The sequence below is a fragment of the Clinocottus analis genome, unplaced genomic scaffold (genome assembly GCF_023055335.1).
Source record: "Clinocottus analis isolate CAN_PGR_092001 unplaced genomic scaffold, fCliAna1.0.p SCAF_21, whole genome shotgun sequence".
NCBI lineage: Eukaryota > Metazoa > Chordata > Actinopteri > Perciformes > Cottidae > Clinocottus > Clinocottus analis.
The window spans coordinates 7025463-7262120 of NW_027175943.1; the positions used below are offsets into that span (position 1 = coordinate 7025463).

The following is a 236658-nucleotide window of genomic DNA, read 5'->3' on the forward strand; positions in this document are numbered from 1 at the left end:
CACTCGTAAATATTACTTTTTTGGCACAGAGACACATCAACAGGTGGGCCTCACCCCTGTTATGCCTGTTGCATTTTTAAGTCCCACAAGGTCACAAAATATGAAAAAGTGTGTGTAATGTGTGTATAATTTATATCCTGCGGTGCTGGTGCCGCAGATACACACAGTTGCGGTGGTGTGTATAACTTCTCGCAAGTTTGAATATTTCACACAAGTGTGTGAGTGTGTGAGTCAGTCAGTCAGTCAGTCAGTCAGACAGACAGTCAGACAGACAGACAGACAGTCAGTCAGACAGACAGACAGACAGACAGACAGACAGACAGACAGACAGACAGACAGACAGACAGACAGACAGACAGACAGACAGAGAGAGAGGTGGGGGGGCAGCTTAGTGCAGTGACTGTAGGGTTTTATAGCAACTATATAATTTGGTAACAAGGGGGCTAAGATTTTATTACGCGCGAGGTAATAAAGAATAATACCAACGCTGCACAGGGAGGACATAATTATGTTGATGAGAGGGGTGTTTAGACAGGGAATAAACAAGGATGCTTCATTCTCTGGATGATATTACTGTGTTCATTATTATGTCATTCATTAAGAGGTCAATAAAAAGATAAAGCAGGGCCAGACATTTTCTGCAATTCATTAAAAATATATGAATTTAACATTTGAATTAATATATATATATATATATATATATATATATATATATATATATATATATATATATATATATATATATTATTTTCCTTTTTTGTCATGATTGTTGTCAAACACTCTCTATGCTCTTATAAACTTCATGATGAAAGTGTTTTGTCCCACACGATCACTGAAGGGTTTCTGTAAGTTCTTAAGCTGTCTGTCAAAACTCTCAATTAGTTACACACACTCACTGGTGAAACCTCAACTACCCAAAAGTAATTGCTTCGAATAATGAAGTGCTGCTCGAAGGAGCCAGCGCGATGGAGGACACCTGCTGTTCCCAGGTCAGTAAACCCTGTATTAGTCTCGCCATACTAATGGAAAAGAAGGTGCACATTTGCAACAAGACTAGCTTGTAATGTGTTTCTTGCATACCTCAAGGAACAAGTGATAATGGCAACACAACCTGAACCTGACAAGGAGAAATGAGCAAAGGGCCACAAACTGAAGAGATGGATGAGCATAAAGTAAAGAAAATACTGAGAAAGCTATGATGAAAGCAGCTATTCAGTGAAGCAAATAGTTAATTTAATAGTTTCCATGTCTGACTAGCTCAACCTCGCTGCATTATTTGCAGTCCTTGGGATGTCTCTGTGGAATGATGGGCAAATAATTTATTATTCTAAAGAGGAAGACAGAAAACTAAAATAACTTGCAAGCTCACACAACTCCAAGAGTACCTACTGCTGCTCCGACTCTACCACCCTCATTGCCATCTCACCACTCAAATCTTTATAGCGCACTAATGTTTGCTGTGATCTGCAGAAGTAAAAATATTCCTTACATAACAAACTGGTGGAAGGAGTAACAAGCTTCTTTGCAATCCTTGACGATTTTATTGCCTGCTCAGGGGAACTGAAGTACAGATAAGTTCACTGACTGACTTATTTATGTGCATCATAGTTCAAGCTAGCACGATTATTCGGTTAGACCCTTGCGCGCTTGCATTTATATAATAAAAAATTGAAAAAATACAGATTCTCAGATGAATACGCAGGCGAAGTTAGTCAATATCCCAGGCCTCCGACTGAGGGCATGCCATATCAGACATCACAGAGATCTCTTGAGAGTCTTTACTCACAAGCTAGCTAGCCAGCGAGCCGGCGTTCTCGCGCCCTCACTTATTACAATTCCCCCCTTTCGGTTGATGAGTTGAGAAGTAAACACACAGGTGCTTGTTAGCCATGTTTATCTGGACAGCTGATGGACACTGGGCAGGGATAAACATTCAGCAGCTATAGGGTCACAGTTGTTATGTCTACCTCTGAGCAGGTTTGGGTTGTCCCAGGGAAAAGAAAACCAAGAGAGTTGAGGAAAACAAATAACAGCCTTCCTCGACAGACGCTGTTGCCTCTTTCTGACTGCCGGCCACGGGTACAATTGTGTGTTTTTTTTACTTCAGCCAGAACAGCCCACACAGACCGTGCAGAGGTAGAACACTTTTTAAACTTATGTAGTCTGTTTTGACATCGCCACTGTATGGACTGCATGGGAACATGAGGAAAACAACCCCTGGAAATTTGGACCCACAATGCCATTAGATTCAAGCAGAACAATTGTTCATCTACTTCTCAGCCAATTCTATAAAACGTCAAAGATACATTTATTTGGAAGATCAGATTAACAAAAATAAAAGCCTAATATTAAGATTTCAAGTTTGTTCCAAAATGAAAAAAGGACTTCACCGCTATTTGATTGAAAGTAGAATAACCCCTGGCAGTTTGAAGTCAAGTTGCAGCTAACATCCATGTCACAGATGTGATCATTTACTGGATCATTTTATCCTATCAGACAATTCTGTTTAATTGTCATTATTAGCATATTGAGTCGTGGACAAAAATAACCTTCAACTAATTTCTAATCTGCTCATCCAAGTGTACATGTGTGCCACATTTGACGAAATTCACCCAAAGCGTTCCTGAGATATTGCGATCACAAGAGAATCGTCGACCAGAAGAGAAACTAAGTCAAAGTGCTGAAGAAACCGATACTTAAAAACAAACGTCTCTCTCTCTTTTGTCTCCTGCACACATGCTTGTCTGTGGGAGAAACCGGTAACCACAACTTGAGGTGCAGCCTCGCTTTGGCCTGACTTGAGATGATCTCAGGCTGTGAAAGACTGCTCAATTGATGTTTTTGTTCTGGTGCTCTGCTGCCTAATTTGATACGCAACATCAGCTTTTCGACGGTATCATTACTATAAATAAGTTGCATTCGGCTCAGGGCTTTACATGTTTCCATCTTTGCTGAGAAATCCAAAATGCTTACACAATCTTGCTCCACACATTATCCATTCCTCACAACTCACTGGTTTACTTCAATTTGCATTAATTTAACAAACAGCAATATCCGAGGTTATTAAGGGTAGAAGGGCTTAGTAGATAATCAAAATAATTATTACCAATATAAGTAATCTACTCAAATGTCAGTGACCACGTCAACTTCCTTGTACGGTAGAGCCGTACCAAATACCATTTTTAGGGCTTCGAAGCTTCGACGAGGACTATTTGCTGATATTAGAAGCTTTGACGCATCGCTGTTGGCCAACCGTATTAATCTCGCTCACAAATAATGCATGCATATGTGTTTTTACAGATAGAGAAAGAGAGAGGAGACAACCTCCTTATCTTCACGAGCGCCAGTCGCCTCACAGATATACAGAGCTGCTAGTAAAAGTTTTTTTCTCTTGTGGCAGATTATGTCAGAGCAAAAAACCCTCCGCTACTCCATTAAAGCTGTCTGACTTCCCTCAAACTTGTGGTCATCCTCTACCTAAATTGTTCTTTACGTTGCAATCATTGTCTAATCAGCAATGACGATATAAAACTATGGATTTTTTTTTTTTAATGATATTAATCTATTTTACACAGATGGCCTTGATTCCTAACTTGACTTCAGCAGGATGCAGCGCTGTATGTTTTAGCATACATTTTTACATTCATTAAGCACATTCCAGTTCATGTATTAGTTTAGTTATAAGCAAAAAAAGCATGCTCATTAACCTTATGATTTCATTTATTTCGTGAAAGATGAATGTTTTCCGATTCATGAATTAAGGACAGATTTTTAACCATAGGCTAATTCACTCTGGTCTGTGTTGAACACATTTTTATTAAAAAAAAAGAGTATTTGTGCCAACTACTACGATATTGTTCCAAACTTTTAACACTTCCCAAAATACATTACCCAAATGAACACATGCTGTTTTACAGTCTTCTCTTTCAAAGGGAAAAGAATGTCCGACATTTGCAACAAAGATAAAAGCAGCTCTAATGAGAATTTCTTTTTTTATCTCTATCCCTCATGGAAATATAAACGATGCCTCACCGTGGAATTGCATGCCTGTCTTATCTGTAAATACCTATATTTCAGGTTTAAAAGCTTAAACAAACAAATAAGTTAACAAGAACAGTCCCAACATATAAAACAAGGTTACATTTTCATTGAAATCCAAATGGCAAGAAATGTTTATCAGGTTTCTGAGAGTTAAGAACATTTTACAGAACAAGCTCTCATTTTAACAGGAAGAAAAACTGCATGTGTTTGCTAGTCCAAGTTCTTATTAACCAGACAGCCAGTCACCAAAATGCTAATATTAAATCACAGCATACTGTATATTGATGGTGTGCTGCGTAAATATATTTTCTCTTTTTTTTAAAAAAAGTTTTATTTAATATAAATAGACAAAGATAATAGGATGCAGATTAATACGAGTCAATTTACTTCTGTACGCTCATCTCTGGAACTTAAGTCTGATCTTGAAGCTCATCCTGTGTTTCAGAGCTTCCTCTATTAAATATGCGGTCTTGCTTATTCTCAATCTCAGGCCAGCAAGACTGCCCTCTCTTTCCATTCAGAGGCCTCGCTTGACCGAAGCACAGCTTCTTATCTGGAAGAGTCACACTGATTTTGGCATCATCTATACTGATGGGTGACCGTAGAACTCTTACACTGTCAAGAAGTTTAAGACTCTATCTGTTGGTGAGCAGCTGCAGGGTTGCCAATTGTATTTTCGAATATGCAGGGATAAAAAAAAAAAAGGAAATATGCGGAAAATATCTGCCAATATCCTCCTCGGTTCGTCACCAAAATGAAAATAGTTGAACCACCTTAAAAGCTCGCCCACTTCAAGACAAACTTCAGGGCTAAACCCGTGGCTACACGTGGCAAGCGTGCCACACGAGTTGTAGCATTTATTCCCAGAGCAATAGCGCAAAGTGTAAAGACTGCGACATTTCATGTATAATTTTACTGATAACCTCTTTTGCTCTCTCTATCTCTCACTTGTTCTCTCTCTCTCTGCAGCAACTTCGATATCTGTCGATATCCCATTCATCAACCTTCTGAAATCCCTCCATCTGCTCCACACTCAACTCAACACAGTACCTGCTCATTGCTTTATTGTTATGATCATCAATAAATATCATTAAGTCATTGATCATTATATACCAAAGCATGTAGTATAGAAAATACTAAACAGATTAAAGGACACACACACACACACACACACACACACACACACACACACACACACACACACACACACACACACACACACACACACACACACACACACACACACACACACACACACACACACACACACACACTTTTCTTGTCTGGTGCTCTTGACGTTGCAATATTGTGATTGAGATCCAAAGGTATCGCTCTTAATCGATGCAGTGTTAAGCTTTAACTTCAAGGTTTTCAATCAGACCAATACAGAATATCAATTCCCGATACATGAGGCCTCAAGAAAGACATGATTCAACACTTCTTTGCTAGACTACGGGCTTCACAAGGCTAGCATTCATTGCATGGTTGTATTGGATTGCAATATTTTGAGCAGAATGTGCCAGTTGTGTTAACACCCCAAATGTCCAGTGAACTTGCCAACATTTTGAAAGTGCTTGCATTTCTTTATAAGAGAAAAGAAAAACAACAAACTGATTGTGTATTGATTACTGCCAACTGGAACAATTAGGCATACTTGGAAGTCCTTGTGTGGATATAGGAGTGGAGATAACAGAAGCCTTTAAATGTGTTCTCACGAACCTATACATTTGAGGTGAAGGATGAGGTCAGTGGACGTTTAGCAATCTTGACCTTTATTAAAGGTATTAATGGCGTTAGGCGTGAGAGGAAACTGTCAAAGGTTTTCCACGTCAGCAAACAGAGGCTTTCTTGGGCTGGGTAAATCATTGTTTGCCCTGATTGGCCACATATCTGAGTTCTTGAAAAAGAGGCTCGGGGCATGCTTATGTCTCAAGGAGGTCCACTAGTGTTTGATTCAATTCAACCTCACCAGGATAAAAAAAATAAGTATTTGTCATATTGGCAGCTGTCACTGTCACTGAGAGAAACAACTAATACTGCACACATCAAGGGTGCACACTGAGGTATCCAAGTAAGTAATCTAATGTCAGTCTGCTATTGGTGAGGGAAACATCGAGGGTAGCAACTATATTTCTCATTCCCCCTGTTTAAGGATGGCCCATCTGTAAACTGGGGGAATGACAAATATGGTTGCTACCCTCGATGAAGATGAGACAAAGTGTAGAGGGTCTGATTATTGACAAAAACACATTTAGGTTTTCTCATGAGTCAGCATAAAAGTACTCACTCGTGGATAATTAATGAATTAAGAATGTTCTGATGATATTGAATGTATTCTAAGGGAAACATATTTTAAGGGGCTTTTTTCAATCCTGTACACAACTTTGAAATTGATATTATTTATCATACTATAAAGCCTTCAAAGTGAATTAGTGTTTTAATTTTGTGAGTAGTGCGCTATGCCCACTGTTTATGGTTCCATGTCAAAGAAAATAGCAGAGTGCTAATGGCAGGCCATGTTTCAGAGTAAGCACTCCACCAACTCAGACACAAATAGACGTGTATTAATGTCAATTAGTCAATTCAGCTGTTAACCTGCTTCTTATTGCCTTTCATCAGTGAGGTACATAAGATGGTGCTCTTCATTGATCAAATCATTTAACCTTGCATGTTTTATTTTAATGCCATTGAAGAAAAGAAAATTACCTAAAAAAATGCACGAACAGTCGACCGTAAAGGTGAAAGAAGTAGCTATCATGTTTATAACAATATTTCAATCAGCCACCAACTCGACCAAAACGAGGAACATTCTCAACTTCTCAAATGTATTTAATGAAATGATGGTGCAGTTTGTACCTGAGATAGTAATGAAAATGTATGCAACACAAAACAAGTTTAATAATAAACCAAAATGACCGGCTGGTGGCGATGCTAGAGAGGGAACTATTCCTTTTTACACTCAATTAGCTGTATTTTAATTAAAAAACAAAAAGTGCATCTTCAGGACACAATGTGTTACAACATACAACACAATTTAGCTTCTTCAGCCATTTTCAAACGGACTCAACAGCTTTCATGCACAAACAAAAAAGTCCAACAACTAAGAAGTAGTTCCAAAAAGACTCAAAGGACCTAACTTTAACTGAGAATACACACTCACTGAATCTATGACAAACACTTTATTCTGGAAAATGTCACTGTCTTGAGGAGCAGCTTTTGCACAAATTCAAAATGAATTACTGGGAGTGAGTCACTGCCCCACGTTTGAGTATCTTCTTCATAAATGAGGTCAAGGCGGTTCAGTGTGGCATCAGCAGTGAGAAGCGAATAGAAAATGGAGGGTTGGTTGGATGGATGGATATTGTTGGAGAGCGCATTTAAATACCAGTCAAATATATTTCTCAATACAGATCCGATGGATTATACACTGCATCTGTCATATTCACAAGACAGCAGTGTAATAATCTATGGCATTTAAATATACTTTTCTTGTGCATAAGAAACTTAAATGTGTTCCACAGACAACTTGAGAAGCATTATGCTATGATTAACCATTTTTAAGTTAGAGCAAAGAAGTGAGTATATCCAGAGATTAAAGACAACAGCTCAAGTTGTTGTGATGATTTTGATTTTCATGCAGGCATCTTGAGGTATTTTATTTAGCATTAATAACGGTACATATGAAAGACAATCAAAGGGAGGTATTCAGTAATCAGCATGACCTTTTTTCTTTCTTTTTACATTGTTTCTCTGCAGTGTTGAGCTTTTACTTCAAGGTTTTCAGTTTACATTCTTTGCTCCGACATGAACCCCTTTGTGTCAGACAACAAAACACAACAAAGTTGTTAAAAATGAAATGCCTGTTCAGAGCCAAGCGATGAAAGACATGATTTCGTTGTCAAGCCTTTGTGGCTGTTCAGATGACGTCATTATTTTTGGGAGGTTTACGAGACATTAATTGATTCCCAAATCTTTGAGAGATAATAATCCCCACAGTTTACATGCTCAGTACAAACAAACAAACCCACCATTTGATTGTCAGTCTAGTGACCCAAAGGTTTCTTGAAATCAAGCCAAAGACGTTTACAATAACAGGTCGAGCATGTGAGCAAATTAGGAACGAAATTACCACAAAAACTTTCTGTTTTGATGCCATAGCATGTGTCTTGGGCACCGTTACTTTTGGCAGAATGTCATCATGTTTCGACATGTTTCTTTTAGCAGTGCTGCTGTTATGGTTGGTAAAAAAAAGAAGCCTGATCTAGGACGAACATGTTATTTTGTCTGTGAATAGACATGGAATGTTTCCATACAGGAGTCCTATGTTTGAATGCCCAAAAACTGCCATCCTACACTGAAACATGAAGGAAGATTTGTTCAGGTTCCAAGAAAAGGACTCACAATATTGTTCAATAGAGCTGGAATTCAAATAAGCTGTTAACTCATCACAAAATGCAACCATCCAAGATCTTCCCCAACATATTCTTTACATAATATGGCAGGGGTAACACAAACACAGGTGTTCCAAATTGATCTCAGTGTGATGTTACAGCCTTGAGCTCTGACTGGGAATACAGGAAATTGACTTGTATCTTTTCATGCTGTATTTGAGAACAAGAGGTTGCTTTGATTCACCTCACTGCATGAGAGAAAAGAGTCAATAAAAGGTGGATAAACTGGCTGTAGGACATTTGCACGAGCAGCATCTGTCTCTTAATAAAGACCAGCACTGCAACACAGTTTGGAGCAGCATCTGCATGGGCAACGCTTTCCCTGTATCACAGTACTTCCCTAGCAATGTATTTAGTGACTTCAAAAGGTAAAGATAAGTCATTTGCTGACATGTAAATATATAATAATCTGCAATGCACCTCCACACCTCCGTACTGCATCAGTAATCAATGAAGTAACAATCAAGAAGAGGGTTTTCCAACAATTTCACTTGGGGAAAAAAGCATTTAAGTTTGCAGGATCACTCTATTCATGAAGGTGACCATATAGCCAAATGCTGAGCTATAAAATATCTTTTACAAGTAGGTAAACTACCATTAAATATTGCAAAAGGTCATCACTATTACTATCTTCCATTAGGCACTCTTACAAGGTTTCTAGAAGGTTTGACCTTAGATTCACACCTTTGAGTGCAGACGGCTCAGTGAGACCCAAATTGCCCTATGTTCAAACTCTGATTGGCATTTCAAAAAATAGTCCATCGATTTGCTCAGGGTATTCCACCCTCCATGACACTCCCTAGGCTGTTATCCCAGCAGAAAGTTGACTTGCGGCTCGGTGTAAGAGCAGGCAGCAGGCTGAAACCAACTCGTTACAACCGATGGATGAGCTGAAAAACAGCAGTAGTGGACAGATGCTGACCAAGACAAAGGTGTTTATACGCAAGTCCAAAAGGCCTTTCAAAAGAAGAAAAAAGAAATCAGGAAGTGCCAGAATGCTAAACTTACATGATGTCAAGAAATGCAGGGTGCTGAAACTTTTGAGACACCAATGATGCCCGCCTGCACATCTTCAGGAATCTCTGATAATATATCTGCTCTGGCAGTAAGGCCTTGGTATACACAAGGGATTTAAACAATGAGTAATGATGCCGTCCCATCTCCCACAGGATATGGACAACACATCTATGAATCCTGGAATCTGTCTTTTCTACCCTCAGTTTCAAGCTTAGCAATATGGTAACTCTTGTCTGCTGGCTGACTTACAAAAAAGTGTTGCAACGTGGTATTTCATTGTCATCATGCAACCATGCGCATGCTACACAATACACATTAGGGCTCTATACGACAATGCAGTCCTGCACAGCACACTGCGTCACTTTTGTGTCAGATGCCCTGTTTCTTTATTCTTGTGGCTCACTTTGAAAGCTCCACAATGGACAAGGAAAAACTAATTGGTGAGGTTGCAATGAGTTATCTTTGATACCGTCTTATTTCACTACAAAGACTAAAATAAGGAGGCAGCCGACTGGAGGGAGATCTCCAGGGACCTGACCTACTTGTTGATTATATTGTTTGTCATTTCCAGTAAATATCACATTATAAATTGTGTTTTCTGTCAAACTTTAGATGACAGTAAATACTACATATTACTAACACGTTGCTTGTCATTACAGTAGTTGAATTGTACCTGGTTCAGCTGGACCATTTCATCCCCATGAAAGTGTTTTTAGAAAACATTTTTTAAGTCACCCGAAAGTCTCACATAACAAATCTGTTTTTTAATCATATCAAGGCCAGGCCTAATACAAATAAGTATTTTTTTTTGCAGCAGTATGATTGCAAAGAGCGAAGACACCTGAATGTGACAGAGTTATAGGCACCCTGTTAAACGGCAACTCGGGGTGCTGTTAGGCATGTCAAGGGAAGTTTACCATTAATCGGTTGAGCATGTTGGTTTATAGGTTCATTTTTCTGGGGGCCCATGTTAACCAAATGGGCTGTTCTGCAGTGCTGCACCCAGTGTGTAGGTCCAGCTGGGTCACACTCAGGACAAATCAAAGTGCAGGAGAGGTAGCAGACCATCGAGTATTGAAAATGTTTCAATTTGATCGATCGTCGCACTCTGATCAAAGGCATAAAATAAAAGGAAAGCTGGTTACACAAGAAAAATGTCAACACCTCTAAATGGATGGCACTCGTAGGGCTCCAAAGCTCAAGGAGTTGAAAGACAAATTAACCGCAACTGGCATCCAAGTGCAAAGAGTATTTAATTTAATTGAAACACCAGTTTGGGAGCCATGATGGATTTTAACTGTAAAACAAAAACAAAATAATAAAATGTTTTGTATATGTCGAATGTACCCTTTTATAATTGACTAAAGTGATTGACAATTGACATTGCTGTTGCCTCTACATCTGTTTAATGTATGAGCCTCTACATGTGTCCCTGTGTGCCCTGTGGTTGCTTAAATCAAGGGCAGAACAAAGACGGGCATTGACCTGCCGTTTGAGTTTCCAGAATGCTGTGTTCAAATCCAGACCAAAATGAACCCTTCAACCACATCTCTTCACAGCAAAGCCGCTGGCCTGACAAAAATATTTAGCCCTGCCACTCTCTCGATATTGGATATGTCACCCTCCATTGCTTGTACCATGGACCAATGTCAAACTCATTTTGCCTGAGGTGATTTTTTTGTACAATGAACAGCACAATAGCTTTCTAGGAGATGATGCCATCCATGAGAAGAATCTTAAAATAAGGTAAATACATGGTTGGCTCAAAGGGTACACTCTCTGAAACTGTGTTGACATATATGTTAAGTGGCATGTTACCTGCATACAATGAAAATATATAAATTGTTTTACATACAACCAGATAGCTCTCTCTGTATTGTTGAAGTAAAGTAAATTACCTATAAAAACATAGTAGACCCACATAAGTATGTTCACTTATTGTTTCGGCTTAGACCTCTCTGTAGATCCGTGTGCATCAGGCTGGATTGACATCTTCCTCACTGTTGAATCAGGTCTACTTATACCATTAATTGATATATATATATACACACACACACAGTTTGGTGACCTGAGATAATTTCCTTCCAGCACAGCTTGACTTACATTTCACCTGAGCAGAGATATAATCAGCTAACTAGCTGAAAACACCTTTGTGGGTTTGCTTTGTGCACACCCACAAAGGTGTTTTCAATGTAACACTGTAACACGCACTGACATCTTTTCATCGTTGTACCAATGAGTAGGCCCTTAGCTAATTAGTAAAAGTATTTCCCAGTTACCCATTTTATGTTTGTGCTTCTAGTATCCTTTAATCTCTACCAGGACAAATACAAATCAAGACCCCTGAAGCCAAGCTGGTATATACAACAGACATGCAGTAGAAGGAGGAAATCGTACCACCAGTGACAACCAATTTACCCAAACAGCCACTGCAGTAGAATGTCTGCAATATGATGTGTCACCAGGGGAAGGGAACTCTACATGAAATGTCAGGGCAAACATTGCCTGTGACGGGCTGACCATTGAGGTAATCCATTACTGGGCTCTGATAATGGCAGCTTCACGATCTCCCTGCGAGTGTCCCTCAACACCTGTAGGTGTTGGGTGTGGTATGATGACTGAATGATGTGAGTGATGACTTTGAAGATGAGTGACTGTTAGCGGAGCCACGCCTGAGCTGCAGGCAGCGCACTGAGACTTAATGCTCTACCTTCAAGTATGTCTCGCAGGACCAAAAGCCAAGATCAAGCCATCTGGTTTAGTTATTGTGCCAACAGGTGTGGCATTGTTATACCGGTATATGCTGAGGGATGTGCAAATGTAGTGTAATTTAATTGTGTTACGTTAAGCCAATGTATTTTAATACAACTAAATAGACCGAGACAGTGGATTTAAATTAGATCATATAGCACCAGACCCATGTTGCTTCTCTCATCATAATTTGTTCATAAAGAGCCTCTCTGTCATTTCAACAGATAAAACAAATCAAGAACGAATTAGGAATGAAGATTTAAAACCATCAGTTACAGCGCAGCAATACCTGTGATCTTCAGACTTGGCCAGGCAAGCTTTTATTCTATAAATATATACCATACATATTATCCAGTTCCAACTGCGTTTTAGTTAAAAGTGAAATGGGATATTTATTAAAATTTGTATAACCAAATTCATGAGAGAGTGATACGTGAAGTCAACTACTATACAATATGTAATCACACACACACAACATTCTGTTGTGTGACAAATACCAGATCGAAGAAGAAGAAGAAGAAGAAGAAGAAGAAGAAGAAGAAGAAGAAGAAGCCAACAAACAAATACAATCACCAACATTATGTCCTTTGGAGTGACAAACCAGAGGAAGGAATGTGTTGCAAGTTAATGGGATTTTTCTTTTTTATTATATTTATTTGAGTTGTGTGTAAAAGCTACATTACTAAAATAAACATGGAACAAACCACTAAGCTATGAAGGGATAAAAACAGTATATACACATGTGCCACAATCAACTCAAATAAACTGAATAATTGCAGATCATTACTTGTATCTGACAGTAGCTGTATGGATGGTTGGTTACTCTGCCCCTCTGGGGGAATAAATACAATAATAATAGTATATATTACACCCAATAATATCTGATCCTACTTTTTGTTTACATGTAACATGCAATATGCATTTCTTCTCTGAGGAGCTAATTGCTCATGTTAGAAGGGCCCTATACATCTACACACAACAAGGACAAGGAAAGTCAATATCGTTTTACATATTTGTGATCTAGCACAATTGACAATTTATCCCCAAGTGTCTACAACATATTATTAAGCTAGAGTTTTTCTACCTAGTTGGAGCTTATTAGCAAGCTATTGTATATTCACATATGCCACACCATTATAAAAGGAAGTATCAATGCATGGAGAGAATACACACGTACTGAAACAAATGAATATACATTACATTTGTCTTCGCCACAGGTTTGCGGCTGGACAAAACCATCACATGGATACAATCATAGCTTCTTCAGAGCTGCCCACAGGCAGCGAGATTGGTTGCCACCCATCAATCCATTTGCTCCTCGTGTATAAACCAGTACATTTCCTTCTGCAGCGCATGTTGAGCTGTCAAGATGCTCCTGGAAGAGGGCTCTACATGGCTACAATATGGGAGGACACACACACACACACACACACACACACACACACACACACACACACACACACACAGGTGCTCCTCCCTTTCCTTTTAACAATTTCCGTTTCAACAGTTCTTTCAGGCTGTGGCTAATATCTTTGAATTTGTTTGCACATTTATGTAAGCATGCTGAAAGTCCCTTGACTGACAACCTATGTTCACAACAAAGTGGACCAAGGGAGAGGAGAGACAGTCACAGAAAGAGGCAAACGTGTTCAAGTTAAAATGCAAAGTTGCTCACCATTGTGGTTCCTGTCATCAGTATTCTGGGTCATTCCGAGATGCTCATTTAATTATTTTATTCTGACTCTCACAAGGTCTTGGGCTTTTCATATCACTGTGTGATGGAATGTACCCATTGTTCCCCCCCTTGAGATTAAACTCCATGAAATGTCAATTTGAAATAAACTGTGAAAAAAGCGATTCAAAATCCAACCCAATCACTTGGGAGGAAAGGCGGTATAGCGGTGGGCGAGACCGAGGGGAGGGAAGAAGAAAAAACTTGGGAGAGAGAGAACAGTACGAGCAAAGTGTTTGGAGGGGGGTTCAAAGATGTCTTGAGCAAGGAAAGACATAGTGCTGTAATTACATACCATGGCAAACTAGAAATGTTTGCATTAGTTGTTTTGTTTTTGTTGTGTTTTGCCTGTGTTATTTAATTGCACTGATCAGGAGGAAGACTTCTAATTTCCTTGTATTATATACGATTACAATAAAGCTTTCTATCCTGTTCTATAAAAGGGTAAAACAGATTTGGGGCTGAGCCGGCAACCAAATAATTTAATTGATCGAGGATAACAGCCATCTTGGAAGAAAAGTATTTCATTCCTGCACATTTTCTGCTACGGGAGATTGGACAAACCAGCAACCAATACATTGTAAAAGTGCCACAGGAAGCTTGGGTGAGGAAGGTTAATGAACCCACCTTTTCCATCATCCCAGTGGGCATTTTTACGGGAGAAAAATTAATTACTTGTGACAAATACATCGGTGCTTGGACTGCCATTTCTGCCAGGCGACCTGTGAACAAAAACATTTTTCCAATGCGGTTATATTAGCCATGGACTTGCCTAATCAGTGCCCGAAGCAGAAACTTGTGTCAACACACACAAAAGCGAATAACCAAAACTCCATCCCAAGACTCACTGACAAAACATGACAGCCCATGAAAAATGCAAAGTTCACAAGCTGCGACACTGATGGCATGCTGGTTCCAGAGAAAAAGCGCTGTACACGCTCTGCCATTCTGCCTGTAATCTCTGGGGGAACAGCCATGTGAAATGACAGACATTCGTCCTCCTGAGCTCACGGCTCAACCGTCTCCTGTCCCTGGCATCCTTACACAGGGAACACTGCTTTAGGATTCCTTTCTTTACGCAGTGCAGCAAGATGCTCGGAAATCATTTGTTCCCGTCTTATTTCCATGAAAATAAAATGACATGTTTTAATATCCCCCGTTAGCAGCACATTGACCCCATTAATCACAAAACGCTGTTTCCTTTCCGTAGTGGTCAGTTTGAGGAACTGTCCGTTGGCTTAATGTGTTGCAGTGCCAGTGCTTGGACCATTATTGTTAGGCTATTAAAGCATATGGAGTTTTAATAATTAAGATTATGCTGGCGTATGATTGCATTCATAGAAACCATGGAGACATGATATTACATATAAATGAAGCACTGGCTGTATGACCAAGTACATATGGAAGATAATGTTTAAAGATACACCCAATTAAATATGTATAAACTATGTGAGGAGTGCTGCCTACAAAAGGCAGTAAACTGACTCACTTTGATGATCAGCCCGCTGACTATCAATACTTGGTGCTTCAGCATATCCACATGACTCTGCTCACCTCAAATCCTTTGAGCTGGCCAGAGAGAAGTGTCCCCGAAGGAGCTCATTAATCCTCACATGTGACTCATAATTGCATGATCCTGAGAGAGAGAAACAGAAAGACAGGGATATGTATGAGCCGAGAAAGAGAAGTACAAAAAGGTGAAGAATTTAATGTGGATGTCAGATCAAAATAAAGCAGAGGAGGTAATTCAAGAAAGGCATTAGACACTACTGTCATTGAAAGCGCTGAAGTATAACCACAGCAAGACAATTAAATAGCTATAAATTTCCTCTAATGGTCGCATTTGGTGGAGGAATGATAAATTAGAATCCAATGAAGTTGTACTTATTATAGCTGGATGCTTGCCTTTTAATGTCTGTGCAGTGTCACAGTGAACTCACAGACAAATTACCCATAACACCACAGCAATGAATGAATTATGTATGATGTTATACTGGATGACGAACACCTTAAGTCCAAACTTCCCCAAGAAAAAGGAGGTAAACATGACAAATGTAACTCAAAGTTGTCTTTGGTTAAGGAAAAACAACACACCCACTCGTAACATTAATACCCAAGACAATCAGATATGAGCATAACTTATTTGTCTATTGTTTTAAGATTGCTTAGTTATAGCTATTGAACTGTCTGACTACACAATAATCAGTAAAATGGAAACTGACACCAGTGAAAACATTACATGTTCTAAACAGGGCAAATTAAAGCAGGTTTCTCTGTGCAATTTATTTTTTAGCATCATTGCAGCTTCCACACTTGAGCATAAAGCCCAAAGATATTGTTGGAATCACCATGCAATTTGGAGTGGCACAATCTACTACAATAATCATACATTTAGCAGTAGTGTTTATTGCTGTATCGAAAATAATTGCAATCTTTGATCTACTCGAAATTTTAAGGTAATGATACTATAAGACAAAAAGTCTTACCAAACTATAAAAAGCATCCATCTTTCAGTACATATGTCCAAAAAAAAGCCAACTACATTGGCATACAATCTCATTGCCAGCACATACAAACAATTAAAACAAAGTAGTTTTTATGTATAATTTGATTAAGTCACTCACTGTCTAGGTGGCCAGTTGGGAACCACACTTAATAGACAGTATTTTGTGCAGGAAAACTCCATAAGCTTTGGCATATATTGCCTTTAAAGCTATCTTAGTGGGACATGCATAATTATGGAAACACAGACACAGATGCTCTGGGTGATATGATGGCATCAGAAGGCTCACTTAATTTAATGCAGGCACATCATTTGTCCTATGGGAGCTTTATCCTAATACAGAAGCTTATTGCAGATTTAGTTAGATACTAATTTCAGTCATCAGTCACTTATAGGACTCTGCCAGAATTGCTACTGCAGGAAATGGATAGGACATTTACCAAGGTTCTGATTGTAAATTCAATTTGTTGTTAAAATGATGGAGAACATGATCTGACTGACAGGCACAACAAGACTGCATGTTTAGTTATTCTACATATACACTTGCCTTTTCCTGTTTTAAATTAGGTTTATGAAGCAAAAAGTAATTTGCACACTCATAGTTGAGCATGCAATGTGTGTATATATATATATATATATATATATATATATATATATATATATATATATATATATAAATAAATAAATAAATAAAGGTAAATGGCAACAATATTCTTATTAGTTGTAATTGTATCCCTTCAAACGGTGGATACTTCATTAAGGGACAAACCTATATATTGGATAGAAAGAAAAAGAAGCTGTATTTTCCTAGAAGATATGATAATACCTACAGAGGCTGAAGTCAACGTTCGATCTGGTGGGTCATTTGTTGCCTTAAATTGCTCCCAAGACAAGACCATTTGGTTCACTCAAGTATGATCTACTTGAAATGGTGCATTGTCGAAGGCTTGGCAGACTTGTCTTGGTTAGCCGTCCAGGGGAAGAGAATACCACAACTGTCCATGATATCAGATATAAATGAATAGATGCACTCCTGAATAGAAATCGGTCTTGATACGCTACGGGGTCATTACTTTAAGTTAGATGGAAGAAAAGGGATTTTGACAAACTCATATCTCAAGAGACAATGTAAGGTCATGGCAGTAACATGGGAAGCACCGTGTGGTGTTGGATTATAGATTATGTGCTGGAGGAGCACCGTTTGTAATTCAGAGTGATTTACAACACAACTATGTGTTGATGTCAACCAGCAGGTTGTCAGAGAAAAGTCACGCTTCCAACTGGACCAAATGTTTTACAAACAGGACGTTCGACAGGGAAAAACACAACAATAGAAAATGGAAAACTGTATGTCTGACACATTTGTGGTCTTCTTGTGTGATTGACAACATATTTACAGCACAGACTACAGTATGACATCAAACAACAAAGACATCTCTCAACACAGGATCCCAAAAGTTCACTTGCCAATAACAAATACTGATGATGCATTAAAAGGGAAGATGAAATGGAAAAAGATATACAATGAAACAGACATCGTAAGCCTTCAGCAAAAGGGGAAGGAATTTTTATCTGTGAAAATACAAACATGATGTGAAAAGTGTCACTGCCAGTGTGCATGCTGGGTTTTGAAGATTATTGATAAGCTTTCCAATCACGAAAATAGGGATGATGTGAGCGTGAATCAGGGAGGCAACCAGAAAGGCTTTGCTTGTTGAACGTAATGGCCTGGACTAAAACACAGGAATAGGCTGGGAATAAAATGTAGTTCACTGACTATCACAATTACGCTTTTAGCTCAATTTTTCATTAAAAACTCCAATTCTGTATTGGGCTCACTATTACACTGCAAATTAAGGTGTGTTACTCCTAGTTCAGCTGGAATGCAGCTTCTTCAAAAGCCATTCAAATCCAGAATGACGTCATTCAGAAATCTGGTTTTAAACTGTCAATAACTTTGCTAAGGAAACACTTTTTTCCCCGTGAAATATAGCTGTAATGTAATTCACTAACTCGCAAGATGTACCGCAATCTGCAAAGCCGCCAGAGCGAAATGTACACGCTAGCAGAGGAGCAGCAGCGGCTTTAGTGCTTTGACAGTTACCTACAAAGGATGTATTCAGGCACAGTAAGGAGTGTGGGTCATCTGCGTTCTGACAGTGTTTAGAGCTTAACACACAATCACTGTAATGCGTGTAAAACAGAAGCTTCGGGGCACAGCCATGCTCATTGATAGCACAAGCCTTTCATGTTTGATCAAAACATGCATCATTGGATTTACCTCGAGACACTGTCCTGATAAAGCTGTAGACACACGGTAGGTCCTTTCCTCTCCAGCGGTAGAACACAGAACGTGAAGGCCTGGAGCACTGCACTCTGGGACATTTCAGTAGACTCAGCTGTATTAATATCAACCATGACTGCAAACATCGTGCTCGTATGGCTTCCTAGGGAACAGAACATGTAAATTTGTAGATAGCTCTGCTTTTTCCGCCTCCCATGTATAATGTTCCTCGGTCTCTGCATTGCAGTGCATTTCCACCATTATTCAAACCAGTATTCAAGTGAGTATGCTCTGGCTTATCTTTGTCATGTATATACATTATTTTCACTATAAACAGTACAGAACTGCAGTTCCCGACACTTAATTACTTTACTAACGGCTGGCAAGTTACAAATGTATTTTATTAGCTTCCCTTCCATATACAGTATTTCATTAAGAATAACTGCCATTAAATCTGACAATTGCAGAAGCAGACCCTCAGCACGAAAAGTCAACTATATCACATCGTGGCCTTTTTCTCCCCCGCCATCTGTGCGACAGTTCAATTTCCTGTGCAAAGCTTTAATTTGGAGCATCCTCTCTCGAATGTATCTGGAGTTTAGATCTTGCAAGTTCACCCAAGCATACAGAAGAAAGGGCCACCGCGCAGATATTCATCTGCAAGGTGATTTCTTCTTTTACCCTTTGTGACGCTGCAAACCCACGGCAGAACAAGGCTTATTTGCAGGGGATCTCTGTTATCAGCATTCTCTTCAAACAGCCAGGGGGCGTTTACTTTTGTCAGCTGCTGGTCAGAGCTGAAAGAGTGATTACACAAATATCACATAACTGAAGGCCAGGAACCTGATGCAAAAACACAGTTAGTCCCATTGGAGCATTTCTTCTCACAGAAGGTGATGGCAGAGGTAGGCACTGACCATTAAAGAGAAATCGGTTTTGCAATGCTTATCAAATTAAATACTTCAACAGTATTAAGAGCCAAATATATTAAGGTAAAATATTGCATGAAAGCAATGGATCTAACAAAACTCTAGAGTATCGAACTAAGATGTCTAAAAAAATACATTGCCGTGCATCACACACATGCTCGCACACACACATAAAGCCAACTAGTGTTTTATTGATTGAGCAATGTGCTTAAATTAATTGCCTACAGTCAATCTATCAAGATAAACCATTTTCTTGCTTCATTAAAGGAAACAACAACTTCTCCCTCAGTCATTAAATGTGAGTTATTGACTCACAGTCTCATGACATTTTGATACAAAAGAAATGTCCCACAGATTGTAGATAAACTGATTGTGTTTGTTGCCCTTTGTCTTGTAAAAAAATGTCTTTATTGGACGGACTCCCATTTGGTTCAGCGGCTGAACGATTGTAAATGCATGAATTTTCAAAGAGGATGGACGAAAAAATAATATAGTGGATATCCTTTAGACCTGTAAGTAGAAGGTGAGCTACTTTCTTTCTGTGAAAAGTTCATGCAGTTTTTGTTGCACTGTGAATTCTCATTTAATTCAGATTTACAGTTCCCAAAATATATGTTTGTATGTTAACCTATAATACTGTATCCACTCCATAACTGGCAACTAGTGACATTTTGTTTTCATTAAACTAATTTGTAGACCTGACACTTGAGTGTGTTGGATCACAGTGAACACCATGTCCACTCTGCATCAAAGTTACATTACTATTACAGAGTATTGCCGTTTAATGTTGTTTCATTGGGAAAAAATGTTTTCTTAAAAAGCACCACTGCATTACTAATAAACTTTAACACAACTTTGAGACCAATAAAACCACTGCGATGGATCATTAAACTCAAGCAAGTTTCAAAACCTAAATTGATCTCTGTGGGTTACAGAATGAATGGAAATCAATGGCTGCCTTGAAGGTAAGAGAAACACAAATAATGGAAACAACAATGATATGCATGGTAAATGGGCCGCAATAATATTTAAAAGACAGGTCACTTGTAGTTTAGTTGGTTAATACATACCAGGACGCAGCATCATGGGGACTGTCTGTGCAGGTCCAGCTAAACAAGCAAAATAGAGGTAAGGCAAAGAATAAACATACATTTGCTTATTGTCTTCAAAGAAAAACCCATTGAGCATTGCTTAGGCCACACATACAAACCTTGAAAGTTGTGTTTCTAAATTGTTCAAGATCTGAATAAATTCTTCAATGGATGCTGAACATGATACTCCACAGCCGTCTCCCATCGCATAGCTGAGCACAGCGGTAGAGAGAAAGAATGTTAAATAAAAAAGATAATCGTTATCTGTCCGATTACGCATGCAGCCACTGTGTGCGCGTGTGAAACCGTGCACACAGCATGCGTGATACCATTACAAACTCATACAAATGCTACTTTTTCACCCAACGGACTAAAACATGGAACTCATATGATGAGAACTGCAAACCGACATGACGAACTGTACTTTGCCTGTTTGTAATTTCTGACTTCACATTATACTTTTTCATTTGTGTAGACTCAATAAAATTCAAAACAAACAAACCTGCCTAGAATTTACAACATTGTATTCTCCATGGGGGTTTCAGAGAGAAATTGATTGAAATTAAGCCAATTAAGGAAGTACAAGGAAAGCCAGGCAATTAGTTATTTGAATGCGTTGTTCAAAGCCTGGAATCAAACAAACTAATCATTACACAAATCCTCAGTCCTCTAAAGTGGAGCATTGCAGATTCAGACCAAAATGTCTACTTGTGTGATAGCGGCAAAGACCGAGCAATTGTACTGTGTAATAGAATGTAATTCATAAGTTGAATATAATCATGCCCTGAATATGAGAATGTGATTCCACTCATAAAAACATAATATCCGGCTATGGATTCAATGTCAACTGGTTTGACAGCAGGTTATTTAAAGTTTGTGTCAGAACATTTGATGAGGCTTGAGCCTGTGATTTCCACAGAGCATCTCTGCTTCTCCAACAGATCCAGACTCTGATGCTCAGCGACCCAATTAGAAAACATGGCACTTTACAACTCCATCATTTATATCTAACTGTGTGCCAGCATCCATGATATAACCCGTGTTGGTATTAGCATCCAGCCATATCCGGCCCCTGTGATGAAAGCAGATGTGTACACATTAGTGAGCGCATCCCTTTAGGATATCTCATTAAATTGCTCAATCACAGCAGTGTCCAATCAACAGTATCCACAGAGAATCCAGAGGAATATTTTTTTAGTATCTCAGCCTATGCTAAGTGTAGAACTTATTTTTGGCTTCACGCTCTAAATCTTTGCCTGTTGAAACAATAGAAAGCCATATCTCTGGTTTCAATAGCATATTTTTTTGAAGGAACACTGATTATAACCACGCAAGGTCAGGCGATTAATGGATTAGTGAGCTCATTAGAGCCACACGCAGTGATCTTGTGAACTAACATCAAGAAACTGTACACTTTCATCTTTCACTTTCAAACCAAACAGTAGCCACAAAGAACAACATCAGCAGTTTGGATGTGTGATGAAAAAAGAAGAGACATAGCCTGTATGTTCGAAGGTTTTAAGATGCTGGTGGTGCATCTGTGACCAGCGCCGCTACCCTGCCATGACACTATCGCCAGAGTCAATCTACAATATGCTGATTCTATCATAATAAAGAAAATTGGCTCAATCCCCGAGGAGAGGGGCCCTAATAGAAAATAATTCTGCCCTTGAAACACTCTGGGCCTGGCTTTGATTAGATGATGCTATCTTTGTTTAGACTTGAGCATCTGGGGCAGGACCATGTGTTCATATATTTAATTAAAATACCATTGCCTGCACTGACAAAGGGTACTTATCTCATCAAAGTGTTCACCCTGGATTTTTTCTCTTAATTCAAAAGATTATCTTTGTTGATTGGCCATAGAGGTGGGATGGATGGGAGCAGTGGTATGGCATCCATTGGCTTGTCAGAGTACTGGCTCATCTGCTGTCCACCTTGACTGCAAGCCAGACATCATCACTGCCAGCCACCTGGCACAGAGACAACTATTTTACCTTTAACGCCGCAATTTTATCATTCATCTAGAGGTTTGTGAGAGCATAATTACAATGTCCTTATGGTTGTCACAACCTTGCAACAACATTTGTCCTGCTGACCCACAAAACACGACCTTTGTCTGCTTCTACAACCAGCCTGAGTTACTGCTGATACACCGGCACAAATGGCCCGTTGTTTTTCATATTGTTATTTCTTAGAGGGTTGCAACTGTTTATTTTGTGATCGATCTGTCTATTATTTTCTCTTTTATTTTCAAACTTATTTGATTGATCAGTTAGTCTATAATATATATAGCCAAAGATGTATTGAAAAGTCATACTTTATTTGATCAGCAGAAAGGCAGAACATCCTCATGTTTGAGAATTATCATGTCCATAATAGTTGTCACAAGTGTTGACTCGATTCTCTGACTTTTTCAGACATTTGTACCATAACTTAAAAAGTAGCGATATGCTGTATCATTTTCCATACCACCGGGAAGTATTGAAATGACAATGAGGGATCAAAATTGTATATTGATCAAATGTTGTCGGACAGAAGAGAGCAGAAAGCTCAGCTGGTACACAGAGATGCATGTGTATCAATGCTGCAAACAATGAGTATTGGCATTGTTTCAAAATAGTCACTATTATTTTGTCTTAATTATATTTTTGACAATTACAAGACTTCTACTATCAGCAGACCAATCGATTAAATAACTGATGTTACGACTATAAGATTGACTGTGTCGTCAAACAGACATGCTCTGGCTGTTACCTGATTTAAAATAAAACATAAAGACACATGTTTTAGATGTTCAAAAGAACGGTTATGTGATTTCAGGTACTACTTGAATAAATATTTATTGAAGCAAGGACATCACAAGAAAACCTTTTTTAAATACCAACAATGTTTTCACATGAAGACGTTTGTGAGAAATGTTATTTAAATTAGAAAGACTGCCTTTTAACAACAACGTGCCATTTAAATAAAATATGTAATTTTTTCATGACAGTCATTGTAAAATGCACAGTGGGCTTCATGGTCTGTGAAAATCATATCACAGAAAACCAAAAATACCCGCGCATGCAAATAAGTATAACCCAATGTCAACATATTATTGGAAATTAGCTATGACCCAATCCAGTTTGTCAAGGTCAACATGCTGCAACATCTTAACTCCAGGCCGACTGTAAACAAGCCTCCCACTGAGATGACTTCAGAGCTTTTAGGCCTCTGAGACCAAACCAAGAATTAAGTAACATGTGAACTTCATCATGCTGCAGTAGTCTGTCTGGTTATGTATACAGTAGCACACTCCATCCTGTGACCTGCAGTAACACACACAAATTCCCTGGGTAGCCATTACTGCTTTCCGGGGTAGTATGCGCCTTCTCCTGTGGCCTGTGCACTGAAAATTATCCTCTAAATTAACTCACAGAGGATCCTTGTGAATGTCACGTAACCTGTTTGCCCGTGGCATGGGGGGCCCGTCTGCTTCTCCCAGGGGAGTAAGTGTTGTGATGCTGTCAGACTTTAAGGGGTACGAGGGGTTCGCTGCTTTTCCCCTCCGTCATAAAACAAGGCTGTGATAGGACATGATGCAGTGTATTTATGTGGGAGCAAGTGTGACAAGGGGACTGGGAGTGTGTTTAAGATACAGAGCAATGCATGAGGGGAATTGTAAAAGAATGCGTCAGAATGACATTTAGGTGATTTATGTAAACAAACCACTAGACAGGAGACAAAATAACATCTTCATGAAACTAGCTTTTCAGTGACTAACCTGTAAACTCTGAGGAAACCCAGTCAGCAGTATTTGGCAATTCTGTGGTTCTCTAAGATGAATAATTAAAGGTAAGTAAATAAATGCACCTGAAATCTCTTGTTTGAAATAAACTGTACACTCTTTGGAAATACATTGTGTGGTCTTTTAGGATCTCATCAATCATCGTAAAAAGCTGACGAGGAAAATATGTTTCCAGGTCTTTCAAACCAGAACAGGTGAGTTTGAAAGACCTGAAGACATATTTTTCTCATCAGCTTGCAGGACCTTTAAGATGATAACCCTGTCATTTATTGATATGCTTGATAATAATGTAAGTTTCTCCAAGTTCTGTGACCTTCATTCTTATTGCAGTCGAGAGCACGCTTTAATATCTCAAGTACAACCACAGCCCAAAGTCTTCAACATGTTGGGCCCTGAAGTGGCAAACATTGACCAAATCCTCCCCTCTATCTTAAATCAATGTTATCTTGGCTAAAAAAGCCAGAGAGGTATTTTCTTTTATGTGCTAAGGCTGTCAAGTTGTCCCAATACACAAAGCTGGAGATGACATTGATTCACCTTTTATTTTGGAATTCTGCCAGGCAGTCGGCCATTGATTTTTCACTAGGGGCGAGATATATAAAATGTGCCATGTTTTGTATCACATCTGAGATCCTCATATACTGTTGTTTACATGGCACGCACCTTTCTCCGGCTACTCATTCACTCATGTGTGTGCATACATGCAGACTCACGTCCTCGAACACAATATGTGAGCACATGTATGCACAGCTGCTCGCAAACGCGTGTCGACACGGATGGCAGACGACAGTTTTCCAATACGTCGTCTTTAACAGAAACAAATGGACACCTGTCCTCATCAGCACGTCCACAGTGCATAGCCTCCTGTGATAAACAGGCCTTTGCTGTGCAATTAGATGTAAGTCACATCAATGATGGTAAAATGAAGGTTCCAAACATGTTCATCAAAAAAAACTGGGAAAAACATTGGTGCCATTGGAAACATATCAGATTATATTGATTTTTCAAAGAAAAGTACAGCGGATTACGTTACCGTTCAGTCACATGAAAGATAAAATCACATACATCAGTCATTATTTTAGAGATGATGATTGATTGGAGATTGGGTAAGAGCTGGAGGTAGGATGGAGGGAAATCGCCCTTAACTGTCAGCAACAAGGACATCTGCAATCACAGTCAGGGATTGTGGAATGAAACAGCTTGTCAGAGAGCTTCCTCTGGGCCTTGACAAGTGTAGTTATTTCCATCATACGCATGGGCTCAAATGCATTTTACTTTCAACTGTGAAATAAGAACACAGAAAATATTTAAAAACGGGCGTGAGCTCCTATAATATTCACTGATTATCCCGCAGAACATCTTGAGACCAAATAATAGCACAAACTTTATATTGATAATGTCTTTGGTATCTCCTTGGAAGTGCTCGACTTCCAGACATTGAGCAGATGTCATCACTTACTTTGTGGTTAAGGAGCTGAGAAGAAAACCTTAAGTTATGAAGTCTGCCTTGCCAGCACAACGTAATATACACTTGTGCTACTCAGAGTAAACAGTGTGAATTAAAGATAGCACTGAAATTTAAAATATCTTTGTCCTTTTTATGTATTAGTAAACATCTGTACGCCATTATACGTCTGCAAAGCCAATGGGAAGTGACCTGCAGTGCTGCTTATTCACTGTGGCGTTTTGTGCCGCGCAAGCATTTTCCCTGCCAGCGACGGGGGCAGCTTATGAGCTTGCGTACCAACTTATTAATAAAGTGGATAAAGAGCCAGAGTGGCATCTTCAGCACATTTCATGAACTCGTCCCAGTTTGTAAATGCCATTCAAAATGATGCAGCAGGGACAAACAGAGCTGTCCACAGAAGCCATATCTCAAAGTGAAGATCCATGCTTAAAGGGACAGTTCATCCCAAAATAAAAAATACAGATTTGTCCTCATACATGTGGTGCAGTTTATCAGTCTTTATCTTAGTTATGGAGAGATCGGCATCTCTAGAGTAGTCTGCCTTTTCATAAATAAAATGGTACTATATTTTCACTTGGGTTAAGTATACCCCATCCCCTCAAAAAATGTCTGTCCAGAAATCATGAGGGTTGCATGGTTTCTGGAAACAGACACTGCTGTTGAGCTTTTCAAATGTATTGTGTTCTAACACGTTGAGCACCACTATCCCAGGAGCATTTAGTCCAATTTCACTGGAGAGAAGACACACATGTCTGTTGCCAAGGTCTGACACCAAAACAGATCGAGAAATAGCACCACAGGTAAATAAAAAACGTATGTGTTTTTGATTTTGGGATGATCTCGTCCCTTTAAGCATACGGGCCAATGGAAGATCCAGGCTGTAATAAGAGGAGCCAAACATCCCAGCTCATTTTTCACAATGATTCAGCCATCAATCACAGAACCAGCTATGTGAACATTGTCTGAATTCTTCCTTTTCATCCTGCAATACGTTACAACAGGATATGGTGAAAACACAATAGGCAAACATCAGAGAAAAGTACAGAAAGCGTGTGACCACTGATTAACAATAAATCTATTTGTCAATTGGAAAAGAATAGAATACTAACATGATGAATTAAAGGTGCTGTGATACATTAAATGTAATATTTAGTTTATTGTGCATATCAGGTGGGTTTGTCACTAAGTGTGTGTATTCTCTCACAATGTAAATGTAGTATTTTATCTATCTAAAACTAACTTTGTCAGTGTGTCATCTGGCGCTGTGCTCGTTGCAACGGCAACAATACAATACCATGACTTCATATTTACTTTAGCATACTTACCTCTCTCTTCCTGTCCTCTTCCAGGTTCAATGGTCTGGGTGACTTTCATGTCTCCTGCTTAGTTTATCTAAACTCATGTAAAACACACAGTATCTGTAAAGAATTCATTGGTTACACCGGCAATGATATTGAAATATTTATTACAGCTTATGAAATCACTGCTTCTATTGTAAAGCAGACCAGAGCATACAGAGCACATCCACTGTTTCTGGGCCAAAATTTATTTGGCACTAAAATGGACAGAGGGCTAATGAGGGATATTAACTGATAATTAAAAAAAATAAATTGATCGTTCCGTCATTTGGAGGTCCTTCGCTGGCATCGATATAAAAGAGTTCCAAGACCCAGACAAAACTTTTGTCATAGCTAAGTGATGAATCTTAGTCAGTAATTTATTTGTTGGCAAACAAGTTTCACTGTTACAACAAATATTAGTTATGAGGTCATTCAACTTGGAAACCGTTACAAAAAGGAATAAATAAGAAGCCATAATCATAGCCAATAATAAAAACTTATCTGTACCACTAAACTTAGTTCCATCCTCCATTTGATTACTGTTTAGTAAACAGATAAATAAATATATTTTCTCCTTGAGGAAGAAAAACAAAAAACACTTCCAGTTTTTCCCACTCCAACAGCTCTTTCTTTAATAAGTAAAACAACCATCTTTCTCTTTTGTACAAGTGCCTCGTGCTCATCAATGTTCAATTTGTTCCAGCTCTCTCTCGAAGCACAAGTAGAGATGCAGAATGCACTGTGAACCTTTCTGAGGGACATCTCATGATTAACTTGGACTTGTTCTGTCTCCTTGCCGATCTGTGAATCTGAGCTCTGCTATCTACACAGTAAAAAAAAGGGAAAACAAATCTAACTGAAACAGAAAGTAGACCTGGAAACAGAGATGAATATGTAGCACAAAAATGCCAGCACGATACGCATTTTGTTGTGATATTTTTTGTGTTATTTTGCTTGTATTTAGATGGTCAATTCTTGTGATGAAAGAGGAAAACTAAAAAAAAAAAACAGACTGGTACCAGAAAACCAGAAAGGCCAGCACAACAGAACAAAATTGCTCCTAACCACTACATTTACAGAGACAAAGGGTTTGCTCGGAACAAAAAAGAAAAAGCATACTACTGTGTGCAATGCTAGTTATCTGTACAATTACATAGAAATATCTCATAATTATCTTATTAGTTTTTTTCTCCCTCTTTTAACAACTGTTATTACAGTAAAATGAAAGAAAAAGAACAGCTATGCTTGAAAGCATACGATCAATAATTCCTTCATGTTGTTCAAAATGTGTGTTTTGTCTTTTTTTTGTCTTTTTTTCATCGAAGGGACACTTCAGCAAACAAAATGTGCTGCAACTCACCAAAGAGGAAGAAAATCTTTCAAAAAAGCAATATAGATACAGAAGTATAATAAAATAGTCCTTTTTTTTAAATTTCCCATTTATTCTGGTGAAGTCTATAGTTTAGACTTGTATAGTTTGGGGCTATGCAGTTCATTCTGACTGTCAGACTATATCTCTGAGACCTACAAATCCTGTGTGAGTAATTGTCTCTTTTCACACCGAGACAAAACACGCCAAACCACACAGGGTTGGAGGGGGGAACACAACATCAACAGATTCCCGCAATGGTTAACCAAATATAGTCACACATCAGGCCCCATACATAGCAATAATATCCTGTTCGTGGTCAGTAAAAGCGAGTAGAGTCTTTTGCTCTGCTTCAGTCTTCGGGGCACAGAATAAAAAGAAAGGCTACCACTGCCAACGACTGAAGGAACAAGGGGACACGGTGAAGAGGACTACGGTAAGAGGAGGGACACTGGAGGCTTGGGGGAGTGTTGGGCCTATAGGCTGGTAACCAGGTGCGAGGGCTCCGGCTGGGCTTCTTCTGGAGATAGATCCTCTTTGTTTGGGGGCACGATGAAGCCATCGCTGCTTCCCCGCCCTAAGTGGTAATAGGAGTGCAGCTGATGGAGGTGGTTACGTGAGCCCAAGTTGGGCATGCTCTTGTAGTAAACGTCGTCCGAACTGGCCTCTGGGCTCTTGGCGTCCCCGCTGTCCTTGGAACCGTCGGCAGGTTCTGCAGACACATGTGGCAGGCCGGGCAGCATGGGCATGCTGGTATAGAGAGAGTCTCTCTGGTGGTTGTGGCTGGGGGATGAGCCCTCGTCGTCGGTGTGCTCGTTATTAAGTAAGGGAAAGAAACTTTCACTGTTCTCCTGGGGGATCCTCCTTCGAGACGAGGAAGTGGTGGCGGACGAGAAGGGGTGGTGGGGCAGAGGAAGGGGTGGCGGCGCTGACTGGTGGAGGTGATTGTTAAGGGTGTCCACCGCCTGCAGTGATGGGAGAGGTCTTTGAGGCAACAGGGGGACATTGGACTCCTCGCGGATTAACTCCAGGCCCAGGCCTTCGTCGTGGTGTGGACCAAAGGTGGAGTGGTCGTCCAGGCTCAGCGCCACACTCATGCCCATCCCCATTCCCAAGCCCATCCCGTAGCCACTGTCTTTGCCACCGTTGCTGACATTATTGACCAACTTATTCATAAGGTTCCGGTTCTGCTCAGTTGAGCGCTCGTGGGAATTGTTGAGGTAGGAGGGGATATAATTGGAGGTGAGCTCTTTCAGGATCTTCTTTTCCAGGGTGGTCTCCTTGTGGTTATAACCCCGATCAATGATCTGGACGCAGTCACTCATGTACTCGGCGCTGGCGATGCTGTAGCTGTTGCCATGGTTACCATTCAGTGGTAGAGTATCCATGACACTTGTATCCCGGGCATTGTTCAGGATTCCCTCTGGAATGACAAACATGGATTGGGTTGGGGGGTAGAGTGGGCAAATGGGAAGGGTGAAATCTGATGGGATTTAATTGCAACAGCTAAATGTCTGATGCTTTTACAAACACAAATTACACCCATCAAATTCCGTAACCCTTTTATTCTGAAATATGTCCTGAACCCCAAGAACTCTCAAAACTGAATGTCACTCACACTTCTATAAAGTGCACTTTGTGGAAATTAAGACCCGGTATTATTTGCATTAGCAAAGGCATAAAGCACAATACAAAAATTAATATCCTGTAAATATGATCATAGACACTTACCTTGTTACAAAAACATTTTCTAAAACCCAATTTCACTTTTCATTATTCTAGAGCGGTGCTGAGAACACTGATATATGTGGGACACAGAACAACACAAAGCTCAAGCACAGCACAAACACACAAAGCTCATGCACAAAATAAATTTAAGCAAACAAAAACAAAACACATCGCATGCATTTAACACTTAAAGTGAACACAAACCACAGCAACAGCTGTAACTTTGGACCCCAGCCATATTGTCCCATTTGAGCATCGCAAACGTAACATTGTAATACTGTAATATAAATATTTCGTAATGTCTGCTTTGCCGTTGTGAACATAACTGGTCCTCTCTCTCTCGACATGAATTATTAAAACATATCAACCAAAACTGAAAGGAATGAGACTTTCTGTTCTCTCTATTTTATCAGTTTGACCAAGTATATGCCATCAGCTTCAAAGCATGATTTTTGACAATAATTCAAACTACATCATACAACGCTATCCAACCTGTCAAGCCTACAAGTTTGACCTTTTGAAAACTTGACAAGACTCATTTATGAGACCTTTAAAACATATGTTGGCTTGATCAAAGTGAATAATAAAATATAATGAAATCAATGCACGAACAAAGGCACGGGTGTTCAATATTCACTGATAAGAATACAAATAATTGTAAATTGGAAGGCCCTGTAGAGGTGCATATAAATGGTGATTTTGAATTCCACCAGAGTGTGATACCAAACGGTCCCATGGATATTCGCCTGTAAGAAGCAGCAAACGCCTGAAGTCTTTTTTTACATCAAGAAGTGCAAAGTATAATAAGCAGTGAAGTCCAGGATGTGATTTAAACTGATTTTTACAGGTCTATTTGAAATGGTGAGGGCCTTTGTCATAAAAGAATGCTATTACTTCCAAAGGGAATGACATTTTGTTTTCATTACCCCTTTGTCAGCATCGAGTGAAAAGAAAGTAAAGCCAAAGTCAATTACATTTGATAAGCAATGTTTAGTTTGACTCCCATACTTGTCTCTCTGTAGGGCTCTTTTTGGGACAGCATGAGGGGAAGGAAAGAAGAAAAGAAAACACAATAAGCATAACAGTGACAGGTAGAAGAGAAATGTGCACATACAGTATGCTGATGACGCATCAACAAAATGCTGCTGCAATGCAATCGTTTTATATTATCGTGCAAATATTGTGTACCCACAAAGAAGAACCACAAGATATCAAAGAAGAAAATATATTGAAGTAAAGACATTTTGCAATGACTTTTTGGGGGGAAACAGGGCAACGGCAGTATAGTGTCAAATACACCAGAAAAAAACGTTTGATGCATTTTTATCCTTCTAGAAATGTCTTTAACACCTATGGCAATGTAGGTGAATTATAGTGCTATATATAGTCATAGGCTTTGATGTAGTACTTGTATTGTATACATAAATTACCCCCTGAATTACCCCCTCAATTTAAAAAAATTCTCCTTGGGGATTAATAAAGTACTTTTCATTTCATTCATTCGGATCAAAGCTCTGTGAGTTTTTATCTCAGTTTTACAGACTCACAAAGTTACAGCGTTCTCATATTGACTGCCGAAAGTTGAAAGAAAATAACAGCTCTGCACACAGAAAAAACATATATTTTAATAGAGTGATCCCAGATTCAAATAATTATATGTTTAGTTTCGAGTACTCAAATCTAACAATTGGATTAATGTTACATTTAAGTACCAATATATTGACCCACACCGTCCCTAAAAAGCTAAATAACGGGTAGATCAAATTTACGTTGACTTAATAACCTTCATTTGGAATATATAAATGAGCAATTTTTACAATTAAAAATGGCCCAAAAATTCCAAAATGGAAAGGCAATTTATTCTTTGGAGTCAAAAAACAGAACCAGTTATGGCTTAAAATGGAAGGAATTATATTCATGAATACACTAAAAGAATGAAATTGATGGTAATCCTCATTTTTGCTTTTTAGACTATCCTATGAAATATAAAGTAATTCCATTTTAAATTTAAATATCAGATCTAATTATAAATTCATCACAAACAACAATGTTTGACGATCAAAAAGGAAATGCTCAAAGAAGAGAGACAAAGGACATGGCACACAAGCTGACAACATTGGAGCACATTTAAAAATAAACGCCTGGGGATGTATCTAGCTACCAATAGGCACATAATTTTCGTCATTTTCACAATGTCTATTTTGGCCAAATGTCTGTGTGTGTACTCTGTAACTGATCGACATGGCCTGACCAGAAGACTCGATACACCCCCAATGAAAAACCCCACAGCAGAACAAACCTGTAGGAGTTTTGCGACAAAGCTATAGTTTGTTCAATGCTAAGACACAACACCTAGAGCAGTGTTTTTTTTTCTAATCAAAGCCCTGTAAAAACACTCAAGGGTGAACACTGGTATTTCAGCTCAGTGCAAGTCTGTTACTTCAAACTCTCCAATCATAAAGTTGCTTTCTGTTTCTGGGCATGAACAAAGATGTGAAACCTCACAGTTTCTCCAGGACCAGACAGGAAAAAAACACTGCCCTAGTCACAATGTTAAAGAATGAAAAGAAGCTAGCACACCTTGTGTGTTGTACATGCCCAGAGGGTTGTTATAGACTGCCGATTCCCCAAGCAATGTATTATAGGGATTGTTAGTGCCATGAGGACGTAGGAGTGCATTAGGTATAAGATGGTTAGCCATAGCCCCTGGAGCAGCCAGAAAGAGACAGAGTGAGACAGAAAAAAACAGAAGAGAAGAAGAGCGTTGAGACAGAAAGAGGTAGGTGGGTAGATAAGTTGAGATTTGGACAGAGAGAAAGAGAGAGAACATACATATCAGTTGGGCAGATGCAGCTGAGCAATGACAGCCATTAACACCCAAATGATCACATGATCATTAACGTAAGGGGTTTTGCTACATGATCGTGGCAGAGCTGAACTGACATGGCTAAAGGGCTCGATGGAAAGTGTATAATTTGTATTGTTAAAGTTCTAATATGCAACAGTTTCCTAAAAACAATGCATCGACCGATACAAAAATAAACCCTCTCAATCATCCCTTCTAACCCACTTGAAGTGTGTGGCAGTGTCTGCAGCTGCAGGGTCCCTGCCCTCTGAGTTTTCTCTTTTCTTCAAATTTCGCTGATCTCAGGATGTTTCTGGGTGTCAGTAAACAACGTTTGGAGCCCACATGCGGATGTAACGCCTAGCCAATAAGCAGGGTGTGCAGCCTGTTCTCATTCCTAAATCAAACACCGCCTGATACAAAGCAATGGAAAGCGGGTTGTTATATCGCTGTGTGGTTTTATGTGCTTCTGTGTGTATGCGTATCACCTCCCAGTCTCTCTGCTGTGCGATATATTGGACTGTGTCAGAGGCCGAGTGGAGACACAGATGGACAGAGAGAGCAGACAGGCCGCAGCAAGATGAAACATGCCTCTGGCTGCATTCAATCAAAATGCTGCACCTACCCATAGCTTTGGGAGGAGGTAAGGGTGGGTTTATTTGTGCTCTCGAACGCAACCGTTCCAGAGCACAAATCAGAATGATGTTTTATTCTTCTGATTCAGAGCTTTGTTCTCACTAATGCCGTTCCCTCTCTTGATTCCCTCTCGAGCCCAGTCGACCACCAGTCACCAGTCGACCACTAAGTCACTCTCGCTCGTTCTCTAGCTGAGCCAGAGAGGAGGGGCACATTTTTAATGCTGTGTTTATAAAAAAGCAAGCGAGAACGTGCCTACATATTATACGTGTAATGCCAGCCATTAGTGTTAAGCCTGTTTCTGTGCTCCACATTCAGGCAGCATACTGGCGTTAACAGACATAAATTATAAAGAAGCATCGACATGGCCAACACAACACATACACCTTTCATTTCTACACTCAAACAAGGCACAATACAATAATCACTCAGGACACTGTTTGGTCTTTGAGGCTGAGGGAATGAAAAAAAAAAAATAGAGTGCTCTCAATTATTTTAATTGACTGTTTTCAAAACACCTTCCCTGAACAGAGATTGCAATGGTTAGCTTTAACTAAGAAACAGATTAAAGTGGATGTGATGCATTCATGAGCATGACTGAGAAAAGTAGTAACTACAACAATATTAAGCAGGAGGCAGAGTTCAAGTCTCTGAGGAAGTGCCTTCTACTTGCATTAATGCTAATGGCCAGCAGGGGGCAAAAATAATGTTTATAGAAGTCTATGACACAATGACTTCTCACTTGGTTTATTACCTCATTAAACACTGTACACATGGGTTTATGCTCTCAAACGCTGGCTTCAAGTCTGTTTCAGCGCCGCACGATGTTCATTTAGTAGATGATGACATTTTATTCAACTAAAAATGTCTTATTCAGCATTCAGTTGTACTTAGCCCCACTCTCGGATGTATGGACATGACCGCAATCAATTCTGCTGATCTCGATATTGACCATTGGTTTGTTTACATTAGATTGGAATATCAAAAATGAGAATTATATTGTTTATTTATATATAGTCCAACAAAATGACTCAACGTGACAGGCCTAGTGACATGTCCTCTCTTTAATCAAGATAGTTATTCCTTTAACCTGGCTTCCTTCACACAAACAGAGCTTCGGCTCATTTTCTATTTGTGAGACACTTGTCATCGGATACTTGTTGCTAGGATCTTGTACAATTACACATCAGTGTCACAACCACATAACATTACACCAAAGACACATTCTCAGTCTGAGACCTGTGTTTAGCTGCATATTTGAGAGCTGCAATCTTAAACATGAATATTGGGCGGATTCCCTGATGTATTGGTTTGTCTTTGCTGTTAATAGAAAACATATATTTTCAAATGTCTGAATACATTATGCTGGATATCAGATATGCCGGAAATATTCACATTCATTTCCTGTTCACAAGACCTGTCAACATGAAATTATGCTATTAATTCTAAAGCAGCAAATGCAAGACTCATGAGGACAATACATGCGTGTGCTTCCAGTACACTATGCCACATTAAGTAAATGTCTTTTATGTGAGGTATAAGTACACAGCAATTACATCCTCTGGCAGTGTGTAGTGTTCTTTTATAATGCTCCAAATCTGTCAAACAAATTAAGAAATATTTGTATATTACCTTGCGACACTTCCCATCTTTTAAAAATATCTTTATTGACATTTTAAAATAACAATAGTGCCGATGTAGAGTCTCATTTCAGCATTAATCAATATTTAGTTTTGAGTTTGGTATTTATTAGCCACATTATAATTTAGAAAAACAGAATGTTTTTTTTATCTTTTCAAAAAGTAATTTGTTGTTGCTGTTTGCCCTAATTGCAGTCTATGTCATGAATACTAGCCCCTTTTGAATTCTCCCAGTGACAGATCCCACACTTATTGTGTCTATGTTGGATAAATTGGACAATTTCCAAAGCTTCACTGATTGCACTGATTGTGTAGTGCAATAATTCCGGATAAATTGAACATGCAATGCTATCAAGATGATTGCATGCCTTTGCTCTCGTGAGGAATGCAGCAAGAGTGTCAGCTGCAATCTTGCTCTCAGGTGCCAAATGGGGGGGGGGGGGAGGGGGGATGTGGGAAATCAAAAGGACAAATGAGCAAGAAATAGTCACTCCTCAACTCATAATACCGTAATAACAACAAAGGAGCATTCATGGATAAGTGGAATTCTATTTGTATCTGTTCCTTATGATACTTGTGATGGCTGGACACCCTCTTCACTCTTGTGAGTGTTGTCTATCAAATCCAACCTGGTAAGAAGCCAATGGTATAAAATTGCATTCATAATTACTAACTCCGCCTTTCGCCTTTATGGAAGATCTCTGTAAGCTTTTCTTCAACTTTGCTACAGCCCCACCTCCTGCCCCAATTTAGCCTCCACAATGGATCAAGACTGTGTCTGTTGATGGTGCTAAGCTGAGTGTCTAATTATTGAGATCTTGACACTTCTTCCCTGTGTCGAACATTAATCCATCATTGTAACTATGCATTAGTGTCGACGCAAGCAGGCGCCCAGAGCGAATTTAGAGAGCAAGCAGTGTGGAACTGGAGCCCTCCATCAAGAGATGCGATGAGTGGGGAGAGTGTTAGGGATGGATGCCAGCCAGGGCGGTATTTGCTACTCGATGTCAGATATAGGCTGTGATCTATTTTCTCCGAAGTTAACTCTATTCACTGCATCGCTGTCAGCTATGGTAAAATACTTTTTTATTAACGTGTCTCTGAGAGGAAATTCCACTGAATTGATTTTTTGTTTGTATTTCAGCACTTTTCTTCAGAGTCAGCCCAGTTTCCATGTCAAGGTATGTGCAGTCAGAATTGCACTGCTTTACACAGCCATATTAAATGCCCCAAAACTAGAACTTTTATAAACAATTTGATTACATTACATTCACTTAGATGTGTTTTTCATTGTTTGAACTACATTAAATCGTTTTTGTAAACACCTTTAATTTACTAGAAGGTAGAAATTATTTGTTGATACTTTGAAGCAGTACGACATGAAAATCAGGATTTTATCCTTTCCTTTCTTTGCCTTGTATTCATTTCCACAATCGCTTGCATACAGGCCAAGCTATTTGAGTCATTACATTTAACTTGCTTTTATATTTGGTGATAATTAACATTTCCTCTACTTTTTCACTCAAGGTTTGTAGTTGAAAGCTTTGCTTTAAAAAAAATTTAAAAAAAAGATTTTCATAGTTTTGTGTCTTATTAAATGGAAAGTGACTGCAACTACAAAATAGGAAATCTTTTGTGAAAAACCGTGTCTTGCATTAGTAATAATCCAAGGTGAAGGCCGGTGTATTAAGAGAGATTCAAGTAAATATTTGCTGCAGGACCAAGTACCTCTGTTAAGTGATGCAGAGCTGTTGATGTCGCCGGTCATGAAAGAAGACTCTGACTGTTTTCTGACTGTGTCATTCCACATTCGACGGATGCGACTCTGCAGGGACAAACAACAAGTCAAAACATGTTAGAATTCACTCTGAACATTGTCAAAAATATAGCTAAAAAGTGACAGTCTGCTCCTGAAGGACAACTTAATTGAAAGAAAAATCAACCACATAAGCAGCATTGTAAATCTGAAAAGTGCTATTACACTTACCTACTGTTACGCACAAAGGGTAAGGTATGAAGCAAAAACTGTAAGCTTTTTAATCAAGTTTTTAAACCATAAAATATGTCAGCCGTGGGTGTAAGAAAACTCCAATTAAAGATGAGCACGAGCACTGAGATAGGTGAAGTCAATAATAAAGTCATCAGTCAAGCTCTCAGAATCAGTGTCTCAGGTTTCAAATGCTCAATCCAAAAGAGTTCATCCTGGTTAATTATGTTGGAGTCCCCATGGGCTGTTGCACCAGCTAAGAATCTGGGTATCCAAGCTATCCGAGCTAAACACTCTCGATCCTATGCCAGACGGGCTTGGCAGAGGACTTAAGAGATTTTACGATTGAAAAATGGATTGATGATGGTGAAAAGAAAATATTTAAAAAAATGTTTATAATGAAATTGCTTCTCAGTAAAAATAAATAATGCTATTTTTTGTGGTTGTCAACATTTAATTTATGTGAACAACATGGAAAATATATCATAGCACCAGGGCCCAAGAGTAAAGTCACTCAACGAGGCAATGCTTTCAACGGCTCAAACCGGATTGAGCTTAACTAAGTCATCGTCACTGCCACCATTATTATCTAAACATGGAGCAAATGTCACAGCACCATCACCCACCTCCTGAAATTCTCTATATTTGACATTCAGACCATGAGCATCTTTTTAGATATGAAAGTTGAACCATCGTCTCAAAGGACGTGAAAGAAATGCCCACGCAGATGTGTTATGATCAAAACGGCACTTCCGTGTCACCCCCAGGTGACACACAGCTCTTATAATCTAACAGGAACATATACTGACACAGACGATTTCATTAACATATTGTACGTCATCTTGTCCCCAGCAATGAAGACACAGATGGGTTGGAAATGACACCGCTGCTACTTCTTGTTTTTGGGACGGATAAAAACTTGAACCATTCGTAGCCAGCGGGTTCGAATGTACTTTGCTGATTACACATTCATTTAGATGCCTCAGAGTAAGCAATAAACAAGCACGTCTTTCTGAGTGTTTCCATTCCTGTCTTGCTCATATAAAGCGACTGAGCATAAGGGTTAAAGCCATCTTGTCAAAGCACTGTGTATAATTAAACGCTTTGATCTGTGTGCAGAACCAGCTTGTATCGTGGGTTGCTACTGCATGCTTGACTCTAAGGACTATTTATATAACGGAACACTGGAAGGCAATCACAATCTTTAGAATATTGAAATTATGTTCAATTACAGTGTATCATGGCAATTCATCCTATACATCAGGTCAATGTGGGCGGAATCCGTTAACAATTGACTCTACAAGGGGACACAATTAACATATTTTGGCAGAGAGTGTCCAATCTGCATCTGTGGGCATGGACCACCAGCCAATATACTTTAGTAAGCATTGCTGTACTAATGTGCAGCCTGCTTTAGTGGAAATTAATTGCATACGTACTATGTACTTATTTTTTTAGCTTAACAGACTCTACTATTGCCTGCAATCACTTCCGAACAAGGACATATGCTGACATCTAGCACGCATACTTAGCAATCTCTAAAATGCTTTCTCAAAGGTTTTAATAACTTGAGCTGCGGTCGGGCGACGTGCAACACATTCAAGTTTTCTTGAAATTCTGTAAGGAGGTGCACATCTCAAAGATTATTATGTAGGAATAAGTCGTCCTCACTGTGCCAATATGAATTCATATGTCCTGCGAAAGAAGATACCTTTAAATGCAGCGAATCAAGAATTAAAACAAGGAAAACAAAAAGGGGAGTATAATTTCGCCACCTGAGACCCAGTAGAGTAACGTCCTGGAGCACGAGAGGCGGTGCCTTTCCCAGAGCCGATGGAGCTGTCCACACTTTTGCCACTGCAGCAGTGAGTACGCAGGCATTTCCCATACTCCTTACGCACCTGTATGAAATACAAGCAGTTACAGTTAATGCAAACTAATCACCCGACCAAATCCAAGGGTAACAATATCATAGTTGGCGCATTTTGGAGATGCTTTTCTGGCATAATTGCTGAAGCAGGAAATTAACCTACCGATCAACTGATTTCACACGGCACATCTTAAAAATAGCCCCATACCTTTTTCTGCAGCACGCAGTGGAAGATGAAGATGAACATTCCTTGCAGGGAGTTGAAGATGGTGAACAGGTAGGCCATGACCACCGTGCTCTCGTTGACATACATCAGGCCAAAAGCCCAGGTCAGGCCCAGCAGGCATAGCAAGGCAATGGCCCCAATTACCCATGATCTGGAATAGAAACAAACAGCCATCTTGAGAACCATTTGGCAAAGTTGTTATGCTAAAAGTGATTTCAAACTGGTCTTAACTTGGGGGAAGTATAAACCGTACCAAACACAATACGTTGTGACAGATGTTTAAAGCCACCGCATAAACTACTACTAAAGTAGATATTAAATCTGTTCAAGCTATCATTTATTCTATAGTAAAAGGTGTTTCTATGAGAGGGAGAAAAGGCACAAAAATGAAGGGGAAGAAGTTTATGAGAAATGAGAATGACTTTAATCCTCATAAATAAAAAATAAAAAATAGAACCATATAACTGCTAATTCATATATACGATATCTCTACAAATAAGAGGATAACGACCACGGTATTTTCATTTGAAGACTATTTAAATGAGTAAATTAGATGTTGCATATTATATTTCCTGAGGGTTGGGAGAAGTGTCTCGTAAACTCTTAAACTAAAAGATTGAACTGAGATTAATAATAACAGAGTCTATTAAGAATGAATGGTTAACATTAATATCCGATTCTTGTCCATGTCCAACAGATTGCATGCTTCCAGTCTTCTTATGGAGTGAGTCTTTTAACAGCCACTGATGTCTTTTAACAGCCACTTGATGGAGGCAGATATGTTTTCTCTGCAGCCTCTAATTTGAGTGACACGCATTGTCAAAGCACAACAACGCACACAAATCAGATAATCTTGATCATCTAAAACAATAGCAAACCTTCCCGACGTTGTGTCAGTGGTTGGATAAATCTTGATATTCTGACACCTAGGTTAATGCCATCAAAATTTGCTAAGGCGGAGGCGTTGTCAGCCTACAGCTGCTGTGAGCAAGCAGGTGGGACATCATAATTATAATCCTGGTCATACCACTTATGGTTCAATTTCACAGCAGTGTGACCGTGAAGACTCTTAGTGTGAAAACTTTTGCATATGGTCTTGCTTACGACTAATTTATTGCATGCAATGTCTCATTCAAAACTTATTCCATTACCTACATACTATACATCATTAAGAATGGTGACTGCTAGGCATTCAATGAGTCCAGAAATATGAATTCATCTACATGGAACTTATTCCGCTGTTAATTAGGCTACATAAAAATGGATATAATTGCGATAATATAAACTGTTTAAATCATGTATATATTAATTTCACAGATGTATCGACTGCTTCCAGCTTATTATGTCAACCCTTTTTTTTTTACATTGGATGCAGATAGGGAATAAAAGCACTGACAAGTGACAAATGTGAGGTCTGTATCTACATTACAGTGCTAATATATCTAAAGACTGCACTGTGAAGATGCAGGTGCCATTTAAAACTAATCTTGCTTGTCACATCTGTAGGCTTCGTATATCTAAGACAAGAGTGCTGTGTGCACACTAATGTGGCCTTCAACGTGACTGAGCACTCCACATTAAATCCTGTTAATGACTCAGAGGCATCTCGACGGATTTGGGTGTGAATTTGATCATGTGAATGAGTAAATGAAAGATGGAATTATGGGGAAATGGTGCTTCCAATTTTGTCTTACTTGATCTCAGGTTCATAGTCCTGATAGCTGAGCGATATGACGAGAACAAAAATAACAAAAGAAAATGAGCAGAAATCAATAAATTCACATAACAAAACATGGACTGGCGAAATCAACATGTGTGGCCAAAAATATAATGTACAAATGTAGACATTAAGAAGGAAACAATACACCAAGAAGGAAGATTACTTATTGTGACAGGGGAGATTCACGCTCATTCAAGCTCAAACTCACAGCATTTACATCTAAACATCAACACCAGACATTTAATACATTTTACAAGGGGAATTTGTTTGTGATTTACAGGTGATAACCCTCATTATCCTAGTGCACTGAAGTATCTAGCTCCCCTCATAAATGCTGGCAGACTTTCACATTTAAGCAGTTATAAATGAGCCAGGTGTGCGGCAAAATAAATGATTTATGAATTCACCAGGGCAACCATTAAACATAATTTTCCCAGGGCCGTCTTAATGACCTGGTGGGAGAGGTACTTCATCAAGACGAATGCCCACGGAATGGACACAGAAACACAAGCAGTGGGCACAAAGAGAACCAAATATTGTCCTCTAACGAGTGACAGTTTTGTCCGACAAATGGTTAATGATGGAGACATGAGAGGTTATAAGAAATGCATTCGTGTGAACAGGATATGAAGCGGCTAAGACTCCTATTGCACATGGCTTATCTTCGTCTGGAGTTAGATACAAATATAGGGATGCGCTGGAGAGCTGCATGGAAGGAGCCTGAAGGCAAAACTTCAGAGACTGCATAACAGTCACTGAATAGCATAACAGCTCACTTATAAACGAAGAGGGTGTGTTTCAGTCGAGCTTCATCCTGTCATGACTGCTGCATGCCTGAAAGCTGCTAATACAACAGTAACAAATCCTCTTGGTTCATATTTTTGGCATCATTATGCTCAAAAGTGAGTAGTACTTGGTAAGGTAAATGTTATGTAATTGTATTTATGAATAACTAGAATTAAAAGTGTATTTTTATCACATTTTTGATTGCTAAATATAAAATCTAAGCAATAGAAGTACTATCACTAAGCGCTTTTCACATTTTTCACTTTTCTATTTTTTTGAATGGCTGTGCAATATATAGACATAGTATGCATAGCAGAGCACTTCTACGCTTTCGAAGCAAAAAAAAAAAAAAGAGGAGACAAGAATTCAAAAAATTTGTAATTTTGAGCAGAGAACCCCTTCAGACTGTGGCATCAAATTACCACCAATTTCCTTCAAAATGACTTCATTTGCCGAGGTGCCATTCATTGCAATGTCTCAGATCATTTATGCATGAGATTGCAATTGGTCAATTCAACCTGTTTCAAATCGGTATGAAGTCTTTTTATAGGCCATTTCTGGGAGGAAAAGAGGAAGTGCTGTGATCAACTCGACAGGGTGTTAATTATTCAACCAAAGGTATGCTTAAAATGCTAATCACCTCAAAGTGTTTAAGACATCAATAGCACAAAAGTTTTTGATGTCGGCACAGCCGTTTTGTATCTTTGAATTCATCCTCGTTAGCATATTTCAATTGAAGTTTCTTATCTGCACGGGGAGGAAGCTATGCAAGTCAAAAGTCCCACCTTTCTCTAAAAAAAAGTACAGTCCATCATATTCTAAATATACCACATTCAGAAACAAATTTGGCATGTCAAATAAGAGAGCGAAAGTCATATTGTAATCCATGAATCACAGGTCAGTGGCAGTCGCTGTCTCCATTATGGGTTAGAGGAGGGAAAAAACACATCAAACACAATATCAATTCTATTCTACATCCTCTACTGAGAAATGTTGCATCTTACCAGTGCCATTCTACAATAACACATCCATCATAATAACGGTAGCTAAAGTGAAGAGGAAAAAAAAATGGAAGATGAAAAACAGAATGATGTTACAGATAAACACAGCCTCAGATAAAAAAGGCAGGATGTGTGTGCTAATCAAAAGAAGAAAGGAGGGGAGGGAGAAAGAAATACACAGTGAAGAAGAGATGAAACATTCATATAAAAAACAAGGCAGCGTGATGAAATCTGAACAGAAAATGTGACATCAAACCATAAAGAGGACGCAAACGGCTGAAATATAACACAAAAGAAGACACATCTCATTAAGCAGAGATAGATTGACTTAATTAACCCGTAGTATCATCATCATCAAACCGCTTCACCTTGGTGACTCGAAGAAAAGCTCATTGGGAAATGCACGGCAATAACTGACTGCTACACCACGTTGGACACTAAATGTTATTTCAGCCCATGTTAAAAGCTGAAATACTTAATTTTCCATCACACTTACCTATTGCTACTTGTTTATGATGAAACAGAGCATGCCATGATGCGTTTGGCAAAGCAGTATTTTTAGTAAAGCTGTCGTCTGAATGTATTTGTCATGTGTTGAGAAATGGGCCCTGACTTAAACATTGTGTCGGATGAATGAGGGCTGACAAAAGCAGCGCTACTTCATACTATTTTCCAATGGTCATGTGAAACATTGCAGACCGCTTCGAAGTGAGCAAGTCTCGGGGGTCAAGAGGTCAGTTGATTTGTACATTATGTGAGGCCGGTGTAATAAATCATACGACGCTGAGAACTCCAGCGGTCAATATTTTACTGCAGAACAAACTACACAATGTATCTTGCGGGCCGAAGAACGTCAACATACAGAAGAACTGCCTTGGCAAATATGATCTAGAAGACTATTACAGTATTTTGGATCAGTGCTTTGCTGAATGTACCTGCTGTTCTGGTCCAGTCGGGGACTGGAGCTTCATCAAAGTTCTCTGCGAAGCAATCTTTTTCCACACCATGCCTCAGTATATAAGCTTGCGAGCCGATCAAGAAGCTGCAGGTGGTCTGCCTGCGTTTCCACCAGCGTTTGAATCACAGGAAGTGTTTAGTTCATCGAGGATGTTTGAGCTTGGGACTAAATTAGTTTGTGCATATGTGTAAACAAGCACATGTTTCTGAGACTCAGTTGGGTTTCTGATAACAGAACTGCTGCTGATCAGAATCATCAATACACGGTGAGCAGAGTACTCACAATGGTATTTAATTTAATAGGAATGGCATGGGAAAAGCCACGTGTTTCAAAAGCACAGAGCACAGCCAGATATATATTTAGATCATTGGAAGTCAAGTCGTGATGGCTGGGTCAACGATCAAGGCATCTGCTTCAAAATTTTCTGGTCATTACCTAATTGGTGTTCTTTCATTACAACAAAGTGCACACAAGTGATGCAACTTGTCTTTGTCATACGCATGAATCAAATAGGACCAAAACACATAACCTGTTATTTCACAGAATCGTATGACAAAAGAGGTGACCCTGAATGGCGTTCACCATCAGGCACAAGGGATGATGTCAAGTTTGAACAGACCTATCATTAACATTGCAGGAAAGTATTTGCAGCTGATTATAGCTTTGACAAAGCATGGGAGAAAGAGCAGAACAGGAAATGGCGAGACCTTTATCATATAGATGAGCAATAAAACAAGGATTGGGTTTCACCAGCTAAACATTAATTCTAAAATAAAAGTTTTTGGGTAAATTTCTTAGTTATCAATAACTTGTTTCCAACAAGTGATTCACTACATTTGGTTGCATCATTTCCACGCCTCAGTTCTTTAAGTCTTTAGTAATGTGTAGGTTGGTTGCTATTAAACATTTGAAGCAATAATTAGTTTAGGAGTTAGTCACCGTAGCATTGACCTTATGAAGACATGATGCAGTCAGCAACTTCAAAATAGAGCATTGTCTGTGTTTCTCAGAAGCGACACATCAAGTGAACACTGAACATGGCTAAATGTCGCCTCTCCGCTTCATGTCATCGTGAGGTAACTGTAATGTCAGTGCGGGTCTCACTTTGGCCCTACTCAGAAGCAGCACTTAAAAACCACAGTTCCACTCGGGAACATCCTGCAGTGAATTTCTCATTGAGAAACAAAGTATAGTCTGACTTTGTGCCACTTAAGCATGCTATATCATGCTTGCAAAAGATTGTTTTTATGTGTGTATCACTGTGCTGAGAGGAGCAGGGCAGACAGGGCCACAGTACTGCTGAGACACAAACTGTGATGTGATGCCACAAAGAAACAGCCACAGTGCCGGCTATAAAGTAGACTAATGTGTCCAGAGTGGCTTAAAAAAAGTGAGGGAGACAGCAAAAACAGAGCAGAGACCCTTATCCATCATAGCAAACGGGCGGCAAAACAACTTTACACCATCTGCAGAACGAGTGTGCACTGACACCAGGTAGCTGGAGCTTACACCAAAGACAATGACTGAAAATGCTGTGTCATTCGACAGGACCTTAAAACAACTTTTAAAACTGTGTTTTTTCACAGCAGCCAGATGAAACTTTTAAAAGTTTAACTCTGCCGTGTTGTTTCATCAATATAGGTGCAACTGTTCTGGAAAAATTATTTGGACTTGAAAAAATGTCCCAAATGTGTAAAGGTTGAAGGTTACTTTGTAAATATGATGGATTTACAAACCTTAATTTTAAATAGACATGTTTTGCATTTCTCATTTTACAAGGGTATATACATTGTAACTACATATTGCATCCTCAAAAAGAAACTTACATAAGCAAAATTTCAAATGAATTTCACACGTACAATAAATATATGTAAAAGTATTACAACTTTGACTTGCAAACCTGTTAATAGCAAAGAAAGTTTGAATCTCAGTTTTATGATTGTTACTGTCTCTCAAGTGTTCATATCATCTGGAAGCAGTCATGCAGAGGCAGATAAACACACACACACACACACACACACACACACACACACACACACACACAATGAATATTCATTGGCAGCATGTTGACATAAAGATAACACCAGGTCAGGTCTGTCAGATTGTCTCCTGGCCTTTTCCTGAGCGGAGACCAGTGTTCTTCAGATGATAGTGGGAATGCAAAAGAATACCTGTTTGATTTTAACACTGCTTGACACAACCTTTCAGCCTAATAGGAGGAGCTTACCTTGCAGGATCAGTCTCCCAGACCGTTGGGTTGGGTGTTCACAACCTTAAGTGCTTTTAATGAGGTTTTCAAAACAGCAAAAAAAAGGGGGTGGGCAAGAAAGTGTGAATTGCTCAGGAACATGGGCTTGAATACAGAGTAACATCCCAGTGTTTCTCATTGACCAGTGCTTTATTAAACTGAAGGAAACAGGAGGAAAAGTTGGCTCAAATTGAGTCATCCGAGATACAATTCAGCGGTCTGACTGCATTTGGTGGAAGCGAGTCACATTGAAACATTCTTTCCATCTGTAACAAATGTCATAAGGAGCGCTATTTCTGTACGACTTTAATGGATATCTGGGTGATGTGAGTGCTCTTACTTAATGTTGTCCAGGCAACCAGAGTCTGGTTTCAAGATGGCCGTGTGATGGAACATCTTGTAGAGAGCGATGCCCAGGAAGATGACATTGAGCTGAGAGAGAGAGAGAGAGAGAGAGAGAGATATTTCATGTTTTCTGTTTCAGTTTCATTCATTTTAAATCAGAGCACTTTGTAGCACAGAGCTGGGATGCTGTAGCAGGTTTCCCACTTTGCCAAACAGAGCACAAAATCCCATGAAACCTCCATGGTGGTATAACCGACTAAACAGAGAACGGTGAGACAAGACAGCTGCATGCTTGTATGAGGGAGCCTTTCCGTCTGACTTATTCAAACTTGTCTCACACTTGGCGAGCACAGGGAATAACTGCCACTGCTGCAGTTTGTTTTCTTTTCCAATGTTGTCGAGAAATAAAAAAGCGTAACACTATATATATATATATATATATATATATATATATGACGTCTATTTACATGTATATAAGTCAATGTAAACATACTAATCTGCAGTTATAATGCATTGTAATATGAAAGAAAATTAGAAAAAATCTTTGTGTACCAAATTTACTTTTCAAATAACTTTACAATCAATACATACTTTGTGTAATCTCAATGAGTTTGACTTTTGCACTTCATTTGGCAAACAAACTAATCATTCAGAAAAAAATAAAAATAACTGAACTTTTTTTTTTACTTTGCTGATGTTCACAGTTGAAATCAAGTTTATATGAGGCAAGTATTGAAAAATGCCATTTTTAACTGCCTGAAATGCATCTTTTCCCATACCCTGAACACAATCCCAGGGGACTATTGGAGCTGAGATCCAGCCTTTTTTCCAACATACATTTTTTGTTTATAAATGTAAGAGAGAAAGGAGTGAGTCATGCATGAGTCTAACAGAGAAGCATTGTGAATGATTTCACCAAACTGGAGCATGAAAGTGCATTATACATGTTGGGATTTAGCATCCAGCTGAGGAGTAAGAGTTTTGTTAAGAGTTGTTGAATTTCATATGCTGGGGACAATACAATTCACATTGTAGTTGTTGAGGATATTTACTAGATAATTTACTATATCCAATATTAATTATGACGGCTGACTGCTGTCTTGGATAATAGGGAGCACATTTCTTGTGGAACAGCAATATTTACAGCTTTGCATTAGCTTAAACAGTTAGAAGAACATCATTCTGACATCAGATTTAAAGCAGATGGATCAATAAAAGAGATATTTCATTAGAAAAGTGGGGCTGTCCTAGAAAGTAAGTATGTGTGCGTGTGTGTGTGTGTGTGTGTGTGTGTGTGTGTGTGTGTGTGTGTGTGTGTCCTCCTTGCATACAGCTTGTGTATCTGCACCCAAAGCTGTCAGTGTGCCTGTGAGGAGGAGATGGAAAAAGGTAGTGGAGTACGAGTTGGTACAGGAACAAAATCAATCATAATCGCAGTGCGGATTACTCTAACACTGCATACTGAGCAGAGTTCACTCTCTTTCTCTCCCTGCCCCCCTATCCCCCAATAATTGTCTTAGCCGGTGACTGCAGCGGGGTGACAAACTGCAATGTATTTTCTACACCCCTCATTCGTTTTTCTGGACGGCTCCGTGCCCGGCGGTGGCATATATGCTCAACAGGGCAGAGAAAAGAGGGAGGATAGGAGCCAGAAAGAGGAATCTCGGTGGACCATTTAGGCGATGACCCGCAGGCTAAGCAGGGTTAATGAGGAGAAGGGGTGGGGGGGGTAACGCTTACCATAATTATCAAGGTTGCTGGTCCTATGAAACTCCAAATGAAGTAGGTGTCCAGACGAAGCCAGCAACTGCAATGAAAGAGACAAAGTGAGAGGAAAAGGGGTTGGGGGGTACAGAGAGAGATTTGAGGTTATAGCTTCATTCTCCTGCTCGGAGGATATACATCAAGTAGGATGCTGGAGTGACATAGAGGAATAGGTCCTTTAAAACGTAGATTGCCGCAAGGGGCTTGGAGAATTATGGCCATCAGTAAGAATTTGGAGCGAAGAGGGCTTTCAGTGGCAATGACAGCAATAATGATGGGCTTTCATAACCAAACAGGTGTACTATCAAAGATAAAGAAAAAAAAACGAAGAGAGATTCAGCTAAAACTGTAAAGGCTGTACCCTAAAGGCAGGTTGGTGACCAGACTCAAGTACGATTCTGTAACAATTTGTTGGGTTAAGATAGGAAAACAACATTACAAATGATAATTTATGGAGGATTCAATTGATTCTCAATTAAATCCTATCTGTACCACTCCAAAGGAATTGGATTGACCTTGACCCTGATTGACACGGTCCCACACAGTCCTTAAGCACTCAGCAAAGTGTCTTACATGTTCATGGTAACTGTGATGACTCTCTAGGACTGCTGTAATTATATAAATAATTTAATAACACACTCTTTTGACCTCAACTCATATCATAATACAACAGATAGTCAATACTTCTGTGCAGAGTAAATTGAATACAGACCAAAAGGGCCGCTGGAAGGTGGCAGTGCCCCTTTGAAATGGAAAAAAAAATAAAAATTTGATTCATGACCTGTTTTAATTATTAATCTTTTAATCTCCGCTCCTGCAGCAGATAGCCTCCATATTTGGCCACTGGAAAATTACAGTTCATACAGGCGTGTTGTCATTCAGGCTGACAAAGTGGAAGTAAAAGAATATTAGCTGCAATTCAATAGCATTTTAATGCAAATTGAGATTATGGGTAACACGCCACTGGACTTTAGACAGTGACTGGTGTACAAAAGTGCAGAAGACAGAAACACAACAAACAAAAACATATTTTCTCCTTGAATGAATTTAGATTTCTGAAAAGTTAGTTGCTCCTTTTCCATAAAAACATTCTGAAAGCAAAAGACAATGATCCATGATATCATGGATGCTATTGTGGTCCCATTCTCTTGGAGGAAAGGCAGGTTTTGAAGCGAAATATCATAAAAACCTCATCTGCAATAGACACGTTCGTATACGTTTCACTTTTTGTCACTGAAGAACTCGCAGACAAATGAAAAAGAAGACTGTACAAAGTGGCAGGACACAAATTGACTGGTCTTTTGTTGTTCCTGGAACTTGATATGTCTCCCCCTCACTGATATCAATGGATGAGAGGAGGAAACACAGAAAAACACATATGGATGCATAAAGAAGTGAATAAGCGCAAACAAAAAGACACAACATGCACAGAACTCTGGCAGCTCATCAAAGCACATGCTCCCAACGTCGCGGTTTCAAATTATGCTGACAGTTTCTATTGTCATTTTATGCCTTCTTCTTCTTCAGATCATAGAAAGATTTAAAGACGTGGTGGGCGATGGGAGCTGCGGGCTGTTATTTTTTCTGCAATCATCTACTTCCCCTTCTTCACTTGTGTCTTGCTTTTGGAGCACATCTAGTCTCATCTACCATCCTAGTATGCTTCTTCGTGCACTATTCTATTAGCAACCAACAATAAAAAACATAAATGTGCGCCAGTCAAAACACAAGCCATGCTTGTGCCAACGATGTTCTGGCGCTCTGCAACGATCTGAGAAAAGCTGTCCTTTGAGCCATGGCAGTTTAATCTGCAAAGAAGTCTTGCAGAAGCAACAGAGATAGTCATTTCATTGGTGTGACAGTGAGCTGATGACCAAGAGAGTGAGTGAAGCGATGTGAGATAATTGAGCCAAGATGTTCACGAGCAGCCTTTTGGTTTGGTCTTAAGTCCCGAAGCACATTGTGCCTTAAACTATGATTAAAATCCAGATGAAATGAAAAATGTCTTTTTCAACCCTCGTCGGTGAAATCATGCAGATATTAAAGATCTGCATGATTTCAATGCAATGCATATGGAAATAATTAAGAGATCAATTTTTTTAATATAATAATATATCTTGTGTTCCACAAATGCCTGTCAATAGCTGATACACCAGGAGACATTCTTTAGCAATGAGCCAGCAAAAGCCAGGAAGGAAGACCAAGAAAAATGGTAAAAACTCTAAAGGAGCCACTAAATGTTCAAGGCCAGAGTGATGTAACGGACGGAGACGGGCAAAGGCATCCTTAAGCTACGAGCTTGGGTACTCGACTGTAAGAAGCCAACTTGTACTTTTAGAGAAATAATAGTTTAGATTGTTTTGTTTTGGAAATAATCAATGCAAAAAAATAAGAGGAACTTAATTCCCAAATAAATGTTCATTCATTTTAATTTCTATAACACAGTTTAAATCTACAGAAAAATATATTTCAAATGTTGTTTTGTGTTGATAAGCATACATAGTTAAAGTCATAACGAGCTAACACAGCCAATAGTTTGATGTGTGCCGACTACGACATGTCTCTAAATAATTACAAAATACAATAAGAAAAGATATTAATCGCAATACACAAAGTAAACAGTTGGCCTTGCAAATCTTTTCTAAGAATAAAAAAATATTCAACATGTTTGTTAGGCCTTAAGGATTCAATAGTTATGGTGAGAGACACTGCATGTAAACACAAGTGTACTTATTTTAACAAAACCTCCAGAGGACACATTTGACAACAGCCACCATTATTCTTCTTGCTTAATGAAACACACTGGACAGTTACACCAACTCGAATGCTGGAACAAAAAAAACATCTCTTGAATATACAGGTGGTTTGATGTATTACTTTCATTAAACTAGGGAAATTACATTGGCATCACACCCTGGTTTTGCTGACCACTAGATGCCTTCACTGGACTCGAGCTAAGTTCTTTGCTCAAAGGCACATCTCGAATAATCACTCAGAGTAATTGAATGGAGGTCCGACTACTTTCTTTGGTTCAGAGGTTCCTATTTTAACTCAGCCTTTGAACAGGTGGCTCCACAAGCTTGCCGACCTTCAGGCTGCTGCCTTTTTAATGCGCTCAGTTATTATGAGACACTGGGGCTCAGCTTTATCCCTCTACTAAACCTACGTCACTTTTGACAGCAACTTGTTGGATATTTCTGCTCAAAGTGAGACCACCAAGATAATGCTGTTATGGTCTCCAAATCAATTTGCAGCAGTATTGCATGCCCTCCCCACCTTTTGCTATTCACCACGTATAACGTCTTGTCCTTTCCCTCATCCTTCAATGGCTGAGTATAATTGTTCCACCGGTGGCAGGCTTTAATTATTCACATGATGCCAAGGCTCAGGAGGTGGCAGCTATCACCTCATCCATCACCAAGAACTATGGCTCCACCAATCTACAAATGCACTGTCTATCAGTTGCATTATGTGTAACAGTGTGTATGTGTGTGTGTGTGTGTGTGTGTGTGTGCAAACTGTGCATGCATGTGCGCCATTTTTGATACACATCTTTGAAGCAACCTGCTGATGCTGGTCTTCATTATTTTCAAATGGGTTTGAGATTAACAGAGAGGAATGGAGGCCAATCCTCTGCTTGGCATTACACTGCTTTATAGACCACTTTGTATTTCAGAGGAAAGAGCTTATGTAGCTTGTGTAGGAAATAAAAAGGCAGTCTCTGTCACTACCCATCTTTTTGTTAATCTCCTGTCTTTTTCTCTCTCATTCACTCTCCATCTCCCTGTTCATACTCACTCTGCCCCTCCTTTCCTCTTAATCTCTCCATGCCTGTGCTGTAATTTGTGCATCCTAAAATGCTGAAGACATTAACCAGAACAGCCCGCCATTCATCCAGCAATGCCAGTGCCTGAAGTGAGCATTTTTCACTGTCAAAACCATGTCAATTCAGCAGTGGGGAAATATACGCAGCTTGAATAACCGTTCGGCTTCATTAAAAGTTGATGAGCAATGGCTACTGGAGCGTCATCTGCAAGATTGTTAAAGCTCCTAAAACCAACACAAACAGTTGTCATGTTGTCTGCAGGGTTTTCTACAACTGTAGAGTACACACAGAATGGCTGTTTATTTTGCCCACTAAACCCCATCAGATCAGGGTGGCGACACAATCCCCAGATTGTAGACTGTTTTCCAAAACTGTGGATTATATATTGTCTCGTCAGGAAATTAAATATCAATGTTACAATAAAATGTGTTTGTTATTCATTTCAATTGAACAAATTTGACAAACAGTTTAGTTCAGTTACACTGGGAGACAGAATAGGTCGAGGCGACTGTACCTCAGTGGGTGGAGCTGGTTGGTTCGGGCAGGCAAAGTGGTCCAGCCCTCCTGTCCACACGCTGCTCAAGCATCCTCTGATTCATTTGCCATTGTGCTCACAGTCCCTTCACTTTGGTGTTCAAGCTATCTGATGTAACATTTTCCCCAGATCAATCAAGCTTTAACTGGAACTTATGTCTCATATTTCTAGATTTGCAGACAAACTTAAACATTTTGTACTTGAAATGATAGTATTAATGGCCAGTAGGTGTAAATCTTATACCAGACACATATTAGCCAGAAAGAACTGCATAGAACTAATTGGGTGATAAAAATCTGAGAACTTTTGGGCAACATGTCTTATGGATATTCACTGATGCTCAGTGAATGCTAGACATAAACTGATTTAATTTGAAGTAACACCAATTCTGTTCATGTCCCAACCTCCAGTCATTCCAGACTTCCGTATTTGATTTGACTGGTCCATATTGACATGATAGCGTCACGCAGTTGCTGCAAGTTTGTCAGCTGCACATCGTGATGTAAATCTCCTGTTCCACATCTAAATCCACTCTGCACATACGCTTCTGACCTCTGACATCAAAACGGCATTTTTGTCCACAGAACTGCTGCTCACTGGATATTTTCTCCTTTTCGGACCGTTCTCTGTTAACCCCAGAGATGGTTGCACGTGAAAATCCCAGTAGATCAGCAGTTTTTGATACTCAGACCAGTCCGTCACCAACAACCATGCTACGTTCAAAGTCACTTGAATCCCCTTTTTTTGCTTTTCTGATGCTCGGTTTGAACTTCAACAAGTCGTCTTCACCATGTCTAGATGCCTAAATGCATTGAGACGCTGTATGATTGGCTGATTAGCTATTTGTGTTAACAAGCATTTTAACAGGTGTGCCTAATAAAGTGTCGGTTGAGGGTATATTAGAGGTCTTAGAGAGGGTAAAGGTGTGGGATGAATGATCGACAATAGTAGCTCTTTTATAGTGGTAGCTATATCATCTCTACATTACATATTTATTTTATGCACATTTTTTGTATGTCTTATATTGCTCTTCTTTTGCCCTTGTTTCCTAACATGAGTCTTGCTTTTTAACGTTTTCATTCATTGATTGGTATAGAATTTGCAAAATAATTTAACTCGTAGCTTATTTTTTGCTGCTATTACATTATTATTGTAAGAAAACAGTTGGCTTTTATGTACTGTACACCATTGTAACCTGCTTTCAGTGATGACCTTCAAAATGAATAAAAAAGGTACCTTCATATGATGTTTTGTGTCTAACAGCTAATTTACAAATGTGAAACCGAATCCAGCTCCTCATGTACTCACACTCGGTCGGTGCCATAACTGCGGTAGTCCACTGCGGCAGAAACGGCCACAATTAGCGCAGGGACTCCATAGCCGACCAGGTAGAAGTAGCGCCGTCGCGAGTGCTCGCTCTCAAACACCTCCACCAGCATGATGTAGAGCTGCACACCCTCCAGGAACATCCACGTAAACGCTGCCAGAAAGAAGAAGTGGAGCAGGGCGGCGAAGACGGCACAAGCAATCTGGTAAAGGTTTATAGTGGCAGACACGAATGAGAGATACAGATGGAGGAGAAAAAGAGGGGAGATGTAAGCATTCACAGTTGAAAACATTTTAATCAAATCAGTTTTAATGTGTTGCTCGAGGCCATAATATGACTTGCAAAATATGTCCTCCAAGTGACTATAACTGAGCAGCATTTTCTGACCTCTGCAGATTTGTGTCTTCCCAACAATTAGCATTGCTAAGCTTTGTTTGGCTGAAGTGATTGGATGTTTGCCTGTAGTGACTGGCAGGAGACCGCTGCAGCTACTGAGCCCATGTGGTCTTGTTTGCTGTAGCTGGCATGGATGAAAGAGAGATATGAAGAAGCGAAGTCAACAGTCCAAGAGCCATTTGGAGCTTAATGCATTGACACCACGGCCAGGTGTGAGCGCATAATGCAGTTACACACTGCCTGAGCTGGTAGAGATATGTATATGCAAGAATATAATACAGCAAACTGTCAATTGTGTGTATGCACATGCTCACACTCTCTTACAATAATAAGATACAGCACTTACATGGATTGATCTAATTATTGGCACAGTTGAACATAACTAGCGTATTTTGTCACTGAAACGGATCCAATTAAATAACTAAAAGGTTGAGTGGACATTAATTGCAGTCCAGGAGAGTGATCTTAGAGCCAGGCTGTGAATCTCACCCATAAAATGTTATGGAAGGGAAAGTTGTAGGGCCAAAGCATTATCTTTAACTTCCCAGGGAAGTAGCTTTGCAGCTAAACTATGGCCTGTGAGTTTTGGTTTTGATAGTTATGCTGATATTGGCATAACACAATTGAGATGTGATTTGATAGTATGAGGCTAAAAAGTAAGGACATATTATTTCTTTCTCAATGAATTTAGTATTTCTATAATAATGCCATAATTCACCTGCATCTATAACACGCTAGTGAACTGTAGGTAATCTTGGGGTAAAATCCTATAAACAATGATTTAAAAAAAAAATCATAAATACAATTGTGAAAAAGACTTTTAGCGATAATATACATTCCAGTGTCTGACCCAATTATAAATTCACAGAAAGAGAAATAATTTCATACTGTGCACAGGCATTCATTCCAGCAAAGCTAACTGTGTACTCTGCCTCATTAGCAAGCAAAAATGGGATGATTGCGAGAAGCTGGAGGTGGAATAAAGCCCTCCGCCATTCTGTATACATGTAATGACTCCACATTTGTCTACAGTCTGAGTGTTGAGCACACACACTTGAAGATGACTGTGCAGTGACAGCATGCCTCCACCTGCCACCACAGCTGAGCTCATACAGGAAAGTAATGCCATCCAAGCTACAGTTATTATACTAGAAGATGGTTTAGTGTATTGAAGAGTTTAATCCGAATTAATCTGAAGTGTTAACAAATTGGAAAACTGCACAAGGAAGGTGGTTGGAGAGTGAACGGATGAATGTCAGTGAGTATGTGCAATAAAGAATGATCACGATATAAGGGTGTGAGTTGGCAGGTGTGTGTCTGAGTATGTCAGCGTAATTGCAAGTATATGTTTGCTTCTGAGCATTCAGGGGACCAAGAAGGAGTGTTTGTTGAATAAAGAGCATCCAATTCTTTCCTTTCAGTATTTCTTCTCAGTGAGCCTGGAAGAATCAAAAGAGTTCAGGGCCACTGGCACTCTCTGGGAAGTACCATTCACAGCGCAGCGGGACACCAAAGGTTACGTTTTCTCAAAAAAATGCTTGGCTCTTAAATCTAGAGAAGAAAAGATGGTGCACACTCCTCAGTGAAGGTTAATACAAAGCTTTTAGAGAACCCTTCTAGCAGCCTCGAGGGACCATGTATTTGAAGAAAAAGAAATGATTTTCAACAAATTTTGTGATTCAAGATTTTTTTTTCTGTGCAAGGAGCAAAGAGAGGGGCATGTCTATTTGTTTTTTCATCTAGACACTTCAATGCACCTCTTACTGACCAGATGTACCAAATACTGCTCCGGATTTTGGTACCACAATTGCTTCTCAACAGAGTAAGTTGAAGTCACCAAAAAATAATTGAAAACATGTTTGGAATCTCCAAAAGACCTTTTGGTTTTCTTCAAGCAGTGTCTTTTTTGTTGAGCCACTTGCATGACTGTATAGCTTAAAGTTCATGGAGAGATACTCCAATCTCCGCTGTGTAGCTTTTCCAGCTCCTTCAGGGCTCTTTGGTCTCTTTGCTCCCTCTGCGTAATGACCTCCTTGCCTGATCCTCGAGTATTGGTCCTTTCTTGGTATATATAAAATTCCATTTTGTATTAATGGTTTTAATGGTGCTCCGTTAGATCATGTGACTGGCCATGTTAAGCTTCTCTGCACACAGGTGGACTTTGTTTCACTAAATATGTGACTGCTGAAGATAATTGGGAGCACCAGATTAGATATTTAAGGGCTGTATAGACAATAGGGTGAACATGTATGCACATTATCAGTTTTTCATAAAGGTTTTGTTGTAATGCAACAACAACAAAAAAAAGAAATCGGGGGGAATAATTTTGCAAGGCACTGAACAGAATGGTATTATATTCCAGTTCTGACAATGCATACCTCTAAACCAGGGGTGGGCAATTATTTTTCCCATGGGGCCACATGAGGAACAGAAAATATTGTGGCGGGCCGGGCCACTACCTGAACTCATTTATGTACTCTCCGCGACAGAGTTTGACAGGACTTCCAAGCATGCAGTTCTGTGGTACAATTTTATAAATGTGAAACCTTGACTGAAGTTCCTATCCCTTAAAGAGTTTGAAACCTAAATGTTACTGCCTGCTGAAAGTTATGGCAATGCGCCGCCGGTTTGACGGTATGTCCGCTAGGCCCGCCCATTTTTTTAAAATTAGAATAAGTATAATACTCGGCGGGCCAGATTAAAATGCCCAACGGGCTGAAGTTTGCCCACCCCTGCCCTAAACGCTGCACACTGGACCTTTAAAGGTTGTCCCTGTTTTGCAGTACTTTGTGCAGAATGTTAAATACAACAGTGCAAAATAAATCGATACGCAAGTATCCATCAGCGGTAGTCTTACCGGCTGGTCACCCCGATTGATCCCCACCAGGAACAGGGACTCGGCAATGAACAAGCTGATGCAGAGGTTCTTATGGATGGTGTTACGATCACTCTGGAGGCCACGGAAGAAGCAGAAGGTGAAGAGGCTGATGAGCAGACAGACCAGGGACAGGAGGATGCCAACCCAAGTAATGACATCAAGAAGCATGTCATGAACGGGATCTGTGTTCTGTAGGCGAGGGGAGGAGAGAAAGTGGTCAACAACGTCCAGTCCACTCTTCTTCTTATTGCACTCATAACCATATTTGACAAAACTGCAAGGAAACTATACTATGAGGTACGTAATTTACAATGATTCATTTGGAAAGCAAAAACAAAAACACAAAATGAAAACATGACCATACAATTTATTTGTCATTTGTTTTAGGGTTTGAAGTGCATGCAACCATCCGATAAACCTTGACAGAGCAAGCCACAGGTGGCAGATATAAATCATAAATTAGTCAGTGTGAATCAAATCTAAAATCCCTCCCACCCTCAATGTTTCATTTTGGTCAGGCAACAAAGTGGAACAAAGTGAGCAGTCCAAAGGGCAGCAGGTGTCTCAGACCAACACAACATGAATACAATCACACCACAACATGGTCAAGCTTTCATTGTCTTTTAGATTCCTTTCTCTTTTCAAATAGTAATTTGCTGCGACAGCCGGTTTTGGGCACTAAAACGCCTTTTGCTGACAATAAATTTGTGCTTTTAAGGGAGAGATAAGGATCAACAGTGTTTCCACTGCAGCCATGAAAGAAAATTTACATCAGTCTATAAAAGCAAAGTGCACATAGGGATACTTGGACAGAAGTGGGGAAAGGAAACACACTCTAAAACAGCAGAATCTGCAGAATGACTGACTTCTGCAGCCTTAAACACATGAAAGCAAAGACATTACAAACAACATTCTGCCCAGGGTAAAACTTAGGAGTGTTAGGATTGGAGCTTTATTAGCTATGTGGAATAAATGGCATCTTGTCACTTATTACAGGCTCTGCGCCCTACTTCACGGGAATCCCCCAAAACAGTGATTTCCCAAAATGGGGTTCCTCAATGGGTACCAACATTGTTAAGTAGCTCAACTAATGTGATGGAATAGTGAATAAAATTAGATTTATAAATTTAAACAGAAAATTAAATAACTAATGTATACACATTTAAAACAAATAGATAAACAGTCAAATAGTTAAAAGTATGAATACATTGTTGAAATCTGCTGCTCCAAGTGGTAGTAGTACAACATTCAAATGTGTAAATAATAGTGTAGTATCCACTTCATATCATTAATTAGTTCAATTATATCCAGTTAAAACATTTTCAAGAGAACACATTTGGACCATGAAGTGCATGAAGGGGTTCTAGATTCATCTGATAAAGCTGTTGGGGGGACATCTGAAGATTAAACTGTGCAGAAGCACACGTCAAGGAAACAGATGCCAGGTTCCCTGTACAATTTACATGTGATATTCAGGGCTGCACTGTCATCTGACAATGTTGTATCATGCTACCTGTAGGGAAGAAAAGACTTGCCAAGATAGAGCGCCAAATAATGACACAGGCTTAAATAAGTGTCTGCTATATGTAAAACATGGGGATGGGCATCAGAGAGATAATTACTGTATGCAAGCACTTTGGTCAGCTTTTAAAGCTTGCTAATTTCCCTAAGGGATCATCCTCTTTTTCATCCTGCTGGGCTTTGATTCAAAGGAGGGAGGAAACGAGAGAAAGTGGTTGGGGTGGTGGAGGGGGTAATTTTGAAGAAATCTGCCAACCTCCAGACATCCAGACTATCATTCCTGCTGGGACTCAAGTGCCATCTCAGTACAACTTTTGAGTGTTGAATTGATGACTACGTCTGAATGCTAATGAAGATCAAACGGGAATTATTTAAACACAGAAGAATGTTGCATATATTTAATGGGAGACAGCTGATTAGCATTGACAGACAGTTGGGGAAAAAAACAGCACAGGTGAAAGCAAAGATAAACTCCTTTTAACTGTGCCTGTCAGGGACTGGCACCGTATATTAACTACCAGACTTCAGAGTGCAGTTTGGCTCTTTGATATCAAAGATGTGTACGCAGCTTTGGCCTCCAGCAAATAATGTATGACTCTGAGCTATAGCGTTGGACAAACCCAAGAAAATATTTGCTTACGTTGAAAAATACCGCAGCAAAAGCATACTATATGTCTAATATGTCTCTCAAACAAGCGCCTCTTTAAATCATATTTCGACCAGTCAGCAGTATTTTCCGCGGGGGCAGGGAGACACAGACATGGGTGTTTTGTCTCTTCTTTTGTCTTCCTCACACCAGTCAAGTTAGAGTGAGGAAACTTGGGGGATGACGTATTGCACAAAAGCCTTGTTTAGTGGCGGCTCAGCTAATGCTAGCAGAGAGGGGAACAGATGCTGATCATTAAGGGGCTCTGGTACAATAACAGCCACAGTGCTCCTTGAGTCTGGGGAGTGCGCTCTTTTGATTTTCCTGCCTGATGAGCCGTTGTGTATACGTTGGAGGGCTGGGGGGGCTTGCAAGATGTTACATAGAGCAGACGGCTGGTTGTGTGTGTATGTCGGATTTTAGCGCCCTTACTTTAGAGGGATTTGTACAGTATAGTATGTACAAAAGTTTCAGCACGTTATATCATAAAAAGTCATACTATAGTATGGCAAAAAAAGCAACAGATGTTTTGTGTTTGCATACTGTTTGTAGGTGCGTGGTGCATGTGACACATAAATCTGTTTTCAGTCTGCTGCATTACAAAGGCAATGATGCGGTGGGTGGTACTAGCTGCGGCACATTGTGACGGGGCCCTAAGGTCTCCCGGGCTAGCGAGCTGTGCACTGGCTGCAGGCTCTATCCATCACAATCTCACATTCAATTGGAGAGGGGCCAGGTCAGAGAGAAAGAGAAGCCAACAGAGCAAGAGAGAAAAAGAGACAAAGCTATAGAAACAGAGAGAAGGAGAGAGAGAGAGAAAGAGAGAGAGAGAGAGAGAGAGAGAGAGAGAGAGAGAGAGCGGTGTGGAGTGTGGAGTGTATCTACACCTGGGTGATGGATTTACTGAGGAATGATTTCTTTGTTCTGGGAGGTGGATGATGGCTGAGACGACGCCGGCTACAATGTCTCTGCTGAAAAGTTTCCTCTTACTGGCGGGTCTGCACAGGCAAGATGGCAATTGGCAAATTATGTGATCTGCGGAGCCTCTGCACCTAACCTCACACCGACAGGCCTCAATGATGGGAATCAGTCTAGGGGTCTCCGAAGTGGGCAGACGTAATTTGCTCTGAAATCCACTCGCCGTGTCGCAAGGGCGGTTGAGTCATACAGCATTCATGTTACTTAGCAGGGCGAGGCACATTTATTCGATTTGTCTTCCAATCTTTCTCTTCTACATTTTTCTCTTATTTCTTAAACACACATATTTTTCATTCCAGACGGTTGCCTGAGGAGATTGGCTTTGCCTCTGATCTGCTCACATGCAGCACAAAATAAGGTTTCCAGGCACACAAGCAGTCTGACAAGGAGGAGCAAAAGGTGGCAACAAGCCTTTTGCTTCGCACACTGGTCAATCCGACAGGCCATCTGAACTTCCCTTCACATCTTACACATCTATTTACCATAAACATTCCATGTCCAAAGCCAGAAACTCCTGAACCAACTCTTGGGAAATGCGTAAGAGGGTGAAGCGGTGAAGAGAACGGAGCTTCAATCCTTTATACCCCAAAGAACCGCTCTCAGCATGGGGCCATGAAGCCAATCCAATTAAAAAGCATAAATCTCGCTACATGCCTCCAGAGCTGGGCTTTGACTCATGAAATACGGTCAGGCTGGGCAGACAGTTGCGCTAAGGGGTAGTGGCCCACTGCAGGGAGTCATGTGACAAGTTCACCTCCGGTATGACCAAGGATTTATGATCTGCACAGGGATGAGAAACAGTTGCAAGAGGACATATGAATCAGGGGTCCTGGCAAATTCGTCACATTTAAAAAGGGCTGGGGGAGAGATTCTGGTTTGCTTGGTGGGAGTTGACATTCAACACATGCAGCTCATGTCACACTGTGTTCTAAGCTACAATAACCATGATGAAATGCCCAAGCAGGACTTTCTGTTGCTGTGACAGTGACGTAGCCTCTATGTTCTCTCTGTATGTGCCTTAAACATATAAACAGATGTCGTTTGAAGCATCTCCCTAGCTGTTTGTACAGTATTGTGCGTATACAACATTGTGGAAAACATAACTAACTAACTAACAGATGTCGTTTGAAGCATCTCCCTAGCTGTTTGTACAGTACTGTGCGTATACAACATTGTGGAAAACATAACTAACCTTGACTGTCCTTTCTTATCATAGCTATTGTCTGATGGTGCCAAGGTAGACAGTTCTATGAAGACAGTGATTAATGTTACCCAAATATCACCCTCTCCATCATCCAGTGGGATGTGCCATTGATTTATACAAACTAGTCTGTTGGGGATAGTGCCACTTACCAGTAGCTCAATGCCTCCCTGGGGCCAATCTTAGCACCCGTATCTACTACGTAAATGATAGCCTGTAGGAGGAACCACAGCAGGTCTATATTTCTTGAGCTGGGGCTTATACTCTTGCCCATATTTAAAACATGTGCTTTAATCTCAATGCCCCTTAGCAATATTCACAAATAGCGGCCTTAAATTCAAAGGAAAGGGTTCAGTAAAGAGCTTAAGGAGCTGGAGTGGCCATGAACCATTAGAAAACCTACGTTAGAAGCCGACCCGGATGGAATAGTAGCCATTCATGGTTTGCCATTGTGACATTGATAGAGCTTCTGCATCTGCTATGGCAAGACCAAAGGTCCCATAAAGGTTCAAGTTAAATGTTTTTATTTACAACGTAATACATAGCAAGCATCTTCAATCGGAGTAAATGCGTTCGGCTCAGAAACGGGACTTGAGGTTAGAACCATCAGCGTTCTTAGCAAAGTCACATTCAAGTCCACCCACTCTCACATCACTTGCTCCAAAAACCCTGTTTGCTATCATTCTGTAACTATACAAGAGACATATAATCTCTTACACGCAGCTGCCGTCTGTGAGTACAGTTTTAATTTGTTTATTTGGCCAATGGCGCTTCTCGGATTTCCGGATCAGTCTAAGGCATCAGCTCTCCGGCTAGATAGCTAAAAATGTGCTAACAAAGGGCGACACAGGGAGCAGTGACAGCCCTCGATGCCCTTGTGATCACCTAATTGGCAGTTACCTGATTCCCTGTATCTGACAGGTATGGCAGATCTGACAGTGGGTGTGCTTCTGAAAAGTAGAAGGCTTGGTTTAGATATTTGACTTTAATGAGTTCTTGTGAGCTCGCCACTTGAAAAAGATTTAACATTTGGTAATTTGAAAAAAGAACGTTGCATTACAACTCAGGCTCTAAACATCATTGGGTACGCAGATATTCAAAGATCTACAACATGTGAATTGAAAATTATTCCGAAGAACTAATTGACTTGAAACATAATTAATCCCGATGAGACACAGTCTGGAGTTTCTCTACTGCTGAGTTTGTCTAGTAATCTCACACACAGTACAGTCGAGTTCAAGGGATTCTTATGAATATGAATTGGTGGGGAATGTTTTCACCTTCCCCGCACTCACAATCACAGACACAGTGAGCATGATTACGAGGCAGTTAGTGTTAACTTGTATGTGTGTGTGCGCATTAGTTTTATAACAAAAGTTTAGACCTCAGAAATCTTAAAGTCTATGGTTGGTAACTGATCTAAAGATTATGAATCATGTCATGTCTGATCATAGAATCATGTATAATGATTTTAGACAATTACATATCATTTGGTAAAAATCAACATCTACTTTTACAGACAGGGTTGCTATATTTTTCATCTTGACATGAGCTAAATATAAAAAACACATTTGTATTCTGCTCATCAGAACTGTTAAAGTTCAACCGTCCAAAACCATGCTGCAACGTCAAATCCCCGTCAAGGACAAAATGACACCAGTCATAATGTCACGCGCACAAGTAGGGGCATTTTGCCACTTCTAATTTGAATGAAGTATGTGGCACTTCAAATGCAATAAGAACTTGGCGCTAAAAATGCAACACTAGAAAACGCAATACAGAAGACATTTTATTAAGTTGAACATAAAGATCCCCCAATATAACACTGTGTCATTATTCCCAGCCACCGTGCACACGATCCATCGACCAAAACAAGAAGATGAAAGATGATGGTGATACTGTCGTGAGCATCTGTCCTCTAAAGAAAATTGTAATTGCAGCTTGCCTATCTTTCTTTTCTTTCAGTGAAGGCGCTGAGAAATAAACAAGGTTAGAATATAATCTGTTGCTCTGAGGGTAATGAGTAATAACAATGCAGAGATCAGCAGTGGTATGTTCGGTTGCCATGGATACAAAAACAGTCTCTTCAATTTATGAAATTTCTTTCCCTGCCTCTCTCGCGCGCACAGACACACATTCCCACTTTCCCTGTATTCAGTGTGTTCTCGGATGTAACACTGTGACAGTTTGGCAAATGAAAAGCCTCCATATCTCCCATTCAGTGGCACCTTCCAACAAGCGGCCTTTTATAACATCCAAGTGGAAAAGATAAAGCATAAGGGAGGGAAGGAAAAAAAAGAGAGTCACTGTCACTCAGAGCTGGGGTGTAACTACTGTCCACTTTCCTCTGGTGAATGCAGTACAACAAGCAAGCCAGGCTTTCCAAAATGTTAGGGATTGGCTTGACTGAAAGCGCTCCTTTTACTGCTTCCTTTTTTTTGTGCTTTTTTGCTGCTTTGCTTTCACTGCGTGAAGGATCCCATTCTTCGCAGCTCCCTCTCTATTCCAGACTCGGCTTCAGTCCTGCAGAGAACTTAGTGGGTCCAAAAGTCACGGTGCTGAGTGACAAATAGTGGCTCTCTCTCACTAAAAGTAAACCATATCACAGGAGGCCTCCCTCCCTGCTGAATTTCCGACGGTGTGTATGATCGTGTTCATGTTTTTTTCTGGCGCTTGGGTTCGAGCATTGTAAATGTGAAAAATCGAAAGATGGAGTTGCATTGGGGAGAAAGGGAAGGGAAGGAAGGAGTAGTGCTTTAGTGGAAGAGGGCCAACTGGGACGGCCCTCAGAGTGCTTTTTCCCCCCACTGATTCAGAGAAGAGCTTCTGGAGAGAGATGCCATAACAGATACCAAGAACTACTCTGCCCTGTCAGCAGCAAGCTCCTCAGACTTCCTCTGACAGAAACGATTAAGCCGTCTGTCAGCATCAGGACTACGGCACAACTTCTCCCCTGACCGGCAATCCTCCTTCCCTTTCCTTATCCAAGTCGTTCCGTTTTCAATGTTTTCTTCCCAGTAATCACTCCAAACAAATCTCACAGCTTTATTTAAACACTTTTTTTTTTACTTCCATTACCACCTCCCAATAAATTGAGCTCAAGCACTTCACATTTACATTCTCACTTACTGAACTCATTTCACTTTGTCTCGGTGTTTACCCGGAAGGCAAAAAAGCATACGGTGAGCAAAAAAAGTGCAAAAAATGATGCACCGAGACTGCACAATTTCCTCTTTTCGGTTTTTACATAAATTATTAAAAAGATATTCATGCATTAATAAAGGGGGGCAGATGGAAAAGGTCCGGACTCAAAATAAATCTTGATATCAGGCTTCAATCCGACCATTGACTCTACACTATTCTGAAAAATTAACAGGTTGTATTTGGTTATTTAGCCTTTGTTTAACTAGATATGTTCCATTGAGTTTTAGGTTATCTCTTAAAAGGGATACATGGCCAAGACAAATAGCAACACAGAGTTGATGTGATTTTGCACACATTTTCACAGACGACCTGGACTTGTTTCACACTCATTCAGGGTCACTATGTGTTGCCAGTCTGTAGATCGTTCCATGCAGTAGTTGCAGGTAATCTAAAAGCTTTCTTTCAAAAATGCAAAAAGTAATACAAATGGAGATTATTATTACATACATTGTACAGTCCAATATTAAAAAAAATGTGAATACATATTTAAAGGAATGTTCATTCACTGCCTTCTGATCATTTGTGGAGATGATAGATATCGCTCGGTCTTCTCACCTCCAGTCAGTCCTGCTGGTAAAGCAAATTGACCATCCCTTTAAGATTTACATTCAGGGAACTTAAAGTCCATTTGTCAGGGGTTAGATATTTGCTACTTAGATACATTAAAGTCTAAAGTGAGACATAGTAAGAAGATTCAGACAAATCGGCTTATTTTACTACATCAAAACTATCCCTTCCACTTGTGACCGCTCAAAGAGGTAGTTAGAAAAAAAGTCAAAGAAAAATACATATTTCTGTTGTACATAAACAGAAATACGTTTTGATGTCATATATGGACTTTCAAAAAGGTTTGAAGGCCAAAACAAATCATTACATTAAAACCAATGTGTAACTATTGTGTGCAGCTCTTCAACAGCTGCTTGCACAAAACACACCACCACTGGAGCCGATCCTATCCGTGATCAATACACACTTTATACTGACAGGTTCACGGTTTTAAATTATATGAATACGGCGTGTATATTGGCACTTTAAATGTTAGTCTACAAAGTGCTGTGAAAGTTCAAAAACACTTGTTCCATTTTACCCTGTGAACTAAAAAGCAAGGGAAATAAAAGATATATTGACAAACAGCCACTGCTTTACAATGTTTTACACTGCCTGAACCTTACTTTTCTTGTCAACTTATCAACTTGGAATGGACTGGCCGGGTAAACCGTAATGGATCAATGCATTTTCATTTCTCTCAAATGCATTTGGTAAATTGCACATTTTGGTGGATACATATGTCCATTGTGAAGTAACATTAGGAGAAGAGGTGGCCTACCTTGACATCCACATGAGCCATGAGGACAGCAAAATTGGTGAGATGGGTACAGGAGCATGTGGTGTGTGTCCTGTTGGTGCCGAGCAAGCGGCAGTCCTGCATGGACCAGTAACCAGTCATGGTTCTCTTGGAGTAACTCCAGAATGAACAGTTGGGGTTGAAGTTCTCCTCAGATTGCTGTTGGAGGGTAAACACACGAGTAGAATCAGACACAGTGGAATTAATAACAAAAGGACATACGCCATTTCTGCTCGCGAGGTGCAATACAGGGGTCTGGAGCTAATCACATAATAGCTTTGTCCATTTTTTCCCTCCTTTGCAGAATAAACATCCTCAAAGCAGGATCATTTCTCCCCACTGCAATCTGTATCCAGTCTTAAGTGAATAGCAGGTGGTTTTACTGTCAGACAGCATCAAGCAGCCCCATGCCTGTTTCTTATTGTGTTTTTTGACCTTTCTCTTTAACTTTCACTGCATGGAAATTGACTACCCCACTGTTTAATGGTAGCAACGCTGTCTATGCCGGGCTACGGTCCTAATGACAAGCACACACACTCGCTTGACACAAGCACACTCTTGCTAACTCGTTTGCCATTTTATAAAAGTCACCCACGACCTGTGAGGTTGTTTAACACACAAGCACAACAAAACATAACTGCTGATAAATAGATAAATCAACGGCCTTTCCCTCTTGAGCCCAATTTCTTTTGTAGCTTCGGAGACAAAAGGAGTTTAACATTGCAATCCTTTCCTTTGTGACTCACAGCTTCCAAGGTTAAACATCGCTGCTGTCTTACTATTAACACCATGAGGAGCTGTAGTTTTTCATAGTTTCACACTTGCTGTAGGGTAATTAGTCTAATAAGGTTCATCCTCTGTGAATGTAAATTTGCCGCTGACTGAGTTTACCCTTCACACATACAAACCCTGCGTAAAATATTCCACAGGAAGGAGATAGGATGACCCTCTGTTCCATTAATGGATTTAATTGGTCCCATTAAGTCGTGAGGCAAGGAAGCAAAACAATAACTAGAGGACACATCATCATCCCAGAAGACTAGTGATCCAAAACATCATGGTTGAGAAGGAGACTTAAGTGTGGGAAGCCCAAAAACAGGAACCCCCACTTGTTATGAGAGGTTAGGTTTATTTTCATGGCAAAGTTGTAGTGAACTGAACATACCTGAGATAACCTTTTATTTCGTCTAGGAGAATAATGTAGAGACTAATTTATGCCAACAATGTTCTCTATGCAGGAGCGACTTTCAGTTAACCTAATCCATAAAAAAATACAATCATTACAATCATCTATTTGTCTTTGATTCTTATAGCCAAATATAAATCAAGATAAGAGATAAAGCAATGTTCTTGCCTGCAGCAATGGCCAGTTATTCAAAGTGTGCTGTTAGCACCACCTCTGATAGGGAGCTCTAAATGTGATACACCAGAACGCTGGATTGGCATTGTATGCAAAACGCCAATAATGCATCCAATCAAATTTAATGAATTGCTCAAGTTTGTAATCATTATTATTATATGATTAATTGTACAGTCATTGGCGTACACAAAATGCACTCTATATGTAAATTATGTATGTCTGTCACTTTTTTGAGATTACAATACAAGCAGCAGTGTTCTTGGTGCACTCCAGTGTTATTAACACAAGAGGCTTTAGTGCAGAAAACACACTTTTCCAAAAGGGCACCGTTTTATTAAAATGACTTGATCCAAGCAAGAAAAGGGTATGAAAACTCCAGTGCCCCAACATTAGACGAACAGTAAAATGACTGAATTTCGGATCCAAATTACAAAATTACACTTAAGGCAGGTGAGTCACAGCAATAACTGTGCTGACATTGGCCCTTGACATTTTCCCACCATTTAATTTTGATATCCATAAGCTCTCCCCCTTTCACTCTCTTTATCCCTCAGCGTGCTGTTTTTTTCTGCCGCTATTTCTTCCTTTCTGGTTCCTCCTACACATGAGACCCGCTGCAATTCTCTTATGGTTGTTCAACATCCTTGATAATCGCTGAGGGCGCTGTTTGTAGACAAAACAGGGATATTTCGAGGGCGGCAGAGTGTGGAGAAGATAATGGAGTCAAGAGGGAGAAGTTGCGACTCCTCACAATGACTAAGCAGCCTCCAGCGAGGCTCAATATGACTGATATTTGTTCAAGAGATCAGGCTGGTATTTGTTCAAACTAATAAACAACAACATGCATCTCCAGCATCACCTTGTGAGCAATTTTTCACACCTCCCATTGAATAAAACGACATATTAACTTAATTTTCTTTGTCTGAGATGGGATTTCTACATTTCGTTGCACTTCAGGGATAGAGAAAATTGTGATGAAAGGGTTCTATTAAAGAGACGCATACAATATGCAAGTGTGTTTTGATGTGAAAGTAAAGTAGAAAGAGACAAAAAGCCCATTAAATTTAGTTACAGTCACATCAAAGGAAAAACAAAGCACATCTCAACTGAAACACACATTCAGAGACAGAAAATTACCTGTAGATGTCTAATGGTAAAAATGACAGGGTCGGAGAGATAGACTTTGTTCGAGTCCTTGTTGATGGCAGCGGTGATCACTGGTGAGTTGACAATGACCGAGTAATTGGTAGCCATGGCTTCGCTGCCCAGCTTCATGCTGGCATTCTCCGTTGAAAGGTAGACCCCGATGTGTTTGTACAGCACGAACGCTATCCGAATCTCACCTGCAAGAAGACGAGTAGAGGCACGTTGTCAATCTTCCACAAGTGACACGGGACTAAAGAATACCAGACATGGCCAAAACTATTTGGACATCCCAACATTAAACCATTGCAGGATAGGATGTCGCTATGTCCTGGTGCAGTGAAAACAATATGCTAATATGTTGATGTTAGCTGACTTATATATTATTGAGCTTTGGAAACTGAAGCAACACTAAATAAATACTGGAAATAACCACTCAGAAGCTTTGCTATCACAAGCAGAAACTGTGTAAAGTAAAACAGACAAAAAAAGACAAATGTCAAGGTTGACGGATAATTCTGCTATAGGAATGCAGCTATATGTGCTCCAAAGTGCGCCGATTCAAATAGAATGGAACAGAAAACATGAAATATTTCTCTCTCTCTTTCTCCCTCTCTCCCCCTTTCACCCTTCCCTCTCCTCCTGCAGCCTCAATATTCAGCGTTGACATGAAATGAAACTCCCTCCTGCTGTGAATGAGATCACTCACTCAGATGAAAAGAAAACAATTTGGGTGCTATAGCACTGGTTAAGGGGGAAAGATCCGCCACCCTGCTCTAACGATGCGCCTGGGCACGGCTGGACATAGCCTTAGCCATCCAGCTGAGAGGCACTGGGCGCAGCTTGAGTTGAAACTGATTTGCATGGGTTGATAATAACATCTAAAAATGGGGCTGTATTTACTCCTGGAAATAGCGTTGTATTTTGTCCAACTGCCTCATTCATAGTTTAGAGGCAGTGTTAGAAATCTCAGAACGATCCTCGGGCTTTAGATGCAGCCCAACAAAGGATTTGGGTGGCAAATTGAAAGTAATTCACATGCATCTGTAATGAAATTCCTACAAAACCGTTGAAGAGCCCAATGCGATATTACATCAGAAAACGTGTTGATTAATTACAGTTGATACACTAATACAACAGTAGTTCTGTTATAGCGGAGTCAAGTTCTGTCTATTACATTTCTGTTGTATTACAAAGCTGAATAACACAAAGACGCTGTGTACAAGGCATGATTACGTTTCAAAACATGGCACCATTCAAAGAAGTTTCAAAGGTCTTGACGACTCACCATTTCTCCCGTGCTGCTTTAGCGTGTTCGCTGAGAGGTGGATAGATGTGCCCTGTCCTCCAGTTTGTGGGAACTTCAGGTCCGGCAAATTCCCATCTGTGCTCATCCTCGCTACCTCCAGCTCTTCACACATACAGAACAAACCCAAGCATCAGCAGTTCATGATCAATAATTTAGATTTTTGTGATACACAATAGACATAAAAACTACTGTAGAGCATACATTGCATAATATTGAAGCTGAGGCCTTCAAGAAGTTTTCCACATTATGGGCAATATGGTTGTGCATCCACTGATTGTTAACAATCTGTTGATACAAAGTCATAAACATTGGAATCTTCCCTTATTTCTATCTTCCGTCTAATATCACATAAACAAGGCATCAGACTTTAACAATGTTCAGGAAAGTCAAAATCTAAAAGACAAACATGCTTTCAAAAGCGGTAATGGCATAACAGAAGTGGAAAACTAACTGAACAATAAAAACGATCATGTTCAAACCGATATTTGCTGTCATTGCCATTAGGTAAAGAATGAACAACTATAACACGCTACAGCCAAAGGTAAACGCATCTCCAAGGACTTCACTGTTCCAAAAGCCATTCTCCTATATAGCTGATTCTATTAATCCAAGCATCTCCAATGAGCACTATATGCAACACATCTATTATTGATTCATGCAGCTTTAAAGGGCTGCATCCCTCTCAACTCTTCATATGAAGCGGATGATTGTGTTTTGCTATAGGCCTCCTAATCAAATGACAATCAAGTGTTCAGGTGACATTGTGTTCTATTAAGTTCGTCTTCGGCCTTTGAAAAAATAAATTAAAAAGCCATCTTCATTTCGAAGAATCTCTTTCTCAAGGGGAGCAGGAAGAGCAACAGATACAAGAAGATAAAGACCAGCTACGGAAGACAAGCTCACTTCTGTAGCAGCTCAACAGCTGTTGTGTCTGAAGCAAGCTCCTAATTTATGGTTCAAAGACTCCGCTGTCATACAGCAGAGGAAAATTAGATGCATATAGGAGCCCAGCTGAAATAAAAAAAAGCTCATTCCAGCAGTTATTATGGTACGATACAATTCAGTTTGATCAAGCAGTCGAGTGTGCTCTAATCTCGAGTACCGGTGACCTGCGCAAAGTCTGAGCATTCCTAAATGTCAAATTAACTCCCGAAGCACTGAGACGAATCCACTGATTCCTTGCGAGGCAGAAGTACGGAAAAGAAGTTGCAGAAATGGCAAATTCCAAAAAATGAGGTGAGCAGTGTGGACTTCTAAAGATTATAGGAGTAAATAACTAAACTGCCATTACTGCAGCGGCAGATCATTTATAAATTCAGATGACGTGTTAGGTTATCTGCAGGGCTATTTCTTGGCCAATGAAATAGTCGATGATTTACTGAAGTCTCGTCATCGGATTGAGGTTTTCCTGATAACCAGCAGAGACTGCAGGACGTTAAATGAGCCGGTCCAGGGTCTTGTATAACCTATTCTTGACTGAAACTATTGCAATGTTTAATTTTTTTTTACAAAAGGTGATGTCGAGAACATTTCCAGTCAAATGTGTTGGGTCTGAATAACATTTACTTTCATATTGGCTACCTTCATCTGCTTGAGAGGGTGATTTCCGACCGCCATCAGTCCAAACGTTTCACGGTCAATGACACAGAATTCGCTTCTGCTATGCCAATGCTAATGGCAGTCATCTCTGGCGCAACACAAAGAAATGGCTGGCAGATTAGTCTGCAGTGGAAAATCTCAAACACATTTCCATCCAAGTGGAGGAAATAGAAACTTCATTAAGCCTGATAACGCATTCAGCTGATGATCCGATGTCAGTGGACTATGACACCTATGTCTTTGCTAAAGGTTAGTGCCCACGGAAAGCTACAACGAGGCCACATTTAATCCTCTCTTTGTAGCCATTCTCATACCAAGGCTTCCCATACTTTCTCTTCAAAATAAATTAAAAAAAAACTTAGTATTAAGATTCTCTTGTGCTTTTGCAAAGGCCAGGGGGTTTTGGTGATACATTCCTATTCAACTTAGCTAAGACAATACCCCAGATAGCTCACCATTCCCTGGATTCCAAGCCTGTCTTTGGAATAAAGAAAGCATTTTTCTTCTCCCTCTCTAACTCTCTTTTCCCTGTGTGGTTGTGTAAAAGAGCTTACGATGGGCTTTAGGGAATTCCTTTGATGCCGTAGTCGTTGTTGGACCCAAAGGCTATACCTTCAAAGCCCGTCTAAATAACACACTAATCGGCAGAAATCTGCTCATAAGATTATCATGTGGAGAGTGAAGCACACGCTTGTGCAGACAAAGCCCTCCATGAGCACATGCACTGTGAAGTGTAAACACAAACACAGACACAATGGGTGAGGAAATATCCTTCTTTGAAAGTGAAAAAAATAGATCTCATTACGAGCTTAAACCCAAAATTGGAACGAGGCGTCCTTACTGTTGAAGATTAATTTTAAAGCAGACACACCAGCTCATTGAGAATGTGTAACCAGGTGCAATGAGCTGCAGTAAACCTGCACATACAAAACCTGTCACTTTACATGCAATTCATTGTGAGAGATCAATAATTAGCTGCTGCAGTGATTACTGATGTTTAAATGGGCCACCCTTGTTGTCATTTAACTACCCTGCAAGGCATGAGGGATTTTGGGGGCCAACTGGCTGAAAAAACAACAACTAGCCGAACAAACGGAGAGATAAGGCCTGGTAAACATGTCACCAGCACATAATTCACCCGACTACCACGATGAGCTATAAAACTTCCCTCCAGTTGAGCCGGCATCATCTTATTCCCCTCTCCAAACGAGCACAGAATCCCCTTAATACCCACATGAATTGTGTGCCAGATACAATAAAATCATTTTTATTAATTCTCCTTACGCTTCCTTCCTTTTTTGTCTGTAGACCTATATTTTTAGGTTGCCATGGCAGCAGGAACTTAGAAAAAAAAAAAAAAATTAAACTTCTTCTGAGAGGAGGACGATATATCATAACATTAATTTTAGTCTCAATTCCCCTTGCCCCATTCAGCGCCCTGTGCAAAAAAAGGTTATTTAATTAGATTGTATTGTGTGCTTTGTAAATGTCTCTCAATGTAGGAAACGACAGATTTAAGAACTTTGAACAACTGATGTATCCTGTTTTGAAAAGCTCCACGAGGGAAAATATTAATGACAGTTGTTCCATCAACTGTTTAACTTGGCATTTATACACTAACTAGGGAGCACTGATCTGACTTTTGGTTCATTCCAACTAATAATTAACATGAGTGAAAGTACAATCATTTGAGATCATTGTTAATTAACAGCTGACTGTCATCAAACCTAAGCAACCCTGCCAAATTGTACTTCCTGCAAGGGAGCAATAATTAATCCAGTGACCTTCACACTTGTTCCACCGCCTCACGAGCACTGCTGTGAATGTGAGAGCACCCTGGATCAATAGCTGTATGGTGAACTTCGTAACCTCTGTACGGATGGCAAGACCAGAATAAAACCCTTCAAACACATAAAGGGAAGGACTGCCGGAAAAACACTATGAAGACCAAACCAAACATTCGGTTTTTTTTAAATTTAGCTTCCAATTTTCAAAATATAACTGACAATGCAGAGCCAATCATCTGTTTCTCAGCAGCTTGAGAAGAAATTAACTTAATTCTGTCCAAGATGGTTTTCTCATGCAAACAGACCAAATTAAAGTGCAATTTGTTTCCTGGCATACCATTTTTATTGCTTCTATAGTTAAAAATAAAGGAATCCATATTTATCCACCAATTTACATAATCAGAATTCGATCCATTACTTCTATTTTTTTTTTCATTACATTATTCTATGCCATGTACAGTAAGTGTGTGAAGAATCAACAGGAGCCGGCTAAAGGGTGGAAGCCTGAAAAACCTTTGATAGGAATTCATGGGGTGCAAAAACCATTCCACACAAAGTATTCTCATATGTCTGAAAACAAATGATCAATTGACAATAAATTACATTTTCATGTGAACATTGCCACCTAAAATGTCTTTGCTTTTACTCACGGATGTTGTCAGTGTTCTCTTGCACAATGTCCGTCTTCAGCAGGTTATCAGCCAGGACAAAGGCGCCTTGCTCAACAGTGTCCAGCAGCATGGTGGCGGCCCGCAGCTGCTCTCCTGTGCTCAGCTCCCTCCATGCTGCCTGGGCATGCGGCTGCAGCAGATTGTTGACCGTCTCCACCATGGCCTGGGGAGTCCAAATCATTGATTTAGTCAACAGAAGCCAAGCTGGCATGGGACTGCTGTTGTTTGACATCATAATTTGGTTAACGGCAAGAGCGAAGGAAGTGAAATGAGAGTTCAGGACTAAAAAAACAAATCACATAATCCTATGGGATTGTGCAAGGAAGAAGCATTGCATGTTTTTTTCCACCATTTTTCATTTCATAATCATCTTTCTACTGACCAATTTTATAACTTTTTCCAAATCATTACAAGTTATGTTTTTGACATGGATTGTAACTGGTCGCAGCAGCACCTGCATCCACAATGACATTGTATTTGTCACTGAATTAATGTTGTTACTATTTCCTTTTAACTAACTAAAAGACACATTATGTAAGTGAATCAGAACCAATGCTTACAAGACTAGAGGCCAGTTCTTACATGACTCGAGGCTAGAGTCTTCAATTGTTGTGATTAATGCTCTTTCATGCAGACAATCCCAAAACACCAAAGCACTCCAAAAAAACAAGCAACACTGAGACATGCCAATAGATGGACAAGGTAGTTGCTGGTAGCAACAATCCATAACTATTCAGCTCACATCTTTCCTGCATATAAAGTACATAGCACTGAACAACTAGTCTGCCCTCTTTAATCTCCTCACAACAATGCAAAAACCATTAAGCAAGGAAGACACTACAAAATTCTCAAGACATGATGATAAAAAATTAGGAGCTATTAAACATTTCAAAATGCCAATGGCAAGATTTACGATTGGAATACTAATTGATCAAGCAAACTATTTCATACCCAGTGCCACTGCACTGAATAGCAAAGTGAGCCTGACTGCAAGTGGAAGAAAAGGTATTTTTCAGCCAATTCAATACAATATGTGGTCAAACAAATAATATATATTTCGGTTTTATGTCTATAATGCAATATAAATATGTGTATGTATTAAATACGTTGTAATCTGATGATACAGCGGCATATAATCATAGTTATAAGCAAAGATAATGCTTAGTAACAATAATTATAACATATTATAAAGCATTGTATAATGACTTCTGACGTCAAATATTGTAAAACTGACATGTTTTTGCAAGGATCATAGTGTGTTAGAAAGTAGTAAGTATAAAAAAAGAATGAAGGAAAAATACACAGAGCTGTAACATACATTTTTACTTTAAGCAAACAATGACCACTTAAGAGTAACTTAATCATAATACAGTGCATTGTAATACACTATAAATGTACTGTGTTGTAAAACAATTATAGGAATTAGAATACACTTCCTTGCAAAAAATAAATCAAAGAGAATAATAAGTAATTAAAAATGCTTTATAATGTGTTATGATTATTGTGAATAATAGTTATTGATTATACAGTGCTACTAACAGCTTGTAAAACACAAGTATGTATTTAATTAAGTATAAATATAAAATACCTAATTATGCATTATGCTATCATGTTATCAAGCACTGTTAATACTTGAGTGATTATAATTACAGAGTTCTAAAAAACTGATGATAGAAGTATGTTTATAATACATAGACATGGGCATCATAGAAAGTGTTGATGAAATTTCCTGCACTGATGATAATTACAACATTTCCGAAGAATCCCATTTGTCCTCCTTCAAAAGCCAGCTCAGTTTTGACTTCCTGAAGTTAGATTAATGTGTGTTTGAAAACAGGGAGTCTCACCACAGAACCTCTCTCTGAACTTCAATTAGATTCCCTTTTTGATCAATGGATTATGAAAAGGAATAAGAGTTATAGTATGACTCAAAATCAGCACAGGGATAAAGCCAAAGGCGATAAGAGAAATCATGTGCTCTACTGTATTAAATTAATTCTTGATCAAAAGACAGGGAAAAAAAAACTGGCTTCACCAACAAGCACCAGTGCAATGGCCCCCCACAATTACCTTATCATGTTAAGATGTACGTTTGTTTCAAATCACTGTGATAGCAAGAGGAGACGGAGGACCGACTGTATTCAACTCACTGGCGCTGGATGATGATTTCAAACAGCACCAGCTGGCTTTTCCTCATTCAAAACATACCCTGCACACATTAAGCCGCCCACACCCAGACACAACCGCACACACACACACTGGGAGAGACTGACGCAAGAGCGAACACACACCTCTGCACCTGCTAGGATACAAAAACACAAGACAAACTCACAGGCGCATGCACGTACACACCCACACACACACACACACACACACACATGTGGAGACAGTCTACCAACTTTGATGTAATTATTCATTATCTGCAGCCAATCTCCAATCACACCTTTTGACATTCTGCCAGAGGCAGAGGTTGATTCACTCTCAATTAAGGAGCTCTTTTTCTTCAGGCACTGACATTTTTTTCCCCCTTTGTTCAACACTGCAAGCTTCTTTTTTTCTGCCCACACTTCTTAAAACACTGAAATAATGGTTTGTTCATCGAAAGAATTGATGGACTTGCAGAGGAAGCAGTCTCGCTTTTTCGGATGCAGAAGAAACAAAAAAAAACCAATGCAGAATAATAGCACACCCCAAAGACGGAGCGATTGGGTCAGAAGCTTGATTATACGATGGATAATTGATAATCAAGAGTGGATAAAGCAACCGAGGGTAGGGTCTACATTATGTATCAAAAATTAATATTGTAAAAGGTCAATTTCCTTAAAGACCTTTCAGCCATGTATAACATCGTGCAATAAAGCTGACATTCACTCATGATGCATCATTTGGACATGCAATAGATTGCCAAATCCCTGTGATGCAAATTATTCATTACTGGTATTAATATGCGTGTAGCATGCCAATTTTCCCTCATTCAAATCAGAGAATGACATGTTGATATACAGACTGGAGAGTACTGTCTCCATGTTGTAAGCCAGTATATGCTCCACGGATAAGACAATTATCTGAACCTGAGCTAGACTACACTTACTATATCATCGAAAAGAAAAAGGGAAACTGTGTGTTGCCTTTTCTGCAGAAGAAAAAAAAACAAGTCCCGGGACAATCCCACTGCACTTCTGTGTTATTACTTTGTGCCCCTGAGAGTTTTGTTAAGCTATCTATGTTGCCAAAGATCACTGGAGCTATCACTTAAGACACTGTCTGGGACATTGGGGTTTTTACAAAAGACGACAAAAGATAAACTCTCATTTGATTACGTGCAGATATGAGAGACTTGATAACTCTCATGTTTGTACGGTAAATAAGGTAAGACCGGCTTGTAAGTTTGTGTGCCAGTTTGTAAATATCTTAACGTTATCTTAAAGCTAATTGGCTGCTGCAGAGAGGAATCCATCAACCTTCCTAACTTTCAGCAAGAAAACAAATCAACACATTTTACAAAATATCTAACTATTCCTTTGAGGACACTTCAAAGCCAAAGAAAACATGTGTTCTGTTTAAAAAATATCTAGTTTTATAGCCACTCCATTGGCAAATTCTTTCACATCGAGGAGGAACATAATCATTTAACTGAACTAAGAACATTTAAACCATTCAAGCTTTCAATGCACGTTTCTATATAGGGATTAAATGTCAGTGTTTTTGAAAATCCTCGTTATGACTCTGATAATTTACATACCAAATACAAGCTGTATGTATACATTTGTCTCTAAACTTATACATATTATGCATGCATGTATAAGGTGTCTAATTGGCCAATCATTCAGGACAAACACACAAACACACACACTTTGTCGACTTGATCTAGCCAGGTAATGTAATTATGTGACATTTTGGAAGATAGGCGACTTCATTGTCTTGCTGAGGGATAGATGAATAGATTGATACCACTCTCATGTCTGCATGGGAAATATGAAGCCACAGCCAGCTGCCGGTTAGCTTGGGATGTGCACCCAAGCATCACATCACTACCATCCACACAGTCTGTGCAGGTGAGACGTGATGGCAGCTTGCTGCTACTTTACTGTTATTAGCACACTGCCACTCCATCTGTCAAATGTAGCAGCTCAGTCTACTGCAGCAAACTCCCAATCATTTTATTTTTTTAGCAACATGATATTCCGATCCTGAAAGAACTCAAAAAAGCAGAAAAAAATGTATTATATATTCTGGTTCCTGGTAGATGACGACATGCTAATCGTTAACTGGACTCACTGCTGGAATGTTCCACTTGGAACAAGCATGGTGACTGGGCGTGAAAAGCTGCAGTGCACAGGCCATTTATACCAATGCAAACGGAAAGAAGGGAGAGGTGGACATTAGCGTGCGCTTGGCAGGAGTCCAAACCAGCCTATGGTGTGCGTGCTTTTATCTGTGTGCTGATTGATGAAATGAACTCTGGGTCTGGGAAATTGATTCTAGCTAAGGCTGATCTCCCTCTCTTCCCTTTCTGGCTTGCTCGTTGCTCGGCTTTCTGTGTACACTCGATTCTCCTCCCTCCTCCCATCCTGTTCACCAGTTGGTTCCTCTCACTGACGTTGAAGGCTGATCTCAAAATGGGGGAAAAAACAACACAAACAATCTTGTTCTCTCTGTCCTCTATCTGACTAGATGTCTCTTGGTGCAGGTGAAGCTGTTGCATCATTTCTGTATTTCTTTCATTTGACCTGCTAGCCAAATCCTTCTCTGTAAATCTTTGCAAGCTTCATGTTTAATATTTCATGGAACCTTCCCCCTCTTGTAAGTGGGTGGTTGTGTCTGTATTTGTGAGTTACTGAGGGATTACCTCTGTGTTTTTCGTCTTCTGTGTTAGGCTTTAATCTTACAATTGTACAAGTCCCAAAGAGCAGCCCTTTATATATTTATCAATGGCAGAGAGAGTCAGACTTTAAGACTTAAAGTGTTAGATTCACAGCACTAACTCCATCAGTACAATAATGAGGCTGCAACCACCAGATCTAAAGAGTGAAGCGAATGCGAAAGTGCCGTACACATGCATTCTTTCTATTGTTTGCGAAAAATATGTCTGATTGTCAATGAGAACATTACCCTACTTCTCACTTGCTTTATTATCTCAATGTTTTGAAGATCAGTTTTAGGTCTCAATCGCTAGTTTCTAGTCATCTTTAACACAACAGGATCTTAATTTAGTAATGTATGGTCCCATTGAGAGTAAAAAAGGCAATCATGCTTTCGGGCGTGTTTACCTTGTGATTGACAGGTTAATATCGCTATCAAAGTGGTCAGAGTTGACCGTGTTTTTCATAGTGTTTTGATTTTATGAAAGTTAGATGTTACATTTTGGTCGCCTGAAAATGTTCCAGACCTAGCGTCACCCTCTCGTGTCACTTTCTGTTGCAAAAAAAACAACCTTAAAAACCGTATTTCACAAACCAATGAGCGACATCACGATGTCTACGTCCACCTTCAGTCTTCTAAAACTCAGCAATCAGCTGCTCTAAGTTTCTTTATTTAAAAAGAAATTAGGGCTGAAAAAAATTAGTTGCGATTAATCGAATGATCTTTGTATGCGCCAAATTCAACAATGAAGTAAAAAAATAGTGTATACCATGCTTGTATTTTAAAGTAATGTTACCAGAACAATATATCAGCACTCTGGAGCAACAGCAACTTGACATACACACATATATAGTTTGTTTATATATATATATATATATATATATATATATATATATATATATATATATATATATATATATATATATATATATATATATATATATATTCTGAACAGGTACTGTTCAGTAGTAAGGGTCCCTGTGAGGGACAAACCACTCCTTTTGTCCATGTTCAGTCTGTTGCCTACCTTAAAGATGTATTTTAGTGACCAGCAATTAATTAACTTTATACAAAAGCAATAAGTGCTTTTCATGTCTTCTGTTCAGTTTTTCTTACTCAGTGAAAAAAGTCCAGTCTGTGTTGGCTTGAACAAGTGCACTGACGTCTGGTTGAATGAGGTGGAGATGTGAAGGACAGATGACAGGTATCAGCGACGGCTTTGCGCATTCGCAACTAATGTTCAACCCGGGTCTGCTGAGCTTGCAGCGCTCGTTGAGGACAGAAACTACAGAACAATACATGTTTTAACGTCGGGGCTTAAGTCGGCAAATAGTCCGGTAATGCTACGGAAGTGCAAGGGTGGACCAAAATTATTCGCCTTCAAAGTAAAAGCCCCCCCCCCCCCGCCCAAAACAAACATTTTTTTAAAAAAAATGCAGTTAACGCATGATCAAATAATTAACGCCGTTAATTGATTGAAAAGTTAACGCGATATTAACGCGTTAACTTGCCCAGCTCTAAAAAAAAATAAAAAAAATAGAACTACAGTTATAAATTCACCAATTATTGGCAGTCGCTATTATTTACATATTCTTTCGTTAAATGTAAAGATGCACAAATATTTCACATGAAAAGTCTTCCATTACCTAAAGGCATGCTATCTCTAGTTTCTGGTTGGCTTCTAATTTTAAACATTGTTTGAAAAGGACTTCAGGACTTCATGACGTGTCATTTTGTTCAATTTGGATTAAATCTCACATTGGTCTGCAACTTGGCGTGTGACCACACTTTTAATTTAAAACATGAAAGTGTTGAGTTTTATTGATGTAACATAACATCGCTAAGAAAAAGAAGCTACGGGATTAACTACTGAATGAGAACAGTTTTTTTTGTTTGAACAGGAGAAGTGCGTCGCAGCATATTGGTGAGTATGACTCATCTGTGAATCAGTGCTGCGAAAAGCACTGATTCACAGCATTTAAATTAATTGAACATGAGAAGTAATGAGTGCAGACAATTCCTCGCCTGGTCAAAATTTTGACCAGGCTGTCCACCTATATTTTTTTGTGTTAGTCATTTAAGTTTTTCAGTCATTATTTTAGATTTGGGGGATTCACAGTTTGTACACATGTTTTTACTGTATGTGTATTAATAGAAAAAAATAACAATATAAAAACCTAATGACTTTCTTATGTTAAATTATACATATGTGGGTTGTAACAAACAGACATGATCCTTCTTCTCTGTCCACTTTAAGCAGAAACACCTCATACAGACTATACAGGCAGAACTGTGCACTGCAGGACAGATGAAGAGGTCTCGGTTATGAGGATGTGGTTATCTTCATCTTTGAACAAATTGACTACCAGGGAAATGTTATCATCTTGTTACATTCTCGAATGAGGAACCTCCCCTCTTTTCGCCTGCTCTAAGGTCATCCTGCTCTGTGACACTCCCCCTGGTCATCGTTGCATGGAAATGTGTCATTTTAATGAGGGGCCAGGACTCAATATCCTCCCTGTATTCTGATAATTCACACTCACTTGGCTCCCACTAAGGCACAAGATATAAATCTGTGATAATATGTTGAAACGGCCATATGCGTGCATAATTTAATTCTAAGTCCCAAATCTTTTGCTTTAAAACCAAATAAATGCAGAGGAAGAAGCCATTCAAAGCTAGTGTGTTTGACTTTAGTTACAACATGGATGGACCTAATCACAGTAATTGGACCATAATGTCATCGCCTATGAACAAGCTGCCATTACTATAACCAAAAGGCACAGGAGGCAGGCTGCTATTTTCATCATGTTTATTCCAAATCAAAGGGCGCAACAGAGAAACATTCCTCCAGGGGAGAAACGGAACATAGGGAGGTGATGACTATACAGAGCGCTTTGTAGCTTTATCAAGGCCAAATCCTTTTGGGTGGATTCGGCTATGGCATTGGCAGTGATGTGTGGTAGATATCAAGGTTTATGAACAATCAAGAAACATTCAGAAACGGTCATGATTCATGGTTGTTTCATCTGCACAGGATTAACAGAGGCAGGGAGATTGCTACAGGTTGAACTTTCTGTGAATATGTAATTGAAACAGCAAATTTAGCTGTTTCTATTGAAAGTCACAGATAATCTGAAGAAGATGAAGACCTCAGTACCAAGTGAATTCAAGAGTTGTCTTGTTTTGTCATCTTGTTTACCACTTAAACAAGATAAAAGCCCTCAATCAAGCCAAGAATCACTCATCTCATTTCAACCTCAAGCCCAGCACTTTATTTTGGACTATGTCCCCCTTCACCACAACCGCACCTGCACTCACACAATCTGCATTTTCCCAAAGTACTGTCGAGGTCTGTTTTCAGCACGTATCTGAGCAGAGGCACAGCAAAGGCAGGTGCGCCTCTCATTTGCCTTGTATTCCTCTGCTAATCCCATTTATGTCAACCACCAGGGCCCTGTTGGAGAAAACATTGCCCAATTTCCCTAATCAATGAAAGTCCCTCAAAGGCTGGCCGCGTGTGCAGTCAATGCCTGTGTTTACCTAAGGCCACAGATGTTGCTCCATTATTCCGGTTCGTCAAGTGAAAGCTCCACACTGTTAGTCAACCCAGCGAGGGAACGGATAAGAGGAGGTGCGCAGCTTGTGTGCAGTTGTGAACGGCACAATATATCCTCAGCATATACTCCACTATGGAAACATGAACCCAAATGTAGCCGTAAAAGCATTAATATGTGTGCAAATCAATGTGGACTTGTATGCAATTTTCTTTGAATTCACATTCGTAGCGTGGCTGTATCTATGGCAATATCGCTCGGTCAGTGCAACACTTTATTCCAGACTGAAACATCTTGAAGATAATTGAATTGCCATGAACCTGGTAGATATTCATTGGCTAGAACCCAATAACTGTGAGGTTGACATTTCCGGGTTTTAGTGAAATGTCTCCCCTCTGGATGAGTGGTAATAATATCTAACGCCAATGTATGTTCAGTTGATTTCGTGTCAATTAGCATATGTTAGCATGCTAACATGGAGAAAGCCTTGAGAATGTGGTTGCCAATGGGAGGTTGACTGCACTCACAATTGGCATTTGTTGGCAATAAAAAGTGTACAGAAATAGGGTACTTCCAGCCTTATCCTTTGAGCATCTCACGCTCACAAACCCATCTGCACATGTGAGCACGCTCAACCATATGAAAGCATTCCAGTTGGATGTCATGTGCACTACCGGTATATTTATATATAGCAAAGGGACTGACATGCCTCAGAGGAATCGAGGCAAATAAATGTTGCTGAACGTGAGTGCCACAGAACATACGTACAACAACATCAACAAAATAACTCAGTAGTTAGATAAATAGCTGAAGGAAGCAATAGACAGCCCACTAAATTATGACACACATGGATTATGCATCAAGGAGAATCATAACATGCCATGACTTTAGCTGACTTAGTTACAAGTTGAGTTGCTGGTATAATGAGGTCACTTCTTTTGGCTCTTAAGCATTTGCTGAGAAATGTAGGAGTGCCTTACATCTCAGTGAGCCCAATTTTTGACTGATGCTATCCTCTTATGTGGGTAATTTCACTAGAAAGAACATTGATGGTTTCAGGGTGAAACCCACAAAGGATACATGGCATTTGAAATAATTAAATGATCAGCCTCATGCTGAGGCCAAGGGGGATGGGTGGGCGAATACATTGACATACTGGATGCAGGCAACTTACAATGATGACAATGTGGGTTTGAGACACTTAAGTTCAATTGGAAATAGCTCAGTGAAATTTGACCTTTTAATTAAACAACATGTAAACGTACATATGTAGTCATTTCCACTTGAAAAGGTCAAACTTCAATGAGAAGGTAACAATTAAAATGACAGTACAGTTTCCACAATGATGGAATGGAAAGTGGTTACGGGGAAAAGTTTGGTCCAAATACCTGAACATAAAACCGGCAAGAGCGCTCTCTTTTCTGCAGCTGCAACCCAAAGGAAATGCAAATAGTTAGCAAAAGGTCATCAATTCAAACAATCCCACTTGAATACATTTCCTGTTTTTGAAAAATTGTGTGCAAAGTAGTATATAAAGTACATAAATTATACACTATCTAAGAAAAACGTGTGTTTTAATTAGCACTGAAATGAGACATACTATACATTTGGGAGCATGCCTCTGACACTATTACATCTGATTTCAAGGTTTTTTGTTTCATTTATATTTTTCACTTAAGAAATTATATGAGAACTCAGGAGAGCTATTTATCTTTTGAACGTCTGCCACGGTTGAAGGGGAGTTAGTGCTGACAACAATTAAGCAAACCTGAAAAATGAGGAAGCGCAGGCTCAAAGAAAGGCTGTCAGCACTCCATGGAGAGTGGATGATTTTAATTGAGTTCTGATACAAGCAAGGTAGCCAACGGTGCTACTATGTGGCTTAACAGTACTATGATAAATCCCATGCAGATTAGCTCCAAAGAGTACCATCTCGCCATAAAGGAGCCTCTTGCTCTACATCACAGCCCACTCTTCTGGAAACGCTCCCGTCCGTACCGTTAGCCAGCAACCCTTTGATCATGAAAACGAAACTGATCTCACCGTTTGCCAACTCAATCCTTTCATTGTCTGCTGGCAGAAAGCATTGTGCTTCGCTATCAAAAAGGAAAATCTTTAATTCGCTTAGCTCTTTGCAGATTGTGTCAAAATGATTGAACTCGGGAGGTAAACATCAGCCACTGCCAGAGACGAGAGGGAGAGTTCTATGAGCTCTCACTAGCAAAGGAAGTTGAACACAGGGGAAAGATATTGACAGACTTCTCTCAATAGATGCAGCAAAATGTAAGGACGGCGTATATATGGAGGACAGAGAATTCTAAATCATAAGCAATCCCATGACCTTTTCTTCATGCCCTTTACTCGCCTTTACAAGAGAAGCTAAAGACTTGAAAAGCAATCGCAACCAGAGCAGTAGCCTGTATCTTGAATGTTGTGTTTTATGAGAAGCCCTTTTTTCAAGAGGTATTATAAACTCTAGTTGCCCCTCAATGTGGATTTGCTCATCACAATCCCTTCTGAGGCCTTTTGGCCATCTTTACTGCCTCCCCTCTCTATTGGCAAAAACTGGCACTAAAATCTCAATGGGGACATCTGTGTCTGCTGCGGCAATGAAATAAAAAATGTCTAAAAAAAACTATCTGCGAACAGGTGTTCATGTTTCTCTACAAGTGAAGCCGCTCCAGCAAATTAACGACTGACATTTTGAATTTCACTAATGTTTGCTTTTCTGTTGGCCGATCAGCAGACAGAAAGTATTATTTTAGATCACTTTGCCTGGTCTAACTGTGCTCTGCTGCCTATTGGGGAGTAAATGGATTAGATTCAGGTTCAGCTATGTAAACCTCTGCACTCCCACTGTTTAGATTCAGTCTAATGAACCTCACCATGTCTCATTAATACAAATCAAGAGGTGCAAGGTTAGTTCTTTTGACGAGCATGACAGATGAATAACATCTTTGAAACTACATCAAAGTTAAATAAATAGCATAATACATGATGCAAGGGATATGTCTGAGCTTTCTATTGAAATTGAAGGACCACAGGAAAACTGAAATCATTTTATCTGACAGCACTAAGTTAAACAGCAGATCATTAAAAGAATACCTACTGTTCAGTTTTGACTGGAGTGAAGTTTTGTGAGAGGTCGGCCTCCAAATTTAAAGAGGTCTCGGAATGAAAATGCTGACTTAGAGATTGCCACTTTAAACGTTCACTCAAAATTCCCATTTTGAATCTGCGTCTTTACAGTGTGAGCCATCAGGGACCGTCTCACTGTTCCTGCAAGCCATATTTATCCAGGCCTGATAGCAGTGGAGAAGATTAGATAAATAACGGGCAGTTTTGACATTTCTTCCTTCATTACCTTGTTCAGGCTTCGTGCTGCACTGTCTTTGCCTCCTGGCGTGAGGTTCCTCAACTGCACGTCGAGGAGATCCACCAGCTGAACCATGGCCTTCACTGTGAATGTGATGTCTCCTGGCTGAAGATTACGCTTAGTTTGCTCCGCCAACTCCCTGGCAATGACTGCAGCCGTCTCTCCAGCTTTGAGCTGTGAAAAAGGACAAACGAATAACATTTATTTCTCTACAGTTGAACCATCAAGCCTTATATCTGTGTTTTTTAGTTTACCGTATCATTGTTACAACCTATACAGTAGAAAACATAGCAAACCATGACAAATTGCACTATACAAATGTGTGACCCCTTAAAATGAATGCCGTTTAGCTTGTACATTTTCCCCAACGGCTGCTATAGTGTACACAATTAATGTGGCAAGACGGTCCTCAGCTGAGTGTACACACTGGGGCCAATATTGCATTCAGAAGCACATTTTAAAATCCACTATTTCCCCAGATCCTTCCGAGAAATTATTTTTTTGTTCAAAAGCATATGTGATTTTTGCATCTCGGGATTTGTTAAAAAACGGAACGATATCAATGATGATTTTGGAGCATTTGCTTTTTGCTGTAAGACTTAAAACAAGGTTTGCTTCAATTTTTCTCTCATTTTGTTTCTCTCACATCTATTTCTGACACACATATGCTCTACCAACATTACAGACTCTTTTCTCTCACGTTCTCCCAGCACAATTCACCTGCATATACAAGAACATTCCTCAAAACAAAAACTCTCTACCAAACACCCACTGTCCATTGACAGTGGACAATAGCGAAGGCACACCAAGTCTGTCAAGGGTTTAATAACTAAAAACGTTTAAACAGTGATTTTTAACAACCAAAAACACAAGAGTAAACGTGTAATAAATTGATTAAAGAGTGTCTTTATCCTTTGAAACTGCAATTTTTCGCATGTTGACCCCCAATCTAAATTTTCTCCGTTGTATTTTTCAAAATATGCAGATAGTCCTGCTATTTCTGGATTTGGGGAAGTTTAAACTCCAGCAACACCATCCAACGCTTGACAAACACATCTATTAGTGCATGCATTATGTACATAGTTTTGCTTACAATAGAAGGCAGAGCCCCAATGCCACTTTTCATATCGGAGAAACTTCCCGATATTTAACTTATGAGCTTTGGCGGCATCTGTTTATTGGCTAATGAGGCTCACCACAAACCCTGAAAGGTTTGCTCACAAACTTTATACTTTGCACAGTTATTTATCCTGGTTTTCAAATTAGTGTGTACATACAGTATCAACCCAGTTCTCTCTTCCTAATAATGCGCAGTAGTGCCCCTTGATGTCAAGCATTTCCCACTTTTAATTTATGTGTCTCTACTTGCCAGACAGTACATAAATGGGTCTTAACAACTTAGATACACAACAACTAATTATTTTCAGTGCAATGCCATGTCTTTTATTTTTCAATTAATATGAAATGCATAATGGGAAATACTTTGATAAGTTTAAAATATACATAGAAGTTACTTGAAAGTCACCTAATCAGACAGACTCACTGTCTATCACCATAACACAAACATTATGCAAAATTTGGTATCAGTTCTGAACACTGAATAACCTAATTTTGAGTAAATGCAGAACACCCTTTTGGTCTGGTATTGTCTTAAAGGTCCAGTACTATCAGCGTTTTCCTAATAGTGGAGGTGTGGTAAGATGAGCCTAAAAATCGCAGTTACACCAACTATAACAGGCCAATACTGATTTACTCTGGCATCATCTGCTGTCAACGCCTGTGAGTTTATTAGTCAAGCCAATTATGCTGCTTAAATTGGCCTTCACAGAGAGGTGTATGCAGGGAATCTTGTATTTGCAAGATGTTTTCCACATTTCCCTCCCTGCTCTCGTCTCTTAATGAGAGGAGCTGGGTATGCGGGGTAGATAGCGGTGTTTCCTCCCTCTCTCTCTCTCTCTCTCTCTCTCTCTCTCTCTCTCTCTCTTTCCCTCCCCTCCTCTCTCACTTTATCTGATGTCATTTCATTCTCTTTTTTGTCTCTACTGTTTCCCTTCTCATTTTGCCTCACGAACCATCTGGTAATGAGCAGTGCCACATTCAAAACAATGGCTCCTGATATAAAATAACGAAGTGCCAGATGGACATTCCAGATCTCTGACATGTTGATCTTCATTAAAGCTGTCCTGTCTTCACATTGCTGTAGAGTGACTTCCTTTTAAAAAAAATCAAATTCTACATTAGAAACATACTTTTCAATGCATGCATCAACAAAGCAAGAGCCCTTATAGCAAGCTCAGGAAGACATTGCTCTAGTTAATTTTTCCAAACAAGAGTATGTAGTGGAGCTTTATTGCGGCACTCAAACGGTGCTGCGTTGTTCAGAAATGCACCTTATCATTTCTCTCCCTTCTACTTTGTTCCCCAGCAGCCATTCTCCATCCAAATCTGCAAACTGCCGTTTGTTTAATGGGCCGAGCTTTGTGCTGTTGAGTAGATCATAAGTGTTATAACATGCACGCCTCAGGGCCCTATGAGTTTAAGGGAGAACATTGCCTGCAATTCATAACCTGGAACCCTGATCCTCCTCCTCCTCTTTTGATTTGATTCTATTGCAGATTTAAACATAGGAAGCTTTATATGAGGCTTTGAATATTAACTTACCCATTAGGGGTGGGAGATACAAATCGTTTGTGCTTGAGAAATATGGAACGCAAATTACTGCTTTAGGACAGAAAGTGGTTTGGATCAGCGGTTACACAAAGCAGTCCACTCAACAATGGAGCTGTGGTACTGGTTTTCACTCCGCCTCCGTCCAACCACCAATGCCAAACACAAGCATTACCCTAGTATTAAGTAAGCCCTCTGTCTAATCCGGAACATTAATTGACTAGTTAGGAAGAGACAAAGAACAAAAAAGATAGCACACAAACTAAAGCTCTTTTAGTGAAAGCAATATATTGTGGATGTTAAGTAGAACAGGCTAAAAGTGCACAGTAAAACAGTAAAAATTAAACAGTAAAAATTAAAAAACTGTCTTGAACAAAGGTACAAATCGTAGTAACGTGTCATCCTCCAAGCCAGTATTTCTATAGTTATATTCCAAAGTAAAATACAAAATGCACTTTCAAAATAAACCAACATTTTATGTTCTGCTTATTATATCAGCCTAATACCTTTTGACTGATGAAGTTGACCCAAGGGGAAGTACAGTTGCTGAAATCTGGTCCCTGGGGGTCCCAATACCCTTCTGGACCCACACATATGTATGAGGACACACCTAGAGAGAGAAGAAAGACATGACTTGGTGAGAACAATGCTATCACATTGATCAGCTCAAGGGACACACCCATGTCAGTAAAAAACAAAACAAAAGAGAGAAGCTACACTGACACATGATTTGTAACATGTGTTTCTATTTACGTGTGTGTGTGTGTGTGTGTGTGTGTGTGTGTGTGTGTGTTTCAAAAGATATCTTGAGGGACAATCAAGATTACAGACATTTTTACTAGTCCGTTTTGGCATTCAGTCTTGTAAGCCAACGCCCCACTCTTCCCACATGTTAAGCACTTTTCTTATTTGCAAAACTTGTCGAAATGCAACTGTGACGTACCAAAGAAACACAATTCTTAAGTGACTAAATTAATGGGTGTAGCAACATGTAATTGGATGGTTTTGTCATATTGTGATTGAAATGAAGTTGCTTCACTTGAGGCCAGCCAAACTTGCCCAGACAGTGTGTGAATTTAATCATTGAAAGTCAGACAGTGTCTGCATGTGAGAGTTCAACTCCTGCATGAGAAAAATGCACCAAATTAGGTGCCAATTAAGTCTGCCATAGCTGAATTTATCACAAAAGGTCAATTAAGTTGGTCTGAGAAAACTGTCTGTGCTGACAGATGTGTGGTTTAGGAGTGTCAGTCTTACAATTTTCCTTCTGGGTTTTAGAACAATAACACCTCCAGATATATATCATCTGTTCAGACCCTCTCCATTCTTACCGCAACATTATCATAATTAAAAAATGAAATACACTTAATCAAGATATATAAAGCACAAATCAACAGTCTGACCTGCTCTTTCATGTACCTTGAATAACTTGCATCTATATTTTCATAGCTGACATCACCGAGGCATATATGCTGACATTTAATTGCCCTTGCTTGTGCTTCGAGAGACGGTGTGTTGGCCGTTATTAGCGGATATACATTTTGATTGACATATAATTTCCTTCCCCAGTCCACCTTGGACAGCCTTATGTTTGATGGTTTTATAAGATAAGGGACTCTGCATTTCCTCCTATATTGAGAGGCAGGAGAAAAAGCATGAAAGAGGGAAGGAGTCAGAGAGGGAGTCAGACGGGTGTAGGGGGAAACAGAATGACAGCGAGCAAAGTGAGGTAGATGGAAGGGGAGCTCGAGGAACTTTCAAAGACTGGCAGAGGAAGCTCACAGAGTTGTGTTCTGCTTGGCAGTGTCGTCTGAAGAGCAACGGCTTTGAAGAATGTGCCGAGAGGAGGTGGGGTGTGTGTTCCTCTTATCTTGCCATATGACGGCTGTTAGTGAGGTCTCGACGGGTGCTGGTGTTGCCCATTAATGAAGCTTGTGTGTGTGTGTGAGAGAGTGTGTATGTGCTGACTGATTGAAACGAACCGATTTTTTGGGGCTTCGAGCCAGATTTGAGTCTATGATGTCACACCCTGATCTGGAGTGACTTTCTCTCTAAAAAATAATCAGAGGGATGTTTCAGAAAATTCCTTAACAAAGGCATATTTTACAATTTAACATATCTCATTTGCATAACCTCTTATTTTTGGTTTAACTAGCTGTATTGCCGGTTCAGAAAGGGCCGATTGCTTCAGACTCGCCTCTTCGCTTCCTTGGTTCCTGAGCAATAGACTTACCATGACAAAAGCGCAAAAGCTCACATGAACATCAAAGAAAAGGGAGCTGTACGCAGCATGCTCAGCAGTCTTGGAAACGTTTTCTCCCACCAGCCAGAGGGGCGGCGTTCTGCCTGTGGCCGGCGGAGCTGATCGCGGCCATTCTCGCCGATGTGATCTCACATGCAGCAGTGCGTTTCAGAGGTGTCCCAGAAGCAGCGACCTGCTCTACCCCTACAACACACTACACAGCGTGTTCGTTCATCTCAAGAGGTCACACTGGACTCGACACTTCCTTGAATCCTAAGCAATACACCCGCCAAAATCGGCAGTGTTTCCTTTTAAAAAGACGCACCACTGAGTTGCTTTATTAATGCCACAATATTGACAGCAGAAACCCACAACAGCAAGGTTTCTAGGTTACCTTTCAGTTAAACTTTCATTCTTCCCTCACAATTCGTATCCTATTTTGAGAATGCAGCAAGATCTTCAACCATATAACATCGAAGCCTTTACTTTAAAAAGTCTATGCGTTCAGTGGCCAGGTCTCATTAAAATATAAACTGCTGCTTGATCAGCACTTACATAGATGTTCGTACTTTCTGAGGTAAAGCTTTTCTATCTGAAGCAGCCAACATTGATTTTATCTTAAAGCAGACTTCACTTCATTCTCTTAGTATTGATACCAAGACAGAGCTGGAACAACAAATAGGGAAACAAATGCTGATAAACAAAGCTCAAGAGGCCTTTCAAAATGCCTAACACAAATGTGTTTAGCCTTTAATTAATTACACTATTGTATCCTGACAGATAGGATATACATATTGGTGCAAGGTGTACTAGTAGTTACTAGTTTCCATACTGATGCAATGATAAACTATCTTTAGCCTTGTATCAGTGAGTCAGGAATAAAGAGTGAGGCGAGAGGACAGGAAGCAAGACGACGAGAGCTGCAGGGGGAGCGTAAACATAAACAAAACATACACCAGCAACCAACATCAAGGGGAAGAGCCTGACAGTAGACTGTTCCCAAAAGAGAGTATTGACATCCTTACAAAGTGAAAAAATAAAGAAACAACATACATACATATTATTTAGCAGAGTTTAAACAGAGGCATGTATTACAGAGGAATGTTTAAGGTTTTCTAAGATTAATCAGGTTGATCAAATGTGACTGTTTTGGAATATTGTGTAATGTCTTGCATCATACGTCATACAATATTGATACAAGTACCCGAAAGTATCCTCCAATTTGAGGGCAACCTCTTCTTAAGCCTCTGCTAACACATTTTGGACCCGCAGACAGAACAGACGACCCTCATTCGATCTTCAAGAAAACCTGGGTCCAAACTACAAGAAGGACTCCCTTCACTGATTTGACATTACAAAAATCCACATTACCTGCAGTTCCTGGTGGACAGGGCATCTTGGCCACCACGCCCTGCTTGGTCTTAGGCCAGGAGATGTCCATCATCATCAGGGGATTGCAGTATTCCACCCTGATGTTGGGAAGCTTGGAGGAAGGAGGCGCCCTGTTGTCTTCTGGGAGCAAACCCTCCACCAGCGTCTGGACAGGGGCCCCCACTGTGGATGTGGTCCGTGGCCACTGGGCCAGTGCCGTCGTTGTGGCGGGCATCTTGGTGGTTGTAGTCCTGGCTGTCGAGCTTGTCATGCTAACAGTTGTTGGCCGAGTGGTGGTCCTCGTCGTCATGGTCGTCGTGTCCATGTACACCATTACAGAGGACGACGTTTCTAGTAAAGGAGACAGAAGCAACAAAGTGAACTGACAGATTTAAGGAAAAATGCAGAGTTGGGGAAAAAAAGAAGATTGAGCGTAAATGTCTCTCTTTTCAGTCACACTTCATTAACGTCTGAGGGAAATTTATTTTGGTGCTGCTGCGAAATAAAGGCAGAGCATACGCAGGGTGGTTCTATTCTTCCCCCCTTTTCCACATGTCAGTTTAAGAGGAGATCAAAGAGGATCAATTGGAAGTTGCAAGTGTGACTTGCTTGTGCATGCATGGTGTCTAATTTTAGACCCCCGCTGGCAAAGCTAATAGACACACACCAAACATATACAGCTGTGCAGAATAAAAGTTGCTGTTGACGAGGGTATATCTCTGCGAGTCAATAGCTGGGTATTGTAGCTACATGCTATTTCTGGGTCAGCCGGGACAAACTGAAATACCCATTTCCTCGATACGAGTCCTCCCTGTGGTTACACTCCAGGAGACGCTTGCTAATGGCACTGTGTTTACCTGAGCTGTTGGGGACAAGGGCTATCATAACACCAGCACATGCACTGACGAGGTTATCCTTCTCTTCCCACTCAAATTCATATACACCTCCTCAACACCCCGTTATCAATCACCCCATCTACTCAGCAATCTTGTCCCCTATTGTCCCATATTCCCTCCCCTGTGTCACTGATTGAAAAATAGGGGTCCCAAATTAATTTAGCAACAAGCTTTTTATGAATGGGTGGACTTAGTTAGGCCACAGAGGGTGAGATAAAACACAGAGGTCATAACATATCTTTGAAAACTGGGAAGTAGGCAGTTTATTCCTATCAAACTGTGAACTGTGGAAAATCATCATTTAGGAGCATTGCTCTGTGTTACTCATTTGCATTATTTTTGCTCAAAGATTCTTCAGTATGCAATACTGGCATTTTCATATGTCATGATCTTATTACTGAGTGTAGTTTGGAATATGGCAGCTTGCTGTAGACCCTTTCAATAAAATCCTACGAGAGAGCACTTCTCACAAAACACACGTGCGTGCGTGCGCGCACATGCACACACACACACACACACACACACACACACACACACACACACGCACACACACACAATATGGGCCTTGGTAAAAATGCAATTTGGGATAGTCGTCTTCTTCCACCCTGTTTAGTGCAGAGATACAATCAAAATGACAGAAGTGACAAATGTCCCAATCTTTGCATGAAAAGGGAGCAAAACAAAATCTAATGAGGGTCGACTTCAGGTCGACAGGTATAATGGACATCACACATCCAGAAAGCTTAGATAACGGACATCACTTCTGAAATCCAGTTCAGCGGGATTCAATTTGCAATCGAGCGATTTCTCTGTATGCTGAATTTGAAAGCAGTGAAATAACACTAAATTAGTCCCACAGTTTGTGACTTGCCGAGACGCCTGTAGGCTGTAATGACAAACACGGCCGCTCTTAGCAGTCAATGCACTCATTCAACGATAGCCAAGGTTGATTAAATAGGTTGCCACCAGAGCACAAGTTCCAGGCTGATTGAGTATTTGTTTTATTTTTCTAACAAAAGAGTTTGCTGTGTTTATACCATCCGCAGGTATCTTGGGCACTCCTGTGGAGGCACTCCATCAGTAAAGCGGAACTATAACACAAATCTCATTGAATTGCAATGTGAACTCAGGGCATGCAGAGCCTTTTTTACTCCCAACTGTCTGATAATGCAGGTTATACAACCTTAAAATATCACTCAAATGGAAAGAAGAAAGAACATCACATGATTACACACAAGTAAATGTTAAGTGGAATACGCAAACAACTTGGAAAATATGTTATCACACGGGTGATAATGGATGCAAATGGTTGAATAAGTCATCAGAAAAGCACAGTTTCATGATCACACACTGAGAGCCACACATCAACCAATGTAAATTGACACTACAAACCATCAACACGGCTTTAAAAATCACATGAATACTCAAAAAAGGTATTTAACATTTTGACCAGCCACAGAGACATCACTATTTACATTCTATAACCACTATTAGACATCACCATCAATCTGTGCCCTGGCAGCCCAGTACATTCTGTGGCTGCAATGATCGTGAAAACAGGACGGGTGATATATCTCCAAGGACACCAGTCTACTTATTGGATAATTCATGAGTGAATTCATGTATCTATGCATCTGTATTTGAGAAGTGATGATAACCTCAAATAGGTTAAACCGACTCTTTTGGTTAAGGGAACGGCATATATTTAAGTTTAATTGAAATCAGCCGGTGGTGCTTCAACTGCATATAGTAAAAGAGCCCATAAGAGGACCTCATGGAAATCTGAATGCTCATATTGAGGTCAGTAAAGGTCACCTTGCACAGATTCAGATAAGGTAGTGGTGAAAAAGGAAGGTGTGCAGACAGGCCTATTAAGATAAGGGGAATATTGTACTGGTCAGGACGGCTGATACAGGAGCGATTCAGGATGGGACACATTTTTGCTGAGGGAGTTTGTTGCTATAGTTGCCCAAAATGCAGACTGATGCAAGTCAGTGAACTGTACAGGGACGTGTGATGCATTAAATGTGCTGAATGTGGAATTCAACGCATTAATATAGCAGCACACAACTATTTGCTATGGAAAAATATAGTGGACTAATGCCGTCCTGAGTTGCTCTCCTGCTTTGTGTGTGTGTGTGTGTGTGTGTGTGTGTGTGTATATGTGTGTATGTGTGTGTGTGTGTGTGTGTTCTCATCCAGGTTTCTTTGCACTTTGTGCACGTAGACCGGCAACTGTGCTTTTTCTGCATGTGGGCCACACTGGCTTGCTAATAACGCCGTCCTGGCCGTCACCCGTCACCCGTCAGCTGTGACGCTGTTGCTCGTGCCGCTAGCGAGACGGCCGTCACCACGTTGAGAGCCGTGTGAAGGCAATCGCTCAGTCATAGAAGTGCTCCTAGTTCGGAATTTACCATCTTTTAACTATGTAGGAAGGAATAACAATTAATAGGATACCAAACTATGTATTATACTTTAAAGCCTTTTAAATCACAAATATCTGGCATCAATTACCACCGGTTTTCCTCTTTGTTCCTGTTCTGCCAACATTACGTGAATGCACTTGAGTTAACAGAATGGAACTATACTTTACATACTTTACTTCTTTAAACAATTGTGATAAAACCTTTGAAATGTTTCAGTAAAATGCTAAAATCATGTCGTCATATAGTCAGAAAACCGAGTCAATAATGTCAGTAAAACAGCAATAACTATCATTCTAGGTTTTCCACTGAGACAACATTTGCAACAGTGTGTTTTATTGCTTATGAACTTATGACAAAGAAAGCACTCTCTTCTTCTAAACACTTGCTTTGTAGTTCAGTAGCAAGACAACAATCCAACTATTGTCCTTCAATATCAAAGACAATTAAATAATTTAATCAACTGATCCTTTTTAAATAATCATAATAATACAAGTTCTATCAGTTCTTTAATGCTGGGTAACATGACAGTAGAGAGAAATATAGCTTGAGGAAATCACCATCACAGCGTGAGGTTAATTCAAAGTCACTCAAAACCATGTCTAGAATGTAATTCCATACTGCCAGATGATCCCATTGAGCCCACTGTTGAATTATTTTTTTAACACGCAGCATGTTAAATACGCCTGCAAAGACACACAGGAGGCAGAGAGCAGGAGGGGAAAAGAAGAAAGTGTCCTTGAGCAAACTTGTGTATCTTTTCCATGAGATGGGCACAAAAAAAGGAAAGCCAGCAGCAGACAGCAGCCACAGTCTGCAAGCACTAACGCCTTGGAGACAACACAAGGACATTTTGTTTTGCTCTGCCAGCTTCCCCATTCTCTCCAAAGGGATGAAGGGAGAAAAAAAGCTCAAGAGCACCAACGAGGTTAGAAAAACTTTGGTATTCTCAGTGGGACTCGTGATTGGCCTCACGGGCAGATTTGAATGTGCGTAGTGCTTTGTGAGCTACAGAACTGGAGAACAAAAAGATGAAGTATGACTATAGATTGATGAATCCTTCTCATGCTCTTGAACAAATTAAATTCCGATGTCTACTTTACAAGTACTTCCTCTTTGCAGTATTCTTACCTAATTATTATTAGGAAATTCACAGTGGTATAAGTTTTGAATTAATAAAATGGTCTAAAACCTCAAAAGGTAATTTAACTTCTGTATATTCCAAATTCAATGCGTTCTAAAAGGCATTACAGAGTTAATTAAAAATGAATGCTGCCAACATCTAGTTATCAGATATTCATGATTCATAAGCTTCGGGGCTTAAGAATGTTCCTACACCTGATCAGGTGACCTTTTCATGCATACAAGACAGGAGCAAACTTCTGTGGGCGCTCCAGCTTCCTCACATTGGACAACCAACTCCACTCATCATTTACGCACCTCTTCTAATGCACAAAATCCCCCAGACTAAACGCACAAATTCTGTTTCCACCACACACCGAGCTTTGTGGTTCATTTCAAAGCATTCATTTCTACCTAATTAGCCTCTCTCTCTGTATCCCAGGGCTTGTGGCTTTCACAATTAGATAAGCACGCTCTACTTTGCTCCTGGAAAAAAACCTGCTACGCAACTATGAAATGAATCCGGTTTATATGACTTGCCATTTCCGCACAGACGGCAGGCTCGTGGGCTCTAAGAAACTTCTGCATAGTCGAGATCAAAAGCGGTGCAAAGGGCTTTCGGGGGTAAAAATGAAACTAGCATTAGACAGTGAAGTGACTCCTCCAACCTTATGCTGAACCCAATTACCTCCTAATTTTAGTATTTGAACCTTTATGCATGGTTACAACTTCAGTAGTCACTTTCACCGGCCCTGGAAAATATTGGACAGTCATACTGTGCCTGTTTAAGCCTTCTAAATGGGATTTCAGGGAGCTGGGACATGTATTTTTAGAGTTCAAGCGTACTATGGTGCGACCATTAGTGGAGCTCTCCGAAATAAATTTAAACCATATACTTGTCACTTAGCTGTTTGATGAGAGTGTGCTGCTTCTACATTAGTTAGTTCTGATGTAAGAACTGCATTCAAAAAGTGGGTTATCTGATAATTTCAGTCAACACATAGTAACACGTTTGAGACTGATGTTTAAAAGGTTTGTCCCAATCTGACCCACATCTTACAGGATGAAAAGTACATTTGAACCAATGTGGTTTGTTAATTCTCAGCCATCAGCTAATTGAGCATTAATTTGTTCTAATGTTTTGTTTTTGATGACTAGACAGAACATCTATTTTAAGCCATCTCACAAAATCAGTACACGTTTCCTCATGGCATAATTCTATAATTCCCATGTCTATCAATTCCTCAACGTTTATGCTGTTTGATCCCACCAAAATGACACGATTTCTCGAATGCCGAAGAGAAAGAAGTCGCCAATGACATGATTAGAGTCTTGTCATTTAATGGAGTCTTTTGTGGCAGGACCACAAATCCATCAGAGTGCAACTGGGATGTCGGTGTAGTACAATCATGGTGGAGGGAGTGTGCAGTGAATTATGCAGCCAGACATCCGGCAATGCTCAGATATCATCTGACATGATGAGAATCATAATGGATGGGAGCTATGCATTGTTTGACAATTAATTTCTCATTCCAAAGCTCTCTTCCTGGGACTTGAGAGGGCATCCATGGAGGTCACACAGCCCTGGGAGAAGCGTATGCCCTGGACTGATATATAGCACACATGGACGTAGTCCCGGCGAGACACTCGCAGTGTTTGAGCTAAATGACAGAGGACAAGTGAGCAAAGCCTGCTTGCATTTGCACTGAAGTGAGGTATTATAGGGTGAAGTCACAAAACAGATGTGCAGTAAACACATGCAAAGGCCCAAAAACACGAGTCCCATTTTATTCCCCTAATGTGCATGCATAGCTCATCTGCATTTGCAAAATTAGATTCAGCCACGTAAGTTATATTTATTTATTTAGTATATTCCAACACCTCAGATCAAAAACATTAGGCAACTATGCATGCATCTACACATATACTATTAATATACTATATAACATGGTTATGGTATATTAAAATACCATAGTCCACAGAAATGCATATTTAGCATCAGCCTTTCAAAGCTAGATGGAGGAATGCTGGATTCTGTTTTTTTTCTTAGAGCCAAAACTTCTCACAGATGACTCACAAGGTCAAACACCATCAAACGTACCAGGGAAAGCAAGAGGAGGAAGAGTAGACTGTGCACATAAGCAGAGGGGGTTTCAGACTCACTAAGAGGAAAAGAACACTCCTTCAAGGTCTCATCCATTTGCCAAAAAGTAAAGTAAATCTTTTCAAAGGACTCTCAACCAACAGTAGTATGGGCCAAATGGATCGGGCAAAGCGGTGTCAGGGAACTCTGACACTGGTTTTAAAAGAGAGTTTAAGATCCTATTGAGGCCTCCAATCAGATTTTTTCTTGGCTGATTGACCACAATAAATCACTTTTGAGCTTCTGTGTCACTAAGGTTGTTAAATGTAATGTGGTACAATTCTAGAGAAACGGGTTTCCGTACACAGACAGACACACACACACACACACACACACACACACACACACACACACACGCAGTAAACCAGAGTAGAGTGGAGAAGATGCCACACACACACACACCAATACCCTAGTTACACATGTTTGTTCTTCTGTTTGATATCCATTGAGTGAAATCACTGCCAACTACCTGCTTAGTTCACACACTGTACAGCTGATCGGCTGTGTGGGGTTAGCTGGGGTGATTCCCATGCATTTTAATCAAACAAATGAAAGACAAGACCTGGAGGAAACACATGTAAAGTAGTAAGGAAAAATGCAGTTGTGTCTTATAATCCCCATTCACCCAAACTTGTTTTACACAAGTCCAACTTTCTTTTTTGCATAGGTATGTTTTCCCCCAATCATGTACATGTCAGGAGAGATGGATAGGTTGCTGACCTTAATTGAGGGATTGCTTGCCACCCCTCTAACCAGACAGGAGATCTGTGTATGGCAGAGTCAGGAGGAGGGACACCAGACAAAATCATGTGATACATAATGGGGGAGTATCTCACAGAATGAACCCAGATGCTGAACCACTTGAAACATGAGCTTGTCAGCTCAAAGGTTTCCTTCAAAATCCATAACAGAAATATTGCTGATGATTTTACAATATAGTAGAATGTATATTTACATGAGGGAATATGGCTTTGAAATGGTACAAGAGGTGCTTATGCACCAACAAAGTGCTCCCTGTTTCAATGCAAAAAAAATATAAAGCTACATTCCTAACAGAGCCCTATTGTGTTGCAGCATTAAATGGTTTGCAAGAAGATCTTGCATTTGTGCACGTGTCTGTGTGTGTGCATGCGAGTACACGACTTAGAAAAATCGTTCCAAACTATAATCCTAAACCTTGCACTTTCCCTTGAAGAGAATTGCCCTCTGCAGGAGGTGCACCAGGCATGTGTGAAATGCAAATAAGCATGTAGCCTACATTTCTAAGCCGCTGCATCAAAAAGGGATTCATGCAGCATGCAGAGACTTTACTGAGCAAAATATGTCTTGATGCTTTGTTATCAAGAAAGAAAAGGTTATATGATGACACAATACAACTGCAGGGTTTCACTTGGAACTATATAGTAACACATCAGAATGGATCACTCAAAAAGCAGCATGACAGGTACTGGGAGGCCAGTGCATCAGCACTAGTGCCAGAGGGACAACAGTTTGTGCCTTTAAAAGCAGACTGAGTCACACTCAAGATTATCTCCACCAGACTCTGCCAGCCAACATTTACTGCTTAGACAGTCTTAATCAATTTAGCATGTGTCAGGCACTTCCAAATAGAGCCAAGATGGGCCTGAGCTTCCAAAACATCAGCTGCTTCGGCATGAAGGTCGGGGCATCACGTCTGCGAGCTCCCTCCAGGCTAGAAGCGCTGGCACCGTGCCTTAGCCAGATGGGAACATGTGGCAAAATTACAGGAACGCCAGACGATGGCTGTATCTATGACACTGACTGCAGAATCACTCAGACGTCGTCTCACTGGAATAATAGCTGACAAGAACATCTCAAAAATACTGAGTGTTTTCTGTAAAAAGTCCTCAACATACTAGCATTGCACTATTTGTATTTGAATGATAGAAATCAGTGAAAATCATAAAATTGAAAAGTAAACTCATTTTGGATTGAAGCTAAAACACAGCGTCTACATTAACACACATGGTAATACGCAGCATGGATTGTACGAGTGCAGCAGTAGCAGCAGGTGTGTGTGAGAATGAGGGTAATTCTCTCATGCGGCTGCCCTCGCCTTTGCAGTCCTGTCGAGTCCTGAGTGCAGCCAGCGCCGTGGCAGACAGCTCAGAGGTTATTCTGGTAAAGGTGAGGCCAGGTCCAGCGGTATTGTCTCCAGGCAAGTTAAAGGAAACAATACTGCAGGGTTTTCTTTTGTTATTGTTAGTTCTTTTCGTATTTTGAAGGAAAGTCCATTGTATAAGCATGTGGCTTCTTCACCTATTTTCATCATCTGTATTCTAAAGAGGTGTTTTGCACGTGTACACAGGTTTGTTTGTAGGAAAATCATATTAAAAAAACATATTAAATAAAAGATTATTACAATTCATTGAAAGCACAATCATCTTTAGTCGTTTTACTAAAGTGAAAATCACTTAGAGGTAAAACAAGCTAAATCTGATGGGACAACATTAAGACTATAAAACATATACAATGGATACAATAGTTTCTCCAAACAGAACATAATAAGCCACAGGCTTTGGTGGAGTCTGGAGGCGATCTTTAAGGGGTTTGAGACAAGTTTTGAAACCGTGACACTGAACAGAGATAAGCGCTTAAGAGAATGGATGGGTGGTTTGCTGAGCACGGACACTCTTTCTGTGAGAAGTTGTACAGATTTACTGGTTTTGGAAAAGTAAAAAGCACTTGAAAGATGACTGCCTGGTCAGTATCAAATATAATACTTCTACTATCTTGACAATGATTTCAAGCAACCTTTCCAATCGCAGGTGTTTGCAAGCCTCTGTCTCGCCAACAATCCACTAACTGTCCATAGTGGAGAGGGATGCTCGAGCAGAACCACACAGTGATGAAAGAGAGCGAACACTCTAAATGGTGGATCTGGAGAACTGGGTCATGGATAGTTGGGGGACAATTACTTTCAGAAGATCGGCAACCTCTAGCGAGGCCATTACGGCCTTTGCAAATGAGTTAGCAAAATTTCCATTCACTAATAGGACGATGCATTTTTTTTTGTCTGCTCGCTATTCAACTATTGTATATGCTGCATCTTTCTTTTATGTTTTTTTAAAAAGATCATGGAGCAATTTCCCAGTTGTCCTTGGATACTCTGCATTGAATGTGATCATGTGAAGTGGATTAATGGTAGGAGAGCTTTCATATCTGCCTGCTAATAGCAGTCTGTGCAGTACAGTTTTTATCACCAATATAGTGAATTTAATTATCAATGGAGTTGTCATGGAAGCACTCTTGGGCATAGATCATCCGTCCTTGAATACGCCATGTTTTGGCAAAAAAAATATTGCTTTCTCTCTGTTGAATAGACTTCAACAAATGCACAGATTATTACAGAAATATGTTAGGGAGTACTCTAATAGTGGTTGAAATATCTGTCTTTTCATGAATATCATAACTGTTTTTTTTTCTTTGCGAGGTAAAGAAACGATTATCTTTTTTTCCACCAACAGATTGGGGGAGTACCAAGTGATGATTTGATGAAAGAGTTCAAGTTCACAAACATTGAGACACAATATGGCAGTGCTTTTTGTACGGTTCCAGATATCATAACCCTGTCAATGGCTACTGCCCTGTAGCAGGTGCTGTGCCCTGGCCCATGTGGTTGGGCAGAAGGTAGCAGGCTCAAGCTGTGGCCTGGCTGTTTCTCTGCGGCTCTGTTGCCAACATACCATGCTCCACTTGTATGGCAGGTCACGCTTGCTCGTAGAGGGGGAAATGAGCTTCTGTTAGAGCGATCACAGAGCGATACCTTTCTGGGAGTGTCAACAGGCACAATGATCACTGACACTGAATGGACTTCCAAAAGGCCATGTTAGCAGCCACTAGGCTCTACTTAGTGTGCTGGCTAAATTTAACAGCTTTGCTTCAGGTCAAACTAGTAAAAGGTGTTTTGTTTTCTTGGGATGTGAATCAAATGGTTTGAAAATCCTCATTTTCAACACCCTTGTGGCTCTTTCCCAGCAACCATTGTTGCTTTAAGTTTATGTGACTGCTATTTTCACTTTCCTCCATCACACACTTTGCTATTTGATCGATGCATATTCTCACTTAATGAAAAGTACTTTATTAATCGCCAAGGAGATTTTTTTTTGTCATAGTAGCAGCATCCCACACTTACAGACATCCAATGAAATAAACTAAGCTAAACACACAAATAAAGTAAATAATAATAAAGTAAATCAAGTAGCATTAAGTGTTTCAACATTATGATTTAGCAGAGTACAGACTTATTTGTGTGTGGTGAAGGGGTCTACACTAAATTAACCAATTTTGAGGCAACTATCCTACAATCTCACAATTAGGCTCCCAGGGTGACAATTGTGTGGAAAATGACAGCTAAAATCACTTAATCACTAAATGGTTTACAGACAATCACTCCTTCATTTCTTATCAGTCTGTATATCTGACATATATTTGTTCTTTGACTCCATCCATACACCTAATGTCACATTGTACTATCTATATTCATGCAGCAGCCCCTTTACTGGGCAGCTTATTCTGCACAATAGCAGCCAGACACACAACTCAACGTCTCACTGGAAAGTCTATTGCTGAGGATTTGCATGTGAATTAGCTTTTGTGTGTATGTGTGCATACACGCAATGGTGTGTGCTCATTGTGTATCACTGTTAAAAAGTGACGAACAATCATTTAATACAAAAAGCACATTACAACATCATCTCACTCTCCTTAACTATAACAAATTATATTACGAGTAGCTGTGGATCATCAAAACCAAACGCTGTAAGCATGGTCACTGAATGAATGAATATATTACGGAGAGTGTTGAAGCAGGACTCGGTGTATAAAAAAAGAGTTGGGGTAGAGTAGCAGCCAGCGAAGGAAAATAAATTAAACTGGCAAGCGGCAGGTAGCGAAAGCTCCAGAGGAGAAAGCAGAGGTAGGGACTTCACACTCAAATAACTTGTGACATTTTTGACTAGAGCTGTTGATGAGATAGCGCAAAGAATTACCATGGTGTGTCAAAACAGGTTCTTTTTTCCTTTTCATGCTTTAAAACAAGCACCAATTTATAAAAAGAACAATGGAGGAGAGAAATTAGACTTTTCAAAAGAGTTTTTGGAAGTCTAATGTGAGCAGTTGTTCCTAGGCAAAGGAAACAGCTAGAGTGAGGAAAAGGTTTTGCTTGTGGCTGAAATACAACATGTGAACTACTTACAGTGTTAAACACCCAATGTTGCATAGACCAACATCAGTTTTCTTTGTAAATGACGAATGTTTTATCCTATTAAGGAAAATTGATGAGGCTCATCATGTAAATGCCAAAAATGTTTTTTTTTAACAAATCACTACGCAACCTTTCAGGTTAACTTCATTCCACTTTGACAATTAAGTAAAAATATAATATAAAGCAGCATAGGCTTTATGTACAATATACACATGTGTGGAGCAAATCAAATAATATTCTGATATTTTTCCTTTCAATTAATGAGGCTAAACATGCAGTTTGTTCTTGGCGTGCAAGTAGATCTAATGGGTCATTATCGGCAAATGTATTCATTCTTGAGGGAACATGCATGTGTCAGGCAAAGGTTAGGACTATAGATTATTTTCATGACTAGCATCTTTATAGTCTTGTTATGTCTTTTGTGTTTTTTTTACTTGGATTTGTCTATTTTTTTTAATCTATTGTACCATTTGATCTTGCCTTCTCTCAACTAGGTTTTTCTCTTAGTTTTTTACTGTCTTCTGTTTTGCCTTTGCCTCCCTGTTTGTAGTTATATTGCATCGCATTCTGCTGTTGCTTTATACAGGACAATAGCCTGTTGGTGATGTCAGCAAAATTCTTATGGTCTAGGTTCGCTCCCTGGGGAAGGAATTTGCATAGTAATTTACGACTTACACCTCGATAGTATTCAATGTGGCCAAGTGGAAAGATGGGAGATGTTGAGGAAGGTTCAGTGGATCACAAAATATATGAAAATGTATTAACTCCATTCCATATAATCATGACAATGTGCACAGTATTTTTTTTATATTATTTTCCGCTGAACCAAATTTAAGAACGGCTGGATGTACCAATGTCATTATCCTGTCACAGAAATAGCTCCGTTCCTGATTGTATGTGTAAAAAAACAAATGCCATTTAGATCGTCTTACACTTTAACGTTTGATGATCTGTTGTCATCGCCATTTACTCTGAAACACCAAATTTCACTGAGCCAAAGACAGGACATTAAAACTAGTAAAATGTATAAATATTATGAAAACTGAATAAAGAAACTTACCGAGTCTGTTGTCCAACGTTCCAAAGTCCAGAGTGTACTTCACCACGTGGTAATTGTTCCAAACGTACAGCAGGTTGTCCCTGGGATTGTAATCCACTGCAGCGATGTACTGATAGGAGTTGGGGAAAGGGATGTCCAGAGAGCCATCTTTGCTTAGCTCTGTGTTGTAGATGTAGTCTATCTTATTTCCTGTTGCCTCATTGTCATCGTCCTCATACACTGACTTTACTACATACAAGATTCCACAAATCATGAAGGCGTTGGAGGCTGAGCGCTTGTCATAAGCTGTGTCCCAGGTCCCCTCAACCCGTAACGTATAAGGATTTAACTGGCTAATGACAATCCGCCCGTTGTTTTGCTCAGTGGCATAAATCACCCAAAGGCCATTTTCGTCAACAGCCAAGTCAATGTCTGACTTCCCTCCCCAGCGGTATGGAGACGTGTCATGGTAGTTGGCGTTAGCAATAATGGCCTCGCCGCTCTTGATGCGAGTCCGCAGGTCAAACTTGACAATGTTGCGTGTGCGCTCCTTGTTGAAGAATAGCGCCCCGTCATAGACCACGAAGCCTGTTCCATCGACACGATGTGGGAGTTTGTAGGTTGTTGTCGGCCTTCCAGCGATAAAGTCTTCTTTGGAGGAATATTCGGTCAATGTGTCAGTGCGGTAGGGTGTCCAGGGCATATAATAAATCTTATCGGAGGCTTGTAGAGGGTCTTTGCACCAGGCTCCTGACTGGTGGTCCGATTCAAAGAGATGCTCGCTCTGGTACACCCTGCGCAGAAGCCCTGGGCACAGGAATACTGAGGAGCCAAAATAGGGGAAAGACAAGTACAGAGTTACATTGGCAGGTATTATTCCTCAATAACTCAAACAACAACTGTATGCAAATATATTAAAGTTGGTTTTAACGCAAGTCACGCTCTTCTTCAGTGTTGGGATGATTCGAATGAAAGCAGAAAACATTAATTACATCCAGTAAATGTTGTGACATGCAAATAAAATGGTATACAATAACTATACAAACTTGACATCTGTTTGTTCCATTTCAAACGTGCAGTTTGTTATATCTATACAAGATACCTCTAATTCAGTTAGTCTCTTGGCCTTAACACAATTAGTTTACAATAATGCTGAAATAACAGACTTGTGGGGAGGGGTGAATAGAGTAAGTGAGAGTTATATCTTCTGACTTAATGTAGAGCAGAAATAATTCAGATGATTATATTAAACCACGGACGGACTGACTTACCCACATGCACTTACACACGTTACCATTTTGGTATGTTTTCCTTTACAAAGGGGCTTCTCAGTCCAAGTCTACTAAATTACATATAATTGTAACCGGAAAAAAAAAGTTTAATCCTTTTTTTTTTATATAAAAAAACACTCTTTTGTTGAAATATTTGGATAAATAGCGATGCTGTAATTGTTGGCCGAGGCGACGCTTTAGGGGATAGAAAACAAGACACAAATACTGTAATTACATCATCTATTTAATGATTGCCTGTCCATTATTTCCCCGACATGACATTTTTAGTCTGCAGCAGGATTTACAATAGCACACAGTAAACTAATTAAATGTGAAATGGTTTGTACACAAATCTGATGAAGCCAGGCCATGGCCATATAGCTGGAGCAGGTCAATAGCGGAAACTGTTTGCAAAAGCTAATTTCAGTTGATTATGGATTATCAGGGACTGAGGCAATTATAATGTTCTGTCTTTCAAAAAAGATGACATCTGAACTGGATTACATTGAAATAAAATCAAGAGTACTTTAAAACATTCTTGAAAATACAACATAGGAACAAACAATGACACAATCATTACTGTATTCACACAAAAAAGATTATTTCTTTAAATAAATAAAATGTATTTTAAAAAGAGAGAAACTAGCTGAAGTCTGGTAGAAAGAAACAAAGGATTTGCACACCACAGTCCTCCCGTTTTTCACAGGGTTTGGGCCTTACAGTACATCACATAAAAACAAAGTGTGTGTCAAGGCTCCTTTCACTGTAATGGGCCAGGAGCCTGACACAGCGCTGACAGGTTCTCGCCGCAGATCCGTCGGGAGGTAAAAGCTGCACGCTTCGAGGAGGAGGAGGAGAAAGAGACAGCGAACACAGAGGCTTCTTTCCCTTGTAATCTCTTAAGATTAAACATGTTGTCTACCTGCAGGTGAAAAATGTGGCGAGATGCATGCTGTTGACACAACGCCTTGGCACACTTCTCAGCGGTTGCTCCACTAAATGCTAAGAGGGCCGTTTGTGGTTGAAAAAGACGAGATGTGCTAGGGTACAGGGTCAGATAAGGTAAGCTTTGTACTGACAGCCCACTGGGCTCTGTAAAATATGCTTCTCGATGTAAGCATGGAGGAGTGAACTCAATATATTAGAGAAGTGATACAAAAGCAATCATGGCTTTCATGGGGAATACTACTGTTACCTCAGCAGCACAGACATCTCTATGAAATGTTTTGAACGTCCCTTCAGCTTCATTGCTCATTCTCTTTGCCACAGATTTCAGTGTTGTGTCATTAATTCATGACTACTATGAAACATAAAATTTACTGCACAGCTATTAAAGTGAAACTCTTGACTCTTGTTTAATGATTCCATTTCCATCTTTGACTTAAATCCAGCTTTGTAGTTAACGTCTGACAAAGGACACATTTCTACCTCATGTAGAATGATAACACTACAAACACAATGCTCCTGAGGCACGAGTGAATATTTAGTATATGTTCTGCAGCATCATGCGGTGCTGGTAAAATAATAATGACTGCTATGATCCGTCGCCAGTATTGACGAGTGAGTCCCTGAAGGTTATACCCATCATCATGTTAGAGCTATAATCAAAAATGCTGACAGCTTATTGGACAAACTATTGATCACCCTGTATAGCCCTCTCCTTTAATATTATGCAGCTGATAAAGCAGACCTGAATAATCTTCTTAAGGGGACTAAAAACACCTCGGGGTTATGGGATTTTACTGGAGAGCAGGTCTGTAAAGACCTCAAGAATTATCATATATGTGGCAATGTCAAAAGTGCCGTCAATCTGTGTTACTGTAATGAACAAAGAATAAAGGTTCAGTGTGACAGTCACTGTTTTGGATGCTGCAGCATGTACAAGACTAAATGAAAGAAAGCATTTAGCTAAATATTTTGAACACTGTTCCCCTGATCAATCTAATTTCCCCATGAATGAAATGGTTAACCTCCCCAATGAACCATATAATGAACACCCACCCACAAAATAACAGACACCAACTTTAGCACCCTGTCACCCACAAAAACAAAAACAAGCAAGCATATTCCCAAATGAAAGTGCAGATGAAAAAGAAAAGTTGTTGGCATTTAGTTACCTTTTTGTTCCACTTCTATTTTTAGGCATGACGGGAAGAGAGAGAGAGAAAGAAAAAAGAAAGAACAGGTTAATGATGTGATTAACAGGAAAAGTCTTTATTTTCTAACAGTCACACAACAGCATCAGAAGAGCTTGGGGTTAGTGGAATAAAGACACAAAACATTCAATCATAAGCTTTTGGGAAAGAGAAACAAATACTGCGCAAGCCTGTTGGAAAAAAGACAGATTAATCAGGTCTTAAAATTGTACGAGATGTTTTTGGGCATTTACTTTTTTTTTGGCTGTGGGATAGGGATGTGTAAAACAGATGACTTTTTGTACAGCCATCAAATCAGTCAACTTTATGGCCACTTACAAGCAAGCTTATGAGTCCAGGGTACAACTGCGAGAGAAAAAAAGCACCCAACATGCAAATAGAATAGCCTACATTTCACACTACACACAGCTGCAGTTTTAAACTGATAACCTGTCACCTAAATCATGGAAATTGTCAGTGGGGAAAATAATTAAAATGTCAACACATATATATATTTTTTTATTTTTTTTATTTGATTTATTTCTTTATTAACATTGATGTTCACACATCCAAGGGTAACCAAACAAAAGCTGGTCACGATAATCCTCTGCTTTAAAAATACAGTAGGCACTTGTATGCATGTATACGTATATATTTTAAAAGTGTGCAATACTTCACTGTACTATACTGTTTTAGCCAATGGATGTTGAGGCTTTGAAAAGAGCAGAAATACATTACTTTTAGCTCAGTTCCCCATAAAAAAAAAGGCATACAACAGATCTTGATTTTTTTGAGGAGAGTCTTTCTTTCCGGTGCCCTGTCGACAGCGGTACACGGCTTTGCTACAGTGCTGGTCGACTCTCTGAAGTGATGTGACAGCCGTCATCTTCTGTAGGTGATACACTGACTATGAATGAGTACCTCATACAACTTTACTTCTAAAGAACAAAGCTTTCCCTTTAAGGGTGCTGTATTGACACTGGTGACTTAATGTATTGTACTTTTTTTTTTTTTTTTTAAATATGCAGAGCGAGTGGTGTAATGGACCATCATCAATCTGTGATCCGTAAGGAAATTAATATGGAAAAATTATAACGTAATGTGTTAGAGAGGGAATTATGACCTATTTACACTACCTCTAAGCAGCTTATAATAAATCATTAAAACTACTAATAACACGATTTGTTTTAATCAAAACAATATTTTATTTTAATTTCTGATTTGTGTTTATAATTACTATAACATAGTAAAAGGATATAATTTAGAATTGTTAATGATGCTCAACACTGACTTCACAGCAGTTTAAATGCTTTTTGGTAGGGTGGCAAAAATAATAAAAAAAGGGATCTGTATCTGCTAACATTGATCATCAATGATTGGCAATTAGTTTCTTAAAGTTGAATTTGCTCACTTCCCTTCTAGTGTATACAATGTTTATATGTATAATGAGAGCTACGTGAAGCCAGAATCAAATTGCATGTATGGACAATAAAGCTAATTCTTCTTTCTTTTGGGCCGGTCCGATCCGTGACTCCATCCGAACCGTTTTATAATCCGTTGCACCATTACTTGGCTCCAATTGCCGCAGGTGTAAATGGATTGCAAAAGCTGCTCAACAAGTATTCTGAAAGCCTCTTGAAAAACTACTGCGGCTATTACATCTTTATTTTCCACACACTATATGCATTGCTTCCTCTTGTGGACAAGCTGTTATATGTCAGGCATGGCATTTGGCTGGTCCTGTCCCTTCCCCTCCAGTAATCCCAGTTCTAATAAGAGAGGATTAACCTCCGTTACCAGGGCTTACAAGAGTCCTCTCCTCCAAATGGAGAGTGCCAGTGAGTGAGGTATGGAGGTCAGTGGATAGGGGTGGGTGGGGTAAAGTTTGAAAGATTGGAAGGTTATGAGAGGAGAACAATATTAATGCAAAGCGGTGAGCCAATGAAAAGCTGCAAGTGAAGTAGAGCCGTTTCAGGCGAGGGAAAGAGCACAAAGAGAGAAAAATAATGGCGGGGGGAGAGGCTTTCAACAAGTCATCTGCGTTGGTCAGATCATAAAATTGTACACTGGTACAGCCCTGCACCTCATCAACAGCAAACACTCCAGCTGTCATAGAAACACGATAAGTCCACACAGAGCCTGTGCAACAATAGCTCTGGGCAACAACTGAATCACTATTAGCGGCAACTCAAATTTGCCAATAACTCGGAACTACACGTGGACCCCATCGATCAAATCAAAGTAAATAGCTAATCGAAGCCTCTTCACCTCCCATGAGCAACGGCCACACAACAGGAGCCACCGTGAGGCTGGAAATTCTGATTGAGCGATAGCTTACAGTGGCGAGGGGAGAGGAGGGTAATGATCTATAGAAAAAGGCATTAAGCGGTGGGGATGTGAGAGGTGGTATACAGCGCAATTGCCGTGGGAGATGGTGTGAGAAGGGAGTAAAGGATTTGGATGAAATGCCCGACAAGGAAATACGCCACTCCCGGGGCTACTGTACAGAATGCGGCCCGGTCGTTTGACCAGAAAATGCTGCTGGATGCAGCAAGGTCACCCCTCGGATCACTCAAACCAATTTGTTCATGCCGCGTTTCACTGCAAATACAGTACGGGCAGAGATATACCTGTGGTACTGGCCCTGTACATCCCCATTTACGCTGTCAGTGATGCAAGCAGAGCAGCAGGAAAAGCTGAGTGAGACGGAGAATTGATTCATTTGAGAAGCTTCTTTACTCTGCCCCGCCACCCCCATTGTGACCTTAATGCGATTTTGGTCACGGCTGTCATTGAGTCACTAAAAAGCACTTAGCTCCCTCTCATCCTCTGAAACCAATCCTTTTTTCTCCAATATCCTTGTATTTCTCTCTGTATCCTCACTGATATCTGAGAATAATTAAACTATTTAAACTATGCACACATAAATAAATCCCCAAAAATGCAGGTACTTTTGGAGGTACCGTCACCTCAATGAAAGGGTTACGTCCTCTTCCATCACACAAAAAAAGCCATCGAGTACCTTATTCATCGGATGAATACATGATGAATGAGTCTTTATCTGCACGGTGGTTCCAAAACACTTTGTCCTGATATTTGAGGACACAGCAATGAACAATTATACACATAACAGTCTTGCATGTCCCAAGGTGTTCCTGATTCTATACTCTGTTTCATAATGGCTGAAGGCAACAGAGCCTTTTACCTGGGGTCTGTACAGGAGAGACCATTTGAAGGCATACGGCAGAACAGTGGAGATACTCCACTCAATGGTGTGATGATTATGTTAACGATGATCACATCATTCGCCAACACTAAAAAAAGTAAATGAGGTAATGAGCTAATTATTTGAAACAAAGAGATGATGAGTATTAAGTAGCCGTGCGTAAAAGCATCAATGTAAAAGCAGAGATGATATTGAGCAATTTTGAAAAAATAAATAGGCTCCACTAATTTTGTGATAGGACCAGGCTGGACCCAGGTTGGAGTTTAAGGAAGGACTGGCTCTGCAAGGTCTTTTACATTTCAGCAACTTCAGTGTGAGTTCAATTACTGCTTAGACCAATAATTAAAAAAAGTAAATTTCACCAGTCTGATGGGGAAAGTGACAAAGGAATAAAAAACTCATCACTCGCCCGTTGCAATGAGAAGGACAGTTAACAAGGGTCTGGCACATTTTCCTAGAGATAAAGAAACGACCAGCTGTAATCACCCTCCTTTGGATGCCAAAGCAAACTGGAAGGTGGACATGTCATCATTGAAAACGAGAGAAGAAAATCCCCTAAATTGCACAGATCAACTGGGCTCGTCATTTGACCAAGTTCTGTTATTGTGCATTAGATGTAGGCAGTCTATAAATGAATAGGTGATTCAATATTTAAATTATTTATTTAAATTGTTATTTTCTCCTTTTTGATTACTATTTTGTGTTTGACAGTTTTGGAAACAGCCAATCAGATAAAGATTCAACCAGACCATAAAGTGAATGGATTACTTGGACAGGTTGGGGACAGTTCTGGCAACAGGTTTGGGCAAAACAATAACTCACTAAACTGTGTGCATGCAGCTTGTAACAGTCTGGCTGCTGTGTGGCTCACCCTGCCAGGCACAGAAAGCGAGGGAAGGCAACATGCCTGAAGCTGCAGCTTACCTAATTGGTCAAGCTGTCGTAACCAAATTTAATAAAAATGAACCTAACCTTGAAAATAAGACTTTTTTATATGGTTCTAAAAAAACTCACATTCCAATCAAAAACTACAACGAAGCAAGTTAGCATGTAATTCAGCTCAAACAGTGTAGATAATGTAGGCGGGCATTGTTGAAGCACCCTGCTGTTCAGCCATACCATATATAAGTCAATTATATTACCACTGTATAATGCAGTCCATACAGTATTTGCTCATCTCATGAATAATTTCAAATAAAATTTGCTCCTGAGAAGTTGCTCTGCATACATATTGTAGTCTACTCTACGCTTAACACACGCTGAGCAGCTAACAATGGGCACCCTGAGCGACTGTGAGCCCGACCCCATCATGTGAACGGCAGCTGTATGGATTTCCATTTGAATAATTAACGCTTCCCAATTTCACACTAATGGTTGAGAGGTATCAGAATGGTATCATTAGCCGCTAATAGAGATTCATGGTGGAATGGCTGCAATATTTTTTGCAATATTTCCCTTCTCTTTTTTCCATTCCCTTGCTCTCAACTAAGGAGATGCAGAGTGCAAACCCCTTAACTCCATCCCATCAGCTTTTTAATTAATGACACAAATTACGAGGCCTTGAATAGCATGTGCCTAAGGAAGTGGGAGGCTACGCAGGCTACCATCTCTCTTTCTCTGGATTCTCTCTTCATCTCCCTCTTTTCTTTCCCCTATCATTTCCCTCGGTTGGTGCTCATGAGTCCCCCACACCATCATTACAGGTTTCATTTCTCAACACCCCTCTTTTTCTTTCAACTACTTGTCTGCTCTCTTTGTGCCCCTTTCTCGTACCTATTCAATCTCCTCCCTAGTGTCTTCTTTCGGTCTCCATCGCTTTCTTTCTCCCTCCTATTGCTGCAATGCTATCTTATAACCTTGACAATGCAGGAGGCCGCACGTGTGTGTGTGTTTGTGTGCTTGTACTTCAGTCTGTGTGCATATATGTGTTTGTCTCTCTTTGAGGGACAGGTGCAAGGACTTGGCACTCATCCAACCTGCTACCCACGCGGGACAGAACAACAGAGGGAAGCGCAGCCGAGGAAAAACTAAATTAAATACAATTTTTGTGGAACATGGCGGCAATTGGAGCAGAAATAATGTAATAGCACCTTGTGAAATATTTCTTTTCAAGGACCTAAAAATTATGAAACAAAACAGAGGGATGGTGGGGGGGATTGTGGGAGTAGAAAATAAAGGGGATGTTTTAGCCTGGTGTGTGGCTGGACATGGTGGTACATCAGTGAACAAAGAATAAAAGAAAAGACAAGGAAATGCAAAAAGAGCTTTGAGTAGTATGGTGATCATTAAAAGGAGAGACCCCCCGAATAGACCAATCTCTAATTAGTGCTATATCCTCGATACTTGGCATGTGGGCCTGTGTGTGTGTGTGTGTGTGTGTGTGTGTGTGTGTGTGTGTGTGTGTGTGTGTGTGTGTGTGTGTGTGTGTGTGTGTTGGCAGATAAAAGCTTTGCTTGTGTTTTATAAATGGAAGTGGTTATGAACATTTTGAGAAGCTTGTACAGTGTGCAAAGAGCATATATTCCAATATGTTGGATTGCACATGCGTGTCTGTCCATGCAAAAGCATGGGCTGATTAAATTGATCGAGAGAGCAGCCGGTGCAAAACCAGAGCCTGATAGATTGCACCAGAGTATTCAGCAATTAGCAGTGGAAAACAGTTGTCGCACGTCCAGATTCACCCCTTTCACACCACCATTTATCCACATTGGTAATCACAGCCTCCCTGTGCAATAATCTCACCTCTCAACTGGGAAAATAATTATGTTTTATATCTGTAGGATGTTTTTGTTAATCCAGCCACAAAAACTGCCATCCTTCAATATATTTCAATGTACCACACTTATTATGAAGATCATGGAGTATATGTGTTATTCATTACTATATATTTCATTTTCAATGTGGTAATAGCATTGTACCTTTTTATATAAACAGAATAATATAAATATAAACATGTTTTAACAATTTCTGTTGTCTAAGTTAACTTTTTGGATAAAAACTAAAATGCAAATGTCCTATAAACTGTAATAGACATATTTACCTCATGGCTCCTCATCGAGGAACAATTGTCTTGTTCTGCCCCACTGTGGAAAACTGTACCGCTAATGTCAGTTTGCAGGCTAGATAGTAAATTAACTAGTCAGGTGTAACTTGCATAATACATTATTTAATATCACTTCTGACAAAATCCTGTCTGTCATTGGCTTTTAGGCTACAGTTGTATACGATCTTTCCACAACCCTGCAGCAAATAAGCATGGTAGCTTAACTGTCAATCGAACCAAAACACTGACACCCGTCAGATGCATGGGGGAAAGGAGCATTTATATGTGTGTGTGTGTCTGTATGTATATGTATATGTGTATATATATATATATATATATATATATATATATATATATATATATATATATATATATATATATATATATACATGTGTGTGTGCGTGTGTGTGTGTGTGTTCTCCTTTCTTGCAAAAATTGAAAAAAAATTTTTAAAATGAATCTGGTTTACAATATTTCTGACTGCAAAAAAAGAGATAAATCATTGTGATTTCAGTTGGACTATAACATGTAAAGACAGGGTGTTTCTGAAAAGCACAGAATGAAACCAATGTGCTGTGACAAGATCAATCTCTGCAAACTCAGGCCACGACACCGACGTGAATTCAGTGTGTGAAATATATGACAGAAAGGCATCGTCGTCAGAGCTTGCTGTGTGGGTTGGGGATTGGTCAGCTGTCACTGAGTGATGTGATGGCATTACAGACCCCCTTCACACATGGGAAGAAGTGGAGCTGGTCACTCAGGTGGGAAGAAGAAAAAAGCTGTCTGAACAAGAAGGCTAATGCTCACTGGCATTTCGTCAGGGAGCGAGGAGGGTGTGGCTGTGTGATGTATCTGCTGTCACGACGTTGCCTCCCACCCCTAGACCTGATGAACGTGGTTTGGAGAGCTCAAGGGCAAAAAGCCACTGAACTTCCATACAATCTGCTTAGTAGATTTACCGATAACATCAAACAGAGTGATCTACTCTTGAAGAAGCTTAAAATTGCTGCAAGATTATCCAAGGCAAAGAGAACTGCCTGGGTGCTTGGAAAACTGCTGATGGGGTTTGAATACTGAGCGACTATCAAAGCTGAGCTACATTTGAACATCAGATTCGATGCAATTCCTATTAATAACCTAAAATCCTGACATGTATGGAGACACTAAAACAATGACTGACCCTGACGAGACACATAACCAATCGCATGGTCCATCCTACAGCCAGGAAGTCCCATCATGGTCACCCAGGTGGTGTTTACCTTGGGTGTGACCACGACATAATGGACTCTGTAATCACACCACAATCTGCCCAAGCTGCATTGTACGTGATAGCCATGTGCAGAGCATCAATTTCATGGTTTCACCTGCCAACACAGAAGGACAGAGATTGGTAGCAGGTGCCGAGTAGAACATGCCAAAACAATCTACTCCATTATTCAGTAAGCCCCCCCTCTGTACTTGTTAGGTGTGTTATTATTAGCTAAATGAATTAAAAAACAATTAGGTAAGTTGGAAATGAAAGCACCCGCCAAATTACATGGCAAGTTTCTATGAAGTGTGAGCTCAGGATTATTCCACTCCGTTCAAATCAGAGAACTGATTGCATGATTATATGTCCTGGCTTAGCTTCCAACGTGTGAGCCATATCTGACAGGGCTGAGCTGGATCCCACTGTGTGAGACAGGATTTTACATTGTCCTTATTAGCTACAAACAGTGGGGGGAACTAGTGGCTTACGTATAGCAACAGACTGCCAGTGGGTTTTCTGCCTTTGTTCTCCCACAGTAGTCTTGTTTGAGTCTTTCACTTTCCCTCCACTTCATTTGCCACGCGTACTGAAGTTTCAATTTTGAAAAGTGAACTGATCAAAAAGCCTTTTTCCCTAGAAAAGGACGTGTCATTATCCAGGACCAAATGTTTTGGGGGCGAGGGGTTTGACCGCTTGCCTGGACCAAATAGATCAGTCATATGCCATGAAACTACACTGAAAGGTACATCTCACTGCTGTACTACAGGGAGACGGCTGATGCTCAGGAGAAGGACAAGAAAGGCAAATTGTCAACAACAGAACAAGTCGTTTAGCGACAAAAGGTCTGAATGTGTTTCTCGGTGTTTGAGGGGCCGCAGCGGGGACGTGAGTGCTTCATTACTGATGATGAAGAACACTGGGTAAGTAGGAGGGAGACAGAGTTGTGTTGACCTCTCATGAGCTCGACCTCTGGGAGGGGCTCTATCGAGAGAAAGACTGAGAAATCGAGTGAGAAAGGTTTAATAAGGCACTAAGAGAATAGAGACATTCATCTCTCCACTGAACCGTGGAAAGTCAAGGTGAGGGGGCGTGGCAGAGGCAGATGTTCACCATTGGTGCAAAGTCATGTTTATGAGTCATCATGAAGGGTCAGCACATCACTTCTGCCTGAGGGTAGCTTTACTAATCTGTAAAGTGCATGGGGGAGCATGCACAAGCTGCACGAGTACAACAGAGACAGAGACCTCTGGCAGATGAAGAATGAGTTTACATGATTTAGGTCAAATTATTTTCAGTTGCATGTATTTAGTGCTTTGTTTTTCATCCAGTATAGTTAAAATAAAAGTATGACGGAATGCCTGGTGCACGGTCTCACAGCAAAGGCAAACATCGGCACTCTTAGCAGTAATTGTTGTAAAAAAAAAAAAAAGAAAGAAAAGAATTACCATTACAAGTGATAGAGCAGATCAAATCGCAAATTAATCAAATCTATATCGTATCTGCGGAATGTGTCCATCGATTTAGCACACTCCTCTGCCATTATTAATGGTGGATCTGATTGTACAATCTTGCTGGCTTATAAAGATACAGAGAAGAGAGCGGTAATTTATCCTAAAATAAAAGAAGCTCCATAAGTAGAATACAGATAAAAGCTGTCAGTGAAGGTGCTAAAGAAGAAAGGAGGGGCAGTTGAGGGAACTGAGGAGGAGATGGGGGGGGGCAGTGCACTTAGAGGACAAAATGTATAGTATTAGGGCAGAGAGGGAGAGCCTGTCAGAGGAATATAGTCAAGACTCCACCACTGATCGAGAGTTAGAGACATGGGCGCCTGCTTTCCTTATGAGACTCTTAAATCTGTCTGTCTCAGGAACTTTGTAAAGAGACTTGTGTTTAAAGGCCATCCACAATTCAGACGTTGTGTCTCAAAATATATTACCTTTGACAATATAAATTCCTAATTATTCCTCAAAATACAAATTCACAAGCTTGAATTTCTATTATTGGAGATTTCCAAGTGATGCAGCCATTGACCCTAGGTTTATGATTTATTGTGTAAAACAGGCAGCACAAATTTGATCCAAACACAAAAACAACTGTCTCTATGTTCGGCACATTGCAGCCAAAAGGACTGCCTCATTTGGGAGGCAGAAAGGTAGCGAGTCCGCTGCGCTGTTACACATGAATTGCATTCACAAGCTGCAATAAAATATGTTTCAAAATCCGTCTCCAGCGACTGTTTGTGATTACAGTTTGCTTTCCTGCTCAATATACAAATAAACGCCTACATGACTTCTGCATTGCCAGCAGATTTTTTTATCCTTCAATGGTCCTGGACACAATCCATAGTTACGCCAGAGAAGGTGCCCGCCGTTTCCCTCCCTGGTGCCCCCTAACAGTGTTACAACGTAGCTGCCAGAAGCAGTTTGGGCAGACATTGCCATGTTTCAACTTGGCTTTTGTTAAGGAAGTTGAGTAAATTAATAAAAAGGTAGAAGGTGAGTAGTTTAGTCAGACAACTGAATGTGAACACAGCGGTTCCCATGGGTGTCATGGCGTTTCTATTTGAGAAGACAGCAGTACACAGGGGCCGAAGGGTTGCACTACCAATTGATGCAAACTTGTTTACATGCAGTGGTGTGTGACAATGCCCAGAATATAATTATTGCAGTTTATGTCCATATCTGGCCAAAATGTCAATAATTAATAATGTTATCCTGTTAGACATTTTTGCAAAATGTGTATTAATTAGCATACAAATCTTTGATGTAATCCTTGACCTGAAACCCCCAAAACAAAAAGGTCCAGTTTGACTTTCGTGCAAAAATCGAAGAGCTTCCCTCAAGAATATCCTGAGATATTGCATTCACAAGAATTGGATGGAGATACGATCACAGCGACTTTGACCTTAGGCCTCCAAAATCAAATCTGTTCATCCTCGAGTCTAGGTGGAAGCTTATGCCAATTTTGATGAAATTCCCTCAAGACATTCCTGAGGTTTTACGTTCACAAGGATGGTAAGCACACACCCTCTGTGTTTGAATATTGACAGGGTCTCAGTTGCACAAAAACTAGACAGTTGATTACATTTGTGTTTCTCTCCATTGCAGCTGTAGTTGGGTCAGTGTTGTGCACGGACACCTCGGAAAGACACTGGGTGGCTGGGAAAGAGAAATGTGCATATTGAAAACAGTTGGTTATAAAAGAGCCATCTGCCAGCTCTGAACCACAGGTAGAAATGTTTTATACTTCAAAACATAAAAGCTCTCATCAGGCGGACTAGCAAGGGACCATGTAAGGACCTCAAATGTTAAAAAGATGGTTTGGATTCAAATGTGCATCCAACTACACCGATATCTGTGACCGAATATTTATATTTCTATATCAGTACTTTATACAGCACGGCAAACAATAAGTCGGGATTCTGGCAGGCATAATTACTGTGGCTTTGGTGTTCCATTTCAAAAGGTCATAACACAATACCGAAGGTCATATGGCAATGTCCATGCCACTTCCTCTGGCCTCACCTGGATTTCCTCTCTCTGGGTTCATCCTGTCACCGAATGCTGATCCCTCCCTTCCCTGTCCAAATGTTTCCACTCAAGTTACATAGAGCTTGACAGGGTTCTTTTACCTGCTGCACTAATGAAATCTCTTTTACTCACTCCTTTCAGAGATTCTTCACTAGTGTGAACATTAACTGGTGTCCACTGAGCTGAACTGAACTAAAAACAACAAGAAGGTTTCATTTACATGAAAGTTGTCCGGCCTTTATTGCTGCTGTACTAACAGAGACATGACATGATGATTCCTCAAAGATATTAAACCACCGGAACTGCGGGAGCTGATGGCGCTGACAAGCACAATCTGAAAAAGAAATGTAGCTCACGCTTCCCTCGACTGACTACATTAGCAGTTTTTTTTCTTTTTAGCATGTTGTTGACATCATCATTCCCACACAGCCGCATGATTCTGGGTAACAATTTTCCATCGGTCTCAAATCATTTGTATCACTTTTAAACTCCATCTGCAGTGAATAACTCGGATCTGCTTATTTTAGAATCAATAAATTACACAACCAATATTCCACAGAGGATGTTACTTGTAAATAAAGTGACCGTGAGCAGGCAAGCTGTTGACTTAATTGATGCCATGCAGGATGAAGAAAATAAAGAAAGTGTTAATCTCCTGTCAGAACAAAAACTCAGTATCTCGTCAACGACTAAACATTCCTCCGTACGGTTATACTGTATAATTTTTCACATGTAAACAACACTGTCCATCATATTCACTGCACCCAAAGACAGTTACTCTTTTTGGATTACAGGGCTCCTCATTTGACTTCACATCCACTACTGCAATATTAATCTGTTTCGCTTAACTGAACACATTCAAGACATCGCTGAACACTTTGGCCATTACTCACATGCATGTTGATGTGGTTGTTGATGAGCCGCTGCTGTTAGGAGGAAGTGAGCATGGCTAAGAGCACAAGGATGTGCTTAATTAAGAGTGTGAGATAATTAAGGAATACCTACTGTATGGTACACATTCATATTGGACCTCCAGATATTTGTAGGTTCCTGGGCAAGGGTCAGGAAATACATCTGGGCCTGCCACAACAGCACACTGGGTCCGGTTATTGCATCTGAAAACAGAGAAAAGAGCAATAGTAGCAACATCTCACTCGCAGACAATACTGCCTTTCTGATTGGTAACATTACACAGTAGCACATTAGTCAGTGTGTGTGGTTAATTGAGGGCAATTCTTTTCTACGGTTTACGGAAATTATTCCTGCAGTCTTTTGGACAAATACATCTAACAAAGTAAGATTTTTAATACTGTATTTGGACACTTTAAATGGGCACATAACTGCTTTTTCAAATCAGGCTTACTACCAAGTTGTTTGCTTGTGCAACAAAACTACCTGGATAAATCACTTGGGTACATCTTTAAGGCAGAGACTGTTAAATGGGGGACTCAATTTAATGCAATGTTAGAATATTTAAGTTTATATACCTCAGTTGAAAGGGTAAAAACAGATTAAACATTAAAAAAGTACTTGTAGGCATTCTGTATTGAAAAAATTGGGATTTAACATAAGATGGGTTAAGATGAAGTATTGCATTTAAGTAGTTTGCAGAGTTTTATGGTGTATTTAAGAGCATCTGTATTTTTCTCGTAAACCAGTCTCATATAAAAGTGCATTTTGTTTCAGTTGTCTTGAAAGGTCGACTGTAATGCTGCCTTAGATATATTATATTTATGGGGACACTAACTGATAGACAAGCTATCTCAGATAACCACCCTGATTGAGGCAAAGAAATTAAAAACATTAAGGAAAGAAAGCCAGGTATATTGGGACAGAGTTGTGTGACATTTAAAGAGGAGAGAGTTCACCCTTTGTAGGTTCAGGAGACAATCTCATGGGTAAATTCATCTTTGTGTTGAGGGTTATAGTTGGAAGTCATGGACCTGAAACCAGGCTTTAAACCATGAACAGGTCACATTGTTATTACTACATGATGGATGGTAGTGGTGGTAGTGGAGAGGGGGGGTAGACACAATCCTGAGTGTGCGATATCAGCCTCGACATGAAATGCAGGTCTTCATTAAAAAACACAATTATGGTGCTGGTGGTGTTCTCATGTGACATTTTGTTTTGGTCAGTCATCAATCAAAGCTCCACTTCATATGCACAGAGGGCCGTTCGCCAAACATGATAGCAACACTTATCTCAGAATATTAACTCTTAAACGTTCTGACAAGTATTAATCTGTAGCTGCTCTGCATCTGTTTGTAAAATGAAAACAACGGTTATGAAGGTCTGTCCAGTCCGTGTTCGAGCCCCCATTGTGTATGTGATCTCCATGGGGGCCAGCTGCTGCGAGCTACAGTATACAGGATCGCCGTCCAACCATACTCAATTACCGACTACCGTTATCTAGCCATATATAAAAGGTTTTTATTCCCCAGCAAGCTGTTTGCTGTGTAAGTCTTGCGAAGGTCAAGACAGGGTCTGACACAATGATTCATACGCCACAATTAAAGGATTCTCTACACCTTAATTAACATTGATTGGCTGTCGACTAATCAATCGAACCAGTGAGGGACAAGCAAAAAGGGGCCCCATCTCATTTCAAGCCATCCCAGTAATAAGATATGGTCTGCAGAGTCTCGTCCACGTAAACTTTATGAGTTCATGAACCCCCATCACCTTCTGCCACTCACTCCAGTCAGCCGTCTGCTGCCGAACCCTCCCTATGAAGAGTTAATTCTAAGGCAGTAAATGGCAGTCAAATAAATAAGGGGTCAAGCTTATAAAGCTGAGAAACAATTATTGAGGCAGCCTTCTCATCTCTACACCCTTTATCCTTACAACCATTTCCAGTTTATTCCACACACACACACACACTTACTTGTTGGCTTTCTTGTAGAAGGAAAACATAAAATATAATATATATGTACTTTTTTTGATTCAACGTTGCTGCCCCAGAAGTTAAGCTATCTGAAATTGTAATCATAATTTGTAATAACTTCATCAGAAGGGATTAGACATAATGTGTATTTAACATGGATTGCAAACTTAATCCAAGCCTTAACATCCATCTTGACCCATATTCAAAATCCCTGTGCTGTGCATTTTTACCTCTGCACACACAACCACAAATATCTTCTGATCTGCTTTCCGTTAGTGTCCTGAAGTACCTGCATCTTGCAGGGGAATAAAATATGGTGGAGAAATAATCACAATTAAATGTATCAAGTGCAAATCGATGGCAGAGTAGGAGGGGGATCGATAGCGGGAGAAGCTGCCCAGACCACGTGCCACAACGACTTCACAATTACCAATTAGAGGGATAATCAGGATCTCATCAGACCCTTGGCTCTGATGGAGCCCTTTGAACTAGCCGGGGGAGAGAGAAATGGATCCACTCTGAGTGATGTATTCAAATATGGGAATGCAGGGTGTACACAGTATAGGAGGAAGAACACAGCAGGTAATTAAAAGCTACAGCAGGCTAAATGCTGCAATTGGCATCATGCTGGAAACTGAAGTTCCACTGGTACAAACAAAAAGGAGGAACATTATAATTTGAAGCGAAGACTGTCAGGATATCAGATTTCCACCAAAAATGCATCATGGCCAAAAGAATTTACAATGACGATATTATTGCAATATCTGCAGAAGATTTAAAATAAAAAATATACAATCACTAAAATTATGTTTTAGTTTACTGTACGTTTGTGTATGTATCATATCAATAAATCAATCATATCAGTATTTTCATGTTTAACAATATTATTAGATTATTTATTGTGTGGTTATATTTATTCATAGTCAGTATATTACCTACAGTTGATGGCAAGTGACCAGTTTGGAGAAACAAACAGTTTCCAATGCAGTACAAGTACATATCAACTAATATTGATTTTTTTTTTGTAGGTGGCTAACATGTTTTGCTGCCACCCCCATTCACAGCAGTATGTTGCTTTGCTCCTGTACTGATACTCCTGTATCTTCAAACTGTGTGTGTGTGTGTGCTATATATATATATATATATATATATATATATATATATATATATATATATATATATATATATATATATATATATATATCTCAGAGCTAAAATTCTAATTTAGGACACAAAACTCACTTTTACAATTTGACCACTAACCGCCCCTTTTTTTTTCTCCCGCACTTTCACTTTTCCTCTCAAAGCTTTTTCCTCTTGTTCCCTCATCTGCTGTTTGTTATAACTGGCAGATTAGAGCTCAGACTGCCAGCTGACAAGGGGAGATGTGGCACAAAGCACAAGAGCCCTATGTAAGCACAAACTGTAATGACTATAATCGCGGGCTGATCCTGCTGCTGCCTCTGATGTAAGTGGGTTGAGTCCCCTCAGTCTATTGACCACTGACAGGAGAAAAAATAAATAAATGAATGGATGAATAATTGAATCAATAAAGAGAACGAGAACAAAAAAGAAAAATAAGAACACAGTCAAAAGTTTATGACAGATGCAGCTGCTGTCAAAGTCAGACAGATTTGTCCATATTTGAGAGTAATAAAAGAAGATTTGGTGAGCACCACTGTTCCCTTTCAGAACTCAAGTGATTTATATCAGGAGGGAAATACCAACCAAGAGGAAGGACAGAAAGGTTTGCCAGCTTTTAAAAGTTCAGGAGGAAAAAAATCGCAACGTTCAATCTGCTTCCAATACGGCAAATTGCTTTGAGTGATTTTCCATAGAATTCACATCAAAGAAGTTTGCCTGGAGTAAGTCACATAAGAACGGAGACGGTTCAGCTTGCTTACTTCATTGAGCGTACGCCTCTCTGTGGAGCTCCCCCACAGTTACTATGTTTGATGAAACAGTCCCTGTCAGGAAGCACAAACTCTCCATTTGCTTTCAGTTAAAAAGAGCAAACAGAGCCAAAGAGCCCCTCCTCCAAGAAATTAACGCGCGCGCGCGCGCACACACACACACACACACACACACACACACACACACACACACACACACACACACACACACACACACACACACACACACACACACACACGTATTAGTTTCCATGGTATGAAGAGAAAAATATGCACAAGGTGCTTAAAGGACTTGCAGAGAATGTGTGTGTGTGTGCGTAAAGACAAAGTGTATGTTGGTATTGTTTGCTCAATGTGTATACTGCAGTGTGTGTGTCAGGCTGTGTACACACTTGTGAGGGTTTGTATTTGTAAGAAAAGGGAGGGCGGGGAGCGGAGAACAAAGTGACGGACGGGTCAATATCCCCATCCCTCTGCTGGGACCCATTACGCTTTAGTGATGGTCTTCGCCACCCACGGTCGACTTCATTCATTATCTTTCCTTGCTGCACGCCACAGCATCCATCTTTTCTCATTCAGTCTGTCTCCTGGCGCTACACGGAACAAAAAAAAACAAAAAAACTTTAAAACCCCCAATGAAAACCTCAAGAAAATGTTACACAGGAGTTGTTATACAAGGAGAAGGGGCGCAATGGCCTTGAGCACTGTGTATTTTAGCTCTGGAGTAAAACCAGGAAGTATTTAAGGTCCACTGTTGAGTGTTGTTTAGTGTAGCTCTTTTTAGACGGAGTAACTATCAGTGCCTGTGGAAGCCTATTGTTCTCAGAGGCTTGCTAAGGAGCATATGTATGTATCAAGCTTTCTGTTGTGAAGCTGCAAGAAAGGAATATATTCTTTATATCTTTTAATTATTTGGAGTTACTTCTACAAGTTTCTCAAAAGGTGAACGCATGTTTGTATCAGACTGTGTTTTGTCCAGTCTTTTCTTGACAGACCATCTATATTACCTGTTTGTACTGGCAGCTCCATACATCACATTGTATACATACTGTTTGGTTGGCTACTGACCAGCTCCATCATAGCAGACATGGGTCAAAAGGTTGAGGTTAACTCAGAAGTACACTATATTGTGAAGTGTTATTTCATTTACACTTAAGACTTTCCTTTCTGGAACGAACATCTCTTCAGTAAAAGAAAATAACCTTTTAAACCCACAGGTTGAATGTGAGGGAGAGTAATAGAGAAGTGGCATACATATTCAGATGCATACTGCCCTCTACATACCCTCTCTGAAAAATGATCCATGATGGCATTACTGAACCCACCCAACACATTACTATTCCAATGATGCAATTTCCTTTTCCAAAACACCAAGATACTTGCTGAACGCAGATTAAAAAGCAGAAGAGGAAGATGGGGAATGAAATGTATACAACATAAACACAATGGCCCAGTGTGGGTGGAGAGTGCTGAAGGGGCTCAAAGTCCTTGAGTATTTAGGTTCACATAGCGCCACACTAACGCGGATGAACATCTGCTCGCAAACACATGCACCTACATGTTCCAGCGGATGATTGATCAATGTAAATAGTCACAGTTTGCTTCTTGGTGGCATTAGCAACCTGCTACGAAACCACAGGAAAAACATCAAGCTGTCACGCTGTCTTTATAAACACTATGGGTGACAAGACATCAGCCATATTGCTCTTTTATAGGATTAACTATGTGGAACTAAGCAGAAATGAATGAAGTGCCAAGTGAGTATTCAGTATATAGGAGATGGAGTGTTTATGTGCATGAGCTATATGAATGACCTTTATCAGGCTCCATTAGGTATGGAATAAGAGTTTCATTAGGGATGGTCAAACAAAGGTCAAGATTGATCATCTCTCACAAACTACTTCCACTGCTTACAGAAACTCAATGCCATTTGTATGGATGTGTATATATATATATATATATATATATATATATATTTATATATATATATATATATATATATATATATATATATATATATATATATATATAGATAGATAGATAGATAGATAGATAGATAGATAGATAGATAGAGAGAGAGAGAGAGAGAGAGAATTCAAGCGCTCTTTTTTTCATCCTGACAAACATAATCCCTTTTAGCTAGTCACACAGCTTAGTTTTATAATATTTTTGACATCACACAGTTTTGCCTCTCCCTAATATTGTATTTGGTATGGAAGCTTTTGTCTCAACGCAACAACCTGTGAAAAATACAGTGGGACCAGTGGAGCGATGATCAACTAGCATCCAGACACAATCTGAGAACATACGGAGACTGTATGGATGTGGGCGATGTATGAATTCATTTATGAGGACCTTTGCTTGGCTATAGTCCAAGATCCCGAAGCAAAACACCAGCTCAGCTTGATAAACACACGCTTTTCCCGTTTTGCCGTGTGTTTGGACGAGAGGGCTCTTTCACGAAGGTGATGACTAAAACTATATTCTGGAACTAAGAAGAGAGACTGGGCTTGTTTATGGCTCACGATGATGGATGAGACAAAAACAACAGTCAAAAGATTGTCCATCTCCGGTTTGTCATATGTGTACTTTTTCTCACTTCCTCAAGTCCCCACCAGGATGTAATCCCACCTCGTGTTTAGTTTTTTCAGTTAATGTACTTTATATTACTACTTAGATTTGTGTATTCAGGTCATTTTTCACTACATTTGAGCTTGTGACTGTACACATAAATATCTATTCAACACCAATGTCAACTATATAGAAACATCCGGTTTGGCAAAGATTAATCTCCAAAGCAGCGGTCACGACAAGTTCAAGTTGTCCTCCAGCAAAATCTAGGGCCTGAATGGAGCACGGCAGTAAAACGCAGACTTGGGTTTCTTTACATGTTGGCGAGTATATGTTGTGTAATTTAAAATATTGTGAATACATATTGCAGATTCTATATGAAGATCTGAAACACAAAACAATAATTAACCGACGAGTAAAACATAAAAAGTCTAGCGTGTTTTCACCCTTTTAAGTTTGAAGAAAACCAAGACTCGGGTGGACTGAATTGTATGCACCCTTCCCACGAAGAGCAATGCAGACGGGACGCTGTTCTCCAAACCATAGGATTTGTCACGAGAGCAAAGACATGTTTACTGACACCACAACGGCTGATCAGCTGAAGTAAACATTTCCTAAACACGTATTTTGGCAGACTTAAATCAAAAGAATGTAAGTGCAAATTGAAGTTACTCAATACAATGGGCTTAGGAATTTAACAGACTACCAACACAGATGTTGACCCATTTCGATCATCATATTTCATATATTTCTATTTGCACTACTTTGTGGCACCAAAGCCTGCAACAGGATCTGAAATACATCTCAGAAATTTGAATATTACACCGAGTAAGTTTGAGTGGTTGAAAGAATGACAAACCTTTGCGCTCTTCAGTACATGTTTACTTCACCTTGAGCCCCAACAGCTTCTCCAAAGTGGAGAGCAAAAACTATTTTTGCAGCGGAGTAAATGTGCAGAGAAGAAAGCAAGATCTTTTGTGTAGAGTATAAGGATTAGTCATTGATTGTGACCGACATGAACTATGCAAAAAAATGTCTTTCAATATGGAACTTTGAAATGATATACATCTTGACAGCTTGTCAGTAGGATAACATCAGCTTTGTGTTTTATTGTGTTTTTTAGAAATAAATGTTAAAAATACAGCTTTAGCCCTGGGACACATCAAACCCAATGCAATTTATTAGAAAGAATTTTGAATAAGACACCTCCTCTTGTTATTTTGAAGGAGATGTAATCCTGCTGCAGACGGATCAAACTTGCTCAGCTTGCTCAGCCTCTTTGAAATTAATCCATCTATTTTTGTGCAACAACAGGTATTAGGTGATGCAATTTCTCTCTCCACCTGAAAGGTCAATTCGTGATTCTGCACATGCTGTAGACATCTATCTGGCTGTGCACACCAAAATTCCATTAAAGGATGAATTTGGCACATGATGGAGAGGGCTGGGGGAGTTAGACGTTTCCAAATTCAACATTGGGAGGGTAAAAAAAAGAATGCCTAATCTAAGTAAATCCAGTGAACTGCTTTTAAAGGGAAAGTGCAGTTGTGTCATACAATAAAAAGTTTGGCCTTGTATGATAATTCATTTAGATGAGTTTGAGAGTTGTATTTTTGCAATATTATTATTTCACACACTGGCAATATACAATCATTCTTTTGAACACAATAGAGTGTTTGTTGAATGAATTGTCTTTGACATCAATGCTCTAGCTTTTCATAAATGCATTCATATGTAAAGCTTATCTCTGCTTTCAAGGCAGCAAGTGGTCTTATGAAGCATAGACAAGATTGTGAGTTCTTGCTCTAAAGGGCAAAGAAACTCAGCAGAATAATCCTACGCCGGTTCCTCAGATGTCAGGAGATACACACATCTCGGAAATACCGCAGCTCAAAAAACAATGCATTTAAAACAGGATATCTATCCCAAGTTCTTCAAATAGTTAAAATCATTTGCTCATAGAAGTAGAAACACACAAACATTGAACTTTGCCTTGTAGCAAGAGTGGAAATTACAAAAAAATGCATTATGTCTTTGTTCTATTCTGAATGCACCACCACTAATGTTTATTGAAATTATACTTTTTCCCATACAGGTGTTTATAATCGTCACTCATTTTAAACTGTGCCCTAAATTAGGTAAATGATAAGCGGTGATGGTAAGCAGAGTTGTGTGTAAATCATATGAGATATATGACTTATATGATGCAGATACGACGGTAGATAATTAAAATGCCAGCACAAGCACTCAATATATCCCCCGACTGTTCTCATTTAAAACAAGGCAACAGGGATTTCTGACAACTCAACGAACAATTTGTGGGCATATTATTATGAGACGTTATGACTAAGGTATTTTGACTTTCTTCAGGACCATAATTAAGATCAGGTTTGAAAGCTGTTGCTCTGAGAAGAATAGGCATTGATTGGTTGAGCACCTTCACTCCTACTCCATGTATAAGCATCCAGACTATGAAGCTGACCTGTGACACAAATATTTGTTACAGAAACCTAAAAAAAAAAAAAAAACATTTTTTCATTACATCTCTTCAATGAAATGCAATCACATACATAAATATCACGGCCGGATTTAAAAAATCTGTCAAACACTGGAAGTGTCCTGGTACGTGTATGTAAATTCTAACGCCCACAGGGTCTCTTCGGGTGCCTGTGAGGAGGCAGAAGGGAGGATTGAAATGTGCAATAACTTCACGAATCGATTTGTTTGGTGGGTGAGGCTTATTCACTGGGGCCTGCCCGTCTAATGATTTACGATTTCCAGGATGAATTTTTCTATTCTTGCTAACAAATGATGCTGCTACCCATCTTCCTGGTGACGCTTGATTTATCTCCCACCGAAGGCCTTTGGGACTTTCAGCCTTGAGGCCCATTTTAAGCTAAGCCTCATTCCAGGAGGGGACGTGTAAAAGTGAGGATTGTGTCATAGTATGTTTTATAACCACGGTCATATGAATGTTAATGTGTTACATATTGAAGAAAACAATAATTTAATGTGCTAGGAGTGGAGTAATATTTCTTACATGTGTACTGAGTGCACACATGTGCATCAGTGACTAAATTTGATGCCGTGTGTATGAGCACTTACATCTCTGCAGGCAAACGTGCACACGCACACCAAATATACTTTTTCGACAGCATAAAGCTTAAAGGAATCCATCCTGAAATATTCCAGTGACAGGCCCCATAGAATTGCTGACCAGGGTTAGCCTTTTGAACCACCCCTGCTGAGAATCTGAGCTCATCTCAAGAGCATCTCTGCAAGCATCAGATTCTTTGGCCAGCTCCCCAGTGGTGCTGCTGCTGTGCTGGCCTTCAGACTGACGGATGGGGAATAGGAAAAGAAAGGCAGAAATGCCACTGCTTTGACTTTTTAAAGGCATCAAGTCCTGTTTGTTACGCACAAAGAGTGGCATCTGCTGCTGGTTCGAGTCAAAGAAGTTCTTTGGGGAGCTTATGTGGCTGCGTGCACTGTGCAGCGGCAACAAAGAGATTCTAATCCTTTCCTTGGACCATTATTCAATCTCTATTTTGAGAAAATGGAGGAAATTCTGAGGTTTGCCTGAACAAAGAATACAAAACTCTTCACATCGACACTCAAATAGAAAAAAAACTATTCTCTGTATTTATAATCTACACACAAATCAATATGCATACAGTAACACTGATCCCCATCTTTTTTTCCTTCTCACTTTCCAAAGCGCGCGCACGCACGCACGCACACGCACACACACAGACCTGCCTTTAAGCACAGATTTTTCATTTCTAGTCGCTGTCACCATGGTAACTTCCAATGTCCGACTTGGGCCAGTATGCGCTTCCAGCACTTTCTTTCTTCAAAGCCCTTTTTCAAAGCCTAAAACCGCATTGCTTAACTAACGGTCCCCCATAGTGCTTAGCTTCTAATTACCTCATATGACAATGGGCCGAATAGGTGCGTCTAATCACAAACCACTATATCTATACAAGCCACAAGGTTTAGCAATAAACAAAACTTCTCTTTACAGCTGCCGTTTCACAATCCTTCAAGTAAAACAAACAGAAAGGAAGAGACCGAGCATGACCTTGCAGGTTTTTAACCAGCCATTTCAAATTGTATGTTTACATGCTCACCTTAACCTTTTTATACATTCAAAATGGCCACCTGTGTTGTCATGAAGAAGGGTATCTTGGCAGCGACAATCAAATATTCCTGTGTTGACCGATCAATAAGCCCCATCCGCCGCACCTCCCCGACCTTCCTCATTCACATCTCAATAATGAAAGACGAGCAGGGGTTATGAGTAACCTCAGCGTTCGATACAAGAGGGGTCAGGCGTCGATAGCTCGGCAAGGGTCCAGGCTTGCATTGGCATGCAGGAAATCACCACGGGTCTTAAGGATTGTCCTGGAGGAAGCATGGTCGGGATTAAAAGCTTGGGCTTGACTGAACTCTCCTGTCTCCTGTGTCAATATGCCCAAGGTACTGTCAGTCACAACGTCAGTCTGAGAGGAAAGTAATTTACTGGCCCATAAAGGCACAAAGGCCCTAATTTAGTACACGATGTATCAATTACTGTGTGTTGATGGTAGGATGGCAGCGGTGGCAAAATACCCAGAGCACAATGACACATTTAACATTTACATACTTATAAAGATAGAAGAAAGAAAACATTATTCATAAATCTGGAGAAAATGAACATGATGAAACATTGTCTGTGGATGTCACGGTTAATGAGAGCCGTTACAAATGACTATTTTCATTATTGATTATTCTCTCATTATGCTTTTGGATTAATCAAGTCTTTAATCAAGCTTTTTAAATTGTCAGATTGACACTGTGCCTCCCCTTAGATAAAACTGAGAGAACTGCAAATTATAGTGTTTATATTTTGGCAAATTGGCACCATTAAAAATATGCTGAACTTGTCAATACGAGTTTCTTTTTTCCAAAGTACCCATAGATGAAGAGACATCTCTGGATTATTTTAGTTCTTAAGAAAACTTTAAAGCATCTTTCTTCCATGATTTCTCCACAGATTTTGCTTGAAAAATTAAACAATCTTTATATACAGTCGTTGTTTAAGCACTAGAGTCAACTTTCTGTTTTAAGAATGGGTGGAAACATGACAAGCTTTTTACTTTCATATCATCTTCTTCTTTAGCTATAATTAAGGTGCCCTACATTATGAACACTGTGCGACTGCTTCAGTTTTATGCACGGCTAGTGTTTGGCAGACCAGGAGTGCCAGCAAGGTGAACAAGGAGGGAATTAGGAGTACAAATACTGATAAAGTTCTGGCCCTTTTGGCGTTCCTTGTATTTCACCCTACGCAGCACCACTGTCCCATTGAATTTGTCAAGTAAAGTCAAGACATTTAGCTATTTAACTTCTCTTACATACCAGGTCTTCTGAAAGACAGCCTGAGGATGAGGGTCACAATCAGGTGGAAAACAAAGTCTAGAGAGTGTCATCCTGTCGGTTTGTTTCAGCTCGCATCGTTTCCCAGATCTGGTATGTATTTGGTGTCAACATCTGTTTGAAGATGAAGATTTATTGCAAAACACTTTGAAATGACAGTTCTTTGGAGCAGACTTTGTTCTATAGAACACAAAATGTGTTATCCTCACCTAATTCCATCATTTCTGGTATCTATGATGACCTGAGTCCTGTCTTACAAAGCAGGATTAGTGGGGAGAAAAGATAACTTTGGACTTAACCCACACTGTTCTCACAATGACTTCTCAAGTTCAAACAGAGTTTATTTGCTGTGGTTTCTAATGCCGCATACCAAAGCTCTAAGCTCCGTTTTTGTCCAGGCTTGTGGATAAATAGGCACCACCATTTCTACGTGGTGCCAACAGAGACCAAAAAACTGCATTTTTATGGAAGTATAAAGGAGATGAAAAAAAACAGATGATGGATTTATCAATTCATTAAAACAATTAATATTTGTAACAGTCCCAATTACACGCTGATTATAAAACAGTCTCCTTCCAAGAAACTGAAAAAGAAAACAAAGGAAAAAAGGAAGAAAAAAAAAAGAGTTCTCATTTACACATTTACTTCACTGGATAGCTGCTAAACTAGTCTACAGTATTCCTTACAGTGACTGCAGTGTTGACGTACATGTATATGATGTAATGACCGGAGTAGAACATCTTTAACATTAAAATTCAGATTAATAATGCGTCCCATTTATCTTTCTCTGCATTAGCAGCACAGTTTTGGTGCAGTTACAATTATTTATGAATACTTTTAAATGCCAAACATTCTTGCTTCATAAGAAAGTAGAAGTACCATTCCTAAATATTTCAAACATAACTTATAACATTTAAATATAACTGCATTGTTTTCTGCCTTTTTTATTACATGCAATATCTCACCTTGTTTGTTACTTAGCTGAGTTATATTATTATATGCTGCTGCAACCTAATTTCCCAACTGGCATCAACACTTCCATCTTATCTTTTTTTTTTTTAATATACTGCTGTCATGCTTTTCGCACAATCCTCTGTGGTGGAAATCTGAAATTAAGATTGAGATCCAAGTTGTCTTTCAAGACTTTATTATCACATTTGCAAATGGGCTCATATCATATAGAGATCAATGGTCTCCACAGAACAAGAGTGCAGTATAAAAAATTGCATCTGGCTTTTATAACTTTGCTCTGAAGGATGTATGCAACTGTTAAAAAAAGGAAATGAGACGTTGTCTGCTTGAAAACAGACAGTTAGGCTGGTAACTACGTGGTTGAAGGCGAGTCTATGATATATATATATATATATATATATATATATATATATATATATATATATATATAGATCAAACCTCCATTTAATGAGTACTTGCATCATGGGCAACTTTTGAAATATTTTGGAGTCCGTTTTTGGCATTAACAAAAATTGAAATATGGATCATAAAAATAGACCCGAGCCCAAACAGTAGTCATTTGACATTGGACGACTTTGTAAGATGTCATGTCAAATCAAGTTGGCTTGGAAAGGCATATTCAAATCTTGTAAATAATCAAATAGCAACTGATGTCCAAGTTGCAACTGAACAGCATCCTAAAAAACAATATCTGGGAGCAGTGAGCCTTAAGTAAATTCCATCAACTTTTCAAGGTGACACAAGAAATCTGATTGGATGAGGACAGTATGAGCAGCCAAAAGGGAACAAGGTGGCAGTGGTGTCTCAGATTAAGCATCTTTCATGTCAGCTGCATCCCTCCATCATGTTCTCCAACTATAAACACCGGTTCACTCCCTCCCTTCCAAACAGTCTCCATAAAGTCCTTCTACCCCTTTGCTCCTATGACACAGCTACCAATTACTGCAACATTTACAAGTTTTTATTTTATATTGTTGAGTCAAAAAATCAAATAAAGAATGGTCTACTTTTAATAATACATAATTATAATAAATAATTCCCTCTATAACAAAGACACATTCAAAACATGTCTGGCTTTTTGTTGCAATTTTGTAGTTTTGCCGAGCCCAATTCTTCTAAAATCCAGAGCAGGGCATCACATCAAGAGCCTCACAGCCTCCACTAGACATTCAGCCCTCACCTCAATGAGCACATGAATTTAGGTCCATGGCAACAGCCACAAAAGACCCTCTCCTGCTTTATACTTAGCACTTTTGAACATGTTCGTAGCAAATGGTGAATGTGAAAGGCTACAAGCTACACTCCTTTATCGTATAGCATTACTTTGTGGCAGCTACAAGCACTTTCCTTAAAATCACAGAACAGTAAGGAACAACAACAGCCCAGTGGCTGAAAAAGCTATTGATGGAATTAAGGCTCATGAATAAGAATGTAGAGCTGGGTAAGTGAGAGCTCTCCCACTGTGCGATATTGACATGCTCCAGGTCAGAAAATAGCCCGGCAAAATTAGCTTTCACGAGCAAGTATGGGGGCCAGCAGGAAAAACCATTGTAGACACAGATATAACTCCAAAAGGGACATGTGTGTCACTAGAAGTGGTAGGGTGGCACAATTATTAATTAAGGGGATAAAAGACAGATATTTACTGCAGTATTATCCACCTGTGCACTTCAAGCCAACATAGGGTAATCTAATTTAAAGACAGGTTTATGGGGAAAATAAAATGTATATTGGTATATTTCAGATACTTAAAAACAATGGAGGCTTGAAATAGTTGAGTTTCAAAGTTATAGATCATCTCATAAAAATCTAATGAAGATCATGGTCAAAAGCCCCAGAACCCCTACTAAATGGACCTTAAGGTTACATTGTGCTGGCAAGTTGCTGGAGAATTTGGAAGATAAAAACAAACTTACAGGCCAGAAAAGGTTGAGAAATGTCTTTTAGCACAGCAACCCTTTAACGGCGTTGATTATTTGATCATGCGTTGATTATTTGTTTATGCGTTAACTGCATTTTTTTGCATTGAGAGGGTCTTATCACTGCCGCACACAGGTGCTGCACTTTAAATCTCTCCCTGATGGCATTGTTCAGAACTCAGTCATCTTATAGCTCTCCCAGTCCGGCATGCGCGAGGTCAATCAAAAATGAAAAAAAAAAAAAAAAAGACTCACGCCATAAATACAATAAAACCACCTTGCTTTTACTTTGAAGGTGATTTATGTACGTGCACGCACGCTTCCGTAGCCTCATCAACAGGCACTGTTGATGACACTCCGACTTGAGCCTGACGTCAAAGCACGTGTTGTTATGTAGTTTCTGTTCTCAGCGAGCAGCGGTGCTGCCACGAGCCGCTCCGCCTCACAAAGTGCTCACAGCCGGTCAGTTTCACAGGAGCCTCACGCTGCAGTCTCAACAGACAGATTGAAAATGAATTGTGCATGTGCAAAGCTCCTGACGATTAATCTGGTACTCTATGGCAGAACACTTTAAGTCATTATCACTTCTGGAGCTTTACTCTTCTCTCAAAGAGGAGAACCTTCCACACATGAGGATGCATGCTCTGTGCACTTGTTCAAGCCAACACGGACTGGACTTTTCTCTCCGAGTAAGAAAAACTGAACTGAAAAACATAAAAATCCAAATGTTTCTTCTGGTACCTGGTATAAAACTATATATATATATATATATATATATATATATATATATATATATATATATATATATATATATATATATATATATATATATATATATATACATACATACATACATACATACATGTATATATGTTATCTTGCTGTTGCTCCGAGAGTGCCTGTCATATTGTTCTGATAACATTACTTTAAAATAAAAGCGTGCAATACACTCGTTTTTATTTCATTATTTAACTTAGTGCATAATATGATTAATCGCAAGAAAAATCATTCATCATAAATCATTAATCAGTTACATTCTTTTCAATTTTACCCGGGCCTAATTTTTATTTTCAAAAGATAAAGAGGAAAATCAATTACTTTCAGCCATTTTAGATTTCAGCATAATTGGCAGAGCTGTAGACTTGTCTTTTGGACTTGTGTCAGACTTCAGACAAACTTGTGGAACTGAATCTTTTGAAAGCTCCCTGAAGACTTTACTTACTCGGGATTGAAAGGCAAAAACAATCAAAACTCAAGTATGAACATTGTCACTGCCTCATTTAGTTTTGTATTTATTGAATTAACAGACAGGCTTTGCAAAGCCACATCACTTAAATCTGTCTTTATTAGTGAAGCAACAGAATGTGGTGTCAGACATGTAAGAACACACTGTTAGCACAATATCGAAAGAACAAATGTTAATGCTGGAGACCTGACTTGACTTGTTCTATTGATTATGGTGAACACAGACATGAGAAGCTCTAGTGCTTCTTCAATAGTCACACATGTTTAAATTTAGGAAGTAACAAATCAGGACATCATTGGCAATAAATGGGCAGATTAGCTTGATGGTGATGATTAAAATAATTCAAACCATGTCACTCCTTTACGACACAGGGGATGCCAAGTTAAATTAATCTATTGTCTTAAATTCTAAACATTGTTGTGAGTTCTGTACAGTCAATAGAAACCCTGAAGATATGAGCCCGCGGGTGAAAATGTCCATATGGATTACTTGATATGTATAAAGTTCAAGTGGCAGACTATGAATATTCAGCTTGGGCTAGATCAAAGTGAATCATGCAAATGTGCTATGAAACATTGATTATAAGAGTGTCATCATTTTTTTTTTTTATCTTCAAGATTGATACATTATGCTTTGGCTTTCCATTGCCTATTAAACATGCGGGTGGGTCCAACACCTGAAGATCAAACAGGGGTGTAGTCATACCATTTTAATTGATTATTTAAAGTTAAAAACATATCTATTAAAACAATATCTAATTAAATAAAGAGGTGGAATTGCTAAATGTTACAGCCCCCTTTCTAATCAGAAATCTAGATATATTTTCCTGCCAAAGAGGAATAAGAGAAACATATGAGAGTGTCGACTATGGGTGAATGAGACCACGCTAATAAAACCGGTCCTTGGTGAGGTGCTAACCGTGCAGCCATCATAGAGGCACAAAGGCAACAAAGTGAAACCTCTCCTTGTCTAGCTCCCTTGATTTCGTCTTGCCAAGTTTGAAAGACATGTGCCGTGAATATAGATCCACTTTCACTGCCCCCTGCCAGACTTGAGACTGTGGCAACTCCTTCATGTCCAGCATCAGAAAAACATATGTGACAAAGCCACAAAGAAAAGGAGAGACATTAAAGTCAAATAAAAGAAACAAGACACTCAATGAGGAGTGCTAAGGAGGGGGGCAAAAGGGATTCATAGTACAAGAGTAATTGAGAGGACAGGGAGTGAGACAAAGAGAGGTAGAAAGTGCCTTATAATGCTGGACTGAGCAACAACTGGTTGCTTTCCCAGCCAAGCACTTTGAGTCATCCATCGTTTCAATGAGACTAGAGTACCTCATCACTGACTGAACTCTCAAGATGAGTCATTTTTAAGCAACGTTCAAAGCCAAGCAAGCCAGATGACAAGCATCACCCTTCCCACAAAAAATAGGCCAATCAAACATTTTAAATCTCCATGACAAATGCTGGCAATCCAGTGTTTTGGCGTAACGCTAGAAAGCTGTATCCTCTTAATGCAGGAGCAAAGATTTTGAATCTTGCTCAACAAGCTATACAAAGTCTGGAAAGGAAATATGGATCAAAATATTAAGACTTCTCAAAAGGCACAACAACTATTGCAATCAAAGAAAAACATGGTTCGAAAAACATCTGTATTTATGTAATTGATAATTCTATCCTGAAAGTGACATGCGTCGACTGTACCGAACCCAAATTGATAATTGAGGATTTAAAAGTCAATGACAAAGTAAGTTCCGATCCATAGGAGACACGTCTGTCCATCAAAGCCCAGAAGGGCTCTCATGGGGAACAGACGGCTTTTGATCAGCTGAATGAGAAGAGGGTCTCAAAGCCAAAGTCATTGGCTAACAGGAACCCAATCATATTCATCCCAAAATACCATGTTGAAAATTAGCCTCATGGTGACCATCCAGGCTACAGCAAGGGTGTAAGTTAGTTTGTACAACAACAAACTTCATTTAGCAATAAAATAACTGGCTCTGTAGTAAAACTTTATTTTGATGTTTGCCATGAATCAACAAAAAAAAAAGGTTGTTTTTTTTGGGAGAGACGATGAATAGGCAGGAAAGTTATCAAATTATGTTAAAGTTGCATGCCCTCTGTATGTTACTGAGAAAAAAAATGGATACACTACTTCAGGAGAAAATCAAGAGACATCTAATCTGTAGGTTCCTTACTTTCTCCTGCCAATTAAAAAAAATAAGCAGAACACTAGAAAATCAAGGAATAAAGACTGTGGAGAGAAGAGAAGGGCATATATCAGATAGAGAAAGGGAAAAGCCTAGTCGGCTCCCTGCACTCTGACTAACCACCTGCTCCTGTCGGAATTAGCCCTTTCTTTACTGTTTGCACTCATCCAAGTGAAACTCACTCCTCTCGCTGACAAATGGACTGAGGCCTCCTACTTTCATTTGTTTAAACATTTAAAAACTCCAAGTATAGTTAGCCACCACTGTGACGGCCATTAATCTAACAGCAAAAGACCCAATGAGGAAAGAAGCCCATAAAGCCCATAGAGTTTTTCCCCAAACTCTCAAACTTCTCGTTTCTTTGGCGAAGTGCTCAACTTGTAGGGACATAAAGTCTATGGGGTATTCTGCTCAGGATTAAAAACTGGACACCGTTACGGTTGATTCAAACCACTGGCTTGGTCTGAGTCAATCTGCTTCTCTTTTATCTGTATCTCCTGAGAGATACCGATCCTCTTGGTATATGGAGATGTCCTTCAAGATTCCCCATTTGCTAACCCTGGGCTTCCTTTCCTGTCTAATAACCACAGAGTCTTGAATGGCCACTTCGGGAGGCCCGGGCTGACTGGATGGGTTACAGATTTGAAATTTACAGCAACTAATTGGCCAAATGCTGCAGGCTCCTATCAAAGAGGATTTGAGTAGGTTTGGACGTAGGATGGGGCCAAAAATGACAGGATAATGAATGTCAGGTGATGTCATCTGTCCAAAAGAATCCAATAAGTGAAAAATAATCTCTTTGGTTACAAAAGTCTGCGAAAAAGGTTACACAAGGCAAAGATGTACAGATGGTGTGGGGGTGTGTGTCGGGAGGAGGGGTTAAATTCAGCAATCCAAACAACTTCCAAATGAGTTTATTACTCATCATGTCCGCTTCATGCTGAAAAGTAAATTGTATTGTCTCTCTCTGTGTTAGAGTTTTTATTAATATATGTTTTTTGCATATTATTGCTGGCATGCGACACCACCCACCATTCTCTATTTGTTCATACTATTTCAACAGGCGTTTGCCCCCTGTTGCGCTCATCGGTCATGTTTTTGTTCTGTAATTGTCAGGTGCTCAACACATAATTGTATCATGGGGAAAAAACAGCCTGCAATGGAGAATAGGCAAGACAAACTAATGACTCTTGCATGAATAGAGGAAGGCTGGTAGGAAAAGCTTGTCAGGACCACATAGAAACTCTGCTGAATGATTGATGCAAACTCTGCACTTAATATAATCCAATATGCTGTATGCACTGTTGAAACAAAGAGCACATAATGATATGTATACTTTGTATTATAGGTCTAGGTTGTGATGCCCAGTAGGAATCGCAGTAGAAGTGGTGTTGGATCCGTGTATATGATTAAGTACTACATTTTAATACAATCTGCCGAATAGAACCTTTAATTTAAAGCAGCACCTGCGTGATATTTGCACTTCCAGCATTAAAGTCATGCATTAATTCATCTGACATCCCATTGTTTGGGGAGTTAAATGTTTATGCAAACCTCGACTTTAAACAAGAAAGGCCACTTCTGACAAAGCTGTTGGGGTCATGCATGAGCAATGATGGTATTACGCTCACATCTGCTCAGCATGATAAGCTCTCTCTTAATGTCAATGGCAGCTGTCTATTTGCTTGCATCAAAGACTATATTAAGTATTTATGGCTACTATGTGAATGTGTTTTAGCTTTCTTTAATGCATTGAAAGCTGCAAAAAAGATGACCATAAAGGCATACTCCGGCAATTTAGCGCTACACTTCCATAAAGCTGCAGACTCACTTGAACCCCCAAAGGCCAACATATCCTGACTTTTATTTGGTCAAGCGCCAAATACACTGCATCCTACATTACCCATGATGCAACTTGAAATGGGTATGGGGAAATTGTATTAAATTCCCCATACTTCTTAAAGTATATGCACAATTATTTAAAACCCCATGTTTCCAGTTTGAAAATGCAGACTTTCTGTTGATTAAAAATGAAAATCAAACTTGGACAAGAGAATAAGACTAACGACATCATCAGGTTATTTTGTTTGACGAGTAAACTGGACACAATGTTTTTTTTGTCTTAATGATGAATAAATTAGACTTAATTAGATTAAATTACATTAATAATTGAGTATATCAAACAGCCTTTTTTGGTGACATTCTATGAAATCATTAAGTTATTGATAAAACACTGATATCTGTCTGTAAACACGATGAAATGCTGAAAACCAAAACAGGACATCAGATATGCGGGAGAGTAGGAAGCAGATGGTCCCATTCTAGTATGTTCCTTGCCACCCTTAGAGCTGAGGGCAACTAAGGACAGGTAGGCATGTGCTTGTGTCTTAAGCTACTGGTATTTAGGATAATTTGATTTTGAATGTACACCATTACCACTGAGCCGGTCTTACTACTTTTGAGTACATTTCGTTTTGCCTCAAAAAAATTTCTTATGATAAAAATTATACATTCTAAGTTAATAGGAATTGTAACTTGCACACAGGCACCTTCCAAAAATAATTTCCCACATAATTAGTTCAATATTAGTTCATAATTAGTTCGGCCAAAATAAAAAGGCCGAAGTATAAACTCTCGACATGGGCCATTATAATGCGGTGGTAGAGTTGCATGTTCTGTTCAACTGAAGATATAAGTGATTTTACCAGAGATGAGATGAGCCAGGCAACAAAATATTGTTTTATTTTATGATTTTTATTATTTTATGGAGGTGACGATACTTAACTGCCCCTTGATTTAAATGCCTTACTATTTTTGGCAACTTCAATACTTCTAAAACCTACGACTATAGCATCCTCTTTCAAATGAGTGGATTTAAATGAAGATATACAAAAACAAAAACACGCAGGGGATTCTTTAGATAATCCTACTCTCTTGCTCGAACAAATATCTCATCAAATCCTTCAACTCTGAAATGAGGTCACAAGCCAAGGATAATGAGAACTGGAACGTATGGGAAAGATCACCGGCAAAGGAGAAAGGATCCTCCCATCTGCTTTCCCCTTCTTATCCCTCAATCATTCTTGTCCCTCTGTCAGCTTGTGTTTTCATCCGACAGGAGAGGAGCCATTTGTCTCATGCATTCCTGCCCGAGTGTGGTGAGGTAAATAATGGCCGGGAAGCATTTATTTTCCACATAAACATCATTAACAGGAAGGTTCTCAAATGTCAACTGTCACAAGGCCAACAAGTTCAAATCACAGGTTGTGCTCATTTAGTTTTATTGTCCTCAAGTGCCTCATCGAGCTGTGATATCCATTAACCTTCATCATTAGTGTCATGTGCATTAACACAAAATGCTTGGAGACAAAAATATGTATTGTTCTTCTATGTCCCTTGAAATGACAGGTGTGATGACACAGCAGTCTAAGGAATCCCAGAGAGACTTAGGAAATAAATTGAAAGCGATACGAAAAGAGGGACAAGCATGTGAATGTGTGTGTTTGGGTGAATGTATTTGGTGGGTTTGTACCTTCCTGACCTTCTTTTCTCCTTCAGGGGTCATGCACAAGCCTGCCACAATGCTATCAGCTGTCCCTTAAGGTGCCTGCTGAGGTCTACTGAGATATAAGGTGATATATAGCTTTGATATAGCCTGTAATTACTGGCCGTGAAGGCCACACTGCCTTGGGGAAAAGAAAAGGGGAACACAAAAAGAGGGAGGAGAGAGAGACACTGGGACTCTGATGAGAAAAGGGTCACTGTTGTTTGATAGCAAGTGTCCGGTCTCTCCAGTGATTTCGTACAGTGGGGAAATGGCAGATCTACACATGCTTTGAGAGAGGTAGATACAAGAGACACCTCAGTTCCTAAACAATAGGCTCCAAAATGTCCCAATAGGGAATAGCAATAGTTGCAAAAACCACAGGCTGCAGCATGTGTGTGACACTATGCAAATACTGGCCTCAAAATGCGCCGATTAAATCCTTGGTAGCAGGTTTTAATCACAGCATCATTAGCCTCCATCTAGCTTGCAACACGGCACCACCTATAGGTGACATGTTTCTCCATTGGCGGTGGATTCTGTGCAGCCATAATGCTCTCAGCACAAAGGGAGGAATGGCTAATGAAAGAGAGCCATTCATTTTATCCAGTCACAGCATGGTGCGGTACAACCTTCATTTTGGGATGCATTACCAGCACTCACAAGCTCAGAGACGTGCTATCACTCAGATACAGGCTGCTATTAGCTCTCACTTAAAAGACTGTAATGGAACCAAACACCTTTCCGAAGTGGCCTGGTATACACCTCTATGAGTGGGCTTAACTGGAAAAGGTAGCACTTGGGTTGATAGCTGAATATCAATGGAGCGCTGTTAGTGGCTGGGGGAGCAGGGGCATAGAGCTTCCTAAATGTATATTGACAGCTCGCAAGAGCCGGTGACATAGTTGGGCATTTGCTGGTGATGGATGCTAGCGTGGCCCACAGACTAAGCCAGCAGCAGCGTGGCTCATCTTCAGACGGGTCGTGAATGCTAAATACCACACTTGCCAGTCACCACGACTTAACTGGCGCCAGCAGGAGAGGCAGGTGGTACACAGGCTCGGCGAAAAAAGGGAGCAGAGATCCACAAAAGGAAAATACTATCAGTGCATTCACAAGCATGCTAATTAGATCCTAAGGTAACACTGACATTACACCTTAACCTGTTTTTTTTTTTATTAAATTAAACATAATCAGATTAGATTAGTTGCCACTCTTTTCACTGTCTCTGCTGTGTCCAAGTTCCATACTTTATACTAAATTTATACAGTTATAACTGGTAGAATCCAATAAAAATACATGCTTTATTATTTTGTTCCAACAGTAAATTATCAAACTACTTAATTTGTTCCAGTGTGGACACACCACAAAACCTGCTTTGAATAAGTATGTATGAAGTATTAAAATGGGACACAGCCTCTCATGTCCTAAGAGTGGGAGAAAACCTATAGATAAATTATCAAAATACAGTTCACATCATCACTGCTCACCACCCTGTTGTGAAAAGGTCGCGACCCTCACCCTCCACTAATCCTGAGCACCACAGTCCCGTTCATATTAAACATGTTCTGTATTTGCAAGAAGCTTTACAGATTGCATCACTCTCGCTAGCTGGACTTTCAACAGTGTCTGTTTTTGGAAAATTATGTTTAAAGGGCAATTGCTTTTATGAGATTGATAACTCCACTGGGTGAAATCATTCAAGGAATCATTATCAAAAATGCATGGTTATGTTATTTTTGGGCAATATAACCATCATTTATAACCTAATCTTTGAAACTCAAATAATGATTACATTGATTATTGTGGATATCAGATACATGTAAACGCTTTAATCCATAGCTTGGGTTATAGTGTGCCTGTAAACATACTGCATGATCAATAGAGGGGGAGAAAGGAAACAGACAAGAACAAGACGGGGAAGAAAATAAAGCTAAAATATTAATGAAAGAGTGTGCTTGCATCACTACTGATAAACTTATTGATAATTATAAAGTTGACAATAATATACTAAAGAAAAATAAGTTAAGAGAAATACAAAATATCGTGTTTATACGATTGCTTGTTTGCTTGTAATTTAAAAAGAAATAGCATCACGGATCACGTTATCCTCACTGAAATCATACGATATCCATCTACCGTCAAATCTTAAAAGACATTTCTGCTCAGATTGCTTCTTTCTCTTTCTTTTAACCCTAATGAGCTTGGCCACAGGTGGCGAGCAACGGCTCTGACAGCTCAACAATACAATAGTCGGGGGTGGCGTTCGTTTGTTGTGCTAACCTCTGAATGCTAATGTGTGGCTGTGTCGCTACAGCTACAACTATCATCGAATCCTCTCACCCCACACCACCCATGCCTTTCATCCACTTAGCAACTTCCTCTCCCAAGACAAAATGCTCTGGCTCTGAATCAGGTTGCAGTTACCTTTTAGCGTTGCTGGAACGCCCCCCAGTAGCAACCAGATGCTAAATAGACTGGCTTTTCACTCGTACTTTATGTTAGTTTTGTGTTCTTGACAGTAGCAGGACTGGTTGATTCATTCCTGCAGGGATTTTTAGTCTGAGTAGGCGGCTGGAGAACAAGGGAGCCACAGGGTGCATCAATTATCTGACAACATGTTTCACACAACCTCTTTTCACCATCAGCTGCTTTTCACACAGCTGATTATCTCAACTATATGGTACTAAACTAAAAAGCCAAGAGCAATTGTTTGATAAAGCCCAAAGGTCCATTAGTATTCTCCCAGGGGTATGTCCAATGTGAAACTAAAGCTTTTGAAATCAAAAGAAGTTAAGACAGACCAGCAATTTAGACAATGTCCATCCCTCCTACGTGCTGATGGACTATACATATGCAGACTCAGATGGACTATACATATGTTCACTCCACACCTGCCTTGAGCGCTACAGTTGCTTGAGTCCAGACTTATCGGTTAAACCCCAAAATGTGTGTACATATTACCTTAATGTTAGCGATCCATTATAATGGGGGAAAAAAACGAAGCACGGTGAGCCTACACTGTGTCTGCCTGACAAATAGGTCTCCAGGTCCCAGTCTGTGCACAGTGGGTCATAACTCTGGAACCAGACTCACATGTGGCATAAAAGCCTATCAAGAACAATTCCAGTTTGACAAATAACTGATAATATATTAATTTTAAATAACCAGTGATTTGTGTAAGAGAAAACGTATGACTGATGTGGATAAGCGACCAAGTGCAGTGAGGTTTACTGGGATTTGTCAGCCAAATAATCCATACAGGAGTATGTTATGAAGCCACACAGCTACCTAAAGGTAGCTTCTAAATTCATAATTATTTTCCAAGCCACTAATGACTTTACTATCTAAACATGGTTATGTATTCTCAGTTATGCTAAACCCTTGTATGGTGTTAATTGTTTTGTTACTCGGAAGGTGTTGTGGGTCTATTGGACCCTCTGTATTTTGGGGATTTGAATTCAACACAATTAAACAATTTTATGTGAAAATACTCATGTTTTCTTCATCCCAATTAGAAGCAATGTAACAGCAAATATGGTTAATAATTTAATTCAGGTATACAATTTCCATATTTTTATTTAGTACGGGTCCAGTGGATGTGTAGGCAGGGTTACGGTGTGCGGTCGATTAAAATTTTCTCTGATATATGTTCTTTGCAGAAAATGAGCTAAGGCCAATAAGTCTGAGTTTGAAAAAATAATGAAATCATATTATTTTTGCTTTGATGAAAAATGAAAAAGGGTAAGAAAATAGAAAAGCATGTACTGCCCAAATCCCATCTAATAACAAACAAACAAGAGACTTCTAACAGACAAAGCAAGACCGAGCCTTCTTCCCTGAAGACTATTGAGGTTGTCTTTACTTCACTATCATCGGCAAAACCCAAATTGATTTCCAAAAGCCGGCCGCTACCTTGAGGAAACGTAACAATAGCAGATGGTAGTCTGAAGAACCAAGCCAGACAAATTTGACTTTATTGGAGTAGATTTAAAAGCTTGCATCTTGCGGGATTATCCACTGAACATTGAATACCTCTTAGAATTAATAATCAGAATACAATGTATGGCCTTAAATTGTTAAACCAGAAGGATCCACCAATAATAAAAAACAACACATTTGCGGCTGTATTTGTAGAAACAAGGATGTGCCATCAACTTCCATGTTGGGCTGCTAACTGGAACACGTAAATGCTTATTTTAAAGCACACAGTGTTGGCTCTGTACAGGTCACTTTCTCCCTGAACAGCATTTAATGTGAGATTCCAAAATTAACACCATTTATTAAATTAAATCTGTCAAAAAGTAATTAATGGACATGGGCTTACCTCATTGACATAATCTTGTATGCATCCGGCAGGTAACACCGCGTGTTCTCCATCTGTGCTGGGTCTGCGTCACAAATCTTGTCATCAGTGCGGCCGTAGTTGGCGCTCTCAATCATGATGACATCCGTGCCCGGGCAGCGCAGCTCGATGGGATAGCTCTCGCACGACAGCTCCCTCCTCACCACCGCCATGGGGATGGGTGCTCGACTGAAGGCTACAGAGGGGAAGAAAAGAAACGTAATGTAAGGAGTTATTCAGATAACTTCCCTCGCTACTTTGATTAAAGGGTTTCCACATTGAAGTGTGAAACAACTGGAGTTAAGTTTGGCTGAAACCTGAATAAAAAAATAAAAAACCTGTAATCAAAAAGGTCCGACACTGAGACATATGAGAAGAGGTTGTCCACCCTGGTCTCGAGAGTGTGGGCGGACAAGATGCTGGATGTTTGGAGTGGGAGGATGAGCAATACCACGGGGGCCCTCGAGAGGCCACGAGTTGAGAAAAGAGAGTGTGAGATTGACACAGATCAAAGAGAAGGAAATAGGCACTATGTTTTCATTTGGTTGTGAGAATTTAAAAAATGAAATAAAAATAAAATTCATTACATAGGCATTCAACAGAGGAATTAGAGATGGACAGAAACCGAGCAGAGCGTGGATCATGTAAACTATTACTATAGCCTTCCAGACCAGAATTTTTAAACCATAGGGGATGCTTCATTCTTTTGTCTTTTAAAGCGATACAATGCGCTTCATTTAAGAACGCACAGGCAAGAGGCAGAGGGTCAAAAGGTGCTTGTTGCCTCAAGCCAAAGCTTAGAGTTTGTCTGGCAAAAATCTGCCGTTTACCGCAAAGCCAAAATGGCCGGGAGTGCCAGTGTGACTGAGCGGCGGCAGTTCGGAGGTTGCTATTTTTCCTCTCCTTGACACAGGCGCACGCACGCACACCCACGCACGTCTGCAGAGGCTCACACTCGCGCACAGGCGAGCATGTGCACAACAGGCTGGAGGAGTTCTGTGTTTACAGCGAGAATAAAAAATGAGCGAGAAGCGTAAACATTGGCCTGAGTGACTGTAGGAGGACTGTGGCAGTTATAGATTTTTGGATAAACATCCCTTCAGACAAGCGTCTGAGCTGCAAAAGCCACCACTAGACGACGAGCAGCACGCACATTCATCATGGAGGACGAACAGACAGGGAGGAAAAAAGTTTCCTCATGTGTGAATAACTAGGCGATATCACCTGAAATCAATATCATGATGAACTGTAACATTTACCTTGGTAAAAAAAAAAAAATTCCTCTTTTTTTTCATACACAAGATTATCTGGGACTCTTGTAAATTCAGTGTGTGACAGAATAATCTAAATTTAAGCTCCAAGCACTTTCTTTTACTCTGACCATTTTTATCCTATTCAAAACTAAAGACTGTACCTCAATTTGAAATAATTGTGTCACATCACATGCATATCAAACCGAGCACATTTATAGCAAACGGAAAATACCTGAGTGATAAACATCTCTGTGTCTCTGTCATGCGGAGAGGTGAAACAACGAAAGATTTTCTCCTTCAGATGACCAACACAGTAAAGCACATTTGCCATGGAAACAACACACATTGGAATAATTGTATTCATTTTGGTGATGAAAGCCATCAATTATCTTCCTCTTAATGGGGAGATGCTTTTCGCCCCATGATACACACTAGTATGGATCGCACCAAACTTCTTTGAAACTGACAACTGAAAAGGACAACATAGGTTAAATTTGGAAGGTGCAATTAAATGGATGACAAAAGAGTAATTGACTGGACCAAATTTGCTTTGTTTATTGATCTTCATTCTTTTGAGTGTGGTTTCTCTTTTTGGAGAGCTGCTCTCCAAAGTGGTAGAAAAATCTAAACGGGAACATCCCAGTTAAATGGTTTCTATTATGCAACCTAAGAAAATTTGAATCTTGACAATTTTGATCTCTATGATTTCTGTTTTTGAATAATTATATGCCGCGTTACCCTGAGAAGGCGAAAGACTCAATACATGCCAACTTCCCTATAAAAAGCATGAAAGAAACACCAGCGTTGTGAGCATGACGCCGTCAACATGGGCACCAGCAATCCCCTAATGTAAGCAAGTAAATGCATGCCAATGGTGTCTCGGATTACCCGCCTAGTCAACAACTGTAGTGTAATTACATTTGTGCCCGGAGGCGGTGATTGATAGGGCTCATATTCCCCGGGTGCCAGAGCCAGCATCCTGCCCCACTCGCACACATTGCTATCTACCTGTGCACATCACTGAAATCCAAATAATCGTATTGAAAGTCCATACTCTTATCTGAGGGCTATGTTCTATTCACTTTCTGTCTGCTCCCTCCTCTCCAACTAACACTGTAGAGGAGCATTCGCATGCAGAACGTATCTCTTTCTTCTCCACTGCAGATTCTCCCTGGATGCCTCCCTCTGCATGCACTGCAGAATATAGGTTAAAAAAAAAGGAGTAGTAGTTTGGGGAAAGCCAACTGTCAGGGTCACGCTGGATACTTCAATTACATTCACACCACAGAGCAGTGTTTGTACTCCTGATGCTTACAAATGACATAACTCGCAAATGAATAGTTAGAAAAATGCAATTACTCACCAAAAAGGGCAACAAAAAGGTCAGAGAGAAAAATGGTCATTTGGAAAATGTCGATCCCCCGCAGAGCTTTTAAAAAACATTTAGAGGAGGAAACGCTTTGGAGTTTTGATTGTGGGTATACATACATACATACATACATACATACATACACATACACACACACACACACACACACACACACACACACACAGTGGGAAGGACAAAATGTTGCCTTTAAAAAAACAGCTTATTCTTTGGTCACTGACACATTACCTTTTCCAAATCACTGAGCATTGAAGTGCAGACGGAGCAGAGAAAGAATGACATTTAAAAGTCATCATTAGTAACAAAACAGGGGCCTTAGGGGGCTTGTATTTTCATTTCATCTCCCAAGAAAATGTGTCAGGGACAAGGAGTTAAGGTCAACCAGCACACATTATGACAATGGGCCTATCTAAATGAGCCTCCGTCACTCGGTTAAACAGATGTCGGGGACATGTGACAGCTCTCAACAACACGGTTTCAGATCACTTTCAGACTTCAGCTCAAGTGTGTAAGCAAAGACACAGCGGCTAATTTCCCAATAAATAATAATGCTCCCCCTACAATTAGGCAGCTGGATAGTCTGGCAAAGTGCCAAATGTGTTCCCAGTAAAGAAGGCAAAAAAATGGATAGGCTATTAATATGTATGTGAGGATATAATATTTTATCCTGTAAAAGGGGACTTAGTCGCAGCAGTAAATGATACAAACTAGAAATCTTCACGTGAATGTGCGAGAGGGGGTTGCATTCAAATGAACTCTGACTTCATTGAATTAATGTAGATAGATGGAAGAGAGAGAGGGAGATGGCAAGGGAGCTGATTCAACAGATCAAATGTCTCTTTTTCTACCGAGAATCGCTGGATGGGCCCGGCCCCCAGAGCTAGTGATTAATTAGTGCATGAATCTGGATACCGTTATTTGATTAGACCAATGGCAGCCTGTCACACCCACTTCCTAGTTTCCAACAAATGACATTTTCTATGGGGAGAAGGGGTTCAACTCAGGAAAAAAAACTATAGCATTTTTAATAATGCATGAGGGATTATTTATCTTGAAGTGAGAAACAGTTCAGGCAAATTGTTCTCCCAAGTAAATTACGTTTACATATGGCCAAAGGCAAGTGAAATCTCAAAGGCTTTTGCGCACAGTGCCAAATTATCCAGGAAGTAAACTGTCAAAGAACTTCTAATACAACATTTAATAGAAAAGCAGCAATAAAACAACATTTGAGCTCCATGAGATGAATTTGAGGCTGGAATCGGTGCACTTGCTCTTGCTTGCATTGTGAAGGTAGTTAGACAAGTTGGGACAAAGGTTTCACAGATTCAGAAATTAGACTAAATAAGCCATGTTGGGCTGCTGAATGACAGATAGTACCTCTGTAATGATGAATTCATGAGGTGACCACAGGAACGATCGTGACAAACCTTTCAAATCGACTTGATGGCTTTTGACACTTTGACCAATGATGCTGCAAAACACAATTAGCATTACTCATTATGACAGGACCCACATATGCATTCAGCACGCCAAATGAACAAGCCATTTGTTTCTCTTCTACTTGCGTTCACTGACACACATTTGAAGACATTAATTGGCAACACACCACGCAATTGCAAATTCCAGCAGAGGGGAAAGACTGATGGTGTTTTTTTGCTGGGCAGGCAACGTGCAAATGCAAGTTTCAAACCGTCAGTCAAACTGCCCATGATGCCTGGAGGGAAATTAGCTCTCAGTGTTAACAAATTAGCTCAGAGGGAAGACCAGATACAGTGCAGTCATACTAAACTACTGCAGCACACTGGATCAACATCATGTGGAATATTTTTTTTTTTTGGCTTGTTTGTTGTTTTTGTGTGTGTGTGTGGTGTGTGTGTGTGTGTGTGTGTGTGTGTGTGTGTGTGTGTGTGTGTGTGTGTGTGTGTGTGTGTGTGTGTGTGTGTGGGGGATACATGCAACCATTCATTACAGAGTAGCGTTGTATTGCTTTTTTTCTCTCCTACGCTAACAGTGTATCGACACCATGAGAGTTATTAACTGTGAAAGTTAATAAATTGGTCGGTAGCGGGAGGGAAATCTGCCGAGCACAGCAACCTCCTCCCCCCGTGTGATATGCTTCCACGAGATAGTAACCTCATGTTTGCGTACACACAAGTAACAAACACCAGCACCTTGCCATCACTCCATAAAGGCTTGATTCACATACTCAGAACACAGGGGTGAAGTGTCTTTCCATCCAGCCAGCACTTTCATTTAATTAATCACTACTTCAATTCATTAAGTGTATAGCCATGGCAAGAAAAAAAAGAAAAAATGGGAGGCAAGTCACCCATCAAGGTTTTGTGTTCAAACGACTAGTTTCTGAGGTCAAATCCACTCCAGCTTTCTGCCAGTGATCCCAATCATTGATGTTCAAGTTTGTATTTGTTTAGTTTTTAGATGAGCTGAATTATTTTTGAATCAATCTGAATTAAAGGAAACTTTTGTTTGAAAAATAATTGCCTTTACTAGTTTCTTTTAATGGCCAATGTGGAACAAATATTGGTTGTTTCCCAATTTCCCTTCCCAAAGTGTAAACAGAGCAGAGGTGTGTGTCCTGCTTCCGATCAGAGAAGCCGTTTTGTCGATGGTTCAAGCCGGAGGTGAGTCTGTGGAGCTGGCAGCTGCCATGGCAGCAGCTCCTGACAGCGAGCTGGGCTTTGTTCAGCTCCCGTCATGTCTGACATCATTTTGCTATTTCCTCTCTTTTCATTGCCTTCTCCCTCTTCCCTGTAACCCACCCACACATGCAGGCATCACTCAGGGGAACATCTCAACCAGGACTAATGCACCTTGGCCCTCACCTACTGTAAGGAGCCTCCCAGGCTAAAATGAACACAATCCCTGTCACACACACACACACACACACACACACACACACACCGAGGACATTCACAAATACACACGACTCAACATGCCCCTAAAGTAACACATGCCCCGATTGTAATTGAGGTCAAAGAAAAGAAACAACGGGCTGATTTTCGTCTCGTGTGAGGAGAAAGAGGTCTTTTCCTCCCTCTTCTTCTACCACACATCATCAGATAAAATTGCCTGAGAGCACACTGGAGGCAAGAGCTTGGCTAAATTTAGCATTGCAAACTGAGAACTGCAAGTGGAACCTCGCTAATCTGAACCTCTCAGGGATTTGAGGTTGTTCAGCCTCCAGACAAGGAAAACACAAGAGTACAGGGGCCTTGCATTCACTATGAAAAAAAACATGCACGCTTTCTAAAACATCCTGAGGGAGCTACTTTGGTGTTAAATTGGTGATACTTCTTTCCGACTTCTCAGCTAGACACTTTCATGTAAGACTTGGTGTATTTTTCTAAAAGGTACCACTCTTAAAGTAAAAGTAGCAATAGCTCAATGTTAAAAGGCTGAATTACAACCAGCACCATGTATACATGGTATTATTAATGGTGCATCAACATGTAAGCTGCATTTTGTGATGAGTTGTTTTTAGTAAAATTTGACTTATTTGCTTGTAACACAGCATTCATTTATTTAATAAAGACTTTTTGTCAAGTTGTAGACAGTGTATTTGTTCTTAATTTTCTTTAATCACAATTTGCATTTTTTGCTTACTTTTATTAGAACATGATTTCCTTCAGTTTGTCTTTGTGTAGCAGGTTAACATATACACTTCACACTACAATATACCAATACGGTCCAATTTAGAGTATACCTTCACATCCCTCACATCACTGATTGCACTTAATGTATTGCCATAGCAACATACAATATTGAACACCCTCTTGGAGCTCCTTTCACACAAAATACAGCACAGGCCGATGAAAGAACACCTAGAAAATGCTTTCTCTTGTAATGAATAGGAAACAAGGCACTATTGCTGTCTGAATGGATCCCAGGGGCTTTGCTCATTATAGTCTTATTATAGTGCAACATTAAGTGCAAATGGAGCTGAACCCCAGCACTAACATACTGGCCACCAGGTTACCACCATCACAAGCAAACTGATAATATTCTGCTTTGGCATAACATGATGTGTGTCTGTTGATCAGCGCGATAGCAAAAAAAGAAATAAAACAAAGCACTTAATCTTAGATGACCACAATCAGTTTACAACACACCACCCACACTACGTCAACTGTACATACAAAAAACAAATGTGTTTTTCAACTTGAAAGATAGTAACATAATTTACATAAAACAGAAGATTGGTTGGGTTGTTGATGAAATCTTAAGTTCCTTGACCGTTTCTCATGAAGGTGTATGAAAAATGTAGCCGTGTTTGGAATTCAAGGTTGTGGGAAGGAAGGATGAGCCTTTTTTCAATTTCTCGCCATTTGAAGACAAAAACAGGAAATTGAAGCTCTCTTTCGCAGCGTCCCTGCTTGCATTCTACTGCACCCTCCGTATCCTCACACAAGGTACATACTCCATGAATTACATTGTACTGATTTGTTTTATGTTGCAGAGCACATTTGGAAATGAGCCTAAGCCAGTTTTCTTTTCCATATTTCTACTTGAAGAATTTTGACTGCAGTGTAATATCCGAGGGGCAAAATGCATGAATTAATACAAATTAAAGCTCAGCGCTGTAATGTTTACCTACATAATGAAGAACAGGAAATTATTTTAAATTAAAATGAGATTTCATGCATATGCATCCGTTATGTTTTTAGGTTAACAAAGACATTACCTCATAATTCTGAAATGTGTGTGCCAGTGAAGCCACGTCCATGATATCAAGCACTCCTACTTGAGTGTTATTGCAGGCATTTCCATACAACCAGTCACACAAAACTAGTTTAAGCTGTACACCTCCACAAAAAATCCCTGAAAGGTATTATTCAAAACGGCATTTGAATGGGTATAGATGACAGTGAGATGATGAGGGGAAGCAGATGGGGGTTGGGTGTGGGGGTTTGCCCTATATACACTGTAACAAACCAAAGGGTGGTGCAATCTCATATGCCGGGTGGCATCAGCAGATTAAGGGCTGTTTGCATCTGTACTTTAAGTATCTGCAAGCTGCTTCTTTTCTTTTGTCATTTGTTCATCCTTACATGTATTTTTTGTATGTGCAACTGCCCCTTAATACAACATGCATCGAGTTGGGGGACAGGAAGCGGGAGGGGTCTCCCGAGGGACACGCTTCTATCTGGGGAATACACCTACACGGAACACCGTTTAAGGAGGACCATTTAAAAAAAGGCCCTTTCTTGCTCAGTTGCACCTCCTTTTCCCTGAGCTACAAAATGACTAGCTAGGTGTACCACTGATTCAATCATACGCCAATTGTCTCCCAGCATCCCAGCCTGTCCTATGGGATAGTGCGAGCCACCTCACAGGTAATTTCAGTGGTTCATACTGTACATCTTTAGGAGGTGCCTTTCAGAAGGGTCACTGACTCCAAATTTTATTATCCAAATTTGGGAAAAAGAAAAATTGATTTCAGAAAGAAGCAGACAAAAGGGACTACACGATGCATTTGAAGGATGTATTCAGGATGTTGAACGGATTTAGCAATAAAAAAAAAGGTTAAAAAGATAAAAGCTAAAGCACAAGTGAACCACCACATCACTTAAAGTAGTACAGCTGTATAGTAGATACATATAACATATAGATATAGATAGATATTGTCAGACCCTGGGCAAAACTGGCCAATGCTAACTACGATCGACAAGTCTGCTTTAGAGGGGCTGTACTAAAGGGTCATTTGTGTGAGCTTGTGCCAATGCTCAATGGTTGGTTAGCACACTCAAGAAGTTGAAGTTAACGAAGCAGGAAAAAGGGATAGGAGTGTGTGTGTGTGTGTGTGTGTGTGTGTGTGTGTGTGTGTATATATATATATATATATATATATATATACACATATACACATATACATATATATACACACACACACACACACACACACACACATATATACACACACACACACACACACACGGTAAAGGTCAAAAGTGAACATAGAAGGGTTTAAAAAAAAAAAAAAAAATTGGGCTCCTGGGAAAAAGTGTTGGATGAAGAAAATAATGTGAAAAAGGAGATTCTTCAACCACCCACAGAGTGCTAAATAATCTCATTCCCATGTATACAATCAAGGCAGTGGTGCTGAAATTTGCCTGGTTGGCTACGCTACATCTGAGACACACAGCTAAGATGTCTTTTGATCGTCTTTCTTTCTGTATTCAACATGACAGGTACCAGACATGGGTTTAGTGCACTGAGATAATGAGCGCTGAATATGTATGAAGCTACATCTGCGTGGTGCCCACGCATCAAATCATCCGACCGCAACTCTTAACATGTGGCATATATTGGACTCTGACAACAAGCATAAGAAGCATGAAATAGAAAGGAATGCAACAGTTTTGGCAAAACGTGCCATGTGGTTTCACACAAGCAGGAGCTATCAAGCGTGCTACAGTCACACATTGAGATAGCTTTGCACCTAAAAAATATATATATATTTCACTGAGAAGTTTCAGAGGATGTGTACAGTTTAAATGAAGACTGCTGCAAAGCATTCAGAGTTCTTCATAAACACGCATCTAAAACTTGAGTGTCATGATCATCGACTGAGTTTTATCATTTTGCTTTAAGATACAGCAAAAAGTGCTTCCCCTTTGAATACAAGTATGGGTTTTCACTTCCTTTATTTACAGGATGATGACATAGTAAACACATGCAATTGATGCCATGGCTTGTCATGCAATCTTCAAGATAGGTTAGGCTACTTGTAAATATCAGTTGGCATTACTGCCAATCCATTTAACACACTTATGTCATGGAAAAAGCAGCAAATGGGCGGTTAAAACCAGGAGGTTAAATACAGACCTCCCAAGGGTGGACCCCGTGATCTTTACCATGACCTCTTTAAAAAAATACCAACCATTGTATTCTGCAGGGGGGCAGCATGCAGCTGAGGAACATCTGCAGTGGTCCTAGGAAAATGACCCATTTCGTTTGATGCCGTTCCTCGCTGTGGAATGACATTGCTCACTCTGCCTCTCCAGTTTCAACCTTTTCCTCAGTCAATCTCATGGCAGAGAAAGGAGAGCATTATCACAGTGAAAAAGGATCTCCTAACCCCCCTCCTTCTCCTCCACCCGCCACCAAATGAGGGGCAGTGATCACGGAAGCGTGTGTGTGTGTGTGTGTGTGTGTGTGTGTGTGTGTGTGTGTGTGTGTGTGTGTGTGTGTGTGTGTGTGTGTGTGTGTGTGTGTGTGTGTGTGTTTTAATATGTGTGTGGAGAGTGGGAGTGCACCACTGGGGAATGTGCACCTGCAATTTTTCTCATTTGACACAGTTGGTCTTTTGTAGGGTCCCGGGCACAGGGAGATGTCTGTGAAAGTTATGGCTCCTGCCCTTTACCCCACCTCCCAAAAAAAAGACATCTTCACTATACTATTCTCTATCTCAGTTTGGAATAGTCTATGTCAAGAATTTGTGAGCGAGTGTGTGTGGTGGGACATATTTAACAGACACACATATCTTATCTGAGTTGAAAGCTACCAGTACAACAAGTATATGGTTATTATATTATATAATAACAATGTCAGACAATATTATTTAAAATAGAAAAACAAACGCAAACATGTTTACCCAAACTGTCCCTCGCTGTTTACACACTTGTTCAAGTTTGACCTTCCATGCCAAGTTTTTTCTGAATGTTTAGATTTTCTGGCCGCACCTGACTTGCCATGAATTCAGCAATTAATTTGGCAAATATAATGTCATCATACTCAATACCAAATTATCTTTTTAAGCCAAGGGTCAATTGTGTATTTTAGGGAGTATGTTTGGTAGGGATACCAGCGATCAAGCCTAAACTGATGATTCCTCCCGTGTTCGACGGCTGTGGTGCGAGACTAAAGCCAAGCAGTGAACCCCAGAGTCTCGATGCAGTACATCTGCACGGTATGTGGTGGCTAATAAGGAAGATTTGTGTCTCAACGTGTGGGAAGGCTTAAGAGAAGCAAGATAAGAAAAGTGTTTTTGTACATCTCTGTGCTGTGCGCGCAGCACATTAAATACATAAACCACAGTGTATTTCCCTTCCTGTGAAAAGCATGAGACCTGTAGACTGCTTGACCCTGGCATCCATCCAAACAGGGATCCAGACTGAGGAGCTACCATTACTCCCGCGCTATCCATTCCCCGCTCTCCTTCCTTTTATTTTAATGAGAGCACAATTAATAAGGAAATGGAACAGCTTCCTTCACAATGAAACCCTTCTTTTGTCAATGGCTGTATTGAATTCCCCTTCAAGGCCACTGGGCCATATTGGAGGCCATCTCCAGTATCGCCCCACCTCCCCCACACCACCACTGCCTTTCTGTTGCTTGCTCCCTCTCTCGCTTATCCTCAAGGTCTCATGAGCTAATCTGTGCCACAGTATCATTTGATCCCACCCACCCCAACCCCTTTACTCAAAATGCAGACTTTACAATACTTCATATTGATTTCCTGAGACAAAATCACCAGTTACTGTGCATGCTTGGTTTGTTCAATGGCAGTGCTGAGGAAAGAAAGAGCAGGGTCACACACCATCTTGCCCATAATTGTTTTTTTGCGCCATCTGTATGGACTAGTTATACGCAAATGCTATCAGAGCTTTAGTATTCTTTGGCTGTGTATGGATACATTAAAATTCACCCGATTGCTTGAGTGCTGCACAAGAAAAGAAAGATCAAAAGGTAAACAAACTAATTAATCCCTTACCCCTTTTAATTTTCAATGATTACCTTTGTTGGTCAAATAAAGGTGCTATCAGTTCACCTCGTCCTCTGAGTCAAACAAACAATGGCCTCTGTATTTTCTTCTGCAGTTCTCTAATGCCTCCAATTGTGCCTGATACATTCAACAGCAGCGACAAAGTCTGATGCAGAAAACAATACAAGACTATCATCAAAATGTACGAACAATGAGCAAATAAAAGCAGCAGCCAGTTGTTAGGTCTCATTGTATCGTTTTAAAATAATGGTTAAAATAATATGGTCTTCATGTGAAGGCCTGCTTTCTTGTTCTGGTGACAGGGTGTGATTATGTCGACATTTTCATCAGCAGAAAGTGCTGATGAAAAAATCTGAGGCAACTGAAAAGCGCTTCACTGGTTGCTGTGGTGTGGCCTCTTTGTGGCAACACCTTACATAAGCTGAAGCAGATTTACAATCCCTTGAAATAAGATCAGCATGTCTCAGTAGGCACTAAACAATGGCACAAACACTACACCTTGATCAATAGTCTTAGCAAGTCAGAAAAAAGTGTGTCAGAGATCCAGCTACATCAATACACAACCACAGCTCCAACCCAAAGCCTGAACATTTTTGCAATGCAAGATCTTTCCAAGAGACTCTCTTTGCTCTCTTTACTCCAATGCCTCAAGCATGTGATCTACTTATTTATACGCAAAGCAACATTCACATGTACAATATCATGTTTACAAATGCATTTACAACATGCAATTGCATCACAAAGGAATAGCATCCAATTTAAAAAATATATATTAGTCACATTTGTAATATAAAAAACAGTCAAAACATAAATTCGAATGACAGCTTAATTTAAATGGGCTTTGGAGTGTTGCATCACATTGACCAAACTGTATCTGTGATATTGGACTGTATACGTAAAGGAGATGCATATTTAGAGGGGAAACGAACATGCACACACACACACAAATCTAAATATCAGTTCCTTTTTATAGCAACATGTGGTTTATAATGGGGAGATTCTAATCCGAATAATTAGCGAATATGCATATTGTATGGCCTTGAGGCATGTTTTGCAATCATGTGCTGCAGGACCAACAATTCATCATGTGTGTGGGGGGGCTTCGACAGCCTCTCTGTGTTTCACTCACACACTGTCATACCCATGATCGAACAAGCCTGATGGTGGAAACCGAGCTCATGGGGCCAATCCTACGAAGCTGAAGAATTTGCATACACAGCACTGTGATGTTGAACATTACAACATGTAATAATCTGCCCAGTCTTTCACAACACAGACTGTGTCATCAGAATCCAAATGTGTCACACATGCAAACATATATGCAGAGGCATTGGATATATTTTACAGAGTGGGATTAAAAGCATATGTTCTGCGTATACATTTCACAGTAGGAAGGAAAAAGTAATTAATTTCATGAATTGAGCAAAGAATAGGTCACTGCTTTGTCTCTCTGCGTGGGTTGTGTTTGCCCTTCCTGCTCCTCACATTCCACCCACGCCCCAAATTACTGCCCGAGCCCTGCTGTTATGCTGTATGGGAAACCCTGTGGTATTGCACGCCCACCATTTTTGCCCTGTGAGCTGGTCCGCAGGGTTATTTAGCCACTCTCTCCATTCCAGACACCACAAACGTGCATGTGCACTACGGACACGCGCACATTATGCGGTCTAATGTAAACTAACATCCACTGCCACTTGACCTTGCTGTCAATATCTATCCTCATTAAACACCATTCGGCCAGCTGCAAGTCCACTTTAAATGGCATCATTCAGTGCTTACCAAATTATGCCTGTGCAACTGGGCTCAGTGAATGGAGAGTCTAATTCATTTATTTGGAAGATATACACAGGTTCCAGTCCGGACACCTATAAAACATGCTGCGGCATTTAACCCCACCCTGCCATTCTTAATGTTGCTGTCATCCATTTCTCTTGGGTTGCAAGTTCTGACAGCAATTTGGCAATGTCTACTGGTGCCATGGGCAGCAAAGGCCATTCTTTTATTCCCCCGATCAAGCAGGTATTGATTTTTCACTCATTATAGAAGAGCATAAAATGAGACGGGATTTCTGCGAGCCATGCACACAAATTGTTACGTGGAACAACATGGAAGTGAGGACTGAAATTGAATACAGAGAAAAGTGGATTTGAAACTAAATAATATTTACTTTAAAATCTAACAATTCTATTCAAATAAGAAACCATGTCCTGAACAAACAAGACCTGCTAGATAGAAAGCATTCAGAAAGAAGTCATGAAATAAATTGGCATCTGAATGACAACTATGAAGGCCACCCTTAGGGTAGGTATACAATAACTATTTTCTTTTTCCCATAACTGAAACACTATTATCTGTTTCCAGGAAACCTTGTGTGGCTTATGGGAAAAACATAATCCATTTTCAGAAAAAAGATTTGGGAATAAAAAATAAAAATAAAATGTTAAAGCATTAAACCCAGAGGGTTTTTTATACATATCCGCAAAACCATTCTTATATTAAAGTCAAGGAACATAATTATCTGAACTTTGCATTTTGCAAGGAATAAATTGCTTCATCATTAGATTAAAATATATAGTCCTCAACTTAGAGCTTTCCAAGCCGTGCACAAAATAAAGTTATTTTCAAACTGCATCTCTATTGTCTATCATGCCGATACTTGAGACTGAAGGGAATTATGTTTATCATCATCATCATAATGTATAGTGTTATATTTTCAGTACAGATCAAGTGCAGTGACCGTGTACCGAGGACGCACTAAAGTCAAAAGGCACAAGCGGATGTTTTCCTGCCTGTGCCCATTTAGTACTTTCCTGGCCTTGCCTTGATATTTATTGTCCCAGTATGGGCAGTACATTCCAAGCTCCAATTTGAGCGATGTCGCACACATTTCCAAACCCTCGTCCAGTGTGAACGAGGCACACTATCTTGCATAACTGGCACTGGGCTCTTACGAGACACAAACAAGGTTGAAAATAAGAGTTTTCAGCTATGCTAGTAGTGTGAATGTCAATATGAGCCGGTCTTCCATTTAGATTCAGACTGAAATATTACTATTGGATAGATAGCTGTTAGATTTTGTACAGACATTCATGGGTCCCTGAGGATAGATTATAATGACTTTGGTGATCCACTGACATTTCCTCTAGCTTCACCATGAGGTTGACATTCATATCTTTAAGTGAAATATCTTAACCAGTATGGGATGGGTTACCATACCATTTGGTTCAGACATCCATGCTCCATCCTCTGGATGAATTGTGATCACTATGATGATCCTGGACATTTCTACGAGCAACATCATTGGGTCAATTATTTGATTCCAAGTATAGCCATCTGTTTTCAGTTAGTTTCAATTAAAACATAAGCATGATAATACACTCGACCAGGATAATGATAAAACAGTTAGTAAGGTAGTTTTTGTTATTGGTTGGGAATCAGCTGGTAGCCGAGATTGGGGTACAATGCATAAGTTGCCCTGCAAAAAGTTTCCCCAAAATTCTTGGCTCACTTCTTTAACTTGTATGACACCTCAACACCTCAAGGCTACGATAATTTCAGCTTTGTTTACTTTCAGCAGAGTAAAACAATATTAATGTAATCCTGTCCTTAATTAACCTTCATCAAACTTTCTGAAACTAACGTCATATTCATATGCATATATAATTTACTGCTATCTGACTGTACATTGTGCACTGCAAATTAATGATTGACACCCACCCACTCCAAAGCCCACTTATTTTTAAAGCTTTAGAGGCATCTCACAGCCACAACAAAACAGTACATGCCTCAGTGGGCTCTACAAAGAACTTTCGCCCGCTTTGAAATATGAGCACAAATAAATCATTTGTTTAATTAATTAAGCAAATTAGGCAAATCCAGGGACGCCTTCGCGGATGGAGTTTGTGCCCTGGCACAAGGAGATTAATTAAGTGGATCCGTGCGGGAACAGTGAGACTGACGTTGGAGTTTAATGCACTTGTTTGGCGACAGTAGATACAACAATCCTTAGTACACTGGTGCAGATACCTCAGAGTGAGCAACAGAGGGTGTTTGGAAGGTGCATGTTGGCTTGAATTTAACTTTGTGGACGTTCTGCAAAGGAGTAAGAGCATGAATGAATGAAAAAGGGAAAGACAAAAGCAAGATATATATATATGAATATATATTTTTATATATATATATATATGAATATATATATGAATATATATATATATATGCACTTATATATATATGAATATATATATATATATATATATATGCACTTATATATATATATATATATATATATATATATATATATATATATGCACTTATATATATATATATATATATATATATATGCACTTATATATATATATATATATATATATATATATACACACACACACACATTCTCTATACACTCTGTATTTCTTAGCCTCTCTTGCAGAATTACCACTTACCTGACATTTTTCTGAAAGCTACAAATAACTGCAAACACATACAGGCAGATGCGTCAGGTAGCCGCTGTCTCATTCATCCCTCATTACATACCTATCCCCACAGCAGGACAATATCTGCTTCAAGGCTTGATGTATGCACTTCCATCTGACCATGAAAGCTTTCATCTCTTGGATTGGTTCACGAGTTGTCATCCATTATAGCCGTTCTGCCTCAGATTCCATGTGGTGGTATTAAGTGGAATGAATACAAAATCCTTTCTGGAGCATTTTACATGCACAGAAACACATGATTAATGTGCTGCTCAGGCATGGCCAGAGTGTTTGGGACATTGCTTTTTCATTGTTATTCACAGTAACCAAAACAATGACAAGAGTGCATTTTACTTATTTTTCAACCCAGTGACAGCATCTGCGATACAACTTTTATATTAATCTTGCAAGACTTTGTCACTATACTTCCAAACACACATACACAAACACACCAAAGTTGCATCCCCACCCACACACAGACACAAATCCCCCACCTCTCCTTAAGCTGCATTCTATCATTGACTTTATTTTATCACGCTTGTCCAGAAATATTCCCCCTTTTCCTCAGACAAGTGTAAAGTGTCAGACAGTTGGTTATGAGTTGACATACAAAGGAAGACAAGAAGGACAGGACCCCGTGCAGCTCCAATTGCAGACTCTTGGCGAGCGTGGTATGTGCACGTGTGTGCAATTTCATACACACGTGATGTGATTATTTTGTGAAACTTGGCACGCCTGTCAGAAGAAAAGTGATATTCCCAGTGTTTGATTCTATTCATATGAACATACCTGTGCCTGACTGAATAAAGACAAAAGGGACGGTGGACCCCAAAGTAGGCCAGCATCCCCCGGAGTACGCATTCCCAACACTCTAAGGGAGAAACATGCACAATGACATCGTGGTGAACATTAGCACTAAAGCTTCCCCAGCTGCAGAACAATTCACTGGCAACAGCTGGATGTGTCTGCTTATAGCATCAGGGTTTGGGTATTAAATGATTTGCTTTTCTTACTAAAACTGCCAAATGATTTACTTGGGATGTCAACCACTTCATCTGGTGTTCAAACAAGCCCAAAATGCTTAAATGTGGTTCCTTTAGCCCATTAGTTACACCACCAAAAACAGAGACTCGATGGTGTCAGCTGCACCTATTCCTACGGGGATCAATGAGTGATCGATTATTGTGTATGAGGAACAAAGCAGAATGATGAATTTACAGGACTGTGCAGCTGTTTTTGAACGTTTTCGCTCGTTTATGAGAAATCATGCATGCTTTGCTGCTGCTGATTTTTTTAAACAGTCCACACTGCTTTTAAGATTGATGAATGCTTTTTCCTACCCTTTCAAACCATACCAACATACACTAAAAGCAATGGCAAGTTGGAGGGTAGAAAATACTATCACCAATACAAATGACTATGCTATAATTGGAAAAAGTAATATTGCACTTATTTGAAGTATACCAGCTTTGTGGGAATTGGGCTAAAATATACAAAACATAACTTGCTTCTTTCAAAAAGTGCACATTTACCTGCATCGCCATATAGTCCAAAGAAATAGGGACCAGTATTTCATCTCTACCACTTGGTCCTTACAATGCTAATATACAGTGATCAGTTATACAAAAAAAATCAAACGCCTAACTCACAGCAGAGCAAGAGACAAGAAAACGTTATATTTCATGTAATCCAATAAACAAAGACTGTTATTGACAAGTCCTCGGGGCAGCGCTACTTCGTCCTTACTACTGGTCCTCTTATGTTGGACTGAGGGCAGACTGAACTCTCAGGAATAGGTGCTTTTACAAAACTAAATGCCGGGGACAGTTGTTAAGCATGTTGAACTGTCACTTTTTCACATTGTGTTAATGATGTGACTTAATTTTGGAAATGTTTTAACTTTCAATTCTGGCTAGATCTCCTGCACCTCACATTGCACCTTAAAATAACCCAGCTCTCATGGGGGGCACGCTTTTCAGACACATCTCTTAGATGTCCATCTCCTTTAAACCACTGCACATCAATCCCCCATGACACTTTATAATTGGACGAGGCTACAGTTAGGGTTTATCCAGCCATTGATATGCATTAAATCCCAAAACGAGATTAAATTTTTTTTGTTCCGATGGTGATTGAGGACAGTAAATTTCTAGTGAGACGACCGTGTACACTTTTGAAAACGCAGCAGTAAGAGAGAAGATTCACTCGGTGTAGGTCTAGAAATGTGTCCACGCTATGGGCTCGACATATCTGATGGACTGATGGATAACCATCATTAAAACTGACAAAATATATGGAGAGCTCATAAAGAGGAACTGAAAATGGAAAAGGAATTAATGATTAATAAAACATAAAAATCCATCAGCAGGTGTTGTTTTTAGTTTTTTACCAGTGTTAACATTGGTGAGCACGCATCGTGATGCAGTTTGCATTCAAAGGTAAGCTAAGTAGGTTCCACAACAGGAGTGGAGGCTAGCACTGATTCCCAATGGACATTATTTTCCATTCTTGTCATTTCAATAGCTACTGAATCATCATTAGCACATGACACACACACACACACACACAGGGTTTTAGTTCTACCGAAAATTCATTCCTCTTGACAACACAAATATTACAGTTTAAAACTGCAACCTATATTTCTCATCAGCTGCCCCGTAGCGTCTCGACCTGTGGTCAATAGAGCTCTTTTGAAATGCTTGAGAAAGAGAAATGCTTGACATATTGCCATCCCCTGACCTCTTTCTGTTGAGCATTAACCCAAAACTAACGAAGCCGGAAAGCGTGCCGTCATTCGTACTTGATGGTGAAGTCAGTTGTCTCCGCCCTATGTAGATATCGCAGCATAAAAAATATTTAATTAGCTGGAAATCTCCCATTAATGGTTTTAGCCATATCTAATTAAAATTGCTATGGGCTATTGCCCACTCCCAACATCCAAACCCTGCTTGATTGTGACCAGTCGCCCAATCCACACACACACACACACACACACACACACACACACACACACACACACACACACACACACACACACACACACACACACACACACACACACACACACAAAACTGAGTTCTTTTAATCGGAATTTAAATGACTTTATTTAGATTGCCTCTGAAACAATTCACTGAAGGCCAAAGGGAAATGCTGCAGAACTACAGCGGTCTCCGTTTACCGAGACGTAGGAAAAGAGAGTCCTCACAACTTAATGCGTGAAATGATAAAAGAAGTCATTTTAGTTTTTCCTCCTGCAATTCTCACTATACTAAACATGCACCACAAAGCCAAAGCGGTGTTAATGATTCTTTGAAAGCAATTTCAGTTCATTTCCTATTGCCAGGAGAGTGGGAGACTGAAACAGAAGGAAGAGGGACAGAACTAAAAATAGATATAAAGTAAGAAAAGTGGAGGGAAAAAAGTACCAGGTTCCAGTTTAAGGAGGAAAAACTGCTAGTTAGCGAGAGAAGATGGAGACGTGAAAAACTTGACAGGCATAAGTCAAAGGCTTTTATCTCAGAAACTGGCACTTATACAGCAAAAAGAGGAAATTCCAATACAGCTTCAAATCATGTCAGTCACAAACTGCAGTGCTATGTTGATGTCCCCACATCTGCTTCACATCGACACAAACACACATGCTCTAGTGAGCCAAACTCACCCAGAGCGGCTGGTGCGAAGAGGCTGGCGAAGACTAGCAGGCGTGCGGTCCACATGGCCTCCTCCTCTTACCGCCCGCTGCTGAAGGTCCCAGTTGAGTTCAGTCTTTTGCTGGCAAATGCCCAAATCGGGTGCTTCCTTTATGGCACAGCTCCTCCACTGCGCCACACTTCCCACAAGACCACAAGTTCCGTTGTTCTGGTGCCAGATGCAGTCCAAAATCTGTCAGAGGAATAAAAAACAAAAAACATACATGTTAGCTGAACAGAAGACTTTAAATGAATGGGTTATTTGTTCATTTGCAGGAACAATTTGTCTTGTCCAGTAAGAAACACAACAGATGGACGCACCATGGCTTTATCATCCTTGTGCGCAGCCCTTATGGCATCATGCCTTTCAAGTTATCATCAAGTGACATGATGCAAGTTGCTCAATCTCCAATAGACTGAACTCCTACCGGGTGAGATCAGCCAAAGACTAAGAGGGTGAAAAACACAAAATGTATTTTGGGATGTTCTGTTGACGTTTGCTCATCAATGTGTTAACTCCTCCAACTCACCGGCAAATTACTCCCACAGAGAGACAAGCCTAGGCAATGAAGTGCATGCTGCTTTGTGTGCGTATGGGACACACGCCTTTACCCATGGGCTCCAGACCTTGTGTGTATTCCTGCAAGGCCTGATGGTAATTGACATAAGAAAAGCGGCAGTGTTTTCCCTTTCCCGGGGGCATGAGCTTGAGTTTTTGCACATGTGAATGTATTTGCACGGCCTAAGAAATGACTACTGTGCACGCCGGCTTCCATTTAAAATTCCAGTTAACAAAATGGCCAACGAGATCTTCTCTGAGGAGCTGATTGAGCCAGAGCTTCCTTCGGCCTCTTCTCATGTGCCATTACCAGTGAACTCTTGACACTGGATGAAGTCATCCCTAAGCTATTGCTTGTGGAAATAAATTCAAAGAACATGACATGTGATGCATATGGTTTTAGCCTGTGACTGCTGTGAGATCAACACTTGTCGATGTGGATGTATCATTATTCACAAAATAGTGTGTGAAAATTTGCAAATCCACATCAAATAAGTAACGTATGAATAGAGAAAAACACTTTTGGATGAGGACAAAGCATGGTTTTATCTATATTCTGATGAGATTTTCTGATGGAGATGATCTCCATCAAACCCATATCATGATATTAAGGTTAAGTCAGCTTTAATGATTAGGTAATCCAAACCCCTTGATTATCCACCATCAACCATGATCTCCTACAGGAATCTAATCTCCTGCAAAATTATACAAGCCAAAGAGTGCGCACATGGCCACCATCCTCTACACAAGCATTATCCCTGCACATCGGGCATTCCATACTGCGTTTGACATCATGGGGAGGTAATCCCATTATGGGACATCAGAAATCTGGGTTACAAAAAGTCAAAACGTGGGCACAGCATCAAAGGACAAGGCACTGGGGAAACTGACCGTCATCAACATCTCAAATTACACAGACACTACATTTGAAATACACTTTTATCAGACTTTACATTCATGCATGGAGCTATGCTTCCTCTGTTCCAGGGACATTTACCCATCTCAACATCTAGTTACTAATTCCCATTCAAAAATCCTAGATTAGAGCAATCAGATTTTTTGGGAGCAGATATTATTAGGTTTAAGAGATGGGGAAAAAGCCTTTTTTTTCTGCATAAACAGAACATTTGGGCAATATTAAGAGGTATGTGTGCTCATCAGTAAAGGCCCATCAGCACAGTGCGTGGACACACACACGCACACTTTAAGATGCGAAAGCGTATATTCGATCTAAGAAATATCCTTGTTAGTAAACAGTGCTTTTAATAAAACGCTCTGACAGCTGCAGGAGAGCTGAATTAAATACGACATCAAATCAGATGCTGTGGCTCCCTTGACAAAAAAACACATTATTGCAAGAATAATCACATTTAAATACACTGTCCAAGCGGCAAATTAGACCTGAAGTTTATGCTCCATGAAAATTTCTAAATTGTAGATACAGACTCAAATGGATGCACAGGCAACAACATGTTGAAAATGTATATTAGACACGACAGTCTTTCACTGATTTACATGGTTTGCCAGTTGACGTATTGCTTTTTTATTTGTATTTGTTTTTCAGGTTTTGCACCCAAAGTGTAAAAAAGTAGCAGAGATAGGGACTGTTTCTCCTGCAGAAAACAATGAGTGCTTGTAGCTCGCTGTGTGTCGCCGTATGCGAGTGAGACTATACGTGCCATATCTCACAGTATAACCGATAAAGCAGCAACTACTTGCACAGGTGTTACTTAGAAATTATCATATAAAATGAAAAACACTTCACTATCACAGTCATTAATTTGCTCTCAAAAGAAATGTGTGGGCTTAGGTACAGGAACTGCTATCAACCGCCAAAAGAACACATCATAAAATACATATTTATGAGAAGGGCTTGGACCCGGTTCAGAGAAGAAGAAGAAGAGTTAAAAAAAAAAAAAAATGTAAAAAGAAAAAAATGAGCAATACAAAACTGAGCCAACTCGTCTTGTATTCCAGAAGGAGCCGTATGATACATTATGGTACTGACGTTTCAAGGGTACTCACTCTGAGGGGGATTTAGGATAACTCCCTTAGATAAGTTGGCCAACATTTAGCAGCGACCGCAGCTTGTTTTCAGCCACATCAAGGAGACTTCTTCATTACCGTCTCGCTGTATCCTGCAGAACTACTTTTTCTAATCAGTGATGTTGTTTTTGTTATTTTAGTAATCATGTGTGTGCCAAGGGGCCCAGATGAAACCTGACAAATCTAATTAATGGACTTTTCTATCTAGATAAAGCAAAACAGAGCCGGCTGACATATAGTACCAGCAATACTTGATGGAGGGTAAAATATGATGGCTCGCAGCAATCGTGTGACTTGGTGAAATAAACAAATGGGAGGCAAAGAGTGTTCAGGGAGATGAAACCTACTATAGTTAGATTTAAGTTTGTTCAATTACGGGTGCTAAAGAAAATACATTGGATTTGTTCTCACATGTAAATGTCAATTCAAATATATTCACTATTTCTGTGTGGTAATATTGTAAATGACAAAAACACCTGTAAAGGTGTTGGTACAGGATTACAAAGATGATTTACTACTAAACACCTCCCGCCATCTTGACATTGATAACACTCCCGTGCTCCTCAAATATACTCTTTTCATAGCAGCCATATTGACATGAAATAGCAGGCAAACACCGGTTTAATGAATGAAATTAATTAACAATCCGTTCCACTTAGTGTAGCAGAGCCTTTTCAGTGAGTCAACATGCACAATAGGCCCTTTTCACAGCAGCCATTTTTACCATGTCATTGCAGAGTAAACACAGGTGTAATTAATAACATTAATTATGGCCCAGTTCCATTTTGGTGGGCCCTGGTATTGTGCATGCTGGCTCAGTGGATAGGCTGTGACACACAAAATAAAATGGGACCAGAGTTCATTTGATCAGTTTCATAGACGTCTACCCTGCGATGACGTGTCAAATGGCGGCTGTGTAAAAGGCCCATAGCAGCACCCTGACTCTGTTTGACCTGAAGGGAACAGAAGGGCAATTACTACCTTTGGAAACACGTTTGTTTCCCTGTTATAAAATATGTAATGTTGTAATTAGGCATGATGTGGGACTGTGCTTCATCAATCACACAACACCTGAAATCAACATTTCTCAGGAGGGCAAGCTGGAAACCTAAACAAATTATTTTCAAAATCAAATGAAGAAAATCCTTATACCCTGTATACATTGGCATTTGGTTGAATTACCTGTCACTACGATAGTGTAATTTATCTTATGGAATTTTGTCGTGGGCCATTACCTTCTGTATATTTTAGATAAACCCTGGTGCCTTCTTGCTGTAAATTGTCTCTGGCTGCCTTTTCTTACTCTCTCAAACTGAGTGCAAGAGAGTTTGCCAGAAGTACAGTATGCCAATTGTTTTACATGCTTTTTACATATACTTTTCATATTTAAATACACAACTACCAGTTTACATATGAGTCAGTGTCTCCACTGGGGTTGCTGAACAGCAACAGCAAAGCTCTGGCTTTAAAAGAACAAGTCAAATCCCGGCTGAAAATAACTTAAAAATCATAAAAGGTCTTGTGATTATTGGAAAGACACTTTTTTTAAACTTGTTGATGGTTTTCATTGACTTATGCATTAATCCACCTGTTTTATCCCCTCCATTTCCTTGTATAATGGACTTAACACCATGTGACAGTGTATCGTAAACAACAATGAAACCAATCTTATCGAGTCATACAGAACATTAGGTGGGCAATATAATTAAACTATGTTACCATGCTAAATGTTAGCACTCAATATAATACAATAATAACCCAAAGTAAATGTATAGTATCCTGTGAACCACAATACAACCTTGGATATTAACAAGGTAGATACACTGACAAACTGGATATGATCATATTGCCAGACTGTATATAGCTATATAACAATACCAATGTGTTATTTCACAGTTTAAAGATTACACTAAAGACAAAAAAAAGCCCCATCATAAAATACATGGTTTTCTTCCCTGATATGGCAACAAATAATTGTTTTCATTTTCTCAATCAATTATCATTTGACTTAGTGACAAATGGCCATGATAATTTTCTAAAAAGGCCAAGAATACATATATTCCATTTTTAATTCAGATAAAGAATATCAAAAAGTACACTGAAGATTGAGAAATTTGACAATTACAAATATAAAATTGATCATCAAAAGGTAGCTCAAAAAGTGTCATTTTAAACCTTTTAAATGACATGGATGTCCACATGCAGCACTGCAGCACTGTTATCTTTGGAACCCGAACATAAATGGTAAGATAGCCGTCACACTGGTGCACTTTACCACCTGATGCCATTTCTCCATTTTTCTCTTCCTGACTTGAAGAAACCAAATATGATTTTCAATAATGCAGACACATTCCATACAATGCCAGTGCGACGAAGTGAAACTTGATCCTCAGTGTTATCTGATGGGGGACGTACTAAGTATGATGTTGCCAGTCACGCCTGCTCGATGCCCTCCCACGTAACACTATGTAATGAAGTGGTATCGCGTTACCGGGTTAAATACCATGTCTCAGATTTTCAACTGTTTCATGTCTAGATGCTTATCACACCAGTGAGGGGGGGCTTGGTAATTTTTAAGAGACAGACAGTGAGTGTGTTCATGCAAATGAAGTATCTCATGGAAAATGAATATTAATCAAGCACACTGTCTGCATACAGTTTGATAGATGAGCACTCACTTGGAAAGCGGAGATGAGCTGAGATGATTAAAAATCAAGATGATCCGTTCCTTCTGGAATTAAAGATTCTTTTTTTCCACTTGGTTGGACTTCCAAACCTTGCTGATGGTTTAAAATTGAGCGGTCAATGTTATGAGACTAAACACAGCAGAAATGTCAAAATCGAGCTTTCTAATGCAAGTTGAAAGGTGTGAAAAACTCAAGGTAAATGGAGAGTGCTCCTTTTAAGTCACCATGCACATCCCTGGAGCTTGACAACGTGAGCAGCAAAGCATTCACTCATACAATTGGTTTTCCACAAGGGACCCCAACACAGCTAGCCAGTGACAGGCAGATAATAGCGCTAACTTTAGCCGGCACAGTCTCTGAATGGTCCTCTATGATAGGCTTGTTGAGTGTGACTGATGGCTTGGGTTAAATAATAGGAGCGATCCTCCTCTCTTCCATGCGCATAAAGGTATCGCAAACCCTCCTGACACACAAAACACTTCCCGACTTCAAGACAAAAGAAACGCAAGGCATTAAAGAAAATGACTTGCAGAGACAATACGAACAAAAAAATAACTGCAAAACAAATAAAACATATTGTCATTACAAATATGTAAGAGTACAAAGGCATACGATAGGAACGGGTTCCATTCTCACAAAAGGAGGAAATAAAAGCACAAAGGCCTGAACGGACGTACAGTTGGGTGAATTAATGCAGACGGATGCATCGTTTATAGGAAGGGCAAATCTGCCTTGAGACAGTTCTCCATTATAATGCAAAACTCAGACACTCCATTTTCCACGTCTTCCTCTTCTATCCTCCCTCTTTTTCTCTCAGCATATCTTGCCTAATGCAGCACAAATGGATCCTAAACAAAGGAAGAAAGAGAAGAAGAGGAGGGGTAATAGGCAGTACGGGAAAGAAAAAAATTGGGAACGGGAGGAATGTAAAAGATTAAAGGATGGAGGACAAGAGTCTGGGAAGAGAGAGAGAGAGAGAGAGAGAGAGAGAGAGAGAGAGAGAGAGAGAGAGAGAGAGAGAGAGAAAGAGAGAGAGAGAGAGAGAGGCAAACCAGTGAGATGAATGGGAAAGACTGGCAAAAATGGATTTATAGATGATATGAAATAAAATCAAAAATAGACATGATATTTGAAGGTCATAAATTGTAGCGAGTGAATCCAACGTACAACCTTCACTTCAGCTGCTGTTGTTCTAAAGCAGGGTTATTCAATTAAAATTCAAAGGAGTTCTAGTGACTAAAATTCCCTCCTCGCAAAAGTCTGATCCTCAAAATGCCTGAATTGTGTCTTAAAGCTGACCTCTACGTTTGTCAAATTAAATAAACACGATACACCCCTTTATCAATTCACAATTTACTCAAGAACTGTACTTAAATTCATGATTTGAGTGTTTCCATTTTCTGCTGCTTCATACTGAGAAAACATTAGTTACTTTGCAGATAACACTATTAACTGAAAATATAATACATAATTATGTATCATAATGGATTAGGCTACTCGGTAGTATATACAATATTTTAAATTAGCTCCTTCTTTACCAGCTGCAAAATTAAATTGCTGCCCAAATTTTACAGTACTATAAGCTATATTTAGTATACATTAATACAATCAATCTAACCTATATATCAACAGAATTTTCTAAATAAAATAAACAAAAAGTGCCTCTATTAGAAACACTGCAAGCAGAGCTTCTCTTTTTTTCTACTTCCTTTCCTCGAGATGAAACAGGCCCGTGTCTGCCCTGCAGATTCTCAGTTTGAACAGGAGTCAGAGCCGTTTTTTGCATATGTAGGTGCTCATCGCTAAGCCGGGAACAATACTTGAGTTTAATATTGTTTACAGCGGAGAAAGCTGACTCACAGATGTAAGTCCATCCAAACCTGGTCAAGGTGTTCATTATTATTTCTGCTTGAAAAAGGAACAACAGCCTCAGGTTGCATGTGCATGGACTCCATGCTGTCATCTCTCTCTCTCGCTCTCTCTCCCTCTCTCCCTCTCCCCCTCTCCCCCTCTCCCTCTCATCTCACTACGCTGTTCTCTCAACCCGACTGTGCTCGCACGATGAGCAATCGATTTGATTGGCTAAATTGAGTGAAATAGGGCCGCATTAACTGGATTAGCTGCACTAAAAACACCCTTAGTAAAGCACAAAACCTTTACTCGGTCAGGGTCCTGACTACCATTTTGTGATGCCCACTATGCAAGTCATTATGTGGCCAGGCTTGATTTGGGAGGTGAGCTTTAAAGCAGCATGTAACACGACTGCAGAAGCCTAAACTGCATCACTGCTCTGGGAAAACTACTCCAAATGTCCGTCACATAATCAAACAAACAAAGAGATAGGGTATTAAAACACTGTGACCTCGAAGGTATTTCGAACGGATTTCTTTTTAGACAGCGGCATCAATGTATTGCCAATATAATATGCTTACAAGAGCAATTTTCCAAGATACGAGCTGACAGGATTGGCAGGGTTATGGATATGATGGATAGGTGGTGAAAAAATATGAAGTCGTTTTTTTTTTTGCCATGTTAGCACCGTAGCTCTCGGGATGGCAATGTCCGTCCGTCTCCATCAGTTTGGTCCAGACTGAAATATATGCAACTGAATGATTTGTTGTGAAATTTGAACTAAATTCTCAAGGTATCCGTGTTTGTTCACAAGATTATTCTTGATACCGTGCGATAATGTGATAATTAGCAGGAAAAAAAATGTGCAGCCAATATGAGGTTCACAATTGTAGTTTTAAGTGAACTGTCTCAACAACTAGTTGATGAATGGCCTAAACAGGCCATTTTTCAAGACAGCCAAGTCTGGAAACTATCTGCTCATAAAACGCCCTGCTTTTATTTTTATTTTACTTTTTCAAGTCTCAACTCCCCTGCATTTTGTATTCCTACTAACTGCATTAACATAATTTTCCAATAGACACTTCATTTCCTGCTAGATCTGAGGAGAGAGAGAAAATCACACACACACACACACACACACACACACACACACACACACACACACACACAAGCTTAGCTTCTGTATCAGGGGTATAGCAAATTCCAATGTCAATAACACTGATCCAATGGCGCATGCATTTCAATACCTGATGCTGAGCCAAGTGCACAGAATATAATGAAATCTTAAAACATGAATTGCAGACCGTCCCTAGACCAATGTGGTGCACATTTTCAACAATATTAGTAGTATTCTTAGTGCATTCTACACAAACTACAGATTACAATGCAAATTATCCCTTCCATCTGGCAATGCATGTCTGTTTGACCACAAATTGCATTGGTGCGTCTAGGTGGCATAATGATTGTAGAATGAGTGTTACTGATGGCAAGAATATGTTGTAAATGGTCTGGAAATGAGAGGTAGGACTGTGTCACAAGAAACCACAGTGGTCACGACCACAGGGAATTCAAATGGGTTCCACCTGGAATCCACTCACAGCTCAATTAGAGGCAGAGCGGGAGAGGAAGAGGAGGAGGGGGGGGGGGGTTGAACTAAGGTGTGTGTGTACTTTTGTATACAAAATGTTCAATTCATACACAGAAATTAAAAACTGCTTCATGGTCAAATTAACAAAGCAACTCATGAAAAAAAAAGAAATATGAGGAAAGGCAGACAGGAAAGTTGAAAACCCAATGAGGCAATTTCTATCAAATCACCACTGTGTCATTTTTTGCTTATCTGGAAGTTTAGTCTATTATTACATTAAAAAAGTTTCCCAACATAGCCATCATAAATGACCTGTCATAACAGACTAAGCAAGGCTGTTGAAGCAAAACCCCTCAATATGTCATTGCTTATTAGTGTAATTTTATATTACATAATCTCATTTTAAAGTTAGAGAAAAAAGGTTTGATTTTTTGATTTTATGAAAGAATCTTCCTCATTCAGACTTAGCCTTTCAAGCAAGATTATAATATATTAGAATAGAAAAGAACACTGAAATATATATATATATATGACATTTGACACTGTGTCCCAACAGCAAGTGCTTTACGTCATATTAACAGATCACACTGGAGTCGTTACCACTAAAAAGATGGACGAGTAGTATTTGCCATCTTCCAAACGTTTACTTTTTAAACAGAAAAATGTGTTGGGATCAAAATGGTATGCTGCAGTGCTGCATCACTCTCAGAAAGGAGCTGGGGACAAAATGCGCAAAAATATATAGTGTAATAGTTTAAAAGTATTTTTTCCAGGAACAAACATTTGAATATAATTTTTGGACCAATTTTGACAGCAGACATTTCCACGTCCAGTGTGAACCTGGAGTCGCATGAAGTAACATTTTCCAAAAAGCCATCTTAATATAACGAGTTACTCCATGTCGACGGTATAATTTGTGGCCAGTGCAGTGATCCACAGCGAACACTTGAGGGCCCTTTTATTGAAGCTTAACAGTTGACATTTTCATCAAAACATCGTTTGTTGTTTTTTATTGTGTGAAATGCCCCGGTCATAGCAATGTTCTGAATGTGCAAATATCAATATGAAAGTGTGAACAAATAATCAATGCAGCAATATATTGTAGTGTGTTTTGTTTGCAAGACACTATTGATTCACTGGCACAAATACTGAAATGCATTCTTTTGTGATCATTTCTTTGTCCAGCTTTTTACCTCTGACACTGTAAGCACTTCAACATAAAGTGAAATATACAATCAAAACGAATAATCCTGACTTTTTAGAAATGATTGTGTTGCATATTTACTTGTCATTGTGTTGCACATTTACTTGTCATACAAAGTACATTTCTGAAGCTGTGAGTCATAAGTGAATATGTCTTAGTTTGCTTCCAGCCCTTTAAAGTTAATATCATCATACACATGTTTGATAACTCTGCAAAACATTACTTATTGAGAGTGATGGTCTACATCAACGTATCAATGGAACTTGCTTTACCTGCATGAGCGTAATTCAGCCTACCTGAAAAACACTTTAAAAAATCTAACCCATTATTAAAAAAGATTATAAAGCATGAAAGAAGAAACTAAAATGTAAGGAGGAGGAACAGATCAGACACTCTAAACACTCCTGATTGTCTTCTTTGTGGTCAACAATAGTCCATTTCCTAGTTGAATGACACTTATTTACTTGGGGTTTAAAAGGTAAATAATCATTCAAAACACAGTTGACACACAGGTCAGGGGTCACCGTGGTGAATTGCTTTGTTGGCTTCTTTTGTGTTTTGTAGCTTTTAGAAAATGCAGGCTGAAATGTGAGCGCTTGTCTCGTCAGGACCTCAGTGCCCCGGCTTTAGAGTAATCAATTAGAAAGCAAGAATAAACTTATGAAGACTAGAACGGAACGCTCAAAGGCTGACTTTTAAACTCAAAATGGTAAAATTCAAAAGCAGAGGGAGATTTTCAATGGTACTACAAGCCATTCGTAAATGCAAGTAAACTACAAAGTAACTCTCTTTGTTGTGGGGACACACACACACACACACACACACACACACACACACACACTTCACAGTCAACCCCTGCACACTGCTGTGAAACCAACAGCTGCCAGCCTGGCAAACATCCTATGAACAATTTCCGAATCATTATGGTACAGGTCACCCCGAGGAGCCCTCCGAGTTGCCAACACTTCTTCCTTGAGTCTTCACCGAGTCCAACTTATCACACAATGCTCAGAGATAACCATCTATAATTGGGCTTTTTGTTTTTCCAAGCCACAGGAAAGAAGTGCCTGCTGAGGAACATATGAAAGAAGTGTGGAGAGCTTGCGGGTAGTTGAGGTTCATCAGCCTTTACTCAGACTAGTATAGAATGGAGTTTGATGAAAGTCTGATTGGTCTGGGCAAACATCCTCATGGGGTATGTCTCCGGACAAAGAGAGCAATACTCTCCTCTCTTGTCGAGGCGAACGCTCCCGGGTCTGACAAATCACGGCTGTTCTCGAGGTGCCTGCTCTTACTATGAGTTCTAAAGCCTGATGTGATAGCTGGCGCCCCCGGGATTATATCAACCTCTGTCTAAATGTCTTCTGAATTTCAAGCAAGCCTTTTCTTTTTCTGCCTGATGTACTTTTGTCCTACAGCCCACTAAGTACACTATATGCAATGCAAGTGAACACAACAGAAAAAGTGAGAGATGAGGTTTGCAGCAGGATTGCATAAAATAATGTAGTCCTTGTGTAATAGACTCAGCAGCATGGACACTCACGCTGAGCTATTTAGAAGAAGAAAAAAGAAGCCATTTAGGATGTACCGGTTTAATTTCACTAGATGCTGACTAATTCTAATTAAGTCATTATAGACTTACTTTGAAGTACAAATCTGCAAACACAAGGGATTTAATGAAGTGATTTGGGGACCACAAAGAGAGAATCACATTGACACCATGTTGATGCTATCAATGGTTGTTCTATTCGCTTTGTGTGCAAGTGTGATGGGGGAGGCGAAGTTATCAGATGTTTTACGCGTCAAATCAGAACTTGCAGTACACAGTGGAAGGAGAGGACCCCCTGTGACCTGTGTGTGCCTTTGTGTTGTCATGCCCTCAGACACAATTTGGGTTGTGGCTTGAAAACACACACACACAATCCACTGACCTTGCCCTGTGTCTCTTGGCTGAGAAGTAGAATGTGTTTGGGTTGGACTCAGCAGGCAACCTTTCTAAATCTAAAAGTGGAGGTCTCCCGGGGTGAGGCAGCCACATAACGGTCGGGGATAGTTAGCGAATGTCAAAGTACGGGAACAGACTGTAAACGCTGGTTTTTACGTCGCTGTGATTGGGGCGTACACACATGTGCACACACATTGCACCGCTCAGAGACTGGTGCATTAGGTGGGCTGTTGGAGGAAGAATACAAAAGGCACAATATAGATTTTTTTTGTTAAAGGGTTTGAATACTTGGCCTAACAATTGCAATATCATTGGACTGGAAGGCATTAAAATAATGTTCGCACCCATATCATCTGCAGAAGATATAATATTGTATGTTTGTCGGCAGCCGGGATGCACTGCAGAAGACAGATCAAGTGCATACATTTATTCCATGTCAAATACTCTTACAAAGTTGCTCCCTCAAAATATCTCACATCCCCAACCTCCTGCACTTGCACCCTCTTTCGCCATCGCTCTAAAACACACTTGAATTGACAAAGCATGAATCACAACTTGTGACCCAGGTCCAAGTCCTGATTGCACTCTGGTGTAATGTTATTCATTCACTTACGCCACGGACACAAACACTACACTGCCATCGCCGCAGAGCGGAAGAAAGCGAGGAAGTCCGTAATTGCTTTTGACTTTCCAGAGTACAGCAACCCAAACATGTGGAAATTTTGCAGACCCACTCGGAGCACAGTCTTTTTAATGAGATTGCCTCCTGTTTATGCCGATGGGATAACTAGAGACTCGCGGTGGCATTGGCCTTTTCCCAATCAATATTGAGAGTATCAATGTTGTACGCAAACTTAATTTGGCCAAAAAAAGATTAGCCCATAAGATTTTAAAGAGAAGTCATCCAGCTAGTTTATTATGCTAGTCAAGGCTTTTTCAACCCAATTAACAATATTTTGTGTTTTTACGGATTAGACTAATGGATACATCCATAGTTATCTATGCATGGCTCTGGGGATGTCAGCCAGTAATTTTGTTAACCATTTTGGTCCAGACTAAAATATCTCAACTGTAGGAGGGGCTACAATGACATGTTCTACAGACATTCATGGTTCCCAGAAGGGGAATCATAATCAGGTCACAATGAATGACTTTCACACACACTTCAGCTGTACTTTGCATTTGGTGCTAACTAGCATGCTAAAACACCACATTCACTAAAATCATGAACATGAAACACTTCCTCAACATCAGCATTCAAGCAACAATACTATAAGTGGACAAAACTGAGATGCCATAATGCCCATCTGCTTCCCAATTTGTGTTTATTTAGAACATCTTAGACTTTTGTATTCAGTAATCTTTTCTTTTTGCATCGCTGATGATCTTCGAAACCAAAAACCTCAAACCTTATTCGACAAAACTATATTGATGACATTTCTGGGGAGTCCTGCCAGTCACCTCGATCCCATACTTAGTGGGGTGTCAAAGCTCCGCTGAAGAAGACTGTACACCCCTCCATCCTTTCGGTTTTCAGTCTCCTCATTTCGTATCAACCCAACTGTGGAGTGTTATTCAGCATGCACATCAGGTCATCAGGAGTGTGTGAGGGACCACACAAACTCTGAAACACTATCCTACCCATTACTCTTTTGCAATTCCCAACATGATTCCGCAATGAATCTGGCAAAGAAGATTTTTTTTTTTTAAACTTTTATATGATGAGTGAAGGGGAGTCTATTTCAATGCCAGACACTTTTAGACTTGGACACAGAGCAAAGAGGGGTCTCAAGGACTCTCCACGAGCCTGGCATGCAATTCCTGGTCCAGTTGGTTCAGCACAGGCGGGAGTCTGAAGTGGGGGGAAGGGTGGTCTCTGCTCTGACAGACGTCCAAGACACACAGCTGATGCCTCAGGCTGGCAAGTCTAATAACGTCATCTGTGCAAGACAGTACTGGTGGATCTCATATTTATTACCCAATATGTCCATGGGGATGGTGGAAATAATGCAACAGCAGCCAACACCACGTTGCTCACGTCATTTCAGAATGGATATAGTTAGGCACCTCTTGGCATACAAATTGATAAATTAGGAAAATACCTCACAACTAGCACAATTAGAGTCGCCACTGATTAACATAATTCTTAGTACTCCCCGTACAATGGCTGCCTTCCCCATGTTACCTTCTTGAGTTTGAGAGGTTTCATCAAATTTGATAGATACTTGTAAACTGAAATTGAACAATCTCGTAATAGTAATTTAAGACAGCCAATGGCCAATTATGATAATTTCAATTCTGAACGTAATGATTTGATGCTCATCAGTAAAATAAAAATGGTATAGCCTGTTTGAGACTATTGACTATATCCACCCATCACTCCCTCCATTCATATACTTGGGAGGTTTTCCTTTGTGAAGTGTTGTGTAATTCACTACGAATATTAAAAGGTCATGAAACCAAATGTTTAAAAAATTCAATGCCAAGCTGTATTATCATATTTTAAAAATGCATGTGTGCTTTACTAATGTCGCTGCATTTACGTGGACCATTCTGGTGATATCCTGTTTTTCTAACAGTCAAAAGGATCCCACAAGAAGACATAATCCAACAATGATGTAATCCTACTAAGAAGTCTTCTATATGCAGCAATAGTCTGATTAAGCTTATGTATGTCCAAAAATGTAAAGTTGCACCTTTTGTCCCACATTCACCATCCCGCTGCCGTCGATGCCCACCTGAGCACCAAATGTATATTAATCCACAGCTAAAAATAGTCACCAAGAAATGCGCCAATTACTCCCATTTGACTAACATTTGCTAAAAATTACACAGTGCCCAGCTGTTTTAGGAACTTACTTTGCCTTAAAAAAATAATGATAATACATATAAAATACATATTTGTGATCGATAAGAGATGCATCTTGAGTCTGAACAAACAGGCGGCTCCTGACAAGATGAAAAAGAAGTAAAATACAGACCAACTCTTTTCGTCAATTTATACATATATACTAAATTGGCTGAAATAAAAATAACCCTACATTATGTGCAGAAGTCTGACACTCACTGTGCTTTCCATAAAGACACTAATATCCCTAACAGAACGTTTTTCCTGCTTCAGTTTAAATGTATGGTAACGGGTCTGAGAAGTATTTGATAGCTGATCATGTGCATATAATCATCATAATGAAAGTGTTCTCTGAATTCTTGTTTCCATGCCTTATTTCCCCTAATAACCTGGCTTCTATGTGTATGTAAGCACAGGAGATGAGTTTCCCACTGGTTCCGCTCCGGCACTTCCGACCACAACATATCACGATGGCATCGGGAGCCTGAATTTTTAACAACCTCATCATTGAGAATTATGCCTTTCATCCTTTTTGACACATCACAGCGACCGAGTCTCTGAGGTGATTGATGATGGCAGCATGTTACGTCGTGCTCCTGTTTTCTGTTGTCTAAAATGTGTAAAGAAAAAGCCCACAAGCATGAATTGCAATCGTTTCCGCTCGAGTTGCTGCAGCCTTATCTGCATATAGGCGGCATCCGATTTGACCTCTCACTGCCCAGAGCTGGATCAGACGTCAGCCAAAAAACATGCCTAGTATGTGTCAATTCCCACAGTACACAAGCATTGTGCTTCAGTCATGATGCAAACATTACAAGGATCTCTCTGAATCATCATAATGGAAAATAAGGTTCACAAAAGCTAATGCAATTCTATAATTGAGTGGAGATAATGTAACTACTTTCAAATAAAGACAGCACAATAAACAGATGTAATGTCAGAGGAGATTGTCAAGTGCTGTGTATAGTTGACTGAAAGCCTGATTCAGACCACAGGGACACTTGGGGAAAAGGCAAATCATTTGACAACTTGAATAAACCCAATGATGTTACAAAATTGAGCCAGTGACATTTATTTTCTTCTTTTCCTACTTTGATATAGTATTGTTCAGCAGTGCCTTTAAATACCACATTGCTTTATTTAGTTGTGGAAAGGACAACGGGCACACAAGACATTTCCACAACTTCCCCAGTAAACGCAGGGCAGTCACTGAGATGGAAAGTGCACATGTTAAGCAGAGTGACACAGAGAAATGTCCTCCGTTCAGTCTGACTCTGCACATCATTATTCAGATTGAAGCACACCTCAGCAATCCATGCCTGTATCCATGCACTAATGCTTGCCGCAAATGGCCCCAATAACTCAGTACATTGGAGCGATTTCCTCCGTACAAGCTGATGCTGACAGTTTCTTTGACGATCCCTTAAAAAGATTCAAATGACTTGCGTGAGATGAAGCAGAGTGTTTGAGCTTGGGAACTGAGGACAGTTAGTGCACAAATGTGCACCGTAAGCGTTTGTTCAGATATAGTGGACTAAATTGATTATGATTTTAGGACAGTTTTTATTAAAATTTGCTGGAGTGTAATGCTGCTAGTTTAGGTATTTTGACAGTGATTGAGGCTGTATATGATGTCATGTTTCTATTATTACTTAAATGTTGCACAAACCTTAATCAATGCACAGTCAACATGGAGCAAGTCATTCTTAACAACTCCACTTCTAACATATACTTAGTTATTACTTAAACACATCAGTCTGTAGGTTTACAGGCCATGAACAATCAAATGTTACATTATCCTAATAATACGAGGACTAATCCATTACACAAGGACTATTAGGTTTCTTTATTTCCACGTCTACATGTATCATCAACTGACACAAACAGCAGATCAGCGGCATGCAGCTGTAATCAAAACACACAAGGCATTGAGGGGCACATGCCAAAGTCAAAGCATGTCTTCAATCACATGGAGCACATCACATCAACAGCAGGAACTGCACATTAAAGACCAGAGCAGCAGTCATTAGGCCGAGGTCTCAACGTTGGCTCACGTTTCGTGTTAAATTGAGTGTAAGAAGCATGAATGCACATCTGTGTTCATATGGAGCTTGTCCATGACAGGAAACAAGTGCTAAGCGCATACCTCAACTCGGTACAAATGCATTGACGGAGAAAGTCTGAGCCAATGAGTCTGACTTGCATATGATATTTCTCAATAAATAAACACAGAAACACCCTGCGGGTCAAGAAAGAAAAAAAAAAGAAGAAGAAAAAAACCCACTGGCTTTTAAATTTTAATAATGTGTCATATTTGAACGATTGGAAATTAAATTATTTAGCGCCTCTAGTCTTTCACAGTGCTCCTTTATTATACTTCTGTAAAGCAATTTATCCGTTATTGCTTTCTAATAGGGCAACATATCTTGGGTCACATCTTCAAACAGCTAGGGGAAAAAAAATCAAAACGTTGTCGTGTATTAGCAGAGACAAGGCATCGCAGTTTGTGGGTGTTAAATTGCCTAAATATGCATATAATGTCCCGTCTACGGTGTGGAGCCCCCCCACTAAATGAATTATAAATACCACAGACCTCATGCAAGTGTGACAAATGAAGCACTTGGCATTGAGATGACAATTTGCTGTAGTTTGAGGTTTCAGTGCTATATGGCTTCATATCAGCAGTGTTGTCTGTAAACTGGTGCTCAATCGTATGTCCCTGGTATTTAAAAAAAGGGGAATATTACTCATAAAAGTATCAAGCCATTGCTTTCAGTATCCTTAAGCATCTTCCTCCTAAAGACCTCAGCATAAGTTAAAAGCATTGGCTCATCCTTGCTTTGCGCTCTATGAGAGGATCCATCACTGATAGTATTGTTTATCTTAAAAGTGAAACTCACTAAGAAATACAGTTAAGTATTCAGCGTCCTCGATCACTGTCTTCACACGAGTTCTTATACGCTGTAATAAATGCTCTCGCTCAAGTCTGACAACACAATAGATGACATGGAGCAAGTGGAATATCAGACATGACCAAATATTATTCTTTGTTAATATGTATGTATTTAAATTCATACAACTCTGGAGGTTATGAAGTGAGACACATCTGATGCATTTATATGCCATTTTGAAATCTTGGAGGAGAAATCCTGGCTTGGAGCGTCTTGTCACAGACAAGTAATATATCCCGAGAGTCTCCTAACCAAGTGAAGCACATCGATCTGTTTTCCTTCAGGAAAAAAAAAGAAAGATTGGGAACGACCACTAGTAGCGAGCCATTTTCTAAAATATTTCTGCATCATTGCCCTCAAGTCAAGCGGTTATTAAGCACAGTCAAAGTCACTGAATTCGTTTTTTTAAACGTATTCTCCCAAGACATCTTTTTGAAGGTCAAACCTTCTTGAATCTGTTGCACAGGAACTTCCTTTCATAACTATAGTTTGTCATTTTTACAGCAGTTACTATGCAAAACAACACACTCTGCTGGGTTATTGATTGGTTCCACAGATGCAAACAGCAGGGTTAAATGGAAATGCTAAGTCTGCATGGAGAGAAAAGTAATGTGATCCGATGAGCTCCATCTGCATGGAAGCATAGCCCATTTAATGTGTCTTTAAATCATTACCGAGATGACTGTGGAGCAACAACATTCAGTTCATCATATTTTTTTTAGCTTCTCCAATAAATAAATAAATAAATATTAGTGGGTAAATTGTAGCAGGGTTCAACTAGTAAGAATGATTAAATGTCAAATATGATGAGAAATAATGATCCTTTCAAGATGTGCTTTATCCAAATACACCTTATATAACAATTATTTTTAAAAATAGATTGAAAAAGCCCCCTCAAATATTTCCACATAAGGAAAATATAATAACATAATCACATTTTTGGAGATTAAAATGTCTCTTGGTAAGTACCGTGGAATTCCATGCAGCAGATTTAGGAATAGAACATTTTATGTTCCTTTTATGTTTAATCAGGAGAGACCAAAAGAACAAGCAGAGGAGCCAAAAAGTGTATTATTCAATCTTGCCATTTACCTCTAAAATTTGGGATAATAGTCTCCAGTCCACTAAACATAGCCTACAGTATTTAGAAATGAAGGAACAAATGCCAATATTCTGTCTTTAAAAAGGATATGAAACAAAAGAGCCAGAAAAAATACATCCCTTCCACAGTCTGGCAACACGGATGGATTACAATATTCAAGCCATTGACTACTGAAAGCCGAACCGGGGATAAAACATTTAGAACCAGGATTAAGGAAAAAAGCGATAGAAAGAGGGAAGTATGGACAAGAGGAGGATAAGAGACTCACAATAAAAAGGGAGTTTATTTACATTGTCCCCTTCATTACAGTAAATATAGAGCACTTGCTCTTGGGATGTGAAATAACAAAGCCCCTTTTCTTTTCCTCAGAGGACCTCCTCCTGTGAGCACTATGCTGGAAATAACTCAGAGTCCTCAGGTGAGAGCCCTCAGGGACACATCCAGAGGAAATGTGCTGCGTGTTATCGTCCCCAGCTCATCTCCAAATACTTTATCTGAGAAGCCGACTCCTTCACGGGGCAGGAAGATGCCTTACAAAGTATAACTTTTACATTTTTCATACACTGTAGTCGCGCTATCCCAACGGGAGAGCAAAGCAGGCGTTGGAGAACAAGTACAATAAATGTATCCGAGCTGGACATAACAACCCTAATATACTCTCTGAAGCCTGCATTGGTTCAAAGTTTAGGTAAAGATATAAATAAAGTTTTCTCTGTTCCTTGCAGCCGTTTTATGTCCAGGCTGAAGTACATCTATTTAGTTAAAAGCACAAGAAAAGGCTGGGGCCATTTTTCAAAAATTGATGACGGCCTTGCATAAATTATGCAAACTTTTGTCCTTGTGCCAAACAGTGCATCTACTGAATAATAATTACTAGAGGGACTTGGGGATGCGAGTATGCAGAATATGAAACACATGCCAACGTCCCCTGTCATCTGTGGCCAAATCAAGGGAAGGAGACAGGGCTGCAGAACATAATGGAAGACAAAATATGTCAACATCGGACACAACTTTGTATGCTTTTCTTTCTTTATATGCTTAGTGTTTCTCAAATGTAAACAGCTCTGCGGTTCAACAGTCAGTCCTTTTTAATATGTTAAATCACAACGGCACAAGCTGTCATATTGTCAACATCGTCTGCAGGATTTGCACGAGTGAAATCCAGAGCCCGGCATGTAAATTAACAATCCATTACTTTATTGTCATGTTTAGTGTCTTGGATCGCTGTTGGACATTTACAAGCATTCCATGTATTTATTTTTTTCTTTTGCTGGAGATACTGCAGCTTGACAACTCAATGAATAAACCTGTTAAACGTTCACACTGGGTACAACAGAGTTCAGATGGATTTTATACGGAGCAATGAATGCAGATCTTGGAAATTGTATTTTTCAATAACGAGGTCTTAATGAATATTTGACTTTAATGAAATAAACACTGAAAATATGTCAGTTTTATGGACAAAAAAGCCAAGAACAATTAGTATATTAATGTCTTCATAAATAATGAATTATAGTAATAACACTATTGATATAAGACACTTTGTCTGATTGAAGAACCTTTTATCCATCAGAGTATGAGATAGCCCTGAATCAAACGGCAGGGACAAAGCACAGGGTTAATTGTTGGTGGTATGCAAATGTAATTAGGTTATTTGCTCATCCGGTGTCCTATTTTGGCTCTAGAAGGTGTCAGATTTCAGGTGAATTTTATCACTATGTTATCCATCAGTAGAGAGTAGCCTCCCTAGTAGTAAACAGCCTCTTTTTTTATTGTACAAAAGCCACCTCTTTTTGGGAGGATTGTAGAGCTATTGGCCTTGAAAGCAGAGTGTTTTTCCAGATTATTTTTCATTTAAAACCGCATGCTGCAACCGTGTGTTTAGTTTTATTAAATCACTAACTCCGAATAAGCGGATGCTATATTGCACCTGATTGAAACGCTGTCGTGCGCTTCATCATTTCAGTACTGCAAGCTATATTGTCTCTTTGGCCGTGGGTGGGTAAAGCTAACTTTGGGGTGAAATGTCCTCCACAAACAAAAAACATTATGAAAGGATACTTTGACATTTTGGGAAGGCCATCACTTGCTTTTTTTGCTGAGAAGATTGATCGACTCATTTTATCCTGGTATCTCATCCAACTCCCAGCAAGAAAGCAGAAAGGTGTATTTCCCAAAATGTCAACGTATTGCTTTAAAATCACAAATCTCAGTGGCCTAATTGATGAAACAAAGTCACATTTCCCGTGGGTTTGCAGTTATTACATCTTATGACTGCACTTTTGGTCAGAAAACATTCTCTCAGCAGCCATCTCATTGAATGCCACATGAATTTACTGAATGAATTAGTACGCTTGTGTTGTGTTGATCATTTTGTTAGTTTCCTTTGTTTATTCCACTGGCGATCAGTTTCAATGTGGAAGAGAGGGTGGGAAATGGTTGATTGATTTATGGAAATTAATTTTGTACCTATGACATTTGTCAAGCTGTTATATCAATAGCAGTACTGACAGCAGCAACAAACACTCCAACATCTCAGATAGAAAATAATAAAGTAAGCAAGAAAGTGTCACACATAGGGGGATTTAATTATGTTTTAAAAAAAGAACTTTCACAATGTGCAATTTGCATTTGTCACTTCTCTGATATTTAAGACGTGAATTGTTGTCTTAATTCCATAAAAAAAGATGTGATCACAAAGTAAAGAGAAACTGACGTGCTTACACACACTACCCATTTCTCTCACACACAGACACAGACAAGACACACTCGCAAACGCACTCATGCACACATCTGCTTGTCAGTGAGCCTGTTGGAAACTGTCACATGCTTGGCATGTTCTGTAACTTGGGCAGATGGTAAAGCACAATTAGGCTCCCTGAATCTCTCAATCAATCTCCTGCATTCCAGATAAAGAACTTTATTGTAAGCTGGCCGTTTCACTGAACCAAAGGTGCTTGCCTACTTTGTATTACAGTCCCTCGTTTGCAAATTGTCTTTATGCTCACACTCTGCAAACCCTTTTCCATTTTCTTGCCGTTTCTGAAAAGTGATTATTTGTCCTTGCGGTTTGCATTTTATTTGCTCGCCTATTTCCTGCTAGCTACAATACCAAAAGAATGTTGTCATTTTCCACACTCGCTGTTCGTTTTCTACAGTCTTACTTGATCCCTTTCACTTTACACAACACTTCCTACAACCCCCCATCTCACCTAGATTTTCTCTGCCCTTTTCTGCCTTCTCTCTTGGCTTGTTTAACCACTGGCCTGAACGCAAGACTATACTTTAGACAATAGGCAAGCGCAAGTGTTTCATTCACACCCAATTACTGTGAAAGGGATTTTTCTGGCCAGAAATTCACTAAGGAAAACAATGAGGGTGTCACAGAGGAACAAGATATCCCTGGCGTTTCGCATCCTGTCCCATGTTCTGCAGACAAAAGAGAAGGAAAGCGATCCAGTGCATTCGACACCAGTGGGGGCCATTAGCTGGAGCTGGTTAAATAAGGATAGCTCTAACTGAGGCGCTAACAGAGACGGGAAACATCTGCTGCTCGTGTTGGGCCCTTGTTGGCCCTGAGGACTCTGCCTCTGATCAGGGACTGTCGCAACTACCTTCCTACAAGAGCACCGATGAAACAGCATCACACACACACACACACACACACACACACACACACACACACACACACACACACACACACACACACACACACACACACACACACACACACACACACACACACACACACACACACGTAGAGTGCAAGAGAAGCCCGGTCATCCTAAAAGAAATACACACAAAGAAAGAGGGTTACAATTTACGATTTAAAATATTATGCTAAATGATATTGCATGTGTTTGGAAATTGGAATATAATCTTTTTTTCTTTAAAATATACATGACTGGCTACTCTTTCTGGATGGAGGAAAATAACTTTCACTCTAACTCTGAGAAAAAAAAAATGACATATCCTGATTTCCAGCGGAAGCAAGCCAAACACCTCACTCAACAGCGGGCCAGACGCCACCTTTGGACTGCCAATCCCGCTGTTGTATTTCCCCCACCTGTGACGGGAAGATGATTCACTAGCCTGCCAGACTGCATCTAGGGACAGTGTGTACTGGGGCGTACTCACTGCCAGCACAGACAGAGGGGGGGGGGGGGGGAACACCACCTTCTGCTCTGCACTGTGACCCGCAAATGCAGCTGATAAAATAATGTGGCCTGTGAGCAGATGCATCACACTCTACCTACTCGGAGTGTAACAATTCACCAATTCGAATCAAGGCATTGGGCCAAATGATTATGATATGGCAGACGGGAGCAAAACTGGGCCTTACACACACAGAGAATGTTCAAATCAGTGTGTCGCCCCACATCGACACTACAGCGGCACCAGAAAAGCAATATGAGATTATAGGTTAAATTGGATTTTGTTTTTTGAACAGCAAATGTTTCTGTAATTTTTCAGGTCTTTCTTTTTAGCTATATATTCTAAGCTCAACCGGCGCTGCATTCCTCTCTGAATACACAAACTTTTTGTTTTGACAAAACAAAATACAACAAGGCTACACAGATAGGAATCCATAGATAGGCTATGCGTAAAGCTCTACAAACAGCATGGAGTATTTCTGCAAAAAAATGTGTCTATTTTCCTTTACTTGCATTATCTCCAGTCATACTTCTCTCAAATCTTATTTTTACCTTGACCTTTATCTATGTTATGCATAGATATTTGAAATAACTCCATGAAAAAAAATGTTTTCCATGATCTGCAATAAACTATATATAGCTGTACATTTTTTTTCAATAGGCTACTCGAATTGGTTGATAAAATTAAGGAATGGTGCTAAACAATCGGGCAAACCTGAAATAATCATGACATGATTACGTTACAGCAATCTAATCAATGTGAATAGAGTTTAATTGGTTTGCAAATCATGTCATTGGCACTCTGTGAGATTGTAATTCTAATCTGGTTAATACATTTCAGTATATCTCTAACAGTATAACGCCACAGATCACATGTCGAACAAGAACCCAATTTATCCAGGAAGAGTACCAAATGCGTGTAAATTGTTTAAAATGAATTTCAAATAAATGGACTTTCATGTTAAAAGATTGGAAAGAAATGGAGAGAAAAAAAATACTAGTGTGTAATTATATAGGCCATGGAAGTTCACAAGTCTTAATGGAATGTCCTATGCACAAATCCAATGATTTTTTTTCTCCTCTTGCCATTTCCAGGTGTTCATTATTCTAACCATGGAGAACATTCTGAGGGTCATGCCATGTTCTAATTCCTAATTAACTGCCCAGAACAGAGATCATGGTCGGCAGTGACCCTGCCCGGTGAACAGGGACCGCTGGAGTCTCATGGTATTACTCTTACTCAGGTTTGAAACCCCTCATTCCCAATGAACCCTTCCCTCACAGTCTCTGTACCGTGTGTCATGGAATTGCAAGAACTGTGTCATGCCTCGGGAAAGACAACCTAAAGCCTGCTGGAGGCTACGCATGTTCAAGACCCAACTGCTGGAAAAACCTGTGGACTTTGGGGCTTATGGGTAACCACTATTAAAGATCCCGATCAGATTATTTTTATTTTTTGTGTGCCACCTATCTGTCAACCAGGAATAAAGAAAGGGTACATACAACAAATGAATAATTCCCGAATTCATGGCTAATCTCAGCTAAAGCTGCAAACCTTTCAGTGGCATGTTTTTACACCGTCCCTGAGATTAGTCATGTGTACACTCACAGTGCACATACATATTGGGGCATTAGCGGCATTTGCAGGGAATACAAAAGCAGTGGTGGTGACTAAATGTCTATGTTTGCTTAGGAGAGATCAGGCGTGCCCTCTGTGTTACAACACGGGCCACCTGCAGTCTGGGAAATAGGTTTCTGGGGGGAATTAGAGGATTCTGATGAATGAACAAGACAGACATGAGTAACCCAGCCCAATATACTGCTTATCTACAAGCTTATGTTTCACAAAAGGAGGCAGATAAGCCAAGACATGCCAGCAGAATGAGGGAATGGAGAAAAGAGTGGAAATGAGGCTGAGGGGGGTGAAGAAAACATACCCAGGTCAAGATCTACAGGAGTGCGGTCAGTTGCGACAGAGCCCGGATGCTTTGAATTGCCGCAGAACAATTAACCATTGACCAGAGGGACGAGACAAGCTACATAGCAAGGGATCCATGTCATTCACGGTTATTCTATTCCAGAGACCATGAAAACAAAGCATAGAGTCATGATTAAGGCCTCTACCTGCCGTGGGCAGTGAATGCAACATTAATCAATGAGAAAGAAAGGTATTGTGGTTGGTCTTAGACGACAGGTGATATTATGTTGGTGTGTTTGTCTGCACGTGTGCTTATATGGATACAATTATCCTGTCTATTAGAGATCTACTTCAGCTAGGTGGTCTGGATGGTAGCATCAAGCATTCCATTGCAGCCGTGCTTCTGTCTTCGTTTCTGGAGTTCCTAATTATTAACTTTATTAACTGTGGCTTAAGCCTGTAAAATATATTCCCATGAGGTGGGCTTTTGTAACCCCTTTGGTTTCAATATGTACATTTTTAGTGCATTGTCATCTACCACAGGGCTTTTTTTATACACTACGAGTCACTGAAGTCCAGAATTGCTCAAATCCTATAGTCCACCTAAGGGCTTTTAAAGGGGCATGCTTATTTTGAAGTCTTTAATTTAATATGACAACTTCAGGTTTTTTCTATTGACGGCAAAAAAAAAAGAAGTCTACAATCAAAGTTGATTAATTAAACATCTTTCAAAAATGCCATATTTCTTGTTTCAGTCTTCTAAAATGCATTATATGAATTATAATGTTGTTTTCAGACAATTTATAGACTAGATCATCAAACAACAAATCAAAGACTTCAGCGATATGTGTGTGTCCTACAGCCCATTTCACACAAAGTTGAGCCAGCAACAGTTCTGCTTTTCTTTCAGGCAGTCACCCCCTGTACAGAAATGAGTCTCCGTCGAAATGAAGTCGTTCATATGGGGACAGAGATTTTAAACACTTGTTCCCACGTTTGATCAGTCTTTGGTATTGTCTGGGCAATGAAAAGTGACACTAAGGCCCGCTGTTTGAGCACTTCACAATAAGCCACAAGTGACAAAATTGAACTTCAGTTGCCACTTCAAGTGCCATAATTCCATCCGCAGTGTATATTACACAATCATCCACAGCGCCAGGAAACAAATCCCATTGACTTGATTCCTATTTAATTATTCTACTTGAAAATCCTTTATGCTCACTCTTTTTTTTTTAACCTGAGAAAGAAAAAAAAGTAAATTGCTTTACCCATTAAAAACCTCTACCTATTTGAGGATTGCATTCCTCCCAGCTTTTCAGACTCTATTCACGAGAACTCACCTCCAGCTCTTATTGTATTTAAACCTGGGCAAATGTGGCACACAACACAATGGGTGTTTCACAGAGTTAAAATAATTGCCTAAATACAGAGTGACAGTGGCGGTTGATTCAGTCTGGAGAAAACATTGCCCGTTGAGGAAAAGTGTTGACAGATTAGCCAGAGACAGTAGAATGCAGGGAGAAAGGATGAAGAGGGGCGCAGAAAAGGGAGCGTATCGTTTCCATCAGCAAACAAAACTCCACATATTTCTTTGAAAGACAAAGTGTTAAGTTAGGCTACTCTGCACGATGTCAATAGCAACGTTCATCATAGGGCCGGCCGCAGTCTATATATTGATTAAACCATCCATCACTTAAACTCTACAAGACATTATTTCTAATTAAAAAGTAAGTCATAAATTGTAGGCTTTATTGCCAGGCTGAGGCTGTAAATAAAATTCAAGGGAGGGCGGAAACAGATTGCAGCCCCTGTCCACAGTTTAGAGCCCCCGTAAAAAAGGACAGACGGGTGTGATGGCACCTTTGGGATCTTCACGCGCAGACCGCAGGGCTGACAGCAGGGAGGTGCCCTAGCTGCTTCATCCCAGATAAACAGATGCAAATCAATAATTTCTCTAGTTGTGTTTTTATAAGACAGCCGCTTCACCTCAGAAGGGGCTGAGAAGCAGAACATGCATATGGAGAACAAATATGCAAATTAAATTTTCATAAACCACTTGGGAATATGTAAAAAGGACAGCGGTCGATGTACTTGAAAATGATGTATAATCATAAGAGGCCATGAAAGCGTATGAAAGTGCTCCATCACATGACTGAGTTGGCTAGTAGGCTGGCAGTGACAACAAGCACCTATTATCTGTGGCTCCATTTTCCTCTGCTAAACAACAATTTTGCTGCCAAATATGCAGTTGCACGGCATTATTTAATGATCCCCGTTGATAAAGAGGCCATTAGTACACCAACACTGTAGCCAAAGCTGTGACGTTAGAGAGGCACACACGGTGCACACTGTCATTGCAGAGGACACTTCACGACTTCACGTTTGACAACTTCTGATTACCTCAGCGTGTACGCTGGTTGTCAGGCGGTGAACTCCCCTGACAGCCAGTTGCGGAGTGGCAGAGTGTTGGTTATTTGACGGGCACGGAGGGATGTCTGATTTCGCTGGTACTAGCCAAAAGGGAGTGAGGAAAGTGAGGGAATTGGGGTAAGAAAAAGAAAAGACGTGTCATGGGCTCCACAGCCTCCACTGCCGACAAAGGGAAGCATGTGCAATCATAGTTCATCCGCCTCCGTTTCCTCTCCTTGGCCCATACCTTCCCTATACCTGCCACAACGGGAGGAGCTCTGACCACACAGGCTGTCTGACGGCTAGGGTATCATATTTGGTTGGCGGACAGCCAGACAGGTTGCTCGCCAAAGTGAGGGAAGTGGCCTTCGTCTTGGTGAGAGACAGAAAGAGAGAATTACCGTCCGGGGGGAAGTGAGAACTAATGAGTGAGCTAAAAAGGACAAGATGAAGCGATCCTCTATAAAAAGACCAGCAGTAATCTCTTCGTCTCCTCCCGCTCCTCTACCATTAATGTCCTATGAGATCTTGGCTCTTCCGTAAAGCCTGCTGCCGCTGCACATCTAACGGAGCTGATTAGAGCTGCACACCTTGCTGGAGCTGAAGCTTTGGACAGGGTGCAGTCGAAGTTCAAGAGAGACTCAGTGTTACAAAAACCAAAGTGGAAAAATGCTTCAAGTTAGTCGGCATCTCTCTGGACAAGACACTTTTGAACAGCTTCCACTAAATCAGCATGTGACTGCAAATACTGACTTCAGTATCCACTTACCATATCTCTAACCCAATGCCTTGGAGCTCAAATAACATCAGTGTCTTTCAAATTAGGGACATCGCTGCTTTGGATTCTTCCGTCATGTCAGATGATATCAGCGTAGCCCCAAAGGTGCAAGCAGAGTTTGAATCTAATTGTCAACAACAGAGCGTCCTGTTCGTTTATATTAGCATAAATGGTCACGTTGAGGAGGGGGAGGGGGAGGCAATAGGAAAACAGTCAAGAGAAGGAAGGGAAGGGCTGGCGGTAGATGACGGAGACAGACCACTGAGCTGCTGTGAGAGTTCGCTGTCAAGGGTGTTGTTTTATTAAGACACCCAAACTGTCAGGGCAGGTATCAGGAGAGCAGCCGGGCACATGACAAGATACTTGTGCTAACATCCCAGCAACCCCTTCTCATACCGAAATAGCTCCATCCAAATTTACCGTTCTCTCCGTCACACTCGGGGGGCACACCATTGTCGAAAGGACTCACCTCTACCAATCAAGACAAGAACGTTCACCTGCATAGCGCTCTGGGAGTGATGAGGTGGGTTGTGGCAAGCAATAACAATGTGGCTTTGTGTGTGTGCGTGCGTGTGTGTGTACTAAAGGAAAATAAAAACAGGTTACAAAAGTGTGTTTTTCTGGAGATCACTCCACCAGACCAAGGTAAAGGAACAATGCAACAACCACTCTTATACCGGTCTGTTTAATACCAGATGAATATGAAGCTACAGCCAATTTCAGTTAGCATCGCTTTGTCTGAAGATAATACAAATTAAAAGTAAAAGAACCTCTAAAATGCACCAATAAATATGTTGATAATGATTTGGTTCGTTTCAGTTTGATATAATGGCTGTGTGTCATTTTAATTCACTGTGCAACAAGTAACCTCCCGAAAAATCACAAATTGTCTGGACAATATTGGACTTTAGAGGTGCCGATGGGCAGATTTGTTTTTGTTTGAAGAGAGAAATCTCCATCAAGTCTTTATGCTAAGCTAAACCAAGTGGCTGCAACTTTATATTGAAACAACAGATTAGAGAATTATATCAATCTTCTGTTCTGATTCTTGACGAACAGGTAAAATTCTCAACAAACACCTTTGACGGCTTAAGTTTTAAATTCTCAACAATTAATTTTTAATAGTTTTGTGAATGCGTGAAAACCCTCTTAGCACTGTATATGACAATCCTTTGTGAGGAACACAATTTGCTTTAAAAATGCATGGCTGCATGCAGAAACCACAGTCTTTCATCCTAACGTAGTTCATGCGAGCATTGAAGGGCCACTGAAGACATGAATATTGTATTGGAAGAGATGGAGGAGTGGACATGCACCACATCTCAGAAAACACCACATTAAGCAGACATACATGCACATTCACTCTACGTATGCACAAGCCAGCTGACACGCAGACATGCATCAAGCATGACAACCACACATCTCCGACTGAACTCAAAGTTCAGAACAGGAGCTCAAATAAAAGGGAAATTAATGTCGTATTGTGCAGTGCTGTTGAGTGAATCTAACTTCAATTTATTCCCAAGGAGAAAAATGCATGTATACAACTCCTGAATGATTATGTATGACACAAATTAATCTAAGAAACAATACGATGATAATTTGGCCAATTTGGCAGTGAAACACAATATTTGTATCTTCACCTTTCAAGCCCAGTTTACAAGCACATGTGTCAAGAGGGGACTATGAGACATTTTCATGCAGCTGCAGAAGCGTCTCACATGAACTGCCCATTGGGACAAAATGACAAACATGTTTGAGCAAACATATTTCCAGCAGTTGTCAAGACAACAGCAAATTGCACAGAGGCTCAACACATTTACTCTTATCAGCCATGCGCTCCATCAAGCAAGATGTGCCTTTTAAATAATTTGCTCATTTAGAGGGTTTCGATGCTCTGTCCAATATCCTTGAGCCAGGCTGCTTAGCTGCTGACCATAGTTGCCGGAGTAACAGGACACAGCAACAAAGACGTGCAAAGTCAACTACCTCTGGACGGGATTCAAATTCAAGACACTGCTGACATTGGCCAAAAGGATTTCCCCCCTTTCCATTCAAATTAGCGGTTTTGCATCATTTCGAGAAGTCCGGGCAAGATCACACAGACTGCGAGGTTTAAGATAACAGAACCAAAAGAGGCCATTATGGTCAAGCTAACTTGAATGGATGATGCTATGGGCAACCATGTTGGGTATGCAAAGCACTGCATGAGGTTCACTCTCTCCAACAAGGCTGAAGAGTTGTTTTGCAAACAAGACTTTGCCAAAATAATATCATTCACTTTGTACCTCCAGATTTATGCTTCGCCTTGGGATCTGCAGAATGATTACACAATATTGTGCTTGTAACTCCTCCAAAAAAAAGATCTCTCTGAAGTAGATTACTCTTAATCCGAAGTGACCACAAATGAGGAAAAAGAAGGTGCCTCAAATGAAGGTCGTTATTTCATGCTGGGGTGCATCAGGAAATGTATCATCAAAGCAATCCCGAGCATATAATTCATTTGACATCTTTCAGCACTAATACAGTATCTGATTTCTAAGGAGCACCAGTACACCGTCACACAGCATGACATCTGGTGGAAAGCAGCGGGTTGCAGGCCAACTCGCTGAAAAGTGTTTCTACGCAGAACAGAGAGCAACGCCATTATGCCTCTCCCAGATTTACGCTTCATATGTAAAAAGCCAGGGTCAGAGCCACGCGGCACTATCGCCTGCTGCTCTCAGTGCTATTCAAAACGGCAGCATAATTCTATTTTCACCTGGCAACTCGTGTGAGCATTACTCCCATGTCAGCAGCATTTAGTGTCCTTACGTTTGTGTCAGATATGGTTGAACAAACTGGGAAATTCATTTTAAAAATGGGATTATCTTGAAATGTGTGTGCAGTTGTTGCAATTGAGCATAAATGTCATTCCCAAATCATTCTCCTCTGAAATCTCCCATCCCATCATACGGAGAATTTTATTTTATGCCATATGCTAGGACACATTCTCCCACAATACAAGTTTTTATGCCTTGATCTTATGGAGTACAATGTCATCTAATAACATCAACAGGAGCTTGAGCAGCAAGGTAAACATTGTATGCAGACAAACATCTGCACTGCCGCAAGGAAGCTGTTAGGGAAAAAGGAAAGGAGACTGTATTGAGTTAGTTGAAGGGGAAACTGGTTAGATGGATGTAGCTGGGTACGTGTGTGTGTGTGTGTGTGTGTGTGTGTGTGTGTGTGTGTGTGTGTGTGTGTGTGTGTGTGTGTGTGTGTGTGTGTAAGGAGAGGGGAGCGGCAGCAGGCAAACCTATCATCCACAGAGCCCACCAGTACACTCTGGAGGGCAAACAATCTCCCTAATTGAATTCAATCCAGGCTCACCACAGGAGGAACCGAGTCTAGTTGCTCCATTCAGTATGGAGAGGGTTGGGGGAAGTGGTGTGTGTGTGTGTGTGTGTGTGTGTGTGTTGGTGTGTGTGTGGACGGGATGCGGAGGGCTTCAACTGGCACGACAAGCGAGCAAGGAGAAGGAAAGTAGATAAGTACAGAAAGCAGGGAGTAAACACAGGGTTATAGAAGACAATGACAAGAGAGAGGAGAAAAAGCTCTGTACGTTAAGGTTTTGGTGGTTATGGGATGGAGAGGAGGAGGCATGCATGCAAGGAGCAAGAGAGTAGAAGGTTGGAAGCCAGCTGCGCTTTTGCATGATTATTACACTGAAAACATAATTTGCATCAGGGAATGAAATCCAAACACACTCGGTAGATACGTATGGTTACAGACCAAAAAGCCCTCGTCGCTGGCGGCGGAAAATTAAAGGCTTACCAATGATGTCCCACAGATTTGCATATGAAGATGAGTACCCATCATGAATCATTTTCATAAACATCCTATTGCACACAAAGAAACAAGCCCAATTGGCCCACATGAATGCTCTTCATTACTGCTCTGTGTTGTGTACTTAATCTGGGATCTGTTGCGTATTCATGACACGTAATGAGACATTTCCAGCCCGGTCTGATGCAGTCAGAAGTGGTGATCAGAAGTGTACAATACCTCAGTGTGAGACGGAGTGCGATTCTTGAGTGTTGTCCTCACAAATCCTGTGTATCACATTCCAGATAGTAAAACCATGTTCTGTCCTGAAAGGAAACGAGAGGAAAGAGGTTAGGAGACAGAGCAGGATAGTCTTAAACTCGTGAACCATGGCTACACTTATTCCGTCTAAATACGCAGCAGGGGAAATAATTAAACAGTCTAGCAGTCTGCCAACATGATTTCAAGTCACATTTTACGGGCCTGTGCAAATCCATGACAGATTAACTTTGAAAAATAAAAAATAAAAATGAGCAATGCCAGAAGTGTTAGCTTGGCACCGTCTCATCACACTCTATATTTTGGTTTCTTTTGGGTCGACCATTGGTGGCATCTTCATAAATGTTTCAGCTGTTGTCTGGTTCCCATAGTGGCGATGGCCGGACTGCCGCTGTATGGAGTGCTATTCAGGTCACATCAGCTTTTAATGGCTGATTTATTGGGACCCTACAGGGGCCTGGTGATGGGCTGCAGGACAAAGAGCCTGTTTTAAACCGCATTAACACTCTGCAGTAAATATCCCATACAACATTAGCATTTTGATGACTGCCTCCCCTAGTCACCTTTTGCACCGCCTCGTTGTCCCTCGCACACATTTTGCTCCCCTGCTCTGCCTCTTAGCCTTTGTATAAATCCATCTACTGCATGTGCCACTTTATCTCCTTCAGCCTTGACGTTACTCATACACTTTCCTCACATATTTTTTTCCCCTCACTCATCATGCTCAATACAAACCTTTGCTGCTCTGATACCAGTGTTCACAGGTGAAGTGGTTACGTTTAATTATGGCTGATTTAATGAGCTAAATGAACGGTTTCGCAGAGATAAATTCTAATTGTATTCAGTGAAATTGAAAGGCACATTTCATCTTCACCTTTAAAAAAAACCTTTTAAATAAAAAATAAAAAAATCTAAATAAAATGTCACCATTTACTCTATCATTGTGACGCAAACCATCTTAATGTTTTCTAATTAAATCTCCATTGCAATCATACAAGCGATATGTACCAACACTCTTGTAATTGAGGTTTCTATAGCAGGTTAGGGTCATGAATAATCAAGTATTTAAGATGATATTTATTTTGTACTTTTTAGGGGTTGGGCACATGTTCATGTTCATTCAAACAACCACAAACTAAAGTGGAACAAAAGGCCTCTTTTTGAAAACCTCAGGTTTGATACTCTGACTGTATGTCCCAGATCACAAACGCTAAATAAAATGGTTCCACTTTTCTTTTCTTTTTTTTTTTTTTTTTTTTTAAAATTGTACAACAAAAAAATAATAATTGCATTAACATTGCCAAACTTCCAAATGTCATTTGAGCACAATGACTGACCAGTTTTGGCATCCACACAAGTGCTGGGGTAGTGCTACATCAAATCTGCTGTTCATTATGTTAGATCAAATTTGAGACTTTGGCGTAATAAGCAGATGCTGTAGGTTGAGTCAGACTGAACTGCTGAAGCTCGTTTGGTCAACAGAGCATCTGCCAGTCGTTTAGCCGGCCTGGAAGCGTTTGGAAAGAAACACAATCCCACTGTATTGGAACAATTCTAACAAAAAAGCTACTGCACAAAAGCAGCGACTGTTCACAGAATTTGTATTATTACATTATTTTCTGATAGCTTAATGGATTGTATGTAGCTGGCTGTCATCCGCTGCTTTCACGGTATTCTATTTTTATCCAGACCCAATTTACAGTAATTACAGCAATTCTACAAATCTATATTTTTTACATTACCTTTTATGAAACGCATGTTCGCTGACCTACTCACTGAGCAGAGACACTGTCAGAGTTCAATTTAAACTTGTGCTCTTCTAGTCATCTGTGTTTAGGTTCTGGCAGTAGATGAAAAGTGAAACTTTCAACACAGCTTCAAAGGGGTTTTGGACGAGAGAGAGCCGTACACCAGGCAGTTCCAGGCACTCAAGGTGATCTTGTTCCGTCACTACCAGGATGCTCATTCCAAAAATATACAGTTCTGCTGAAGTACGAGGAATAGATGACCCAATGTGACACGGTCTGAGATAGCTGCTTATAAAAGCCTGGGTGCTAGTTAATGAAAGCATAACTTCACAGTTACTCAGGAATATGATGAATTCACCCTGCAACAACAGTGTATAGCTGACATTAAATGCACAACTATCTGGGAAACATATCTTATCGGACTATTTCAAATAATGGGTGCAGAAGGTTGGTACAATAATATTGCAATTAGGTATAGTATGAAATTTTCACGATAAGCTAACTATCTGAGAGATTATTTAACGATACAACAAAATATGACAGAATATTTTTTTGTAATAAATGCCTGATAATGTGTTGTATAATAAAATGCCTAATATAAAAATGCACCGCACTAGAATCGTAAAAGGATTTTAAATGAATTACTAAATTATAAATAATCTTTTCTAAATAATGTGATTATTAAGGTGTGTGAAAGTGCAGATCAACTATGCGTACACGCACGCACAAGCACTTTTAACAACCATAAAAACTTCACCAAATTGAACTCGAAGCCTGTAATGATGGTATACATAAATAAGAGTACAACGAGTATATAGGATTACAAACACTTCTTGTATGAGCATGAATAAACTCTGATAATAAAACAATTAATTTTGTATCCAGCCACTTGGGGAAATGTCAAAATGAATGTGAACTCTCCTTGTTTTCCATAGATTAGAAGATCATTCAAGAGGCGTATTTGAAATTGCTCAAAAATTTCAAATTGAATCATGACTTTCAAAAGAGGGATTATAATGAGAGTTGATCTTGGACAGACAGACCCCAATGTAACTGTTGACACCTCTGATCCGAAGCTGCTTAAGATAACGTTCAGCTTCTCATTTCTGCGGTTTTATGTAAATGCCTAAAACCACCAGACTTTGGTTTCACATCGTGTTATTCACTTTTTACTGAATGCTCAGGATATGCACCCAGTCAGTACTACATAGAACACAAAGTGATGGGACAGAGTTTTGTTGGACTGCCAAGTAAGCCAGCCAGGATCACTCGATATCTGCAGGTGAATGATTCCCCAAGAGAGGAGCATATAGAGCGACTTTATGGCATTAACACACACAAAAACAATTGTTCCAAGCCAGGTGCCTTTGGCTCTCTTTCTATCAAATAGCGTCACTATTCGGTTCTGTTTTCCAGTTCTCATGGTGAACGTATTTTCTGAATAACAAAGTGATGAAACACAGGCTGACTATCCTGCTTTCACTGCCAGGAACTTGCATCCAAATTTGATTTCACACCCCCAGAGTGATTCATTGTGGCGCAGTGTGCTGGATATCAGTGTGGTCACATTTGAAACGGACCATTTTTCTGACCACGCCCGACAGTAATGTGTATAACATGGGTGTTACAACGCTCTTCTGTCATGACAGATGTTGAGTTTCATCATCTTTTAGAGTGTTCATCCCAACAAAACTGGAAACAGGTGAGAAGAGAAGCTTTCATGGGATTATAATGATCTGAATACTCTATTTGCATGCAATGCCTAGCATTCCCTTCAAAGCAGACCAAGACATTTGTTGATCCTCCAGTCTGACAAAGTCTCTGTTGATGATGAGGAACTATTTGAATTCATCAAATGTTGGCCCCTGCTGACTTAAAGTATATAAAACACTTGAATGTGAGTACAATGCGTTTAATCTGTAAAAGCTTACACACCTGAACAAAAGCATACAAATTCTTACAAGATTTTTTGTTCCAACTACTCCCGAGGTAAAAAGGAGGGATAAAAAAACAAACAAAAAAGGAGCACAAGCCTCAGGGCGACACAGCACTACTACAGAAGAACAAGAATGACAATGAGAACGAGAAAGTGCACCCTCTTATTCATTTAAATTAAACACTGCTTTTCACATTAAAAGGAAGGTTAACGGTAACAAAAAGGAAGTAAAATTGTACCAAACAGAACTGCATGACAAAATAAGATCCATACGAGAGCATCATCATCTGCTTCTCTACATATGTTGAGTTTGCACCTCACTCTCTGGCTTCACGCTGTTTTAAGGTGATCATGATAAATATCACAGGGGCATGAATTTGACCAAGTTTAGAGAAACGGGGCAACACTATTTCGGCCTCAATGCAAAAAAGTTGCATACTGCAGTTGTAGAGCCCTGCTGATAAACATGAGCAACCCTCGTACCAGCTTATCATTTCCATCAAGAGTCAAAAGAACATATGAGGAAGCAGTGGATGCATGGAGCCGCTGTATGACTGATCCAAGTAGACAGCCTGTGGTGTGTCTCTATAAAAGCATTTACTGAGGCGCAGCACCGTGGCCTGCCGAAAGCTCATCAAAGAGTGGCTTATTTTATCAGTCAAGTGGAAAATGTGCTGAGAAGAGAGGGAGAGGCAATAGTGAGGAAGTCAGCGAGAGTAACTAAGCTATTGTGCCCATCGCTGACCCAAACACTCGCGTTACAGTAGTCATGGCTGCTCACAACAAAAGCTCTAATCGGCGGAGCAGGGCTCAAAATGAAATGACCCTGTGGTTGTAACACTGAAACTGACAAGCCTGCCTGTGCATGCTGAGGCCAAAGGCGAAGGAGATATGGCTAATGAACAGAAATTTATATGAAACGCAGCATCTTTTACAAGCAGAGTCAGTCTTGAGCAGCATATACTCCTGTGTGAAGAATAGAAATATGCACAGTTAGTGCTTATTCAACTCCAGCCATTTCATACATTATACACACTTTCACATGAGCTGCTCGCAGAGCCAGAAATAACCAAGCTTCATGAAGATCTGTTTGCCCCCTCAGGTCGACTGCACATGTACTTGTATAAAATACCATGACTTTAACTAAATTTAACCTTTATACTTTGCACACTGTGAGGAAGAGTCTGCATATATTTTGAGGTTCTACTATGAAAAAGGTAAAGGAGAAGAATAAATCACTGCGTCAGAGTGTGAAATACAAACAAGCCCTCTGTTCAAGTAATATAACACATTGTATCCCACCGCTGTTACCAGTTAAGTCATCATAGCCAGTCAGGGTCTGCTCATCTGGAGGGGAGGGACAGCTTACCAAGCAAAGTCAATGGGCAGCATTTATAATGCATGGGCAGCATCCCTACCCCCAAGGGTCACATTAAATTCAGGGAAGCAGATAACAATTGACTGAGGTTGCTGGCAGCTGTAGGGATATAATGTCTGCTTTCTCTAATTCTTCACTTTCTCAATCCCCACTTGTCTCGTGTTGTGGATTCTTTCTCTCGCATATTTTTACATCTTCATCATCATCTCGATGTGTTCCCTCAGTCCTCATTTCTCTTCCACACTCTGTGTTGGCATGCCAATGAGAAGAGGTGATGAGGGACGTACGACGGCTCTTACCCCGAAGACTTCCTTATAGAAGGGCCCTAATTGGCCTTAATTGGAAAGGGATGGAGATTACCATGTTCTGTGCGCCTGTGTACTCTGTCCATTTGTCGGAGTTGGCGGGAACGTACAAAAGATAGTGATGAACACAGCCTCTAGAGTAATGCATTCAACTGGAGTGGTACATAGCACCTCAGTTTTAAATTTGTATTCATTGGTGTGTGCAAGCTTGTGTGTTTGAATATTTATGTAAATATCATGTTTTTGGAATCCTCGGGCCCCAAGATTGTTTCTTAAACCAAAACAAGATTTCTGTTATCACATGATCTCACCTGGAAATCCCAGCTCCGAGTATATTCTTAAAAAGCTTTATGCCCAACACTATATGCATGAAATCTTTTGTCAAAAACAAGCTGTCAAAATGCCATACATTCGGCACCCCCTCTGCCGGGGTCAGGGAGCTGTTTACGTTAGCAGGGGGATATCATTATGATAATCACGCATGTCTTTATTTGGAAGACATACATATTCCAAGCACGATGACCAACCTTGCAGCAGAACATAAAAGTCAATAGAGGGGAAAATTGTATGGGTGACACTAGTGGGACTTGACACCATAGGTCCTTTACGAGGGTGCACGTTGTGTGCATTTGCAATGAAGCCATTTAGCATTTTTCTGTGATGGTTACGCCACACAAAGAGACACATTCGTTCTGTCGAGGGTTACTGGTCAAGGCCATAGAGACAAGCTCAGAGAGACGCTGAGGATGTACTCGAGATGAGTGCTAGAAGACATCACACTAAAAAGGACTGCCTTCAATGTATCATATGTTATGAGTGCTCTCATGCCACATAAAAAAATAGATCTTTCTGAAACAAAATTGAAAAGGGCTAATGTGTAGCATTTAAGGATAAATTGAATTTAACATTGATAAGATCACCGAAAAAAAAGGGTGCATGTTTTTCTTGGCTTAAAATGAACCTTTCCCATCTACATATTCACAATCATAATATATATATATATATATATATATATATATATATATATATATATATATATATATATATATATATATATATATATATATATATATATATATATATATATATATTTTCTCTCAAATAGCACGGCAGTGAGAGTATATAGGCCAAGAGTGAAAACATTTGAAAGACTTGTCAGAAAAAAGGATTAAAGTGTTATATAGTACACCCTGCAATACAGCACAGTCTATGGTCTCTCAAATGTCTGTTTCAGCTCTAAATCGCCTATGAAAAAATATATAATTATTTCAATTCCAATCATTTGAGCATAAACATATTTGCCATATGAAAGCAATGGCACCATGTCCAAACACAGTAAACCTGCAACTGATTGAAGCAGCAGATCGAGTTACAGGTAGCTTTCTTTTGAATCCTGTTTCTATTCGCAAGCATGTGCTCTCCAACCAACCTTCTGTACCTAAAGCCCCCCCTCCCAACCCATCCTGACAAGTAGAGAACTTGACCCTTTCTGAATTGTGAAGCCGACCTGCACACTGAATATAACCTTGGCATAGACGAAGGGAGAGAAGTGTGTTTCCAATAAAGACAAGTCTTTGTGTGTGTATGTGTGTGAGTGTGAGTGTGAGAGAAAGACAGGCTCTGCGTTTATGTGAAATTCAATTGTGTATACAGGTCTGTGTCTTAACGTAGGTCTGCGTGACCACATGTGTTTATTTGTTCATACAGGACTGCTTTCAGGTGTTCATGTGTGTGTTTGTATCGGCATGTAAGGGTTCAATAACCATGTGTGCAGCAGGGGGGCTCTGGAGTGTCTCAGCACCCAAGGCGCCGAGGACATGGCTTGACAGGTGTGTGTGTGGAGGACCTAGTGGTCTGCAGAGCTGCAGCACAATGTGCCCATTCAGGCCTGGAAGGAGACAACCGAGATATCGCAGGACCCCTGTGAGGAGGGGGGCGGTCAGCTGGGTGCATGTCAACCTTTCACCGTGACTACAAAGAAAGTAACTGCATCAGCACAGTAATGGGCTGCATGACCCCATGTTGGGTAGCTGTCCACTAGCATGAGACAGATTTAGGTTGTCGACAATCTTTACTCCAGACAGATTGTGATGAGATAAAGTTGACTATTGAGGCTAAAAATTGGGTTTAATGTGGAAATACAAGTCTTAAAATCGGTGAATACCTGAGAATAGCACGGCAGTGAGAGTATATAGGCCAAGAGTGAAAACATTTGAAAGACTTGTCAGAAAAAAGGATTAAAGTGTTATATAGTACACCCTGCAATACAGCACAGTCTATGGTCTTTTTATGAATGTGCTAACTATGTCAAAAGGTAAACAAACCATAGATTCCAAATATATTTCGCCATTTCTCGAGTCTCAAAAAAAAACAATTTCCATCATCAGTTATTTTGCAAAAATGTAAAAAGTTCAACAACAAATGTAACTGGTTTGACTAATTTACAATTTGGTATATATTTTCTCCATTAATAAGGATGAACAAAATGGCCATTCAAGTGATAATATTTTGTCTGAAATAAATAAATGGTGAAGGGAAAAAAATGGCTATTTAAGGAATTTAACTATGGAGGCATGCATGCCCACAGACAATGAATTATGGTTTCAAATCCAGTCCAATGCATATCACACACACACATCACACACACACACACACACACACACACACACACACACACACGCACACACACACTCAGCTAGACCGTGCACGGCAAATCACTGCGATACACAAGCTAATGGCAGGATGTGACAGAAATGGCCATTGTCTGGAAGAATTACATGGCTGTGTGGCCCATACGTCCTTAACGCATATCTGACAAGAGCTTTTAAAACACACACAATGCCACCAGTGCTGCTATCCATGCAGAAAATTGGACAGCCATCCTTCAGCTCAGACATAAATCTGTGGGGTAGCAAACCGCACCGGAGAGCAATATAGTATAGAACGAGTCTCTGCTGAAACTAAAAAGTAATTGAATTGAAGATGAAGGGGTGGGATGAGAGTTGAAGAAAAACATGTCATATGAATTTGATGCTCCGTGAGTTAATGCTTTCAGGAAATATGCGTCGAGGAAGGACGAGTATGCTCAAAGGAATAACGACTAATTATCATAGACGAAAAAATAAACTCGGGAAATGATCAGAAACATTATAGAAGTTTTGTGCTCTGTGCCCAACCCCATACATGGCCATTCTTTGAAAAATCCTCCACTATTTCCAGTTCTACAACATCCGCAAGATAACCTTAACCTACACATGTTGTTGGCATATACTACACACCAGAGGTCTCTGCTGCAGCGACCCTTTAGTCCCAAGGCTATCTGCCCACTAAATCACATTTGGAGAGTCATATTTAACATGAGCCCTGAAGAGAATAAGAGCTCAGCAAAGAACGATAGGTATCTTTCCATCAATGAAAGCCTTCACTGCAATATTCCATGCTAGTAGCTGACCTGATCGCGTATGGCAATCGACTGCTTTAATGTTACATGGTGGGGTGAGAAAACGTGTTCAATTCTTCTTGGGCACAGCGAGAGATAAGGGCCCTTCTCATTAGGTCACCTGCAATGAACAAATGTGACTGATTGGATGGGAATATAAACTGAAGTTAGGGCCAGTGTGAGGGGGGAAAAAAGAGATCAATGTTAGAATTGCATGAAAGGGCTGCATAGGAAGAGAGAGAAATTACAAGTTTGATGTTTTGCAGTATGTGCATTTCCTGGCAGTACGATACAAAGGCTTGGATAACCTTTACGCTACACTCTGAAAGCTCCCCCAGAACTCCCCCAAAATCTCACTTCCAACATGAAAAATGTCAAATTTAGTCATCTTAACAGGGAACTGCTAGGCAAGGAGAAATAAGGTGGGGTGAGGGTAGAAGAATCCAATCAGATACAATCATAGTGTTGAGCAGAAGTGTGATGTGGTTACCAATGCTCTATGCTCAAATCAAAAGGAGAGTTGCACACTAATGGAAACTCCGATCTTTGAAGCCGCTAGCACAGCAAGAGCAGTCATCACCACAACTGTCTAATTGATCCCAGTATACAAGAATTAATGTCCATCGAGAACAAAGGTCACTAACGGGCGGACCGCAGTCCGGGCCTAGACGCCATTGTCTCTGGACCCTGCACCGAAAAAAACAATTATTATTACCGCATTATTAGCTGTTGATGGATTGCTTCCATTTCACCAGCGCAGCTTTTCCTGCCTTTACGGCTCTTGTTCAGCGGTCCAGGAAACACACTGACCAATTACGCTTTGTAAATCCTCTCACATGCCACCACTAGACCAATCACATGTTTATTTCTATGAGCGCCACCCTCAACTCGAGTGAGACAATCACACGCGGGAACGACAGGGGAGAGACCCAATAGTTGGAAAAGGTATGCGAGTCAGAGAAGTTATTTCACTTGGCGCTTCAAAAAGATAAATGAAGGCCATTTAAACAGACTTTGATCAAGAATGAACAGACTGTTATGTTTATTATTCCCACAACAAGTTCAAAAGCAGTGTGTATCATATACAGAAATATTAAAAGCAGCAATGTGAAGCCCAACCACAACAAAAAGCACCCATCTTGTTAGCAAAGGGACCGACTCACATCCAAAATTAAAGCACAGAAAAAAGTACAGTATGATCAGAACACATGAACCAACAATAATGTTAACAGAAAGGAGAAATGAGCTGAAACAAGTGGTTTAATAACCAGGTAAAGTCCCTGCATACACATTTCTCTTTTTAGATGACAAGAATATAATATCTTGGCTTTTGATTGACATCACTTGACGCCCGAATAAACTGAATTAAAAAGCTGCATGAATTTTTCTAAAATTAAGGACTTTATTTAATTTATTCATTTAATTTATAAAGTCACATTTTTCAAAAGCTTTCCGTTTTAAATCCGGCGTTGATTTTGCTTGAAATAAGAGAAGATAATGTATGTATTATTGTAGTATGTATTATATATAATTATTCAAGTTAAATTGGAAATCTGTAATAATAAATATTGTTTGGAGGTTAATTTATTGAACTTTATTTAATTTGACAGTCAGTTGTTAACTACATACAGACGTTAATACAACTGTTGGCTACTTTAATAGATATGGCACACAATCATATCGCACAAATTGGACATTATTGTGATGTTTGCATGAGGAAATTATTTCAAACTGGATCTCGCTAAATTTGAGTTGAATAGCCCTGCTCTAGAAGATTGTGCAGATGAACAGATTTCCGTCAATGCCAGTTCACTGCAACTACAGGAACTAGTGTTCCCTTTATGTAGCAGGTGGAGTTCAACACACACAAAGTTAAAGCCTAATAGCCTAACCGTGCCCTGATCTCATGTAGTGTTTTAACTGCCAAACCGTAGCTATATTAACAATGAATTATGTACAATGTCCACAATCTTATCTTTTCTTAAACACATAGTTCTACAGACCAAGAATTTTAGAAAATGGAAGAGAAGAAGCTGTCTCTGAACATAATCTAGGGTTTTACAGACTGGTTCAATATTGATGTTGTTTCTATATATTCAAGTGTTGTTTTCATATCATCAGTTTACTTGGTGAAATGGCTCATGAATTTTCTATCAGTTCTGACCTCTTTGCTTTTTACCCGGTATGGTTTGGCATTTTGTTTTTGTTAGGTCATCTAGGAATCGGGTTGGGGGAGTCATATTTCATTTTTCAACTGTGGATAAGAATTCATTCTAGCCATCCAGTGGAGGCAACAGTATATCAGAGCACCGAATGGCAAACTTTTCACAGGTCTCAGAAACTATATATGGTGAAAGTCAATATATTTTTGGTTTCTGTTACTTGGGTCATGTATTGGTCGGTATTGAGATTTTAGATGAGGTCCGGAGGTCATGAGATCGGTTCAGCATATTTTGCATGCCATTAAAGTTGTATATGGGTAAAGGGTACCAAAACAAACGACCAGTGCATGGTAACAGACACAAGGAGACAGATGGCTGCCGGAGTGGGGTTTCTTATGCATGACGAATTGTCGCATCTGCTGGTGTGACTGTGCAAAGCTTGCGGTCAGGGTAAGTTCTTAAGAAAACAGGAGGAATCGTCATCTGAAAACAAGCAAACAAAAGCCAGGCGGTCATCTGTTTCACAAGTCGTGTGCAGTGGCAGAGATGGGCAGGAATCCTGCGGGAACCTGAGGGCAATCAAGGTGGCAGTCACTCTCCCAATACCCAGGTGAGGTGACATTCTGCCAAATAAAGGCTTAAGATTATTGGAAACAGAACCTGAAATGGGCATAAATCCTGAGGGGAAAGCTAGAGAGAGAACACAAAGGATATATTCACAGGCTTTGTCACACCTCGTCATCCAAGTTACAAAAATCCACACCAGAGGTTGGCAAAATTTTGTCAGATGTCAAAACAGATGACAGAAACCATCAAAACTCTATCAGGTAAAGTGCCTGTGTGGCGTCTTTCCAGACCTGCCTTAGTTCCTTTACAATTCCTAATTAGATGAGAAGGATGGTTTGATGTACATGCTCTCATTGTATTAAAAAGAAAGCAGGAAAAAAAGGGCCATGCATGGAGCCCCCCCTTATTTGCCTGCAGTGCAGGGATAGAAGGTTACAATTGTCTCTCGCTTTCTCTCTCGCACTCTCTCCAGTGCGTCTACAGATGCAGAGAAAAATCGATGCACAAAAAGCACTTCATTCCTGCTCAGTTTCATCCTTTATTGCCAGTATAATTAAAAGTGGCTTCGACAGACTTTCCAATCCAAATCTCCAAGTCAGCTGGAGGTGGCCTGCCCAAAGTCATGAGGGCTGAATTGAAGGGAAACTAGTTTTCTCACGACTGTTATGACATCACGTATATGCAGCACTAATTTTGATTGTATGGAATGTCGGGTTATTGACAACTACTCTTTGGCAATCCACTGGATAAACATGTGCATGTTGTTTGCAGTGACAGATGCTGATACTGATTTTGATATTTCAGGGGGCTCATATTTAATTATTGTACTATCCTAATTGCATGCCTCTACCCCCATCAAGCACTAGGAGTGAGACAGCAGCAACTGACACAGAAACACAAGTATTTGAAGCCTCTTTTATACAAGTTGTTTCTCATTTAATGCCAATTTTTTACCAAAGCAATACAAAGAGTATAAATCATTTTTATAGTCTTTCCAAAAACAGCAGCCTCCTGCATTGATAGCACCAGCTGAGAGACAGAAATTAGCAAATTACCTGTGTGTTATGGCCGTATCCAAGTCGCTGGACCAATTATTTCTGCTCTGCTGCTATTTTAAAAGGCCTCTCCAGCTGTGTTTGACACAAAGCTGGCTTAGGGGGGCTTACTACTGACCAAAAACATAAACAAGATTACAGAAGCCTAACCTCTCACAGCGTTCACGAGTGACAACAGAACCTCTACTAAATGGACTTTGTCTAAAGCCGCCAACAGTAGTGGGATGCGTTTCTGATTTCAACACCTCTTTGTGGAGCCTGAACTGATAAGAAATAGAGAAACAAAGCAATCATTGTTGTCTATACCAATCAATAAAAGCATGGTCATTAGTAGAGACTGTATGGCACACAGAATTAACAGAAAAGGACAGATCAATGAGTCAAGAAAGAGAAACCATACAGACAGGTGTATAATGAAACTGGATTGCAGATGGCTGCTTAACTGCAGCATTCCACTGATGACTTCCTGGGCAATAACTACACATACCTTATTAATCATTATGGGCAGAAATCCCATAAAGGGTGGACCTAAGATGACCTTAGAGAGCTCATTGTCTGGTGGCATGCTGCAGCTTCATATTTTCCATGTGGCACTAGCGTGCTCCTGTGTTAAGCTATTTTCCCCATGTCAGCCTGCCTTTGGCTACATTTATTATGTATGAGTGTAAAAGGGCTCCATGAGAAGATTATAAAAGCTTAACATTTTGATGAGATTAATCTAGCTATCAATCTTTGCATGCATACAGTAGTAAACCAATTATGATGTGGCAGTCAAACAAATATCACTGAATGTATGTTCCAAGCTGCTCGAGAATCTTAAAAACACATTATTTGGAAGCAGAATTATTCTCGCACTGTCTACCACGAGAGCATTTACATTATGTTAAGTGCACTAGGAACAGGAAGGGAGTGGATGTCTGTTTCCTGGAGAGGACAATCTAACATCTCAACTCCCACTGTCATTCTGGCTTCCCAATGATGTATGGTTGTTATATGGCACCACTCTCTTAGCATAACCAGTCAATATTACCATGCTGAGGAATTCTATAGCAAAACAATGAGAGGCTGTGACCCTTGTTATGGAATGACAAAAATCCATAAGGGTGGTGGGGAAAGGAATGGAGCTTAAAAGAGGGATGGGGTGATTATTAATCAATACCACATAGTCAGCAGTCCTGTGGTGGGATTTGAATAATTAAACAGTGCAAGAATATCTTAACAAATAATGAAAAATAATTATAGTGCTAATAAGTATAGGCCTTCAAAAAATAATTTAATTGAAAAGAAAAATGCAAAACACAAATAAAGATATCTACATTATATGAAAGAACAATATCAAGCAGCCATTGTCACGCAACCTGATGTGAGTTTATAATTTTGACACAGCTTTTAACTCACATTTAAGCACATTTTCTGCTTTCTGATTGTCCTTCGACAATCAAAGAAAATGCAAACTCCCTGTCAGCACCTCAATTTGTGTTTGCCATTAACCGGAGGGAGGTCTCTAAACAACAGCCGAAAATTCTGCCGGATGAAAAGTTCAATCCAGCTCTTGAACCACACTGACGTCCCTGCGTAGGCAGACGAGAGGAAAAGGCCCCCCGCTTTCTAGCTCCTCGCCCGAGGGGGGCTCCGTTCCTGCCTGCACGCCAGCGCTGTTATCTGCTGCTTATTATTTGGCTGAATGAGCTGGAGCGGGACTCACGGGGCTCGCTTCTGACATAATGACTGATTACAGTCTTGTGGCTCCCCTCTCAGAAATCCCACAGTTGCCACCATTGTGCCGTGGCGGCTCAGCATCACAGGCAAGACCAATGTGCGAGAGGATGGTGAGGAGTGGGGGGAGCTGGTCTTTTCCTGTGATAGCGCAACTGCTACACTGTCATCCAGCTGTCATGACTGACAGGGACCCTGGTGGACACCTAGGTCATCAACCTACTTGTCATCAGGTGCCGAGTTTTTCTAACGAAAAGACTAGAAATGTGACTAAATAACAATCAATGTACTTTAATTGACCCTTGAATGGTAAAGAGCACATATGCTACTTCTCTCTGTATAAATGTGATAGATACTAATGCATACAGATAGGGCTGTGCAGTATACCAGTTCAACACTGAGTGCGCAGCTAAGCTACTTACCTGTCATGGTTTTAAATTCAGTCAGGAGGCAAAATTACACAGCCAAATTGCAGCCGATTTCTCCATAGCGGTTATGAGAATCTCACGATCTTTATTAAGGTTAAGATTTTAATTTAACTTTTGAGACACAGGCCGTTTACTCAATACCAATACAGTAATATGTACTCTTCCAGTTGTCTGTGTGCAAGCTATAACCAGCATGCAATTCGATTTTGTAATTTTATAAATGTACAATTATTAGTGTTACAAACTGTGTCACAAAGTGTTGTGGTGTTTAACCCTGTTAAAATGTGTTTGTTGTGGGTTATAAATTGTTGTTATGAAGTTAAATACACAACTAAAGTTTGAACCATGACTGGAGTTAGAACCCTGACACATAAGTGTCCCGCTGCTTTCAACATTAACCTGTGAAATAATAATGTTGTTGCCTGCACTTGTTACGGATTAGCACGGCTTGCTGACGACACTGCTGTGTAGTTGGCTGGCGGCGAAAAAATACCATGATATACCGTGAATCCGTCAGAATCCTACAAAATACTATGCCATTACTTTTGGGCCATACTGCACAGCCCTACATACAGACATTAAGCCCATTAGCAATTAGAATTGTCACATGAACCATACATCTCGCACAGCCTTATGAAGACACCATCCAGCCTCACTGATGAATGTGGAATACAGATGCATGCAGGCGTGATAGCAGAATGAAACACAGAACCGGCTCCGTCAACAGCAAAACGTTTCCAAACAAGAGAAGTCATTCTGTCAGCACTTTTCAAACGCCAGCTTTCAGGCAGTCAATTAAGTTCAAGGTGAGACAAAAATGTGTTGTCATTTAAACGGTTTTGCTCCACTGGGGCGGTGCATCAATTCAGTCATCTTCATTCCAGAGGTGACAAAGGGCTGGCAGGGAAGTTTATATTTGCGTGTTGATACACATTTCCGCTGTCATTACACCAACCTGAGATGAAGCAGGATAGAAGGTGTACAAAGCGCACAGATTTAGAATGCTCATAAAGAAGAGAACAAACAAGGGACTAGTCTTGAGGAACCTGCTGGCAAATGGAGTCGGCCTTGCCAGATCCCCCCACCCACTGCCGCCCCGCTCCCCACTCACCCACTCCTAAATCCAATCCTATACTATTGATTAGAAAAATCAATTTGGTCCAAGTCACACACACAGAGGGAGATGCTAAAATGCTGCAATACATTTTCAAGTCACAAGTGGAATCAGATTCAACCTGGTGTAGTGCTTGGCAAATATGTCTTCTCTTAATTAAGAAAACACATAAATGACCTCACAATAGAAACATAAATCCTTCATTGTGGAGCTACGCACCTGTATAAAAATGTTTTAATTTTCTGCCTGAAAAAATGCTTCTACCCTCTGTAAATTGTATTAAGTATGAATGGGAAATGGTATTTTAATCTAAAACGGTTCAGCGGGATATTGTAATCAACATTTCTTCAAGGCATTCACGCTTTCTGTTCAAGCTCTTTGGAAGCAGAAGGCTGAAAGTATGTCAGAAAAAAGAAATACTGCAATGGATTTTGGATCCAAACATAATCACAATATCAACTATCAAATTGACTGGAAAGATGCTACATGACTACGAAGATAAGTAGAACGACAATAATGAGTCAAAAAACACCATAAAGAGACAAATTAACCACAAGGACATGACACAATCTGTTCTTTGTAGTCGTTTTGTCTCTTTCAGTGTGGGGGTCTTGGGTCTTAGTCCCATGCAGGAAGAGTGGGGGGCCTTTCTGTGACCAGGAGCCCAGTGTTTTATAATCTGTCAATGCTGAGGAGCTTCACTTCTTTATATAATCCAAGTTATACAGCAAATCCTTTTGGCATAACTGTTTTAAAAAGACATAAAAATAAATAATTTGTATCAACACCCGGTTCCATCTACCTAGTTTTGTTACTTTAAATGGCATTATCCTTTTATAAGTCTCTTTTGTATTGCTTTACTATAAATTAACGGTAAAGCTTTTGATAACTAGTGTAAGATTGTTGGTAATAAGCTTATATGCGCCAATCTGCACCAGATATTTGCAGATACAGCCCCATGTAAACAAGGAAGCTTCATTTCTCTTCGCTGGCCAATTAGTGGTCAGATCAGGAGGTCCCAATGGTTTAGGGAGGCGTAAATACTAACCGTCATCTCTATTCATTTGTATGCGGCTGCAGGTGCACTACCTTATTATGTATTCAAGCCCAAACCTGCCTCCCAAACAGGCCATAAATTAACTTCTTTTAGAGCTTCTTTCTCAGAGAAGCATTGCATCTTTGTTTGAATCCTCTTCACTGGTCCAAAGTTCACGAGGAAGAAAAAAAAATACCCGGAACAACGGAAAGCAATCAATTTTGTTGCAGAAAACTTAACGTCATACTGTAAAATGCACAAAGACAAATGTATCAGATTTTACAGCATAGTAAAGGGGTTGATGTACTGCGACTCAGTCAGGCTTTGTCAGTTTGATGGCTTTTGGGCACCTTTTAACACCACCAACAGGGTCGTAAGAGTGGCTTGGGTTGCTTTAAATGCTAAGTTGACATTTTTGGTTCCATATCTGCACTCCAGCTGAGAATGTATTCTTTTCACTTGTAGACATTAATTTTCCTTGGGCCAGTTTAACCTTAGGGGGGCTACGGTTAACAATCTTAGACAACCAACTTCTTTTTTTTTTTTTGCCCAGAATGTCAAACTGATTTCATCAAGTGAGGGCCAGCCGATTCGAACACTGCACTCATCACTGGTCAGACATACAGCAGGAGCCCTTATCTGCAAGAAATGTAATTATAAGAATCATTGCTGCAATACAAAGACGGCATCTCCATTTTCATTCATAAAATGCACAGCTGCATCTGCACAGGGTAGTTAATGCTTTGCGCTCACATCCCCCTGGCATGCAGACTTTGTCGAGAGTTAAAATGCGCCTGCTAAGTGTTTTGACCCCCCTGGGGACAACTTAACTACGTGTCAAATTAAGGGTGGAGGGGTGGCTTGCAGATAGCAAATTCTGTAGTCTAAAGCATACAAATTTTTCAAAAGCATACAGTCACTCGTGATGGCAACATCGACACTTTACCTTGACAATGTACCAGCCTCGCAGGCCTTTATTAAAATGTAATTCATTGATTAAAATGAGGTGCGAGTGGAATTCAAAACAGTGGAGGCGGAGTATGTTCTTTGAAAGCAACAGTGAAAATGCCAGTGTAGCCGCATTGTCTCCTACCTCGCGACACAGTGGACCTCATTCAGAAAGCCATAAAAGAACAAATGTATATCTGTTGGGAAATGTTTCCATATCCGAGCCCAATCCTCAACAAAACACCACACACACACACTCACATCATAACCACTTTTTTCTGGTTGTAAACCTGCCACAGGAAATTAATTTCATAATCCTTATCATGGTTGATGATAATAATAATAATAATAATAAGTAAACTGCTGGAAATTAATAAAAGAGATGAACAGACAGTTGACGTTTTTTTTTCTCTACATAAATGATTCCAAACTATTTCTGAGATGAGTGCTGCAGTACATTACAAGTTCACTTTTCACAGAATCAAGAAATGAATTGTCTGTTCTTTCCATCAAGCACCAGCAAAAGTCTCCATCTAATCAGTGACCTCCATTTCCTGCAGAGGGTTGTGAAAGCTTGTGTCAAAACCTTGTGTCCAAGCTCGTTATGAGACAGGACAGCTAAAGTGTTGTGAGGTGTGGACCTCGAAGACCTTTCCTCAGCCTTGTGTTTTATTTTTTTTATTATTTTCAGGTTTTGCCTTCTTCTTTTGTGACATTCCTGCCAGAGAAAGGGCCCCATGAGACCAACCTGTCTCCTTCCTAACAGCATGATAACTCTGGTCTTTTGGACTTTTAAGAAAACCAGGGGCTCACTGTAGCAGTGGGTGAGTTTTTGCTCGCAGGAATGTTAATACAGTACATAAGGTGGTGAGCCTTGTATTTTTTGCCAAAGCATTACGATTAAAACGACATACAATGTATATATAAACAATGTCAAGAACAGTCAAACTACTACATTGTAAATCACCAAGACTGGGGTCTTCCTAACTTCTGTGCTAATCCCAAAGCTGGCTGACAAGAAAGACACAGGAACTGAGCTTACATCTCCTCACTGGTCTTGGGGAGTCGAAGCAGTTATTCACTGCTTCGACTCCCCAACTAATAAACAAGTGCACCGATCTGTTCACAGCTATAATATTACTGCTGAGTCTGACTACATATTCACCATCACACGCACGCAGGCTCTCTCTCTGTCGCAACTGGACACTCACTACTGTTACACTCTGCTTGCAATATGGCAGAAACCTTGACCGATTATGCCAGTACAGTCAGCCAACAACCTCACAGCTAAAGCAATTGATGCGGTGGAGACTAAAGTGGCTGCATGTGTTGCAACATTGAGGCTGCTAACTCTTCCAGGTGATTGTGGGGACTGCCCGTTTTGATGGATTTAACCTCTTTGTGCATCAATTTATGGTTTCAGGGTGACGAAAGGTCAACGTCACTTTGCTGTGGTGGGATTGGGTGCGGTTGTGTTGATGTAGTGTTGCAAGTACATGAGCAGAGTATCAGGCTTGATATTGATGCATCCCTAATATAAAAGTAACAGGAAACAAATGCCAGAAAATACAAAGCATCATCTCCCTTCTCTGAAGATGTTTCTGTGATACTTAAAATGTCAGCATCCAGCATTGAGTATAAACAATCATTCAACTGCAAAATAAGTTTCAAAATCTATCATTTAGACCGACTTTGTAAGAATGCAGAATTATCTTCTAATGTAGTCCTCAATTTCTAACTTGTCAAGGATCTCATGCAGTGCTGCCTATGTTGAGTACAAAAAGTAACTTTTTTCAAGAATACTTATGTTGTGAGATTTAATATAAAGATTTCGATGTAAAAAAAAAAATCCATGTTAGAAACCATGTTAAATTAACTAAAAAGACAAACAAAAAAAAACAAAAAAAATTCCATTGTGGGTAACAATTAAAAAAGATTGGAAAACTGTTGGAAAAGTCTTTGTTCATAATGACACCGGTGGCCATCAGCATCATACCCGAGCATCGGCCGAGACAGAGATTACAATATTTAGAATAATGTTTAGATTTTTATTTGGACCACTGGCTCCAGAATACTAACTAGCAGTGTTGTAGTACTCGAGATCGGCTTTGGTCTTGACTGAATCTTTACTAGGTCTTGTTACTAAATACAATTTAGATACATATATACACATTATTTTCATTTGTAAACATGATTACTTTGATTGGATGTAAAACGTCCTACTTAAAATGCAATCAATAACTTTACTGATTTAAAATGTGTGTTACTTTTATTGGTAACTCCCTAATCCCCTTGATAAATAAATGGTAAAACATGGAATAGGATTATTGAATAAAGAGGATTATGAGTGTTCTAGAAAAGAGTTTATGAATTACTTTATATCAGCTGACATCAGAAAGCAATAATACCAGTATAATAATTATTATTATTATTTTTAAATCCGTCTGAAAGAACCACGATCATTTAACTAGTGGCGGGACGCCGGCAGAAAGCACCACTCTGCCTCAGCAGTCGGGCTGGAGGTGGCATGAGACGGCATGCTGCACTCTGCTCACCTCTCATTGGACGGACAGGCTTCGAGTCACACATTATGCACACACACAAGGTTCCTTCACGATGTGATTTTTAAGACATCTTTTAAGCCCTTGTTTTGCCTCCTTTATTTTGTTGAAAATAAGAAAGTTGAGACAAGAACTGGTAAAAAATCATTTCATTGTAGAGCAGAGCACATTGACTCTTTGTCTATCACAATCAAAAGACGAACACCTACCCAAGGAATGCATATTGGAAAAGTTAGATATTTGGGTCCAGTAAATTGTTACATATTGTACCTTAAAGCAGAGTGTGCAGTGTATACGTGCAATGATGCCCACTGAAATATTTTACAAAATAGTTGAAATGATGCCAGACAAAGTGTTTCTATTGACCGAGTGTGAACAAGGATGAAGTCTGACCTGCAAATCTGACAAATATAGCCACAACATTGCTCCAACAAAGCAAATTAAGGCTGTAACTACTGATTATTTAACCAACTATGATCTATTAATCATCAGAAGAAAAAAGCAGTGAAAAATACCAAGGAAATAAGTTCAAAGTTCTTGTCTGATCAACAGTCCAAAATCCAATGATATCCAGCTAACATTTCATAGGCTGGGAGATGTTAAGCAATTTTCTAAATACTTACCAGGTAATTTTATCTTGAAAGACTAATCAAATGATCCTTTCAGCTTTAAAGAAAATCCATGCCATTACACTGGCTTTGATTGAAGTGAAAGGGAGAAGGACCCTTACATTACTTTGAGTAAAGAAATGTAGAACATCAACTTTGCTAAAATTGTGATCAATTTACAACAATCAAAGTGTAATTCCTCAGTGCCGAAAAGTGTTTGAGTTTGAAGTGTTTGTGGTCCGTACCTCCACCGACTCTTTCCGACTGATAAATAAAAACACCTATAAAAGATTTCCCTCATTAGTGCCAATGTCCATGGGAATATGACAAGCAAATCTCAACCAGTCTTTAAATCGTGAAAGCGATGAAAATAGGAACATCAAAAAAAAAAAAATGTGCGCTGTATGACCTTGAGCATTATATTCAATCTATAGTGGAATGCCAGAAAACACAGACAAAGCAGTTCAATGAACATAAAACGGTATTCATTCACTCAAAAATTCTTCTATACTGATCTTCACACCGGGGCCGATTAGTATGTTTGGCAAGATCTGGTCTCACTTAAAAGAAATTCAGCTCCTTTACAGATTAAGGTGATGAGTTTAAAGCAACAAAAGAGTTGAGGTAAAAAAAGGATCCAATTCATTGCATCGACTTTTAATTTGTAGCACAAAAGATGTCGACAATAGATGTGTTCGAGAGTGACAGAATGTGGTTTCAAATGATAATCTTTAAAGAATGGTTATCTAAATTGAAGCACCAGTAAAATCCCTCACTGTACATAATATGTGCCATGAAGCTGTACTTCACCTCAAGCTAACCTAATGAAGAAGTTGAAGAGTCCATGTCCTCACATAACACAATATACAAATGTGACTCCGGTCGTAGAAGGCAAACATCAAATAAATGAAAAAGGGCTGAACATGCATACAAAGGCCTCTAATAATTCATACAGTTAGGTTCATGTGAATCAAAATATATAGATTTTGTGTTTGTTTTAGGTGCCGAGAGAAACATTTAAAATAAATAAATAAAATAGTGTAAACACTAAAATACAGTGGATCAGTGTGTATCCTGCGAGTTTCCATTTTTATTTCTAGCACCTCACTATCAAAATAGATTCCTTTAACCGAGATAACCAATACAATCAATATGTAGCACAGCGTCTCATATTCAGACCACTACCTCCTTACAAGGAACTGCACCATAACTACAGCTTCAAGTAAAAGGCAGGGGAACAATTATTCTATTTTCATACAGTGCCGTCCCATCAGGTATCACACCAGATGCTTAGTTCAACTGCTGTTATATTAAATATAACCTAGATTGTATTCCACAAGGAGCAGCATTCAGCTGAATCAAAATGGATGAGACACACAGAAAACAAAGTATGCAGGTTGACATAACCATTTAGTCAGAAAGCATCAAATGTCCCCTTGAGTTTCCCCCGGTGGAGGAAGTCAAGATTTTGACTGTTGGTAGAGGAAAGAGAGAGAGAGTGTGTGTGTGTGTGTGTCATCTGCTTGAGGGCACTTCTACCAATGCAGATTATATGACAGATGGTGCTGCAGTCCAGGACATAATGAATGTAGTTGTCAAATGAGGATACAACCTGCAATAATGTTAATGATATTCCGAAATAGGAAGGAAACTATGTTAAGTGATTTAGTCACACCACAAGAAGCTTGGTCGAAAAACTGACAGATCCTGGTCCAAGTTAACAGTATTATTTAGGATAAAATTCAAAGAATTTTCCAAGCATCATATTGATGCGATGAGAAAACTTGCCATCTGATTCCAAGTGATAGGCTTCGTTACCTTTTCTACTTTGATGTTGAAAGAGAGTATGCTGTCCTTACATCAAAGCATGCGGTACAACCCTGAACCTCTAGACACAGGGCAGCAATGCTTCCTCTGCAGGGGCATCTGTTCACCGTCCCTCTTTTCAGTGTCCATTGAATAATGATATTGTTCTACAGTATTAAAATTAAAATAAACTAATTAAAACGAGAGCCTAAAATCTACATAGTCTAACTATTCCAAGATATGGCCCATTTTATTCTTAACATATGCAAATTGCAAATGCTCACATCACTGCATATATAATCTCCCACCTTAGTACATTTTGACCAACAAACTACAGAAAAGACAGGCCTGCATTAGTTCATTTCCATTTTTTTAAGACATACAATTTTTGCTTTACAGTCAGCTACCGTTTTAGAGATTAATCCATTCACACATTAAAGTGCCTAAAAGAAGATGCTGTATACAAATCAAAAGCATGACTTTATAATACAAAAACTTCATTTATAGGTAAGCCGTTTTCAGATCCAAGCACATTGTTTCAAGCACCATGTGAAGGGTACAAAGGACCTTTCAGTACTTAACAATTTGCCGGACACATTTGATCTTAATCCCACCTTCTAACAGAACGGATTAATTAGTCCGACAGGAAATTGAAATTTTCATAGAGGCCATCAATACGTTGTGCCTTGATCGGCGCTGATTACACCTGAACGCATCGATAGCCCAGTTAAAGTAATTAAGAGTGAAGTGCATGCCAAGACTGACATTACTGAGCACATCAACACTGCTGCTGGGATTCATTAATGAGCATTAGTATCGCTCAGAGCTGAATCTGCAGATAATTCTATATGTGCGCACAAACAGACATGCATTTCGTCGCGGAAAGTCACACTTACCGCGGATTTATAAATGACTGGTACAAAGGAGGAATAGCTCACGTCCTTCCATTCAAAGTATTAAGGATCATTTATCTCTCTCAGCTGTCTTGAAGGCGCCGGGTATCGTCCTTACGCACTGTGTGTGCGTGTGTGTGAGGAGCAGACTTGATGAAAGGGGTCGAGGAGCGAGAACAACGAATCCAAATAGTTGCCCCAGTCGCTCGGTTCAATATCCTCGTAAAACCGCCTCGGTTGAGTCCGCTGTGCGTCCAGAATCAGAGTCCTGGCAATGTCGCGAGGGAAACGGCAGCTTCCTCGTGTTGTATCCACGGTACCGTCCCTTACATCCCGGTATGGCACAAGGCGTCCGTCTGTGCGGGGGCTACATCACGTCCCATAAGCTGAAAGACGAAGCGCCAGCAGCCCTCAACACTCGCGCACACAAACACACAAATAAAGAGTACCCAAAAAAAATATTTTGAAGCAAAAGGGGGGTATTGTGAGAAAAGCTCTGCAAGGGGGAAATAGTCTAAGTTGTTTGGGTCCAAAACCTGAGCTCTGAGACTATGACAAACCAATTGTGCGCACTGGCTGCCAGTAATTCTGTATGGAGACCGAGGGTTTGGAGAGCCAGTGAAAGGTGAGAGGAAAAACTCGGATGTGGATTGCCGCTCTCGCCGTATACTCGGGCTCCACCTAGCAGCAAACACTGGATAACATGCTACAAACCCTGAGCCTTGCCGTACCTACAGTGTACATCTTGCCTGCGGCTGGCGTGGAGGGCACAGTTATATTACATTCCGTCTGTGCGCCTGTGGCTGCAATATTTATGCCAAATCCACTGCCCCCCTCTCAAAATTATTCGATGCCGCTTGAAAATGCAACGAGAAGAACTGCCGATCAACAACTCAATAAAGAACAGGTGGACTAGTTGATGACTAAACATGCCATACACTGGTTTGAGGTGTGGCATGAAAGCAATGAGTCATCCGAAGGTGTCACAAGTGTATAACTTTATAAGTTTGCCTGTATGTTCAAGTATTTTGTGTACAATCTGTCTCCAAATAAGAGTTTGTGTCCTTTTTTTTGTTGGTGTTGAAAGCCTGTTATTCAAGTTAAAAGGTTGAAGCTCTATCTTCATATGCTACTACTACCATTACAGCTGTTCGTTCTACTGTATATATCAAAAATAAAAATGTTTCTGATGACCTTTGAACACTGCAGCAGCTGCACAGCTCCAGCTGGAGGAAGCCAGCATTCAACCTCTCAATCATCCAATAGTCAATTAATCACTTTGATAAACCTAATTACAATCAAACAATAACAAGTAATCATCCAATCACTCACCCAGTGCTCCACTAATGAGCCCATGCCAACACATACCTGGTAAAGCACATCTTTGCACTTGTTTCCTGTGTCAGAAAAACCTTGAACTCCTGAACGTCCTGATGAAAAATAACTGTCTGCCTGCGGTTGAAGAGATTCAGCGTTATCTCTCCTTGGCACTGCTTTCCATGGACCCCCGATGCAAATGGATTTCTTCAGGTAGAGCACTGGCCAAAGCTGCCCGCCATAACACTTGCATAAACCAGGTAGCTTCAAAGCGAAACCTTAATATACAGCTCCCATCTCGACTGCATCAAATATACAACTAGTACAAACAAAGCAACTCCATATTAGCAGTACTACAACGACTGGGGATGCAGATGTCCAGACTAAGATACTACTAGTCAGATTTGGATAGATTCCTTTTTGTCTTCTGAATAACAAACACACCTCTTGACAACACTCAAAAAGGTTTCAGCGCCCTCCATCAAAAGGGAAAAAGCATGTCAAAACTGTGGAAATGAGAGCAAGTTAGACGCTACTATATCTTCTTTTACTGCCGCAAAATACAGAAAAGCATCCCTGAACTGCACAAGTATAGCGGTTTCCTTTTTGAAAATTTAAAAAGGAATGAAGAAATGGTATTGCTATTCAATACTTGTAAGCAAAACTAAGCAAAAATAACAGTTCAATGACAATGAATATATTACTGTGAGAAATGAAAGACATCAGTTTTTATATAGAAATGTGCCCATTTACAGCAATAAAAATATATTTTACCATCTTATCTACCATTTATAGCGCACACAATTTGTCCCTTACTACTTGCTAGAAGAGATTTATTCATCCTTACTTTAAACCAACTATTCTTACAGAGACAGAGATAACATTACTGTTGTCAGATAATCAGCTTTCAAGTCAAATAAAGTATCATTCCAGGAATTACAAATAAATAAAAAAAATGTCCATATGCCTCTTCTAAATTAGACTAGGTTCAATTAAAGGTGAAGCGTTTTAACTAAATCAAATTCAACACCCACACAAAACATTCATTATGATACAAACATGATTAAAATGCATATTATAGACAGAGTTTAAAACAAATTTCATTAGAACAATCGTTACGCAGAGACCAGAGTAATATAATGTTTTCCTTAAGTTGCACCTTTCAAGCTGCTATAATCCAACTTTCATCAATATATTAAGAGTTAATCACATGACTACTCGCACTACAACTTTACTACTTTGGGTCACAGTTCTTTTCATCAGCCAGCAGCTGTTTTTAGTGAAAAGTACTCAACCTTTCAGTACCTTTTAGCCGAGAGGCAAAGTTAGCAACCAGCTAGTGAACTTAGTGTAGCAATTGGACCTCACTAAAATTATATAGCAGCTTAGTTTAGCGACCATCTCAGATTCTGTGACACATATTCATAATGAACGCTAGTGCATTAATACCGATATAGGGGCACTTGTGAGTGCTTATGTCATACCGAGTTAATACATCCACCCATAAAGATTAACACTGAAACATTAAATAGTCCTGGATGATGTATTCACAAAGTTAAAGTGGAATGGTTTGTGAAACAGAACAAAAAGCAAACAAATAAAATCAATAATTCAAAAATGTTTGCACTGAAAACGGTTGTTGCATTTTTATTATTGTATTCAAGTATGCCAAAAGCTAAACACTACTAAATGTTAGTGAATAGAATACTGTAAAAGGAAGGTGGGGAAAGACAACAAACTGTTTCTGAGCCAAGTCATTTGTGTATACAAACTCATCTCAATGTCTATTTCCTTGTCAACAACATTTCACTTCCTGGAAATATGTATAATTCTGTGCGTCACATGCTAATGCTAAATTTCCAGCTGCCAAAAATGGATTGACTAAATACAGAGAGTTAAGCACCTGAGACAGTCATAATTGAACGCCATAAAGTGATGCACAGCACCATAAAACCTCTGTGCAGCGACTCACGATGCTGTTGTAAGAAACTCCTGCCAAATATAAAGCTGTTCAGGAAAATTAAGGCTTATGGAGACAGTTGTTGTGCAAAGTGAATCCAATAATGTAGAAGCCATTTTCCTTGTTTATCCATGCTAGCAAGCCCAGGAATTATCATCTCCACAGTGCTGACACTTGCATATGCAGCAGTGCTTAAATTGCTTAGACAACTAGACATCATTCTTCAGCCGTTTGTGGGGAACTGTGTGGATGTGCACTTGGCTTAAGAAAGTGGGCAGAAGGGAAAATTGTGATAATAGGACTAAAAATACAAAAACAAAAAAATGCTAATTACACATATTAAATATTTTACTGTATTAAACAATCCTGGTCATGTTAGCAAAATACATATCCAGTTCATGGTTAAAGTAAAATCAACATCACCTGTCACATGCAACTGAACAACGATCTCCCAGATGTTCATGACCCATCAATCCACTTTGATTCCCGTATAAGAGGTTTTGTAACCAACAACATCAACTTCACTATGCGTGCCTTTCTTACTGACAGACAAGACGATAATTCACACTGCCACTAGAAATCCTTGTCAGGTAATCCTACATATACTGTATGCTGTTTAGGCATTGGAACAAATAACAGTGCTGTGTTTTTACCTATAAAAAAAGGATGGTATTTACTCAAAACAGCTCAAAAAAAAAAATAGTACCCCATAAGTTTATTCATATATATTTTACAATTTAGTCTTAGTTACTTTATCAGATGACAATAAAGCTCTGATAAAGTGGTTTTGTTTTTCGAATAAACAAAGGCAGGTTTGACCAAGTTGTGACGGTCCAGACAGACACAGGTGAGTCAAGGCTGTCCAAGCCAAGTACAAGATTGAAAAACAGTTTCAATTTACAATACTCACCATTCATTTTTTGCGTTATTGGTTGGTCCCTTTACCGATTACTTCTTGGCATCCTGGCTGTTTTGAGATCCCATAGTGCCGCATCTACAGTAAGAAAAGGAGAACAGAATCCAGAGTTATCATTTCATATAAAAGTGCATTCTCAAGTTCAGCCAAAGCCAATATGAGGCTTCAGCAGTTTTAGCTAGCCAAACTGAGTGGGTGTCTTTATCAAGCAAAATTCATTCTGTTTCCTTCCTGAACCATGGCAAAGGCATAGATCAAGATAGCTGCATTTCCAGAACTAATAACAATAAATACATATACTTAACTTCCTGGATAAAAATCCAGACTTATTGATGATTTGGGTAATCCAGATATTTTTGCACGGACCGGGGACGGTGCCTAGTCCTTTCTTTCAGTATAGTCGGTCAAACAGAGCCCTTTTTCTTGCCCAGTATTAAGAGGAAGAATGAATACAGCAACCGATCTCTCAGCATACATGTACTTGTGAAAACAAATAAGCATTTCAAACAAAATTTGGTACAATTAGGCATCTCCTTACACAGCCTATCTTGCAATAATAAACCTATTTTGTACATGTTCCTTAACATGTTAAATAGTTGACTTTAGTGCGTGCTTGCACATGACACCCCACAGTCAGTGGGCACGACATGCCTGCCTACATCCAACATTACATCAGCTAAATTAAACTTCACCAAGCAACACCTACGCATCGTTCACCCACTGTACCCTTGATTCTTCACCAAGGGAATATTTCATTTTATAGCAAAAAGCTTTAAGAACAAGGTCAATTCAATCTTCCACATTTAGGAAATGAAGCAAGAAAAACATTTTTGTTATTTTAGAAATAGTTGACATTCAACTTCCTGAAATGGCTCAAAACAAGAATGAGAGAAGATGGTCCAGCTGTCACGAGTCAGTTAAAGAGTGCAGTCCAATAAGCTGGTCGTGATTTATTGTATTTCTGTGTGGGAGCGTGGGAGTCCATGTACGCATTAGCCTCTTTTTGGATCAAGGTAAAAGTTTCTCTTTTAAACCTCATCCGTATGATGACTAAGACATATTGGAGTCTGCCCTAATCAAATTTTCTTTTCAGAATTTAATCAACGACAACAATTTCCGCTATCAGAATATTGGCTGCCATCCACTTCAGATTAGTCTGTGTCCTAATGAATAGCGGTGTAATGATTTTGACGCAAACTTAAAAAGAAAAGTGTATTCAATGTGGTGAAATTAAAAGCTGGATCGATGACTCTCTAAAGCGTGTCTGTGTGTCTGCAGTGAGTGTGTGGGAGCTGGGTCAGATACACACACACACACCTACTTTCATGTAGGCAAAGGTTGTGTGTGGAAAACAGGAAAGGAAAGACTCACCTCCGCTGGTTGTGTTTAAAGTGTCAAGTGCATTTATTATTTAACTTTTTTCAAACTTCGGTTATCATTGTTTCTTAAGATTTGCTTCTTAGTGGTTGTTAATAATACCCCATCACAAATTGTAAAAAATATACAAATGCCAGATTAAAAAGATTTGATTTAGATACAATTTTTTCTATGCATGTAAACGCCAATATGAAGAAGAATCAAAGTTAATATTAATAATCACATATACAGACTCATTGCATCTGTGTTCCTTGAGATTTGGGCTTGACCTATACTGTGTTAAAACCCCTAGGTGACTGAAAAATGGCTGCAAAAAAAAAAAGAAAAAAGAGCGGCACAGAAAAATCACAAAGGCAAACACTGGAGCTTTGTGCTAAAAAGGGCCTTCTTCGACCCACAATGCACTGTTTCAGAACTAGTTGCACTTAGTTTTTTGCACAACATGCGAAATGTACAAACTTGTTAAAGTTTATTTCTAAAAGTTCAGTTGATCTTATCGATGCTAATAGAGCCATTCATGTCAGTTAAAAGGTGTAGATATATTTGGGAGAGTAGAGATCAAATCAACAGCTATTCAAACGGACACAAAGAACGATACCCGTCCTTTCTGCTACTCCTGTTTCAGAGTTCTCATTGGTGGGACGGATTTCAACATATTTCGCTTCTAAATGAGATCACTCAGAAGCAAAATAAATGGTGCCGTCTCTGAGATTTTGACATGCTATCCAGATGGATTTTGGCTGATACAGAGACTAACACACATTTTATACGTTTAATCATCAGTCAACTATACAGAGGTAACACATATTTAGCATTTAAAGAGCCTGATGCCTAAAAGGAGCTCTGCAGTCACATATGGGGATTCAAATTGGTCAATTCCATTCATGAGACTAATGTTTTGGCTAATTGCTTTGACTATAATTATGAAATGAATTAATCCAACATTTTGGGCAAATACTCTCACTTTCTTACAGGGAGTTGAATGAAATGATCAATATAACTCAGGTTTGTACTTTAACTTTACTTAAGGGGGTAAAAGTGGGAGGCAATTAGCTTAGTTCCGCTTAAAGACTGGAGGCAGGGGAAACGGCTAACCAGGTTCTCTCCAAAGTTGAAAAATATGCCACCAGCTCCTGGAAAGCTCACTAATTAACACAGTGCATCTCATCTGTATACAAACTAAAATGCAAGCATGTCAAGTGCCTCGTCTTAACACTGAGTGTGCCAGGGAACCAGAGGAAACATTGCATGGGAATATTGAGCCGATGGAAACAGTAACATTACATAATTCCTAAAATGTCTAAATTTTCCATGATTGTGTGAATGAATTAACGAAATGAGGTAAGTGTTAAATAATTAGCTCATGTTTTAAAAGAGACAGCCAGGCTAGTTATTCCCCCCCCCCCGGCTTCCGGCATTTATGTTAAAGTTAACCAAGCTAAAGTAATTGTCTCTAAGCTCCTGCTAACATATTCAAAAACCAAAAACACAGTAGTATTATTCCTTCATGAACTCAAGGATGAAAACAAAATCATTAAGTGCATTTCCAGAATGCTGAAGGACTTCAACCGTCACTTAACACTTAGTGAAGTTGTATTAGCTTGCTAATTGGCAGCTAAGCGAAGCCTCTTTAAATGCACATATTAGCAACTTGAATTTTAAAATTTACAGGGAAATGCTGGCTGTTTAAAAGTAAAAAAAATGTACTGCGAGAGAACTTTACCTTCCTAGAACTATGCGTCAGACAAACTTAGCAATTTGCATGAGCATACTCAATCTTTTTGTTGTTGAAAAAAAGAGACAGATATTTCCCTCAGGAGAACTGACCTAAAACCAAGCGAGAATATTGGACTTACTTTTAGGTCACCAGAAACACGACTCCGAAAAAATGGCAACGTTGCTCCGCGTCAACTGTAATCATAATTTACACGCTAAAAGCATGCCAATGTTATGTTATGCTGCCCCCAAGTTGCCAAAAACACACATTGCTACTTTACCAATAGGCCATTCCTGATGCCAGACGTTTTTGATATCATATTAGGAAAAGCACAGGTGTTACTAATAACCCTAACGAGGCTCTGTTCCATTCAGGTGGTCCTTTGAGAGTGGATGCCAGCCAACACACACAAAACCATGGTCCTGGAATCAAAGCAGCGAAATGTTATTTGGCCATCAATAATTCCATTATGTTACACCTGTGCTTTTTACTACTGTGGCAAGTCAAAATGTGTTCTGTGGGGAAAAAAAGGGCAACTTAAAACCAGTCGATCCAGTTTTTTTTTTCAGAGTACCTCACAATATTCCCAGTCCGCATCTCTTGTGTGATTTCAAAATATTAAATATTTAGTCTTCTCTATTGAGCACACCAATAAGTAAAGTTTTTTTTTCAAAAAGAAGAAAAACACACACAAACACACACACACATTGTCTCTATATGACTTGGCAAATACATCTTCAAATCGAGTGCACACAATAGACTGTTTGTTTAGTAGACACACAAAAAGTGTCAACATGTTGAAACTTTTAATATTCTAATATAGTCCAATGTCCCATTTCCCATCGCGAACAGCCTAAAGGCTAACTGAGTCTCTTATCGCTCTGATACATGTCTCACATCAGAGGACTCCTTACGGCTCATTAGAAGATAATACGTGACGTTTCGTTCTTAATTGCCTGTTAAATCCAGGTGTGTTCCCTTCGCAGCGTTGACCAGAGGCGTGGCCAACTGTCACCGCTGTCGGTCGTGTCGACATTATATAAAAAGTAGTTTGTGAATCATTTCGTCTCGCTGCGTTTCTGTCTCTCTGTGTCGGGCACACAGTGAGCAGGACACATTAAATGCACGTCATTACTTTCACACAGTTGGCTTGAAATGTCATTACGGCTAAAAAAAATAATAAAAAAAACAGGGCGGTAGTAGCTCCGAAACATGCACTCTGTGTGTGTGTGTGTGTGTGTGTGTGTGTGTGTGTGTGTGTGTGTGTGTGTGTGTGTGTGTGTGTGTGTGTGTGTGTGTGTGTGTGTGTGTGTGTGTAGAAATTACTCGCGTTAATACACTTACTGTTCTCTGTCAGCTCAGCGTCAGCGCGGTTCTCCACCGACTCCACACCAGACTTGACAAGCGGAGCCCGGCGCACTGCGCGCTGCAAAGCCCCGTCTGCAAATTTTAGCCGCTAGCGCGTAGTTTGAAAGCCATAACGTCAACCTCTCCTTCTGCTGCGGCTTCGGCCATGCTACGTTTGGACGGAGTCACGTGGACCCGTGGTAGGACAACAAATCAGCGTCAGCAGACCTGGGACCAGCGGACGACTCGCTGCTCAACGAATCATGAATGCGCAACGGAACAAATGAAAGTGAAGTTGCGCTTTGTCGTGTATTTAAAAAAAAAAAAACTCAAGTAAGACAAAGCATACACTCTATTAATACTTCTCTAACAGACACATGTACTTTTAAAAGTTACTTGGAGTAAATGCATCTCACCACGGCCATGCACAATCATTGAATGAACAGCTAGTGCAGGTGCTGTGAATTCAGAACAGACAATTGCCTCTTAATGGTGCTGAAAATATGTATGCCCGAGTCTGTCTTCATAAAAGCATTTGATGATGATGATCTGGAATAAACGACCCGAAAAACCTGTTATTTGTTTATTGTACGGAGTAACTGATATCTGTGTATATGACAAACATTTATTGAATCTTACTGCTGATTAAATTTGTGACATATCTTTCTGTTTCAATAATAATAATAATAATATTAGCACCACATTCATTTATTGTGTCCTTACCAACCGTAAATTCAACAGTATGCAAGTCATGTATCCTCATATGGAAGATCAGTCAACAAGCAGACCGTTTTAGCAGAGATTCTTCACAAGATACTTTTTCCCCCCTGTCACACATACAGCATGACAGCAACTTCCTCGGCAATTAAAAAGCATTTCCACAAACAACACTACATTATTTATCACCATGACAAGCATTCACAACTCGCTGACATTTTCTCTTCAAAGTTTAGTGTGAAAGGATCCGGGAAAAAAAAAAAACAAGTTTAATTGAAACAGATGCAGAATTTACACTATAGTCACATTCCATCACTGCAACTTTGGCTCAAAAAAAGTAAAACATTCAAATGCCTGTGGCCAAAAAGCTTTCTTAATTACTATAATAATTTACTATTTAAATCTTATCGGAAGTATGCAACACACCTGTGGTAGAAGTTCCACCTCCATATAGTTTTTAAGTTCTTAATGTACTGTGAGACACATATTTAAGCCATTTCAAAGTTAAATTAATGTTTTTAAATCTATTTTCTCTGCCATTCCAGGGAATTGAATGCATTTAAATAGTTTTGTGATGCACGTTATTCTTATAGATGTGGTGAATGATTGCTCAAGTCTGGTCCCTCACAAAGTCCCATTTACCATGAGACAAAATCATATTGCAATACTAACAGGTGCTCCCTGCATTTTTTTAATACTCACTGTGTTCCACCTCTTTTGGAATTCTATCACTTAATGCCATCATTATGCAAATAATTGATTTTATCCTAAAGTACTGACATTCCTATCAGCTTTAGCTGCATTTTGTGTTCTTTGTGAATTAGTACATGTTAGAATGCTAATATGCTAAACCAAGAAGTTATGCCTGCCATAAACGTGCCGGTTTACCTAAATATCAAAGCCCTGCTGTGCATATATGTATCCAGGCTCACACACAGAGCTGCTAGCATGGATGTACATGCTGTCATACTTTTATTTATGTAATATTGTATGCTTTTGTTTCCCATTGCCAATAAAGGATGGCAATGGGATGCGACTCACACTAGCTGTTTTTGGCCAGAGTAATAATACATTATTGTCCAATGATAAAAGGTGATGTAATACAAATTATATATACATATATGGAGACACATATAAAATTGTCTGATGCCACTTCCAGCCACCATCTTTGGGAAAACAGGTTCCACATCCATCTTGTTTTAATTTGCAGCTCACTGAATATATTTAGTTGTAGCCGGATAGAAAAGTCTTTGAGGAAACAGATTGTGTCTTTAAAACAGCAGTAAGTGTAGTTAAATGACCTGCAGCGTTTTTCAAAGTCTGCCTTGCAATTTATCTTTGACAAAAACAGATGCTGAAGATATGTGAGTCGAATGTAATCATCAATGCAGTCCTAAATGTCTCCATAATGAATACAAGAGAGGCACAAAAACTGTTGTATTATGTAAATGAACATAATATGATACTTTCTTCCTTAGCAATGACAACACTTACATTTAAAGAATGAGTGGACGTTACATTCATCAGATTTTTTTCCAACCTTTGCATACACTGTTATTGTTTACCCTCACTGCTGCTCACCTCACCTGTTGTGACTCGTGTACGTTCAAAAGCTGTTGGCTTTGTGGGACATTCAGCGCTTTAGGGCTATAATTGTGGATCTCAGACATACTGAGACCAGTTAACTGCTCTTAAAAGCTCTTTCAAGTGTTACAGGTTGTAATTTAATCGAATGGGATGTTACAGAAACTTTAAAAGAAGATGGAGGGAAAGAAATTGCTTGTGGTAAGATTGCATGAGCAGGTGGCAATCCACATCCTATAGCAAGCAGGACCCTAATCACATTTACTCACACCACATTTCTATTTATCGAAAAGAGTCGTCTGAAATGCATGCATGAGGATTATTTATTTTTTTTTTCATTTGCTTTCACTCACCAATGCTTCTTTCATGTGCCATCAAATAATCAAGAATATTTTCCAATTGCTGTCCAGGACCTTTGTCTAGCAAACCCAGCTTTCCTTCTTGTACTATGTATTGGAGAATTCAGTTCTGCATTCAGGCCAAAAGAAATGGAAAACGAAAGTCGCACTTCAGCAGTTATCGCAGAATGTGTACAATTGATATTATTTTCATGTCTTAATTGGCATGACATTTGGTGTGTACATTCATGCTTCCAAGGGCCAGAACATGATCGACTTTGATGACCTCTCTTTCGACACAACGTCCCTCATCAAAAGTTATGTGGCCACGCAATAATATTGTGTTCATTTAGGTAAATAAAAAATGTGTGAATTCACTGACGTAACATCATTTTGGTTCACCCACTGCAAAATCTACAAAATCTCTGCTAGATTGGCATCAAATTTCATCAGCACATTCAAATTCGCAAGAAGAGCAGACCTATTGATTAGCCGTGACCCAAGAGACCTTTGCTCTACATCAGTGTCAGGCCAAACTTTAAATTTTCAATCGTGTGACCCCAAAGACCAGACCCAAAGCTAGAATTCCCCACATGATCTTCTAGTTATAACTGTTAAATCCCCTCAACCTTTATTTGGTCTTTCAAGTTGTATGGCATTTAGATGCAGCTGCAGCCGCTGTGAAAAACAATGTTATATATTTATATAGCATTCTTTGTCAAGCCCTACTAAAAACTACTAAACGTGATATTAGATTCTTTCTGCGAAACCCTTTTACATCTTTTGGGATGTTACACGTCCAAAGGCTATTTGAATCTTGATGGATTCATTGGCAATAAATCAAGACCGGCAGACAATGCCAGCTTTCACACTGCCAATATGGCCCAATCATTGGATTTGTGATTCCTTCAGGGCATTTCTTTATTACACCTCATGACTTCATATGCCCAACAGGTATCCAATAAAGTGTAATGTGTGAGAATTTAAGTCTTTTAAAGAAAATGTGTGGTTTTAAAGCACTGATGTGAGTTTCACTGCAGAGGGGGTTGTCATGTTATTGCTAAACCATCGTGACCTTGCTTCATCACTTCCCTTATTGGTCAGCACAATAAATTGTCAAGCAGTGTGAGCTTAATCCATGTGAACATGACTGGCACAAAGAGCTGCATGTCAGCTATCTATAGACCATTCCTTTGGACCTGTCTGACACAGGTGCTTCTTTTAGCATTCATCATGACAGCCGGTCGTTTGGGTGTGCTATACTTTTTCGAAGCGGGGTCGTTAATGTTATTAGTTACACCTGTAGTCATGGACAACGTCTCTCTGTGGCCGCCACACATCAGGTAAATTGGTGTATTCTTTGACACAAAATACACCAATTGACCTATTCAGCGTCTGGTTTAACTAGGCTGAATTGGTCCATTTAAAAAGGTTAAGGAAATGAACAAAGGAAATGAAAACCTAGTCAGAAGTATGGGCGACTGAAACAACTGATATAAACACAGAAGATTTGCATCCAGTAACCACAGATTTGGTGTCACTAAGCGGTCTCAAACAATGACTATTGCTGAGGACTCGTGATAGGCAGGCATAAAAATACAAATGCTGAGGCTGCCTAGCACCGAGCTGAGATCTTTTTTTTTCTTCCTCTCTTTCTTGTTTCAATCTCTTGTCTCTTTTACCGTTTGGCTGAGTCAGACCTCCCACACAAAAGTGGCTTATTGTCAGAGTAAGAGGGGAGTTTTAGGGTGGATAAGAGGGAGGTAGAAGTAAAGATATAAATGGTGAAGGGATTTAGTCAGTATCAGCTCTCTAAAAGCAGCTTGAATCCCTTTCTCTTGTTGAAATTACTTCTCACACAGTGACCTTCCTGCTCCCCTCTGGGGTCTTGATCCATGAAAACTAAAGATTCTTCAGGGCCATACGGCAGATCAACAGCTTGGTGCGATCTACCTGTCCAACCCATACCTACGGTACAGACCTTCTCTTTTTCTTACATTGAAGGGAAAAACAATGCAAACATGATCAGAGCATTGCTATTTTGGTGCTGTTGGATCTGAGTCATGACTTAACAGGCAACAGCTTCTATCCCAGTGGGCATTTGCTACATTTCATTTCGAGTAACAGCTCATATCAAATTTGATAAGCATGAAGCATTGCCGCCTGAAATGGAGTGTATAATCCTGTAAACAGGACACAGGCAGAGAATTCTGGTTTTATCAGGATGCCGTGTCCTTTTCCAAGGTGCTTCCTGCGCCTAAAAATACTGTACTTTCCTCTCAGAATCAAAATCACACATTGTATTTCTTATTGCACTTGGATGCCTATTAGTCTCATATGTTGAGTTTTTACACGTACTCCTGTGGGTGTCAGCATTGACGTTGTGTGGGTGTCAGCAGTAACTGTGTATGAGATGTGGGAGTATTCATTATGTCTGACTTGTACAGTATTACAGTGTTTGGTATGTGTTCTACAGATGAACTAAATGTGAAAATGACTGTTGTCAGAATATACAACACAAATATTGCCTTTTACCCATGGGCATTATTCACCCAAGATGGTGATAATAAGACGCTGATTGAATCTGAATCATAACACCAGTTTGTGCCAAATTCTGCCAAGAATGGATACCCTGCAGCAGTGTTTGTAATCGGCCAACAATAAAGATATTCAGGTCTGCTTTCTTACTTATTTGCCCTGCATGCCTCTAATATGTCTAAAAGGTCTGAAAGTCTGAAATGTAGCTGTATTATTCTTCTTCCTGTATATTGGCCTATATTTTAGATACAGACCGTAATATTTTGCTCAAGGGTGTTTAAACAGTGCACCACGGCAGCTGTGACTCTTAAGGGTGATACATGTTATCATTTCAAGGACTTAATTCAGTTTTCTTAGACATAACAGCTCAGTTTCGACATTTTGCCTTACAAACCTGCATGTTAAAAAGTTATTCTCCAAGGTAACTAATAAAATTCACCCAGAGCTAGAGGTGTGAACAGTGCAAACTCCAGCACAACCCCGCTGACAGAGCTCACTGTGTTAACCTGAGGAGGAACCGGAGGGTAGGTCCGGTCAGTTTTATCAGCTTTAACTGCAGCATGAGCACAGGGTTAAGCGGTGGCTGCAAGCGAACCAGGGGGGCATACACACATGCACTCACATTCACCAAAAGGCACGCACAAGGCAACAGAGACACTCGAAATACAACACACTCAGAGGGAGAGTGACTTCATTCTCTACTCAGGCAGACATTGCACACTGTATCTTTACATTGCAAATTCAATTTTCTGCTTGCTATATTAATGCTATGAATATTGTCCAGAGAGCCTTTAAGTGCACACTGCTGACTACAATATTTC

General features: G+C 39.8%; 1 protein-coding gene across 10 annotated transcripts; it reads right to left on the reverse strand.

The window, feature by feature from the left end:
- Window positions 1–27531: 27531 nt before the first annotated feature.
- LOC137792478 (adhesion G protein-coupled receptor L3-like) lies at window positions 27532–230805 on the reverse strand. 10 transcript variants are annotated; one of them, XM_068588183.1, is made up of 26 exons: window positions 230658–230805; window positions 226214–226297; window positions 198288–198373; window positions 166173–166393; window positions 146636–146849; window positions 120635–120744; window positions 108561–108575; window positions 105194–105994; window positions 92323–92673; window positions 89216–89319; window positions 86031–86216; window positions 84055–84093; window positions 74226–74409; window positions 70169–70291; window positions 68875–69080; window positions 66360–66536; window positions 57462–57671; window positions 54190–54410; window positions 48497–48563; window positions 46752–46843; window positions 39681–39849; window positions 39378–39503; window positions 37344–37440; window positions 33075–33200; window positions 31503–31520; window positions 27532–30189 (listed from the first exon to the last, which is right to left on the reverse strand). In XM_068588183.1, exons 4-26 carry the CDS (start codon window positions 166225–166227, stop codon window positions 29243–29245), a joined length of 4638 nt encoding a protein of 1545 aa, XP_068444284.1. In that variant the 5' UTR covers window positions 166228–166393; window positions 198288–198373; window positions 226214–226297; window positions 230658–230805; the 3' UTR covers window positions 27532–29242. The 10 variants fall into 10 exon arrangements, with proteins under 10 accessions (XP_068444284.1, XP_068444283.1, XP_068444286.1 ...); XM_068588182.1 differs by lacking the exons at window positions 226214–226297; window positions 230658–230805 and adding an exon at window positions 222030–222603; XM_068588190.1 differs by lacking the exons at window positions 226214–226297; window positions 230658–230805 and adding an exon at window positions 222030–222603 and having other exon boundaries at window positions 30008–30189; window positions 31469–31520.
- Window positions 230806–236658: the final 5853 nt, after the last annotated feature.

Coding starts and splice junctions, on each gene's coding strand:
- LOC137792478 (XM_068588183.1), bottom strand. CDS start 166,227: ATGTGGACCGCACGCCTGCTAGTCTTCGCCAGCCTCTTCGCACCAGCC. Junction 57,672..66,359: donor TGGCTCATGTGGATGTCAAG/GTAGGCCACCTC, acceptor CCTCGCCTACAG/AACACAGATCCCGTTCATGA. Junction 39,504..39,680: donor ACTGCGTGCTGCAGAAAAAG/GTATGGGGCTAT, acceptor TATTTCATACAG/GTGCGTAAGGAGTATGGGAA.